The sequence below is a fragment of the Pogona vitticeps genome, chromosome 4, assembly GCF_051106095.1.
Source record: "Pogona vitticeps strain Pit_001003342236 chromosome 4, PviZW2.1, whole genome shotgun sequence".
Lineage (NCBI taxonomy): Eukaryota > Metazoa > Chordata > Lepidosauria > Squamata > Agamidae > Pogona > Pogona vitticeps.
In genome coordinates, this window is record NC_135786.1 from 103063338 (window position 1) to 103351695 (window position 288358).

Sequence of the window (288358 nt, forward strand, 5' to 3'; positions counted from 1 at the left end):
TGTGAAGGTAGCGCCTCTCTTGAAAGTCATTTCAAGGATAGTATGAACAACATCAACCTGTCAAATGCTGAAATCTGTTTGAGTTTTTTTTATTTCAGAATAACTGATTCCTACAAGCAAGTATAAAGCTAGAGAACAAAAAAAAAATCTATAGCATAAACTATGAGAAAGGCTTTTTAAATGTTAAAAAAAGATTGCTAATTTTAATTAATTAGATGGGCTCGGTAAGCAATACCGGAAGGCTTGTTTTCTTTTAGAGTTAGCACAAACTTGCTTCAACAACCAATGCTTATATCTCAGTTAAAGATAATATATATGTTTCCCAGTCTGTCTTTACTTCTGTATCTTTTGAGAAACAGGTAGCTCTGCAGGCAGGATCTTCCCACTGCTGTCACAGGGGGAGGGAAATGTGTTTACAATGCTTAGAGACAGACACCATTATAAATAATCATCATCACTGTCTACCATGAATGAACTATTTATTAGGTGCTGTAAGACTGCAAAGTTATTCTCTGCCTGTGATTTGATGGGGTGGTTCAAAATACTGGTGGCACCCTTCTGGCCACTGTTAGCAATATTATTGTTCCTCCAGAAAGCGTTTCCTTCTGTTTTAGTTAATATCCTCCTGTTTTCTGTGTCTGTTTCTGCTGTCTGTGTTTAATTCTTGCCCTTGCCTCTCTCTGTGTGTGCAGTTGTTTTTATCTGTACCTCTCTTCACACCTTACCCTTTGTGAAGTCTAGGCTTCTCTAAAAGAACCATGAAATTATGCAAAACCTCCCCCCCCCAAGTCCTCTGGTCTTTCCCTCTCTCAGACAAACCCTCACACTCCTAATGAGGGACAGCTAGTAAAACTCAGCAGCTGCCTTCACTCACCCCAGATAAGCCTTTAATGAGATGCTCTGACTCCTTGGAACATTAGTCTTCCATTGTGTATTTGTGTGTGAGAGAGGGGTGGGCAGAGAGAGCCTGCTAAGGGCAAATTCCCTCAAATTCCCTCACGGGTGCAGAAGATTACAGCAAATGTCTAAGGAGCGATGCTTCCCACCAGGAAATCTGTGAAAGAGAAAGAGAGGAGAACTCTTTTACAGAATTCAAGGACAAAGATACACAGCCAAAGGGTGTGTTTCATATCTCTTGTGCTACTCCAGATATTCTCCAGAGTGCAGTTCTGTGAAAAATATACAAGAATACATCCTGTCAAGAATCCTAGTAGGATTGTTCATGCAGGGCCCTCTTCCATATTGGCATAAATCATGCCTTCCTACACTGGCTCTGCTGGAACCTCAAATAAATTTAGGCGAGCTCTTTAGCTACCAAGCTGAGATATGTGGGTGCAAATAATAGTAGTTGTGTTTCAACTGAGGAGGAAAAGAACTGTTGAACAACAGTGCCATATCTGAATGTGGCCACTGTCTTTATGCTGTACTTCCTTGTGTGTCAAGCATACAAAGATGGAATAAGTATCATCTAAATGAGGCTATGCAAGAGAAAGGGGGTTATTTATTTGGCAATATGAGTCAGGATCACACGAAACAACATATTCATCAGGCATTTTGTAGATACTCTGGTCTGGTACCCAATGACATCCAGTGGCCCTAGCACTAATTTTCCTCCCCTATATATCTTGCATTGTGCATGCTCAGTTTTTGATTGGTCACTGGAAGGTAAACGTGGATGTAATGCACAGATCTAATTGCTCTGAGAAAATACCATGTACTGAGGAAATGGGTTAATTGTGGCAGAATATGCCACTATTCTCTTTTACAGTCATAGTTTATAATAATTATATATTATTCTTTCAATGTGTAGTTTACTCCACATCTACCTCAAGTAAGGCAAAGCCTGGTAACCAGAACTCAATTTCACCCAAAATCCAGGGCTTCATGAACACCAGCTCCCATGTTGCAACTTTGTCAATTTGAAATTTTGTAGATATAGAACAGTGATTGGGTCTGGAACAGTGGTTGGAAGCCTCAACACCAGCTGTGCTGGGCAAGTTTTCTGGGAGCTTCAGCCCAAGAACATATAGGAAGCCAGAATTCGGAACCACTTGTGTGGAAAGTTAAAATAATGAGTGTGTGTGTGGAAAAAGTAGCACTGAAAATGAAAGTGTTTTTTTAAATTGAGGCTTGAAAAACAGTTTTCTATAGACATTGCAAAACAATTAGCCAGCTCTCCAGCTGAGCAAGGTCACTGTATCATAGTGTTCCTGTCAGGTAAATGTGTTTATGTTGCAATTTGTAAACATGGAGGTGGCATTTGCAGGTCTCATAGCTTACACTCTAATTACAATATTCTGGTTTTCCAAGTCTCTGGTGCAACTTTGCAAAATTATAATCAAAACAAACATTATCATCATTGTGGCAGCTTGCCATATTTGGTGTTACAAGCCCTTAGGTGCAGCAACAATAGAATTTCCTCCCCCCACACTGGTGTTCCAGGTCCCTGGAGAAAGAATTGCTTCTAAATGGAAAGGAAAACATCTGAAAGAACTATAAATATAGGGAAATAACACACATACACACAGATTCAACATTCAGATCATCACATCATCACAACATAACACACTATGCCATACACACTAGATATGAACTATAATCATGGATTTCTCTACACAGATGCAAACTGGCACAAAGCTTCCTTGGCTGGGTGAGAACATTATTTAATAATTTTTTTCATGTGTATCCACTAGTAATATTCTTAAAGGCTAAAGATTATTTTAAGGTATAATGCTTTTTAATTCTAAATAATGTATGGTAGAAATGTGCCTTTTTTACACTACAAGCTCTTGCATTTTTAGAATGTGAATTTTTTCTGTATTTTTTATGCTCCTGTGTTTTGGATTAAATTCTGACTGTATTTGCCTGCACTTTAAGTTTAGATTTCATGTATTTTAAGTCGTTTGTTCATTTAGTCGTTTAGTCACGTCCGACTCTTCGTGACCCCATAGACCAGAGCACGCCAGGCCCTCCTATCTTCCACTGCCTCCCGGAGTTGGGTCAGATTCATGTTGGTTGCTTCGGTGACACTGTCCAACCATCTCATCCTCGGTCGTCCCCTTCTCCTCTTACCTTCACACTTTCCCAACATTAAGGTCTTTTCCAGGAAGTCCTCTCTTCTCATGAGATGGCCAAAGTATTGGAGCCTCAGCTTCAGGATCTGTCCTTCCAGTGAGCACTTAGGGTTGATTTCCTTTAGAATGGATAGGTTTGTTCTCCTTGCAGTCCAGGGGACTCTCAAGAGCCTCCTCCAGCACCACAATTCAAAGGCATCAATTCTTCAGCGGTCAGCTTTCTTTATGGTCCAGCTCTCACTTCCATACATCACTACAGGAAAAACCATAGCTTTGACCATTTGGACTTTTGTTGGCAAGGTGATATCTCTGCTTTTTAAGATGCTGTCAAGGTTTGTCATCGCTTTCCTCCCAAGAAGCAGGCGTCTTTTAAGTTCATGACTGCTGTCACGATCTGCAGTGATCATGGAGCCCAGGACAGGAAAATCTGTCACTGCCTCCATATCTTCCCCTTCTATTTGCCAGGACGTGATGGGGCCAGTGGCCACGATGTTAGTTTTTTTGATGTTGAGTTTCAGACCATTTTTTACACTCTCCTCTTTCACCTTCATTACAAGGTTCTTTAGTTCCTCCTCACTTTCTGCCATCAGAGTGGTATCATCTGCATATCGGAGGTTGTTGATATTTCTTCCGGCAATCTTAATTCTGGCTTGGGATTCCTCCAGTCCAGCCTTCCGCATGATGTATTCTGCATATAAATTAAATAAGCCGGGGGACAATATATAGCCTTGTCGTACTCCTTTCCCAATTTTGAACCAATCAGTTGTTCCATATCCAGTTCTAACTGTTGCTTCCTGTCCCACATATAGGTTTCTCAGGAGATGGATAAGGTGGTCAGGCACGCCCATTTCTTTAAGGACTTGCCATAGTTTGCTGTGGTCCACACAGTCAAAGGATTTTGCATAATCAATGAAGCAGAAGTAGATGTTTTTCTGGAACTCTCTGGCTTTCTCCATAATCCAGTGCATGTTAGCAATTTGGTCTCGAGTTCCTCTGCCCCTTCGGAATCCCGCTTGTACTTCTGGGAGTGCTTGGTCCACATATTGCTGAAGCCTACCTTGTAGGATTTTGAGCATAACCTTGCTAGCATGTGAAATGAGTGCAATTGTGCGGTAGTTGGAGCATTCTTTGGCACTTCCCTTCTTTGGGATTGGGATGTAAACTGATCTTTTCCAGTCCTCTGGCCATTGTTGAGTTTTCCAAACTTGCTGGCATATTGAATGTAGCACCATAACAGCACCATCTTTTAAGATTTTAAATAGTTCTGCTGGAATGTCATCACCTCCACTGGCCTTGTGGTTAGCGAGGCTTTCTAAGGCCCACTTGACTTTACTCTCCAGGATGTCTGGCTCTAGATCAGCAACTACACTGTCTGGGTTGTCCGGGATATCCAAATCTTTCTGATATAATTCCTCTGTGTATTCTTGCCACCTCTTCTTGATGTCTTCTGCTTCTGTGAGGTCCTTTCCATTTTTGTCCTTTATCATGTCCATCCTTGCACAAAAGGTTCCTCTGATATCTCCAATTTTCCTGAACAGATCTCTGGTTTTTCCTTTTCTGTTATTTTCCTCTATTTCTTTGCATTGTTCATTTAAGAAGGCTCTCTTGTCTCTCCTTGCTATTCTTTGGAAGTCTGCATTCAATTTTCTGTAACTTTCCCTATCTCCCCTGCATTTTGTTTCCCTTCTCCTCTCTGCTATTTGTAAGGCTTCCTTGGACAGCCACTTTGCTTTCTTGCATTTCCTTTTCTTTGGGATGGCTTTTGTTGCTTCCTCCTGTACAATGTTACGAGCCTCTATCCAAAATTCTTCAGGCACTCTGTCCACCAAATTGAGTTCCTTAAATCTGTTCTTCACTTAAACTGTGTATTCATAAGGGATTTGGTTTAGATTATACATGAGTAGCCCAGTGGTTTTTCCTACTCTCTTCAGTTTAAGCTTGAATTTTGCTATGAGAAGCTGATGATCAGAGCCACAATCAGCTCCAGGTCTTGTTTTTGCTGACTGTACAGAGCTTCTCCATCTTTGGCTGCAGAGAATATAATCAATCTGATTTCGATATTGCCCATCTGGTGATTCCCATGTGTAGAGTCGCCTCTTGTGTTGTTGGAAAAGAGTGTTTGTGATGACCAGCTTGTTCTCTTGGCAAAATTATATTAGCCTTTGCCCTGCTTCGTTTTGAATTCCAAGGCCAAACTTCCCTGTTGTTCCTTTTATCTCTTGACTCCCTACTTTGGCATTCCAGTCCCCTAGAACGAGAAGAACATCTTTCTTTGGTGTCAGTTCTAGAAGGTGTTGTAAATCTTCATAAAACTGTTCAATTTCAGTCTCCTCAGCACTGGTGGTTGGTGCATAAACTTGGATTATTGTGATGCTGAAAGGTCTGCCTTGGATTCGTATTGACATCATTCTATCATTTTTGAGATTGTATCCCATTACAGCTTTACCCACTCTTTTGTTGACTATGAGGGCTACTCCATTCTTTCTACAAGATTCTTGCCCACAATAGTAGACATGATAATCATCTGAGTTGAATTCACCCATTCCTGTCCATTTTAGTTCACTGATGCCCAGGATGTCAATGTTTATTCTTGCCATCTCCTGTTTGACCACCTCCAGCTTCCCAAGGTTCATAGAGCTTACATTCCAGGTTCCTATGCAATATTTTTCTTTGCAGTATCGGACTTTCCTTTCACTTCCAGGCGCGTCCACAGCTGAGTGTCCTTTCGGCTTTCGCCCAACCACTTCATTAGCTCTGGAGCTACTTGTACTTGTCCTCCGCTCTTCCTCAGTAGCATGTTGGACGCCTTCCGACCTGAGGGGCCCATCTTCCAGCGTCATATCTTTTAGCCTTTTGTTTCTCATCATGGGGTTTTCTTGGCAAAGATACTGGAGTGGAATTGACGGTTCCTACTCCACGTGGATTGCGTTTAGTCGGAACTCTCCACTATGACCTGTCCGTCTTGGGTGACCCTGCACGGCATAGCCCATAGCTTCTCTGAGTTGCTCAAGCCCCTTCGCCACGACAAGGCAGCAATCCATGAAGGGGCCACCTATATTTTCATGGATGTAAGACTTTTGGATGTTTTCAAACTTGGAAGTATTTTTATGTGTATGCAGCACAGAAGTAATGAACACAAATAAAACTTGTAAAATTATACAATCTGATGTTGCCTGGAATCATTGCAACAGTGAAAAGATATACCTTAATACAGTACCCAGATGAATGATGATATTATTGGAAAAGTCTGAATTCATTCTGGAATTAACGCTTAATTGGGATAAATGTCTGCTGTGACAAACACCAGCTTCTGATTTTTCCCTTGTTGTTGTAGTTTAGTCATTTAGTTGTATCCGACTCTTCGTGACCCCAGGGACCAGAGCATGCCAGGCCCTCTGTCTTCCACTGCCCCCCGGAGTTGGGTCAAATTCATGTTGGTAGGTTCAATGACACTGTCCAACCATCTCGTCCTCTGTCGTCCCCTTCTCCTCTTGCCGTCACACTTTCCCAACATCAAGGTCTTTTCCAGGGAGTCTTCTCTTTTCATGAGATGGCCAAAGTCTTGGACCCTCAGCTTCAGGATCTTTCCCTCCAGTAAGCACTCGGGGTTGATTTCCTTTAAAATGGATCGGTTTGTTCTCCTTGCAGTCCAGGGGACTCTCAAGAGCCTCCTCGAGCACCATAATTCAAAAGTATCAATTCTTCGGCGGTCAGCCTTCTTTATAGTCCAGCTCTCACTTCCATACATCACTACACGAAAAACCATAGCTTTGCCTATGCAGACCTTTGTCGGCAAGGTGATTCCTCTGCTTTTTAAGATGCTGTCAAGGTTTGTCATTCCTTTCTTTCCAAGAAGCAGGTGTCTTTTAATTTCGTGTCTGCTGTCCCCATCTGCAGTGATCATGGAGCCCAATAAAGTAAAATCTGTCACTGCCTCCATATCTTCCCCTCCTATTTGCCAGGAGGTGATGGGACCAGTGGCCAGGATCTTTCTTTTTTTTAATGTTGGGCTTCAGTCCATTTTTTGCACTCTCCTCTTTCACCCTCATTACGAGGGTCTTTAATTCCTCCTCACTTTCTGCCATCAGAGTGGTATCATCTGCATATTGGAGGTTGTTGATATTTCTTCCGGCAATCTTGATTCTGGGTTGGGATTCATACAGTCCAGCCTTGTCGTACTCTTTTCTCAATTTTGAACCAATCAGTTGTTCCATATCCAGTTCACGTTTAGTCAGAACTCTCCACTATGACCTGTGCACAGCACAGCCCATAGTTTCTCTGAATTACTCAAGCCCCTTCACCACAACAAGGCAGCAATACATGAAGGGGTAGCAATCTGTGAAGGGGATTTTTCCCTAGAGTTCTATAAAGTTCTGTAGGGCTCTTAGAGAGATGTTCAGACATCAGAATCCCTGATGACAGACTGTTCTGGGACTCTTTGAAGAGAACAGCTGATCAATGAAAATAACAAATAGGTAGGTCGGTAGGCAGGCAGGCGAACAGACAGGTACTCCTTGGGTTCTGTTTTTACATGTGGAAACAAGACATCAATATTTTGTTTCTTCTCACCTAGCTAGTTGCGAGAAATCAATGAGAGTTTTCACATTTCTTTTTTTTAAAATTTCAAAAACAAATACAAAAATGCGAAATACTCACTAAACCACCGTGCACCCCCCATGGGACCCCTTGGAACAATACTTTTAATACAAACTTCCTTTCCAAAATTGTATTGATTGTTGTTTAGATGCTTTCTCCTTTCCTTTCACTAATACAAATTCAACAAATCTACCCCAAATAGCATAAAAATATTTGAACTTATTTCCTCTCTTTTTATCCTAACTTCAGTAGTCAATTTATCCTTTAATGCAATATCCCATACTTCATTATACCAATCTTCTAATTTAATATCATTTTTATCATTCCAGAATCTAGGTATTAATATTCTAGCACATGTCATAAAATTGGAAATCAATTCCTTTTAACAATAATCAAGTTCTATCTTATCAAAAATTGGTGACAAAGCAATTTTAGAATTGAATTCAATATCTTTTCCAAATATATCACATATTTCCTTAAAAATCAGTTTCCAAAATTTCTGAATCAATTTACAATCCCACCACATATGATAATTCGTGCCAATTTCTTCATCACATTTTCAATAAGCCTTGGAGTAGTCTGAATTTATTATATTCAATTTCACAGGAATCATACACCACCTTAAACTAATTTTAAAATTTTCCCTATATTTTTACCAACATTAATCTCAAAACTCTCATCCTCCATATTTTTATCCAATCCTCTGTTTTAATTTCTGTCTTTAAATCATTTTCCCAAATTGATTTCAAACCTCCTGTTTCTGTTGTTTTTTCCTCTTGTTCCAAAATTAGGTTATAAATTCTACTTACTACTCCCTTCGTCAAAGCATCTTTCTGCATGTCTTCATGTGATGGTAGAAATTGTTAGTACTTAGTACATTCTCTATATGTGTATTAGTTTTCAACCATTTATTTGTCCAACTATCTAACTGGATATAATTATACCATAATAATTTATTAGTTTGAAGTTTAATTATAATCTGATCCTTTGATCTCATTTTAATCATCCAGTCCTTCAATCTGGCAACTTTTTTGTCCTTAAATATATCAGCTAAACCCTTCAAGTTTGCTGGGAAATTTTCTATTTTGATCACTAATTTTAGTGGTGAAGTAAAGGGACATAACTTCTTTTTATTTTTGTTCCAGATATTTAACATGTTTCTTTAAAAAGGTTGTTCACTTGATTTATTGCATTTCTTTTTACTACATTGAACAAATATTTTTCAATATTCCCATTTATTTCTGAGGATTCCATATCCCACCAAATTAACCTTACTTTATTGTATATTATAGTTTCAATTTAGAATACTCCTGCAATGTATCTTTAATATCGCTTTTTAGTTTATTAAAATTTTTCTCCTTTAATTTTTGTGTCACTTTAACCATATTTATACCTAAATATTTAATATAATTACACATTTTGAAACCATATTTATTTACAAATGTTTCTTGTTCATGTTTATTATAGTTAAACATCATTATTTGTGTTTTCCCCAAATTTTTCTAAATGATTTTTAATATTACCCATACTTTCTAATGGGATTTTAATGGTCAATAATGAGTCATCAGCAAATAAATTAATTTTAATTGTATCATTTTTTCCTAATCCTTTAATTAATTCATCATTTCTTACTGCATTAGCTGGTAGTTCTATAACCATACAAAACAATATTGGTGAAAGTGGACAACCTTCCTTGTACCTCGGCCTAGAAAAATCCACTCTGTTAAACCATCATTAACTATTACTTCTGAAGTATTATCTGAATATAATTGGTCTATAACCCCTATAAATCTTCTACCAAATCCCCATTCCACACAAAGGCCTAATATTAATTGGTATAGTTATTACTAAAACTAGAAAAAAGGGAACAGAAAAAAATTGATATGAATGAATGAGGAAAAGAGAGGAGAAAAATAAAATTAAGGAGAATTAAAAGATTTGGAAGGGGGAAAAACAACAGTTGGTCCATCTTCTAGCCCTTCAGGAATCTAGTCCTTTCTTCTTCAACCTTCTGTTTTTTTACTTGAAGTCGGTGTTAACTCCTGACTTTCCTCTTCTTCCTGCCAGAGTTTCCACACTTTCAACAGGTCTTTGCCTTCATCACAAGAGTAGATTTTAAACAGAACCTGGTTTTTTGAAATTTTCCAAAAAACCAGAATGACCCCATTGATATTTGAGATTTTTTAAATCAAAACTGCTGTAACAGATTTCATAGATTTTCTCCAATTCAAAGAGTCATTGCATAAATCTTGGAAAATCTGCAGCTTAGTGCCCCTATAGACCATTTGGTCTTGTTTTTTGTTTAATTTCTCTCATAAATTGTTCTTTCTTTGTATAATTAAAAAACTTCACCACCATTGGTCTTGTTCTTGGGCTTTTGGGATTACCAACAAAATGAGCTCTTTCTATGTCCTGTTCATCCAAGTATTGTGTACCCATTATGGAGTTATGGAGTGCTCACGACCTGGGGTTCAATCCCAGGTAACCGGCTCAAGGTTGACTCAGCCTTCTATCCTTCCGAGGTCGGTAAAATGAGTACCCAGCTTGCTGGGGGGGGGCAATGTGTAGCCTGCATAATTAACTTGTAAACCGCCCAGAGAGTGCTTGAAGCGCTATGGGGCAGTATATAAGCAGCACGCTTTGCTTTGCTTTTGCTTTTAACCCACATTATAATTTCTTTTTTGAGGTCTTGTCCATGCTGCAATTGAACTTTCATTATTTTAATATTGTACCTTCTGGATTTATCTTCCAGATAAATCAACTTTTTGTTTGTTTCACTGTTCCTCTCATACATCGTGTTTATCCTGCTTACATTTGTTTGTGCCCTGTCTCCCAGCTCTTTAACTCTCTGTTTAACATTTTTCAACTCCTGTGTCATTCCTGAAACTTGGTCTTGAAGCTTATTAATGCTCGTTTCAATAGACTTGGCTCATCTCTCTGCTTGCTCGAACTCCTGACTCATTTTACAAGACATGTTCTTCACAATCTGCATCATTTCATCCATTGTTTCCTGTTTATTTTGTTTATCTTCAGGTTGGGCTGGTGAAACTACCCTAGTCAAGCATTCCAAACTGCGATCTGATGGTTTGTCAAAAGTTTTAACTAAAGCTTTATCTCTTGTCCAAGCAGGAGTTTTAACAGCCTTTTCTTTCCTCTTTGGCATAGAGAACAATAATTAGGAGTGAATATTGTTGAGAGCTTTTCATTAGAAGCAGGGCTCTAAAAACTCTAACAGCTTATCAGACTCAAAAGCGAAAGCAGTATTCGACTTTAAATCAACACAGTCTTTAGAGAATTTAACTAGATGTAGACATTCCTTATTTTTCCCTCCAAAGGTCTGTGCAGAAAAAAAAATAGTCTTCAAAAGGAAGAAATGGATTTTAAAAGTTGTTTACCATGTCAGCGATGTGGAGGTTCAGTTCTTAGCTGCTCATCCCTCCCGAGCAGAAGTGACGTGAGTTCTCACATTTGTGAGGATGTCTTTTACTCAATTTTGCAAAATTGTGGAAGATGCTACCTTTTGTATGACCTTGCACAATTTAAGAGCATCGGATGGGTTGTTTGTGATTTTTGAAGAGACACCCTCTCCTTCTGTATTTATGCTGTCTATCTGTATGCTTTGATTCACTAAAGAAAGAAAAAATGCTCTTTCTATGTAGAAACACTCTGTGCAAATTGCAGAAACCTGGATAAGGGGGAAAAAGTCTCATTCCCACTTTGGAGGTGACAACATCTTAAAGGGATTAGCAGTTTCTCAACAGTCTGTATTCATATGACAAGACAGCCTCTCTCATTGAGAACAAGCACTTCTACGAGAATTCTTCATAACCCTATTACTCACAGGGCACTTGTAGTATGTAAACAAAAGCAAAGTTAACCTATGTCCTGTTTTCTTTTCCTTTATATGCAAGTATAGCAACAACAAATACAAATTATTTACTTTAGCAGTAGAATTTTGTTAGTTTTTCAGATTTCGTGCTGAGAAGCCAGAGCATCCCATTGCTCATGCACTGTGAGCCATAAGGGGAGCAATGAGCTGCATTGTGAAGGGCCAGTGTGAACTCCTACACACATTTTTCTCAGTGCCTTTCATTATAAACACAAGAGCTCATGCCTGCTTTCCTAAGACTGCTTCTCTCTCAAGTGGAAGGTGCCAAGCCAGCTTGTAATGTGCTCAGCTTCATGTGTGCATGTCTGAGAGAGACAAAGACAGACACCGCAGCTAGCTTCAAAAGCAGACAACAGTATGACTTGAAATATCACAATATACTTATCACAATGCCTTTCAGAAGGTAAGAGATATTTGAGAAATTTGCTCTGTCAAGATGTTTTTGTTTTGTTTCAAAGAGATCTACCCAATCCGTGTCACCTGGAACAAACACAGAGTTGGACTCAAGCTGGCATAAGAAAATCATGCCTTCTCAATTTCATCATCCATTCTACAAAAGGAAACACAGGTGCTCGAAATATGTGCATATCTGAAAAAATGTGGAAAAGTCACTCAGTACATTTCTAAAATGTACACAAACACACACTTAAGTTGGTGGGACATGTAACCTTTTGAAAAATGCACATATCTATTTTGTGGCAGAGGAGAGGGAAAGAGAGAAAGGATAGCTTCAGTTTGAAAATACTGTATGGAGAGAAATGGACAAGAATTTTTCACTGGAGATCCTCCTCATCCATTCTCCTTGTTGCCATAGTGGCCAACCAGATGTAAAATATAGAAGCCAGCATAGAGTCAGTAGTCCCCTCCTGCTGTTAATTCCTATACTGTGGGCCTGTCCACACTGGCATATAGATCAATATATCGATTGCTGTTGATATGGTTTGGTATGAACCAAATAGCAGCATCCATGTGTGTTTCTACTTAAATCAATCAATCCTGCCCCTTTAAGAGCTGTCACACACCTTTCTGGCACAGTGCTAGGGCATGTATTCTTTTTGGTACAGTTCAAAGTAACCCTAATTACCTCATACAGCTTGTGTGGACAGTTAGTTTGCACCCAGATGGAATTGTTGGTGTTATTAGAGGCATCAACCCTGTGATGTAATAGGTGGCTCGTGACATTAAAAGGGAGAATGGATAAATCTCCTCTATTTTCAACATGTTTAAAATATTTTTCCCTAACTGATGCAGCACAGTTCTAATACTATGCTAAGTAGGTGCATTTCTCTTTCAGTATGCTACTTAATTTATTTAATAATAACAAGAAAAGAAAGCCACTGCGGCTGGCTGAATGACAGCTGTGAGAAAAGGTAGGGAAGGGAGACTCCGTGGGCTCCATATTTCAACAAAAGCTTCAGATATTTTCTTTCTCTAAATATTGATGTGCAGTAAGTTGCAGAAAATACAAGGCAGAGGGCGTTCCAGTTATGAACAATACACATTATTTATTTATTTATGTAATATATATAACCCATCTTTTTCTCAATGCTATATCCCAAAGTGGTCTTGTGCAATATGATGAGCTTAAGTGCATTTCCACTTAAGTTATAGTACTAATATCTGATTGAATATATTAGTTTAAATTCTCATATGTTAATTTAATGCAACAACGTCCTTTCTTGTGGAGAATGATCTCCTTCTGGGTGTTTCTTGTCTTTCTTTTGGATGATGTCCAGCCTCCTTTTTGGTGATGGAGCACTGGGCACCCTACGTTTCTACTCAGCAAAGTCTCAAGAGATTTAAAGAGATCTGTGAATGGGCAACTTGTCAGCCCCCAATCAAATGACATTGACAGCACGAACTGGGGCAAGTTTCCTTCCTGTCCTTCGACCTTCAAGGTGCCACTGCTGGCTACTGCTGGGTGAGTACCAACATCCATTCAGGTTGTTCAGATGGATTCCTTTATACATTGAGGGAGGGTGATTGAGAAAGCCACTAGGTAGAATGAGGCTGATGCTTCAGGCTAGAGATTTTTGATGGCCAAAAGAAGTCACAACATAGTTACTTTATTTGGTATTTTACTGCCTAGGGTAAAGATAGCTGGGGGCGGGGGGGCTATATGACGTGTGCCCAACAATTGGGTGGCCTTTGGATCCTATGCATCTTGACTTCTGTGTGGAAGGGATACTAGTCAGGTAATGAAATGTTCTGCCTTAGCAAAATGTCCCCAGGTAGCACAATGGTCTTGGCTACATATCTCAAGCCACACGCCCATGATACACTCATCCTTGATTGCCAAATCCCCCAACCAACCCCACCATCATCATGTTTAGTATCAAGTTGAGGGATCAGGGCTATGTTGGTGTAAATTACACAGCCTAAGGAGTGAGGTGTTGCCAGAAGACATCTGTAACTGGCAATTCACAGAAATGTCTCCTTTAATATTTTTTAAAGCATTACATCTCAGCTGGCAGAATAAGGACTTTGTTGAGTAAAGATTTGTAGACATTGTCTTCATTTTACCAGCTGTTACCAAAGCAGTCAAGTCATGAAGATGCTTCTATGAATCAGCCTCAGATCTATAATTATCCTGCTCTCCTCAGAAAGATACCATCAGTGAGATCCTTTAGATTTTGTTCATCTGCAACAATCATCCACTCCTGGCTAGGGATGGTAGGAGCTGTAGGTTCTAGAAACTCCTGGAGGGCCACCCCAACACATCCCATCCTCATGATCGGAGTGCATAAATACAGAGTGTCAGCTGGCCCAAATAAGCAGAATTTATAGAGTGTCAGCTGGCCCAAACGAACGCTTGTGCATAAGTCCATTTCCACAACTCTCAACATTGTGCTTGCGATGGCAAAGGAACTCTTGCCTTACATAAGGTTTTGCTGAAATGAGGCTACACAAACATACAGTTGGCAGCAACATCTGTTGTTTAATCTGGCATGCCCACTTCCCCCAAAAGACGTCCAGCAGACTAGCAGCTGAACACCTGCATAGACAAAGATTCATTTTCCTCTGTTCTTTTTTTGGTCCGACTCAAACCATATCCTGTTCATATGCTTGTGTTTTATTTAACCCAGGTTCCTTAATGAAGGAGGAGGAGGAGGAGGAGGAAGAGAAAGCCCCCTGACCCTGTGTTTGATCTTCCTCCTGAATCTACTTGCAATTGGCCTCAGTCATCTGACACTTTGAATTCAGATTGTTTCAAAGGCTGAGGACCTGGTTACTCTTTTGTAATAGCTCTCAAAGTCAAGAAGGACCATGTTGCCATGCGTAGGTACCATAGCTTACACAGTTTTGCCAATAGTGACCAAAAAAGTTTCATCTTTCTATTTATTTAACCACTCATATTTGATTGATGACAACTACTATTTATTTTGGCTTCTTTTGCTTTTCAGTTTCTATTTGAATAAAATGTGTTCATTTTAAAAGCAAGATAATGTCTATTCCATTGCTGTTCAGCCAAGAATAGGGCTGAAAAGCCTTTGGAAACAGGGAAAGTGTTGCTTCACCAGCAGACAGAGAGGTCTACCAGATGGCCACACACATACTCGAAATGCTCAGTGTGTCACTGGAAACCTTCACTGGCTTCTTTGACTAGAGATGCGCCCTGTGAAAATGTTTTTATTTTTCATGTACCAGTCCTTTCGCTTTACACCGAAGAGAAAGCCTCAGTCAATGGCAAACCAATTCTGAGTTTCCAATTCTTGTTTCCCCATTTGTGTTCTGACACTCCAAAAGCCCCTCAACCCCCTTAAAAATTACTCCAAAAAAAGCAGTGGCAAGGCAACGGAGAAGTAATGTGTTCCAAAAGCAGACAACTTTGTATAAGAAAGAAAAATAATCATCCAACCTACATAGGCACTGTTTTATGTTATCATATCATCATTAACAACAGCAACAACACTGATCATAGCAAAGTCATGCAGGGGATGGATAAAGAGGATAGAGGAAAGCTCTTTTCCCTCTCACGCAATACCAGAACCAGGGGACATCCACTCCTATTGAGTGGCGGGACAGTGAGAACAGACAAAAGAAAATATTTATCCAGCGTGTTGTTAATCTGTAGAGTTCCTTGCCACAGGATGTGATGATGGCATCTGGCCTAGATGCCTTTAAAAGGGGATAGGACAGATTTCTGGAGGAAACTTCCATTGCAGGTTACAAGCCATGATGGGGATGTATAATCTCCAGGCTTAAAAGGAAGATACAGTAGTGCCTCACTTAACAATTACCTCGTTAAACGACAAAACCGCTTGATGATGAAGTTTTTGTGATCGCTTTTGCAATAGCAAAATGATGTTTTGATAGGGAAAAATTGCTTAACGATGATCAGTTCTCTGCTTCGGGAACTGATTTTTCGCTAGATGATGATTTTAAAAGCTGATTGGCAGCTCTAAAATGTCCGCCCGCTGTGCAAAATGGCTCCCCGCTGTGTTTTAGTACGGATTCCTCGCTTTACAGGGACCAAAAATGGCTGCCCTATGGAGGATCTTCGCTGGGCGCTGAGGTATTTAGCCCATTGGAACGCATTGAACTGGTTTTCAATGCATTTCAATGGGCTTTTTCATTTCGCTTGATGAGGATTTCGCTTAACAGCAATTTCAATTGAACGAATTATCCTCGTCAAGCGAGGCACCACTGTACCTCCAAACGCCAGATGCAGGGGAGGGGTATCAGGAGACAGTTATCTAGTTGTCTCATGTGCTCCCAAAGGCACCTGGTGGGACCACTGTGAGATACAGGAAGCTGGACTAGATGGGCCCTTGGCCTGATACAGCAGGGCTCTCCTTATGTTCTAAAATCATTCAAATAAGGAAAGTGCCCCTCACACATGAAAGCAATAGCAACATTTAAAACACAGAGTCTCTCCTCTCCCAAAAATCAAAAACAGCAAGCAAGTAATAAAATCAAAATACAATTTAATCCATCCATCCACAAACCAACACTTCTAGAAAACAAGCAAATTTCCACTGGTTGCTATTTCTTCTCTTTGGCGAGTCCAGTAGGTATCAGTAGGCAGGCCAGGCAGTAGCAAAAATAATCCAAGAAAGGAAAGGAACAAAAATGGTCAAGCAAGCTTGGGCGACATCCCCAAGTACATGGAGGAGGATGTTAAAAATAATAATAATCCCATTGAGGCATGCTGACACAGGCAGTCTGCCTGGCAGCAGCACAAATAAAGAAATGGAGGGGAACAGCCACACCATCAAGAAAAATGGAAAATAAGGTAAGGATTCAAGACACAGCAGGCAGGCAGGCAGGCAGGCAGACAGGCAACAACCTGGAGCTCAGGACATGGTCATCCCAGAAGGATTGACTAAAACAAAGAGCACCTCTCATTGTGCTGCAGTCCCTTTTAGAGATTCAAAATGGCTGTTCGCCCTGGAGATTCATATGGGTGCTGACAACCTCTGGGAAACTACATGCTATTGGATGAAAATTTCTTAGGTGATATGGCAAAGAGTGAAAGGGTACTGAAGGGTTACATGAAAAGGGAACAAGAAACATGCAATTTCTGTGTATCCTTCTTTTGTAATCACAAACTATTTTGTTTTTAAAGACTCTCTTTGAGTAGTTGCTGTGATCACATGAATTACAGGAAGTACTTATCCCATCCCAAGACTCCGATCGGTTGATGGTGTTGCTGCAGCACTGGAAGAGGCGGAAGCAGGATCCACATATATTGGCTGTGGAGGATCTCAAGTCCCTTTGTTCCCCCATCGTATCATTACCTTATTGATTTACATTCTATAATGCTTGCCTCCTCCCCATCTTAGTCTTACAAACAACATTCCCTCTAATTTTCTGACAGCGCTGGGTGGGGGCCACAACAAGAAACAAATGTGCAGCAACACTGACTGTGGCTGTGTATCACTGAAACAGTGCTGTGTGGCCACACACCCATGCAGCTTAGAGGGAACATTGCTTACAACACAAAAGGTTGTGCTGGTTGAACTACCTTGAATAGACCTCATATTCTCTGTTTTCAGAAGCTAAGCAGGTTCAAGCCTGGTTAGTACTTGGGTGGGAGACTCCAAAGCATAACCAGGGATCTTCAATAAGGCTTGCCAAAATGGATAGTACTGAGCTAGATAGACAAAGGATCTGACTTCGGCATAAGACACCCTCCAATCTTCCTTCCTAAGGTCACCTAAAGTTCCATGGCTAAATGGAGACTAAATCCTGGATCTTCTCAATCCAACATTCTAACTACTACATCACACTGGATCTACCACGCAGATCCATCAAAAATCTGGAATCCACTAGTCATGGAGTGTGTGCAGCAATTAGTGTGGGTTGCCTATTGAATATACACTAAGCACACAGGTAGCATGATTTAAAAGTATAAATTTATTAAATATAATCCAGTAAATTGCAGCTGGTTCAAGTTAGCTTTAGATTCCCGACAGATTACTCATCTAAGCACTGGACTCGAAGCAGATCCAAAAGGTTTTTAAACACAGATTGTGCAGATTTTTAAGAGTGCGGTGGACACTGTATTAATTTCACTGTCAGCTGCACCAATGACTATGGGTTACAATCCACGTTATTCTACTGTTGTATTCTGAAATATTACTCACATGTATATTGAAATATTACTGAAAATGCTTTAGCGCAGCCTGGTGGACAAAGGTAGGCAATTATTTAGAATCCAGAAAGAGATGCTCCTTAAAAAAAAAAAAAAACAATCTTTCCCTTGTTGCAACTTTCTTCCTTTACTGAGAGGACATAATTGTGGAACAGTCTGAGTGTTCCTGAATCCTGCAAATCTCTGAAGCCATGAAGTTTGTATTTACACATGTGAATGCTAGCAAAGTTTTCTCAGGAGAGAAAGGATCTCCGCCACACATCAGCCAAGAAGCTGCTGTCAGCCAGATGTCAAACTGGGTGACTTAAGATTCCACTGTGAATATACTGGTGAATAAATGGTCTAAGAAGGGGGAGACACTTGGATAAGAGTTACCAACCCAGATCCAAATCCATCTTCAACTTTCTGCCTATGCAAAACCACATGAATTACAGGAAGTAATAAGGAACTTTGAATGGGATAAAAACAAATTGTGATGCATTGTCTGCTTTGTTTTGTCCCTCATAATCTGAAGTTTTCTGTTAAATATACAAAGAGGTATGAACACGTTTATCAAAACATGAACGAAATGAACTTACCAATCACTCCTAAGTATTTCTGAGAGATGCGTGTACATAAAACTGAGACATAACGTATGTGGCACGACAGGTCACATTTACTTCTTTATGTACCATGCAATCATATTACCCAAGAATAGGGATTAACCACTGCGCCCTGCAACATGAAGGATCTAGTTTCACATCTACCAGATCCTTATGGGAAGCTCCCAAGCAGTAGGCACTCTCTCATTCATGTTTCTCAGCAACTAGCATCAGAAGCAGTAGGTTCTGCTTCTGGAAGTAATAGGCAGCCATTGTGACTAGCCAATACTAGTATTCGCCATGAATTTGAAGGCAACATATACATTCTCTATGAAATTATGGAATTTCCCTTTCAAGCCCTGGGGGGTCAAGGCATCAGATTTTGTGAACTCTGTTGACAATAGTAGTTATGTGAAGAAACACAATGTAGGGAGCACTAAACAGGTGTTTGTTGTTGCAACTTGTGTAGAGCTTTCTCTCTGTCCCTACTTGGTACATGGGCATTACAAGTGTCCATACTTATTTGCTAGATCCCATGTCTTCTTTCAGAGGGGATCATGGGCAAAACTGCCTGCGGTTGTGTTATCATCAACAGATCTTGATAATCAACTTCATGATCAGCTTATCAACACTACTTGATAAGGATTAGGCTTCATGGAACCTTGTAGGACAGATAACCTCCCCAAGAAACAGATGCGTTCAGATTGCTCTCTGATGGTTCTTATGCATTTTCCTATTTTTTTGTTACTGGGAAGTCTAGTAACCAACCGTTGCGATAAAAAAACAAGGGGGAGGCTTGAGGACAGTGGCAAGGGGGAGTCTCATCCCCAATAATTTTGGGTCATGATGGAGGGAGTTGTTTTGTTCTGAGTACATTTCTTGCTTGAATGATCCCAGTTTTCTTCTTGGTCTTACTCATCCCAGGATGCTGGAGCAATGGAAAAACAGGGCTGATTGCTCGTCCAATAGTAAGGGGGGGGGGATACCAAAGACATCCAACCAAACACAGGTTGCAGCCAGTAGCAGTGCCAATTCCAAGGCGGTGGTGCCCTTTTCTGTACCCACTGGTTCCATGCAGATTTGGCCAGATGAGCTTTTCTGAATGATAGGGGTCTTTGTATACCTTATTCTCCATTATGAATAGGTGAACCATCTGCAGCATTTCAGGCAAAAAGTCATTTGAGCTGCCTGCTATCTGACAAGACCACCCAAAGACACTGTGCTGCCTGAGGCAATAAAAAAGATTGCACTATCTGCTGATCTGTCTACAAAAGCCAGCTGGCCGAGGATAGTGCCTTCCTCTGTACCTGAAGGCAACGAGGCTGGCTGAAGGTCACATAACTCTCCCCTCCAACATTTTGCAGCCAGGTCTCAGCATCTACAGTGTGAGGCAATTCCTTCCCTCTGCCTAAGAGGAGGGTTCTGCCCATTCTGATCTTGATTCTGAAGTGACTACTAAACCTTAAACAGGTGTCATCTTTTACAGCAAACTCACCACTGGGAAAAGAGAAGTGTTCTAGCTGTGTCCCCTCCACTGTCACTTCTGTTCCATGCTACATATGGAGAGTATGAAGAGGGACAGCCTCTTCTATCCATGCGGCTCTCTCTACATGACTTTCCAAAGTCCCAGGATATATAGAGAGCTCTCAAAGAGAGCAAAACCTTCTCTTGCCAGACCCACCACCTTCCATGTGTAAGCAGGCAACAGAAGTGATAAGCGAATGGGTAGGACTGGACTACTACTTTCTTCCAGTGATGAGTAAAGCCTAGTAGGTAAAGCCTGAATAGGACTCTAGTTTCAGGGGAATCAGTGTTGGTCAGTCTTTAGTCTTCATTGTTTGAACTGAAGTGCTTTCTCCGAAAGCACATCTCTTGTGATTGTGTTGGACTGTGCAGCAGTTTGCAGTACTCCAGGACCACCTGACAGTTCCATAACATTGTTTCTTACATCTTCTCCAGAACAGTAATGAAATATTGTTTCCTTTTTTCAGTCCCAGGATAAGCTGTTTACCCAAACTGCACCCCCCTATAATGTCTAGTTCAGGCTTGAAAGAAGATAATTTTGCATTATAAAATTCACCAGTTTATGATCTGTAATTTATATGCATTCAACTCACCTAATGTGGGTCTTAGGATAATTGTTTTTTTTTCCAACATTTTTTTTCATCCAACATTTTTATTTCAAAATGGAAATGGTCAGAAATTTAATACAGAAAAACATGTTTTTTTCATAAAACATTTTGAAACCTGCACATCGAAAGAAAGAAAGAAAGAAAGAAAGAAAGAAAGAAAGAAAGAAAGAAAGAAAGAAAGAAAGAAAGAAAGAAAGAAAGAAAGAAAGAAAGAAAGAAAGAAAGAAAGAGAAATATATACAAAAACCTGAAGGAGAGGAGAGGAAAACAGTTCTAAGGAAAGTTCCATTCAAGCCAGGGAAAATAAGAATACTGGTGGAGGGGAACCCAGCTGTGCTAACATGAAGCAAAAATGTCAGCTGAAGAATGTTCCTCCCACATTTTGCAAAACATTCCATGTTTCTCAGATAATCAGATGTCTTGATGCTCAGTACAGTAGTTGATTTCTATGAACACAGTGACCCCCAGAGGCCACATTTTGATATGGCAAGCCTTAAACTTGGATTTTGCCCTTTGCGAATGCCCTTTGCTCAATTTCAGGGCTTTGGATGGCAACTCATCCACTTCATGCACTGGATGGATCATAACTCTCTTCGGTTAATTCATGACTGTTGGATCGTTATATTACCTGGTGCTCCACGGAGGCTTCAATCCCTTCACGAGTGAGATCTCAGGATGTCCGTTATCAAGGAACGCTCAGCACGTGCAAGGGCAATTGTTGAGCTCTGTGTTTACACGAGAACTACCACTGGTTTTCTAGAGCCAGTTCCCTACTGAAGGGGGTGCTTAAAATTAACTTATGATCACTACATTTGTGATCCAGAGACTAAGAGCTTGCACGGCCAGTGAAACTGTTGATCCTCTTCCACTCCTTCTAATAAGAAGACACTCATGCCCAAAGTGTAATCTGGCGGGCTATTATCTGAGAAATATACCCCTCTCCTCGGTCTTCAGATATCTGCTTGAATGTACATCTATGACTGCATATAGCTGATAATTATGCATCTAATCTTCACACTAGCTCTTTTCCTTCCTTTTAAAGAAACACAAAACTGGGACATTTTTCTATAGAAAAGCCTGTTTTTAAACAGAGCTCAGTGCTATGCAATCTAGCAATTATTACAGAATAAAATGAATACTGAACAATTTAAAATGGCACATGTATAGATAAGCTTGCAAATAAAATCCACAGTGCACTATAGCAACCCACAAGTTCTACCTACTACATTGTCGTACCTCTGGGAGGAGAACAGCCCCACTTTCAGGCTTTTCCAACACCTTTTCTTGAAAACATTCAAGCGGACGGGATGGTTCAGGAAATGCCCACTTCTCTTCCTGGTTTAAATGTACTGCTGAAACTACTCTATGGCATGGACAGAGAATTTGTACATACAAGTAGATGGCTCTAGACCATTAAAACTGGATTGGAGGGTCCATTAGAAGAGCTTTCTGCTTCCCTGGGGTCTTCCTGGGCCTTGAAATGTTGTTCACTCATTTCTACACCGGTTCCTTCAGCTGAAGGGCAGGGGGCAGCGTCCAGCGAGTTAGCCTCTTCTTCTTTCTTTACATCGTTCGGAATATCCACTTTGTGCTCTTGGCTTTGGGCCTTTTGCACTTGCCCGTTCTGGGCAGGGTATACACTGGCAATAGCATCATAAAGAAACTGATACTCTTCCTAAACAGGATTTTAAAAAGAAAGAAGGAATTAGGATACGCAGATCAAGATTGAAAGGCAGATCAAGGAACAGGGATGCAGCCAGTATTGAAAGGGATTACACTTCCACTGGGGAAAAAAACCCAGGTGTGCAGCTTGGGGGGGGGGGTGATCCTGGATTCATCCCTGAGTCTGGATGCCCAAGTTTTGGTGATGGCCAGGAGTGCATCAAACAATTAAAATTAGTGTGCCAGCTATGTTTATCTCTTGAGAGATCTGATCTGGCCACTGTGACACACACCCTAGTTACTTCCTGTCTGAATTACTGTAACACACTCTATGTGGGGCGGCCAATGGAAAGTGTTTGGAAAGTTCAGCAGGTCCAAAATGCAGCAGCCAGATTGCTGACTGGGGCTGGCCATAGGGATCACAAAATCTGCCTGTTACAGCAGCTCTACTGGCTGCCGATCAGTTTCCAGGCACAATTCAAAGTGCTGGTTTTAACCTATAAAGCCCTAAATTGCTTGAGCCTTAGCTATCTCAAAGACTGTGTCTCCCATTATGAGCCTGGCCCAGGTGTTAAGATCACCAGGAGAGGCCTTTTTCGTGGTCCCACCACCTTCAGAGGTACATCTGATGGGGACCCAGGAGAGGGCCTTCTCTGATGCTACCTCCAGACTGTGGAACTCCCTCCCACAGGACGCCAGACTAGTCCTATCTTTGCTGTCCTTCCACAAGCAGGCAAAGACCTTTCTCTTCAGGCAAGACTTCCCTCAGTGACTGGCCACCTGAGTATGATTTTTAGATAGATTCTTATGCATTACTGCTTTGACTGCGTTTCTAGTACTACTTGCGTTTTCCATTTTTGGGTTTTCCATTTCTCAGACTGACATTTGATTGTTTTTCTTTTTAATATTTGTATACTTATTGTTTGTAGCTTTAATATTGCCTTTTGATTATGCAAGATGCCTTTTTATACTCATTGTTCTTAGCTCTAAATATTGCCTTTTAATTATGTAAACTGCCGTTATATACTCATTGTTTTCAACTTGGATTTTCAAATGGTGGTACAGGGACCCAGAGTTCTTCAGAAGCTTATGGCAGCAATGTGTCCTACAATATACTGTACCTTCAAACCTTCTGGAAAATTTCCACAGAAGAAAGTTTGACAACCACCATTACAAAACTAGCTGACAGTCAGCAGCCCTCTAGGTTCAGAATTCCATGTTAATGAACAGGTTTCTTGAATTATATATATATATTTTTAAAAAAACACTATCCCCATTCACTCCAGCAATTGACCTTGTTCACATGCAATGTTAAACAATGATTTAACTTTACATCAATGAGTGTTGGTGAGCCTCAGGCACCTGTACTCCTTTCTTTTGGTACATCTCTGAAAGTCCAGAAGATTTGCTTCCATTTTCAACTAACTGCAGTTTACTATGAAGTCCAGGTCCTAGACTGTGGTTAGCTCTGCCTATTTTCATTGAAAGAAACCAGTTTCATGTACTATCACTGCAATTATAATATGGCAACAATTTTACAACAATTTTACAACAATAAACAGTCATTCAAGATGGAAGATAAAAAGATAAATTAAGTAGTGTCCGGCTTGCCTAAATAGCCAGCTTTTAAATTAGCTTTTAAAAATACCCAGCAAAGGGGCCAAACGGATCTCAGAGATGATTCCAAAGGTGGAGAGCCACTGCCGAGAAGGCCCTGTTTTTTCCTTCTGGGCCTCCCTCGGTATTAGGCTCCTCAGCTGCCCCTCCTGGCTAGAACGAGTGATATGAGTACAGTGGTGCCTCGCACAACGAGTGCCTCACACAACGATAAATTCACACAACGATGGCTTTTTCTGAAAAATTTGCCGCCTCACACAACGATGTTTCCTATGGGGAATTTTCGCACAACGATTTTGGGACCATGCTTCACAGAACGATTGCATTTTGGGTCCCCTGTTTCACTTAATGATGTTTTCAAAAAAGAGCTGGAAAAGTGGCTGTTTGGCAATGCTAATTTGTTCTTCTAACTGCCTGTACCCAGGATGCATTGTGCCTGTGCAGGGAAGGGATAAAAAACCTTCCCCATGCATCCTGGGTTTACTTTCCCACATGCAGTTCAAAGGTTGGCTTTGCCTCTTTGCTCTGTCTTGTGGGTGCTTTCTGTGCTGGAGAACTTTCAAAGGTAAGCTTGCATTTCTTCTCCTGGGTGGGTGGTGGGTTTAACAATGTATCTGTACTGTACTGTATTGCAAAACTCTGATGATTTTTGCAAGGGGGAATTTGGGTCTGTCTGGCTTTGGTTATGATTTTTTTTTTCCATTGGGGAAATTGCAGGGGGGTTTTTGGCTGGGGGTTTCTGTGGATTTGTGTGGGATTTGAATGTCCAAGTTCAAACTTGATTTTAATTTTTTTTTCCTGCATGCTGCTTCTTGGTTGGGGGGGGGGGGTTATGCTTTGTGTGTGTGGAATTCTGCAAGGAAATGGTTGCTGTTCTCTTGTGGCCATGCCTGCCTCTGGGATTTGGATGCCCAAGTTCAAATCTGATTTTAAAAAAATTTTAACTGCTGCCATGCTGCTTCTTGGTTGGGGGGGGGGTCTATGCATCTCAATGGGGCAGAATTTTTTTTACCAAAAATTAACGAAGACTCAGAAACTGTTTTAAATACTTGGACTCATTAGTGCAGCTTGTGAAACCTGTGCAAACTTAATCTGGCTTTGTTCTGAGCCTTCGTTAATTTTTGGTGAATTTTTTTCTCCCCCATTGAGATGCCTTGAGGCACCACTGTAGATCTAGGTGGGAGGAGGCGTTCCGCCAAGTATCGAGGTCCTAAACCGTTTAGGGCTTTATATGTAATTATTAAAACTTTGAAATCAATGCGGAAGCAAATGGGCAGCCAGTGAAAGGCGGCCAGAGTGGGAGAGATATGTTGATGTTTCTCATCCCACTGAGAAGTCTGGCCGCTGCATTCTGCACCATTTGAAGCTTCCACATCAATCTCAAAGGTAGCCCCACGTAGAGCGCATTACAGTGGTCTAATCTTGAGATTACAAGTGCATGGTCCAGAGTTGTGAGCTCCCAACATCAAGATAGGGACGCAGCTGGGTAATCCGCCAAAGATGGAAATAGGCGGAGCCGACTACTGACGCCACCTGAGTTTCCATGGTGAGTGCCGGGTCCAGATGAATCCCCAAGCTGCGAACCTCACTCTTCGCAATTGATCTAAGTTTGATGTATCTATAAAAGTATAGTGATACAGGCAGTATGAATACAGAATAAGCAAGCTGTAGAAAAAGAGGAGAGGGGAGAGATAAGGGAGGGAGAGGGAATCCAACTACCTAGTAGGATGATATACTTACAAATGAGGAAACTATTCCCGTCCTGGCTCTGCGAAGAGATTTCACAACTTGGAAAACGTCTATTACTCCTTCTGTCTCAGCACTTTCCAACAGGTTTAGCAAGGCACAGAATAATCCTGTTTGCTTGGACCCATCACTACAAAATAATATCCCAGAAAATTAAGAATGTTGGTCTACAGCAGGGGTCTCCGAAGTACGGCCTGAGGGCCACATCTGGCCCGCCTGGCCTTTTTATCCAGCCCGTCCATGTGTGCGTGCATGTGCATGGGTAGGTGTGTGTGAGTGTGGGCAGGCAGGTGGGTGGATGGGTCTGTGGGCATGCGGACATGCAGGTGGGTGGGTGGGAGTGCATGCGTATGCATGCATTCCTTCGACGCTCAAAAATATTGCAAATATATTATGTGGCCCTCTGCGTGAAAGGTTTGGAGATCTCTGGTGTACAGTAGTAATGTGGCAAAAAAAGCAGCAGTGCCTTAGTATGATTTTTTTTCACTCCTCTCCTTGGGAGAGTAAGCCCAGTTCCAAGGCTTGCTCCTCTACCATTCCTCTTGTCCTCACTACCCAAACAGCAGGACAACCAGAATGTTTCTAGAATGGTTTGATAATAGTACTCAACATGTTTGGAATCTAGAGAGGACCACAAAATGCATATTGAAGAGGACATATTAGAATAATTATAACAACTGTTTGCTGTCAAGTCAGTTCTAAATTATGGCAACCCTTTCCAAGGTTTTCTAGGCAGAGAGTCCTCAGAAGTAGTTCACCATTCCTTTATTTTGCATGTAGCTCTGGGATTGTGCAGTATGCTCAAAGCTGCACAAGCTGGCCCTTCTGGGATGCACAGTGGGGAACTGAACTCTCAACCTGTGGCTCTGCAGCCAGATATTTAATTCACTGAGTTATCCATTCGGCTAGAACACACTATATTAAGACATTATTGAATTGTATTATTTGTCTTGTCTTGTCTTTTTTACCTTTGATTGCACTGCTCTAACCTGAATTCTGACAACTGAAGTGAGTGATAATCTTGTATTTTATTTATCATCCTGAAAACATAGTTCATGACATCATCAATCTCAATGATACATTTTTAATAAACAAATGGCATGTTCAAATATTTAAGCTTGGTTTTTTTCCCCAGATGATAAATGAAAACCAAATTGCCACCTGTATCGGAATATTAGTGAGGCCAGAACATCTGGCAGAAAAATGTGGCACTGGATGCTACAGCTGGGCAAACAGAAATATGGCATACGTCCAAGTTCCTCTCTGAAGACTTCTGAGTAAAGTTAAGAGTAATATGATAGGTGGACTCCCTGTGAAGCAGGTAATCAAAGAAAAGGGGCAGAGGTAAATCACTCTTATTGCATGCCATTAAGTCAATTTTGATTCCTGGTTACCCTTTCAAGGATTCTCAAGGTATAGAGTAGGGCACTCAGAAGTGGCTTGCCATTCATTCTCTTCTTCTGGAGGTGGCCTGGGGCTATTCAGCTTCCCAAAGGCTGCACAGGCTGGCTCTTCTCCCAGAAGACATAGTGCAGAAACAAATTCCTAACCTCTGGCTCTGCAGCCAGACACCTAACTCACTAAGCCAGGGGTCCCCAACCCTCAGGCTGTGGACCAGTACCACTCCGTGGCCTTGGAAGGACCGGGCCGCTGATAGAGATTTTCAAGGGCCAAAGGAATGTGTGTATACATGTATGCATGTGCACAAGACCACTCGCAGGCACACACTCCCACACGCATGCACACACACACACACACACACATTGCATGCACTCACAGATGCATGCACGCCTCCTGCATGCACGCACACACACCCCTGACCGCCCCCATACGCATGCACAGATGCATGTACGGACGGATGCCCGCCTGCCTGCCACATGCATGCATGCCCCATGCCCCTGCTCCAACATACAGATGGAGGCATGCCCCATGCACACATGCATGGATGGGCACCTGCCACCACCACCACTCCTGGTCTTTGGGAGAATGGTCTTCAATGAAACTGGCCCTTGATGTCAAAAAGTTCGGGACCCACTGCACTAAGGGACATGGTGAACAGACAGCTGTCAGAACGGGGGGTGGGGGAAGAATCAAGGTTTCCTCACAGCAGCCTTTGAATAGGAGTAATGTATGTATTTTGTACTTTGATGTATGTATTCAACAGCAGTCTCAAAGATCCATAACCATCATTGCCACACCATGGACACAGATTTTCAAGGATGGAACTCCTAGAGTTGTAATCCTGTTCCTAGAGTCTAACACACCATATATTGTACTCGTGCCATGTGGTCAATCCCAAAGCAAAGACAACGTACGACAGAAAGAAATTCATATCAAAACTAGATTCAAAACATGTTAACACATGTCTGAAATATACACCCACCGGCAGTGAATAACAACTTGAGCATTCTTGCTGTGCATGTATGTTTCAGCTGTTGGCTGAAGTTTCTGCTTGAGATCTCGAATCATGGTGACCAAGTCACTGGGGTTTTCTGGGAGAGCATAACCTTTCCATTTATGGTACTGATACTGAAACACTTTTCGAGCTTCTTTCCTCTGCAAGAAAAAGGTACACTGAGAAGTTCTTCAAAACATGACAAAGCAGCTGAGAGGGAATAAGAGCCATATAGCTGAGAACCATTTATGGCATAAGTAAGGAACATCTGGTTCTTCCAGTGCTTTAATCAACAATTCCCATCAGCCTCACCTGGACCATCAGTGGTATATAAAAATGGGTGCCAGAGTCTAAATATCTGGAGGTCCTTACCTCTGACTTTGAGAATGGGACTAACAGTACAGCTAAACAGAATATACAGAACAATAGAATAATGAAGTTGGAAGGGACCTACGAGTCCAACCCCCTGCTCATGAAGTATATGTCTGCAGATCTGCTACAAAGACACTGGGCCAATTCCTTTTTCTCCCTCTAAGAAGTCAGACAAGCTGACACATCAGTTCATATTTTACCTTTCCATAAGTTATGTCAAACGTCCGAACAGTATAACTGGAACAACTGTTGACATCTTTCAGTTCAACTGTGATGCTATCGTATGACATTTTTCCATCTCCCCAGTACTGTGTGCAGAGTTCCTAGAATGAAAGAAAGGCTAAATCAGGGATCCCCATTCCAAAGCAGTAGTATTTGAGGGGGCTGGATGGTATGGGTAGGGAGAGAAGTGCAAAGAGCTGGCAAGTTTCTCTTGAGATGCTTATTCAAGAGGGTCACATTTAGTATCCCACTCCTGCCTGGAGAAGGAAAAGCCATTCATAGGACTGAAAAACATGGACCAATGGATGTGCAGTGATGAAGACTGCATGTGCACTATATGCATGGAAATGTCAGATATAATGGAACTTGAGAAAAGCCAGCTATCTCATTTGAGGTCTAACAGAAGCTGATAGTCCTTCTCTGTTAAATATGTGTGTTAGTACTGGATAGCTGTCCAGACTAGATAGCTCAGTGGGTTAGGAAAAGACAGAGGTTGGGAGTTTGATTCTCCACTGTGTCTCCTGTGCATAGGGCTAGCCTGTGCAGCCATGAGCAAGCAGCACAGTCCCATGACACCCCCAGAAGAAGAGGATGGTAAGCTACTTCTGAGTATTCTCTTCCTGGAAAACACTGAAAAGGGTCACCATGAGTTGGAATTGCCTTGACAGAACATGATTATCATTAGTAGTAGTACTTTATAGTGCATATCAAGGAAATCTAGGATAGTCATTGATATAGTGATAGTATCAGGCACAGTGACAATTGCAAGTTATTAAATTCAAAGCTTAGAATTCATGCTCAGAGGAAAACAACCACGGAGTGTCTATTCTGTATGTCAAATGTGGCAGTAGCAGGGTGTTTATATAAGCTCTGCAAAGCAATGGTGTGTCTATGGAGCATATGCCTTCTACAAGCAACATAAATTTTGCTTAACTGCTGCCATGCTTTGCACACTTCCATGGGAACAAGCCCCATTAAACCAGGTAGGATATACATTATCTCTCAGTAAACACGCATGGGGTCAAACTCCTCTTCTTTTGCAGCTGATACTTCCCCCCCCCCCCCAAGGCTTATGGAAGTTAAAATTTCATTTTAATTTTTAAAACCTGACTTTTACTATCTCTCTGAAGGAGACAGCAGGTCATATTACAGATTCAGGGAGACTAACTCACTTGGGTGTCATCTTTCAGCTCCGTCAACATTACAATCACTTTCACTTTTCTTTGATAAATCATGGTCCAGAAGTCATCAATGGTGTCTGGGAGCGGTCCTTGTGTTGCTATCATAGCATTCGGAAACCAGTAACCCTGAAGGGGGGGGGGGGGAGAAAAAGAAATCTAAAATCATTCCAAAGAAACTATTTGGAAGGAAGCAAGTCATAAGTTATTACAAAGGTACTACTGATTTTAAAGAGATATGGAATCCATATTTGAATTATGTTTTTGTAGAAGGGAAAGGTCAAAAGCCAGCAGAAGAATCAATGTGTATGAGCCTCATGGTGCAGTGGTTAAACTGCTGTACTGCAGCCAAAACTGTGTTCACGACCTGGGGTTCAATTCCCAGGTAGCCGGCTCAAGGCTGACTCAACCTTCCATCCTTCCGAGGTCGGTAAAATGAGTACCCAGCTTGTGGGTGTGGGTGTGAAATGTGTAGCCTCCATAAATAACTTGTAAACCGCCCAGAGAGTGCTTGAAGCACTATGGGGCAGTATATAAGCAGCACAGTTTGCTTTGCTTTTTATTTTTGGAATGGAATGGGATGAAAAGAGATTAAAATGAAATATTTTCTTATCTGGTTCTGAGGGTGATGGTGCCACAGGGGGGAACATTTTTGTGTTAGTGTGCAGCATGTATGCATACACACTTTATGTTAGTATTGTTCTTATTGTTTTTCTTTAATTATTATTAACAACAATAACAATGACAACGACAACAACAACAACAACAATAATAATGAACACAAAGGCACTAATTCTACAATCAACTAATTTGTGTATGGGTGGTAGAATTTTCCTCTCTTGAACTGAAGACCACATTTGGCACAATAGCTTGAGTCCTATTGTAATTCATCTGCCATTCAGCTGGTAAAAATCAGAGGAGAACAAAGCCAGCCCTTGCAGAAGATGTGTTATTGTCCAACATGGGCTCAACGATGATACTTTTGAGTGGTTTTAGTAGGAGGTTGTGGGTTATAACACATGGTGCTCTGTGGTCATCTGTTCTGGGTTTATTCTATGGTTGATTGCTCCTCAATACCCAGCTTGGGTAGATATTGGAGATATTGTTGCCTGAGAGATGACTTATCTGAAATCCTGGGTTGAGATATGTAGAAGTGATCCGAAGTCTATACAAGTTTGTGCCAAATAGAACCTATTAATTTTTAAGGTACTACAGAATTCTTCATAGATCAGCAATAGATTCAGAACAGACAAGAGAAAGTAGTACATAATGAAATTTATGAAACTTATTGCCACAAGATGCAATGATGACTCCTAGGTTACCCAGCATCAAAAGAAGTCTATCATTCCCAGTTCTAGTTAACTAAAACTTCCAGGTTGACAGAAAAGGCATTCGCTATCATGACCTGCTACAGGCTTCCCAGTAGCTCACAACTGGCTGTTGGATGTGGCGGAAACTCAAATGTGTTTCTTGGGTCTGAGAGGGAAATCTGAGGAAACATTGTGATCTTACTCACAGCCTCTATGAGCCTCTCATTGGTTCTAATTGTGGATCCAAGAGGCAAACTACAACTCCCATTATGCCAGCTGGCAAGAATGGCAAAGATCTAGTCCAACAACATCTGGGGTTTCAAGGGGAGGAAACATGAAACGGAGAGGAAAGTATGAATGGCCATAAATAAAGAACAGTGTGTATTCTACCATGATCACTGTTACAATTCCAGGCTTTTAATTTTTTTTGCCGCATGAATTATACTGGCGGATGGCTGTACCATGCGTTCATTTCCATACTGGGCATTTAGGAGCTTTGGTAACACTAAAGCCCTCCCTTTAATTTGGAAAAGAAAGAGAAAATTGTTTATTGTTTGATACAATCAACAAGAAACTGAAAATGATATCAAAAAACAACAACAGACCACTGAAAATATCAACTACACATACTTTAGAGAGGTAAGTAAATTATCCAAACACACTTACGTGGATGAAAGATGCATTGATGTATTTGTTGGGTTCCTCATCACAGTCACTGTCCTCATCAGAGGATTCATCTGCATCACATTCACTTTCTCTGCTCCCTTCCTCTTCATGCTTGAATAATACCCTGTTATAGTCATCTACATGGCAAGGAAGTTGGGAGGAAAACAAGGCTTTCAGTAAGGCATCTTCACAGGAGTTAATAGCAGTCCTTACTTTATCACAGAGGACAAGTCAACAAAAGATACAACTCTTTAACATTTCTCCTAGTAGGGTGGAGAGCCATCTCAGCTGACCAGAAGGACACTATTCAAATCAGGACATGACCAACATAATATTAAAAAATAATAATAATAATTTTCCAAAGGTCTGGGAACAGAGACACTGGTGTTTTTTCAATTGCAATGTGAACGTTTATTGCAATACTGTATGAACTTCAAGAATGAACTACTTTATATTAGTTTCTCTACCAGACTTTCTACCCCTGTTTCTCAGTCTAATGTCCCATTCATCTTCACATCTTCAGTACCATTTCCTGTGCTCTTTATGCCTGGGTCTTCAAACCAGAACACTTCCAGGGTGACATCCCTTGCTTTATACCTTCAACCCAGTGCTCCTCTTTCCTGCTCCACTTCTGAATCCTTGGTCCTCATCAAGCCACAAGGTGATGTATAATCTCCAGGCTTAAAAGGAAGGTACCTCCAAATGCCAGATGCAGGGGAGGGGTATCAAGAGACAGGTATCTAGTTGTCTCGTGTGCTCCCAAAGGCATCTGGTGGGGCCACTGTGAGATACAGGAAGCTGGACTAGATGGACCCTTGGCCTGATCCAGCAGGGCTCTTCTTATATTCTTAACTGCAAAAACACCCCAAAACTGAAGGGGCTTGTTCATTTTTGCCACCCAAGCTTCTCTCATGCTACCATTTTAAAATCTGTGAAATACCAGCTACGTGTAAGGCATGGGATGCATGTATACATAAAGAAAAAGGTACTGTATCACCTACCTTGCATCTCTCAATCAAGTCCATTGTTCTGTGTATTTTTGCAGCCACACATGACAGAGATGAGTGACTATTTCTACCGTCCTTAAATGTGCAGAAAGATCTCTCCCTCCTCACCAGACTATGACTGCAGAATGGGTGGGGTAATGGGCCCCCCCAGTTCCCTACCACACTTTATTCCCAAGGACAACCAATCCCCAAGACCACTATTAATCTTGACCTGAAACATTTATTTATTTATTTATTTATTTATTTATTTATTTATTTATTTATTTATTTATTTATTTATTTATTTATTTATTTATTTATTTACTTACTTACTTACTTACTTACTTACTTACTTACTTATTTATTTATTTATTTATTTAACTTGTATGCTGCCCACACTACCTAAAGGTCTCTGGTTGACTTACAACAATTTAAATACAGTAAAAAGATAAAAACAATTAAAATCCAATTAAAATACAGTGATCTAAAAATTGCATATGTGTACATGTATATTGTTCCAATCAACGGAAATATGAGGATCTAAGCAAATTTTCTTTGGCTACATGACCTGGAAGGACAGGGTTGAGCTCAACTCCTTGGCAATATCCTGATCCAGATATGAAGTGTAGGATGGGAGACTTTTATTTGTAAAAATATAGCTTGGCACTCACTTCTTAGTGGCAAGAAATGAGAGAGATAGCTGAAGTATTCTAAAGAGCAATTTTGTACATGACTCTGTGGAAATGATATGGATGGATAACAGGCTTTGATTCTGCTGCAGAAGAAAGAATGTTTCAGATGTAATTTCTCTGCAAAACATCTAAGTGTGATATGGAGTACCTGATTCTTTTTTAATTTATAATTTTCAAAAAATGGAAAGAAGGGAAGAGAAGAGAAGCGAAGCGAAGCCATGGAGTGTCTGTGTACTTTCCCTTTCTAGGACTCACATGGAATAACCGTTGAACTCCGGTTTTTACTTCTGTTTTCCTCTCTCTTGCCAGCTCTCTGTGTCTGCCAGGTCTGGTAGGAAGGTAGCCTCTAAAGACAAAGATACAAACAATAAAAATGAAGCATTTGAAATAAAATATATATATTTAAAAAGAGCTACATAATCTCTCAGCATGATGCCCTCTTAGTTTTGCCTAACCAATGTATCTCCCAGAAGAAGCATCAAAATGTAATGACATATGCCTGCTAATGAGCTGCCAAGAAGTAGAGAATGCTCCCATTCTAAACAGCAAAATTTTGTGATTTTGGTAACGATATTCTGCATTAACCTCCAAGAGTTTAGAAAACGGCTGGCCTGGGACATTTTGCTGCATCAGGCGAAGAGTAAGATGTTATCTGTCATTTTCCATGTGCAAAAGGCAACTGGACTGGCAGTTGGTAGTGGTGATGGGATAGCACACCGGTGATAAGTCATTTACCTGGAATTCCGCTTCCAGGAGAGAAGGATCACTGGGAGGATCTTTCTTCTTCAGGTGATTAAGACAATTGTGCAGTTCTGAGGTGTTGAGTTCTGTTTCACCATATTGAATGTATTCGACTAATGCTTGATGAATCAAGATGTATTGCGTCTGAGATTCCCCAAGATTCCAGATTGTATAGAGTGTGGAAAGAGGGGGAAATGGAATTTTAAAGTAATATATATATATATATCACATTCTATAATTATGACATTATATAGAATAAAGTTACTCAAACAGAGACCCTGTTTATGCATGTTAAGTGGGATGTACTTCTAAACAGATGTGAGTAAGGCTGCTTTTTCAAAAGTAGTTGGACTAATGAATTCAGTGGAGCTTATTGCTGAGTAAGCAAAGGTTATCAAATAAAACACAACTGAACCTCTGCCATGGTAACAAAAGTAAATGCATTCTCTAGATTACATAGAGGAGATGAGGGGGCCAATATGACACACTCATATGAAAAGACATGCTTGCCCAGAGACCACTGTTTAGATCTTTGAGGCAAACATTTTAAAACTCTTATAATAATTGCATGTTGTCAAGTCAATTCTGATTTATGGCAGTCTTTTTCAGGGTTTTCTTGGTGGAGACTGTAGCGGGCCACTCTCAAGCCTCTACCAATACAGGCCTCCAAGAGCGCTCACTACTATTCTTCACTTGCTGCCACCAACCTAACCTTAGTACTCACAAAGGACAAGTTTTTCTTTCAAACAAATAAAGTGTTTATTGATTTGTACAAAATAAAAAGGGTGAATCACAGGTAATAAATCAAGTTGTTAATCACGTTTCTCAATTTCTAAATCACACAGACTTTTCCCTCACTGACTATCTCTCTCAAATCTATCTCACTCAACTTCTCTCATCTTTTCAAACTCTCCAAAACTCCCCCTTTCACACATCACACAAACCTTATATAATCCAGCTCCTCCCCCTTCTGCATCACCCTCCATCCTCTCATTGGCTGAGGTTCCCCTGCCCAGCTGTGACGGACAGGTGAGAGCAGAGCTGTATGCCAGAGACTACTCAGAAGCGATTCGCCATTCCCTTTTTCTGGGGGTGCCCTGTGACTCTGCAGGTTGCCCAAGGCTACACAGGCTGGCTCTTCTGGGACGTACAGTGGGGAAATGATCCCAATCTCTAGCTCCGCAGCCAGATCCCTAAGATATGGAGCTTTCCAGCCAGTTTTAAACCTCTTAGGTATTATAAAATAACATAATGCAAACTGGTCAGATCTTTCACTAGGAATATGTTCTCTTGATTCAAGGGAAAAAATTAGGTAAATTGAGAGCATGATGCTTTTAGACCTCCCAAGAGGGAAGACAAAGAGAAACGAAGCGCCAACTAATATGTTACTTCTGAATGCATGTGCACTTTACAAGACATCATGTAAGAGGCCTATTCATGCAAAAATGTAACATATATGTAGTTCAATGCACTTTCCATGATAATGGAAAACTCATGCTGAAACTAAATACATAGGGTTCAGGGGAGACTTCCTTTCTTACTTGTAAATAAACATGTGAAACCAAGCTAATAGGGTCACCATGCACAGACACAGGAGGTGTGCATGTCAATGTCATGTCCCAGCCCCAGCCCTTTATTTTCCTACGTTCCACTCATCCATAATTATTTATTTATTTATTTAATTTCTATACTACCCATCTGGTAACTCAGGCCACTCTGGGTGGTTTACACAGTACAATAAAATAATACAATATGAAGCAAAACAATGCAATAAAATGGAACAATACAACACAGTAACCAACACAGTATAAACAAAATGAAAATAATTTCAATAAAAAGGAAAAACATTAACAGATATATGCTAAGGAGGCTCCACTCTTCTTTTTAAATTTTTTGTGTGTAGAAATGAAGTTAAGGTAGGTTTAAACCTCCCCTCTTCCTGCATGGTCTTGTTCTTTAATGAGGTCCACAGACTGAACTAACATGTACACAGTAAATAAAATGAGAAGGAAATGCTAACATGCTTACTAAATACCCTGTGTTTTCCCATCTTGGACTTTGCTTACTTCTCTTTTTTATTTGGATATTGTCTGTTTTAATCTTTGTTTTATATTGTTCGGACCGTAAGCCACCCAGAGTAGATTCGTTTGAATCTAGATGGGTGGGGTAAAAGTTGAATGAATGAATGAATGAATGAATGAATGAATGAATGAATGAATGAATGAATGAATGAATGCTTTCTGAATGAACTGATTAGCATTCCTTGCTGACTGTACAATGTTGTGGCCAAAGAGAGTGCTGGCATGGTTATAGCACAGAGGCAAGGATTATGTGGCTACCAACATGATGCTGAACTGCAACATGGGCACTGTAGTCCAACGACACGCCTTCCCCACCTTTGCTCTAGCACTCACATATGAAGAAAATACATTGGTTTCTCTTCAAGCCAAAGAATTTTTTATACAAAATTGTATCTTCTATCTTCCTTGCAGCTGGCTCAGTGGTTTAGGTACCCAGCTGTGGAGCCAGAGGTTGGCAGTTTGATTCTCCACTGTGTCTCCCAGTGGCAGAGCCAGCCTTTGTAGCCATGGGGAAACCCCAGAAGAAGGACATGCTAAACCACTTCTGTGTATTCTCTATCTAGAAAACCCTGGAAAGGATTGCCATAAATCAGAATTGACCTGATGACATACAATCATTCTTAATCTTCCTTGCATCTTCCCTTTGTGCATCTGAAGATGGCCACAACTGAACAACAGTTACACAATTATGTGTAAACAAGTAAAGTTCTGGAAACCTACTTCTACTTGAACCATAAGGCATCGCTGACGCCGTAGCTTTACAATGTAGCCATAGACATCCACTCTTCCTTCAGATTCCAATCCCTCCAGCATTGCATCAATTCCGATATAAGTTCCAGTGCGCCCAACACCAGCACTGAGGACAAAGGGGAAGGAGGACAAAAGGAAAACAGAACAGAACGATCCATCAGGCTGTTGGTAACTGAGACTTGCAATCAAGTGGAACACATTTGCTTGTCAGGCTATTCAAAGAAATCAAGCAAACCAACCCCAAGCCGGCACTCCTGCTCCTTAGATGCATAATATTCCTAATAATCTGTAATGACTATACAGTATGTTCCTAACATGTTGAGGGGATAAGCCATTTGTTTCAGAGAGCAAATTTCTGTAATTATTTAGCCTATTGTCCGAGTCAAATAAAATGAAATGTATTGTCCCAGAGTGTCAAAGAGCTGAGTGGTTCAAGAAGAATCGGAAGGCATTGATTTCCCCAAAAAGGTCGCATGGGATTACTATTAATTCTGAGATATGTGTCTGAGTATAAAGTTACAAACACTCCATATCTTCAATCTCACATATTTGTGAAACCTGCACTGCAGATATACATAAATATCACTAAATGCTAGCAAGTCTCTAGTATCCTCAGTTCCAGCTGATCTTGGGTAAGCACTGGAATCCATGAACTATCTCACCATTTGGAGAATTGGTTGCAAAGAATGGTATCTTTCTCACTGATGTGTTAATTCATTTTAAATGTGATACATGGGTGACGTTGTACTGGAGTACAGATGGAATAGTCAAGCATTTTAGTACTTCAGTCTACCGTCAACCACACTAGACGGTGTTCTAAGTCCTCTATTCAGAGCACGTTACCATAGTCTGTTGAGACTGAAGGATACCTAATCTAATCTACTGTGTAAACCATGCTAAGAGATGGGAGAAGTTACTGCAACTTCTAAATGTTTAGCTGAGGAGTTCTGGGATTTATAGTCGAACAAGCAACTTTTCTCGTATTTGATCTTACTACCTGTGCAAACCAAGTCTCTGTTAGGAGACATTATGAGCCAAGCCTGTTTTACACTTAAATCTTACCTGCAATGGACCACAACTGGACCACTGAAAAAGTTACTCAATGCATTAACGCGGCGGCGTAGCTTGAGAAGGAGATGGGGATCCTCAGGTACTCCGTGGTCTGGCCAACTTGTAAACTGAATGTGGGTCACGTCTCTTCCCGTTGTCTTTTCCCTCCTCTGGACAAAAGGGCATGTGTGTTAACATTAATAGAGCCAGTGGAACATCAAAGATTAAAAAGCAAACAAACAGTGAAACAACCCAGTTAGCAAGAGGAGATCTACATTCTGTGGCTTGATAGTGCTCATCCAGAATGAAAAGAAAATGCAGAACGATTTCTACAGTCTAACTACTTCATTGGAAGGCACGCTCTGTACCATTCAAGGATAGACAGACTTCAGACTTGCATATTCTATACACTGTTTTTCATTAGAATCCCAAGATCCATTGCCAGACCTTGATGCAGCAGACACAGAATTTGTTGATTGCTGAAGCTGAATGGACCTCAGAGTCCTTTATACTCAATTCTAGTCCTGGTTAATACAAGCAATATAATTTAAGAATGAAGGAGAGTCAGGTAAAACTGCAATAATGCCTTCATAAGGATGATATGATCAACTCTTCTCTAAGTGCCACTGAGTCAAGTGGGCCTACTCCAGTTGCGACTCAACTTTGGAATAGTAAATCACAACTAGAGTGGGCCAACTTGAATCAATGGAACCTATGGAGGAGTTGACTCCCTAACCCTCACTAATTTAATAGGCCTACTCAAGTGCACATTTCTACTACTATTACACCAAGCAATTGCATTTCAGCCAGCAAGTTGGTTCACATCTCATCTCAGATATAAATTCATTAGGTGATAATAGGCAAGCTGTTCTTTCCTCAATGCAAAGATAATACTATCACGTATCTTTCGAGATTGTAAGGAGTGCCATGCCATACATAGAACTCTTTGAGTGCTATTATTTTTACGTACGTTTGTGATATGCAACTTCTGAATGATGTAGTCAGGACACATTTTGCATTCATTTATCTTCACAACAATGTCCCCGTAAGACGCACTCCCCTCCTCCATGGTTGGCCAATACTTGGCACATTTGATCTGTAGAGGGGGAAAAACTTATGGTTCTCAATTAACAACAACTATAACAGGAGCCTAACTTTTGCTTTCTTCTTCTTTAGTTCATTTGAAGATATACAATAGGATAAATTTCAGAATATAGAAATTTTGTAGGCCTGAACCTGAATAAATGTATTATTAATGAGCTGCCACTGTGCACAGATGTGAGTATGCTGAGTCACTCTGAAGATGATGCAATGTCTCGAAATAGGAAGACACCAGGTGCAGAAGATGAAGTCATGTGTCTTCTGATTGGACTAGAGAAGCCATGTATATGTATATAAGTGAACAGTGTCTGTGTATCATTCTCTTCTTTCTTCACCATTTGCTGCTATCCGCTATGCCAGTTTGTGTAAAGAGTTCCTGACATGCTGATGTGATGCCTGCCTGTAAATACCTGTAAATACTGTAAATATAACCGTCTTGAAAAAGAAGAAACTTGTGTCTTCGATAACTCTGCGTTTTTCCTGTCGCCAAATCTGTGACAAATTACGTTTGTCCAAGCAAACAAGAAAGACTAGTATTTTTTTTTCTTATATTGCATGTTGCCTTCAGAATGATTTGCCACAGGAATTGTACGTATATATAACTCTATACATATATGCTTGTTTTATTTATTTAGATAATAATATACTCTGCTGTCTCTTTTACCCGATTTCCTTCCTCGCAGCGGGTCACCATGACAACAATTGTTGCTTTCTGCTCCCAAATCATCCTCCAAAAATCATCAGTTGTCTCATCTTTGGGACCTGGAAGAAAGATTATTTCCATTTCTTGAAACTTCAGCCAAAAACAACTTCCTTTAGCCACCATTGATTTTGATTCAATAAACAAGAAATTGGGATGTGAAGAATTATCACAAAATTTCTCATTTGACTAGGCTGTCTGAACATGTCAAGACAGGCTATTGAGGAATCTCCCCCGGAGACTTCTAATCTCTAATGCTCTCCCCTCCCCCATTGAGACTGCCACGTTTTGTACAAAACTCTCTCTGTAAAAGTACAGTATTATTCCTTTATCAACCTAAATGTATGTGCGCATGCACAATGCATAGACCCGTAAAAATACACAAACACAGAATGGCTGGTCGACTGATCAGAAAGACAACCTGTGTCATAATTCTGCTTCATGCAGAAAGGGAGCATCAAACTTTGCACATCTGCCTAGTATGTGCAAAACCATTCTTCCAAATATGGAAACATTCATGGAAACCAACAGTGAGCATCTTCCCTTCTTGTGGGTGAGACTAAAAATGTGGATGCATCTCATTCTCGTGTGCAAAAACGGGACAACAATTTTCATGCCTACATTAAAAAATTGTTTGACTCTCCCTGGAAAAATCAATGGAAGTTAGCTAGCTTTGGGTATATCAAATATCGATTATTTTACACAGCTCTAGTTTGGGACTGTGGAACAGGAAACCAAAAGACAATACAAGCAATATATATTTTTTTAAATAAAGAAGAAATATTGCCAGTTGTGGCATCTGTCTTCTTCTACCACACCAGTGTGACACCGTCACTGTTAATTTCTTTCCATATGCAGACAAATCAATTATATAATATTAATTATATTTTTTCTGGAAGATTTAAGGAGATGAAAGAAAAAAAATGAGAAAAGGCAGAAAATACCAAACCTTGCGCAGCAATGTATTTTCTTGGTTCTTTGAAACCCTGTAATAGAAAGTCATGGATTATTATTTTGCCACTAAATGCTCAAGCATATAGTTTCTGGTTCTTAACTATTGCCTAGGATTAATTCAGCCACCAATTATTGTCATTGTTTACAGAACAATGTCTCTGGGGTGGGGTGAGGGCTGAATATTAACAGGGGTCCTAAAGGCCATTGCCAGGTGTGAAATGCTGCACTATCATCAAATTGTGCCCTGAAAAAAACAATCATTTTGTTTCGGGATGCGTGTATGAATTTATAAATATTTGCCATGTAGCCCCATTCTTACACCTGAGGAAGTGGATTTGTCAATGAACGCTCACATTAAAATATCCCAATCAGTACATTATTTTAGCTGGCACAACATTTTCGTCTTCTTTATTTTTTCTTTTTCTTTTGTTTTTGCTTGACTCGTTTCTCTATATATTTAGTAATAATATTCAGAGTATTTAGTAATAATATTCGGATATTCATCACAGGCTGCTCAAGGAGGCCTGTGATGGCTGTACATCAATCCACTTTAATTTCACAACCACGTGGTGAGGTTGGTCAGGCAGAGAAAAAGAGATCCACCCAAAGTTAGCTACTGAATGCTATGACTCAGTGCAGATATGAGACACATCTCCCAAGTTGCAGTCCAGGACTCCGAGCCAGTGAAAGGCAAAGTCAATTAAGTCATATCTTAATGCTCAACATTTAACACCAAAAAATTACAGTTTCTCAAAACTGAAGTGGTCTTTCAATTTCCTTCTTCTTTAGTTCTGGAATGTTTTCAGGATCACGGGGCAGAAAATTGTTTCTTAGACCTCCTAAAGTTGCCCACTCCCACTCTAACGATTCCATCAAACTGGTCCGTGTTATGCATCGGCTTTTAGCAGGTGTAAGGATTACAAGATTGTGAGCAACATTTTCATTTGGACCTTAGGAATGTTGTTGACAAAATCTACTCACGTCAATGTGGCTTGCATTGATGTAGTCAGATCCTGGATCGTTGGCCATCCCAGAAAGCACCACACGGTTGTAGTCATCTTTTTATATAGATAGTTGGGAGGGAGAGAAATCAGGACCCATGAATGCTAAATCAAAACCTTCAGTTTGGATAGTTTTAAGAAAGTATGAAAACTAAGAAAAACATGACACAAAAACTCGGTTTACAACATATACTTACAAGGGAGGATATCGACGTAACGGTTTTTGTTCTGGTTGTAAGATTTGCGGGCATCTTTTATAGAGAATTTACTGAAAACTCTGGGAATGCTCTATAAAGGACAAAAGACTTCAATACAACACATTCTGTTAAATACATAAGGATGTCTAAGGGATGCTGCTCTGTAATAATGATTAATATTTACAACAATTTCCTGATTCCAGTTTTAAGACTGCAACTTGCAAGTCATTTCACACTTAGGACAACTACTGAGACTTTACTTCTAAATAAACAGGTATTAAAATTGGACTAAAAATCTCCCAGAATGATTGTGAACCAGTATCATATAAGAAAACGGTATCATCTGGATGTATGGTGCTGTACAAAGCATCAATTCTGCATATGGAATGGGTAAGAGTGCAAAATCCAACATGGGGGTGGGTGGGTGAGAGGTGAGAGAGAAAAATAGAGCCAGGTCTAAATTTGGAACCAGATTTCTGAAAAGCATCAGAAATTATTATGAAGGGAATGCCTTCACTATTTGTTGTTTAGTCATTAAGTCTTATGGTTAAGTCACGCCTCTTATGGTTTGGGCTCAGTCTTATCCCCTTAGCACTGTTTGATGGTGGCTCCTGTCACCCTCCTCAAACTGGATGTTGGCCCCAGACTAAAAATGGTTGCTGTTTTTGATCCCACATTAAATGAAACCACCAATTACCAATACTTATATTTCTGACATACACATTTTTCAACAGAGGACCAACCTGAAATTCATCCAGGAAAAGTCTTCCTTCATCTGCTATCTTCCTCTTATATGCTTCATACAAGAGTTCTGCAGGAATTGGTTCTATACTCATCAGTTGTTTTTCGTCATCTTTAAAATGTAGACAAACACACACATACAAATGGAGATATAATCTGTTTGTAATAAAGGTAATGTGTGTGGAACATGTTAAAACGCACACTAAAGCTAATCTGTTGCATAGTTACATAAAATGTTTGCGCTAATTTTACTGCTTGAATGAAATGGTATAAGCTTTGGCAAAGCACTATGAAATGTTTCCCTTGAAAAAATGTGATACATTATTCCAAAAAATATAATTTAACTCTTCATAGTGATCAGGATAAGCAACTAAAAAGCTCCTAAAATTTATAGAACACGTACAATTACTATTTCAAGCCATAGTTTTCTAGTTTCTCTTCTACAAACGACCCTCAACATAAACTCATGAGCAATGTAAATTCTGTGTGTCTGCTACACAAATCCCTGTGCACTGTGTAACATTCGAGGAGAAATTCAAGAGTGCACAGAACATTGGCCTCATCATTTTTCCTGCCAAAAAATGAGTATGAGGCACACACGATATGTTCTGCAATGTATAATGAGAGAAAATATCTTTTTGAGGAGACCGGTCATGTATATACTGCATGCAAAAGCAGCACCATTTACATTTCCCGAGGGTAGAGCCATTAACCTGTGGCAGCAGAAGCACCAAAAAGTCTTGTGGTAGCTTAAAAATAACAACTTTTATTTTGTCATAAACTTTCATGGACACTGCTACTTTATTTGTCAGATTTATAGATACATGCTTGAGTGGGACAGGGATTTTTAACAGTGCAAGACAAATGGAACTAAAATGCAGACGTTCAGATCCTGACATCCTGCTGACCTGTTGCATTCATTCCACAGTGCTGAATAAATGCAACATTCATTCAGCACTGTAGGCAATATAGTGGATGGCCCTCTAGCCTGACTAAGTGCAAGACAGTATCTGCTATTTCTGTGCATTCATAGAGGTTAATGTGCTGCATTTTAGCAATAACAAGAAGCAGCCACATCTGCTTCAAGGCAAGGTGGGACTGCATGGGTCTGAGATTCAGCTAGACAACACCATCCACTTGATTATAAGTGCCAAAAGAACAGCAAGATAATATTTACCTCTTTGAACAAGATGCACCACTTCATCCTCAGTTCTGCAAGAAGCATAAACTATTATGATTCCTAAGAATTACTCTGCAATATATAAGCCTCTCTATAAAGGAATTTTAGGTCACATTTTCAATTATTTCAATCATGATAATAAACACGAAGATATATCTGGCTGGGTAGCTGTTTCAAACATGCCTCCAGAACTGAAACCACGAACCTAAAATTTGGCATTGGATTATTACGTGACCCTGGAGGTGTGCATCTTAAGGTTATTTTGCGCTTTTCATAGATTAATTAATTTTAATCAATTAAAACATGTCTGTGGTCTGTTGTATCAACCTAAGTCTCCACATGCCAGATGTTCCATAATCATGAGAAACAACGCTGGTGGGAGACCTGGCGATTTAGTTCTCCCGAGGGGCTCAAGGAAGGTGTTCTTCCGCCTAGAGTGGTCCTGACCCGACCAGATAGGCGGGATATAAATAAAATAAATAAATAAAATAAAAAATTCCTCTGCAAGGCTTCTGAAAAAGAGACCCCCACCATAGGGGATGAGGAGAAGGGAATAAGCAGAGGGAAAAGCTGGACAAATGCTGAACTGGGTGGAGAGAATGGTCAGTGATGGGGGGAAGCAGTGAGGAGTGGTGAGGAGCAGAAAATACCAAAGCTAAAGAGAGGGTTTCTATCCTAGTCAAGGGTGGACTGGCAGCAAACTCACGCTACTCAAGACAGCTATATAGACTGGAAGAGGGCTACTTGAAAAAGAAGAAGGAAGTATCTGCGTGCTCCAGGGAACATGAAGAAATATGAGACAGTTGGTGAAGCAGAGGAGTAGGGGACACAACCGAGTATCTCCAGAAATAAGGGCTGACTGACTAGAACTTTGAGCAGAAGCGATCCACAGTGAAGCATTTTGTCGCTAGTTTCAGCTGTGCAAACTGCAGGCTGTTTTCTTTTTTTCCTTTCTTTTCCCTTTTTGTAAGAGCAATGGTTTCTTTTAATTTTTTTTAATTACACAAAAAACAACACTAAAGAAAAACCACATACACTTAATGTGCTTCCCTCCCCAACCTGGACCAATGAAGATATTCTATTTCCTTCCTTTTATGGAGCCCCAATCCCCTTCTAGAAGTACACTGACTCTTGCAAAGGTACACAACCCTTCCTCTTTGTTAGTACGAAATCAGTAAATTCTCCCCATATATCTCCAAGCATTTTCTCACTTGGCAGTCCTTTTCCTACTTTAATATTACATGCCAATTCATCGCACTTAATCTGGAAGTTGAGTCATGGCAACCAGACTTCTTTCTTGTTAGGTTGATATGTTTCACTACTCATCTAAATAGCTTCTTCAGTCCGAGGTGAGTTGGTAGGAAACCCCCGACATATCCTCCAGGTTGGTTTCACTTCCCCCTGATCTGAATAGGCTCATTAGATAGAGAAAGGACTGGGGGTGACGGATAATCCCACTTCTGCAGTCCTTCTCTACCCATTTGTCATGGGTTGTTAACAGTCATTAACAGTGGTCTTTCTGGTATGTGGTCCTGATCTTTATGGGGATGGATGAAAGGGCAGCATGATAAATAGGAGACATTGTATCTAAGGCTTCAACCCCTGTCGAGTGAGGGATTTTCTATATGCACATGTATGAGCTCCCTGACCCCTCTTTCAAATTACCTATCTTCTCAGTCCAAGATTAGTACATCTTGGGCATCAAATGGATGTCTTTTGTCCTTCAAATGAAGGAACAAAGCTGATTGTGGTCCTGAACCATTGCCCCTTCTGTGCCTGGCCATTTTCCTGTTTAGTGGCTGTAAGGGGTGGACTCCATTTGCCATGACTCAACTTCCAGATAACCTCACTTGGGTGACTGATAAATCTTCACAGATTTATCGCACTAAACTTTCCAATTCTTTGCTATTATTAATTTAGCCACTGTTACTAGATTTGTAATCAATTTTTCCATTATTAAATTCAATTGTTCCCTCTCAAATATAGATGAAAGTGTTATTTTGGGATATAGTCCTAAATTGAACACTAGGATTTCACTCATCTCTTTAAAAACTACTAAAACATCATTATATATTCTCATTCCCAGCACATATGAAAGTAGAGTCCTATTTCCTGATCACACCTCCAACATATCTTAAAATATTTTTAACCATGCATTTCAGTTTCTCTAGTGTTAAGTACCATCTCCAGATCTATTTGTAAAATTTTTCTTTTATTCTGACACACATACAGTATATTTGAAGATTTTTTATTCAATATATTCTTCCACTATTCCATATTTGTTTCCACTCCCAAATCAGTTTCCCATAACATCTTTAAAACCTCTTGTTGATCCTCTACTTCTATTAATATTTTATAAATTTTATTAAAAGTATCATCCCCTTCATTCTTTTGCTCCTGTTTTCTTTTTCCATTCTTCAAATTTTGTAAACTCTCTACATTTATCATTTCTTTCCACCCATGCTGTATTACAACATTCCAGCTGAATAACATTAAACCATGATAAATTTTCCATTCCAACACTTCTCTTATTTGTTCTTTATTAAGCATTAATCTTTTATTCTAATAACCTCTTTCTTCTTTAGCATCTTCTCTAAATCTCCTTTTAAATTCTCTGGAAAACTCACTAATTCTATTAGTGAATATAATGGATATACAGTATTAATGGGCAAATATTTTTCTGTATCTCTTCCATATTTGCACCATGTTCTTAAGAAAGGAATTTTCAGTCTTCCTGACAATACTAATATAATTTTGTTTAAAGAGAATATTTTCCAGGTCACTACCAACTTCCTGAAATTCTAACTTTGGCCATATTGATTCATTAGACTGAGTTAAAATAGCCACCATAAATCTGATTTGATCAGCTATATAATACAATTTTATATTAGGTAAGCCTGGATTTCCTCTAATGGCAGGGCTCGATACTGTCCCCCATGCTGTTTGAAATCTACATGAAACCGCTGGGAGAGGTCATCAGGAGGTTTGGGCTGAGGAGTCAGCAATATGCTGACGACACTCAGCTCTACCTCTCGTTTTCCACCAATCCAGGTGAGGCGGTTTCTGTGCTGAACTCGTGTCTGGACCTGATAATGGACTGGATGAGGGTTAATAAATTGAAACTCAATCCAGAGAAGATGGAAGTGCTGTTAGTGGGTGCTTCGCCGGACAGGCTGGAGGGCCATTTCCCTGCTCTGAATGGGGTTACACTCCCCCTAAGGGACAGGGTCCGCAGCCTGGGGGTGCTCCTGGACCCCAGTCTAACTCTGGAAGCCCAGGTGGACTCGGTGGTCAGGGGCGCCTTCCTTCAGCTGCGGAAATTGTACCAGTGACGGCTCTACCTGTGCGAGTGGAGTCTCATGATAGTTACACATGAACTGGTAACATCTCGTATAGATTATTGCAATGCGCTCTACATGGATCTGCCTTTGAAGACGGTCCGGCGACTGCAACTGGTCCAGAATCGAGCTGCGTGGCTGGTGAGTAGTGAGGCCGCTAGAGATCACATCAAGACGATTCTGTTTAAGTTACTTTGGTTACCAGTTGCTGCACGGGCCCAATTCAAAGTGCTTGTTTTGACATATAAAGCCCTAAACGGCTTGGGCCCTGGATATTTGAAGAACCGCCTCCTTCCATATGAACCTACCCGGCAGTTAAGATCTAGCCAGGGGGCCCTTTTGAAAGAGCCATCCCTCAAGGAGGTAAGAGGGATGGCTTGTAGACAAAGGGCCTTTTCGGCAGCTGCCCCGAGACTATGGAATGCCCTCCCGACTGAAATTCGTCTGGCGCCAACGTTGATGACATTTCAGCACCAGGTCAAAACCTTCCTGTTCCAGAAGGCTTTTAATTGAAATAACATCAACAGTAATCTTTTTATCTTTTATTGTATTTTAGTTGAATTTTAATTGTTGTAAGCTGCCCAGAGACCTTTGGGTAGAGTGGGCGGCATATAAGTTAAATAAATAAATAAATAAATAAATAAATAAATAAATAAATAAATAAATAAATCATTGCTTTTTTTTATCACCATTACAAAATGTATTAATTATATTTTGCCAGTCTTTCAAGTCTACCTCTGACAACTTTACTGATAATATCATAAATAAAAAATTAATTTTAGGTCATATCTTCATTTTACATGTTGCTCTTCTTTGCGATGGTTTCAGAGAGACTAAAGACTATGTCTGGAATCCTCTTGGCAAACCCAATCCTGATGGCAGTTTTTGGCTATGAAAACCTCTCCAACTCACTCCCACATCCCAAGGGTTCCCAGGGCAAAAGGGAGCCGTAGGGTGTGTAAGTGTGTGTGTGTGTGTGTGTGTGTGTCTGAAAGAAAGAGAGAGAGAGGATAAGATATCTTCAATTAATTTCAATTAAATATTCCTGCTATGTGAAAAATTTGCAGACTTCTCACTGTATTGCACACATCAGAAAGAAAAAAGAATGGATTTTACCTTGATTTCTCTCTGTTAATGGTGTAGATTTTGTACAGAACAAGGAGTAAGGCCAAAGAGGTCACAATAATGAGGAATATCAAAAATCCAATCAGAGCTTTAGCATTATCTGTTTAAAATTTTAAAAAAGAGAGTAAAACGCCTCTATTAGCACAAGTTTCAAAGGAATGTCTTTTTTTTTCCTGCTTTATGTCTTAATATGGGAATTGAAGCAATCAGGAAATGTAAAATAATGATTTAAATTTTAACTTACATCTGGTGCTTACTGTTGTACCTTCAGGGTCAGAATAATATTCTCCATTGAAAAAAATAACCTTATAAATAGGGAAAAAAACAATAAATTAAAGCTTTTTTAAAAAAAGTGTTATCAAAGATAACATACAAGAGATAACAAAACAAGGTTTAAAAGTCTTCAAAAATCTTTCAGAATATTGTCTTCTATTAAACCCAAAGACACCAATTATATCCTTTGATCTTGACGTCAGGAGGAGCAACTAATAATAGTAATTAATAATTATGTGCCACAAAGTCACTTCTGACTTATGGAGACACTTTCCAGGGTTTCCTAGTACTCAAAAGTGTATTGGTAGGAACTGAACTATGCACCTTGCCCAAGACTGCATAGGCTGGCTCATCCCCCACAAGGCACATCAGAGAAATGAATGATGGGTGCTCCCTCTTACTGAGCTAGTCAGCAAGGGGCAGCTTGTTGTTGTGTGCCACCGAACTGCATCCAAATTAAGTCAACCTTAATAGGGTTTTCAAGCTGTGTGAGATATTTGAGAAGTGGTTCTACCAGTCATACCACAGTGAGTTTCTGTGGCCAAGTGGGGATTTGAGATCTCCTGAATCCTCGTTCCTAGTGTGTCCCTCTATCCACTACACCACACTATGCAGTGGATAGTCCTAGTGTGTCACTCTACCCACTACACCACACTGACTCTCACAAGGAGCAACTATGGATCAACAACCCTCCACTTTTAAGCAATGTACAGCTCTATAACAAAGGCCAATGAGTAGAAACGAGCAGGAACTGTGGTTGGGTAGTGTGGCCCAGTTCAGTGCATTGCTCATATAGGTATTCCATAGGCACCATGCATTTATCTCTCCAATTTCCCTTGTGATCGCTCACTCACCGGTAGCAGCATGCTTCCCTCCTCTGCTTTCTCCACACAATGATCCACCCACCATCAGCGCTGTGGGCTTCCCTGTCTTTCCTCATCCTCTAAATGGAGGCCCGCATGGAGAAGAAAAAGGAAGAGTTGCTACCTGTGAGCAGGTGATCATGTGGAGAAGGCAGGAGAGAGAAGTGCATGACACCCATGGAACACCTCACCAAACAGGGCCAAACCATGGTTCATGCCCATTTCCACCCATGAGTGTTTCAACAAATCGGGGTTGCCTGAGGCCAGAGAAGGGGCAACAGCTCACAAAGGTGTGGCGGACTCAAATACCCCCTACTTGCAATATAGTACTTATCAATGCAAAGCTCAGGTACACAAAAGGCCATTGTCCTAAATGTCTAATGGGGAATTTCCATGACATGTGAAATGGGGCATCCAAAGGGGCCTTGAGTAAAGTGTATGCATGTTAAGTCAATAATAGTCCTCCTCTACCTTTTTTGTGGGAGATAAGCAGTCTGGCAAGGCAGAGAGAGAGAAATGCAGCCCCAATCCTAACAAAAGAGTATAGCTTTCTTAGAGAGAGTTCTAGAGGAAAATACCACCATCCCTATCTGTCATGAGAAAATATAAGGTCATATTTGAGTATGCAAGGGCCCTTCAGCCCTATACTTCTTGGGAGACAGTTCACTCAGGCAAAGGGTTGTAACCTCAATTGCTTCTGATAAAGATTCTAATAAACCATATTGGACTTTCTCTGATCATCTTCACACAATTAAACCTTTCCACACAGAACAATTTTGAAGACCCCCTCCTTCTTCGATCAAAACAGACATAAATCTCCTCTGCTTTAGTCGCTTCTCGTTTCAACCTTTATCCTGGTTTTGTCTAGCCTCTTCATTTGATTTTTTTTAATTTACTGAAGACATTGGCATTCTGCTTTTCCTTAAAAAGCAACAACTGCTAATTGGCAATTTTCCACCAGCTAGAAACCTTAATAAGCTTCCATCCTTTTGATTCCTGATAAAAAACAGGAAACCACTGGTGCCTTAGCAGGTTTGTGATCTACAGCAGTTAGTTGGTAAGGATGTGGCCTGATAGAATAAGCAAAGGGAAACACACAGTTGTTCTCACAGGCCACTGGGCCTCCCTGAGTCCTGCGGGGGGGGGGGGAGGAGTCCTCTGAGGCATGTCCCTGTTTATCTCTGCTGTGTAAAAGGGCTCTCAAGATGTGGGCATTCCAAAGGTGTCTTATCTGCATTGAATGAAAGTGGTAAGGAAGAATGGAAGGCAATAGTCACCCACTCTCCATTGAAGGGAAACTATTCTGTGCAAAGTGACATGAAGTATTTCACTGGTCACTATGTCATCACCTTTTGTAACATAAGCTACTCTGACAGCAATGGGTTTGCAGTTACAGAATGGATGTATACACTATTTTTATCCCCATTCTCTCACTAAGCTGGTGACATAACATCGATAAAACAGTGAATAAACATGTTTTGAACAGCTGATTTTCAATTCAGGATAAAAACAAAGGACCTCTAGTGGCAAAAGGAGAGCTAAGCCACTTACTTTGAAATTGTATGTTGTTAAGTAATGAAGATTTGTCACATTGAAGATACATGTGGTTTCATTCATTTTGCCACCATCCCACTCCAAGATAAACCTTTTGCTAGGACCATTTAACCGATCTGGTTCTCTGCAGGTAATTTTTACATCATTGTTCGCTTTCTCTGATAAGATTCCTTTGAGGTCTTTCACCGGTTTTGGCTCTGTGAAAAATCCAAATAGATTGCATCAGAAGAAAAGAATAAGGGCTAACATTATGTTGCCTGAAAACGTCTTGGGCAACTTTACGTCGTGTAATGAGGATGATGTTATCAGCTACAGCCAAACCCATACCACAGCCATTTTTTGGAAAATAAATAGTCCCTAGAGCCTCCTCTCCAGCTTTCAGGGATCCCTAAGTTCTCCCTTGATCCTGGGGCTGCCTTAGGGAGACGCATATGAGGAGGGGGGGGGGGAATGATGTAAAGCCAAAACATTGCTGCTGCCAGTCCCATTCCTTCCACCTGTAGGAACCTCTTCACTACCATTCACAAAGAGACACAAAACAACAATAACAAATCCTAGAACCTGACTCTTTTCTTTGAGAGCAAACCACTTCTCACCCAAACACAAAACAGCTATCACAATTATTTCTTGAGTGTGGGAATGGCGAGAAAGGAGCAACCAGTAACACTGCCTTGGATGATAGTGATAGTACCTCTTGTAGAGTTAGGGAATGGAGACATGGGGACTAACCTCTAGGGGTGACTCACCTTGGCTATACTACCCATGCTGAGGGAAACTCTGCTTAGACCACCTCCAAGGGGTTCTTCACCTGCTCAGTAAGAAAGGTTTCATACCTCACGAACAGTCTGACAGAAAGGAAATGCCGGTCTCCTTTCCCAACTTTAACATAGGGACTCCCATTTCATTATATTGTCCCTTTGTTTGTTTGTTCCCAATCGACACAAGCTGTTAATAAACTCTTGAGTTGTCGCCTGCAACTGAGTGCCTGCGTCATGGAGGGAGCAACTGGGGACATTTACCAGGGGTTGTTGTATTTGGCTAGAAGCAATAGCCTAGAGCAGTGATGGTGAATCTATGGCATGCGTGCCACAGCTGGCACACAGAGCCCTCTCTGCGGGCACGCGAGCCATAAGTAGCCATCCTCTAATCCCAGATTTTGACACGCCCCTCTGCTGGTGCAGTGGTCCAGTGGAGGGGTGCAATGGCGACCATTACGAATCTAGCCCAATGGGGGATTGGAAGACCAGTAAATATTTCTTTATTAATACCGCCCATTAAAAAAAACAAACAAAAAAAAAACAAGCATTTAACCCTTGCAGTGCAGAAGCAGTTGTTTCTATCTAAACTAAAACCTCAGTATTCGGGTTTTAATTGCAGTGTTGGCACTTTGAAATAAATAAGTTGATTTGGAGCTCTAGGCTGCAGAACCATATACATATATCTGGAAATAAGCCTCAGCAGGGCTTCCTTCTCAGGAGGCTAATGCAAGATTGCAGCGGAAGTGTTTTTGGCACTCATGTTTTGTCAACCTAAGAGCAGAAGGCTCTTGGAAATATGTGTCCCATACACAATTGGCATGCAGCATACTCAAAAGGAAGCTCAAGCAAGTTCAATGACACTTATTCCTGCAGTAAGACCAAAGTCCTAATATGATCTCTTGTCTAGAGGTAAACTGCTAAGGAGGCAAATCAAAGGGTTGTTTCCTTAGCCGCCTAGAGTGGTCCTGACCCAACCAGATAGGCGGGATATAAATAAAATAAAATAAATAAATATTTTAGGCTGTGTTAATAGAAATCTGGTCTCCAGATCACAAGAAGCACTCGTTCCCTTCTATTTGGCACTGATTAGACTTATCTTGAGTACCATGTCCAGTTCTGGACACTTTTTGATTCTCACATGCGTGATCCTTGTGTCCACACTGGAGATTGTGCTATGGACCCTCTTCTCCCATGGTACAGGTCCATACAGGTGCACTTGGTTTACTTGCAAGGACATTTGCCTGATTTACTTGTGAGTAAGGAGGCAGCAATAACAACCAAGGATAGCTGCAGTACAAAGGGAAAACACTGAGGCTCCGCTTGGACTGTGCTGCCTTCTGGGGATGATGCCCATAGAGTCGACATGGACCCCTTTCCCTGTCTTTTCTCACAGCTGGCATTCAGGGAGCTGGGGTCACATCATTTTTGTTGTTGTTAAATAAACTAAGTGGTATATCAAAATGGCAATGCATCAACATAGCTTGGTATTAGAATTTCACAGTACTGGTTAGAATTAAAAAGAAGGACAAAAATAGAGGAGGGGGTTTCCTTGCCCTCCCTTTTAATGTCACAACTCACCGACTACATCAAAGGGTTGTTTCCTCAGTTAACACCACCCCGGTATAGTTTTGGTGAAAGTCCCCATCTGCGAATGCTAAACAAAAAGCTATTTTGCATCTCAAAGAGTGATGCCAAAAAGATTGCATGCCCTCGCCCTGTGCTGGGGACAGCTCTTCAAGGGGAAGCATGGATCCTTATAAGTAGAATGTGTGGATGCTGTTAATTGGTTCAAACCAAACTGTACCAACAGTGATCCATATACTGATCTATATGCCAGTGTGAACAGCCAGCTGTTTAGGTCATTCAAAACCACGTTCCAATTGGGTGATCCTTTGCTGGGCAAAAGGAGAAAATCAGATTTTCCTCCCCCCCCCTCATCTTCCTCTTTCTTTCCCTCTCTCATTTCCTTTGCCAAGCCTTCTTCTCTCACGTTCCATCATCCTCTTCTCTGTGTGAAAGGGCAGTGACTCCTTTGTGACACACACCTGGCTTTGCCTTTCCTTCTCTCCACGGCTTTTTGCCCCGTCTGCCTTTATTTTCTCTCTTCTCTCTCTATTTGCATCCTTTCTTTCCCTCTTTTTGTGTCTCTCTCCATGGCTTTTCTCTCCCTCCCTCCCTTGTCTCTACTTAGTCTAGGGTGGGTCCTCTCATTCTCTCTCTCTCTCTTTACCCCTCCCTGTGAAGTTCTCTCTCTTTCTCTCTCTTGCGCCTCTCTCTCAATCTCTTGCTTCTCTGTGGCTTCTCTCTCTCATTTGTGGGCTCTCTGGCTACTCTGGCTCCCCCCCCCCAATATTTTTGCCTCCTTTCCTGCTCTTTTGTTCTGCCTACCCAGTGGCTACTCTCTGTATCTCTTTATTTGCTCAAAGACCTTTATTCCTGCAGCAAACCTGAAGTCCCAATCCATCATCTTCCCCAGAAGAAAGCCTCATTCGCCTCAATGGGAACTCATCCGTTTCCCGTTTCTGCAGCCATTGCATAAAGAAATTAGTGCAATGGCCGCAGAACTCTTCAGTAAGCATGTGTAGCCAGAACTGTATGAAAATCTCCATACGTAAAAGAACCATCTTCAAAGTACCAAATCTTCTAAATGTCAGGATGAATCAAATTCAATTTTTTTAAAAAAACTTTATAATGGGAACCATGTTTAAGGAGGCAGTGGTAGGCATTTGAAAAAATACTGCAGAACTCACACCAAGCTTAAAAATGATATATTAATGGGGGAGATAGGAATGCTTTTAAAATCAGAAATTAGATCTTGAAAACTACTTACCCAACCTTCTTGAAATCTGGTACAAAACAAGTCCACACTGTCTCTAAGCACTGCCAATTAAGATACTGATTTAAGAACCCATCTAAAAGTTACAACTTTGTTTTTTTTACCTCCCCTTCCTGTCATAAATGGCTTACGGAATGTTTTTTCGACGGACCACACCACACCAGAGTCAAATTCCTGTGCCCCTCATATACTGTACAGTGGCTGCAATTTTGTAAATGGCTTTACAACAGGAGCAGCAGCAAACCCCAATCTTTCCCACAAAACTGGTATCCTACACAGAGCTCCAGATATATAAGACCAACTCTTGCTGAAGCAGCTCCCGGTCCTAATATGTGCACCTGAAAGTAACAGAATCTCTAACAAAAAATGATAGTCCTAATATTGTTTGCCTAGGCTACTATTAGTGGCAACACCAAGACCTATAAAGCCACACATGAACTATAAGAATGAACACTCTCTATTATACACACATAATGTTGTGTGGAACAATTCATATGCAGAATAGACTTCATATAGTATACAAATATATACAGCACCTTATCAAATAGGGAAAGGATGATTAATTTTAAAGTGAGTACAATATTAGCATAATGTAACTTACGTGCTGCCTTAGTGCGAACATCCTTACTGTCTATTTCCCCCGAAAGATTTTTCTTACTCTGTGTGACTGTGTACGCTGATACGTTGACTGTATACATTGTGTAAGGCTCCAGATAAGGCACCACTAAGGAATAATTTCCACTGGAAACAGATTCTTTTCATACAGATTTTTTTTAAAAAAAGGGAAATAAAATGGACACAACTTAATATCATCAAATATCTGAGTGTTTCATAACTCTTAAGTGTCACATCAAAAATATCCAGGGCAGTGATAAATGAGATTAGGGGATGTGGCTGTTCCAGTAGAGGCTGACCCTCCATTACATATAATGGGTCAAAGAGAGAAGGCTTCAGTCTAAGAGACAGGTTAAGTCATGTGCTAAGGCCCTGTTGCAGTGCCATGGCACAGGTTATTCACAATAAACTTGAAACAAAACTAGAGTACTCTTTCAGATAAGCTAAACCATTTAGGGCTTGGAAGATAGCACTTTGGTTAGATCATATGGAGTTGGTTCAGGACTGCTTTTTACTTCCAGCTCAGGGAACACCTAGATGTGTATTTGTCTCACTGACTGTCTTGCATTTCCCACTGTTCCTTTCAATATCTATTCCAAGCACTACACAATGTCAGCATTAATCGTGAATAGATCTAGTCTTTTGGTGTGAACATGCAGTGCATTTAGTTTGGCCAGCATGGTTTGTGTAACTTTCCGAGTCAATTAGGGCAATTCTGGGCATGTCCAGATGACATCATTGACAACGCGCAGAGCAGGGCATAGAGGGGGCATGAACATTACTCCTTTCATCCGCCTTCTGCATTCATTGGTAAACACTACAAGTGCAATGCAATTTGTAAATTGTATTTTTAAAATGTTTTCCCTAGTTTAGCAGTAGAGTGCTAAACTGATAGAGCACTAATTCAAATACTTACTGTGACTTGTCAGTTCAGTACTATTTCATTTACTAAAAATGTTTCGGAAAAAAGAGGTTGGATATGAGGGTGGTGATCATGGCAGAAGAAGGTGAGGGATAGGGAGGTGTATGATGTGGGGATACATGGAACACCTTCCCAGGAAAAATTAAGCATTTAAGCACAAACGGTGATAGCAGTTTAAATGCAAAGTTGCACTTCCGAGAAGTCCATGTCAATCTAGCATAAAGTTCTGTGTGATCATGCCCTCAGTAAAGAATGGCTTGTTGCTGAACTATTTATTTATTTATTTATTTATTTATTTATTTATTTATTTATTTATTTATTTATTTGATTTTTACCCCGCCCCTCTAGACCATGTCTACTCGGGGCGGCTTACATAGATAAAACAGAACAATATAATATATAAAATATACAAATTTAGGCAGCTGTACAAAAGAGCAACCAGAAAAACAATGGAGATAGTTCTCTGTTGCTTTGCTAGTGGACATCCTTGAAGAGTTCAGGGATTTTAACTTCTTGAGGCAAAACATGCCTTGTGGTGATATAATTTTGACTCCACAACAGTTTTCCTTTGATGTAGGTAACTCAGCAGAGGTAAAAGCTAAAAGATTGTGGTCAAATACCAGGATGGGAAAACAGACAATATTCCAGCCTCAGATTAGCTAAATTCTTCCCAGCCATAACAAACAGGGTGCGTGTCTGGGTATATGCTTTCCAGCAAGTTCATGTACAAAGTACTTACTGACTATACAGTTCCCATTATTCTTAACACAGACTGTAACATTGTATCCATCAATAGGGCCATTATCATCCTTTTTTGGCTTCTTCCAAGACACTAATATGTCGGTTGCACTTTCAGTTCGTGAAACATTTTCAGGTTTGCCTGGTTCTGATAAAAGAAATCATAGAAAAGGATGCTTTGAAAAAAAAAAGGTAGTCTTACATATTAAAAACAGTAACAACAACACTGTGAGGAAGATCCTTTTAAAAACAATCTTCTGGATAGCTCTGTGGTACAGGTATTAGGCTGTGGAGCAAGAAGTTGGGAATTCAATTCTCTACTGTGCCTCTTGCACTTGATGATCCATAGGATCCTTTCAGTTCTGCCATTCTAAAACAATTATTATATCTTTCCTGTACCATCTAAAGATAAATGTTGTCCAGTCTAATGAAGGCCTGTACAGGCAAAAACCTAATGTCTGTGATTTTGTTTATGGTTGAATGCCTCTGGATTACATATAAGGATTACATACATTTTATTTTCCCCCCTTTTGTTGAATTATGGAGGATATCCTGAACAGCTACCAGAACACCATCTACAATCAAGCATGGGCACTGGGCGCTGCCTAAACAGGACTATAAATGGAAGAAAATCTCTTCTCCAAATACCAGATAATACTATGATTTTGGCTATCACTGGCTCACCTAGCAGGTCAACTACATTTGAGCCCAATGCCTCTGAGAAGAGATTCACCACATTTCTGTGTCACCCCAATCCCCAGCCAAGAAAGGAACCTTTCGATTCAATGTAAAGCAATGGGGATGGGAGACACAGAATGCTGTGCAGCTGGCAATCTGGCACGTTTCAGTCAACATTGCCAGAGATGGAACTGAAAACCAACATTCCTGGCTTGACCTCGTGGTCCTCATTTTGAAGCTGGGCATAGACACCTAGCCGTATGTTTTGGGAGCTTTTCTATTCCTTTTTCCTCTACAGATAAATAATGCCCAACCTGAGGAAGACTAGCATTGGCTGAAATCTAGCATTTATTTCTCATTTTTTAAATGGTCAATTAAAGATTCATCTACTCTTGCCATTGGATTATGTATAAAGACATAACAGCTCCCCCCCTTTTAAACGGTACTATATCCAGTGGCAAATAGTTCTGTAAACCATGCTGCACATTACGAAAAACAGATAGGCCAAATCCCACAGAGTCTTTACATCAGCATAACACAATGATCATAGATCTCACTGATGAAGAGATAGCATAGGTGTTTGCCATTTTGTACCAAGTCACTTGATGTGGTATGCAACAGCAGATACCTATGCTGACATCCTTATTTACAGCAGCTCGCCAACGAACTTGACATGGATTGCATTATGCTGACAGTTGTGATTAACAGGAGTTTTAATAGTTTTTAAAACCTTCACAAGTGATTTACATAGGCAAACCTCATGCAGTAGAGGTACTGGCCACCCTATATTCTATATGCTACCCAATGGTCCCCAACCTTTTCCCAACCATGGACCGTTTCTGGGGGGGCATGTTGCGCTCTAAGGGGCCGTGTTGCGCTCGCAGGGGGTATGTCAGGCTCGTGCACATGTGCGGGGGACATGTCATGCTCGCAGGGGGGGTGTTGTGCTCACGGGAGTGCCATGCTTGCAGGGATGGGTCGCGCTTGTGCACATGCGTGAGTCACGCTTGCAGGGGAGTGCTTGCAGGGGGGCAGGAGATCTATGTCCGTGGTCCGGTCCTGCCTAGGCTGCGGACCACTGCTAGGTCATGGACCAGGGGTTGGGGACCCCTGTGCTACACTACTTAAGACAATGAGACTAGAGTTGGTACAGAGTTTACTGAATTTATTTACTGGACTCCTCAGTCCAATGAAACTGAGGAAGCTCCATCTAATTTAGTTATATTGTAACAGATTGTATACATATATTATTATTGCTAACTTATGCTACTTTTCATTGTATTTTTGTGTTATTTTAGTTACATTGGATATATCTGCTGATCAGTGACCGTAATAAAGCTTATTCATTCATTCATTCATTCATTCATTCATGTAGTAGAGGCAAATGACTCATGAGACAGTCTTACAGGATGCGGAAGTTAAAGGAAATGAACAGATGTCTCACTGGGGCCTCAAGCAGTGAGCAACAAGCAGGAACAACAAGTGCAAGATAAGATGTGCACCACCACGAGGGACTTCCCACCAAAGAGGGACTTTCTTCCAGTGAAAATAGCATTTCCAGTGATCAATTCTATTCAGAAATTGGACAGCAATGAAGAACGGGGTTAAACACCCTGCCTGCCTTGTGAGATTGATAATTTCTAGCATCTGTCATCCAGAAGGCAATACAATCTGGGTTTCTTTTCAGTATTTGTACAATGTTTTCAACATCTGTGCAATAAATTCCAATGGGATTTATTTCTGAGTAGATGTGCACTGGACTCTTCTCCGGTCTAGTTCAGCCCAAAGTCTAAAAGTAATTTTTTATTTGCATAAGTGCAGGAGAATATCCATAGAAGGGTTTTGTAGGGCAGAGTGCCTGGTTCTAATGGCAAAAAGATTTTTCTTCCCATATTTGTTTGCTCTGAAGCAGCAGTCCTTACTCCTTCTGCCTTTTAGATGTTTTGGATTTGACTTACCATGTTTTTCTGTGTATATGATGCCCCCATGTATAAGACGCCCCCACTTTTCTAATCCAAAATTAAGAAATCTAAGTGGGGCTTACCAAGTGTAGGGAGAAAGGGATAAAAGCGCTGCAGAATCACTTTGATCCCTTCTGTCCTCTCCACTTGTTTTTGTTCTCTCCTCAGCTTACTTCCATGTATAAGACGACCCTCAATTTTTAGTCTAAAGATTTTAGACAAAAGTATAGTCTTATACATGGAAAAATACGGTAATTACTTACCATCAGGTCAGTTCTGACTTATGATGGCTTGTCCCACAGTTTTCTCAATATAAAGCACTCAGAAATGGTTTACCATTCTCTTCTTCTGGGAGTGCTTCGGAACTGTGTGCCATGCCCCAAATTACACAGGCTGACTCTTTCTGCCAGGACCCAGTGGGGAATCAAACTCCTGTTGACTTTGTAACCTGATACTGTACTTAACTCCTAATCCTTTACAACTGGTCATGCTGACTTGGTCTTCTAGGGGAAGAAGTCTGAGGTATCTAAAGGACGAATGTGCTCCGCCTTGTATTATTAGCAGTGTTCTGTTCCTTATGCAATATGAAGCATTTCTACTTTGTAATTATTCCCCTGGCTCCACTGATACAGTTCTCTTGAGAATAAAAAAAAATCAGAAATGCAACACTTGATTTATTTCTTAATATAAAACTTAGAGCCCAGAAAGGCCCATATCAAGCACCTGCTAAGGTTCACCACTAAGCAGGTGCCCGTTATCAGTTTCTAGAGTCGGAAGGCCCTGCTACCTTTCTTCACTGATGTCTCTAGTAGTGCAGTTGCTCTCTGAGGGTTAAACTGCACATTACCTTTACTGTTGGCCTGATGTACCTATTCCACCTTGAGGGGAAAAATGGCATGTGAGAGGAGAGGAACTGAATTGTGCAGGGGGGGGGGAGGGAGAAAAAGATAAGCTACCACATTCCTGACTCAAATTCCCACCACCACTCTGACCCATGCCCACTATGTGTGTGTGGGGAAATGGATTTTAGACTATAGCTCCCACAGTTCATTAGTCAACATGGTCACTAGGTCAGAACATGCCTGCTATGTCTAATAGGAGCACACTCCTCAAGACAGCCGTGGGTGCTTCCCTTTGATTGTACGCAGTCGATTGAGCAAAGGGTGTTTGTGATAATGGATTCTGGTTGGGTCAACCATGGCAGGGTCAAATGCTGAAAACTCTCTCTTTGTTATGCTGTGAGCCCGGTCTGGCTTTGTACCCTTCTCCCGTCAATGTGAACCATTCGCAAAGAAAAGCCAACAGCTTGTGACTTTTTAGCCCAGCTCCAAATGCATAAACACTGACCAAAGTGAGGAGACTGAGCAACAGATTTTGTGTCCCTGACCCTCTGGGACACCAAGGGAAGCCACTGAGGACACCACCAAAATGTGGAACCAGCACTGGATCCAAGATTATAATCTGTCACTGAGATAGGGAACTATAAAGGGACACCTTTCCGACTGAGAGGAGTGAGAGAGCAAGACTTGGGCAAGGGGGTGGAGCTTGGCCAGCAGCCTCTATAGGCCAAAACAGGGAATTTCCGTGGCCTACATTCCGCACATAGCTCGGATGCTACTCTCCCCTGCAATAATACAAACAATCCAAAAAGTGCCCTTTTAGTTATAGATGTGTTCACACATGTCCTTCCTCATGGTGAAGATTTGGGTCTGGAGATGAAAGAGAATGTAAGGTAAAGGTAAAGGTTCCCCTTGACAATTTTTGTCCAGTTGTGTTCGACTCTAGGGGGCGGTGCTCATACCCGTTTCCAAGCCATAGAGCCAGCGTTTCTCTGAAGACAATCTTCTGTGGTCCTATGGCCAGTGCGACTTAGACACGGAACGCTGTTACCTTCCCACCGAGGTGGTCCCTATTTATCTACTCACATTTACATGCTTTCGAACTGCTAGGTTGGCGGGAACTGGGACAAGCGACGGGAGCTCACTCTGTCACGTGGATTTGATCTTACAGCTGAAGAGCTACAGACCTTACAGCACAGAGGCTTCTGCAGTTTAATCCGCAGCGCCACCACGAAAGAGAATGTAGTAACCGGTAAAACAGGAAAACTGCATTATACTCACCTCCGAAATCTGTTTTTATCTTGATGGTTTTGTTATGCACTTCTTCATTTTTAAAAAATATTTTTGATGTACAATTATATTTTTTATTAGGAGACAAATTTTCCACCGTTTGCCTGTTCTCCTGCACTCTGCTGCTACAATTGTTAGTCATCTCTGCAAAAAATTGAAATATGTCATTACCATGTACTTTATGCATTCAGGAGGTTAATATCCTCTACACCAGAGAAGGAAAGTCTGTAGCTATGCTAATGTTTAAATAAATATTTAAAAAGAAGTGTGTATTCTGGCTTGCAATGGACAACTGCAATTCATATATTTCTATATTTATTATATTTTTCTCAAAAACTTTTCTCTCCCACCTCATCTCTGTCTATATTCACATATAGGATTAAATAGAACCCAAAGCTCCCAAATGCATTTAATTTTCCATCAAATTAAGAAAGAAATCTAAATAGTTTGTAAGAAATCTTACTGTGCGGATAACAGCAATAGGAATACTTGAAAGAAAAACATGGCGGATTTCTCAGTTCCCAGGATAAAGTCACACTGGTGTTACTTTTGTTATATTCAGTCAAATCGCTTCCAACTGAAAAATGAAAGAATCATTTCAGGGTTAGTTATTCACTTTTCTGAAAAATGGTGGGCAAATTTATGTATTTCTATATCCCATAGAGAGTTCCCAATTTTAAAACACTGGCCTACTCAGTCACCCAGGACATTTATTAGTGTCCACCTACGGCCATGTGAAACAAATTATAAAAAACCAAAAGCTACATCTCAGACTCTACAGGCCTCAGTTAGCATGTGAAATATTGAAGTTCATGGCAGTACAATTAGAAAAAGACTGAGCAAGTATGGTTTGTTTGGAAGGGTTGCCAGGAGAATAAATCTTCTCTCTAAAAAGATGACATCATGACTTAGGTTTACAAAGTTTCATCTGGACAAACCACAAGATTTCTGGAACGTTGTCCTTTGGACAGACAAGACCAAAGTGGACATGTTTGGCCACAATGTATATGTCATATCTGGTGAAAACCAAACACAGCATATCAGCACAAACAATTCATGCCAACTGTTAAGCATGGTGGTGGACAGGGTGATGATCTGGGCTTGTTTTGCAGCCACAGGACCTGGGCACCCTGCAGTCGTTGAATCAGTCATGAACTTCTCTGTATACCAAAGTATTCTACAGTCAAATGTAAGACCATGTGTCTAACAGCTAAAGCTTGGCTGAAATTGGGTCATGCAAGAGGACAATGATCCCAAGCATACCAGTAATGGCTGAAAAAAAGAGAAAAGAATCAAGGTGTTGCAATTGCCCAGTCGAAGTCCAGTCCTCAACCCAATTGAAATGCTGTGGCAGAAACTTACAAGAGCTGTTCATAAACAAATGCCCACAAACACTCAATAAACTGAAGCAGCGTTGCAAAGAAGAGTGGGCCAAAATTCCTCCAAAGCAATGTGAGAGACTGATAATGTTATACAGAAAATTATTACTTCAAGTTATTGCTGCTGAAGGTGGTTCTACAAGCTATTGAATCGTAAGGTGTACTTAATTTTTCACACATGGTTTCTCCATTTTGGCTTTATTTTTGTCAAATACAGTAAATCATGGAATGGTGTCACGCGTTGTTCATCAGAGGTTTATTAACCAAATTTTCAGACCTGCTAAGGACCAGATGATTTTTATGATGACCTGATACATAAAACCTTAGAATTCAAAGAGGGTATACTTTCATTTTCACGTGATTGTATATATTTTACATGATTAACAGATCCTAGTGGAAAGAGAGAGAAAAACTGTTTCGACTCAAAAACTGGTATTACAAGAAATCTAGTGAATTCACTTAATCTAGATTTGCACAGAGGGAACGGGACACAACTTTGCTTATGACAATTTTTCTATATGAACATTATTTCTGTGTAAAAATGATGTGCCCTAACATGCTCTGGGGGGGAACCTCCTTCACACATAAATCCCATGAAGTGAGAGCCATACATAAGAACAGGCAACAGGGCTGAGCAGCTCCATTTGATGAATCTATTCTAGAGATGAGGACTCTACGTGCTTAACTCTTATATGTCTGGATTGGAGTTTCTGCTATTTAATGACAGATAGTGATTGGATTAGTGTAGCCACCTCATTTCTTTTGAGGGTCCACCCCCCGTTTCAACAGCCTCATAGTAGGTAAGTACCAGATTCTCCACATTCTCCTCTCATCTGGGGATAGTTGTTCTTAAAGCCTGGACAGTTACATATTTTCTAAAAGGAACAAATTGTGTCATTCATTATTTTGTAGCAGCCATACTGTTGTCCTCATTATTATTGTTCCATTCTTGAAAAGAATGCATGTTGCATGATATTAATGAGCTGTTTTGTGCATCACCAGAATGCCAGGAAAATACAGGTAAATACTCATCATGCTTCAGGGGCAAAACGCTAATAAACACAGGAAATCAGTGTAAATTACTTAAGATGCACAAAAAGGCTGAAATCTTGTTGCTTAGCATAGTAAGTCACACTAGAGTAGGTCCATTGAATCAGTGGGGATTTGGTGAGTCAACTCTTGTAAAAGTTCAATTGATTCAAATGGACTTACTCTATTTGTGACTTATTTTAGTGTTGTAAGTCACGACTAAAGTAGGCTCATTTGAATAAATAGAACTTTCAGAGGAAGTGACTAATCAAATCTCCATTGATTCAGTGGGTCTACTCTAGGGTGGCTTAACTATGCTAAGCAACAGGATTTCAGACAAAATGGTCCCCAACATAATTACTGTATTTAGTAGATTCCCCCAGTATTTCAGTGCTATGGTTCAGATACTTTGCAGAACCACCATAATCCAGATTTTGCTCTGATAAATATAAATCTGTGCTTACCAGGAGGGACTGTGATGTTTACTTGTTTTTTGCAGCCATTAAACTGTGCTTCTACTTTGTACGTTTCACATTCTTGAAGGTTATCTAGATTGTTTGAGCCACTTTCCCAAACACAATCAAGATGCTGTGATGATTTGCAGTAAACGTTTTGCAGATCTTTAGCTCCCATCACATGAAGTTTTGCACTAACATTGCCATCAGCATACTTAAAATGATCTATTGAGATATTAATAATGCCTAAGATAGGAAAAAGAAAGAAATGTTGAAGCACTTCTTACTCTGAAACATAATTATTCACAGGTTGATTCCACAGTTATTTTTAAAGACCTAACTCCAATTGACAGTCCTAACTAAAATGAACTGTTGGCCAAAATCGCAGTTATGCAGGCATAAGATGGTGTTAATGCACAGTGGCACTACACATCAATGGCACATGACCAATAATCCAGGCAGGGTCTCATTAATTAATGTACAATTTGCCCCCTGCAGGTCACATCATTTCCTTTCTGTTTGTACAAGTGCACAAGACGATTTGGTCAATAATTCAATTCTTGAGTTCACATTTCTATAAATCACATTGAATTAATGAGTCTGGTCTAGACAGTACTACCAGTTGGCTTCAAGATAACATGCTCCTGCTTTTGTCTGTGGAACTGGCTTTGTTCCCCTCCATTGTTATTCTTGCAGATGTTTGGTTGTTCAACCAAAGGGAGAGGGTGATAAAGGTACTTTTAAAGTGAAAGAGCATTTGGGCCAATGAAACAAACTTTCATATACGAATAAGCTGACTGAAACAAGAAGGCTCGTGTATAACAGCTATTGTATGGTTATAGCCAATATTTGGCTAGTGAAAAATTTACCAGATTTGGTGTTGCTCTGCTAGCAATTGCTCAACAGTTGCATGTAGCATGATGACTAGCACAATTAGCACAAACAAAACCTACTGCATTTGAGGAAAACAGGAGGAGTCTTATCTTTGTGGTAGCAGAATGACACCACCGGACACAACATATAGTCTTAATGAGCTCAGTGGCAGCATGAAAACATAATGTTTCCATTCTGCAATACACAATGCTTTTTTTTGGTAGCTTCAGAAATTCAGAAGCTATTTTTCAGTTGTTGTGTAAGTGCAGACTGTGATGAAAGACGAGTACAGTACTCATGTTGAGATGTGACGTCAGGAGTACAAATATAGCAAGGTGGAATGCCTTTTTCTTGGGGTCATTTGTTGTTTATCAAAATCAACTATGTTCTGATGCCAGATGACAGTAGAAAAAGGTTATTGGAAGTCAATGGTAAAGATGAAACACACTGTCCTGGATAGGAAGTGGGAAGTGAGCAAACTCCCCATCCCCTTTAAATGAAAACAAATCCATGATTTAATTTGATTTCATTTAAATTCTAGCCCATTTTGTTATCTGTCATTCAATTACGTTTAGGGCTCTTTCCTGTCACTAATTTTGGTGGTCATCTCCAGGTGACCAGGACTTGAACCTCTCCATCTCGGATTTGGCATTGTTCCAATGCATTCAGCAAGGGAAGGTTGGAATGGAAAGAGGAACCAGTCACCACAAACATAAAATTGGGAATTCTCTGTTTTACCACAGAATATGCCAGAACAGTGCAACATCCCTGTCATTCTGAGGGGAAATGGTGGTCACAAAGAACAAGTGACAAAAGCAGCTGTCACAGACACTGCTGGGAAAAGTAAGGTCCAAAAGTAAGGCCCACAGTCTCAAGGAGGTATTAATGAGAGTAACAACAGTTGAAACAATTCATACTGCTCATTTATTACTCATTAAATTACTTGAAGAACATCCAGATGGGGTCCATTCATTTAATTTGTTTGGTTTTTCAGAACTGCCTGCACAGAAATGCAGGTACTATGAATAAATAAATGTTTAGAAATACTAAAAATAAATAAATAGATTCTGTCATATTACTGAGGATATAATGCAAATGTATGGTATCTTATGCTAAAATGGAACCATGTCAAAGTAATCCACTGTCTGTCTCCTAATCCTACCACAGGAAAATGAGATTTTGAAACAGTTCTTTGGCTCAGGAAAAGACATGAGAATCATAATTATCAAGTAACGATTGTACACTTTTGAAATTGCATTTTGTATATTTTAGCCATATAATATGCTTTATGAGCTGATCACCTGACCGTAACAAATAAATTCATTCATTAACAAATAATAGTCAGTCCATAGAAATAAATGAGACTTTGATGGGACTTTTGCACTCTAAATTTTTTGCTGATATGTATGCAAACACAGGGATGTGTCTTGTGTGAATAATTCACACATGCATATAATCCCTGTACCTGCTTCTGGTTTGCAGAAATGTCCTTCCTTATTTATTTTCAGTCATGCCATTTTTATTCACCCTGACTAAATCGTATGACATGTTTATTTCCTTATGCATTTAGATGGTTACTGAGACTTAATGGAACAATCAACCAAAGAATTAATAAAGCCTTTAATAAAATTAGTAGATGTCTTTTCCTACTGGAAAAAAACAACATTCAGTCTTTGGAGGCAGAATGCATACTTACTGCAGTTTCTGCGAGGAATGTCTGCTGTTTAAAAAGATAAACAAAGAGATTATTTGTTGTACATATCCTGAACAGAAGAATTAAGCAATGCTCAATATTAGCCTTAGTTTTTATATATACAGTATATTGACATACAGACAGACAAAACATCAGAACTCTGACGACTATACTCTGGGTGACCTGTTGTTTCTTCTTGGCATTTAAATGTAAACAGGTTAACTGGTCAACAAACATTTTGTAAATTAGGTGAACTATTAGAATTATGTGAACTAATAAAGGCAGGACAGATACTGAGCGAAAGAATAAATAAATGCATTATAAAAACTGATAACAATGATGATGACGATTTAGAACTTGGTAGGAGTGATATGATTTGGATCCTAGCCCAGTAAATGGGATCAGACGCTAACAAACATGTGACAGATTTAAAGTGCAGAATTCAGTTTGCCCCCATGTGTGGCTTTTGCTGAGGTTTTGTTACCATTTGTCACTCAGCAGGCACAAGCGTCCTTGTCAATGGTTTGCACCACTGGCCTAGGACAAGTTGAAGCTTTTCCAGTTAGATGCATGGTTTTCTGTCAAGATATCATAGCCAATGGGGACCATGTGCCAAGCTGGACCCTATGGATGCTTGGGATTATATCTTAGAGTACAGCCTCTGTTCTGGCCAGGCATCATCTCAGTGCAGTGGCATCTTTCGAACATACTTATATTTGCAGTCATTCAAAATTACAAATTATTCTCAAAATGTACCACTTTTATGCCTGTTCCATAAGAAAGACTTCCTGTGGAAGTATTACTGAAATAAAATTAGACCTCAATGAAAAGCATTGAATTCTATAACTAAGGCTTAAGTTGCCAAATATGATGGTTGGGACTTTATCTTTTATGGGAGCTAATCTGGAGTACTCAACTAGATAGGGGTTGAAGTTGATGGCAAATGGCCTTTTTTGGTGGTGGTTCCCAACTTTAGGACACTATCTCTGAGTGCCGCCTTTGTTTATGATAATTCTTTAATAGAAGAAACCAGTGAAGATGCGTCAGTATCCCATTTCTTCATATATCAGGTGTGAGTCCTGGCTGTTAGACCAGATTCTGGGACTGGAGTTGGACTTAAGAATCTTAAGGTCTTGCATGAGTCTCATTTGTTTCTGTAACACTCGCACAGGAAAATGATCAAACAAATGTGGGCAGCATTCAAAGCTATATGCATGCATGCATTGCTAAGATTGCTCTTAAATGTGTGTAGGTTTGTCACCTATTGGACTAGAGGTGGTGTCTGCAGGAACTTGAGAGATTTTTGCCGGAATGTCAGTAGGTGCTGAAGTGCTGGCATGCATGGAAGAATTAATCGGATAATCTGCCAGGGAATAAAGAAAATGTTAGCATTACATCCAAAAATAACTGTTACAATGTCCTCATAAGCAGCAACAATATTGAAATACAGCTGTGAGGAAAGATGATGTATTATTTCCCCTTTCAAGAACAAAACTAAAATCCCAGGCTACAGTTTTCTCAGTACTTACTTGGGAGTAAGCCCTATTGAATACAGTGGGATGTATGTCTGAGAAAGCAGGTCTAGGTTTGTGCTGTTAATATGGATTTAATGTGCAATCCTATTCCACTTACTTTGGAACAAGCCATAGTGAACACAGGGCTGTCTACAGATATCATGATAAACTGTGGCTCATTATTATGGGAACTAACCTAGGCATGCCTCAAGCTTGGGTAATCTCTTTCCCCTGCTTCATATCTTCACCTGAAATAGTCACAAGGAGGAGTTTGCTTCCATTTGGATTCTAAATTCAACACACCCTGGTTAATGTTAATTATGATTTGCTAGAAACAAGCCAACTTCAAAATGCAATTATTGAAAATAGTGTCTACCCATGGCTAGCTTGAACATAGTTAAGTTTTGGATGATACACTGTATTTTGGTTGACTGGACACGGATTACTTCATTGTCATACCAGAGCAGAAGGAACTCATGCAGGACAGACTAATTCCCACTATGGTAAACCGTAGTTCATAACAACTAATGGGTCCTATGTCTGAGGAACCACTAGTTAAAATATTTATTAGAAAAAGTAAAACAAAAGTAAGCCATCGGTTGTGCACAAAAACATTTCATAAAAATACTTTTTCTTTTTCGTATTTTCTGTCTATTCTTCTTTCCTGCTTTTTTAATTCTAGGCACAACACTTTCAGGTTTTATAAAGCGTATAAGGGTTTAGTGGAAATATTTGTGAATTTTGGAACAGAAAGATTTGGAGATTTCAGTTCTATTTATAGAGAGCCTGTTGATTTGTTTAAAGGTATGGCTGTTCTATAAAATCAGCTGGAAATAGATAATTAATATGGCCTTCAGGCTGACTGAGTGAAGCTACTGTATTTTTTGCTCCATAAGATGCACTTTTCCCCCCAAAAAAGTGTGTGGGGGAAGTCTGTGCATCTTATAGAGTGAAGGCCGTGATTTCGCCCCCACTGGCCCCATGGGGGGAGCGTCGCAAGGGTCCGAGTGAGCCTTCCAGGAGCCTTGCGACGCTCCCCCAACCCCCACGTGGCCAGCGCAGCCGAAATCGCCAGCTTCCAGATGGGCGAAGCGTCACAAGGGTCCTGGAAGGCTCACTCGGACCATTGCGATGCTCCCCCACCCCCACGGGGCCAGCGCGGGTGAAATCGCCAGCTTCCAGGACCTTTTCTGAGCCTTTCAAGCCTCAGAAAAGGTCCTAGAAGCTGGTGATTTCGCCCCTGCTGGCCCCATGGGGGGAGCCTCGCACGGGTCCAAGTGAGCCTTCCAGGACCCTTGCAACGCTCCCTCCAGCCCCCACGGGGCCAGCTTCCCAAGCCTCAAAAGACTCCCAGAAGGTGGTGATTTCACCATCACTGGCCCAGGACCCTTGCGAGGCTCTCCTCACCCCCCCCACAGGGCCAGCGGGGCGAAATCGCCACCTTCTAGGACCTTTTCTGAGCCTTTCAAACCTCAGAAAAGGTCCTAGAAGCTGGTGATTTTGCCCCGCTGGCCCTGTGGGGGGGTGAGGAGAGCCTCGCAAGGGTCCTGGGCCAGTGATGGTGAAATCACCACCTTCTGGGAGTCTTTTGAGGCTTGGGAAGCTTCAGAAGACTCCCAGAAGGTGGCGATTATGCCCCCTCTGACCCCCGGGGGGGCAGGGTGAGTCTCTAAAGGGTCCTAGAACACACCCTTTGGAGGCTCATCCTGCCCCCCTGTAGGGCCAGAGGGGGCGAAACCGCCACCTTCTGGGACTCTTTTGAGGCTTGGGAAGCTTCAGAAAAGTCCCAGAAGGTGGCCTCCGTGGGGGGGGGGGTGAGCCTCCAAAGGGTCCTAGGGTGTGTTCCATAAGACGGACCTCTCCATAAGGCTCAACAGTTTTTAGGAGAAGAAAACATTATTTTTTTCCTGTTTTCTTCTCCTAAAAATTTGGTGTGTCTTATGGAGAGGTGTGTCTTATCGAGCGAAAAATACAGTATTTCAATTCAACTATATCTTTCCCATTTATAGAGAATTCACATTAATTCACTTTTTATATTAAACAGAAATGGCCCAAATGGTCATAGCTCCTAATCTCAGTTTAAGAAATCCTTACTTATTAGCTAACTATTGAGTATTAAAGCTTGAATTCTTCAACACTGTATTTTAGTAATACAGTATGTATATTATGATGTTACAAAACCTTTACTTGGTTCACACTGGCCATGGGAACTGGATATTTATGTCAGCATTGCCCGACCAAAGGTCCTACACAAGCAGCTCTGGAGCTGATTTCATAAGGTCACAATTTGACACACCTCTTAATTAGGAGTAAATCCTACTGAAGTCAATGCTGCTTATCTTCATGTACATAAGTGTTTAGAGACAGCTACTATATTGTAGAGTATTTTAACTGCTTGGCCTATATCCTGTTGCTTGTCCCAACTACAGTAGAATTATGGAATAAGTGGCATTTACATAGATATTCACTTGCCATTCAACAGGTGATTCCATGCACATACTCTGGATGGGACTAGCAATTAAATTTTGGTTCTTATATTATACTTTATGCAAAGCAAAATCCTCAAGATTTTGTAAAAGAGATCATTATTGTTGATTATGCTCTAGCTTGTTAAAAAGCAAATAAAGTTCGACATTTTGAGGACTTAAATATTTAAAATGCATGCAGACTTATTTCTGCAAAACATTTATGAGTTGATAATATTGGGGTTCAGGTTTTTTTTAACCATTTCTTTGCATGTGTCTTTAAAACATTGTTGTGACACAGTAGAATCAGCAGTAGAACAATGTGCAAGTCACAAGACTGGGGCGATCAAAAACCAAGCAACTTGTTTCCCATAACTGCACACCAGTAGGTTGTCACAACTAGACTTTATACCATGCCATTCTGGAGTCAGGCTTTCAGATATTGGGTTTATTTGAAAAGCAAATTACTGGTTGGACCTGATTCTAAAATGTCAGGAAAAAATATGCCAGATCAGAATTATCTCATGCTTGGAAAACATGACTGTCCAGGGTGGCCCTGCCTCTTTAGGATCCATGCTAAAGGGCATGTCTTGAAACTTTAAGGTGGGCACTAACTTGCCATTTCAAAACTCAAAAACAGAAGCACATTCTACAATAGACTAGCTTAGATAATATGTTCATAAAGGATACATAAACACATACAAAGTGTGCATTGGCCCCAACCTGGCCATTCTACATGTGTTATCATTGTCCTTTTCAGACACTGCCACTCAACATGGCAAAGCTGAGAATAGGGATAGCATCACTGGGGAAAGGACCAAGACATACATGCCCATACACACAATTTTACTTCTCACAGCCAGGCCAAAACCTATACAATATTAAACTGCACTCGAAGCTTGTGCCTCTGCTCTCTGATAATACTCAACCATTGCATAGAAAGAGTACTGTGTACCAAGTAATTACGAATTCTTGGATGCTCTGGGATATATATGGAAAAGAACATGCCAAACCTGCTGGTGCATGCGTGATGGTGGAGGGCAAGAGCGTAGGAAAGGCAGCAGTGCTGCTGAATGTCTGCATGATGGAAGAGTTTGAGTCCACATGAGTGGTGAGGGAGGAATTGCTTGGTGGAAAAGTCTCTGTAGTGATAAAAGTGAAGTCATTTTATTATCACTGTTGGTATGCAACAGGAAGCATTAAAAGATCAGTCAGGAAACTTAAGTGGAAAGGAGAGAGACTGGCATTCCTGAGGTGTCACCAAACTTTCTGACATTCATTCAGTGGCAAGACTTCAAAACGCTAATACTAGCAGAAACCCTAGAACAGTGTTGGTGAACCTATGGCACATGTGCCACAGCTGGCACACAGAGCCGTCTCTGTGGGCACACAAGCCATAAGTCGCCATAGAGAAATACTTTACCCATCCTCCAATCCTGGATTTCGGCACTCCCCTCTGCTGGTGCAGTGATCCAGCGAAGGGGTGCAATGGCGGCCATTACTGATCTAGCCGAATGGTGGATTGGAGGACCAGTAAGTATTTATTTTTTAATACTGCCCATAGGAAACAAACAAACAAACATTTAACCCTTGCAGTGAAGGAGCAGTTGTTTTTTTCTAAACTAAAACCTCAGCATTCGGGTTTTAATTGCAGTATTGGCACTCTGAAATAAATAAGTTGATTTTGTTTTGCAGTTTGGGCACTTGGGCTCAAAAAGGTTGACCATCACTGCCCTAGAACATGAAGGCCCAGCAAAGAATTTCATGGTTGCATTCACTCACTTTGTATCAACCCGCTTTTAAGATCAGACTTTCAGATTTGAGGGTTCATCCTCTTCATTATCATATATGGTCTTATAGACCCTGTGCCAGAAAGTTATAGAACCTCAGAGTGAGATAAACAACTCCCAGTATTTATGTTTTATTGGGGGTTGCAGCCTTAGTTTGGAGCCACGCCTGTTACAGGAGATTCAGTCTTATTGTACAGCCACATTTGCAATCTGCTCATGCTTTCCTTCAGGGCTACTACCACACCAACTACCACAACATCTAGAACTGTCAGCAGAGCCAATTTGAACCTTGTCCTTTTGACAGCACTATGCCCTGCAAAAAAACCTGTACAGTATTGTCATGGCTCAATGATAATCATTATTGTTTTGTTTACAGCAACAGATCCAGCTGCAATTAAGTGCAGGAGCCAAAATGAGGAATACCACAGGACCATGTCATGTGTTATATTCAAATGAGATGGGTTTCTGCCAGGCCTTCATGTGATGATGGCTGAATCTAACCACAGGAGGAGGAAACTCTATCACACATTACATGTAACACACATCCAAACACCACAAAGTGCTTCTCTAGTGTAAACCGCCCAGAGAGTGCTTGAAGTGCTATGGAGTGGTATATAAGCAGCATGCTTTGCTTTTAGTGCCATTATAATTGGTTCAGCATTCATGAGTGTCCTTTCATACACACTGCTAGCCAAGCAAAGAAATAGCATTATGGTTCAAGATTTCCAGCACTGCAAGGATGAATGAAATGGGCCCACACAGCCACCTTCAGTCATTGATCTGTGTACAAAGTTTCATTGCCTTTTATATTTAAATAAACAGAGACTTCCTATCCACTTACCCACAGTTACCTCCTTATCAATGGATTACACAGTTGGTTGTCCCGATTATTTACCGCATTGCATTGCCATATTATAAAATCCAAGTCACAAGAGTAATGCTTCCAGCCACCCAATATTTCAACTTGGAAATATTTAATACTTCTCCACCCCCACCCTTGAGGGAATGCAGGACACCTGAATCAGTACAACCTGTATTGTGGAAACTCTCCAAAGCAAACCTGTGACGGTGATGGAAGCAGTAGAAGTAGCATTGGTTTTGCTAACAGACTTTTCAGTAGAATTAGAGGTCTGATAAGGAGGAACCACTGCTTCTTTCGTTGAAGAGCTGGGATGTGTTTCCAGGGTGCTTGCAGGTGAGGGCGGAGTGGAGAGTGGAGGTATGAATGAAGGGCCAGGAGCTGAAAAGAGAGTTGTTTTTCCTATGGCAAGCAGATGGGGTGGGGACAACAACATTTCAGTCATGTTACACAGCAGAGCCTTAAACAGAATGGGACAAAATGACAAAACCCCAGGAGTCTGTTTATGCAAGCAAAATTACAGAGAACACTATGAGGAGAAAGGTGAAGTAAAAATGTTTTAAATGAATAAAATAAATAAATAAATGTGGCCCTCGGATACATGTCACATCACGTATACCAGTAAGGGTCAATCTATGTGATATGATATTGGATTTCCTGACTGGATTCCTGATGTCTACTATACAAAAAGCAATTGCATGTTTAGATGGGCAGGTATCTGAATCACAGCTGCAGTGCATGGATGTACATCACAAACAAAAATACTGGTAGTTCCACTAGTGAAATTCTCTATGTTCTGTGTAGCTGATTGATTAACCTAAAGGACTATGGACAGGGATGGTGTGAGCTGTCCTGCTGTATGACGTCAGAGGACATACAATTCTTCCCCTGTGGGGAAGAACACACCAGATGACACACCTTCCCTAAGTCTTCTTCCTTGACCTTCCCCTTGGCTGCAAATACCTCATTTTGAGAGGTCAATCCACAGAGCAAGACACTGTGGGCAAGTTGGCCATGGAGACTGTTTGTGGCATGGGTATTCAGAAGCCTGAGGCATTTTTGAGACTGAAAATAATATTCTAAAGACTGTATGCAATATAGATGATGTGACAAGAATCCTCCCAACGGCATTGTAGACGCAAACCACAGAACAAATGTGGACCCTTTTAATCCTTAGTAGTTAATTTGGAGTAATTTTCACCTTTTGGTTCATAAATTGTGATTAGGATAAACATGGATTAGAACAATAGGACATTAATTCTCATGTTCTATGCAGAGCAAGTTTATATGTGTGCGTCTTAAAACATTTCAAATACTTTGCAGCAGCTTTTATTTCAAAGTTTCCTGGGAGCTGAACTATCTGCTTGAAATACAATAGAGTGGCTTCACCAAGAAATAATAATAAAAAAAATCCTACTACAATCATTTTTGTGAATACAAAAGACAAATAAGGCACAACTAATGCAGGCAAATATTTAAATAGAAAATCCAAGATGAATTAGTAAATCAAAAATAGAGGACCAACACTGTGAAGCCAAACCAGAACAGCATCTCACAAAATTTTACAAAGATGGAAATGGGAAATGATTAAATGTGGACAAACAGGGTTGCAATGAAGAGAGGCCATGGTCAACGAGTAAAAACAAATGTACGTAAGTCGTTTTCTTTGTAACAAGGCCAAGTCCTTCCTGAAACCATTTTCAGCAGCTTCACTATAGTAGCATGTCCTTCGGTAGCATGTCCTTGTTTGTTCCTTCTAAGTTCACCCATATGAATTTAGTTTAATGTATCATTTTAGGCTACTTAAATTATAAATGAGCCAAATCCTCATGCAGTGCATATTTTAGACATTAATCAGAGGCTGATCTAGTTCTTCCTGTTTTCCTCCCCACTCCTACCATTCCACTGTTCTACATTAGGAGACAGCAAAATGTGAGTGCATGTGTACCTTTTCCCGATGCTATGTTGCCAACCTAGACTGATCACAAAAAGAATCTGCTGATGAATCTGCTGTAGAACTGGATCATGCCCAACATATAGCTAACATTTCACAGAAACATAACTTAATGAAGGATCTTCTCTTACCATTTGGAGAATCAGAGGAAGGTGGTCCAATTTTTGGTTGGTCTAGAAGGAAAGAAGGAAGACAAGTTTATAACCTGAAATGCAGTTTGCAAATCTCCTCCTCAAATAGGTTGCGGTAACCTTAAGTAGGACTTGTTTAAAAACGAGGAATGACGTGATAATAATATTTTAGTTATTTTTAAATGTATGGTCTGCCAGTGCAGCTGCATGGACCCCTCAAAATGGTTCCTTACATCACACTATAAACAACATCAAAAGGAACTATAATGAAGGGCAGTATTCAAAGCATTACAATGGAACCCAGTTTGGAGCTGACCAAGGTATGCACCAGAACCACCATTGGGCAATCATTATTTGTGGGGAGTTCAGTTCCATCCAGAACACGGCAAATTCCACTATCCGTGAATAGTACTGTATAATGTACTGTAACACGTACTGTATAATGAGCCATCTATCAGCTGCACCCACACCTTGTGGGGAATGAGCTTCAGTTTATTATGCATACACTGCTTGAGTCCATACACCAATTCTACTGCCTGACAAATAAAAATAAAAGGGTCCCTGTGTGTAGAATGGGTATTATCTGCACTACTGATAACAGCAAACTGCAAATGGATGGCTTAACTCAGTGATTTCATCACAAGCTGCTTCATAATCACTAATTTCTTCATAGTGTCAAAAGTTCTTCTTAGGGCCAAACTATACATTATGGATAGCTTGTTATTGAACCTAAAATCACATTCCTGTTCAGGAGAAGTGATTCAAGCTACCCTTCATATCTGAGAAAATGGACTGATGGCATAATTTTAATTAGCCAAGACAGCTCTATATATGCCACCTCTCTCCTCATAAGGGACCCAAGTTGGCCCATGACAATTAACACTGTATAACAATCACAAATTTTGAAAATGCTGTAAAAATGTGTTTTTATCAATAGCCACAAATTAGAAACACATTTTAAAACAATAAAAAAATTTAAAAATCTCTAAGTTTAAAAATCTCTTGAGACCTCACACTTACTGCTTAAAAGTCTGCCTAAAAAGGAAGATCTTTGCCTGATGACAGAAGGACAAGAGGGAGGGTGGCAACCTAGCTTCGTGGGGCAGTGCACTCCAAATCCTGGGAGCCCCCACCGAGAAGGCCCTCAGAAGTACCTGAAACCCAACCTAACCTTTCTGCTCACATTATGGGTGGGATTCACAGCTTTTCTGGCAACTGGATTCCTCCTCACAAGCGGAACCAGAAAGAGCAGAATCCATAAAGTGTGGACAGATGGTAATCACTGCTGGTATCATTCCAGAACAGGTTACATTAAACAAGCAATAAAAAAGGGATATGTGAAATATTTAATAAACCCATCAAAATCCATGTGGAACACAGCACGAAGACAAAATAAGACCCTTAAAACTGTACTGACCTGTACCACAGGGACACTTACTTTGTGGCACACAGAAGTAATATTAAGGACTAATAAATACATAAGAGTTCAAAAAACAATTAAGTACAGTGGTGCCCCGCATAGCGAGGTTAATCCGTTCCGAATTAACCTTCGCTATGCGAAAACATCGCTGTACAGGGCAGGAAAAGCCTATTGGAACGCATTAAACTTAGTTTAATGCGTTCCAATAGGCGCCAAAACTTACCCCTCCAGCGGTTTTCGCTGGTCCGGCAGCCATTTTGGAGCCGCCGAACAGCTGTTCGGCGGCTCCAAAATGGCCACCAGATGACCCGAAATGGTCCCCTGTCAGTGTTTTCGCGCCCTCCCCTTGCTTACCGAGGTCGCGAAAACGCTGCGGGGGGGCATTTCGGGTCGTCCGCAGCCATTTTGGAGCCGCCAAACAGCTGTTCGGCGGCTCCAAAATGGCCGCCGGACACCCCAATTGTCGCAAAGCGAGTGCGGCGATTGGGGCAGCTCCGTATAGCGATCCCCAAAAAGGGATCGCTATACGGATTCTTCGTTATACGGTGCACTTGTTAAGCGAGGCACCACTGTATAAGATTCAAGTAGCCAGTGACCCAGATTATTTGGGTCACTAGGAAGTTCTGATGGTTGAACACTATGTGATGCAGAAAGCCCAGCAATAACCAAGAACTGATTTCTAAAACAGAAAGGATAAATCCCAAAGCTCTTTTCCAGCAATCTTCCCACATGTATTAATAATACACACCTCACACAGTTTAACATACCACGTCTCATTTATACGCTTAGTATAATTCTTTCATCCCCTTCCTTAGTGATCTGTCACATGGTATATAACACCTAGCACAGAATAACGTGCCGTACGTATTTTGAAAAATTAAGACAGAGCTTCTAGTTTAACGGGCTCATTTCCTTCAACAGCCAAAGAGACCGCTGGGCCTCCAGTATAGCTGAAGCGTTTGATAGTCATGATCTAAACTATGCTCAAAAGAAAGTGGCATGAGATCCCAGCCCTTTTGAAGTTCAAAAGGTTTGGGTTTAGGAATGAATTTGTTCATCTCTCCAGTATAAAGGCTGAACTGAGACAGCTGTAAAGAGGAGAAAATTCTATAGGACAACAATGACAGGCAAGAGCTGAATCCTGCCAATCAGTGGAAACCACTGAAAAAGTGACAGTTACTTTATGCAGTTTTTCTTTCTTGTAAAAAGCATAAAATAAAGTGGTAGTTTATTGTATGGTAGCCAATACATACAAGATTCCTTCCCAGACACACACCCTAGCAAATAGCTCACAAAGAGTTACTTGAGACATTAACCTATGTTCCACAGAATTTATAACACATTGGAAACAAAGACATTTGTCACGTTTATGTTCATTCTCATGTTTTCTGTCTTTGAAGATATTATTGATCTACAATTCTTGTGGTCCCTTATCCTATGTTATACTGGCTACTAGGCCTGACGGATGTTGCAGGCAAAGAAGACCTAAAGAACCACACAGTGTCATTCAGGAGAAGGGGGCCATAAACAAACCAAATGATTTCTCCAATCCTCCTTGCACTGAAGAAGAAATTCCCAGCTCACAAATCACATAGAATAATCAAGTTGTTAGGGGCCTATAAGGCCATTGAGTCCAACCCCTTGCTGCATGGAATCCAGATTAAAGTATAGCTGACCCATTGAATGCCTCCAGTGTTGGAGAGCTCACCACCTACTGAAATAATTGATTCCATTGTCATGCCACTCTAACAGTTAGGAAGTTTTTCTTGATATTCGGCCAAAATTGGGTTTCTTGTAACTTGAACCTATTATTATGTGTCCTTCACTTTGGGATGATTGAGAACAGATCTGGCCGCTACTCTATATGATGATATTTCAAGAATATGAGGACTGCTATCATATCTCCCTTCAGTCTTTTTTTTTTCAAAGCTAAACATGCCCAATTCGTTCAATCTTTCCTCACTGGGCTTGATTTCCAGTCCCCTGATCACCCTTGCTGCTCCCCTCTGAACTTGTTCCACTTTGTTGACTTCCTTCTTAAAGTGCAGCATCCAGAACTGGACACAGTACTCAAGCTGAGGCCTAACCAGTGCTGAATAGAAGGGAGCTGGTACCTCACAGGATTTGGAGACCATTAATTCTGTTAATACACCCTAAAATAGCATTTGCCTTTGGTGCCAAATCTGCAGTGACTCATACCCTCAAATGAGAGCACCAAACTAAATATCCGAACTCTCATCCAGTCACCTTTTACTTCAGTGTATTTTCTTCTTATGTCCTGTACCTTTAGTCAAAGTTGATGCATTCAGCACAGACAGGTGCTCAAGAAAACAAAGAAACAAACAGAATGATGATGTATTAATTCCGTGTCTTCTGTGCTAGTATTTTGTTGCCATCTCCCAGGTTTCAGGATTTCCCCATCTCTATCTTACTTCAGCTTCCTATCATGAGGCCTTGCCAACTACATTGTCATTCTCCTGCTTTTAAATGAATTGCTGCAAAGTGCAGCTCTTACATTTTAACACCTCAAATGATACAGAAAACTGTTGTGAATGCTTTCAAATTGCTGCCATACCTGGCAGGAGATAACATTTATACAAACCATGCATATATTTGAGAGGGAAAGCAGATACTAAAATATATACAGATCTTTTTGGGGGGGGGGATTTCACACCTCAGTGCAGAAATGAAAAGTAATGAGAATGTCAGCAGGAAATAGAAAATCAATAAGAACAAGAATGGTAGATTTTTGTACCCTGACCAACTTGCACCATATTATGGGACTAGTTATTTTTTAACTAGTTGCCAGTTTTTCTTTCAGAAGATTCAGCCCTGGCTCAGAATTGATTTCTCTCTCCAATTTTTCTTTAAGAAAATTTCCTTCTGGCTCAAAACTCATCATACCTGTAGCTCCTGCAGACACCATACATGGATACAATCTGTCAATGTGTGGTTCCAATATAAGATGTTGTGATATTTAAATGTTGAATAAATGATGAAAGGGGCAGGCCTAGTACTCCCTGCTCATCATCACATGTGATGTCCACATGTCTTCTCAGCACCTGAATAGGACAAGAGATATTTCAGGTTGTCTTCGCTTCTAACTAGGTCAGTGGTCTCCAACCTTGGGCCTCCAGATGTTCTTGGACTGCAACTCCCAGAAGCCTTCACCACCACCTCTGCTGGCCAGGTTTTCTGGGAGTTGAAGTCCAGGAACATCTGGAGGCCCAGGGTTGGGGACCACTGGACTAGGTTACATTTGGCTCTCTAGACCTGGACCCAAATCTACTACAATATGACCAACATAAATCCAAATAAAATGTCTGTTTTGCCGGTTTGATTCATGTCATTGTAAGTTTTGAACCAAACAATAAGTTCTGTGTTATCCATAACTCACAGAGGCAGTTTTAAATAAAGTCTATAAGCCTAATCCTTTGGATGCTGCCCAAGAAGCATTTTATTAATTACAGAAATTGACCACTCTAGTGAATTTAGTGATAAACTACTACCTACCCATACCTGTTCAGAATAACTCATACTCTACACTAGTGGTTCCCGGTCTTGGGTCACCAAGCATTCTTTGACTACAGATCCCAGAAAGCCCGGCCGGCACAATTAGTGGTGAGAGTTGTAGTCCATGAACATCTGGGGACCCAAGGTTGGGAACGACTGCTGTACACCACATTGCCCCATTGATAATTTCATGTTTAAGTGTCAAGAAGGGAAATTATCAGCAAGGCAAAAGATTTCGTCCAATCAGAATGATTTCGGTGAGACAGAATTAAAATTTCAGATGTGGTTTTTCTATCAGTGCCTTGAAACCATCTGGTGGTTTCAACGTTTAGGGATACATAGTTACTAAAAACAACCCTGCTTACTTTGTACTGTCTTTCCTATTGCTGTACTTTTTTCAAGGCAATATTGCAGTACCTGCTTTATCTATGTCTCTGAAGCCTTCTTTTAATTCTCAATAAAACACAGAAAGATTACTAAGGAAACAGTAGATGGCACCATAGCTCCAAAATATGTGTGCAGTAGCTAGACCATGCCAGCAAGCATGGAGTCATGAGACCAAGTGACAAGGAAGTTCCCCCAACCCCAATGTTATGTATCAATAATCAAGGAGCCTATCACATAGTCATTTCTTATATGCTGCAGTTGCAGACCTGCATCCAGGCTGGTAAGATGAAAAGCAAATTCTGTCATTAAAACCAGAAATAGAAAGAAGGTAGGACATTTCTACAGGGTTGTACTCAAAAAACAGGGCATTGCATTGATCTGAGACATGGAAGTATTAAAAAAAGGGGGCAATTTCAGGACTGATTATTTTTGTTTTGAAGGAGCTTATAGAATGCAAGTTTAGATTCAGCTCTGACAGTTTGTTTATTTTACATTTCTCTCCAGCCCTTTGAATATTGAGCAGAACCTTCCTGGTGTTCATGTAAAGTTCACATAACTTTCTGCAACAAATTGTCAAGATGCTGGGGCATACCTTGCCTGCATGCCTAGTCACATAACTGACTGCACACCTGAGATGTGCTCAGAACTGCATAAATCAGCCAAGGAAAATGTACAAATCTTATATAGACTTTAGGATTCTGGCCACTATTTGTTTCCTTACGGATGTTGTTGGGTTCAGATTTGCTAGCTAATTTCTTCACTCGTTCAGCATCTTTTGTATTCACTTTGCTCTGTCATGTCAGGCAGAAAGCCTAGTATATATTATGCTCTAGAAGTAGTGTAAGGTCTGTTGCAAAATTTTGAACTTTTGTTCAATTTCTCTATCTGTGCAGCAGAAGTGAAGGAATTCACAGAGCCAAATAGCTTTGAGTTCCCCAGAGTAGGCCACCCCCTTTTTCATTAACTGACACTTACAGTCTCAATAACTCACTCTGACATTAATAATAGAAACAAACCATTTTGTTTACTTAATTGAACAGGTCAAACAGGAAACTGATAAACCTGACTGCTTCTCAGCAAACAAACTTCAACATACAAGGCAAAGATCTCTCATCAGAGAGGTTGGGCTCTCTGAAATCAGAGGCGGGGGAATGATTGGTTACTGCTGGATAGACTGACAGTCACCCCATCCCAGAAAAAGTCCCTCCCAGCCAAACCTACTAAGGGCGGTGAGTGAGATTGCAAAAACACCAACAAGATGTTTGCGAGTTTTATGAAAATGTTGATATATATTTTAGGCTATAGTGCTCAAAAGGCCCGGCCTGTTTCGAGGCTATGGAGCTCATAATCTCTCAGTTCTCAGTGTATCTTGTCTATAGTCAGTTTTATGTAGAGAGACCAGGATGATGGGAAGATGGGAATGAGTATGGCCAGTTACTAGGGAAATAAGAGAGCAGGGGTAGGGGTGACAGGAAAAAATTACTGCTGAAGAAGAAGAAAAAATCATCAGTATAAAGGGAAATATTACATTTGAATGTTTTAAGCAACATATGTTATGGTTGTCATACTGTGTCTAGGTATTTCTTATTCATCCTAAGCATGTTGATCTAGGTTATTTGTGGAACACAGGCTATTCCCTTCTTGACCAATATGAGCTGTTTTCAAGAAAAAAAGTTTTATTTAAATAGTTCAAACATTCCCTTTAGCTACCTTAGAAATATACAAGTTACATAACGGATTTATTCTACAATGAGGACATCCTAGTTCAGTGTTTTTATTGTTACAAATTAAGGAAAAAATATGGTTGGGGCAAAAAAATGGGGGAAAACATCTAGGTTCAGTCATTATCTATGATGGAGGTCGCTTTGAGTGGTGGAGCATCTAACTGTGGCAGTTTGCCTGATTCTGCTCAGGATTTCTTTCTTACAGCATCCATTGATGCATGTGCAATATATATTCTGAGGTAATTTTCCTGTGCTTTAATCACACCTTATTCGAAAGCTGAGAGAGTTTTGTAGCACGGTCATCGAAAGCCTATGGCAGCTGAACTATCATCACCGTGGCCTCTTCTTAACTTGAACAGACCTGAATCACAGAACTCTCTGCTATGTGGAAATCGGTGGGTCAAAAAACCTAGTGGTTCCAAAAAAGGAATAAGACAACCAATATAAAGATGTATCAGTGGTGGCCTGCTGATGATGCCAAAGTCTACCTCCACTTTGTGGAGCTCCCTCAAAGGGGTGCCTTGGAGTATAAAGTCTGAGATCTTTTCATTTAGAGTAAGAGACAGGAACATTCCTGACACCCAGGAACTACTCACAGCAATGCTTAGGCTTGGGGGGGGGGGTGCATCTGTGCTCCCCCCAACCTCCCAAATAACTTTTTCTTTATTAGAAAAACCTACAAACTCTCTAGTGGCCTTCACTATTTTTTTTCCGGGGGGGGGGGAAGCCTGTAGGTTATGAAGCCTCCCAGCCTAAAACATGCCCTCCAAACACCACAAAATTGCCTCCTGTGTCCACTAGAGGGAGGAAGGGGACTTTTAGAAGGGAAAGAATTTTAAAAATCAAGCGTGAGTTCCTGAGCAGTAGAGGTGTTAAAAGAGGACATTGCTCGGCCCTTGGGCACTCTGTGTGTGACCCAATAAACACACTTTGTCCCCCTCTGGTTCAGAGTGTGGGGCTAAGAATGCCACATCATAGCTTCACTGTGTTTACAGCCCCCCCAAAGTTTTTGTTTGTTTGTTTGCATGCTTTTCTTCTTTCTTCTCCCCTGCCTACTGTGATCACCCTCACTCCCCTTGAATCTTCTGTTAGGAATCACCCTTCCTGATCATTTAGCAGAGTGTTGATCCACTGCACGCAGCCCAAGAGTCTTATGAGATTTCTAGCTCTTTTCCATTACATTTATTTTCTATAAAAATAAAGGGAGCTCCACTCTTCTGTACAAAGGAAGTCCCCTCCTGAACACACACACAAAGACACAATACACAGGATACACCTCCTCTCCTTTCACCCTGCAAACACCCCCTACTCCTCTGTCTTGGGTGTAGGCAACCAAAGTTACCGTTCATTTGAAGCTACTGCTCCATGTTACAAGTGCTGAAGATCAATGCCATCCAGAAAGAGTGAACCTGAAGCCCATCTAGTCCAATCATCTCCCCAGCAGTTTTTCACATCTTTCCTTTCAGTCAGTTCAATGACAAAATGGCCAAGATGGAGATGAACCTTCTGCCCGTGACAGTGCAATGCTGCACATGAAGGCAGCACTCTGTTGTAGACTGCAAATGCACAGCACCCTTGTGGCAATCATTTTCACTGCCAGGGCACAGCTGTGTGAAATGCAAATCCTGAGGTAAGTGTGGGAATGCCTTCTGCATCTGCAGAGGGGTATTTCTTCCTGAATGAGTCACTGAAACATTTTCTGGAGCAGTTTTCTAGATCACAGCATACCCTCCTTACAAGGTTGTAAACCCAAGAGTTAAAAAAGCAAACAAATGAATAAATACACTATTTAAGAACTGAAAACTGCTTCTGGTTCACATGTCACAGTCTTACCCACGGCTAAACTCTGTAGCCCCTTGCTTTTTCTTTTCTTCTCTTTCCCCAGAGAATTCTGCTGGACACCAGTATTTCATTGAAAGTTCGCTTTATGCTAGGTGTCCATCCAGTGAGTTCAGCCTTATACCAACCCTATAAGTTACTGACCTCCAAAAGGTTCTTTCATTAACATCCCTCCTTGGTCTTGCAAACTAAAGGATGTGGCATGTCTTATTGAGTCAGCCATGGCAAATATTGGCCAAATTTGTGTTGCACAGTTATGCAAAAGGTGTTAACTTTTCGTGGCAAATTGCTATACATTAAGAAATCTCCATAGGCATTATCTGAGCTGCACAACTCAGTACTAATATTGCTTACAGAGATTCTTAACTATGGCAATTTGCTGAGACAAGTTACACCTTTTGCGTAACTGCACAACAGGATTTCAACCACTCATTTCCATAACTGCTTAAGTGACAGATGTATTAGGATATACTCTTTACCCGCTGCAGTTTCATAATATTTTGGAGCTTCATTGAAGGGCTCCAGATGAAAATTTTGACAGCCTTTAACAGAAAATATTAAAACAAAAAATCATTTTTAATGTGAAGTTTAAATGCATATATTCCATGGAAACTTAAGGAATGCTTACATTATATATTTTTACATTTACTTAACCGCTATTGGAAAGGAAAACTGCCATCCTCATAAGCTTCTCATACTGTTGATTTATATCTTCATCTGACTTTTATCTTAGTTTTTTAATAGTAAGGTTGGGGGTGGGATTTTTTGGATTTGGAAGTTCCTCACAAGCACCTGTCATGACTAGGGAACGATGGGTGGAGTTGATATACACGCTAATTAAAAGTCACCTGAGCAACTGCAATTGTTTGCACACAAACACTCCAGAGATCCATGACAGAATAAGCTTGCAACTCAGATAAGCAGCAACTGGTTTGTGTTTGTTTCCCCTTTCTCTGTAATGCACAATTTGTTTATTTTTTAAATTATGCTAAAAAATCATTTTTTTGAAAAATGTGAAAAATCTTAGAACTACACACATACATAAAACAGCTGGAACTACCCATACATAAAACAGTTGCAGCATCCTCAATAAGTGAATGACAGGAGGTGAGCGCATGGCTTTCCAACACTGTAATAAAAGCCTTTTAGCACTAGATATGGGCACAAAGAAGCCATTTTGACTGACTAGTGGTTAACCACCAGGAAACAGGCAAATAATTTAAAAGCACATGGCTGTTGGGAATAGTTAGAGAATGATCCAGTGCAAAATGAATACTGGCTGGACATGACCAGAGCAAATTTTTAAAAAAGGCATTATATGGGTTTCAGCACAAACCATTAGATTCATTACTCAAACATATACTTAAAGGGCATTGTGGTCTTCAGTACATTCTATACTTGATTTTTTCCCCCGGAATAACTTGTGGCTTAATATCCATGCATACTGCAGGTATGGAAACTAAACCACCTTCTGTTGCTTAGGCAAGATGGGGCGATCCAATTCTTTGTTCCATTTATTCCTGAAAGCCTATATGCTGTATTTATTATCTGTGAATAAACATTTGCACACAGATATTATGAGGTTCCTGCACTGAACATTTCCAAGACTGAGGAAGAATTTGAGGCATTTTTGTGCTGAAGGACCATCTTTAGATGCCAGCAAATACTGGAAGTGCAAACACTGCCATTTTGCTAAGGGTGGCAAATCACATCTAGCCCTCTGTCTATGAAAAGAACTGTAACATTCATAAGAACATAAGAAGAGCCCTGCCGGATTGGGCCAAGGGCCTATCTAGTCCAGCTTCGTGTATCTCACAGTGGCCCCATCAGATGCCTCTGGGAGGACATGAGACAACTAGATAGCTGTCTCCTGACACTTCTCCCCTGCATCTGGCATTTTGAGGTACCTTCCTTTTAAGCCTGGAGATGGACTTTTCCTCCAGGAATCTGTCCAATCCCCTTTTAAAGGCATCAAGGCCAAATGCCATCACCACATCCTGTGGCAAGGAGTTCCACAGTCTAACAACACGTTGGGTAAAGAAATATTTTCTTTTGTCTATTCTCACTCTCCCAACACTCAGTTTGAGTGGCTGTGCTAACAAAACTCTGGCCACTGAAAATGTAAGCAAATTGCTGTTTCTGCCAGAAGCTTATTTTCTCCTCAGCTATATTATGGGATTCCCTATCTTTGTGACATGTAGGTTGGTGAATCTTCCACTTCCCACATATTCTGTGCAAGCAGTAAGATATTGTGTGTGTGTAAACCAGTGCATTTACTACAGCATACACTTGTCAACTTTGAATTGCACTGTGGCACTGATTGCCTGGTGCATTTGGTGTCTTTTCTACAGAAGAGACCCCCCCAAAGGTCCCCCCCCTCCCGGTCAGTTTAGTTGCTGGTGGAGTTCCTGATTTCTTTCTTTGAAAGCTTAAGTTTTCAGTTTGAGTGCCTGTCCACTTCCTTTACTTTAGGATATTTCAATTGTATGTTTCACCCCGAGGTGAACTCGCCATGCAGTTTGGCAAAGCCATTTTGTCATCTTTGGAAGCCAGAGTGGATGCTAATTCTGAGTGATGTGTTCACCAGAAATATGTTTGGTTTGTCGTTGCAGATTTGGTAGTATTGCGTGAGAAAGAAAAGAGCTTCCCACTTTGTCCATCCCCTGCATAGTTTTATACCTCTCAGTCATGTCCCCCCTCAGACGCCTTTTCTATAGACTAAAGAGCCCCACACATTGTAGCCTTTCCTCATAAGGGAGGTGCCCCTGTTCTCTCAGACTTCTCTGAGTTAGACTTGAGAGAAGTGATGGGATTGGAAGCAGAAGAAGCATCCTCATTTGAATGCAACATAACCTGTCCATTGCTTCTCTCTTTCATTTCCTCCTTTGATAACTCTCTCTAGACAGTATATGTTGCAGCTCAGACAAGCAGGTGTTCTGTTAATAAGCTCAGCCTTTCTTAGTACATGATGCATTTCAGGAGTGCTTTCACCAATCCTATCAGTGAGTTTCCCGAGACTGAGCAAGGGTTTGAACTCAGGTCTCCTGAGTTCTCATCTGCCACTCTGTTTAGTGCCCCACCAAGAAATGCCTGGGAGGACATGCAAATAATTACAGATAATGATTTTGTTCCGGCACAGAAAAAAAATTAACAGGTTTTATTCAGCATAAACTCTCATAGATTTATGCAGCCCACCATCAGGTGCATCTCGTGAAGTAGGATATAAATGATTTTTCCAAATGCAACTTGTTAGCCATTAAGGTGCCACAAAACATTTTATTGGTTTTTTTTCAGACCTCATGAACACTGCTGCCCTCTTCCCAAAATCATATTTTTAAAAATATGCTATCATCTTTGTACAACAAAAATAACTTATTTCTAAGTAAGTGTCTTTAGCGCTATGGGAGCAAAAACGAATGCCCTTGTATTGCAGTCATAACGGTGCTACAGTGAGATTAAAATGCAAAATTGTACAAATCCATATATTTTATTTTGAAAAGAAATTGGAACAGAATTTTATCTGTGCATGTGTATCAGTCTGTCCGTTTGCTCTAATATACTGTATCTGGAATGCAGAACTAGATGTAAAGCAAGGAACAGCAGCAGAAATCAAAGAAGACAAATGTGCATTTTACATCACATATGCTTGTCTCCCTGCCCTCCAACCCGAAAAATATGTGGGTTCAAGATATACAGTGAGCTAGCTCCACCACCATTTGGATGGAAGATACACTGGCTGAAATTCAGCAGTAAGCCACAACTACAGTAGATGCACTGAATCAGTGAGGATTTGGTGAGTCACCTCTCAGCAGACAGGCTGATCCTTCTACCATTGGTTCAACGGGTGTACTCTAGTTGGGACATTATGAGATTTTAGCCACTAAATAGCTGACTTGCTCCCAAGTAAGCCCCTATATCCAGTAGCAATGTGGGGAAGTGAAAGCTGGACCATAAAGAAGGCTGATCGCCGAAGAATTGATGCTTTTGAACTGTGGTGATGGAGGAGACTCTTGAGAGTCCCCTGGACTGCAAAGAGAACAAACCTATCCATTTTGAAGGAAATCAACTCTGAGTGCTCACTGGAAGGACAGTTCCTGAAGCTGAGGCTCCAATACTTTGGCCATCTCATGAGAAGAGAAGACTCCCTGGAAAAGACCCTGATGTTGGGAAAGTGTGACGGCAAGAGGAGAAGGGGACGACAGAGGACGAGATGGCTGAACAGTGTCATCGAAGCTACCAACATGAATTTGACCAAACTCTGGGAGGCAGTGGAAGACAGGAGGGCCTGGCGTGCTCTGGTCCATGGGGTCACGAAGAGTCAGACACGATTTAACGACTAAACAACAACAACAAAGCCCCTATATGATTTTCGCATGAAGCCTTCTGTACAGTGTTTTCTTTCATGTTATTTTTATTTTTCAAAAGATGCTCGCGATGTTGGTGCTGCACAAGCTGTTGCAGATTTGATGGATATTGCGGTTATGAGGAGAGAAAAAGTCTCAGCAATGAGCAGTGCTGCAAGAAATGGGAGGAAATGGAGTTGTAGTTCTAAAGGTCACAGATATATAAGGATGCCCTCAGACCTTTTAAGAAGAGGGGGAATGGAAACAAATGGATGCATAAGCTGTTCTGCAAATACTTCTTTGTGGGACACTTTGGTTATACCAGCTTTGCGTCTTGGGGTCAAACTAGACAAATACTCAGCCTATATTTAGAAGACACGCACCACAAAAAGATACCACATGGTTTACCTTATCTATGCATCTTGCATTACAATGTGTTTTGTTCTGTGATCAGGATTAATTTGCAAGGCTAATTGCAAAGGAACATATTTCTGAGGAAATCTTATTGTGGGATGAAAAGGGGGCTAAACTGCAGGAAATATAAATTTCCCTTAGCATCTTGTTTGCCCATGGCTACTTCCTTAAATATGCACAAGTAGGTCAATATACCAGTCACTGACTGCTACCAATGAAGATCCTTCTTTTTATAAAGTCCCCTGCAGAGTGGAAAGGGATTTTGAAATTAAAACCAGCTGGGAAACCGTGTTAGTTCTGACACAAATCAGACGTATCCACATGTACTCCAGGTTAAAATAGAGAAAAGGATCTTAAATGTAACGCTACATATTTTAACACTGTGTGTAGTTTAGCCATATCACAGACTGCTGGAAGAAGCCAGAGAAAACCAGTATACCAAATCAAGCAAAAATAAATCGTCATCATCTGTAATAATCTTAGAACTGCAGAGAAGGGACCATATAAATCATCAAGTCCAGCCCCTGCCAAGGAGGCACAGTGGAGAATCAAACTCCCAGTCTCTGGTTCCACAGCCACATCCCTAAACCACTGAGATTCCGATGAGATTTGACCTAACCTGAAGTTTTCCGATGTTACTAGTGTAGGTGTTTCTTGTCTTTAGCATAATGTTTAGTCATTTCCTGTCAAGGAGTTGGACTGTGTAAGAGCCATATTCCAGCAAGTCAGGCTGGTATATCTATACCATATACAACAGAGCCAATGCATAGTCTAAGAACTTTTGGAACATTACACCAGGCCTTTAGAAGTATTTACTGTAACCCTCAAGATGGATAAGTCATTCTTGAGGGTTATAGTAAATAACCTGGAAGTCTTTAAAAATTAAAAAACGAGAATACATTAATAGTTCAAGATGTTAGCATTTGATACACAAGCAATAATGATTACCTGTTTCCCCCAAAAATAAGACCTAACCTGAAAATAAGCTGTAGTAGGATTTTTCAGGATGCTAGTAATATAAGCCCTTCCCCCAAAATAAGCCCTAGTTAAGTGAAACCCCACCCTCCACCATTGTGCAGCATTGTGTAGCAACCAGAATATGACATGACTGTATTTGAATAAATGTAGATGGTTGTACATGAAAAAAATAGAACATCCCCTGAAAATAAGCCCTAATGTGTTTTGGGGGCAAAAATTAATATAAGACCCTGTCTTATTTTGGGGGAAACAGGGTATATATATTGAAAATTGTATATATAAGAGACTTAAACTTTGGGTTTCCTTCTGTGAGTCTCAGATACTGATCCCCAAATCTCAGGGAATAGGATGTTGCTGACTTGGTAACTCTGGCACCTGCACGATGCTAATGTGTCAATGAAAAAAAAGACAGACGGCCATCAAGGCCTGGATAGCTTTTAACACACAAAGCCAAATACAGTTCAGCGGCCGGTCAGGTGCTGGACAACCCTGAAGAGGCAGCACAGCTAGTTTTGGCCTACTGTACATGTATTGCAGCCTGTATGTGGCTTTGAGGGTCACACCGTAAGTATTTATTTGTTGAGCGACACAGGTCAGGGAAGTGAAAATATACATGCCAGTTGCAACACCTTGCCCCATTGTGAGTTTCCTCACAATCTGAGGTTGACAAACTTGGACAGGTAAACCAAGTCATTAGCAGCTCATAGTCGCACCACTACACGTCTATGGTTTCACTTTGCGTACGTCAGTGGCTTTTTTCTTTTTCTGAACCCATCAGGGTTTTTTTTTTAAAGGAAGAGGGTGTGTGCAGCATATTGCGGTTTAGAATGTAAGTTCTTCTAAGTGGTGAAACTTGGTTGCCATAGCATCAGCATGCTCGAGGTCTCGGCCCCCTCTCGGAGCACTAAACCACAACTTCTCCAATGCAGATGTCAAGCTTCCTGATACAAACTTTTTTCTTAAAATGTGCATTCACAATTATGCTGGATTGCCGCTTACTTGTACAAAAGGCAACAGTAAAGTACCACGCTGATCCCAGATAAATGTGGCCCACGTGAGCATGTTGAATCTGCCTTAGTTTAAACCTCTTAAGAGTTCAACAAGGGAGTCCTTAACCATTCAACATATGAAGCTGGTACTACTCATGCAAGAATATGCTCAGTATTGGGGGGGGGGGGGACATGTCTACATCCTGTATGCTATGTTTATGATGGGAATATTATTTTTGTATATTGTTATTCTTTACTAGTTCCTAGTTACAATCAGCTCAATCCTGAATGCCTAGTTCTTCCTCTTCCCTGCTGATCAACACAACAAGCTGGTGAGGTAAGTCAGACTTGAGAGAGGCCCAAAGGCTAGTCCAGCACTCTAGCCACTACAGAACACAGTTGTTATTTTAGTAGGAAGTATTCACATGATGATGATGATGATGATGATGATGATGATGATGATGATGATAATGATAATAATAATAATAATAATAATAATAATAATAATAATAATAATAATAATAATAATAATAATAATAATAATAATAATAATAATAATAATAATAATGCATATAACAAACCTAAATACATTAGAATAGGGAAAGGTACTGCTAGTAAGCTCGAAGTGTCTTGATTAAAATGTCTAACAAGGTGCACCATGCGTGCTCCATCGCAAAGTGGTATCTGGCTATGCAGCAATTACAGGATGATGTTTCACAGAGCAATGGATAGAAACCTTGTTCCTTGGGAAGTAACTCTGTCATGCAACTTCTGGATGATACTGGTGTACTGTAGAGAAGCAGCAAACAAATGTAACAAAATTAACACAGCGACCAGGATTCAAGGAAAACCTGTTCTATTTTTTTCTGCCCAGAAACCAAGAAGATAAAAGAACTGTAAAAACTCAGCAACTCAGCTATTTGCAACATCTATAGAGACAAATGCACAAGTACAGCAAATAAGGTATGCCAAACATGGAGTATATGCCTATGTCCAATGGGAAGTGTTGGCCAACCCTAGCTTCCTTATGAGTGCCACTGACCAAAACAAAACACAGTTGTCATGAATGATCAACAGCAAGCGAGCCGGCCATGAAGATTTTTATTGTTATCATGAGAACCTGATGCCTGGAATTGCCCTTTATGGCCTGTTTAACTTTTCCATTCCCACTGTTTCTAAGGAAAATGAAAGAAATTGACTTCTTCATGAAAGGCTCGTGGCTGATTCATGAACAATACTGATGATGGGGAAAAAAGAAGAGTTTTTCTATGCTTTACTTAATGCCAGACACAAATGAATTAAAAGTTAGTGGCTGCTGACTTCAAAGAGGTCTGCTTCAAAATAAATTTTCACAGCTGATGGAAGTTAAAACTGCAGGATATAAACCACAGGAAATATAGTGAAGTGGAAGTCTAGTTTTGATCCATATGAGATCAAAATAATTTCAGAGATTACATTTGAATATGAACCCAACTTTATTATGAACTAGCAAATGGCCTGCCCTTACAATGGACAGGCCGGAGTGTGCATGGAGACTTCAACATTTGAGAAGCAACATTTGAATGGATCTCCATACAGTACTGAAATCATGTGATGCAAAACATAACAGGCTCATTTATAAATCATACGAGATAAGAAAAAAAATTCTACTGAGAATCCAAAGGCTTTCAGCAGTTAAAGAATTATCTCACCTTAATGGCAGATCATTTATAATCTCTGTCCTATGCATAGATATAGGTAGATTTCATTCTAATGGCATCACTTCCCCCATTATATCATTTTTCTTTTTCTCACAGCCATGATTCAGGAGAGAAAAAAAAGCATTCATAGATAAACCTATCCTCACCAGGTAACCAAGACATTCTGAACCAATTCTCCTCCAATATTTGTGACTTGTCAACATTCTTGATTTATCTATTGTGTTGTACAGGCAGTATGATTTATCTATTGCGTTCTACAAGCTGAAAAAAAAAAGAAATTATCTAAAGTGATGCAAAGTCAGGGCTTAACATGAAATGTTAGGGTGCCACTTTTGGGTGAAGGACAATGGAGTCTGGAGGACACATTTAATCGGTTTGCTCATGCTCTGAACTCTATGATATTTAGATGTATAAGATACATGACAGTACTTAAAAGATGAAGATACTTAATTTCCAAGAATTGATATGTGAAAATATAATTAAAATGTCTGTGCAATCAAATTATCTTACCTGACCACTTGTAATGACCTTCAACAAGCTATATTGCAATGAATGGAAGCTTCACAAAAGTTCTTGCCTGGGTCACATTCGTTATAGTAAGGTTTGCACAAAGAACTTTCCTACAGATGGTAGTCTTTTTACATCAGCTACTTTTAGCTTGGCTATTGGCTAAAAGTCTCCATGTATCATTTTCTAAGTGTACAAACACATAAGCAAAACTGGAAATTGTGGGAGGGGGCAGGACACCAAATTGGTGACTGCAGGAATACTTGCAAGTCTACTCTAACAGGCATCTACTAACAGCTTATTAAAATTACACACTTTCATTTCTAATTAATGCATGTACAGTGGTGCCTCGTTTAACAATTGCCCCGCATTACGACAAAATCACTGTACAATGATCTTTTTGTGATCGCAATTGCGATAGCAAAACGATGGTCTAAATAGGGTTTTTCGCTTTGCAATGATTGGTTCCCTGCTTCGGGAACCGATTCTTCGCAAAATGATGTTTTTTTAACAGCCAATTGGCGGTTTCAAAATGGCCACCGGGTGCTTAAAATGGCTCCCTGCTGTGTTTAGGAATGGATTCCTCATTCTACAGACAGCGAAAATGGCCGCCGTATGGAGGATCTTTGCTGGATGGTGAGTTTTTACCCCACTGGAACGCATTGAACGGGTTTCAATATCTTTCAATGGGGTTTTTAATTTCGCTTTACGATGTTTTCGCTTAACAGTGATTTTCCTGGAATGGATTATCGTCGTTAAGCGAGGCACCACTGTACAGTTAAGAAATGTTTATTTCAGGAATGAGGAACCTTTAGACCTTTGGGTGTTTAGGTGGGCAACTCCAACCAGGCCTATCCATCTTCGCCAGTGGTGGAGGACTGTGGGAATTTTAAGCCAAATCTTGTGGGACAGTCAAAGGTTCCATACCTCTGATTTATTGTTATGTCCTTTGCCCTTCTCTTGCTCCTCAATGGTGATTCCTAAGAATGTACAGTATGTAGAATTCACCATGTCAAAATAAAGCCAGCTCTAGCTAAAGTTCACACTGGGCTCTCTGATGAAGAACAGAAACATCAGACTGATCTATGGCATTGTTAGGATTCTGTAGGCTCGAAGCATACTCCTGACCCCTTTTATACAGAATTGGTCTTGTGGTATAATAAAGGCAGTACACTTATAATGTTTGCTTGTTTATTAGGCTGTACCTACAACTTGGCATAGTCGTTTCATATAAAAACTAAAGAAGAATGTTGAAAGTAAGTGTTAAAAGGCTAGGCTGATAGGTGATTCAGGGTCAGAGTATAGGAGCACAGAATGCCACAACCAAGACCTAGAGTCAACACTAACCAGACTGCGCTGAGGAGAAATTCATTTAAACCTCTGCTCAGCCACAAAGCTCAATGGCTATTTTAGAACCAGTCACTATTACTTAATCTAGTCCCTGAATAAGCTGAGGAAGAAAACAACAGACATTGCCTTGAATTCCAAGAAAAACTGAGCAAAAATGATATAGATAATAATTATATTTTGAATTAGTATTAAAGTAACTCTCTCTTTCCCTCTCTCTCTCTCACACACACACTCATGTACACACTAATATACAGTGGTGCCTTGCAAGACGATTTTAATTCATTCCACGAAAATCGTTGTCTTGTGAAAAAATCGTCTTGCGAGGTTCCCTATGCATCGGTCTTTAAAAAAAGTCTAGTGAAGCATCGGTGTAAAACAATAAAGTCTTGAGAAGCATCAGTCTAAAAAGAAAGTCTTGCAAAGCACGGTCATAGAAAAAAAGTCTGGTGAGGCACTATAGTGATCACAAAAACCAATCGTCTTGCGGGTTTTTCATTCCATGAGCCAATCGTCTAGCGAGGCACCACTGTACACACACTGATTCACACTCACAGAAACCACCTTTAAAAAAGTTTACTTTCCTGTGTTTGTGAAGTGTGATCAAGATACTTTTCACATACCTTAAAACCTGCTGTGGCCACTTGGATCAAGTGAAATGCTTTGTGTGCTAGGGATGGTCCATGGGCTGCTGAAGGATCATCCTTGACTCGGTGAGGGTCACTGTAACTTTGGGCAGTGCAAAGATTTTTAAAGGGGAAGATAAGGAAAACATGGGACAACTCTTTCTGAATGGAAAAAAAATCAGATCATTGCTCTGTGAGAGCAGTGTATAGCACTGGAGTTTACAATGGGACTCCACTACCTGTTGCAGTTTTGGGAGGGCGCTGCTATGTTCTCAACTATCAACTATCATGGACGTCTTTAAATCTCAGTGAAGATATCATTACACAAAAACCTTGTTTTCCAAATAACTGTCACTTGAGATTGTGTCATTTCTTGTGCTAGGTCAATGGAACTTTCAGCAGTACTTGTCATCTCTTTTTCTTGAGTCTCAGCCATCGTGTCACCAAGAAATGGCACTTGCTAAACCACACTGCTATTCTTATTCATCTGTCACGACCCAGATTTCTGAAGAAAGTACCGAACCATTGTTGCTGATAGAAATCTAGCACCTGCTCATTCAAAGAAATAAAGATGTAAGATATAAAGATACTAAATAGAAAAGTCTGAGAGAAAGGGAAAACATTTCATTCTCACAACCTACACAGCAAACTGGTCCTGGTTGTGAAATCTTTTCTTTGGGAAGTAATCTGTTATTTGGGTGCAATCAAATTAACTCATGGAATGGCTTCTCTCAGTAAGACAGGAAAGTAGGGTATTCCACTCAGAGTCCAGAACCCCTCCCCATGTAACCTCAAAATCTTTCTGATTGGCTGGAGGATTAGGGATTGTAAAATTGTCAATCTTACTTTCTACTCAGCTTTCTAAAACCCCAAATACTGTCACTCCTGAACATGAAGAAACTTGTGAATGTTGGTTAATTCATATTGTTAGCTATTCTTCCTGTTGTTCATGTACAAAAAGGAGTGTCATAGTGCTTTCTGGGAATTGTAGTCTTCCTTTAGGCTTTATAGAGGGTACCTCCCAAAGAACTACAACATTCAGAGAGCACCATGGCAGCTTTCATTTTTGCACATCAACAACAGTAAGGAGGCCTGGTCCCTGCTCCAGTTGAGCGAAATGCAGGTATATGAAAGTATCTGTAGTTGGGCAGGAATTCTGCCAGGGAAATTATTGAAGTTGGTATTGACAAAATCCAAATGGCACATCCTGAGAAACAGATATCAACAGAGGTTCACAGGACAATTTCTCTGGTGTGGACATCCACATCAAATTGCAGAGCATCACAGTCTACAACCAGGAACACACCTCTCCTCTCCAGAAATCATGCAGAACACTGTTCTTATAAATAATGCTTAAACAGGGAATTTGGTCACAGAAGAATACAATGAAACTGTGTATGTTTATATCGCTTATGACCTGACAAATAACAGTTTTTTTTCCTTTCTTCAAATTTCTGATTGTGGCTTTTGCCCTTATAATACTGAATAGGTTATGCATTATTCATTTTCTATGCTGATGTGGTTGAGAGGTGGGGCCACCAGAGATGTTAAAAAGGCAGAGCCTGAGAGGAGAAGTAGAGTTCAGTCAGAGTTAGAGAGAGAGAGAGAGAGAGAGAGAGAGAGAGAGAGAGAGAGAGAGAGAGAGAGAGTCGGGAGATCTGCGGTGTGATCAGTCTGAGGAGTGAATAGTAACCTGTGAGATTTAAATAGAAGATGATGCTTGATGAACTTCAAATACAGTGGGGTCTTGACTTGAGAACTTAATCCGTATTGGAAGGCGGTTCTCAAGTCAAAAAGTCTGTAAGTCAAGTCTCCATTGACCTACAGTGCATTGAAAACCAATTAATCCCATAACAGGCCATTTTTGTTCCATTTTGGTTTTTTTCTGGTCTGTAAGTCAAATCTCAGTCTGCAAGTGAAACCTAAATTTTGCGGCCAGAGAAGTCTCTAACTCAAAAAGTCTGTAAGTCAAGCCGTCTGTAAGTCAAGGGTTCACTGTAAATACTTATGAATTATTAAAGAAGCATCTGTAATTAACAAACCAGTTTTAAGAAAACGTGAAAACTGAATGGACCTTCATCTTTCCTAAGTAAAGTATAGTATGTTGATTTAGTGATCAACTTGTGGCAGCATGTGAAAAAGTGGTTGGTTTGCTTTCGTGTGCTCTGTGTTTGGAAGACAAACAGGGGCCACGAGGGGCAAACGTCACATTGATATACTTCAGATATTTTGTTAGTGTTATTATGTAAATAGTAGACATCAAACAATTTATTTTGATTTAAGGAGGTCTATATTACTGTATATCTAAGAACTTTCCAGCTATGGCTGTATTTATTATAAATAGGCAGAGCTTGAAAAATCCCATATTTACAAGTTTCCCAGACAATTCAGGTTGCTGTCTGGGGCTGCAATCCTAAACATTATTACCTAAGAACAAACCCCATATAATCCAATGAGAATTCCTTCTGTGTAGACAAGCAAAGTGCTTTAACAATGTTTTATCTGATTTTGTAGAGTTTTTTTTTAAAAGTGACTTTCTTTTCTAGAATCATTTCACAAATACTGTACATGGGAACTGGATTTTTTTCTAATTTTGGTTAGTTTGATAAATAAGATAAAAACTTCTCACTATCTCTAGATCTTTTATACCTTGATTTGGTTCTAATATGCTGTTGTTTACTGCAGTATATCAGAATTATAGTAGGTCCATTAAATCAATGGCACTTATGGAGGAGCTGGCTTACAAAATCCCAAATTATCTATATGGACCTCCTCTAGTTGCAGCTTATAATTTTAACATCGGAACCATGGAGTATGAGAAAAGATGCCCAGTATACTGTGTGCTTTAAACAGTAGGACACAGTACATTTGTGATATATAATTATCATGAGACCACGTATTTATAACTAAAACTATATTGTGAAGCATGCTGCATAACATTTTGCTGCCATCTTGCTATGAATATATTGATATCATAAAATGGGTCCAATCCAGATATTGTAAAGCATTTGTACTTTCTGCTGATTTCAGTGGAAAATGTGAGCACTTGTGTACTACTTTCTAGCTTCTTAAAAATGAAAGCATGGATTATGGGACATGCACACAGAGAAGGGAGAGAGATGCACTCAAATGTCTACAGGCATAACATGTTCTATAAATAAACACATTATATCTTTGTTCCATCATTTACACCCAACACATATCAATGCAACAATTAAAAAAAAACCAGAACATTACATCTTTTTTAATATATATAAATATGTCACATTTTATTCATTTTTCTAACTGGGCTTGAATAGCAAAGGAAAAAAAGAGAGAGTTGAAGAGAAAATCTTAGATGCAGAACCTGTGAAAGGAGTCGAGGCTTGAAAGTCTCCTATGGGCTTCTGAATGCCTCTACTTCAGGCCACAGAGAAAGCCTTCGGGCAATAGCTTCAAGAACATGTGATTACATGCTCCAGTTACCCTCCAACTCTTTTTACTGTTCTCAAAGACAGCAGTGAGGTTCATGAGCCAGGGAATTCAACAGACCTGTAAACATCTTTCCCTGACCTTGACAACAAGGTATTTCTGAGGTGTACAGTGGCATTTCAGTTATTACCAGAGAGAGGGAGAGAGGGAGAGCAAACTGTTACAAGAGGACATCAGTGTTATTTTGTTTTATCAACAAAACAAACTTGGTTTGCAGCCACAAAGATAAACGCTTGGCAGAAAAGTGTGTGTAAATACCACCAGCAAACTTGGCAGGAACAAATCTCAAGACAATTCTGCCATGAAACAGCAGAGGAACATCTGTGCCGAGTTAAAGCTGCAGCATTACAGCAGTTGCCAATGTCTGGAAACCTGAAACAGGTAAACTTAAACAGCAAAAAAGGAGATATTAGCCCCTTTGCAATTTGTCATCTTAATCAGCCTGCCTATTTTTGTCACAGTTTGGTGCAACAGCTCAACTTCAATAGAGGAACTTCCTAAGGGAATTTAGGGGAATACGGAAGGAATAAATATGTTCATTCTCTAAATTTAAAGTCACACATGTAGAGGATGGGTGGCCTGCAGGAGCTTTCTTAGGAAACAATTGGATAGAGTGGCCCTGGCTGCCAGATGGGCAGTAAACAAACAAACAAACAAATAAATAGTTGCTTTTCCTGTGTGCCTTTGACTGCATTAATATGGGAGCAGGGAAGGCTATCAATCACCGAGCTGGCCAGAATAATATCTGGGGGGTGCTTGGTTTTGTGGGCTTATAGAATGTAAAGAAGCTGCCACAAATAAGTGTATTTGTGAGGTGGGCACTTTTGGTGTCAAAGGAAAGGTCTCTATCAAAGAATGTCTGTCATAATAGGCATCTGATGAATACAAGATTGCTGTTCCCACTGCACACTTTATCAATCTGATACGCCTATAACGGTCATGGTCCCATCCTATGGACTCTGGGATGTTTAGTCTCTCTGCTGTAATTCAGAGGATCGCACAGGATTTTAAGTGAATTCTGTACAGTGGGTCACAGCCAAAGCAGTTAAAATGATATCAAGCTGTTACAAAGGCCTTTGGATCTGTGTTCTGATGCATTAATCTGTTTCCCCGCTTTCTCTCTTTTTCTCATGGATGAAAATACTGGTGTTTATAGAGCTATGGGTCTACAGATTCAAATCATTCAGATTTTCAAACTTCCTGTTGTTTCTTGAGATTCATGAACAAGGCATCTCCCCTGCTATTTCAGCATTTTAGGGTTTCCAAACATTTTCCCCCTTTGACTCTCATTACCTCAGAATTCCAAAGAGCTTCTTGTACCTGGGGACCAAAAAGCCACCCAAATCATTAGAGGGTGGTTTCCCTGGAATATGAATGCATCTTTCCATGCCATGGATGAATTCTTACATTACTTTGGCATTGGGATGTTGCGCTGGTGCTATTCTTCTCCCACACTTCCAGATGATGAGAGAGCCAGGAAGAAGTTGCAAAACATATTCTTCCAATATTATCCCTATAGTAAAGTTGGTAAAATAAATGTCTAGATGTGCATGTGTGCGTGTGTATGATTATGCTTTTCACTGTTATTGTGATGTAGGTGCCACTGTCTCTATACAAGATCCTATTAAAAGTATTTTTCACCAAGAATCAGGGAGGGGGGAATCTCATGGCTTGATAAGCAAACTCTCCTAGAAGTCATACTGAAAGGAGTATGAGGAGAGACCTAGAGATTCTGTACAAGTATCCATATTTGTTGGCATTACATTGTCTCAATGGGATTCTAACACCTGTGTCTATCAACCAAATGCAAGACATCAAAATGCAAGCCCTGGCCTACCACTGTAATACACAACAATTTGTGTAACCAGTTGTCCTCAGATGTGGAAATAAGAATGCTGCATATGCCAAAGTTATGCATCAAACCAATGTTATTTGATATACTCTACTTCTTGTGTGCACATGAAAACAAAGTAGAACAAAACAGAAAGCACTGCAGTAAGACTTACCGTATTTTTCGCACCATAAGACACACTTTTCCCTCACAAAACAGGGGGGGTGGAAAGTCTGTGCGTCTTATGGAGCGAAGAAAACAGATTATATTTTCCTGTTTTCTTCTCCTAAAAAATTGGTGCATTTTATGGAAAGGTGCGTCTTATGGAGCGAAAAATACGGTACATAGGTTTGCACCCTCTTCTCTATGCAGGGGTACTGGAAGAAGTAGCATTACCAGAATAACATGTGACATACACTCCGGCTTGTCCCTGCATTTGCCATTATTAACTCTAAAAAACATTCTTTCTGCAGAAACAGGAATACAGTGGTGCCTCGCTAGACAGTTACCCCGCATGACAGTTTTTTCACTAGACATTGACTTTTTGCGATCGCTATAGCGATTCACAAAACAGTGATTCCTACAGGGGAATTTCGCTGGACAATGTTTGGTCCCTGCTTCACAAACCAATTTTCGCTAGACGACGATTTTGACAGCTCCCTCCACACTCGCAAACCGGGTGTTTTCGGGACCTAAGCTTCGCAAGACAGCTATTTAAACAGCTGATCGGCAGTTCGCAAAGCAGCTTTCCTATGGCCAATCTTCGCTAGACGACGATTCTTCCCCATTGGAACACATTAAACAGGTTTCAATGCATTCCAATGGGGAAATGCTTTTTGCTAGATGATGATTTCGCTAAACAGTGATTTCAGTGGAACGGATTATCATCATCTAGCGAGGCACCACTATATACTGTTACATTCCCCACAAACTTATTCCTACCCACATGAAAATATTCATCTGACTTGAGGAATTTCAAATTGAATCCATTATGAAGGCAAATAAAATAAAGGAATAGGAGTAGAACTGAGCATGTGTTATATATTTAAGATATCAACTAATATATCCAAAGAGTTAAACAGTGGTCACCTTATTCTTTTTATCTCCACCAGTAAAAGATAAACACAGCACAGCCTGGTTCTTTACTAATTTCCCTTTATTTCTATGGGAGAGTTAAGCAAGTGGTTTGCTTGCTTGCTTAAAAGCAATAGGCCTTCCAAGTATTTGTTAGATCATGCCATAATTGTGTTTCTTTTTAATGTGTAAAATCCTATATTATTCTCAACTGAACTACTTAGCCCATTAAAATAAATGGAACTGGCTACTCACTAGTAATATAAATCCCATCAGTTTCAGCTGATAACCTCGAAATCCAGTGGGATTTGGCCGAATGAAAGTGAAACACTGAGAAAAGGGAAAAAAATACTGACAAAGGAGTCCGATCACTGCCATTTCTGGGTGCTGATGAGACAGGTCAGAGGTAGGAAACATTTGGCTCCCCCCACCGCCGCTGATATCTTGGTCTACAGCTCTTGAATTCCCTTACCATTTGAACAATGCACCTGCTTGAATCTACCTGATTTCATCTGATGTCAGAAACTAAGCAAGGTTGGCACTGAACTGGTTAGTAGTTGGAAGAGGCACTATCAGAGACAACCTGTGCTGGATTGGTGGACCTCATACTCTGCATGCAGTAGGTCTCATCTTCAGTCTTCAGACCCTCCTGGCATTGGCAGGAAAGAATCCTTTCTGAAACCCTGGGAAACTGCAGTCAGTCAGAGTTGACAATACAGGGCTAAACTGTCAACCTCGATTAAGGCCGTTTCTATGTCCTTGTGTTCCTGCTAGGCCTACTGGCTGAGGTTTCTGGAATACAGTGTCCAAACCATCTAGACAGGCAAAGGTTCCCTTCCCCTTTGGTAGATTAGGTTTATGAGGAAACCCAACAAGCATCACTCCGAGCTCCAGTTCGGTTAAAGAAATGTTAAAGTGTCTGCTCTTCAACTCCCCAGCCTCACTTTCCACAAGCACTGCTGTTCATCTATAATTTATCAGCTGCCCTCTTCTGAAAAATCCTTAAGCACCAGCTCACAAAATGCAGTGCAATTCTTCAGGGGTAACAGCATTTGCAAATACTGTATCTTCCTGGGAAGCTTCATAGTTCAGATGTATTTAAAGGTGAGGTTTAAAAAATGCATTTTAAATAAAAATAATATTTAACCTACAGATGCTTTTTGTAATCATTTAGGCTGGAGACCACACACACAGCTTATTGTATCTATAAACAAATACTCGTGTTAAGAAAAGATAATGTTTTATTGGAAAAACAAAAAGGGATATATTTTTGGAAAAGAAAGTGGTAAGACGCGAGAAATAATTTATTTCAGCCAAGAACAGGGCTGAAGAAATGAGTGGTGGTGTGCATTTAACAACCACACTAGCAGTATATACGCATATGCAGCTCTTAGCACTTACATTTGGTTTTATTTCCTGATACAAAAGTGATGGCTTGAACAAATGAGTGCTACCGGATGTGGCTAAGTCAACTTTATCTCCTGTTCACAGAGCCTACCCTGTTGAAATGTAGCCAGCAGCTGCATGTCAAGTTACGCTTCTGGGCAAACCAACTTACCTATTCCCATGAGAAGATCCCCTTAAAAAACTCACAAATCATAAATTGATTCTACATTAAGATAGGTGAATTGAAATACTGCACCAATTTTGTAGGCATCCTTCAGTCTCAAGAGACTATAGTAACATGCTCTGAATGGAGGTCTTGGAACAGCATCTAGTGTGGCTGAGAAGGCCAATTCAAGAGTGACAGTCTCTTCCACGTTGAAGACAAATACAATCTGTCCCCTGTCCATCTCCCTGATTTTGCTGGTTTCGGGACTGCCTCTTTGCCTCGGCCTGCTGGATAAGGGTCTCTTCAAACTGGGAGAGACCATTCTCACCGCCTGCCTCCAGGCTGAACGCTCAGATGTCAAGGTCATCTGTTGAGGTCCATTCCTAAGCCCTTCAGATCCCGCTTGCAGATATCCTTGTTTTGCAGCTGTGATCTCCCTCTGGGGCGCTTTCCCTGCACTAATTCTCCATACAGGAGATCTTTTGGAATCCAATCGTCAGCCATTCTCACGACATGCCCAAGCCAACGTAGACAACGCTGCACCAATACTTCAGACTGTAATAAGGAATGTTGCTTCCACATACAGTACTGCATTTCCCAAATGGGGAGTATGTACTGTTGTGAAATAGTGGCTGAAATCTGGTTGCATAATTATGCAAATAGCATCACTTTCAAAGGCAAATTGTTGTAAGTTAAGAAATCTCCACAGGCATTGTCTGTTGTATGCCAAATTGCACGACTCTGTCTAGAGAGATTTTTTTAACTTCTGCCAATTCACTTCAATGGAGTGTATAGGATTTGATGGGCAGTGTGCAGTGTACAAACTGAGAACAAGTATCTATAATGAGATACATAGAGGTGTTTTTTTTTTTAAACTAACATAAGTACCAATATTTTGACAGAAATCTTCAGGTAAAAAAAAGTGGGGAGGAAGTTAAAGCAAAAAAACAAGGGGTGGCTTTGGTTATTCTCAAATCTACAGAAAACTCAAGCGATGGCAAAGAACTGTTTTAGGCTATTAAAAACAGAGTTTAAGAAAACTATATTTCTGATCCCCACTGGTCTTGCAGTCTGAGAGCTTCTGGTGTTTGTAATTTTAAAAGGAAATTTTCCAACTCTTTTGAAGAATTCAGGAAAATGACAGCCATGCTGGATTAGACTAAACACTGTCTGGTGGCCAACAGGATGTCAGTGGGAAAACCTCAAAAGGGAAGGAATACAGTAACACCATTCCTTCAACCAACTGAAATTTGGAGGTACAGTATACTGTCTGTTATATCCTAGGTCAGTGGTCCCCAACCTTGGGCCTCCAGATGTTCTTGGACTTCAACTCCCAGAAATCTTGGCCAGCAGAGGTGGTGGTGAAGGCTTCTGGGAGTTGTAGTTCAAGAACATCTGGAGGCCCAGGGTTGGGGACCATTGTTCTAGGTAATATGTAGCCATGATGGCTAGTGGCCACTCACAGCTTCATCCTCTATCTGTCTGCCATCCAAATGTATTGCTATTATTGCATAAGCATGTGTCATTCAGATCTTTTGGATTTCAGCTCTCAGTATTCTCCAGTCTGGGAGTGCCACCTGACAGAGCCATACCTATAGACACCTGAAATGTGGCTTACTTGGAGAAAGGCCTCATGGTCTAACTTCATGAGCTAGCTTCCTTTTTTTTTTTTTTTTTTTTTTTTTTAAGGTGAGCCACATTTAGGTATTTATAGGTAGCCGCCTAGAGTGGTCTTAACCAACCAGATAGGCGGGATATTAAATAAATAAATAAATAAATAAATATGGTTATGTCACGTGGAGCTCCCAAAATGGAGAAGTCTTAGAGTTGAAGTCCCTAAAAAAATAAAAATAACAATTTGAATTGCACACCTCGATCTGGCTGCGGCAAATCTGTACACTCTGGGTAAAAGTGTTCCTCCTTTTATGTCTCTTGAACCTCTCATGGTTTCAGTGGTATAGTGGTAAATTTGAAAGAGCAGATACTCATCATGACAGTCCCATCACCAGCCCCCTTCCCACAAGATTTTAAACAAAGCAGGGTAATGAAGTTCTATTAATTTTTTTGTTTCCACCAGGAGCAAATCTTACATAAAGCTAATGGGTCTTAATTTGCCATTCAGAACCAAACCATTCCCAAACATTTACAACAGGGATAGTTTTGCAACAATATACTGAGGGAATCCATGGACTGAGAATTGGTTGAGAACCAAGAGTAGGTGTCAATGGGCAGTTTTCACAATGGAGAGAAGTGAAGAGCGGTGTGCCCCAGGGATATGTCCTGAGACCGGTGCTTTTCAACCTGTTCATCAGTGACCTGGAGTCAGGGATAAGCAGCGAGGTGGCCAAGTTTGCAGATGACACAAAACTTTTCCAGGTGGTGAAGACCAGAAGGGATTGTGAAGCGCTCCGGAAGGATCTCTCCAAACTGGGAAAATGGGCGGCAAAATAGCAAACGTGTTTCAATATAAGAAAATGTAAAGTAATGCACATAGCTACTATGTGGATTTAAGCTAAACTCAGAGAGGGAAGGGAAGATAAACAGGGATGGCAGGTGATACCACAGTGCCTGCTACTCAGAAGTCCCACGGGGTTGACCCCGAGATCTGCCTCTGGTATACCATAGCACCATTTAAGCAGAAACCACATGACACTGAGGAGCTTGTGGCTGCTGTTGCCCCTCTTACATATCCTTGCTAAAGCTGAATTGCCATGTGAAAAGTATTACAGTAGGTTACACCTTCACTGCATGTAGTGCATTCACATCTATCAACCATGCAGTTGCACTCAGCCTTAGCCATACAATCAAAAAGGGGAAGAAGCGGTTTCCAGGATTTGGCATAGAATCACTAGTTTCTTTTGAATGATCACATTGAAGGTAAAGTACATAAATGAAACATTGCCCTTAAAGTCCAAAACAGTAACAGAAAGGTGAAGACCTTTCTATTCAAGCAAGCTTTTCCTTAGTGACTGACTGTCTAGGAGACAATAAATGGGATGGATTATATTTTGTTGCTTTTAAGTCTGCTTCTAGTAATGCTTTTACCAAACATTTTGAATATAATGCTATTAATTTTTTTTAAAATATTTGAATAATGTACTGTTTTACCTTCTAATAATGTGTTTTTAATTATGTAAGCCACCTTGGCTCTTTTTTAAGGGAAAGGATGGGTAAAGTTATTTTAAATAAATTAGATAAATATATAAAATCACAAGGAAAAGGAAAGGAAATGTTAATAACCAGGAGGATTTTATGCTAGCTGTCCCACATGGACAGCTCCTAGGTCTACTGAGCTGAAATTCATAAAATTTCAGCCAAGATGGAAGTTGTAATACATCTAACTAGATTGCAGCACACTAGTTTATACCATAAAACAAATCTAGTTCAGAAAGATTAGGCCCAGACAGCTTTGGGACATCACACAGACCTAGTTCTCACAAACAGACTTCTGCCTCAACCATTCTGCTTCAGGGTAGAGGTGAGGCTCACATGACTGAATACTACCACTCCCATAAAAACAGAGGAGCCTAAGGACCGCACACTGGTAGAAGAAGAATTTCTTCACTATCATTCTCCCCAGGGATAAAAAGAAATGTATATAAATTAAATGTGTATGATTTGTCCTTTCCCACATATTCCATGGGAGGCCATTCCATCACAAACATATGAATTAGACACGGATTTACAAGATATGAGCCAAAATTATAACTGCATAGTTACACAAATGGCATAATATTTGGGGGCAGATTGCCCCATGTTAAGCAACCACAGTAGACATTATCAGTTGCACAACGAATCATACAACTCACTATACAACTGAGAATGTTTACAGGAATTTCTTCACTTGGGTACGTATATGTGCCTCGAAAAGTGATGCCATTTTGTGCTAGGCCAGCACAATTAAGTAAAGGGATTTGGCCCATGGTGTTGATGGCGAAAGTAAGACACCATCGAGGAAGTCCTCAGTTAGAAGTTTGTTTATATCACTAGGTAGCCTTGGGTGAGCTTTTTTTCTCTCTCTTTCTCTTAGTCTCAGCCATAGACTTCCAGGCTGGTGCCGTTTTTGCTAGCCTTCTATAGGCAGGCAAAACCTTTATCTTCAGGCAAGCATTTTTCTCAGTAATTGGCTGCCTAATAAGGGGGCTACTGTGTTCCCCCCTTCTTCCTTTTTTTTATATTGTTCATTTTAATGCCATAAACTGGCTTGGGTCCTCTGAAGGAAAAAGAAAAGTATAAATATTGTAAAGAAACAAATGAACAATAACACTGATTTCGCCCAATAAGGTTGTTGTAAGAATTACAATAAGATGCAGTGTGTGAAGTGCTCGAACTTTATAAAGCACTGCACACATTCCGTGTGCAGAATTACTGTCACTCGTAATAACAGGCCTATGCAGCGCTATCTTGAAACTCTTGGCTCTTTTGCATGGGTTTGATGATTTATGTAAAGGACAGAAGACCTGCCACCCTGCTGATGGTGGTGGAATGCAGTTCCCATTATTTCTCACCACTAGCTATGCTGGTAAAGGATTAGGGTGGATGTAGTCCAACACCACATCATTTACAATCCGGACATTTGTCCACTTCTAGAATAAGGAGCAGTACTGCCAGTTTGTTTTGGAAAAATAAAAGCAGTTACTACTACTCAGAAACTCCAGAAAGTCTTCAGATCTGCAACCTACTGTCTTCTTATATGACTGTATCAGAGACATAAAGTGGCCCTACCTACAAACACATCATAGGTCTATTTGTCTGACATTAGCATAATATCCATGAACTAACTAGCACTTTCTCTCCCTCTGTCTCTCCCCACCTCTCTCTCTCTCTCTCTCTCTCTCTCTCTCTCTCTCTCTCACACACACACACACACACACACACACACACACACACACATATACCTTGTAGACACCAGAGACAGCATCTCTCAATTACTAGTGTTTTAATTGTCAGATATAACAATACATTTCAGGGGGGCGGCGGGGTGAACTGATTAAAGAAGCTGAGTTTGGAGATCAAATAAATTCAGGGGGGCCTAGACAAGATATTAGTTTGACACCAAGCATTTTGAAACTATGTATTCAAAGCACTTTTCGAAGAAACAAGCTTTAGAAATGCAGATGCCGCGAAACACCTGAAGAGTGACTTTATAGATCTCCCAACCATGTCAAATAAGTGAGTTTTTCATTTGCACGGCACTGTCACAAAGCACTACTTAAAGAGAGAGGAGACAGTAATTTTGGATTAAAATTGCAGCACAGAGCTTCGAAACATCTGGAGACGGTTACTTTTCCCCCCAGCTATATCTCCCTGCCAGTATGTCCAGTGAATTGTAGCCCCCAAAAAATTAACTTTTCCAAGAGCTAGTATAGTTGTATACCAATGAAAAACAGCCACCAGTGCTTCAGTACAGTGTTAATGCTATTCAGTTAACTGGCCATTACTTGATTATATTTGAACTGTGTGTGTGCTATTTACAGCAAAACCCTTAACAATGCGTAACAGATGCATATCTGAATCCACCCTGGGGTCAAACTATATATTACATTTAATTAATTAATCCATTTAATTAATTAATTAACTTACACTTTTTAAGGCAACCCAATAACTTCAGTTCTTTGACAGTGTAACATGACACATATTTGTTCCTAAGATTGCAATAGACCCTTCCTTAGGAATCTTTCTGATCTGCACATAACATAAGCATGTGGAGCAGCTTCCCATGGACTTTTATTTATTATTAATTTATTTATTTATTACACTTTCATACTTGTTGGACACTACTCTGGCTGGTTTACATCCAAAGCAACATAAACATAAAATGAATTGTTCTTTATTTTTAAAATCTGTTCCACATATAGGAAAAGGAATTACTGTCTGACCTTCTGGCTGGATGAGAGAAGTGTGAATATTGGGTGTGAAATTTTCTACATGGAAGACCATTTAATCATGAGAATCATTTTTCCCACCTACAGATCAAACTCCAAGAAAGCTGTACACCACGATTCTCTTCCATCTTGAATTTCCCTTCGTATAATAGGTTTTCCAGTCTCAAATCTGCATGCTTGATTAAATAATTAATTTTTGCCATTTCATGTTTAAGTAGAAACAGGCCACTGTTGAACCACCTGGCAATGATAACTAACCATTCAGATCGTTTCACCATTTTTCTTGCCAACACCATGAGATAAAAGTTATATCCTTGTAAATCAAAGTCACTTGATGCTTACAGTTAGATATGATCACCCTATGATTTTATTAACAGATATGGCTACTAGTGCCCTCACAGGCAAGCATTTTAAAGCTCTTTTTCATTGCTGGACTTTTCCTTTCATCACCATTAGCTGTTAGTTACCATTCCACCATCTTGAATAAGAACACATCAAGCTGGAAGCCAATGAGTCATCCCATTAAACAGGTGCCATTATACTTTCTTGCTCCTGGAAGATTTCCGAAATGCTGATTGCAAAACAGTCTTGAGGTGTGTTTTTTTTAAAGGAATATATATGGGTGAAGCCTGGAGTAAGTGACAAATCTATCACTCTATCAAACTTCCTCATCAGCTCTTCTAAGTCCACTGAAACAGTTTAAAATAAAATTGATATATATTAGATCCAAAATAGACTGAGCTGTATATAATGTCATAGTTAAGGAATTTCAGGCTCTGGGCTTGATAGCCCTAAAACACACACATACAAGCCCCTGTTCAGATAGAAAATGTGCATTACTTCACTTACTTCAAAATAGGATAATCCAGAACTACACAATAAAAAAAGCAATGAAACATTCATAACCATTTAATAATAAATATGTTTTAATTGTTTTGCTTTTTAAATCTACTATTATTCTTTAACTGATAATTTAATTAATTGCCATTACCATTTAATAATGAATATGTTTCATTGTTTTTAATTGTGTCATTCATAATATTTGCACACTTTAGTGATATTTTAAAACTTTTGTGAGCCATATTGAGTGAAAGGCAGAGTAAAAATTAATAAATAAGTAAGTACATTGAAAGCAGTGAAACTGTGAGTTAAGGCAGTGGTCCCCAACCTTGGGCCTCCAGATGTTCTTGAACTACAGCTCCCAGAAGCCTTCATCACCACCTCTGCTGGCCAGGATTTCTGGGAGTTGAAGTCCAAGAACATCTGGAGGCCCAAGGTTGGGGACCACTGAGTTAAGGAACAGCTTTTCACTTTCAGATTATTTTAATACTGGTATGTGACCAAAAGAACTTGGAAAAGTAATATAGAATTGGAAAAACAGCAAAGGTGGTCCTTTGTCCTAACAAGCAGTAAGCAGCCTGTAATATATCTTATATTTCTTTTGATACTACTAAAAGTAACATTTTCATACTTTATACATTTAATTCATTGAAAAATTAGTAGTTTAAAGGTCAGATGATTAATCAACTAATCATTACAGTGGTGCCCTGCATAGCGACGATAATCCAAAAAAATCGCTATACGGATTTGTCGCTATGCGGGGCAAAAAAGCCCATAGGAACGCATTGAAACCCCTTCAGTGCATTCCTATGGGCAGAAAACTCACCACTCTGCGGAAATCCTCCATGCGGCTGCCATTTTCGCTGCCCGGTAAGCGAAGAAAGGGCGTGAAAACACTGCGGGTGGCCATTTTTTTTCAGTGGCCATTTTGGAACCACCGATCAGCTGTTTTTAAACCATCGTTATGCGATAATCAGTAGGCGAAGCCATTGAAAACATCGTTATGCGATCACTTTTGTAATCGCAAAAACCTCATCGCTATGCGGATTCGTCGTTAAACGAATCGCTCGTTATGCAGGGCACCACCAGTATGCCAGAATTTCAAAAGCTAAGATTTGAAACAGGACACTCATTAAGTTGGTAGTGATTTGATAGACGGCTTCTTCAAAAAGTCAAAGTGAAAACAAATACCCATAACCCATCCTTTTGCAGTTTTTTCATGTTTAAATTTTCTGGGAGGTAGTAATGATAGTCTAGAAGGCCCCAGTACTCTGTTCTCAGATCATGTGTGTGGCAATACCTATAATATTTCATTACCTGAAATAAAGTTGGTCCAAACAAAATAAAATGCAAATGCAAAAATACCTTTATAGGGCACTAAAAATCATCATACAATACACAAGCTTTTGTGGATTAAAACACAACTTCATCAGGTTTGTATCAGTGTGAAGAACTTAAAAGTCCAAAATTTAAAGTCCAAAAGTTCATGACACGAGGGATTTCACCAGGCATTTCTCTCTTAGATGTAACCATTAAACAGCAACTGGACTCCTGACTTACAGTGAAGTTGTGTGTCTAGAGTCAGATGTAAAACTGGCCTTTTCCATGACTATGATTGCCCACGTGATGGAGCTCCAACTCAGGAATGGCCAACTTGTGGCATTCCAGATGTTTTAGGACAGCAACTTCCATCAATTTTAGCCGGCACTGCCACCAGGAGAGGTGAGTTGCAGTCTAACAAATGTTGGGGGAATCCACTCCACTCAAGCTGAAAATCGGGTAGAAATGTGCCTCCCTGGTAGACACTTTATGAATACTCAAGGTACTTTTAACAATGGTTGTCATTCACTTGTGAAGATAATATGCTCAGGAAAATTGCAGTGGGAGTTTATCTGTGGTGTTTAAGCGCACACTATTCACTTTTCCATGAAATCTTTGTAAGTAATGGTCAGGAGGGATCCCATTAGGTTTGGGCCAACTGGCCTTAGAATATGTGCGTAAACGTGCGTTCCTAGCACACTTAATCTACTCTGCCACTAAAAGAGGTTTACCATAAAATATATACACCTTTATTAGATCTATAGGGATGTAGATAACAAAGTTACTCCCAAGCACAACTGTGTCTTGCCTCACTAGCAGAAGGGATAGATACTGAATCACTACCAAAATATCATGAAGTTGACCATTAATCATGGAAAGAAGACAAATGGAGCTTCAGCATTTGTACTTCTTTTCTTTGTTGTTTAAGAATAAAGATCTCCTGACTCTTGTAGCTCCACTGGCTGCATGGATGTAAATGAATTTCCTGAATTCTAATGTGAAGTTTCAATGGATTTGATATTTCCTGTGCTGCACTCAAAATGGATGGCTGACCCATTTTTCATTACTCCATAAAACTGCCATCTTTCCTGCCTTGAAAACTATACATGGAACCGATTTCATGAAAATTCATGAAGCCAGGACTACTTATTAGAATGTGCGGCTGGTTTACCTGAATATCCAAAACAGTTTCACAAACCATTTCATCGTTTCTTTTATTAGAACAGCGTATTTTCATTAGCCCCCTCTATCTTTGTGCCCCCTCTTACACCTCAAGCTCACATGCTGTGCTACTTTCCTGAAATGAAAATCCTTAATGAGTGAGGGTTGCCATTTCAGTTAACCTGAATACAGTTTTCATTATGTGAAATATACAGTTTTGTAAAAAAAAAATTGTTTGTTTTCATTTGTTTTATATCAGATAAAGTGGCACTAATTCTTGGGCAAATCCTCCTTTTAACTTGCCAGCCACAGCCTATCATGAAGTCAGGCACATGTATGGCCATTTCTTAGGTGTTCTGTTTCATTTGATTTATTTTCTAACCCACTCTCCCATTTCAACTGCAGGATACTTCTTATACTGAAATTACAGATATAGGGCTTATCCAACAATCATCTCTTGCTGATAGAACGGCATGCATTTGCAGATCAGATTTCATCTCTCCTTGGCTGGCAGGAATCCCCAATTAAAAATATCTTCAAATGACAACAGTAATGCAACATTCATGCAGCAGAAATTATATCTCACAAGCCATCCCATCAAAACTCAATTAAAATAATTCAGCCCTGCAGATCAAAAGCCTCCCAAAACAAGCATCTCTTCAATAAATCTCTAAAGATCAAAAGAAAGGGGACCAAATGACCATCCTGAGATAATCTGTATGGGGTAGCCAAAGAAAAGAGCCATCTTCCCACATCCTAACCAAGCATGCTTTTGCCCTCACAGGAAGTAGGAGAACAGCCCCCATCACATAGGTGATTGGTGAGCTCTTGAGCAATTCATGCTATGTGGAGTGGAGCAGGAAGTAGAGCATCATCACTGGGACTCCTGACCTTCTTGTTTCATAAGCACCTACATACATTACTTTGCAAGAGTTATATCAGGGACCATCACAAGCACCACACCCGGGTCTCAGGTTAATACATCTCATGAAATGGGAAACACACAGCCCTAGGTCATTGAAGATAGTTAGCTAATGCTTCTGTTTTGGTTTTGGACAAATCTGAGCACAGTACAGGAATACAGAACTAAGGAAACAAGGCTTCTGATATGTCCATGGACTCTTGAGAAGAGCAAGAGTTATAAGCTAAATATGGACCAAATGCCTGAATATAAGGCTGCAATTGACTATTGATCCAAAGTTCATGCCACAAGCTATAAGACAAGGCTCATAAGCTAAATTTAGACCAAGATGGTTTGAAATACTTGAGATATCTCTAATTTCAGGCTACCACCTGCCACCTTATTATTTCTCATTTAATTCTAAGCCAGCAGGAAGCAAAATACTGTACAGTATATTAATATGCTCAATCTCCCCTATTTGTGCAAGTCCATAAAATTCTGCACTTCCAGGGTCTGGCCACCTTCTATATATATAAATATGCTGTTTTGGGAACCTGTGGCACTCCTGGACCTTCATATAGCCAGGAGAAGTAAAGAAAAGTTCTTAAATGTGTCCTTTAGAAGAGACAAGAGGATTTTTCAGCTTTAGAAGGAAAGAAATTGGAGCAGGATATATGGGGGCAGGTGCAGGCATAAGTGTGTGTGGCCCCTCCAGACATCCAGTGTATGCCCACTTCTGGTGTATTGGGTAAAAGGCCCCAGGCCTTTTCAGGAATGGGAGAATGAGAGCAATACTACCTTGTTCGTCTGGTGTATTAATGCTAAAGGATTTCCTGTCCATTTTTTTTTTAAATTTGGGGTGCCTGTTTAAAAGAAAGTTGCTTTGTAAGCCACTTTGACTGGGAGATCATTTCTGTTTGAACACTGACATATTTATTTTAATGTGGAGTAAGCAGATCTATTTACTGTGCAGCCCAGATTGCCCTGTTTATGTGCATGATGGACAAGCTCTCTGGTATGCTTAGGTTCTGACATACCTCACTGTGCGATGACTTTGGGGCAGCAGATACTTCTCATTTCATGGTGCTCAGTCAGCTCAAACAAACTGAGAACTCTGGAAGGATTCTGTAGCTGGGATATCCACAAAGAATGACCACACCTATGTTGAAGCAGATGTCCGTCAAGGTTAAAAACGTACAGGGTACAGGACTTCACACAGGGTGAGTGGGGGAGCTTAAGAGTTTAAAAATGTTATGGTGCTTTAGAAACCAACTAAGCTGTCTGCAATCTTGTATGTGTTGATTTAGATGTAAACTCCATTGTTTCCTATGGGGGTTACTCCAGGCTATGTATCTTATTTATTAATTTAAAATATTTTTACCCCACCTTCCTCTTTAAAAGGACTCAAGCTGATTTACATAATTAAAAGATAGTATTAAAGCTAACAACAGTGAGCATACAAATACTAATAAGGATCGAACAAATACCATACCCCTAAAAAAAGAAACGCAACACATTAGCAGCACCAAAACACATTCAAATCAGCAAGGCACAACAACCCATTAAACCCCCACTCACAGCAAGTCACCCAGGGAAAGTCTGTCTAAAGAGAAAGGTCTTCACCTGCTTGCATTTCTGCAGCATTTATCTGGTAAAGTCCAAGAATTTCTGGTTCACTGCATAAAGTATGCAGAACAACAGGCAGAGAGCAAAGAAAGAAAATTACCGTATTTTTCACCCTATAAGATGCACTTTTTACCCCCAAAAGTGGGGGGAGTCTGTGCGTCTTATGGAGCGAAGACTGTAAAAGTGCTCCACCGGGGCTCAGCAGGGGGATGGTGAGGGGAGTGGAGAGTGCCTTCCAGGACCCTTTGGAGCTCCCCCCACTCCCCGCAGGGCCAGCGGGGGCGAAATCGCCAGCTTCCAGGACCCTTCTGAGGCTTTCAAGCAGTGTTACAAATCTAACAGGAAAAGCAGTGACATGGTGAAGTTTGGAGAAGAGGAACCCTAAACCCTTAGATCATGGTCGAAAGGGCTAATGTGAGTTCTGTATCTGATGTTGCTCCTAGGTCAATGTAGGATGGGCAAAGGAGATTTATAGTAGTGTCTTCTATGGTGTAAAAGGAATAAAGTGTGTGCATGTGTGTGTGTGTGAGAAAGAGAGAGGGGGAGGTTTGAGAATGGAGCTTATGGCCTAGGCATTGGCAACTGATGACTGGAAAAGTAAACCCCTGCTTCACCCCCTAGAACTGGTCTCACTATTAGGATTTTGAAATATTCTTTAAGAATATTTTTTGAAGGCTTGCCTGTCGCATCTGACCTTCAGTGCTTGGTGGAAGATTTCCAACCAGTCCCAAGACCTCTGTGTGTCCCTGCAAGTGAATGTAGCATTCAAGCAGATCAACAATCAGCATTTTATTGATCTGCAACTCATGAAGAGGAGAGAAAGTGAGAGAACAAGCAAATGGAAAAATATTAAATGGAATGCTATTGTTCATCTGATGTAGATTTGTTTTTTATTGTTGAAAAACAGTACTGTAGTGTGTTTAATTTTGTTCACTATTTGAACATTGCTGTGGTATGAATTACAGCATGTGTAAGAGTTGTGTGCGTGTGAGCTGCGCCATAACAACACATTGTGATTGCCTTTTCTAACCTGATGCTCTCCATTTGGATATGAGGAGAGTTGTTAATACAATACATCCAGTAATATAATACATTACAGAAACAAGTCAGCAATGCATACAGAATTATTACAATCCTGTGCAAAATGGCATCTTCCTTGCATGGGAATCCCTGGAATGAGCTGTCCAGAATTTGGCAACTCAAGTCCTGTACAAGAAACAGGCCAATACACACACACACACACACACACACACACACACACACACACACACAAAAACAAACAAACACACACACAAGCACACGCATGCATACATACATTTATAAAATTAATGAAAAAAATAAAATAAAATTTTATCTAAGCCTCAGGCTCCCCCCGAGGCTCCCCCCACCTCCACGCCCACGGGCCCAGCGGGCGAAATTGCCAGAATATTTTTCCTGTTTTCTTCCACTAAAATTGAAGTGCGTCTTATGGAGAGGTGCGTCTTATGGAGCGAAAAATACTGTAATAAAGCTAAGAGAAATTGAAGATACATTACAAATCTTTTGGTGTCGTACTAAACATGAAGAACAAACACACACATGTGGAAGGTATAAAGCAGGATATGGAAAGTTTGTTGGCCCAACAACCACATTCCCCTGTGAGTAACCTTTTTTTGGGGCGTGAGGTCAGAAACCAATGTAGGCAGAGCCAAAGTAAAGATACAGATTGAACCACACACATTCTCATATAGACACACACCCATGCTCATGGGTTTATGGACATAAATTTGGGGATGGGAAGAAAACATGGAGTATCACAGTAAAAAAAATGTATGGAAACAATGAAGATGAGATTTGGAGAAATTCACCAAAACTGAAACACATATATATTCACATCCCTAAAATTATCTACCTATATCCCATTGTCTGTAATTCAAGGTACCTACATTTACATAACCATCTATTTTCACATATAGGAACTGCCCATCCATCCATCCATCCATCCATCCATCCATCCATCCATCCATCCATCCATCCATCCATCCATCCATCCATGCATGCATGAATGTATACAATCAAACACATCTGTCCACATCAATCCAGTTCCACGAGAGGTCCTGAGTACTCCATTTTCCATTTTTAACCCTCCTATGTTCTCTCACTGCTGCTTCTGTGCCCAGTGGTATTTGGATCTATCAGAATTGAATTACCCACAGCTACCTAAGCAAGAAACTAAGAACAGAGGAGCATTTTCACACCTCTCAGGACTTGTTGAGGGGGTAGGGGAGAGATCTTGTCTTACAAATTCACACATGTGGGTGGGTTACAGGTCATTTGTGAGAAATAAAGGCTGCCGAAAATAATGTGTGAATTTTAACCTGAAGGGTTAAAATATGCATAAGTGGAAAAATGCTCAAACATACATTCTGTAAATTAGCTAAAATGCACATATAAATACTGTACATACAATGGGGAAAATGTTAAAAATGCACATAAATTTGAGGAAGGGAAGAAAACATGGAGTCTCAGTACAAAAAATGTATGGGAAACAATGCAGATCAGATCTGGAGAAATTCAACAAAATTGAAACAGAGAGATTTTCACATCCTTAAAAAATTATCTACCTATACTGTATTCCACTGTCTACAACCCAGAGTACACATTATCCATTATTCTCTGCTGAAAGTATGTAGGTTTGTGGCATATGCTGCCAAGAAAGACATATTTTCTTCCCACTATGCTCTTTATATTGTACGGGTTCAAATATCGGGCCCTCCGCTTACAGTGTTATCCCTGGAGACCATAAAAATCTTTCATTGCTTCCTGCCTGAGACAGGAGACCTGCAAACAAAGCCATGCCACCTCCCACATGACCAACCACAGTACAAAATCAGGCTTCTTTGTCCAATATAGAATGGGACAAAATTTGTGTGAGGTGTCTTTTCCTTTTAAACATTCATTCTACATACCACACTGGCATCCAGTCTAGTGATGTTCTAAATTTGGCAGCATCCAAACAAAGAGTGTCATGACATGTTCTCTGCTGAATTTCTTTGACCATAGCTATTCATTCACCTTCTCCTAAATTAAACATGCCCACATAAAGTCAATCCTAGCCGTGATTCTAGCCTAAAGCAGCTTTATTAATATCTCTGTTCATAAAAGCCTTCATTGGTACTGGAAAGTTGTGTTTCCAACATACATCTTCTTAATAGCATGTGCTGTATGGTATTGCTAGTTCATTTAATGAATGTTAGTTGCCACAGATAACACAGAATGTGCCTTGGATGGCTTCTCTGCTACCACTTACTCTGTGGATAGTCTGAATTTGACCCCCTGTCATTTGTCGAGTCAAGAATATTTCAAAGGCGATTTTATATAAAACTGCTCTACAGTGTCTTCCTTTTTATGAAACAAACGGATTCTTACCTACTATGCATTATGAAAGACATGGCGAACGCTAATAACTTTTTGTATTGAATTGTGGGGTTGTGAAAGAGAAGCGAACAGATGAGAAGTCTTTAAATCTACAAAATGGAAACCGAGCCAGCCTACCAACTGAGGACATGTTGACATAGAGGGAATAATGGCCACCCTAGAGCAGTGAAAGGGGAAGTATAAAAAGAAAAGCTAGAAAATAGCTCCTTTTTCTGTGTCACATTATGTACATTGTGGACTGCACTGAAACACTCACAGCTAGTTTTAAAATTCCTGATATCCATGGTCACAAATGGCTTCTATTTCAAAGGGTAGAAAAAATGCCTGAAAATAGATAAATGGTTTAGCAGTTCTTGAAAGACCAGCAAGCGTGACCTGTTTGCAAGGGTCCTGTTTTATTGATATATGCAGTTGGAACTCAGCAGACGGCACTTCACACTAGAAATTTGTTCTCCAGCTGTGCTTTACCAGTTGAATCTTATGACAGACTTTTCTCTCTAGTTTTTGTGGGGGAGGCTTTAAAGTTAATAAACAAAATGATTTTAAAGGACATGGAAATATACATGATATTCAGGAAAACTAAATAGGACTGAATACTGCCCTCCCGTAAAGCTTTTTTTAAAACAACAACAACAACAACAACCCTAGATGCAGCGCAAGTACCCTTCATAATTGTACCAAGTTTAAGTATTTTTAGAAGACTGTGCTATTTCAGAGTTCTGCACCACTGCATGTACAGAGAAACATGTGACCCTGGCATTGCTAACCATGAAAGAGAGAGAGAGAGAGAAGTTGTGTTTTTGAGATAGTTTCTTTACTTAAAAGAAACAGTGACTGAAAGACCACTGAGCTACACATCAGGGACAGCAAATGCAGGAAGGAGCTATGGGTCAGAATTTCAAGTTCAGTTTACGTATAGGAAATTACCAAATTTGCACATTTCTTCATTTTCAGGATGGGCAAAGTCATGTAAAAGGAAATACTGAAAAGAAGAGAGTCGTCCCTCCAGGCTTGGGACTTTGATCACTTAACCCAGTGGTTCCCGACTTTGAGTCCCCAGAAGTTCTTGGACTACAGTTCCCAGAAACCCTGGCCAGCACAGCAGGTGGTGAAGGCTTCTGGGAGTTTTAGTCCAAGAACATCTGGGGACCCAACGTTGAGAACCACTGATTTGATCCTTAAAAGTCTGGCTTTGAATTAGGGTTGCTGACCCTCCCCGAAGAAGCTCTTTTATTTAAAATATTTTTATCCCACCTTTCTCCTTAAAAAGAACCCGGCATTCATATACAGTGGTGCCTCGCTTAACGAGCGCACCGTATAACGACGAAATCGCATAGCGATCCGTTTTTTTGGATCGCTAATGCGATCGCTCAACGAGCTTTAGATAGGGAGAAATTCGCTTTGTGAAGATCGGTAAGCGTTTCGCTTACCGATCTTCGCAAAACGAAGCTCCGACGATCAGCTGTTTGGCGGACAAAATGGCCGCCGGAAGCCCCAAAATGGCCGCACGCAGCGTTTTCGCGCCCTCCCCTCGCTTAACAGGGGCGCGAAAATGGCTGCCGGCCATAGGAAACCTCGCTGAAAGTGAGTAAAGGAGCCTTTTGGAACGCATTAAACGATGTTTAATGCGTTCCAATAGCTTTCTCTGTCCCATTCAGCGATGTTTCGCTATATAATCCGGAACGGATTAACCTCGCTATGCGAGGCACCACTGTACAATGTACAAGAGCCTCGTGGCGCAGTGGTTAAAACGCTGTACTGCAGCTAAAACTGTGCTCACGACGTGGGGTTCAAATCCCAGGTAGCCGGCTCAAGGTTGACTCAGCCTTCCATCCTTCCGAGGTCGGTAAAATGAGTACCCAGCTTGCTGGGGGGGCAATGTGTAGCCTTTATAATTAAAATTGTAAACCGCCCGGAGAGTGCTTGTAGCGCTATGGGGCGGTATATAAGTCCAATAAATAAATAAATAAATAAATAAATAATTCTTCACATGCCAGGAGCAGACTGAATTTGGCTGGTGCGAATCCAGGTTAATTTTGTTTCAAAATTTGCTAAAACTGATGATTTCTTTGCATTCAGAATGGAATGAGTACAAAGGGCTGACTCCCAGAACATAAAAAAAGGAAGAATCAATACAAATGCTCCAACTAGAAAGTGATTCTTCATGCAACATAGGGAATTTCCTTTAGGTTATTAAATGCTATTTTCAAAAAATATTTTAGCACACACCTCTTTTTCTTTGTAACAGCACAAATGTCAGGGCACAAGTCTGCAGCGCATGTCTTTGATGAATGCAGCTCAGCCCATTCATCAAACAACAAAGCTACAGAAATTAGTAAATATACTTTTTTAATTTTACTTATTTATTTAACTTATATGCTGCCCACACTACCCAAAGGTCTCTGGGCGTCTTACAACAATTTAAATACAGTAAAAAGATAAAATAATTAAAATACAATTAAAAATACAGTGCTCTAAAAAAAAAAAACTATACTATAACTCCCAGAATATTCCACCCAATGTGGCCATTCAGAAAACAGCCAGACCCCAGGGACAAAGCAGGTCATGGGCAGGAGATCCGTGCTGACTCTGCAGACAGATACTGAAGCTTGGCCTTTTTGCTTTCTGCTCCTCAGAGGTGAAATGAGGGAGTCCCTTTTGTGCCTCCTGTTCATTGAGTGGCCTTTGAAAGAGAGGAATGAGGATAAGTTTTATATATGAGTAATAATGCTGCTGGATAGAAAAGGCAGAAGAAAATAGCTGGTGCTATTCTAAAAGAACTGCCTTCTTCAAAGTATAGTCTGCTGTGCTGTAAATTTTAAAAATGGTACTCTTGCAATGGAATCTACTGGAAATAATTGCCAAATTTTAATTCCTATTGCTACTAGTGACAGTATTTGTGGCTATTTGATTGTGGGGCACAGTGTGATACAAGTTTTTGCTCATTGACCGGAGCAGCGAAGTGATTGTCCCAATGGCCTTGGCTTATTCTGACATGCTGTTTTGCTCTGTACACAAAAAGCATCACACAAAAGTTGGGTATCTATACCTGCCTCAATAACTCTCAGGCAGGCAACTCATGTAACACAGGAGAGGGAAAGGAAAGTCTGTTCAAGTTCCCTTTTCTGTGCTTTGTAACTGAATTACTTCTCTTAATGCGACCCTCCCCCCAGTCTGGCTTGGAGTGTTCTTCGATCTTGACTTCAAGCATAAAGAAACAAATGGGCCTCCGCTTGACCTCTTCCAAAAGAAAATTCTTTCTTGGTACAGCAGATATTTGCAAACAAAAAAACTACATCAGTGGCTATCTCTACCATTTCTACCTGTGAGCAGAGGAATATTTTTCCTGTTTTCCCAGACCTTTATTGAGACATCACATTAACATGTATTCTGCAGCAGTAATGCAACTCTGCTGCATTTTGTGAGTCCCCACAACAGGAAATACAATTTAATTTTAAAACATACCTGCACTCCAAAGTAAGTTCATTTTTGAATATTTAATTTGATTCAGTATAATTCCCAAAAGAAAGGGTGCATTCTCAACACCTCTAGAAGAACACGGCCTGTGTTTGTGTCTATGTTTGCCTGTGAACAGGCTCAAGAAAATGTCCAATTCAGCTTGACTTCAAGCTAGCCAAATTCTCGCCCACCCAGCGGGTGAGAAGCAAATTCAGACCAGTACGTTTTGTTGCCTGAGGAAATGAAAAAGATGGACCCTCCCCTCTATCCTAATCCCATGTATAAAAGATTTTTACTTCGGCTTTTGTGTTGGGACAGAAGCCCTGTTCAAACAAAGGGTTGATTTGGAAGCATAGGCAGCGCGGTGGTGTCTCCACAAATGCAGAATTTATATTCTCTTTTATACTTGTGTTTTTGCTCTTTTATAAGAAATTTGGGAGATTTCAGATTGATTTGATACATGTTTATATCATCTCACTTAGTGAAAATCCACTACTCTGAGTGGCCATACACATAAAAACACGAGCAAACAATGGAAAGGGGGGGAAACACCCACAGAAACCACCTCCCCACCCAAGCAAAGAGGGGAACAAACAAATAATGAACGTGTGTGTGTGTGTGTGTGTGTGTGTGTGTGTGTGTGTGTGAGAGAGAGAGAGAGAGAGAGAGAGAGAGAGAGAGAGAGAGAGATCTGACAGGAGATTTATGTATTGGAACCCACTTTGTGGCAAAACACAGCTTATGTATGTATGTATGTATGTATGTATGTATGTATGTATGTATGTATGTATGTATGTATGTATGTATGTATGTATGTAAATAAATGAAACTAATAGACAAAATGCTACTTTACAACATTACCCACCAATATTGCCTTACTACAGTATATTGTTTTTAACCCTCAACCATCCCAGGAAGAGAGCACTTTGAGTCCCATTGTAGGCATGGGAAAGAGCGAGATGAGATGTCTCTGAGCAATAGAAGTCCCACTTAAAACAATGGTACGCCTGTGAATAAATATCCATAGGGGCTGGAGTCCACCAACAGTTTTAAATGCAAGCTTCTTTTACATCCAACTGCCTGCCTTTCTGGCGAAAGATGTGATTAATCATATTTTTCACAGAACTAAACAGAAAAAGGAATTAACCTGCTTGGCAATAAAGACAAAGTAAAATAATCTTTAAAAGAACCTGTTCTGAAATAATGCAGAGTTGTTCCAGCATTAGAACGCCTACAAAACCTCAGTAGTCTTTCAGATTTCTCTAGCAACAATTAGTCAAGAAAGCACATGCCCCGGACATCTACTTCATGCAGACAAATAGATGAAAACCTGCCTTTTAAAGAAATCTATTGTCATATAGCCTCCCTTCCAACCCCTTTCCTTGCCTTCTCTGTTAGACACTGCATAATGCAACAATAGAGGTGAGCTGCAGAGACAGAAACTGGTCTACTCTTTCTAAAGAAAAGAGAACAACAGTCAGCTGAAGAAAGTCAGTTACAAAAAGGAAATGCGTAAGGCAGAATTCTGTTTTAAGGCTTTGTAGTATCTGCTTATTTTCATATCCTATGCAACAGTTACCTGCCATCTGGTTTTGATGGCTATTCTGATTGTAGTACTATACCCAGACACACACACAATACTTAACAGGTGAGAAATAAATAAATACGTTTTCAGAAGCTGGCCTTTGTCTGCCACTTGGAATTTTAAAAGAAATGTTTAGATTTTGTGTTTAATGGGTGCTGATCCAAAGATGGTTGGCAATGTTAACATTTCAAAACCAAGAAATCCAAAGGAACGGCAAGAGAAACACCACCACGCTTCTTGTAAATTTTAGAATACTTTAGAATGTGCCACGGACCTTTCTAAAGCTCACAGGTGACTTATTCCTCCCCTTTCTACACTTTTGATTTTTAGCAGGCTTAAAATGTCACAAAGAGATCTGAACTCAATTTATGTTACCAATGACTGCAAACCATGGGTAGAATTAGATGTTTAAAAGGAAACATGCAATTCAATGTTCCCCTCATAACGGTAACCTGGGAAAATGATTTGAAGGAAAAACTGGTAAGCAGGAATTTGATTTTTACTCTTTCTGCTAACCATATATTTCCCCTCGGCCAAGCAGACCTCTCTTCGTTGATTTTATTTTCATCTCTCCCCGCCCGCCTTGAAAAGCATGCCTTGAAACACATGGGACAACCAACCTCAAGGGAGAATTTGTAGTAGAAGATTAGCAGCTGTAAAATAATCTGAATGCTCTTCCCTCCATTCCTCTCATAGCCCCTCTCCCTTTAAGAGTGCTTCCTGTTAGAACAGAGTGCCAACAGAGGTAGCAAGTGATCTGCTCCAGTAAGGAAGCAAGAGGCATAGCCCAGCTAATTTTCTCTCCTGCAGTACCACTCCTGCCACTAGTCTCAAGATGGCATGAGGGTAAAGAGAGCAATTCTGACTGCTTGTGGAACAGTCCAGTGCAATCTATTTGTCAGCAGTCAACGACATATGGGGAAATGTACTCCAGTCCAACCTTGATTTATGCACAACCTGGACCTTTTTGGTCCAACTGTAGGGCTACTATTAGTGGGGGGGGGGAGGCTGGGCTAGAATGATTTCCTGGCAGATAGAAGAGTTGATTTATGATAGACCATACCCATTAAAGCAAACCTTTTCAGTGCAATTAGGCATGAAGCTTTGCAGCCATCTGATTGGACCCTCGGTGAAGTGATCTTGCTGAAGATGGCAGAGCATAGGGCTACCAAAATAGCTTCCACCTTACTGGGCGCCTACCGCTTGGATGCTCCCTGAGTTTTACTGGAGGAGTAAAAACTAGGAATAAGAAGGACTAACTAGGGAAGTTGCTGGTGCCGCATCACAGGCAGCTTTCCTAGCCATTCTACCCACATGGCCTGGCTCTAATGACCCTCAAAACCAGGCATGGAGGAAGTAGCACCTCCTCTCTTTTTTGCACTACCTTCCCTCCTGCATTATCCCTAGATCTTGTATGATACAACAAATAATACGTTTTCATGCCTGCCTGTCTTCCCCTCCACGTCTTGTTATTTTCTTATCCATTATTTACAAACTCAGCACTAAACCACCACACTCTGCCACTAAAATCTCCACAAAATCTGCAACACTTTGGCGACTCTCAAATTCCCGTTCAGTCTGTCAATGCTGAGTTAATATGTCTCTCCACCAACAGGTGCAGTAATCTCAGGTGTGTAACTCGATTAGAAATGTAAAAATTTTTTTTGCTGAATTCTTCAATCTTGCTGATTTAGCATGTCTCAGAATGAAAAGTCATTTCAAGGAGGAACTTCCAAACCCTGCAAGATTTCTTAACTCCAAAGCAAGAGAAGGAACACTTTTTGTCTGGTCACAGTTTCTGCAATTCAAGTAAAATATCACACTCCACACAAAACTAATGTAACTGCCCTTGAAGAAGCAAACTATAGAAGGGAACTATAGCTACATGACACAAAAGTACTAACTATTTCTAGTTTTTATTTGTCCATGCAACAAGGTAGCAGCTCAGTTCTGTTCATATTTCATACTTCACACCGTGTAAGCAAAAACTTGTCGAGGCAACAAAACCATACAATATTTTGCCTGCTCACATGAGAGAAATACAATATTTGAAAGAGTACAGCTTGACACCTGAAGGACTCCATACAGGCTCTGAGATCAGGGTGTGGCTCAAGGATTAATAGAGACGTCATTTATAAAGGACAGAAAAAAACACTGCGATATTATTGCATAAACAGCCCTAAGAAAATCTGTCTACTTGTAAAGCATTAAACTACAATTTTATTGCTTGGTATGAAGTGTTCAAAAATAATGACACAAAAACTGCAATCCTAAACAGTTTAAATGTTTGCACATAAACAGGGAAAAACTTAAGAATATTTCAGAATTTCTTCCAAAGATCCTTTCAAAATGTGTTCAAAAGTAGTGTTGTCTTGACCAGTGGTTCTTAACCTTTTTGAAAGAAACGCCCCCTTGAGCCATTGAAGAAGTTATGATCGCCCCCTTCCCCACGGTGATGATATCTTATTTATTTATTTATTTATTTATTTATTTATTTATTTATTTATTTATCTATCTATCTATCTATCTATCTATTTATTTATTTATTTATTTATTTATTTAAGACACTTAAATCCAATGACCGCTGAAAACAAAATTCAATTCCAAGAAAATGAAATGCTCCCAAAAAGTAACATTTAATGATTTAGTTGTAAACTAATTTTAAGATGCAAAAAGAAATATAAAAAGGGCATAAAAACAAACCGCAATGCAGGAACTAAAAATTTCAAGACAAAAACTCTGAAACTAAATTAAGATTGGAGGAAAATATATATTCATGCACACTGTAAAAAGGCTGCAGCCATCTTCAAAGGTTTAGCTTTCTCCAGCGCCCCCCTACTGCCCCCCTTCTGCTCCAGCACCCCCACACCACCCCTTTTCATTCTACTGCCCCCCTGAAAAATGAAACTGCCCCCTGGGGGGGCATTATCGCCCACGTTAAGAACCACTGGTCTTGACTACTCCCTGAGTAGTAGTAGTAGTAGTAGTAGTATCATCATCATCATCATCATCATCATCATCATCATCATCATCATCATCTAATGTGCTGTCAGGTCAATTCTGTCTTATGACAACCCGTTTCAGAGTTTTCTAGGTACACAACAAGACTCAGAAGCGGTTTACCATTTCCTTCTTATGGGGGCATCCTGGGACTCTGCAGTTTGCTCAAGGCCACACAAGCTGGCTCTACATGCAGAAGGCACTGTGGGGAACCAAATTCCCAACCTCTGGCTCTGCAAAGAAATCCCTAACTCAGTGAGCCATCCAACCAGCTAGCTTCACAACACAAGTACTACGTAGTTCAGAACACCACAGAAACTAATGCAAGGTAGACTAAACCATATGGCTGAAGACCGCAAATTCAGTTTGAAACAGAACTGACATGACAGGAAAGAATCCACTTTGGTTAAAATTTCAGATTATTAAGTTATTCTCACACAAGAGAGCTTCATCGTATGAATTACACTGGTTATATCCATGAGCTTTATCTCATAACAGTAGCTTTTAAATGGCTAACCTCAGAAAACCATCTGCACCTTAATTTGTTCTTTCAGGAACACTTCCAATAGTCCGAAAACTTTCCCCAGTTCTAAGTTAACATATGGTCCAGAAACTGTTTCCGTTGTTAACAGCGAAGACCATGTCCTTCAGAGAACCATGATGGCTGCCAATGTTCTTTATTTAGTTATATTTGCTAAGTTTCTGATTACCCAAGCTCCCTAAGAACACATGACAATGAGAAAGAGGCTGACATTTGTAGATAAAATGATTAGATATTTCAAAAATTTGTCATGCTTTTGTGTTGTGCCGCTTTCAAGAACCTGTGGCTCCAAAAGAAACAAAAGAGTAACGCATTGTACCTACCTTCCCCAAAAACATCCACGTCCACAAGGGCCAAGCCAAACGCCAAGAGTTTAAGCCACAAAAACATGGTTATATCCGGGGTCTCATGTATCCCTGCAAAACAGCATGTGTGTCTCACTCTCTCTGGAAGGCAAAAAAAAATGTTTATCGCTCTGTGTAAATGCCTTGCCACAGTCCGCATCAAATACAGAATATGCTAGGCATGTACATTCAAATGTCTCCTTATCTCCCAGGGAGCAGCTTCCTCTGTCACCCAAAAGCTAACCACCCACAGTCGCACTCTATAGCAAAATGATGTCACAGACAATTTGACTCACTTCTTTAAAAAAAAAACACACACACAACTTTACTTCTTCTTCAGTTTCCAGGAAGTCACAGAGGTTTTCTGAAGTTGTTGCATGGTTGGTCTAGCTTCCTAGTTCAGAAGCAGATGCCGCCACAGTTTCTGGGGAAGTGAAGAAGAGCTTCTCTTTCAAATGTTGAAATAGTTAAAACTGTTCCCGGTGCTTTACAGAAAACAAATCCATTCCTACACTGGAAGAGCAAAAGAGTGACTTTCCCACCACATGGAGAAAACAGGGTGTAGGAATATTTAACGAGCAAGACCACACTAGATTATCTAATGCCTCTTTAGAAGGCTCTTAGGAAGGCTAGGGAAAAAATCTCAAGGCGCCAAAACAATTATCTTTTCACTTAGCTTGCATCCCCAGATGTTGTTGGACTATAATGGCCATTATACCTACCCATTGTTCATACTGTTTGGGGATTTATTTATTTATTTATTTATTTATTTATTTATTTATTTATTTATTTATTTATTTATTTATTTATTTATTTAACTTTTATGCTGCCCACTCTGCCCAAAGTTCTCTGGGCAGCTTACAACAATTAAAATACAATAAAAAGATAAAACAATTAAAATAAAATTAAAATATATACTCCAAAAATTGCCATCAGGACCCACAGTTGATATTATTTCAATTAAAAGCCTTCTGGAACAGGAAGGATTTGACCTGGCGCCGAAATGTCATCAGTGTCGGCACCAGACGAATCTCAGTCGGGAGGGCATTCCATAGTCTGGGGGCAGCTGCCAAAAAGGCCCTTTCTCTACAAGCCTCTTATCTCCTTGAGGGATGGCTCTTTCAAATTATTATTTATTTATTTATTATTTTTTATGTATTTTTTTTATTATTATTATAAATTATTTCAAATTACAATTTCAGTTGTTGAATTGTAATCCAACAGCATCAGGAGACTCAAGGATGGAAACCACTGATGTAGGGTATGAGCTATCTGAGTACAGGGGTGGAGAGGAAACATCACAGCACAGTGATCACCTTTCAGCAGAGTCCCCTTTCCCCACACTTCACTTGCCTTCCAGCATACACACAGGATAAAACTTGGTTATGAAGGTTTGGAGGTCTCTGTGTGCTTCCCAGCCTCCTTTCTCTTTGTGTACAAACCATTACAATCCGGTCCACTTCCATGTTGAAGTTAGCCACATTGGTCAAAATGTCATTGCTAGTCTCAACTAAAGTAGACTTATTGGATCAATTGCTAAATGGTGAATCAAGCAAATCCCATTGATTCAACAGCAGTAGCATTCTGGCCACTATATTCAATGGGGTTTACTCCCATGTAAATGTGCCGAGAATTGTAGCCTTGGAGCTTGAGTAATGTCTTAGTAGGCTAACCTGGATGGAGAGACAGCAGGTCAACACTGACCTCCCCTTGCTGATAATGGCCCAATTTGTTAAAGGTAATGTGCTAGGAGGAACCTGGAAAGCACTATACGGATGCTTCTCCATATGCATACAATACCTGCAACAGGACAGAGCATGTCACTTTTTTGACTACAACTCCCAGAATTCCACAACCAGAAGGAATTTTTCAAAACTCTAGAATCTGTTTGAAATAGCGATGTGACAAGTGCTAGCAAAATGCTTCATTCTTGGCAATTTAAGTTTTGTCCTGCTGAAACTCCCCACCCAAACTTCTCCAGATATCCACAAGATTTTCCAGTTTCCTGAATAATCTTGTTCTCCTTTGTTTTTTTATTTTCTTTAATTTTGCCCATTGTTCCGCTCAGGAGACTGCCAGATTCTATGCAATCTGATGCCCTTTCTGGCAAATCCTATAAAAAAGATGGCATTATGTGCAGGAATTGCAGGCACCTCTGGACATCTTGGTGTGTCTTCTGCCATTTTAAGGTGAATCCTGAACAGGAAAGGTGCCATCCTGCACAGGAATTGCAATAATCCTGTGCAACTTCATCCCCCACCCACCCAGTAAAATCACTGTGGAATTTCTTACACAAATTCCAATGAGATTTCTGAGGAAAACTATCACACAAATCTTACTGTGAAGGAACATATATAATACTGTATAGGTTCTTTTCTGAGAGTGAGGAGCTGTGAGATTCAAATTCTTAGTTCACAATAATTTTTATCTTCCTGCTCCATAACTCTGCACTAACCCTGATCAGCAGTGACTCTTAAGACTGTGGTGCTTATTTTAAAAAAGAATGCGCTGAAACATCATGCTGCATCAACATTTGATGAGGCCATCGGAAATATTTTTCTAATCCGAAGATGGAGAGAAGCAAATGTAGACATAGAGTGTGGTTAAGTGAGCTATCAAAACAAAACCCGTGGGTGAGTTTGTGACAGGAAGGCAAACAAACTGTTATTTGATTTAGAACATTCTATAAAACAAGCATTTCTATGCCATCTTCCTCAGTGGTAGATGTCACCAAATCGAATATCATTTCCCTTGTTTCTCCTCTTACACATTTGCCCATATCACAAGACTTTTTAACTCAGCTATATAATCTTCTAACACACAATTGCTAATAAAGCTATATATTCTTTGTACACAGGATTGCTAATAAAGCTGAGTAGCTGAAGAGAAAGTGCTAATCACATAACGCAGATTCAGAAAGAGCAAAATATTGTTTGTAAAACATCATTTTTTGGGGGGGCAGTACATGGCAAATGGCTAAAGCCCAGGGAAACAGTGTTCACAACTCTTCAAAGAGTAATGCCACCAGGAAATAGCCTCCTTTATAAACCTGGACTCCTACAAGGCCATCCAAAGATGAGGCACCAGAACAAGATGAATCCAACGTCTTCAAGAGTAATGGCCATCTATCTCAGCAGAAGAGAATGGATAGCTTCAATGGTGATGGGGGAAGAGAAACCTCTGGACAACAGCTTGTGGGCAGCAGCAGTAGCTGAAGATGATGCTAGCAGAGAATGTTTCACACACACTGGCAATGACACTCAAGTTAACTTTTGTTGGTACTACACAGAAGGAGGCAGTGCTAAACCACTGGTGAACCTTTCTTACCATAAAAACCCAATGATGAGAAAGTCCAAAATGAGACAAGAGATATTGCTGGAAGATGAGACACCCATGCTGAAAAGCACTCAGTCAGCTATTGAGGAAGAGCAAAGGACAAGTATGGATAGCACTGTTGCTAATGATGCAACCAGATTAAAGCCAAAAGGATGTGGGGCTGTCTTTGAAGATGATTCAGAAACTTCAGCTGGTGCAAAACTCTGTAGCCAGACTGCTGACTGGGGTGAGCTACAGGGAACATATACTGCACCTGTTATAAGAACTGCACTGGCTACCAGTCCGTTTCTGGGCTCAATTCAAAGTGCTGGTCATTACCTATAAAGCCTTATACAGCTTGAGTCCAGGCTACCTGAAGGATTGTATCTCCCTATATGCACCTTCTCGGTGATTAAGATCAGCAGAGGAGGCCCTCCTCTCGGTCCCATTGCCAGCACAAGCACAGCTGATGGGGACACGGGAGAGGGCCTTCTCTGTGGCAGCTCCCAGGCTATGGAACGCTCTCCCTCAGGAGATTAGAACGGCCCTTTCCCTTTTATCCTTCCGTAAAAAGCTAAAGACAGGCAGGCTTTTAACAATTATAACTGAATCCCTGAACCAATTTTTAGCAGAAATTTTAATATTTTTGATGTTTTCATGTTTTAATCTTTTAATTTAATTTTAAATCATATATTGTTTAATTTGTCTTTTAATATTTAACTTATTGTGTTTTTAATTGTGTGAATTTTAATGTTGTGAGCTGCTTGGGTCCCTTGTTGGGAGAAATATGGTGTATAAATAAAACTACAGTACTACTAATAATAATAATGTCTAGGGACGGATGTGTACTGAGGTGAAAGGAAAATCCAATGGTGTACAACACATACAGTTGGAACATTCAATGTGAGAAGCATGAATCAAGCAAGGTAAACTGGAAACTGTAAAGGGAAAAAAGGACATTTAAATATTGCATGCTTGGTGTCAGTAAACCAAACTGGATGGGAATGGGACATTTTCAGTCAAACAACTAGAAAGTGTTTTCATCTGCAAATGACAAACTCAGAATAAACAGAGTGGTTCAAATATCAATTAATTGTTCAGCTATTAATTAATTAACTAGAATTAATTGCTAGAAAACAAAATGAAAATCAAACACCCTTTTTATCAAAAGCAAACCCCGAAAGGTAAAAGGCATCCTGTGTCAGGGTGTTTTTTAGTGTTGGAAAGGGAGGGAGAAGTCAGAGAGTAACACTGCAAACCTGTCCAATTTTACACAGGAGTAAGAACCCTACTAACTTCCCCTCCCGATTAGCATGTTAAGGAAACTGCAAGGTAATTCAGAAAAGCAGAGTTTGGGTAAGCCCATTGCATGGAACCATTTCAGAACAACAGAAGGTGTTTAGTAATTTTTGGAATATGGCCTATTGCCTGTGAAAGAGCCTTATTCACTTAAGTGACAATAGAGATCCACCACAGCCCTTTGTGTATTTATGTGGAAGGACATCAGAGTATGCTGAATGGGAAGTGTGTTCAGGAGAAGGGTCTGTCTCTCAATAGTCTTAAATTCAATCCGTGACATCTCCAGGTAGAGCTGGGGAAAAAATCTCCACTGGAACCTTGCACACCTGCTGCCACAGTCGACCAGGAAAGGGGAATGATATATGACCCTCCAGATGTTGATGAATTCTTCCTCCCATTATTCCTCATAAATGGGAACTGCTGTTAGCATGTGATGGGAATTGCAGCCCAACAATACTTGGAAGACCATCAGTTCTCCAGCCCGAACTGCATGACCCAATAGTTTGACATACTGTACTTTAAACAGTTTCAGTCTCCTTCTAACTGAAAGACAGTGGAGGTGGGGGAGGGAGAGATCTATGCATCATTTTATGGACGACAGGAAAAGATGCAGAAAGAAAAGGCAGATAGAGAAGAAGCAGAAAAAATACATGAGCCAAGAAGGAGATCTCATCAGCCGGTGTATTGCTTGACACACATGATGTTTTAGCTGCCAGCACTCATCCCTCTTTGTCAGCATCTCTCAAATATTCTTTTTACAAGCCACATACTCGATGTTCAGACACTTGTTTAAGGGCATAGTTGACAAGCAAGGGTGGAAAACATACACAATACCACAAATGCCACTTCCTTGCTGCAGAAATCCTTTCTGTAAAAGTATTTCAGCACTTTCATTGGATTTTCCCTTGGATTTGACATGAGGGATGGAATATTTATATACTACATACCATATATATGTATGAATGATGCTGAAAGGAAAGAAAACGCAGGTAGAGAAGACTGAGTTGCTAGAAAACAAAGTGAAAAGCAAGTATCTTTTATTTGACAGGGACAATATGCAGTATAAAGGTAACCTTTTTGCAAAGGTAAGCTGTTTGAGACTCATCTGTATTTGTATGCAGTATCCTTAATTATGCTTTCCTCACAAAACTTTACAAAATGTTACCAATGAAAACAAAGTGCTTTGTAGATAATAGTTGAGATGGCGAAGAAACTTGGTGGCTTGAACAGTAGGGGGATAAAGAGAAGGCAAAGAATGGGAAGAATAGGTTAAAAATATGGGTAAAAGGAGGCAGGAAATCTAATATTCAGGGAGGTTGATATAGAGAAGCTGAGATCTCAATATAGGTAATGTAAATTGTACAGAGTGGTGCAATCAGGTCATTTGACTTCAATCACTTTTTAAATTGTAATTGGTATAATCTAATTCATTTCCAAATATTTCCCAACAGGTTTGGAGAGTGTTAAGATTATTTGAGGAGGGTTTTAGGATTATTTCGTATCTGACTGGCAAAGTATAGTGACTTAACACTGAGTGATCCTGAACTACTGAAAAACTATTCTGGAGACTTGGAGGAAGGCAAAAATGAAAGTGGCTGTTTAGTAATAGAGAAAGGAGTTTAAGGACAGTGCAAAAAGGCTGGGTCTCAAAACTGAGTTACAGAATCCCTTCAGATTGGCTTCAGTGTGTGCCAGGACTGCTGGCTGCTGTTATTTTAATCAGGAGAGGAAGAACCAGCGACCTCAGAGGGAGAAGGAAGGAAGGAGTGAAGTAAGTAGCCCTTATAGCATGTTTTGCCTTATAGTGCATTCATTGTTTTGACCAGCTTTTTGCTGAGAAACAAGTCTTTCTGTGTGATAAACCAGAGTGTAGCTAATGGACATTTGACAGAATTTCATAGAGATTGTTTAACAAACTGCAGGTAAATGTTGCAACTGTGGGAAGACCTATTAGGCCCTATGTTTGCAAACAGTTGAAATCTGTTGGCAACGCTGTCTCCAAGCAGTGCATAGACAGCAAAGAAGCCATGGCAATGACTGCTATCTGTTTATGGGACCTTTTGTCTAACTTTTCCAATCTCTGATACATTTCAACTGCATTTTCTGCTTTGGCACAGGTTTGCCTTCCAGCCCTACAATTATATGAATCTATGATTCTATGGCCTTCCAGAAAAATCAAGTTCCATTTTACCTTCCATAATCTTTTTGGGAATTTAGTGAAGCGTTGCACTGAGGAAAGTAAACACTGACTGGGAGAGTAAGAGGGGAAGTATAAATTATTAGAAACTTCTTGCTATTGTTGTCATTGAGCTCATGATTGCTGTGAATTCTGGAAAGAGGTTTTGAACAGTGATAAGAAAATTCAAGGTAGCACCAGCCGTGTGCATAAAGTAAAGCACAGTCCAGAAAGAAGAGGACACATCAAGGATAAAAGAGGATGTGGCTTTAGTGAAACTATTTACTAATTTATTCAGTATAAATACACATACAGTATGTGTCCTCTTTTGCTTTCTTTTTTAGATAATGCATTTCCTCTTATTTTCTGGCAAAGTTTCTGTTTATAGCACACCTTAATTTTTTGCTATATGGTTATAAAAGACTAGGCTAATACTTTCACATGAAAGAATTATTACTAGCCACATGATACCTTCCTAGATCAATACATAAAATCTAGAACCATGTACTACACCATAACACAAGAGGCTGGAAACCATGCTCTTTTGCACTGCAGTCTTCAGAGTCCTTCAGCCAGTATGGCCACTGCAAAATCCCACACTGACCATAACCCCCCAGCCGAAAACCATGCTGCAAAAATACCCAGAACAGTTTTTAAAAAGTATAAAGCAGCACCTTACCTTAGTAGGCAGCCTCCTCGGATTGCATACTCTCTAACTGCCGGGGTGAAAGAGCTACAAAGAAGCAGCCTCGTCACCACCTACATTTAGCTATTTGAATTTCCCGCCCTTTTCCTCTGCCCTTTTTGTGTTTGTAAGTCAAAGCTCCGTTTGCAAGTCAAAGCAAAATTATGTGAACAGAGCTGTTCGTAACTCAATGTTCATAGGTTAAGGCATTCGTAAGTCAAGGTACCACTGCATTTTAAAAAAACTACTGGGAAGTGGCATAGCTCTGCATTGACTTACAGTGGACCCTCTACTTAAGGAATTAATCCGTATTGGAATGGTGGCTGCAAGTCGAAAAGTCTGTAAGTCGAATCTCCATTGACCTACAATGCATTGAAAACCGATTAATCCCATAACCAGTGGTTTTTATTCTATTTTTATTCCATTTTGGTTTTTTTCTGGTCTGTAAGTCGATTCTCTGGCTGCAAGTCGAATCTAAATTTTGCAGCCAGAGAAGTCTGTAACTCGAAAAGTCTGTAAGTCGAGCCGTCTGTAAGTCGAGGGTCCACTGTACATCCTCCTTCCCCATCTTCTCCTGTTTCCCTCTCCACAGGGCAGTGGGGGCTGGGGAAGCATGTTTTTTTAAAAAATATATTGGGAAGTGTATACTTTTGCTTTGGCCTGCCGCCAAGTGACCTGAAACATCCACTAGTATCACTTTAGTTTGACACCAGTAAGCACACTTTTGGGGTCATGTTTGCTAGCAATAACTAATTAGTACTGCCAAATATATATTATTTTTAAAATATGCAGTATTTGCATAACTTTGATTTAAGACTAGGTTTAGACAAATTATTTTCTTCTATCCTGCTTGCAAAGTGAAACAATCTCACTCTACCCCTGCTTTATGTCTTTAACCATAAATAGGAATCTAGGAATTTCACCTTAAAGGTAGCAAACAAGGGTTTAAAATCATCTTGCACATTGTTCTAGGACCGCATCTACTCACCATATTATTGTGCAACATATCCAAAATTTATAGAACAATGGCATTTAATAGGCTGATTGCTATACATGTACTAAAGTGAGGTCACTGATTCACATCCCTGCAGTTCATCAGTGCAAAGGAAATAACAGGACACTAGATTTGTGCATAAAATCACCTCTTTTAAATTGTTATAGAGTATTTGATCAAATGCTATTAAATCTTTCCAAGAATAGGCAGAAACCTTTTGGCTTTGTCCCTGTAGCAATTTTGAGACATTAACTAAATTATGGATTGTGTTTATTCAGACATCCTCTGTATAACCTTACTGCATATTTTCCTTCTTTTTTTCTTTTCCTTACACAATAGCCCCTTTTATGGTAGTATTCTACATCCTTCTTGTTTGTTTGTTTGTTTGTTGCTGTGAATTTTGGATAACAAAACAACCAATGGAAAAAGGTAACCTAAAACAGAGTTAGGATGTGTCTGTGTAGGCATCCTTCAGTCTCGAGAAACTATGGTAATGTGCTCTGAATTGAGGTCTTGGAACAACGTCTAGTGTGGCTGAGAAGGCCAATTCGAGAGTAACAATCCCTTACACACTAAAGACAAATACAATCTGTCCCCTGTCCAGCTTCCTGATTTTGCTGGTTTCGAGACTGCCTCTTTGCCTCGGCCTGCTGGACAAGTGTCTCTTCAAAATGGGAGAGGCCATGCTCACCGCCTGCCTCCAGGCTGAACGCTCAGATGTCAAAGTTTCCCATCTGTTGAGGTCCATTCCTAAGCCCTTCAGATCCCACTTGCAGATATCCTTGTTTCGCAGCTGTGGTCTCCCTCTGGGGCGCTTTCCCTCCACTAATTCTCCATACAGGAGATCTTTTGGAATCCAACCGTCAGCCATTCTCACGACATGCCCAAGCCAACGTAGACAACACTGCAGCAATACTCCAGACTGTAATAAGGAGTGTTGCTTCCACATATTGCATTTCCCAAATGGGGAGTATGTACTGTTGTGAAATAGTGGCTGAAATCTGGTTGCATAGTTATGCAAATAGCATCACTTTCAAAGGCAAATTGTTGTAAGTTAAGAAATCTCCACAGGCATTGTCTGTTGTATGCCCTGGCCCATGACTTGTGTTTTGTTCAGGCTGATTATTAATCTAAAGTCTTGGCAGGCCTTACTAAAGCGATTCATGAATTGTGGGAGCTCTTCAGCAGAATGGGCAACAACAGCTGCGAAGAGGAAGTTCTGCATGCATTTCAGTTGGATTTAGGTCTTTGCTCTCCATCTAGAGAGATTAAAGAGCTTTCCATCTGATCTAGTCTGGAGATAGACACCTTCTGTTGCAGTTCCAAAGGTGTGCTTCAGCATGACAGCAAAAAAGATTCCAGACAGGGTCAGCACAAGGACACAGCCCTATTTCACTCCGCTTCGGATGTCAAAGGGGTCTAATGTTGAGCCATCAAAAACTACAGTACCCTTTATTTCCTCATGAAAGGACCTGGTGATGTTAAGGAGTCGAGGTGGACATCCAATCTTGGAAGTATTTTCAAAAGGCCAACACATCCATTGGGATGTGATTTGATTTTTCAAAAAATGGCTTCTGCACCTTAGGAGATGTATAGAACAGGGAATTTATGCAGTTGTAGGTTTTACTACAAACTACATCTCCTGAAAGTCCTTTTCCATACAGCTGTTAAACGTGAAGACCTATCTTCTTTTATTTCTGGCCACCCTACTTCTGGATGGGGACGTAAAGGAAGATCATACCCTTAAAAGCAATGCTCATCAAAATGGCCAGCTGTCAGGGATTGTGGGAATCAGGACATCTAAGGGCCGAACTTACATTACAGATGGCCCATTATTAGAAAAGGAATTTTTTAAACTGCTGAAGGCATCTGATTGTCACAGCAGGAATATTTCCTGCCTACCAGAATTTGAAAATTACTTGACTTAGTTTTGTGGTTGCTCTTCTAGACACAAGGTTCATTTGCAAGTTTGATTTCTCCAACAGAATGGTCTACTTTAAGCATGCTTCTGGAACACTAATGTAATTATGAACCTGAATCTTCAAAATTATACATCTACATCAAGATGAAGACAGCAACAAATATTATCAATTATTCTCCCATCCTCCTCCTTAATGAGTCATCACCTTAAATTTGGAGCATTGGTTGCATTCAGATTCAAAAACAAGGGCGGCAGGAAACACATTTCAGCAAAGCAAAGGAAGGTTCTTGATACAGATCAGAAGAGAAAAGACATCCATTCTCTAAATTTGCAAAATCCAAGATCTGAAATGTGAAGTCAAAGCTGCCTCTCTCCGTACACATCTGCAACCAGTTCAAGGGTCAGTTCACTCATGAGTGTGACTGATCACCTGGATGTATAAGCCCTTGTCAGTTGTCCCACTCCAATTCAGAGCTTTCATCACAGCACTCCATATTTTCCAAGCAATAGAACTTGTTGATAAGCACCCTGACATTTGCTTTGTGTTTGGGTGAGAAGTGGTTAACTGATGAAAAGTCAGGTTCTGGGATATTCCCGTTTGGTGTCTCTTTGTGAATGATACTGAGCACAAAGGGATATCCTGTGGACCATCTGGACTGCTGCCATGGTGTTACGTAAATCATATTTACGTAGATGATCTGCTTCTTGTGATGCTCTTTGTTTGGTCTCTGAGCTTCTGTGTGCTGTTGACAAGTTGACAACAATCCTTTTGGTAACATGATGTCAGGAACGATGGGCATGTGGAAGGAATTGCTTTGTACTCTGTACTCTGTCAAAGATTGTGTCATTAGAAGATGACAACAAAGCACAGGTATTGCCTGTAAGCATAAAAATTTAGAATTTGAATCTGGAGAAGCTGAATGACTCTAGAAAATCCATGCCCAGACACTGCTCTTTATTATCTGATACCTATCACAACCATTGAAGATTTGCATATGACAATGAATTATCATCAGCCATCCAAGATCACAGACAGAAGCTTCATGGAATGCCAGTGTCTTTGCTGCATGTACTGTAGACTGATCTGCACAATCTATTTCTGTTCCTCTGTGCATTCAGTTTGAAGGAGGGAAAACATGTGAACCAGACCTATATGTGTGTCTGACTCTAAAAAGAAACAATTCTGGCATCTCACATTATAGTATATGAACCTCATTATGGTATGTTTATAAACTAAATTATTACATTAGAAAAAGAAATGGTATTAGAAGAGGGAATATTCCATGTGTAAGGTCAAGCTAGAAATCACATGCAGCTCAGGCTTTCATAGGTTTTCATGTTTCAGCATGTTGCTTTCATAGGGTGGGTTTGAAAGGATGCATCCTTCAGGGTAAGCTTACCAATCAATTGTTCTGGTTTCTCACAGTTTTCTGCTAACAGAACCACCTGAGATTGCTATCAGAGGGAACAAGTTCTTCTGCTCTATCCAGATTGCCCTCTGGTTTCTCACTGTCCAGGTTTCATGCCTGTGTCTTCAGTATGAGAGGATCCAGGAAGGAGAAGATAGAGAAACTTCACTTCTGTATTTGCCTCAGTATCTCCATCCACCAATAGCAGCTTTATATTGTGCTACCAGTTGCCTGAGATAGTCTTCTTTTGGAAATTTCCCATAAGAATATACTTCTTTCAAATACTGTAAGCCGTATTAATCAGGCTTTCTGATTAAAGTTTTGTAAAAGAATAAATTAACATATCACAACAGTTAAATAATTCAAAATGATTTTAAAAATCACACAAAAAAAGAAAAAATCATGCAAATCCAAAGGATACTGAACTTTTAAAAAAACTTACAATAAAGCACAAATGCACGGCTGAACAAAATTAACAATTCAACTGCATAAGAGAAGTATAGTACAAGAAATATAAATCAAGCAATGAAATGTAAACTTGGAGTCCAGTATAACTATACCCTCTATAGTGCATCTTCAATGAATAAGTACATGTGGTGTATCATTATAAGCATATTATATGGCTTCTGGTAGTTTTACACATATTTTTCTTCCCCAACCCTGGAACAACAGCAGAGCCCCTTTTTATAAGGGAATAGATAGGCACATTCTTATGGCGGACAGGGTTTTAGATATTCAGATTAATAGCCAACAAGCTTTCACAACAGAGAACCAGTGAATTCTACCAGCCACTGAGAAATACATTCTTCCAAGACTTGGAGGTAAATGCTAGAAAATGTGGTCCTGGTACAACCTTGTGATATTCAGCTTCATATCTACAGATGAAAATATAATTATTAAGAGGATGTGTAACATGTGGTTGTTTGTTACCCTGCAGTGGTAAAGTCTATGTTTTGTTTGCTGGAGGTCGCAAGTTCAATGCCCGGCATCTCTAGGCAAAGCAAAGGGAGGGACCTATGTGAAACCCTGGAAAGCAGCTGCTAGTTTGTGTTTAAAATGCTGGACTAGATGGAGCAACACATTTATTTAGTATGAGGCCTCTTTGTACATCCCTGGGTTAGAGGATGTAGGTTGCTGTGAGATGAGAGACAGAGAGCGAAGGGAGCAGAGAGGTTAGCTTTTTTAGTTTTGCAAAGTGAAACACGCTCTTGAAAACCACTTCCTTAAATAAAAAGTATTTTAAGACTGCCATGGCAGTACCCTCAGAGCATTGCTTGGAAGTTATGAAGGCTGGCTTGTCCAGTATTCAGTGTTTGGGTCAATATATATACAGTATCTCATCCCATTTCCATCCTCTTGTAAGGCCTCCGAGCTTTGCATTACCACCACCCACTCTTGTGTTGGTAGGCCATCTTGAATGAACTCAGTTTCATTGCATGAGAACTTCAGAAAACAAAGCAGAAATGGAAAAGGGGGGGAAAAAGAAGAAAAGGAAAGAAGAAGAAAAAACACCCAGTCTATGACGCATGGAACACCAGTAGAAGAGCTGCCTACTTCCTATGCACCAAAGAGGCTGTTTTTCAGCTAAAGCTTTGAGGTTCATGTTATATGCAGTCAAAATGAAAACAACATAGTGTTAGGCCCAGCCTGAGCTGGGACTCCTGCAGATTGCTGGAGGAGACAGAGGCCAACCAACAAGCTCTGTTTGTTATCCTGTTTAATCCCATCTCTGCCTGCTCAGAAGTGAGCCTTGCTGAACTCAACCAGATTTATTCCAGGTGCCGGCACTTTTGCACATGACAAATGCCAATGCAGGTGCTGTCTAGGGAATTCTGGAGCTTGTAGCTCCCCATAGTAACTCTCCCGAGCATTATTTCTTGAACACTTTCTCCTCTGTTGCTCTTTCCTGTTCTAGAATCTCAGTTCTAGGTTGGCATCTTTTGCTGTAATTCGAACTTCCCTAGTAATTTTCATTTTTTCTTAAGCAGCTTAAAGGAATGGTTTTTATGAGGACCAGTGTCAACAGACATTCCAGGCTTCTTAAGAGCCCTTTCTCGAGGCCTGCATTTTTTTTCCTAGTAGTTAAAAAATAATTCTCTAAAGCAGTGGTCCCCAACCTTTTCTGAACTGCAGACCAGTTTGGGGGGGTCCGTGCAGATGGGTGGAGTGTGCTCACAGATAGGTGGGGTGCACATGCATGCATGCATGGAGGGGTGTGTGCTTGTTCGGGGGCACACTCATGTGTATGTGCAGACGAGGGGCACGCTCATAGGGGAGGTGCATGCTCACACGCATGCGCGGAGGGATTGGGCATGCTCATGGAGGGGAGGGGCACCTATGCGTGCAGGTGGTTGGCCGTGTGTGCAGGTGGGGTACATTGGGGGAGTGCGTGTGGGAGACAGGAGATCTGTCTCCACAGCCTGGTCATGTCATGGCCATGGACTGGCACCGGGCCAGAGACTGGGGGTTGGGGATCCCTGCTCTAAAGTGTATGGATTCAGGAAACTGTTTACAGTGGCACAGGCTTCAGGGGGAAACTGCCTTTGCCTTTATACAACACATTTTGCTATCCACACTAAGAATGGAACAAACTTTGAGTCTTATTTATTTGCTTGACTTTTCTTAAATAACTAAGATTCAACCTACAGCTTGTGACTCTGCCGGATGAGCTAGTAGTGCAGCTCAGCAGAAACTTGGGGAGATTTACTCCGTGATGCAGTGGCACATTTTAAAGTGCAGGTGCTCATCATGAGAATTCCTATAGCCATATCCACCCCCCCCCCCGAGGAGAAACAAAAATAAGGCAGCTGGATTGATCCATGTCAACAATTGAAGAAGTCTTTTGTAAAGTTCATAGTTCTAGCCCATTCAAGACCAAACTACCTTCAGATACTTTGCATCTCAACAATGTAATCAGAAAACCCATTTGTCTGCTGTGAATGCTATAGCTAAGCATAGAAGCAATAGGAAAATCTGTTGTTGAGTGGGTTATGTGTTATCCTTGCTATACAGAAAGTGGTGGGATTTTGACCCTGCAGGCCCTGGTTCCTCTAAACCACTGGATACATTGGCTTCTTTTCTAGATGCTAGCCAACAAAATGAGAATAAATTGTCATTATTAAGATTTATGGCTTATAAAAGTAGTGTTTAGTCCATGTCAGGATTTACACCATACAAGGGTCTGTTTGGGTGAAAGACGTATTTACCTGTAGAGTTGCTGGATTGAACTGAAACCTTTGAAGGGTATAGCATCATAGCAGTGTATGTACAACATCTGGCTGGATATTTACGTACTGTGGAAGCACAGACTTAAGGTACTAAGTTCAGGCCACCTGGTGTCAGAAAATACAATGTGAACACTTCTCAACTCTATGAGATTAAGGAGGTGCTATAAGCAAGGAACGCATCATATCAAATGCAGCTGTGTCCTAAATAGAAGGAAAGAAAATAGAAGGAACAATATCATCTTGCAAAAATATTATCCTTAGTCTTGAACAAATTGGAAAATCAGGGTGCACCAAAATTCAGTGTTCATTACATTTGTATGAAGCTTTGTTAGAAAGTTATTGTTAGATAGTGGGATTTGAGGACAAATAGTTATCATATTTTGAACAGTTATCATACTTTGGGTGCAGATAGGAAATGGCACCCCAGATGAAAAAGAACATTTCCACTGTGAGTGTTCTGTTTGATGCAAATGAATTCAGTTCAAATCAATCTATCCCTTCAGAAAGTGGGCCCACCATTTTTGCCTGATTCTTATGATCACACCCCTCCACAAGACCAGAATTCACAAAATGGAGCCTTGTGGTGCAGTGGTTAAACTGCTGTACTGCAGCTAAAACTGCTCACTACCTGGGGTTCAATCCCAGGTAGCCGGCTCAAGGTTGACTCAGCCTTTTATCCTTCTGAGGTTGGTAAAATGAGTACCCAGCTCGCTGAGGGGGCAATGTGTAGCCTGCATAAATAAGTAACTTGTAAACCACACAGAGAGTGCTTGAAGCACTATGGGGCAGTATATAAACAGCATGGTTTGCTTTTGCTCTTTTTTTGCTTCTGTGAAGAGCCGGCTCTATGCTTATGGGAGTCTCGCTCCTGATTCCCTTTGTTTCCCTTGCAACAGTGTGTGGTCTAGGAAAAAACTGAAAGAGGGGGAAGCATTTAATGTACCATATTTTTTGCTCCATGAGATGCACCTTTCCATAAGACGCACCAAATTTTTAGGAGAAGAAAACAGGAAAAAAAAAATCGACTTTCTTCTACTAAAATTTGGTGAGCCTTATGGAGAGGTCCATCTTATGGAACACACCCTAGGGTTCTAGGGTCCTAGGGTGTGTTCCAGGACCCTTTGGAGACTCACCCTGCCCCCCCCGGGGGCCAGCGGGGGTGAAATCGCCACCTTCTGGGACTCTTCTGAAGCTTCCCAAGCCTCAGAAGAGCCCTCAAAGGTGGCGATTTCACCCCCTCTAGCCCCCAGGGGAGGCAGGGTCAGTCTCCAAAGGGTCCTAGGGTGTGTTCCAGGACCCTTTGGAGACTCACCCTGCCTCCCCCAGGGGGCCAGAGGGGGCAAAATCGCCACCTTTTGGGGCTCTTTTGAGGCTTGGGAAGCTTCAGAAGAGCCCCAAAAGGTGGCGATTTCGCCCCCACTGGCCCTATGGGGGGTGGGGGGAGCGTCGGAAGGGTCCTGGAAGGCTCACTCGGACCCTTCCGACGCTCCCCCCACGGGGCCGGCGCGGGCGAAATCAGCAGCTTCCAGGACCTTTTCTGAGCCTTTCCAGGCTCAGAAAAGGTCCTGGAAGCTCCCGATTTCGCCCGCGCCATCCCCGTGGGGGGTGGGGGAAGCGTCGGAAGGGTCCTGGAAGGCTCACTCGGACCCTTGGGAGGCTCCCCCCACGGGGCTGGGGGGGCAAATCACCACCTTTGCTCCATAAGACGCACAGGCTTTCTACCCCACTTTTTGGGGGAGAAAAGTGCGTCTTATAGAGCGAAAAATATATGTATGTTTGTTGGAAAAGGCAGAATGGTGCCCTGTGTCTGGAGTGGAGCCAGCAGGTCACTCACCACCCCCAGTACCTGCCATGTGAGGCAACTGTCTCAGTGAGGCTAATGATAGAGCTGACTCTGGGTAAATAACTTCCATCCACAGGAGAAAATGTGGCTTTTATCTGTGTTGTAGCTTCTATGTATGTTCCGCTCGCCTCCCTTCCAACTCTTGCCTGTCTCATCTTTGTAACACTACAAGGAGCCACCCTGTCATATCACAAGGGCCAGTCTTCTGTTTTCAGGTTTAGTAAATGAGATGCTACTAATTTGGTACAGAGACCAGTGAAACATCTATCTGAAATATACAGAATTTGAAACCTAGCAACAACTGGCGTTCAGGGAGAAAAATGTTCTTGCTCTCACTTCTTTGGCAATTGGCTGAAGGCACAAACAGGAGAAAGGCCACACAGTTCCCCTTTCTCATGTATTCTGATATACTGATGACTATTTATTGCAAATAAAGTATCAATAGACTTGCTGAATGTGTATGTAGAGATCTAGTACCATTATGTGGTATATAGGGGTTATGGTTTGTTGTATAAACCTAGAGTATTAAATAAGGAAGAGTATGTTAAGATTACTTCTGCATATTCTGGGACTGCTGTAGCAGAAGGGTGAGGAAGAGCATGTGACGTGACTGAAGATTATCATAAAAAAGAACACTTCCGTTTAAATAGAAACCTGTGACCACATTATTTTGATCTGTTCTCTTGTCAGAGTTGAGCCTTAAGATAGATGGGTTTATCTGCCTGCCTGCCTGCCTGCCTGCCTGCCTGCCTGCCTGCCTGCCTGCCTGCCTGCCTGCCTGTCTGTCTGTCTGTCTGTCTATCTATCTATCTATCTATCTATCTATCTATCTATCTATCTATCTATCTATCTATCTATCTATCTATCTATCTATCTATCTATCTATCTATCTATCTATCTATCTATCTATCTATCAAGGAGGGATAGAAAAAAGAGAGAAGGAACAGAGTGAGCCGTTCTCACGAATAGAAACGTTGGAGATAGGAGAGAGGGAAATAATAGAATGGGAAGAATTGTAGAAGAAAGAGAAGGAAAGGAATCAAAAGAAAGACAAGAGAAAGTTGGAATCTGTCTGGTAGAGGAGGGAGAAGGAGAAAAGGAGGAGTTAATTATACCAGTATGGGAGGAGGATATAAAAGTATACCAGGGAAAGAGACAACAAGAGAGGGAGAGGGAGAAGAGAAAAGGTGAATGCACATATGAGAAAACACGCAGGTTGTTGAAAGACTCCCCTAACCTCAAAGTGGGAGGATTACTACCAGATCCAGAATTAAGAAAGGAAAAAAAGAATTGATAACAGAAACATTCGGATGGACAGTTGTAGTCTTTCCACTAGGACAAGGTCACTGGAGGAAGGTAGTCAGACCGGATCAATCATTCAACCAACTATCAAAGGAGGGAGATTGGGCCAGACACCTGTGTTGTGGAACAATATGCATGGTGCAGTGCTCCATTGAGGAAACCTACAGACTGGGAGTGGTTTGGTCCAGTCCCCCAATGAGCTTTCCTCATCTACAAATGGAGTTTTTGTTGTCACGTTATGGACAGTTACCAAATCTGAGTTGTTTTGATCCTATAGAAGTTGTTGTGATATTGCCAAAAGTTAAAGTAAATAAATCTTTTGATGTTTCAAAAGAGGCTCAGTTGTCATTTCCCACCAAAAAAGGAGGAACTGCTTCAAATTTGTAACGAACCCAGTCACACTATCTATCTATCTATCTATCTATCTATCTATCTATCTATCTATCTATCTATCTATCTATCTATCTATCTATCTATCTATCTATCTATCTATCTATCTATCTATCTATCTATCTATCTATCTATCTATCTATCTATCTATCTATCTATCTATCTATCTATCTATCTATCTATCTATCTATCTAAATAGATACAGATACAGATATATGTGTATGCCATTCAGTCTGTTCGTATGTACGGTAGAGACATACAGTATATGAATGGAATAAGCAGATAGCATTGGCGTGCCACTAGAGAAAAACACAGAAAAGAAGGCAGAGGGACATTATGGATGACCAAAGACTGGGGGCAAGGGCATGGAGGAGAGTGGAAAAGGAAGCAGAGACATGTGGAAGCAAAGGTGAGAGGCACAAAGCAGAAGGAGGAATACTGAAAAAGGATGGAGAAGGGAATGGACCTCTCTGGCATTCTTCAGACACAGTCAATAAAATAAAATAAACCTTCAAAAAGCTGGTTGGGCACCAAATTCAGGCAAGGGCCTTGGCAAGAAGAGAGGAGGTTGATTATTACCTCACCTCTCTGTGGGAAAGCCTGGCCGGGGCTGCAACTCTATGGCACTACTCAGACCTCTCACTGACTCCAAGGGATTAGCCCACAGAGACATCTTGCCCTCAGCTGAACTGAGGAAGCAAGTGAGAGTCAGACCTTGACAGTTGCCAACAGCTACCTATTCATCTCAAAGGATATTATCAAGGGTTATGTTTATCTGACCCCAAGTGGAGTAGACGGAAGCCACAGAGCAGTAGGGTTGAGTCATAACTTCTGCAATCAGAAATATGAGAAGAAAGATGTTAAGAAAAGGAGCCAGTCAAGCCCGAGAGAGGAACCCATGAGGTAAAGGAAGCAACTGAGCTATTAATTCTCAGGCAAGGGTAATGTGGAGCTTGCTCCCATAGAAACAAACAAGAAAAAAATGGATATCCAGTGAAATAGCTACAATTGACAAAATAAAAGTACAGCTATCTCCACTTTTACTGAGTCTTCTGTCCATAGAAGGCATGGTGGAAGAAGGGGTTAACAACCTCCGGTCAAGAAAGTTACAGAACAGTGAACCAATCCTCATATATAGTGTGGCAAATAGTAAGAAATATTTATTTATTTATTTATTTATTTATTTATTTATTTATTTATTTATTTGATTTTTACCCCACCCCTCTAGACCATGTCTACTCGGGGCGGCTTACAAAATAAAACAAAACAGTATAAAATATATAAAATCATAAAAATTACAGCTACAATTTCAGTTTAAAATAATTAATTTAAAGAGAGGATTACCAAGATGGAATAGCAAAGAGAAAGACTTAATTGACTGGAGGGAAGGCCTGCTTGAATAACCAAGTTTTTAACTGGCTTTTAAAAAATTGGTGACCATGAATGTATGAAGCAGTTCTAAAGAAAAAAAAATCAAGTTTAAATTGGTATTCAGGTTAAGTGAGCATTCTGCATATCTAGTTTATTATGATACATTCACATATGCAGGGCCTTCCATGATAGTATAGTCAAAAGAATAAGCAAATGCTCGTGAGAAACAGTTATGAGCATCTCAGTTTTAAGAGAAATGGTTCCTTGAAATGCCAGCGCATGTAGCACATTCCCCTACTTCCTTTCGCTGATTTTTCATAAATTCATTTGGAAGACTGTCCATGTGAATCGCCCTGAGCGCACCCCTCCATGAAGATACAGAGAGTGTTTGCAGGAGCAGGCTCTTTTACTAGAGCAACATCAATGTAACAGAGCCAATGTGGCTCAACACAAAACTTACACATTTCTGTGGGAGCCAGGCAGTTAACTGCACTGACAAACAGTTCAGGTCAACAGGACCAGCCCACAACAGTCTCTTGCTGGGAGGAGCACATCTCTGCCTCCCCTACTGGCTCAAGGACATCTCTCAGCTGCGCCAAGTATGGAGTGCTGCAGCAAAGGTGTTGGATGCAGGCACTCAATTGTCCCTGGAGCCGTGTGGCCTGGGCACCTTTCTCTGCTACTCCCCTGTAGCCACCACCATATGCGCAATACTTTTCCTTGGAGGCATAGCCAAAGTCCATGTGGACATGGCTGAGCTCGCCCGTATCATGAGATGTTGGAGGAGATTGGATAGGAGGAGGACATGCTGGTCGTCATTGGGAATACTTGCTCCTGTTGCTTCCTTTGCTGGTAGTGTGCCCTGTGCTGGTTCTCCAGCCACTTCACCTCTCTTCCATCTCAGGAAGTGCACTCAGGCTGCTTCCTCCAGTGGCACGAAGAACTTCTCTCAATGCTGGTGTCAGTGTCCTGGCAACAGATCGTCTCCCAATAAGCCATCAAACTCTCTGGCAGCACTGGTACCTCCTGGGTCTCGAATGCCTCTCAGTCAGTGGCATCGGCCCAGCAGTCCTCCTCTTTCTTCTCCTCTTCCTCCATGTTCACATATGTAGCCCCTCTAAGGCATTGCCAACATCACTGCCCTTGTCCATAAGTGAACTCATAGGCATCCTTCAGTCTCGAAAGACTATGATACCGTGCTCTGTATGGAGGACTTGGAACAGCATCTAGTGTGGCTGAGAAGGCTAATTCGAGAGTGACAATCCCTTCCACACTGAAGACAAATCCAATCTGTCCCCTGTCCAGCTCCCTGATTTTGCTGCTTTCGTAACTGCCTCTTTGCCTCGGCCTGCTGGACAAGAGTCTCTTCAAATTGGGAGAGGCCATGATGCACCGCCTGCCTCCAGGCTACAGGTCAGGAAATTCATCCTTACTCTTGGGGTGGTGGAAAGCTCATTCTTACCAGCAGGGGAAGCAGGACCAGTCCCACAATCCAAGAAAGAGATTTTTTTCTATATAAGGAACCAAAAGGTAGAGCTCTTCTGGTTCCTTGGTAGAAATTAAAGTACAGTGGTGCCCCGCATAGTGACGTTAATCCGTTCCAAGATTAACGTCGCTATCCGGATTCGTCGCTATGCGGGGGGGGGAAACCCATAGGAACGCATTAAACTCCATTTAATGTGTTCCTATCGGGGGAAAACTTACCGGTAAGCGAAGATTCCCCCATCCGACTGCCATTTTCACTGCCCGGTAAGCGAGGGCAGGGCGCGAAAATGCTACGGGCAGCCATTTTCTGCACCCGGTGGCCATTTTGGAACTGCCGATCAGCTGTTTTCGAAACGCTTAGTGATCATCACAATGCGATGTTTAGCCTATCTAAACATCGCAATGGGATCGCATTAGAGGTCGCAAAAACCACGTTGCTATGCGGATTCGTCATTAAATGGTGCGCTTGTTAAGCGAGGCACCACTGTACCAAAAAAAAAGTGCAATGATATATGCGACTTTTGACTTACAAGGGATTTGTCTGTGGTCTGAATTCTTTCACTCTTTGGGGTATAGTTTCAACTAGAAAGTTTTTAAAACCCTTTTGGGGGAAATGAATGTTAATAGGTGAGTGAAATGAAATGGTGAGTGGAGTGAGAGTAAAGGAAAAATCAGTCGGGAAAGGTGGTAAGAAAAGTTGGTTATTAAATGGAACTAAAGGCAAGAGAAAAAATGGAGAGAAAGAAAGAATATGAATAATTAGGTAAAATTACTAATTATCTTGGAACAACTGTTGAAGCAAAGTTGGGGGTTTTTTTTAAGGCTAGGCGGGTCATACTGGCAGGGAAGTTTTAAAAGCTCCCAAACGTATGATCCAAAATTTTAACTTCCCAAGCTATGAATCAAAGTCATTTTAAATAGAATTATTTGTCAGATTATTGCTTGTTCTTGGCATTGAATTATATAAATGAACATGTATGTTTATTTGCTGATTAGCTGCCCACTGAGATCTGCTTTAGATGGATTCCAGAATAACAAATGTTAATTTTGTGTGCTATCTTTAAAATACAAAGTTAAGCATATAAAGGAAGAGTACTTCTGCTTCTTTCTTTCATTTAATAATACCCAGGGAAGAACTTTGCAATATTAGTTCCCAATTTTATTTGTTGACATTAACATTGACTTTAATTTAGAAATGAATTGGCTAGTACTTGCCATTCTCTCTCTCTCTCTCTCTCTCTCTCTCTCTCTCTCTCATTTTTTTTCTTTTTTGCCATTGGAGTATCTCTTTATCCTAGCCAATGTAACAAGTTGAGACAAAAAATGCTGTGAGTTGTCCAGGATGCTAAGAACCATGAGTGATATGGTATCGTTATACGTAGATTACCTCATTCCAGAGAGTGGGGAAATGAATTTGCCGTGGTTTCAGAAAGAACAAGATGTATGCATTAAACCCTAACCACAATCCTAACCCTAATGTTAATCCTCAATGTACTAGATTTCTCACAAAGTACCTCAGAACCCACTCAATGCAAGGAGATTTTTTTTTAATTATGCTACATGAGAGTTAATGAATTACTTTCAAGCTCTGACTGAGTCAGTACTGAAGGCAAGGACCTTGCAAGACACCCCTGATGCTTGAAATAGTACAATGACCATGACGATGACCATGATTTTATCTGCAGTGGTTGTGGTGGTGTGATCGTATTTCAGCACATGACAGCTTCATCATTCTCATGGGAGGTTTCTGAGAACAAGGCTTCCATCAATAACTTCTGCTTGAAAATGATCATTCCGCTGTAGAGAATGATACAGCAGGGCAGTCTCTATGAAAAGAGGCTGGAATAAGGGAAAGAACATCTCCATCATCTCGAAAATTTGGCTCCCTGATGTCTGGAAATGAATGCTGGCATTTCAGTATAACTTTTGTTCACCCAACAGAGGTGGCACAGAAAACTGTTTAATACTAACTAACTTGCAGGCCTGATTACAGCAAATTAATTAAGATGTAGCTCTGGTTCCTTGGACTGGTAAGGCTCCATCAACAGGTTTATTTGTTTGCTTACAAAACCCTACTGTTTAATGGCTTGTTTGTGATTGAACCCAGTATGTCTCAAGCCTATGGCAGTGCCTTCCTCTGCAGAAATTACCAGTTAAGTTTTTATTTGTCTTGGCCATAGGTCACAACAACAGATAGACAAATTAAAAACAGCTCAGAAATTTGAAAACAAACAACCCCCTTCTTACAGGCCACAATGAATGTGAAGTATGATCACATGACATTTATAAATTTCACATTTGGTAACCTTGCTTTAAGATCTAGCAGTATGACAGCAGGAGAGTGAGGTTAAAGCTTCACCCTCATCCCAGCAGTCCTGGAACTGGACAAGCAGGGAAGAGGGGAAATATATGTGTTATAGAATGGGAGAACAATACATATCAGTGTGTATGTGCATACTTACAGACATGGGTAGAGGTGTGCAGATTTGTGTTTTTGGAACTATAGCTCCCAAAATTCCCCAGACAACTCTGAGTGTGTGTCTTGAGCTGGCTGTCAAGCTAACACCACATCTGGTCCTCAGAGCCAGGAAGGCTGCCTATCACCAATCAATCAAACAGTCAGCCAGTCAGTCAATCAATCAATCAATCAGTCAGTCAATCAGTGGAACATGGCTATAGGAAAAAGAATAAGATACTTAGAATGATCTAGTGGCATATGAAAGGGAAATTGGTAAACCACCCTATCAACTATTGGCAGTTCTACTATGTTGAACTGTTGGCAGTGCCACTATGGCAGCTGTGATTTCCATTGTTGGCCTTTATAGAGGATGAATTAGGAGAAACTGCTTACCCTGAATATATTTGAAACAACCCTTTTTAACCTCTGTAATTGTGTTTCTCTTGGGGATCTATAACCTTTCAGGTGATAGTGAAGAACTACACAATTCTTCTTCTTTTTCTTCCTCCCCACAAGGATGAGATATTTTGTTGCCCTGTTGACAACAGAGGAGAACCAGAAAGATGTTTTGGTATTACATTGCACAAAATAAGGCTTTAATGCAAATATAACTATTAATGCAGCTTTCACATTACACTGATGGTGGGTGCTTTATATATAGACTTGTATAGGTTCGAAGCATCAGAGAGGGCGGGTCTCTTAACAACCAGCATTCTATGCTTGCTTTCTGTGTTTGTATGTGTGAGAGGGACAAAGAGTTTGTTTGTTTGTTTGTTTATTAGATTTTTACCCCGCCCCTCTAGACCATGTCTACTCGGGGCAGCTTACAAAGATAAAAACAAAGCAGTATAAAATATATAAAATAATAAATTTATGATTTGAACAATTAATTTAAACAAGTGTGTGTGTGCATGCATCATTTCTCAAAGGGAAAAGAAACAAAAGCAAAGTGTGCTGCTTCTATACCACCCCATAGTACTTCAAGCACTCTCTGGCCAGTTTACAGTTTAATTATGTAGGCTACACATTGCCCCATCACCACAGCGTGAGCTAGGTACTCAGTTTATTGCCCTTGGAAAGATGGAAGTCTTAGTCAATCTTGAGCTGGCTATCTGAGCCAGTAGGGATCGAACTCAATACATGAGCAGAGTCTTGACTGCAGTACTGGAGTTTTAACCACTGTGCCATACATTTTGCACTGACACTTTGTGAAAGTTACAGAGAGCTTGATGAGAAGAAAAATCAGCACTTCTTTTCTTGGACTTGTCTGAAAGTGAGAAATCCTGTGGGGGCTGAATATTTCTCACTGATATGACTTGTTATGTTAATATTTCATGAATTAAAGAGAATGAAATAATTAGTAAACACTCTTTACTCCCTAGGTTCTCTTTTCCTGTTTAACTTGAGAAACCCTCTTGAAGTGATTCAGGTTTCACTTTTAGAGATCTGTGTTATTTCACTCAGTTACAATGAAGTGGGCTAATTTTGCCAGGGCTCTGGATGAACTGCTACAAAAAAAGAAAAGAAAGAGAAGACATAAAACTGAAAGCATTTTTAAAAACCTGCCTCCTCTTTGCAAGTGTTTCATTTCCCAATCTCTGGTCTGCATGTGTCCCCTTGTACCTTTTTAAGTTGCAATTTACTCTCCTGGCTCTTCGCTAGTACGTCGGACCAACATCTACGTGGCAGTGGTTGCGCTCATTTCCATAATCTTCGCTGTTTTTCTCTCAAATCCTAATAGCGGAGAGAGGATTCATTGATATGGGCAAGTTTTATGGTCAGCTCAAAAGGACAAAGGTGACTTCAAAGCTATTTCATTTCCACTGAAACAGTGAGCAAGTCTTAAAATTGGACATTTTGCGCATTTAGATATGTGCATGGTTGTTTCAAGTGGGCAAATCTTCCATGAAATGGCAAAATAATCTAATAATGCTTCGGTGTTTTGCAAAAGTCCAAAGATACTTTATTCAAAATCAAAGGTTTAAAGAACTCCGGACTGTATTTTAGGATTCCCCCCCCCCAAAAAAAAAAAAAATGAAAAATGTTCTACTGTATGTTTGTACATTCTTGATTTTATTGGAATGCACTCTGGTGTAGAGTACAATAAAAATAAGTTTTATTATTACTGTTATTGCTAGTGGAAAGACAGGAGAAATCAGAAGTTAATAGTGGAGTCATATGCATGTTTTTCTTGACTGGAAGTAAGCTATACTGTGCTCAGAAGGCTTTACACCCATCAGCAAGCAGCCGAACCAGAGTACTGACATAACTGTGGACAGGACCATACTGCAAATGTTTGGTTTGTAGATGTCAATACTATGAATGCCTGTGTTACATTTCAACCCTTCTACACTACTAATGTTGCATTTCATAGGGTAGCCAATGGGATTATGCTTGGCATGGAACTCGAGGTACAAGAAGGGTACATTTATATTCCTTTGCTTTGTGTGAGGAAAGGGATATATGATTTGTAGTCTGAATGTCCTTTTTGGAATTATAGCTTTAACTAGAGACGGACATGAACCAGAAAACCGGTGGCTCGTAATGGATCGTGGTTCATGTCTACTCCTTGAAGCCAGGCCTGTTCCTGCTGTTTAGGCTCTCGCCTGTCCACTGGGCAGTGGGCACATACACATAGGCAGCACAGCACATAGGCAGCGCAGAAGCTGGCCCTGTTGCTTGTGCATATGCACCTGCCACTCAGCTAACAGGTGGGTGTGTCTGAGCAGAGGCAGCAGGTCCAGCTTCTTGCAAGGAAGTCAGGCCGGCTGCCCATGTGTATGCGCCCGCGCAACACATTAAACTTGTGGTGTGAAGCAAACCAGTTCTTCCCAACCAGTTCTAGATGGACCTTGAAGACAGCCATACTTAGAGGCTGATTACACAGGTGCATCGCTTGCTGTTTGAGCCATCTAGAACAGCAACATATTTGCTGGAGCAAACCAGCCCACATCCAGAGCAGAACTACCTATACTTTTCTGACCCCATCACATGGATTCTACTTTTTTGGCACTTACACAATTACCGTTTTTATCTAAGTGCAATTAGGCAGGTGTCGCCTTGTAAGCTACCTAAATCAAGAGAACTCCCAGGTCCATGCATACAGTGCTCTAAGCTCCACAAAAATAAAGTGAGTCATACATGTTATCAATAAAAGGCACTTCTGCCATCATCCCAACTGCATCAGAAACCAAGGACTGTGGCTGACATATTCTTGTACTTGTTTGAGCTGCTGTGAACATCCATAACATTCTTTCTGTAATAATCACAAAGGGGGTTGGGAGACCATTTTGAGCATGCCAATTCAAACAAATAACAAAGGCTGTCCCTTTTGATTTTAATCATAGCAATGCTATATCCTTTGGCGTGATCATCAGATGCCAGCTGTCTGTGGTTCCTGGGTATAATGTGTTTTGTTATGTGCTTTTTGAACCCATTTGAAGCAGTACTCCAGAAGGAGTGAAGCGGGGGAGCAGGGAGACAGAAAGAGAGAGAGAGATCAAGGAAGCTGGCGAACGGGTAGTTCTGTCTGGGCAATTCACAAAGATCACGGTGCAGATGAAAATTCTGTTCCTGTTGAAATCAATGCCTGTTTGCCCCCTGACTTTCAAAAGATCCACAATTTTGCTTGGATGCTTTTTTTGTTTAGGTTTTTGTTTTAAAGAGACAGACGCTGTATTTAGACCACAATACTTTGGGGGGTGACGGCACTCACTATTTTATGTTTCTCATTTTATGTGGGAATAGCCTGAGGACATTTTAGAAAAAGAAGGGAGGTGGAGTAGAAGAGAGACTTTGAAGCCATTGTTCCGGCATTCAGCAGGGAGCAGGGAAGACTATCCGCAGCCCCAACCATCAGCAACAGACACACACCACCAGGCAGTATAACGGACAAATATGCTTTCTGCCAGGGTCTCTTCCCTGATGAGAAACTGCCACTAAGGACTGAATAAAGAATGTTTCACTGGGAAGGGGGGGACGACACTGAGTGAGAACAAATGCCTCTGAGTTTTATATTTTAACCATGGTATCTGAAAATGTCCTCCAGTGTGCAGCTTGCAAGTGCTGGAAATGCAATTGTAGGGCTTACTGGGAGCCGCCAGCCAAAGAATGGGCTGCTTCGTTCAAGTCCGTATATGGATGCCATTATCTCATCCCAATGCCACATGGTTCTCCCTGGCCCCATAGGACTGCCAGTTCACAACAATGAAGCAAGGGCAGCAAAACCAACAGCTGGCCGTCTTCTCCCTACCATACAGGTCTCAACCCTCCTGCACCATTGATTTTTGACCGTATTCATCTGCTGCTAGAGGTCCAGCTGACCATTGTGCAATTCTAGCTGGAAATAACGAATATGGTTTGATTTCAAAACTGCTCCAATTTAACAGTGACAAAATACTTGTTGATACCACATCCCCAAAGGTGGCTAAACACAAAAGCCATCTGGGTTCATCAGATTCTGAAATACTAACTTGAACAGATTAACAGAGATCTGTATTAGATTTTGGTGAAAAACCATTAACCAATGTGAACAAAAATGCAATATTCTAACTAGTGCCCACTTATGCAATGCCAAAAAAAGAGACATGCATCATTTTTTAAAAGGACAAAAGCAGATGTGGATATACATACACAAATAAATATTTACAATGCCAAGTTAGACACATTTATTACTATTTAACTTGAAATACAGTGCATCTTAGCATACTTAGGAAGAATGTGAAGAGGAGATCTGTATGCTGTCTCCATCTGTTTTTGCTATTCCATGTGTTAACAGTTGATTGGCAATTTCAAGGCCCCTGGTTTTCCTTCTTTATTTATAACCAAATTCATAGTGCACTCCTAACTAGCCAAGATGACTGAGGAATGGCTGAGCTTATAATACCGAACCAGCCAGCTGAGATTGCACTCAATCCAAATGCCACCCAACCTGGTGTAGTGGAAATCACTTTGCACTGACCAAATTTGTGGTAGCATAATGCCTTTGAGTCTGGTCTGAGAAGGGTTTGAATTGAACATGATTCAGTTCTTTACCTATTCCTCCCCTTCTCTGGCCCTTTTTAAAGCTCTTCTTCCAGGCTGATCCACAGCTGTTATCCTGACAGATCCAGATGTGCTGGCAGATTTGAGGTTTAAAAGGGAGGGCTGTACTGATAGAATAGCAGTTATGATGGCACATGGGGCCTCCACCCATTCCAAGCTCACTACAAGTTGGTGTATCTTTGAGTCTGGCTTGCATCACCAGACTAGACAAACAGAGGAAACTAAATGCAGGCATGGCCTCTTACATCTGTTCAAACCAGAATATTGTCCCTCTGAAAAGCAGTATGCATGGCTACATTTTTTAAAAAGAGGCATGTGCCTCTAATGCTTTGCAGTGTTGAAAGACTGAAGGCCAAGATTTTAAAAACAGGGCTGTGCAGTATTATGCTGGCATCTCTCTGCCGACCCCAGATAAAACATACCCTCACAATCCCATATGGATGCTGTAACCAGAGACAAAGAAAGTTGTGCCCAGTGCTATGCATGGTATGCCTTGTGTGTTCTGCTTCCAGCAACTCTCACATCTTTCCATCACAGCAGTCAGCAGATACACATAACAAAGGGGTAGCCGGGCAGAAGAGTTTCCCCATTGTCTTCCCTTTGCAGACCAGGAAATAACACCACATGTCATGTGCTTTCTCCCAGGGAAGATAATAACTGTGCACCACTGCCCTGATGTGAAATAGCTAGATCTCTGCTTTGAAAAGGATCCAGCAGAGTTATCTGGATGTCACGGAGCAAGCTGTATCACTCTCCCATCAGTTACATTCAAAGAGCAGCAAGAGTAACTACAGCAAACACGGAAGTTAATATTTGAGAAACCAGTTAAATAAGTTGTTTCGTTTCTAATAAGCTCCTGCTGAGGATGCAAGCTCACTTCCTCAGTAAGAAAGCTATGCGACCTACCTGATGACTGATACTTTTGTCAGAAGGAAATCGGAAGATTGTAATACAGCAGAGTATCCGTGCAATTTGGATTTCCTGTCTGAAAAGGGGGCAATGTTTAGAGAAACTAGGATCTCCCAGCTTTGCTTTCTGTGCTTCTGTTTACACAAGACCATCCCTTTGGAACACGGACTTTTTGGCCACTTTCTTTTTCTACACTGAGCAGCTGCTGTTAAAAATGATAGTCGGTATCCTATCGAGAATTACTGCAACAGCAGTCACGGAAGCAGATTCGGCTAATTGGCGAGGTGCCTGTTGGTTGCTGGTCATGCAACAGACACCTCAGCAATTAATTTAATTCATTTCTGTGATTGCTCTTGCGTGCACAGTGATTCCAGCATGATACGGGCTAATGCAGTGGTCTTCATCAATGGAGTCGTGGACACCTATGACGCAACTGTTTCATTGCTGGTTTTTGAAGTCCAAAGCGTAACTATAATGTGCCAGTGCTCAAGTACTGATGAATTAATTGGAGTCTCCCCCCCCCTCTTCTGCTGTCCCTTGCAGCCCTCCTTCCACAGCACCTGTAAACCTTATCTGGGAGGCACACGTGGGCCTGCCAGGGGAGGGAAGCCTGTTCACATCTCTTTTTCTGACAGAAGGAGGTTCATCAGTGAAACATTACTGGAACCAGGAAGTAATCATTGCTGATTCCTTCTTAAAAGGGCAACACAGGGAGCCTGCACTTCTGCACTTCCCATCTGTTCTATCTCTCCTCTCCTGTTTTTCCTTTTCCTGGTACTGAAATGTGTGGTGCTGTGGCCACACTTCTTTGATGATTTAGAATGACTTTGTTGCAGGAAAGGCAGGGGCGTTTCAGTTCTAAGGGAAAGGGCGCGCTCTCCTTCAACTTTTTGAGTTTTTCTTTCTCTTTCTGAACTCACGATGCCTGAACTCTGGATTTAACACAAGGGGTTGGTAGATGTGCATCTCCCTCCCACGGCTGCCCCTGAAGTTCACAAATACTTCTGATTCAGTTTGTGTTTATGCATCAGTCCAACTACAGAGCAAATACATATTAGAACACTGCTTTGTAAAAACAGCATTGCAAGGAAGACTTTCCAATATTTAAATAAATAAACTGTTTGTTTAGAGCAATGAGCCATTGAACAACAGCAAACAGAAAAACAGCCTCAGTCTCCAGTCCTCATTGGAGTGCAAATGCTTGGGGTTGTCAATCCTAGTGACAGTGAGAAAACCAAGAAAAGAATCAAGTTGATTATTGGGGAAAAATATAAATCGACCCCTTTTGCCTTGTACTGTATATTAAGATTTTCCCAGACAAGCACATTGCAACTAATTTTATTTTATTTATTTATTTGATTTATACCCCGCCCATCTGGTCTACAATTTTCATAGCCTACAGATTTTTTAAAACACTGCCCTAGACTGTATAAACTGACAGACGTTTCAGCAAATAAGCACGAGCAGCTGCAAACATTGTACCCTTGACAAGAATAGTTAAGCCTCTTGGCTCCTTTCTCTACATTGTGTGAACTGGAAGAAAATGTTGACTCTGTGGGAAACATATCCATTAGGTTCTGGGTTCCTGGATTCTCCAACTAATCCCAAGACCTGGACTTGTGTGTTTCTTTAGAACCGGAAAAGCTGCATACTGAGTCATACAACATAGAACAGAGAAGGTTTACAGTGATTTCTTAACTTATGGCTATTTGATTCTAAAGGCATTTATTTAACTGCAACAGGATTTCAGCCACAGTCTCAAATATAACTTTTCTATTTCCAAAATAAAAAAGTCACAAGTCTAGCTTTTTGGGATTTCTTAGAGAATCCAGGAACCCAGACCCTGATAGATTTGTTCTTCACTGAGTCCTAAAATATTCTTCAAGACGAGTTGACAATTACCTGTATCAGGTGTATAGACTCATGAGAAGGAAGAATAATCTCCACCTGATTCAGGGGCTTGGTTCCCCTTTGGGCAAATACACATGTCTGAAAGTTGTTCCATTTTGAAGGCTTGTGGTGAAGAAGTGCCAGTGGGGCTTAATTTAATTTTGCAAATATTTCAAATGCCAGCATTGCGCAGGCTGCTTTTTAAAATCAGGTATTACTTTATCATCTGCACACAGCTCCCTTTAAATATAGGGCCAATCTTTTGAGCTTTTCAAAGCAGCCCATTTCCCTTTGTGAGCCTTCCATTATCACCTGCCATGCCCTGTGAGAAAAAGGTTTTCATTCTGTACAAGCTCCTGTGATTTTTGCCTGCCAAGGGAGAGCAACGCAAATACTTTGTTTCAAAATGGCCATGTAGAACAGAGAAAAGCTTTCCTGGCTGAGGGATAACACTGGAGATGGATATCTCCCGTCTTGGACCTGTTGTCAGATCAATGCGCCATTTCTTTGACTCATCTGACGTGAAGTTAGGGAAGGGTAAAGAATATGGAACGAGGATGACGTTTCTGGCCTTTGTTTCGGAACCAGTGACGAACAGATCTTTCTGCTTCTCCTGGAAAAGGATAATGCCTGTCTTTCAGGAATAACTGCAGGTTGTCTATTAAAAGTGTGCCTTCTTGTAGCACTCTGTCGATTGGTCTTAGACCAGAGCTCCAACCATCTGTGTTTGCCGAGGTAGTATTTGTCTTGTTGTGTGGAAAGAATATTCAGATATATTTTTGCTATCCCTGCCCCCCCACACACACACACTCCAAGCTTTAAGTCTGAAAGAGCAGGGGGCTCAAAAGGTATAAGTGACATAGGGATGCAAGAGATCGCAAGGTTTCTATGGCTGGCAGTCTACGCCAGTGGTTCTTAACCTTGGGTTACTCGGGTGTTTTTGAACTGCAACTCCCAGAAATCCCAGCCATCACAGCTGGTGGTGAAGGCTTCTGGGAGTTGCAGTCCAAAAACACCTGAGTAACCCAAGGTTAAGAACCACTGGTCTACGCAGCCCTGCATGCCAGGAACACAAAAGTCTGCATGATTTCCATACAGAGGTGGTGGTGGTGAATGTAGAGGTGGGGCTTAGCTACAGACCCCATTGTCCTACCATCTACCTCACCAATGACAGGACCAGAACTATGTTTATTGTAGAATGTTTTCCCGACTCCTGCAGGAAACTTGCCTTTCTGCCAATCCCTCGATCATATGACTGTCTTGAATTACCCCAGCTTTCTTTATCTGGTGGTGATAGCCCTTAGCGGAGCTTGGATTGGAGGTCCTGGGAGCTAAAAAGGACATAATTAAAAACATTTGAAAAACACAGGGTCTTATAAAGTTACTTCTGGTGTAATGGGTAATAGTTACTTCCAGAAGTTACTTTTTCAAGGGTATTCTAATACATTTGCAGAAGCATTTTGGACAGGAATTTTTCCAGTTTTATGTCATTATCCATCCTAAGTGGCAAGTGTTCCATTTCATCTTTTCTGTTTTCAAGGTATAATATCAGAATTGGAAATCAAAACAATAGGAGTATTTCTCTGTATTTTTCTGGCACACTGGAAACCGCAGTGCAACAAATGCACATTGCCACACTTTTCTGGGAGAAACAATAACAATTGTGGACCACCATGTAGTAATGAATAACTAGTCAAGGATAGGAGAAGGTGGGCTGAATAGACTAAGCCAGCAGAGCCGACCCCAAACCCCTTCCTTCCTACAGATGGTGGAAATTACTTAAGACCACCCTGACAGTGGCCTAACTACGTGGTCACAGAGCAGCTGTGAATCCAGACTGAGAGGGTGATGGATCTGGCAGACCTCAGCTCCACCCCTGCTATACCTCTTTTTCGGCAGTTCTGCTGGCAGATCTGGACCAGCAGAGATATTGTGATGGCAGATCTATTTGTGCAGGCAGATCTGAGGTCAGCCGACATAAGGGGGACTTGCTAGCTAGCACAAGAGGCTTCTGTCCATTCCACATTGCTGGTATACCTTTGAGTTTAGATTACACTGTGACACAAGTTCCTTTTGGGAAAACAAACAGACCAGCATGCGACATTCTGAATCTCATTTCCCACTCAGGCTGAAACATTTCAAACAGTCATGCTGGTTCCAGATATATATTTAAGGTCCCGGGCTGCCAGAAAAACCATGAAGTCAGTCCTAGTTCAAATCAAGTCTGGAGGGAAAATGTTGAAGTGGAGGTTGTCCTATTCTGGGCACATTCCAGGATTCTCTGGAAAAGACAATAATGGTGGGAAAGGTGGAAGGCAGCAGGAAAAGAGGAAGAACAAATACAAGATGAACCAACTCCCTAAAGGAAGGCTTGAGCTTACAAGAGCTGAGCTGGGCAGTTGGGGATAGGACATTTTGGAGATTGCCCATTCATAGGGTCACCATGAGTTGGAGGTGACTTGGTGGCACATAGCCACAACAGATTCCTCCTTTCTATGTGATGCCCTGAATTGTCAGCATTCTTATTTATAAAAGCACATACCCACCTTGCATCATGTAGGTACACATCATTGTTAAGCAGTTATGTGTATACTATTATTTGCAGTTCATTCTGAAACCTTCTCTGTATATATTACACAAATTATTATTATTATGTGGCAAATGTCTTATAATACAAAATAAACAATAGAAATAACTATGCAATAAATATCCAAACTGTGAAACATGTAATAATGATTTTAATGATGCTCGCTAGTCACCCTGAGCACTATTATTAGTGGAACAACAAGATGACTATTTAAAGAGGGAGGGAGTCTTCCTCAGACTGCAGAAGCTACTTGGATGAGTAGCAAAATTTCAACCTAATAAGAAATCCAGTTGCTATGACTCCACTTCCAGATAACCTCACCTGAATGACTGAGAATCTTCACAGATATAACTCTAATGATACATTACAGTTCCCTGATCCCAGAAGGTTCTGATCCTTGAGGAGACCTTTTCTTTCAAATGGTGCTAAGGATGCTCTCTGTTCTAGTCAGTTACTGTTCTGCTGTTAGGAGAGATCTTATGGCAGATGAAAAGCTGAGTTTCAAATGGATAACTGAGTCCCTAGAGTGGACCAAGTCCGAAGTTATGGTATCCAGTCTTCATCATAGCAGTTCCAGACTCTTCGCTAGAAGTTGCCAATGTCTCCTGGTTTCAGCAAGTACATTGGTCTACAGAGCACACTCCTCTTTTGTGGAGCTTCCATATGAATCAGGTTCTAGGAGTTTTCAGGCCCTAAGTACGTAAGAAGAGCAGGTATTGGAACATGGAATGTGCACTGTCTAGGGAGAAAAGTTGCAAAATGGACTGAATCTGTGGTACTTTCACCCTTTTTTGGCCAATAATGGGGTATAGCAAGACACCTCCAATCATTCCCAAGGCAGGCTGGCCAGCCCAACAGATCATAGAAATATGTTCCGGCACTTTTCTTAAAGGAACTTATTACTCATTAGTAATGAGATGAGTGGTACTCAAATTTCCAGAGGCTCTATTTGCAAGAGTTGTTCCTTGCATTGCACCTTATTAACATGTTATGTTGCCGTTAACAGCAGGGCAGAAAAACCCAGGGAAATGCTCCCTAGTTCCCTCTTGAGATCAATTCTGAGATTGCATTTCAAAAGTTCCAAAGATGAAACTATCCCTCCCTTTCCATTTACGAGTGGTAATGGCATAAAACATCAGGTGCCTCTAAAAACACCCTTTTTTGAAGTAATTAGTGAAATGAAGTAGCCAATGTTGTTATTCCCTAAATGTAACTATGCAACTACTCACTACATTATTCCTGAAATATAACTTACTTGTATCTTAAGTTTCTTGCAACTAGCTGCTTCTGAGCTCTATTTATTTATTTATTATTTGAATTTATATCCCTCACCATCTAGCAACCAGGCCACTCTGGGCGGCTAACAGCTATATAAGGATTAATATTAAAAACACGATAAAAATAAACTAATACATTACGAACAGGGAAACTAAAACAGATGGCAATAAAGGTGGTAAAAAGGGTGATGGAGAGGATGGCAAAAAGAATGGTAAAAAGGGAGGGCGAGATCCTAGTGGTCCGGGAAAGCCTGGTAGAAGAGCTTTTCTCCGACAAAAAGCTATGCTGGGCTGCACCGAAAGCCTAACTAGTCCAGCATTCTATTCACCAGCCGTTCAGCCAACCCTCCTCTTCACATGGAAGTCTACAAGGAAGACATAAATGCAGCAGCACTTTTCCCAAGGGTATTATTAACCATTGATTAGCATTTAGAAGCATGTTGTTGTTGCTTAGTCGCTTAGTCGTGTCCATCTCTTCGTGACCCCATGGACCAGAGCACGCCAGGCCCTCCTGTCTTCATTTAGAAGCATACTGCCTCTAATACCCGAAAGAGCCTCAATCCCCACCCTAACCCTTTGTTGTCTCAGTGGCATCCCAGCTGAATGGCACACTTGAAACCTTCTCTCTCAGAAGCGAGAGTGCTCAGTATTCTTGTCCTGCCCCCCACAAACCTGATGCCGTCTTCCTGTCATATTAGGAAGCAATTAGGGTAATGATTCTTCATCGTTTATTCTATATTCTTTGAGGAATGTAAATCCTTATTTCATCTGTGCAAGCCAGCCTGAGAAACCACAAAAGGGTTCTCCTTGGCCCACGAGAAGGAAAGGTACTCGGTGGCATCCTTGACACAAGAAAAAAGAAGAAAAGAAAAAGAAGGGTTCTTAGCCCAACTTACCTCAGTCCCAGAAATAATGCTTTTACACAGATAATGCTTCGGCCTCATCTCGAGTGCTGTGTGCAGTTCTGGAAACCACACACAATACAGACAAATTGGAAAAAGTTTGGAGGAGGGCAACAAGGATGATCAGGGGATTGGAAACCAAACCCTATGAGGAAAGGTTGGGAAAAAAGGCATGTTTAACCTTGAGAAAAGAAGACTGATGGGAGATATTGCATTGCATTGGCTGCCCATTCGGTTCCACATTGACTTCAAAGTCTTAATGCTTACGTATAAAGCCCTAAACAGTTTAGGGCCTCGATACTTGGTGGAACGCCTACTCTCCCCCAAGATCTACCCGTATCACTCGTGCGAGTCAGGAGGTGTGGCTGAGGAACCTGACGCCGAGGGAGGCCCGGAAGGAAAAAACAAGAAACCGGGCCTTCTCGGCGGTGGCTCCTCGCCTTTGGAACAGTCTCTCTCTGGAGATTCGTGCAGCCCCTTCGCTGGGTATTTTTAAAAACCAATTAAAAACATGGATATTCAGGCAGGCCTTCCCCTCCAGTTAAAAGTTGATTCTTTTCTCTTATTCTTTTCTCCCTTCCTTTCCATCTAGAACAGTGGTGTCGAACTGTGGCCCTCCAGATGTTCTTGGACTTCAACTCCCAGAAGCCTTCACCACCACCTCTGCTGGCCAGGATTTCTGGGAGTTGAAGGCCAAGAACATCTGGAGGGCCACAGTTCGACACCACTGATCTAGAAGAACTGGCTACTTGACATAATTTTTTTGTTATAATTATCTGTTACTTGATGTGTCTGTAAGCTGCCTAGAGTGCTTGCCAAACCAGATAGGCGGGATATATGAATGAATGAATGAATGAATGAATGAATGAATGAATGAATGAATGAATGAATGAATGAATGAATGAATGAATGAATGAATGAATGAATATGACAGCACTCTTCAAATATTTAAAAGACTGTCCTGCAGAATAAGGGTAGGATTTGTTCTCAGTCATCTCCAAGTGCAGGACACACAACAATGGACTCAAGTTACAGGAAGCCAGATTTTGGTTGACTGTCCAAAAAAACTTCCTAACAGTTGGAGCAATACAACAGTGGAATCAATTACCTCAGGAGATGATCAGAGCACCAATGCTGGTGGCATTCAAGAGGAAATTAGACACCATCTGTCAGCTATACCTTGATGTAGATTCATACATTGAGCAAGGGGTTGGACTCAGTGACTTTATAGGCCCCTTCGGACTCCATTATTTTATAATTCTATGAGGTGTCTCATCTTAGGTCTGAGGAAGTGTTAGTCTTTAAGGTGTCACAAGGTGTTTGTCTTCTTCATTTTTTATTTTTATTTTGTTTTTGCCTGATATGCTATCTCATCCAGCTGACAGACTAAAGCAACTGAATAAATAGTTTAGTAAGTCCTCTTTACGTTCCTAAATGAAAAACCACACAATGGCCAACAGGAAACAAATAGTCATTTTTAATGCTGCATGTCTCCTGTTGCTCTCATCAGAGCTGTTTACAGTGTGCATTCCATTTGGCCTCCAGCCCTCTTCCAACTTGTCCAAAGGATGCTCTCTGTCTGCTACTGAAAGAAACTGCAGCAACAACCATTTTGGCCACCTGGTCAGTATTTTGCATCATCCACAATACCGCAGATGTCCCATCATTCTGGGACATTTTTGCAAAGGGGAAGGAGGAGAATAAAAGGTCCTACCATGGTTTTTAAAATGGTGGAGAAAATTCTGCAAAGTGTTTTCTTTTTTCCAATAGGAAAGTCAGGGGAAGCTCCATTTTTTTTGTCTTGGAAAAATACTTTCTGGAGTGTTACAGTTTGGCTTTACTCTCCATGATGCATGTAATTTTGTTCCAGTAGCCTTTGTCAGTGAAGTAAAACTAGGGTAAAGAGAGGGCTGAACTTAGATTCAGTCCCAGAAACCACCAGCTAGTGTGGCTGTCTGGGGGATTCTAGAAACTGTGGTCCATAAAAAGCAAATGTAATGTTTTCAAGCTCTGATAATCCTGGATTCAGTGGAGTCCTTCTGTGAATTGAAGAGTATTGTTTGATCCAGTGTTCAACTTGCTACTATGAATGGCAGTAATAGGTAATGCTATTAATTTTCTTCTGTCCTGCTTCTCGGGGGAAACTCTTGGTGTAGCTGTAACTGCATTATAAAACAGACAAAGCAATAAAGAGCTGAATGTTTGAAACAGAGTTTAGAAAAGAATTAGAGCCATAAATTCAAGCTAACTCTGTCAGCAACAGCAATAAAATCCACTTCTGCTGGATGCTATAGTCACAGAAGGGCTTTTTTTCTGCAAGCCAGCCAGAGGGCTTGGAAAAATTATCCATCCATTTCTCCTTCCCAACCTTCATCTTGCAATTACAGAAGTGAATGGAGGGAAGCCACTCCGTTGACTTCTATGGAGCAGAGGCAGGAAGTGTATAAGGCAATTTTTCTCCACCCTGGACTGAAATATCAGGCAGAGGGAGGGTGGGCAAGCAAAGTTCACATATCCTATGATTCTTCCTCCGAACTTCAAAGTTCTTTTCTAAAAGCACACTTGGGGGAGATTCACCAGAATGCATGAAAGGTGAAAGCTCATGGCTTCATTTTGAAAATAAGTCCAGTAAGTAACTATTCACCCATTCCTTTCTGGGACATGTATAGAAAGAAGCCCATCTTTACTTCTTACAATGGTGGGACCACCCTAGGCACCTACTTTTCTTCCTGTGGTGCACTATGATGTTCCTTGGAGCAGATATGGGTAACATGTGGACCTCCAGATGTTGTAGCTCATGGTAGTTGCTATTCCACAGCAGCCCTAGTAGGCTTGTCACATCTCAGGATCTCAGCTAAAGTCTAGGCAGAAAAACGTAGAGGAAGAAAAGGTTAGATTTCTGTATGTGAAGTTTCTGTAAAACTTCTCCAGAATTTTGCAGATGGCAATAGAGTTTACGTGTGTTGAGCTTGCTTCCCTCCCAATCCTTGCCTGCCTTGCCTTTGTGACAACAGAAAGATCCTCCCCTGAATCTCAAAGAAGACCTTCCCTTATGACAGACCAACAGTCTGGTCTTAAGTTTTGGTTCTGAAATCACATGAAGTAGGGATGGTATTGACCCAGCAACTTTTTGGCCAGCATTGCCAAAGTTAGGGTGTGTGTGATGGGATTTGTAGTCAACAACACTTGGAAGGCCACATTTCACCCACCCACTGCTACTTCAAAACAACCTCAAAGAGTAAAGGTGAGGCAGTTCATTCCTCCCTTGGCAGTTTTAATGTTTCCCCTCACCACCCAGATACTAAGAACGATGAAGGCCTTGGTGGAGTTCAGCCTCATGCTAAGCAATACAAAAGAAGCCTGTTCCCAGAATCAAACAGGATGTGGTGGAAGTTAAAGTGAGAGAAACTGGCAGAATAGGTGGAGAAACAGCACACAGCAGGAGCTGTGCGTTGCAGCTTAATAGAAATGAAACTTCAAGACTGGTACATTTCTGAGGTTCTTTCATAATATGACATATCTTGATCAGTTTGAACACGTTTATCTTGGTTTAAACAATAGCAATGGTTGGTATCGTTTTGATATCACACAACACACACGCGCAATAGTTTGAATAGCCGTTCTTTGCTTTGGTAATTTTCTCACAAAACAAAACAAAAAGAGGTGTACGCAAACACACCCTCCAGCTGTGGTCTTTGGCAGCCTGCTGCCTTGGCTCTTTCATCATTACATCCAGTCTGAAGCTTTGCATCTGCATGCTGAACGAACCAGCTCAGGACAAATATGCTAAAACGTAATGAAGGGGTTAGGGATAACAGCAACTAGAGATCACTGGGATCATTGGGTTCCATTCTGGACTGATTCTGAAGCAGGGATGGTTAATTCATGGCTATGATCCAGATCCAGTCCCAAACCAGTCTTCACCTCTTTTAATCCTCTTCTGGCAAGTAGGTCGGCCTTACAAATACAGGCATACAGAAGGAAACTCAACCTGCTCTGTGACATTTGGGGACACCCCAACTTGATTCTTGTCCAATTCCAGGCCAATGCCTGTGTGCACCCTCAGTGATCCACAAAACCCCTGTTCTCATCAATGAATAAAATGCAACCAGCAAAGCCAGGTCATAGACTGAATGGTACAGGCAGGAGACAAGGACTTGTGGCCACGCAGTGGTTATTTGACGCTCAGTCTAGACCTTTGAGGTTTTGTTTTTCCTGGTCCCCCACCTGCCAGGCAGGAGCTTTCAGCTTCCTAAGGCAGCCACTGGGAAGGGACTGAGCAAGGGACCCGAAAGTGACAATAGGCATGGTCCTCTTTAGACTCCTCTTTAGAGGGCAATGCAGGGAGCCTGCAGTTCTCTACCCTTCCCTGTCTGTCTTTCTCCCTCCACCTTTCCTCTTCCCTAGATCTGAACTTAGTAGTACAGGGGCCATAGGATAGCCTTTGAGGAAAAGCAAGGAAAGTTCATTTTTCTAAAGAGGATGGTGGCCATTGTCCTCCTGAATTTGTTATTTTGCTTTTCTCACTTCTGATCACAACTATCCGTGGAGGTGCGCCGGGCCCCACCCTCCTAGCATTTAGAAAGCAAATAAAAACTTTGTGCTTCCATCAGTCTTTTGAGAAACGTCTCCCCATTCAATTATTTAATTATTTGACTGCTGTAAGACTGCTTAACTGAGATTATTGTCACTGCCATCTTTAGGTTCATGTGTTTTTAGATGTACAGTGGTTTCAGGGGTGCGGTTTTTCTCTTGCTGCTTGATGTCCTTAACTTACGTTTATATTTTGTTCTAAGCTGCCCAGAGTCATGTCTTGCCAGTATATGGGCAGGGTAGAAATTTAATAAACAAACAAACAAAAACACAAACACATGAATGGCTCTGTGCCCTTCACTCTTCTGGGTTCCTTGTTCCAGTAATGCTGAAATACCTCTGATGTAGTTTGGATTTCTGCATTTGTTTGAAGGCCAGTGTTGATTTCTGGGTTTCAACTTCCAAAAGTACAAATGTGACTGATGTGAAGCCTTACTAATTAATAATACCAAATGTACAACAGAATGGGAATATCTGTAAAGATACATTTTACTACACCCACAGCTGTATGATCAGTGTCTAGAGAGCAGGGTGACTACAAAGCAGAATGCATTTGATCATCATTGTTTTGAAGGAGGTGGGTATTTAGATGTGGGTTTTACTATTTTGCCAGCTCTATCCTGATTTTACCTTATGCAGTTCTACATATGCTGAATTCTTCACAGAATGTGTACCTTTTGCATAAAAGCTGACACATTCTAGAGCAGTGTTTATCGACCTTTTTTTAAAGTCACAACCCCGCAAGTAACATGTGATTCCCTCCTACATTTATATAAAAAGGCATTTTTAATGGGGTAACCTATCATGTGAAGAAAAACTTCCCTGGAAAAGACAATAATGCTAGGAAAAGAAGAAGACAGAACTTCAGATGGATTGACTCAATAAGGAGACCATAGCCTTTATTTTACAAGACTGCAGCAGGATTTTTATCCATACAAGTGAATTGGGGGGGGGGGGCTGGAGGAGCATTAATTCCTAGGACCCCCCCCCCCGAAAGCAGCAGTAATTTGACTGCACATAACACCACCGCCAAATACTGTATCTACTGCCTGGTGAGGAGGAGTCCTTTCGCCTCTGCTTGGGTGGGCTTGCACTATGGATTCCACCTGCTCCCACTCTACGTCCCCATTTTTTCCTAGCCTCCCCTCCAGCCCAGCTGGGATGGACTCACCAACATCACCCCCAGGCACCACCTGAGAAGGAAATCCCCAGATCCCAAAAGGGAGAGGTAGTCCTTGGAAGGGGAGAAACCCCACTTTTCTCCAGAAGAAGAGAGACAGGAAGGGACTTTTTTGATTACACACTCCATCCGGCTTCCCTGCCCCCCATTCCCTTCCTCTTGAGGAACCCAACTCTGTGCCTTTAACCCTTACAGAGAAAATGAAGCAACTAGTAACCTGGTATCTTTATCAAAAGAATACAGATAAAACCCTCTGGTTTGTTTAAGCCTGTTTAAGTACGTACTTATTTAAGTACTTTTGTGTTACTAAGCTCCCGACCACTGCCTATGGAGACAGATACCTAAAACATAGAAAACACCAGTGGGGGCATAACTCAAAGGTTGGGAACCCTGTTCTGGAGGCTTTGGAATATTAAAAACACTATATTAAACAATACCAACAGAAATGATATCTTTATTTTTAAAAAATATCAATGGAAATAACTATAATTGGATAGGGTTAGCCTTCATCACAACCACCAGACATGACTTGTAGGATTATGCACACTCGCTCACTCGTGCACATGCAAAAATGACGGTGAGGTGCTCACATGGGGGTGCGCAGCATGTGCAAATCAGCTGTGCGAGGGTGAGTGCATGCACGGTGTGAGCCTTGGAGACATCCAGTTTTCCAAAAGTTCATAGCAAGTGTAATGTAACTATCATTGGGGCATAGTGAATTCTGCTGGTAAAGAATCTGGAAAGCAGGAGTGCTGACTGCCTTGTCATAGTTTCTAGAACCAGGCAGGTTTAAAAAAACAAAAAAGGAATGGCACCATTGTGTAGCTGCAATATCTATTGATTTTATTCTGTAGATTAGTCATTGCTTCCAGATGCACTCCCTGGCTGATTCCCTTCAACACTTACTGGCTGGTCTCAGTTAAGCCCTCAACTGAACCACCACAACAATACATAGCATGGTCTCTGGCTCCCTATAGTGGCCAGTTCAAGTAAATACATTGTGAAAATATTTATTTCTAGTGGGCTTTTTCTCCTTTCTATCATTTTCAAACTTTCAGACCACAGATAAGTGAAAACATGGATATTCATCCAGCAGATTCTGGGATCCGACTGTATGCCCAGCCTGAGAGAAATGGATGCCTACCCAACTGTCTTCAGTATTTTTGCAGTAATGTGTTCAGTGCTGAAAGGGAGACAGAAAGGAAGTACTTTCTATTTAAAGACATTTTAATTGAAATCCTATTGGCACTTAGGACTTTTTTAAATTGGGTCCTTATGCTATCTTTTTCATGGCAAGGACAAGAAAAAATGTCCAAAAAGAGGCAGAGAGAGAGAGAGAGACCCCACCCCCAAAAGGGTCAAAGGCTGCATTGTGTTACTATGCCTGTTCGTATTCAAGTATTACTTTCATTTTTTTCCCTAGCTCAGAGCTTAGGAAAGTTCCTTTTTTGTGCAGATGCTGGAAGATAGCTTTTTGGAGCGCCAGCCTAGAATCCTGTCAGAAGGTCAACATGGGGAGATTTAACAATCAGAGAGAATGGTGATAGGTGATACATTTATAGGACATTAATAAAAATATATATTTAAAAATCATATAAAATTCAATTTCTGTGGGCAAAACACATGATAGGAGGGATTGTTGACATCATCTTCAGGACAGCCAATCCCAAGGGTGCTGCTGCCTTGGCAACCCAACACCATTCTCTGTCACCTCACAGGGGCCCCACCTCTCTGCTGGCAGATAAAAGGGGCTTGCTGGGCAGGGCAGGAGGCCAGAGGGGAGGCCAGTGGCCAGAGGGCAGCCTGGCAGAGAGAGTGGTGGTAGCAGCTGCAGGGGACCCAGGCCTTCTGCCCAAGGCAAGTGGTCTTGTGATTTAACAGCTCAAGGCTGGTGGAGATCTGTGGCTTGAAGCTGGCTGACGTCGGCGATGGACTGGGGGGAAGTTGGTGCACATTGGCAGAAAGATGCTGGTGGCATCTGCTTGTCCACTGGTGGCAGTGGGCAATATCGTCCCTTAGCTGTTGTTTTTCTCTCTCTTTCTCTTGTAGGGCCAGAAGCTTCCTCTTTCCCAGGGTGAGGCGAGGGACCAGAAGGCAGGCATCCTACTGGAGCTGAGCCGGGCTGTCTCCACTGAGGACCGGAATACTCGTTTAGCCTCTTTTCAAAAACCATTCTGGAATGGTGTAAAGGAGAGGAGGAAAGTGCTCCGTCCTCTATGACAGAAAACATCATAGAAGGCAGTAGTTGCATGGAGGGCATCTTGATTGAATTAGAACCACCAGAAGGAGGGGCTGGCAGGTCCACCGAAGTATGCCTGGCAGATGAAGAAGGGGTGGAGCTAGATCTGATCATGTGGGAAGATATAAAAGAGAGTGAAAGCGCGCACATTTTTAGATTGTCAACTGACGGAGAGCTAGCCAGGTTTAAGGAAAGAGGGGTTCAGACAGATCCCATGCTCTTTTCGGGAGAAACATGGGGTCTCGCCAACGAATTCCCTAATCTGCAATTGAGAGGAGGATTATTGCTGGATCCCTTGATGACTAGGGAGAAGGGACGAGGATACGACCCCCTAGAATGGACAGTAGTAGTGTACCCGCGGAATCACCTTGATGGACGGAGAGTGATTCGCCCTGGCCCTTCCTACCAGCAGAAGCCTCCCGAGGGAGATTGGGCCAGACATCCCTGTTGCGGGACTGTATGCGCGGTTCAATGTACCCCCTTACGGCCTTTGATGGACCGGGAGCGTTTCGGGCCAGCTCCCTTCTAGGAGAACCCGAAAAGGGAAATGTGGTGAGACCCAAGAAATACAAGTTGTTAACTGATGACTGTTTATTAGATCCGTTTGACGCTGTTGAGTTGAGTTATGTTACAAATAAAAATGTTGTTATAGAAGATCAAGACCAGCCTCCGCGTCTTTTTCCCGCCTTTACCACCAGTGCACCCCCGGCCAAAGAAGGACCTTGTCACAAATGGTTTTGAAGTGTTGTCTTGTTTGTCAGGGGTTTTCATGGGAGCATCTTCCCCATATTTGGCCCCAATGGTGTGGGATGCATCTCTGTGAGACAATGGTGTGGGGCCTTGTGTTGTCACAAGAGGCTCAGGCCTCTTCAACAGTGGGAAAGTAATGTATCCTCAGGCGTGAAGGAGTGGGAGAGGCACCACTGGTCCCCTATATGACTTCCAAAATATATTATGTTTCCAACACATGCAGGAAGCCAGTGAGCCCTGGGGCCATTCACAGAGGGTTGGAGTTGTGTACCCAAACACTATGAGCACCATGTATCAATAAATGAGACTCTTTCCTTCCCTTCTACCACTGCTCCTGACATTTGTCTGCCTGGCCTGGAGATTCAGGGAAGCGCAGCCACTTCCTGGCACTGCAGCTCATTCTCTGAGACCTGGCAAGCCTCATCTTCATCATCAACATCATGAGCACTCCATGGACAGTTCCCTGCAGAGTACAAGTGGGGAGAAAACATGCCACTTTGAAGACGTTTACAGTCCAAACTCTCACACCAGCATCACAACTGAGAAAACGGAGATGGGCAATAATTTGAAGATGACCGTACATTAAAAATGATGTGGATCCATGCCTTGGATAGACGGCAAAAATACACTGGTACTGCAAAATCTGCTGCCTGAGGGAAGTGGCTGCTTCTGAGCACCTTGTGGTTCAGGTGTCTATGAATGTAGCAAATGTAAGGTAACTATCATTGTGGCATAGTGAATTCTGCTGGTAAAGAATCTGCAAAGCAGGAGGGTTAAACATTGGCGGTGCACCCATGGAGCCATCCAGTGACCCAGTCTTCCTCTTCGCTCAGCTGTCATGATTCTTTTTTTTCCTCTTCTAGAATGCCAAACAATTCCCCATTCTAGTCTTCTTTTCTCTCCCACCCCATTTATTCCTTTGTAGGTCTATTCTTGGGCTAATTCAGACTTTCACTCTTCTCCCACAATGCTAGGCGTTTTCACTCTTTCAACATTTTGAAGAGTTCTGTTGTAGTCATGTCAAGGATGATGGTTCCTACTCCCCTGAGGATGATCAGGGGACTGGAAATGAAGTCCTGTGACAAAATACTGAAGAAGCTGATCATCCCAGAGTGCAGGACATGTAATTATAGGCTCAAACTACAGGAAGCCAAATTATTCTGAATATAGAGAAAAACCTCTTAATTGTTAGAGTAGTACAACAATGGAACCAATTACCTTGACATGTGGTTACTGCTCCAATATTGGAGGCATTCAAGAGAAAATTGGACAACTGTGTGTCAGATCCGCTTTGATTTGGATTACATCATTGAGCAGGGGGTTGGAACCCATGGCCTTATACACTCCTTCCAACTCAATTATTTTATGATTCTATGAATTCCACAATCACATGCATCATCTTTTGAGGTGACAGGGAGTACAACATCATTAATGTTTTACTCCAGAGGTGTTAACTCTGAATATGCCTATGTTATTATTATATTGGGAGGCTTTGAGAATTTCAGCTCCTCATAGTGTATTCTCCTACTTGTGTGAGTAGGTGTATGAGTTCAGCTGGCTGTGACTTGATATCAGCATTTTGGTAAGGAAGCAGTTTGTATGGGTATGTGTAACACACTATAGAAGTAAATTTTCTGATTCAGAAAGCACAGTAGGACCCCTGTATCTGCACGGGAATGGTTACAAGCCTCCCTCGCAGATGCTGAAAACTCTGGATAACCGTGAACACTGCACCTAGCAGGGTCAAAAAATAAAATAAAATGTAATAATATGTATTTTCACCTGCATCACCAGAACCGGTCAACCAAGGGACCCAGAGACCATGCTATGTACTCTTCAACCACAATGGTTGTGAATGATTTCCCTCACGGTCCGGTCCAATGGTCAAGAGACCTCCAGAAAGTTTCACAAAGCAGTCCCCAAACAATAGCACGCAAAAGCAACAGTTTCATCCTGCACTGATTTTGCACAGGAGCCAAACCTATTTGGATCATAAAACCAATCCCCTATGGTAGGGTCCTCAACATTTTTCACAACGTGTAGTGCGGCGATTATACACTTGCTCAATCATGTGCATGCACAAATGATGGTGTGGCGCTCACACAGGCGTGTGCAGCATGTGCAAATCAGCTGTGTGGGGGTGAATGCATGCATAGAAGGGGGGCAGGAAATCTGTCCCCATGGCCCAGTTAGGCTCAATCCACGGACCGGGGGTTTGGGACCTCTTCTCTAGTACACTTAATACAGTTATTTCTTTTGTAAAATGGAACAGGTGGCCACTCTACCTGACAGCTGTAGCTACTTGTGACCTCACAGAAAAAGGCTTTTCTCATAGCAAGGAGCTTTTGAAACTCTTAATTTGGTTCCTACCCCATGAAGCTGATGTGGGGGCGCTCACTACCTTGGTACATGCGCTCGTAATCTCAAGATTAGACCACTGTAATGCGCTCTACGTGGGGCTGCCTTTGAGGTTGCTGCGGAAACTACAGGTGGTGCAGAACGCGGCGGCCAGATTACTCAGTGGAGTGAAAAAATTCCAACATATTTTGCCCACTCTGGCCGCACTGCATTGGCTGCCCATCCGAATCTGCATCGACTTCAAAGTGTTGATGCTTACGTACAAAGCCCTAAATGGTTTAGGGCCTCGATATTTGGCGGAACGCCTACTCCCACCAAGATCTACCCGTGTCACTCATGCGAGCCAGGAGGTGAGGCTGAGGAGCCTAACGCCGAGGGAGGCCCGGAAGGAGAAGACAAGAAATCGGGCCTTCTCGGCGGTGGCTCCTCGCCTCTGGAACAATCTCCCTCCTGGGATTCGCGGTGCTCCCTCGCTGGGTATTTTCAAGAATCAATTGAAGGCATGGATGTTCTGGCAGGCCTTCCCGCCAGACAATTCTTGACGTCCCTTTCCTTCCCCTTTCCACTGGTTTTCTATCTTTGCAAAGTTTTTATTATTTATGCCATCTTGTATATGTTTACTTTTATTATCCTTTGTTTGTTAGCCACCTAGATTGGTCCAGAGCTGACTAGATAGGCGGGATATAAATAAAATAAATAAATAAAAAAACAATAAGCTGCATAAAGCATGAAGTCTTTCAGGTATTTGAACATGATTATCATATCTCCTTCATGGATTGCTGCCTTGTCGTGGCGAAGGGGCTTGAGTAACTTAGAGAAGCTATGGGCTATGCCGTGCAGGGACACCCAAGACGGACAGGACACAGTGGAGAGTTCTGACTAAATGCAACCCACCTGGAGTAGGAAATGGCAATGCCACTCCAATATCTTTGCCAAGAACGCCCCATGATCAGAAACAAAAGGCTAAAAGATATGACGCTGGAAGATGGGCCCCTCAGGTCGGAAGGCGTCCAACATGCTACTGAGGAAGAGCGGAGGACAAGGACAAGTAGCTCCAGAGCTAATGAAGTGGTTGGGCCAAAGCCGAAAGGACACTCATCTGTGGATGTGCCTGGAAGTGAAAGGAAAGTCCAATGCTGCAAAGAAAAATACTGCATAGGAACCTGGAATGTAAGATCTATGAACCTTGGGAAGCTGGAGGTGGTCAAACAGGAGATGGCAAGAATAAACATCGACATCCTGGGCATCAGTGAACTAAAATGGACAGGAATGGGTGAATTCAGCTCAGATGATTATCATATCTACTATTGTGGGCAAGAATCCCGTAGAAGAAATGGAGTAGCCTTCATAGTCAACAAAAGAGCGGGAAAAGCTGTAATGGGATACAATCTCAAAAATGATAGAATGATGTCAATACGAATCCAAGGCAGACCTTTCAACATCGCAATAATCCAAGTTTATGCACCAACCACCATTGCTGAGGAGACTGAAATTGAACAATTTTATGAAGATTTACAACACCTTCTAGAACTGACACCGAAGAAAGATGTTCTTCTCATTCTAGGGGACTGGAATGCGAAAGTAGGGAGCCAAGAGATAAAAGGAACAACAGGGAACTTTGGCCTTGGAGTTCAGAACGAAGCAGGGCAAAGGCTAAAAGGGTTTTGTCAAGAGAACAAGCTGGGCATCACAAACACTCTTTTCCAACAACACAAGAGGCAACTCTATACATGGAAATCACCAGATGGGCAATATCGAAATCAGATTGATTATATTCTCTGGAGCCAAAGATGGAGAAGCTCTATACAGTCAGCAAAAACAAGACCTGGAGCTGACTGTGGCTCTGATCATCAGCTTCTCATAGCAAAATTCAAGCTTAGACTGAAGAGAGTAGGAAAAACCACTGGGCCACTCAGGTATAATCTAAACCAAATCCCTTATGAATACACAGTGGAAGTAAAGAACAGATTTAAGGAACTCGATTTGGTGGACAGAGTGCCTGAAGAACTTTGGATAGAGGCTCGTAACATTGTACAGGAGGCAGCAACAAAAACCATCCCAAAGAAAAGGAAATGCAAGAAAACAAAGTGGCTGTCCAACGAGGCCTTAGAAATAGCAGAGAGGAGAAGGGAAACAAAAGACAAGGGAGATAGGGAAAGCTACAGAAAATTGAATGCAGACTTCTAAAGAATAGCAAGGGGAGACAAGAGGGCCTTCTTAAATGAACAATGCAAAGAAATAGAGGAAAATAACAGAAAAGGAAAAACCAGAGATCTGTTCAGGAAAATTTGAGATATTAGAGGAACATTTTATGCAAAGATGAACATGATAAAGGGCAAAAATGGGAGGGACCTTACAGAAGCAGAAGACATCAAGAAGAGGTGGCAAGAATACACAGAGGAATTATATCAGAAAGATTTGGATATCCTGGACAACCCAGACAATGTCGTTGCTGACCTTGAGCCAAACATCCTGGAGAGTGAAGTCAAGTGGGCCTTAGAAAGCCTGGCTAACAACAAAGCCAGTGGAGGTGATGACATTCCAGTGGAACTATTTAAAATCTTAAAAGATGATGCTGTTAAGGTGCTACATTCAATATGCCAGCAAGTTTGGAAAACTGAACAGTGGCCAGAGGATTCGAAAAGATCAGACTACATCCCAATCCCAAAAAAAGGCAGTGCCAAAGAATGCTCCAACTACCGTACAATTGCACTCATTTCACACACTAGCAAGGTTATGCTCAAAATCCTACAAGGTAGGCTTCAGCCGTATGTGGACCGAGAACTCCCAGAAGTACAAGCTGGATTCCAAAGGAGCAGAGGAACTAGAGACCAAATTGCTAACATGCACTGGATTATGGAGAAAGCCAGAGAGTACCAGAAAAACAACCTCTACCTGTTGGTATTAAGACTCATTCTACCAGAGCTCTGGCTACCTCTGCGGCTTTTCTTCATGGAGTACCACTCCCAGACATTTGTAAGGTTGCTACATGGGCAACGCCATCTACGTTTGTCACCCATTATCATCAGGATCTGAGAGCCAAAAAGGATACAGCATTTGGGAGGGCTGTACTTTCTTCTGTTCTTCCGTGACGTCCCTCCCCCGGTAGCTTAGCTTGTTAATCACCCATTAGTGTGCATTCACAGAGACCATGAAGAAGAAAGAAAGGCTACTTACCTATAACTCTGGTTCTTTGAGTGGTCATCTGTGAATTCATACTTTCCGCCCATCCTCCCCTCTGTCCATCACTCCTGTATCACCTTGATGCAGCGGCAGGCTCTTCTTAGGAACTGAGGTAATTGCCAGGACAGGCAGACCACATGTACTGGGGTGCGGTCCTTGACGAATGTATCCTACAGCTCTAGAATATTCCTGGGACCTCTGCGCAAGCACAGATTAAACCCATTAGTGTGAATTCACAGATGACCGCTCAAAGTTACAGGTAAGCAACCTCTCTTTTGGTTTTTTAAAAACTGATATTTCCCGGCTCTAAAAATTAAACCTCACCGATATTGGAATGCAACAGCCTCTATATTTTCAAAATATGTGAATAGTCGTGTATTAACTATAGGAAAACAGAAAGTCTTCTTCAGACTAGTCTGCACACCTTCCTGCTTCCATTTTTTAATTCTTCCTCCCAGAGCATTAATCTAGCTTCAGCAGGACTGGGCAGGAACAGAGTGGATGCTCTTGTTGTCACAACAAAACCATGCAAGCCATAAAGAAACTTGGTAGCAGCAGCAGCAGCAGCATAAATTCCTCTTCCTGGTTCCCTCAGAGACAGGGAACATCCAGAAGGCAAAATGACTAGCCAGTCTCAGGGCATCCAACAGCTTCTGCAGGCAGAAAAACGTGCCAAGGACAAACTTGAGGAAGCCAAAAAAAGTAAGTTGCAACCTGGGCATTTTTTTTTTAACAAAAGCACATGAATTATTTTGCAGTTATCTGGCTTTAAATAGATTATTCACATAGAGATGAAGCAAATAAAGATGCTAATGTAACTTAAAACAAATTATATAATTTGCTTAATGAGTAGCAATAATATAATTTTATTGTCCTTCTCACCACATTATTTCCTTGGATAACCTCCAATAAATTAGCTCTTTCCCAATCATTTGATAATTTGTTTTCTGGTTCCAATACTGAGTTAACCTATCTCAACAATCCATCAGGTTTGGGTTAGTTTGGTATACATCTTTTCCGTAATATTTTGTATTCCATGCCATAGTTTACCTGGTTCTCTAATATTCTTCCATTTTGAGCTAAGATGACTAACAGTTTCTAGCTGTGGAGCCAGAGGCTGGGAGTTCAATTCCCCACTGTGTCTTCGTGACAAGGACTGGAGTCAATGAACCACAAGTTCCCTTCCAGCTCTGCAATTCTAAGATTAAATATATTTCTCACCATATTAAAAATGATTTTCCTGGATCACTCCTTCCAATTCATTCAACAACAGCAGCAATGGTAACTTTCTCTTTAGACAAGCATTCCCTTAGAGCTTGGCTGACTGAGAGGGGCTTTTAAACAAGTGTTGTGCCTTGTTGCTTTAAATGTGTTTTTGGTGTAGATTTTGTTTACCAATTTTAGTGTGATATTTGTTTGAATATTTTTAAATATTTGTACACTTGTAGTGTTTAGCTTTTAAATATTGTCTTTTAAAGATGTAAGCTGTCTTTGGGTCCTTTTTAAGGAGAAAAACAGGGTAAAATATTTTATATAGATAAATATAATCTCCTTTGTTCCACTGATACCATTGATCCATACTTTGTAATCTATATTACTTCCCAATGTGATTTTTGAAAAGTATATTCCCCTGGCTTCATCAGGAAGCATTAAGTAGATGCTACATTTTTATAACTTATATGCTCTATAACATCATAAATATAAAATCTTATTTTTAAAAAATCTTTTTGTAGCACCATCTATAGAAGAAACATAGGGAGTCTACTGTTGTTTCATCTTTGCATTAGATTTCATCTCCTGCCGCCGTTCCTCTCTTCATCTCTCCCTTTGTATTACCTCAGGGCTTATCCACAGCTGTGCATTTATCACTGGACATTATTAACATTTTTGCTCATGAAAATGGTTTCAATTCCATGAAACAGAATTTTGTCTCCCCTGTTTCAAGTCTCGTGTGGTGCTTTTAAAAAAATCTTATGCAGTGCTGCAGGCCTGTCATTGTCCATTCATTTCTATTACCTAGTGTGGAGTTGCTAGAGGAATTTAATTTTTTGTGAATTCCTATGAGAGATGGAACAAAAATGCCCATTTTACTCTAAATTATGTTCAGAAGTATGCTTTATGCTTTAAGAGAGAAAAAGATTATTAATGGCCAAAATTCTGTTGCTTGGCATAGTAAATTGCATTACAGTAGGTCCACTGAATCAAAGGATATTTGGTGTGTCAGTTCCTCTATAAGTTCCATTGATTCAAATGGGCCTACTTGAGACGCAATTTACTATGCTAAAGTAAGTCATAGAGTAGGCTCATATGACTCAATGTAACTTCTGGGGAAGGTGACTCATCAAATCCTCATTTCAGGGGCCCTACTCTAGTGTGACTTCATACGCTAAACAACAGGCTTTGGGCCAATGTGTGTTTTGTAATAAAATATGTTTAGAAATGCATATTTTAATACATAATAAAATATGCACTCCCATGCATTTCTAAACATTGTAAATATATATGTGGAAATGTGAGAGAATGACTTTTGAATGTTTATGTGAAACTGGCATGAACGAGAAATAGAATTATCCAACTTCTTCTAGCGATCTCTATAGCAGACAAGACATGGTGTGGTTATCTCCTTTGGTTTAAGAAGGTCAGCTGAAGGCCACTCGCCTGAATAAGAACATTGTGTGAAATGGTTACAGCATGCCAGAAATGTAAATTGTATCATGGTCTGTAGTAGTGCTCGGCCACACTTTCCTCTTCCCACTTACATTCAGCAGAACAAAAACTAAATTTTTTTCAGAGGGAAAAATAAAACAAAGAAGATTCAGTGAACTGTTTCCAGAGGTGTGATGCAGGGTTATGGTGCTTATCTTAATTACAAGACGCCCACGTGAGGGTTGTTTTGTTTGTTCAGTCGTTTAGTTGTGTCCGACTCTTCGTAACCCCATGGACCGGAGCACGCCAGGCCCTCTTATCTTCCACTGCCTCCAGGAGTTGTGTCAAATTCATGTTGGTTGCTTCAGTGACACTGTCCAACCATCTCATCCTCGGTCGTCCCCTTCTCCTCTTGCCGTCACACTTTCCTAACATCAAGGTCTTTTCCAGTGAGTCTTCTCTTCTCATGAGATGGCCAAAGTACTGGAGCCTCAGCTTCAGGATCTGTCCTTCCAATGAGCACTCAGGGTTGATTTCCTTTAGAATTGATAGGTTTGTTCTCTTTGCAGTCCAGGGAACTCTCAAGAGTCTCCTCCAGCACCACAATTCAAAGGCATCAATTCTTCGGCAGTCAGCTTTCTTTATGGTCCAGCTCTCACTTCCATACATCACTACAGGAAAAACCATAGCTTTGACTATTCGGACTTTTGTTGGCAAGGTGATGTCTCTGCTTTTTAAGATGCTGTCAGGGTTTGTCATTGCTTTCCTCCCAAGAAGCAGGCGTCTTTTAATTTCGGGGCTGCTGTCTCCATCTGCAGTGATCATGGAGCCCAGGAAGATAAAATTTGACACTGCCTCCATATCTTCCCCTTCTATTTCCCAGGAGGTGATGGGACCAGTGGCCATGATCTTAGTTTTTTTGATGTTCAGTTTCAGACCGTTTTTTGCACTCTCATCTTTCACCCTCATTACAAGGTTCTTTAGTTCCTCCTCACTTTCCGCCATCAGAGTGGTATCATCTGCATATCGGAGGTTGTTGATATTTCTTCCTGCAATCTTAATTCCAGCTTGGGATTCCTCCAGTCCAGCCTTCCGCATGATGTATTCTGCATATACGTTAAATAAGCAGGGTGACAATATACAGCCTTGTCGTACTCCTTTCCCAATTTTGAACCAATCCGTTGTTCCATATCCATTTCTAACTGTTGCTTCCTGTCCCACATATAGGTTTCTCAGGAGATGGATAAGGTGGTCAGGCACGCCCATTTCTTTTAGGACTTGCCATAGTTTGCTGTGGTCCACACAGTCAAAGGCTTTTGCATAGTCAATGAAGCAGAAGTAGATGTTTTTCTGGAACTCTCTGGCTTTCTCCATAATCCAGCGCATGTTGGCAATTTGGTCTTGAGTTCCTCTGCCCCTTCGGAATCCCGCTTGTACTTCTGGGAGTTCTCGGTCCACATACTGCTGAAGCCTACCTTGTATGATTTTGAGCATAACCTTGCTGGCGTGTGAGATGAGTGCAATTGTCCGGTAGTTGGAGCATTCTTTGGCACTGCCCTTCTTTGGTATTGGGATGTAGACTGATCTTTTCCAGTCCTCTGGCCACTGCTGAGTTTTCCAAACTTGTTGGCATATTGAATGTAGCACCTTAACAGCATCATCCTTTAAGATTTTAAATAGTTCGACTGGAATGCCATCACCTCCACTGGCCTTGTTGTTAGCCAGGCTTTCTAAGGCCCACTTGACCTCACTCTCCAGGATGTCTGGCTCTAGGTCAGCAACTATATTGTCTGGGTTGTCCCTGATATCCAAAACTTTATGATATAATTCCTCTGTGTATTCTTGCCACCTCTTCTTGATGTCTTCTGCTTCTGTGAGGTCCCTTCCATTTTTGTCTTTTATCATGTCCATCTTTGCACAAAATGTTCCTCTAATATCTCCAATTTTCCTGAACAGATCTCTGGTTTTTCCTTTTCTGTTATTTTCCTCTATTTCTTTGCATTGTTCATTTAAGAAGGCCCTCTTGTCTCTCCTTGCTATTCTTTGGAAGTCTGCATTCAATTTTCTGTAACTTTCCCTATCTCCCCTGCGTTTTGTTTCCCTTCTCTTTTCTGCTATTTCTAAGGCCTCGTTGGACAGCCACTTTGCTTTCTTGCATTTCCTTTTCTTTGGGATGGTTTTTGTTGCTGCCTCCTGTACAATGTTACGAGCCTCTATCCAAAGTTCTTCAGGCACTCTGTCCACCAAATCGAGTTCCTTAAATCTGTTCTTCACTTCTACTGTGTATTCGTAAGGGATTTGGTTTAGATTATACCTGAGTGGCCCAGTGGTTTTTCCTACTCTCTTCAGTTTAAACTTGAATTTTGCTATGAGAAGCTGATGATCAGAGCCACAATCAGCTCCAGGTCTTGTTTTTGCTGACTGTATAGAGCTTCTCCATCTTTGGCTGCAGAGAATATAGTCAATCTGATTTCGATGTTGCCCATCTGGTGATTTCCATGTGTAGAGTCGCCTCTTGTGTTGTTGGAAAAGGGTGTTTGTGATGACCAGCTTGTTCTCTTGACAAAACTCTATTAACCTTTGCCCTGCTTCGTTTTGAACTCCAAGGCCAAACTTCCCTGTTGTTCCTTTTATCTCTTGGCTCCCTACTTTCGCATTCCAGTCCCCTAGAATGAGAAGAACAGCCTTCTTCGGTGTCAGTTCTAGAAGGTGTTGTAAATCTTCATAAAATTGTTCAATTTCAGTCTCCTCAGCAATGGAGGTTGGTGCAAAGCCGTAATGGGATATAATCTCAAAATTGATAGAATGATGTCAATACGTATCCAAGGCAGACCTTTCAACATCACAATAATCCAAGTTTATGCACGTGAGGGTTGCTTGGCATTTAATCCTCCAGAGCCCATGATTCTGTTCCCCAACTTGGTACTATGGAGCAGGAGTAATTATAGTTTGTTCAGCAGCAGCTCAAAGTGTCTTAAGAAGAAGGCACTAAACACCTCTTCTGTGGAAGAAGAACCCTTTCAGAAATCTGAAGGGTCAATTTTTGTCGCAGCATTAAGTGGTGTTTGTGCAATACGTGCTATAAACGATGGCATGCACAATCATGAAGATTATAGTTATTTCTTCCGCAGTTGCTTCAAGAAACACCAGTTCCAAGGCAAGCTATACCAGTCATCAGCAGTTCACCCTGGCCAGGGTTCAGCTGTCAACAGCATTTAGTTTTAAAGCAAAACAGTGAGTTTGTCCTTTCTGAACAGATGAGGTCCTGGCATGTTAAACCAAAAACATAACCTTAATCTTCAAGGGATGAGATTGTTATTTAACCTCAGCCTTTAAAAAAAGTTTCCCTGTTTGCTGCTTACATGTTCTGGGAGAGGAGGTGGCTAGGAGAAAAAAAGATATCTAAATCCATATTGTTGGTTTTATAATTAAGATGAGAAACCTATATGTGGGACAGGAAGCAACAGTTAGAACTGGTCATGGAACAACTGAGTGGTTCAAAATTGGGAAAGGAGTACGGCAAGGCTGTATATTGTCCCCCAGCTTATTTAACTTATATGCAGAATACATCATGCGGAAGGCTGGACTGGAAGAAACCCAAGCCGGAATTAAGATTGCCGGAAGAAATATCAACAACCTCCGATATGCAGATGATACCACTCTGATGGCAGAAAGTGAGGAGGAATTAAAGAACCTTGTAATGAGAGTGAAAGAGGAGAGTGCAAAAAACGGTCTGAAACTCAACATCAAAAAAACTAAGATCATGGCCACTGGTCCCATCACCTCCTGGGAAATAGAAGGGGAAGATATGGAGGCAGTGTCAAATTTTATCTTCCTGGGCTCCATGATTACTTCAGATGGAGACAGCAGCCCTGAAATTAAAAGGCGCCTTCTTCTTGGGAGGAAAGCGATGACAAATCTTGACAGCATCTTGAAAAGCAGAGACATCACCTTGCCAACAAAAGTCCGAATAGTCAAAGCTATGGTTTTTCCTGTCGTGATGTATGGAAGTGAGAGCTGGACCATAAAGAAAGCAGACCGCCGAAGAATTGATGCCTTTGAATTGTGGTGCTGGAGGAGGCTCTTGAGAATCCCCTGGACTGCAAGGAGAACAAACCTATCAGTTCTAAAGGAAATCAACCCTGAATGCTCACTTGAAGGACAGATCCTGAAGCTGAGGCTCCAGTACTTTGGCCATCTCATGAGAAGAAAAGAGTCCTTGGAAAAAACCTTGATGTTAGGAAGGTGTGATGGCAAGAGGAGAAGGGGACGACCAAGGATGAGATGGCTGGACAGTGTCTGCGAAGCAACCAACATGAACCTGACACAACTCCTGGAGGCAGTAGAAGACAGGAGGGCCTGGCGTGCTCTGGTCCATGGGGTCACGAAGAGTCGGACACGACTAAACGACTAAACACACAGATGGATATGGATATAGATATACAGTACACATATATTTTCATTCTTGTTTTTACACAAACGCACACAGAGAGAGAGAGAGAGAGAAAGAAAGAGAGAGAGAGAAGGTGGGTGGGTGGATGGGAGTGTGTAGAATTTTAAACTTTAAACCCAAGAATGTAATTCAAAAGGGAAAAATGATGATTTATATAAATGAGGAAAAGCATAATAGTTTACAGTAACAGTTACAGAAAAGTTAAATTCCTATGCCTGTGACTTATTTAGTCGTGTCCAACTCTTCATGACCCCATGGATCAGAGCACACCAGCCCCTCCTGTCTTCCACTGCCTCCCGGAGTTTGGTCAAATTCATGTTGGTTGCTTCGATGACACTGTCCAACCATCTCATCCTCTGTCCTCCCCTTCTCCTCTTGCCTTCACACTTCCCTAACATCAGGGTCTTTTCCAAGGAGTCTTCTCTTCTCATGAGATGGTCAAAGTATTGGAGCCTCAGCTTCAGGATCTGTCCTTCCAGTGAGCACTCAGGGTTGATTTCCTTCAAAATGGATTCTCCTTGCAGTCCAGGGGACTCTGAAGAGTCTCCTCCAGCAGCACAAATCAGTCATCAATTCTTCGGCGGTCAGCTTTATGGTCCAGCTCTCACTTCCATACATCACTACAGAAAAAACCATAGCTTTGACTATGCGTACTTTGGTTGGCAAGGTGATGTCTCTGCTTTTTAAGATGCTGTCTAGGTTTGTCATTGCTTTCTTCCCAAGAAGCAGGTGTCTGTTAATTTTGTGGCTGCTGTCATCATCTGCAGTGATCATGGAACTCAAGAAGGTAAAATCTGTCACTGCCTCCATATCTTCCCCTTCTATTTCCCAGGAGGTGATGTGACCAGTGGCCATGATCTTGGTTTTTTTGATGTTGAGCTTCAGACCGTTTTTTTGCACTCTCCTCTTTCACCCTCATTAAGAGGTTCTTTAATTCCTCCTCACTTTCTGCCATCAGAGTGATATCATCTGCATATTGGAGGTTGTTGATATTTCTTCTGGCAATTTTAATTTCGATTTGGGATTCCTCCAGTCCAGCCTTTCACATGATATATTCTGCATAATGGCTTTCTTTGCAGGGGGGAGGGCTGTTTCTCTTTTTTTTCTGTTTTCAAGATCGGAAGGAAGGGAGGGAGGGAGGGAGGGAGGGCAGACAAACAGAGAAAAGAAAGGATTTATAAAGTAGTCTTTGCCCCTGAAGTACATACTCTGAGATCTCTTTCGCTCTTCAGATCTGGAGAATACCATTATTTGAAGATCCTATTTTATTTCATCCATTTAAAAAAAAAACATTATCTTAGGTTGCCTATGAGGATGAATATTTTGAAGGGAAGTGGTGGTACTCTGGGCTAAACTGCAGAAGCCTGTGCTGCAGAGTCAGAAGACCAGCAGTTGTAAGATTGAATCCACGCGATGGAGTGAGCTCCTGTCGCTTTGTCCCAGCTCCTCGTCAACCTAGCAGTTCGAAAGCATGCAAATACAAGTAGATAAATAGGACAAGCGCTGGCTCTACGTCTTGAAAATTGGATGAGCATCACCCCCTAGAGTCAGACATGACTGAACTAAAATGTCAAGGGGGAACCTAATACAAAACACAGTACAAAGCATGCAGAAAAACAACTAAATAACTGGACGATCAGTAGAAATTCAAAGAAAATTGATATTAGTTATCCAAATTGTTAAAGGCTAAATCTTTTCTCCTTTAGAGGATTATGAAGAAATCAGCAAATCAGCAAAAACAGTTGAATTTGCTGAACCTTTCCAATGGCCTGGGAAGAGATTATAAATGTAGGTATGGATACAGATATAGATGTTTAATATGTTTCATAATTCTTTTTCCTAACAATGTGGGAAAGCAGGACACCTTTGGATGCTTACATGGTGTGATTCCATATTCAGGAGTAGCCCTGCCATTAGGCAGAGTGCAGCAACCTCCTGAGGGGGCAGAAAATGGGTGCCAGTAGGCAGAAGACCTCCTCCAAGTCCCTTCGCCATTTCCCTCTCTTGCAGAACAGAGCTGGGTCCACATACCACACTGGATGTCTTCATCCTCTGATGCTGTGGGGCTGTCCTACTACCACTGTTGAAGTCAAATTCAACTGCCAGTCAGTCTGGCTGCTGTCATGGAACAGAGAAAGCAGCCATTCTCTCCTTTCCCTCAGGGAGAAAACTCTTCTATCAGGTGCATGACTTTGTACTTCACCTCAGACAAGTAACAGCACATGGACTGTCCACAGAAACTCACCCTCAGATTTAAGGGATGCCACCTGCCAGCTCAAGCTATACACCATTCAGCGGCCATGTGTCTGGGACACAACAGCATTCAATAAACTACAAAGAGGGGAGGCTACAACTGGCTAGGAAAGAGGCACGATTTGTCCTATATATGTGGTTGGTTAATCAACCTACAATATCCCCAACTAATAAAAGATTAAAGAATGGAACAGGTTGCTGTAGATCCATGTGGTTGGAGGCTTAAAATTGGATTAGATTGGATCTTATTGATAGCATGTCATTAGAAGCTGAAATCCTTTAGTGTTTTGGAGATGTGATCCCAACAGACCTTTGTAATTAAGCAATCACATTTGCAAATGAGCCTGTGCTTGACTGCTCATCATAAGACAGAGCAAACTAATTTTCAAAATATGGATATGTGGAAAGCTTCTGGTTGGAGAGACATTCATTTTTCTGCCCTTGCCCAATTCTTTGTTCTACTGATATGCTATCCATAATACACAGTTTGGCCCTTATCTGGATTTAAATCCATGGCTGGATTTATACCCTAACGTTGGTGTTTGATCTTCAAAACAAGGGAGGATCTGGGGGAGGACTTGAGATGATCTATGTGAATTAATTCTTTAGGAGAAAGGTTTTTGCCTTCAACAATTTTTGTTACTGAAGAAATATTGATATGTGATTATTGTTTTAAATGCCTTCCATGTTTAGAGCAAGTCTCACCTGGTGCTTGGCATACTCACCATCACCTGCTACCATATTACAACTCTGAAGGCACTGAACCTGAAATTCATATCCTGATGCTACCTCTTGTGTGTGGAGATCCACACATCTGGTATGCATCAAGGCCTGCTATAGCCCAACCTTTGCTGTCAACTGTGTCCTTGAATGACCGAACAACGGGCCCTTGTTTGTGCCACGGATTTCATAAGAGAAATGGGTGAACATGATTCAAACCATTTATTAGTTGGGGATTTGGTTTGAGTGAAACAGCAGGTTTAGATCTAGATGCTGTCAGAAGATGCAATCAAGTGTAACCCAGCTCCAGTTTTCTCTCCCTCTCCCTCTGCTTCTCTCTCCCTGCCCTTTATATATATATATATAATGGACAGTGGTGGAAACCATTTGCCCATTTATTCACAGAGTCCAAATTCAGTGAAATGGAAAACAGCAAGTCATTGGTGTGACTGGACCAGTGGCTTGCGGGAAACCTCAGAGGTTGTCATGCCAAAATGACATCCAGAATGTCTTATGCATCAAGCACACCTCACTTGATTTCACAGGTTGAAAAAGCAGCAGTAATTTCAAGAGACCAGAGTAGGCTGACAGAGACTGTGCACTGCTAAGGTTTTTTAATGGATCAGGTTAGAATTTATTAATCTTCATATTTTTGAGCGCTCTAAAAAAAAAGTCACACACTGAGGCCCCAATCAAATTGTCAGAGGCTGAGGCCCAACGTATTGCACATAAAGTGGTCACCCCAAAGGTCAGCGTTAGCTCACCTTTCAGAATGAAACGACTGAGTACAATGAAGATATTGCAGTACAAATGAAACCGAAGTGTGATTTGAAAGCTGCCAAACTTTGTAATGTTGGGTTTTTAAAAAAGATTCTGTTAGCAACAAGCAAGGGTTAAAGTGGATCTTTAAGTGGATTTGCTAGCTCTTTTCAGACAACAGCTACCTTGGCACCTCTAATTTTTTTTACTGAATGAATAGTGGGCATCTTGCAGGGCAGTTGCCTTAAGAACAACAGTCATAATATCTTGACTGTTTTTTTATTTTTATTTTTTACTATTTACTTCTTTCCCTAACCCACATTTTATTGCATCTAAAGGTAAAGGAAAAGAATTCTCATCACATTTGTACAGGAAGATGGGCGTAAGTTGAAATGGTCATAAGTCGAAGCACCATTTCCCATTGGAATGCACTGAAATGCAATTAATCCATTCTGGCCAAAGAAAAAAATCACCAAAAATACATAAATAAATAACTGCAAGACCGGTTAGAAACATGATTAATCCCTTCCAGCCAAATTTGGGGGGGGGGGGGGAAGCAATCAATCATGCAAGACCCGTTGCAAATGCAAACAAAAGAAGGCAAAAAGCAATCAAACGTGGGAGACCTAATGCAAAAAAGCAAACAAACCAAAAACCAATCAACTGTGCAAGTCCCATTGCAAATGCAAACAAGACAAAACAAAAATCAATCGAGCAGATCGTGCAAGACAGGAAAATGGGGGGGGGAGAGACACTAAAAAGCAAACAAATCCCCAAAGACCCATCGGAAATGGGGGGGAACTAAAAAAAATAAACAAACCCCCCAAGACCCATCAGAGCACAGAAACATAACCCCTCAGGTCAAAACCATGCTGCAAAAACACCCCAAACAGCTTTTAAAAAGCAGAAAACAGCACCTTACCTTACAAGGCAGCCTGAAGCCTCCCTGCAAACAACACACATGCTCTCAGAAGCAGAAAGAGGCAGTCCCAAGCCTCCGAAGATCTCTAACTGCTGGGGTGAAAGAGCTACAAAGAAGCAGCCTCGTCACCACCTACAGTTAGAAATTTGAATTTCACATCTTTCCCCCCTGCCTATTTATTTATTTATTTATTTATTTATTTATTTATTTATTTATTTATTTATTTATTTATTTATTTATTTATTTATTTATTTATTTATTTATTTATTTATTTATTTATTCAATTTTCCCCCCGCCCCTCTAGACAACGTCTACTCGATGTACTCTACTTACGAACTTTTTCTGTTCGTAAGTGGAAGCTCTGGTCACAAGTAGAAGCAAATTTTTGCAGCCATTGCTGGTTGTAACTCGAAATGGTTGTAAGTAGGGTTGTGTATAAGTTGAGGCATCACTGTACCAAACTCAGAAATTTAGCTCCACTAATGGATTATCGAGTCGTATTCTTTATTCAGTAGATAAAGAGCCTCCTTATCTTGTGGGAAAAGTCAATAAATCTGGATAAACCTCCTATTTGGCTTCAGTTTTTGAGATGAATCTGGAAACCACGACTTTTTAAGGAACAAAAAAAAGGTAAATAACATTTGCATTTCTGGGAAACAGCTTTCCACCTTACATTTTACATTTCACAGATTTTACTCAGTCTCTCTGCCTTGTGATGATTCAGTGCCTCAAATCCTACCAATGCTACCAGCCCTGATTTAAGGAATGTTGCTATGAATGGATGCAAGTTACAGGCTGTGTCCAAATACTCCTAATACTGTCATATGACACTGAAGTTTTTAAAGGTGAATCTAAATATTGGATTATTATAGACCATCTAAAAGAATTTTCAGTGAGTCATCCAGCCTCCATGGCTGTGTCTGTCTATCAGAGCTGCCATTAGCCATCTGGACCCCAGGGGCAAAATGGATAATTACATCTCCCACCCATTTTGCGATAAGGCATGAATACAAGAAAAAAGAAGAATGTGGTGCCTCACCCTGAAAGAAAAGGTGGATTCTGTCACAAAAAGGAAAGTGAATTGGTCCAGCAGCATTTCTTTTTGTTCTCCTAACACTCATCAGTAGATTCAGCTCGGGATTTCGGCACGCTGTGACAAAGGTCCAGTTGCTCTACCCTAGGTACAGCCCTAGCCTCTGCTAGTGACTTCCAATAAGTTGCTGACAGCAGGGCAGCTCAGTCACATTCAATAAACCTTAACCCCAGTAAAGCATGGTCTTCAATCACTTTGCAGGGGGAATCTCACCCCCCCCACACACACACACTTTAAAAGTAGTTTGCGCCCATGTATAATTCTAGCTATCATAGCAGCATATAGACTCCGGCAAGTTCAGTTAAATAGCACAAGCTGGGGAAGGGAATACACATCCCAGAAGATGAAATCGTAGTCAATAAACCTATGTGCTTCCTCTGCCCGACTGTTTCTTGCCCAGTGTGGCTTTGTATAATCACACTTGATTTCTCTTTGAATCCTGCAATAAGCAAAGTCAGCAAGACAAGTCCCCTATAAACCGACGGGAGGCCACAACAGAGGTTTCTGTGCCGTTGGTGTTTCAACTGCTCCTGAAATCTGCTCTTTCTGATACAGGTACTGATTCAGGTCTGAGCAGCCCGTGGAGCAGATAATTTACTGCTGAATCAGTCAGTTCAGTCCAGAGTTGTCTTGAGTCACAGATTTACTGAAAAGACTTGTCTCCGTTAGCTTTGTGTTTGTTGCTGTGCTATGCCCAGGGGAGTTCCATCGCTATGCGTCACATCTAATCTCCTTTCACATGTGTGGCGCAACCACATTCAAGCTAACATGGCATGGCAAGCAGAGAGAAATGAGAAATATAATTAAAAAAGTACATTTGCCTCAAGTCTGAAACATAAGCATTTACCAAATGTGGCTTCCCTGGGGTCTGAGTCTGAGCTGCCTGATGTGGTTTCCCCCCACCGAGTTTAACCAAAGGATGCTAGAGTTACACCAGTGGAGCAGAGACAGAAATCAGGGTCTATCATGTTCTGTGAGATGCTTGTAGATGAGAAATAGCAAAAGACCACTGTGTGCAAGATAATTTCAATATGCTCGGCTCAGTAGCATGATCACATTCCTCCAGGGGCATTCTGGATTTCCAGACTTAGAGCCAGAATGCTGTAGGGGAAGGTGAGAAAGGAAATTATCTGACACAACACTAGGATATTTCTATTCACTGGAAGGCTGAGTTGGTTGAGGTGCCCTGGCAACCATTGCCAAGGAGCATGTGTCGGACTACAAGATCTATCATTCCCAGCAAATCCATGGCCATGCATTTGTAACCCAAAATATCTGGAAAGTAGCTTTACATTGGAAGAGGCTGAAATAATGCAGTGTATTCATAATGCTGAACAATGTCGTAATTGTTAAGTTTTACCTTTATTTACAAACATATTTGCTTAAGTTTTGCATTTATTCCTCAGTCTTCTTTGTCTTAAAAAAATCAGTGCCATTCTAAAATAAAAGTATCTTTATTCTGTCTCCAGTTCCATTTCTGTTCTCATCGTTTCACTTAATGTTGCTGGTCCAGTTATCTGTTAAATTCTGACCATCTATTTCTTACATGGGGGCATTTTAGGGTTTTAAATGCATTTATATAGCTACCAAGTGTGAAGTAGTGGATAGATTGATGGGTTAGGACTCAGAAGCCCTGGGCTGAAATCCCTGTTCAGGCATGGAAACTCACTTGAATGGGTGTAGCTGGCAAAACCACTCTTTAAAACATCTCACTTATTTTGAAAGCCCTATTAGGGTCATTGTAAGTAGGTTTCAATTTGACAGCATATAACAGCAATATATTTATATGAATATACAATAAAGCCACCTAGAGTGGTCGTATAGACCAGATGAGCGGGATATAAATCAGACAATAATAAAAAATATCCTCAAGTGGCCCCATGTAAAAATATCTTTGTTATAATTAATTTTACAGCAGTAAATACATTTAAATTCTGTGACATACGCATCTTTAGTATTAGTGGATGAAAGCATTCATGTGACATACGCTTGAAGTCTAAAGGTATTTCATAAACGGGTGTTGTCTTCATATCTGTTTCAGTTTGAATCCAAAATGCTTGTCTAATAGAAGACTACCAAATGTGCAGACAGACTGCTGTAGACAAATTACATCCCCAGCAGATGTACTGGGTTTTGTTTTTTGTTCTTTTAAAAAATCTTGTTCATTTTGCTTGTGTGAATTGCCAACAATATAATAGTTATCCTTGTATAATACAAATACATACATTGTGTTGCTTCATCTGAGAAGCCACTATTCAACTCAATTGTTACCCCAAATTTCTGTTCCCAACAGATTTTAAAATCATTATCTTCACTTCTTTCAATAAGCTATAATTACAGTATTTTTGAATAGCAGCTTTTTAATGTTTGTGTGACAGGTAAAATAAAATTGGTAAAATAAAATCCTCAAATCATCAGTCCTGTATCTGACAGCACGGTTTGTATCAGGGGTGGCTGTGGGCCACATGTGTTCACCCCAAAGCCCTCCAATGTTAATAATCTCCCCAATTCATTTGCCCAAAATAGCCTAATTCTGACTTCTTGGTGCCTCCAGAAATGTCAGATTTCTGTTTGAGGGACTGTGTGGGGTGGAGGGGGAAGTGTCACATAACTTCCCCAAACAAAACCACCTAGAAACAGAAACCAAAAGTGTCCATCATGATCTTTTCTCACACACAGTCTCTTCTCCCCCTCCCCCTTTTTTTTGAGGGGGGAGAGAAACAGTTTCTAGCCGTTCTGCAGTAATGAGGGAAGGTGAATTCTTAGTCACCATTACGAAAATTTGCCACCTTTGCTTTGGGGATTATATGAGATCTTAATGCAACAAATTTGTAATGATCACTTTCATCATTTCATTTCCCTCCCTCTATGGTTTATCCATTTATTTACTTGCTACATTTGTACCCTGATTTTCCTCTAGAAAACAACACTCAAGGTGGTTTAAAAGCTTCATTAAGGAATAAAACCAAGCAAAACCAAACTGAACTATAAAGTCAAGTAAAAGCAACCCCACTGTAAAAACCATTCATATCAAGTCAGTGCATTAAAAACATTAAAATCAACAAAGGTTCTGCTGTTTTCCCAGCAGGAATATAATATTCCAGATATCTTTTCATTAAAAATGTCAATCATGTCGCAGGCAATGTCCTAGCAATATGTCAAACATGGGACTTTTTGCAGTCTGTTTTGTATGAACTGAAGCAAATCTATTCTCTCTAACATTTGTGCTTATGAGATTTTGGAACAAGTTCTGTTGCTGATATGGCTTGTCTTTTGTTGATAGACATGTTTATACAGGAGGAGGCTTTACTATTAATTTTTCATTTTCACCCTGCCTCCCCCATGATACATGTGAGCAGAATGGCCACAGATTATCATAGTAGCTGCAGGATTTTTCATTCATCAGAATACCCGTTGCTGCCAATCATGAACAGAAGAGTCCTATTGCACTCGTGTTCTGCTTCTATGATTCTTGTAGGCATCTAATCAGCCAGGCTGTGGCCTGGGTTTGGACAGATCACCAATGCTGGATGAATCAGTCCAATTCAGACTAAATTATATGAGATTTGTCTCAAAACAGAATGGCCAGATTCAGTCCTGGAGCGAAGCAAAATTGCAAATCTTTTACTGGGTATAGCATAATTCAAATTGTTCACTTTCCTTATTGTTGTGGTTTCCTAGTACACAGTTACAGTGGGATTTGATTGGTATGCTCCAAATATTTGAAGCAGCATTTTTGCAGTGGACAATTGAAGGCTTTCTGGTAATCAGCATATACTATGAAAAGATTGTTTTTCTCACATATGTGGACTTGAAGATCATAGGATCCATGATAAGTCAATCTGTACAAAACCCAAAAAAAACAATAGAGCTGTAGTCTCATTAGGGAGTGTCGCTCTCCATTGTGTTTCTGGCATATCCTTTCTGTTCCACATTATACTAGCTGCTTTTTAAACATCATTTGCAGAAAGGACCACAGCTGAGTTTTCCATACGTGGGCTCCGTTTCAGTCTTCCATACATTGATCCTACGGCTGAAACAAAGCCTACATATGCATAGGTTGTACATACATACACTTCCTGTGTGCAGCAGAGGGAGACTGGGAAGAGGACTGCTCCATCAGAACTGCTCAGAGACCACCCTCATTCTGTTCATTCTTCTTGCAGTTCTTTCCATTCAAGTTGCTCATTGGAATAATTTCGGAATTGGTCTAAGAGATGAGGTGTTTTCCTCTTTGCTCATCTCTTTCTTCCTTTTATGTCACATACAGTACTGTACGTTCTAAGCAGTTGGTAAGGACTTTTTCACTGTTAATTTTACATGAGCTGCTTTTAGAAATCTTTTCACTCAAATATGGATTGAAAATTGTTTCTGCTAGTGCCATATTCTGTCCTAATGGTAGCATTCTTGCCCACAATACAGGATAAACGTTGGGGCATTCAAGTGCAGAGGCAGGCCCATTTCTTTTGGAACAACCCATAGCGTTCATGATCCACACTGTCGATCATTAAAGCTCCTTGCCTTGTGCCAAAGAGTACAGTGGACTTAACACTGGCATGAAAAAGGACAGGTAGAGGAGGAGCGACCAGAGAAAGAGCTGATGCGGGTGCATGCACTTGACCCCATTGTGCCACTTGGAGCAACACACACCCGGACATCTTCAAGTTGAGCCTGTCAGCCTTGGCAATGGGTAAAGATGAGTGTGCATCATTTTGAGTTCCAAGCCTCCTCATACACTACAAACAATTTCCCCTTCCAGTGCTGTGCGTCTTGAGATGTGTCTCCTCACGTGATGATCTAAAAAAGTAAGGCAATTCCTTGAGGCTTCGACTGCCCTCCTGAAACTTGGTAACCCTCTATGTTGCAATAAATGGTGGTAAACTGAAAGCTAAAGGAGCACTCATTGTTTTAGTGGGGACTAGCTATGAGGATGAGTGTTCTGAAGGCAGTGGATGGTTCCATGGCTCATACACGTAACACGAAAGCACAGCCTGGCGTTCTGTGCAAACAACTACACTGAGAATTTTAAATACTTTGTGGACTCTATAGAATGTGGAATTAGCAATGATATCAACATTTACATGTATTTTTGAAGTGTCAACCCTTCTACAGTAACAGATTTTGCCTCTTCCAGGAGCTTTCCGCCTCTTTTGAAAGCTGTACTATGCAGACTTCACTTCTGCCATATCAGTTTCCACATCACCAAGCCTTTTGATCTTAGCTGCTGTGATAGGAAGCCAGGCAACACTTTCAGTATGAGTCAGAGATGTATACCAGATCTCCTTTAGGTGTTTCTTTTCATTCCTCCTCCTCCTGATGCTGCTTCCACTCCTACCACTGCTTTAATTTGTAAGCTGATTTTGATTCCTTCTGCAGCTTTCTCTACAACTGCTGTTGACTAGCACAGTTGTTACACTACTAAATGTATGAGGTATTGGATATTGTTAAACCAAAAAGGACAGCTCTTCTTCCACCAAAGAGCTTCTGGTCTAAACTCTGATAGCACAGGAGTGTTGGATAGCTCGGTGGTTTAAGTATCAGGCTGTGGAGCCAGAGGTTGGGAGTTCGATTCCCCACAGTGCCTCCCTGACAGGGGCTGGACTTGATGATCCATAGGGTCCCTTTCAGCTCCGCCGTTCTCAGAGGAGAGGAGGAGGAGACAAATGGAAAGTAGAGGCCAGAAAAGGATGGAGGGACAGCTAAAGATTCATACACGGATAATTTGGATTCTAGTCTCCAGTAAGCCAGAAGACTCATGGAGTGATTGTGGACAAGTCTCTCATTCTCAGCCTGGCTTACCTGACAGGGGTGTTTTGAAGATAAGTGGTCGCAAGACCAGATAGGCGGGATAAATAAATAAATAAATAAATAAATAAAGAAAGAAAGAAAGAAAGAAAGAGAGAGAGAGAGAGAGAAAGAAAGAAAGAAAGAAAGAAAGAAAGAAAGAAAGAAAGAAAGAAAGAAAGAAAGAAAGAAAGAAAGAAAGAAAGAAAGAAAGTAGAATGGAGGACCTCCAAATATACTGCCTTGGATTATTAGAGGATGTATATGACATTTATGATGATGATGATGATGATGATGATGATGATCTATTTTATTTTATTTTATTTTATTTTTATTTTTATTTTTATTTTTATTTTTATTGATGACGATGACAATGATTGATGATGATCCCAGTATATTTCCAAAGGTTTGAAATGGTCCACGATGGTAGGCCGTGGCTGATTCTACAAAGTGGCTTTTTAAAGGCTCTGGTGGCTGAGATAGAGAATTGACCTGGAAACTTTCTGGTCACACTTGAAGCCATCAACACCACACTCTGTTTTCCTAATAACAGCTTTGTCCTGCCCACTCTCCAGGCTGCCCATGACAATGCAAGGCTACATTTGCACAACCTGCCAATGTCAACCACAGGGTTTCCATGTGAAGGGAGTGGGCTGTGCAACCTGGGCTTGCTCAGCTCTAGATATGAGACGGAAGCATCTTGTTGAAACTCTGTACTAAGCTGTGCACCTGTTCTGAGGAGAAGCGTGAAAGAGGTTAGTAAGAACTATAGAACACTTGTGAGGAAACTCTTCAATTCTCTGAGCAGTCTGGCTTGGTGTCAGAAGTCCCATAATACAATTAATAAATAGATCAGATAGTTTTTCCACAATAATAAGCAACATCAAGAGCATTTGGGGCAGCTAACATCAAGTCTTCCCTAGTACATGGTTACTCCGAGCCATAGGAGGTGCTGAGGTGCAATGCTTAATTGTGCCTGGTCAACTTAATGAGTTTCCTTTGTAATGAGGTTTCTGGAGGTTTGCTACCATTTTGTAATACTGGGTCTTATATGTAGATGTACAGGTTGTACCTAGGTGAGTGTTCATATTTTTAAAAAACTCCAGCAAATATCCCACAATTCACTCCTCTACCAGTTTCTAGAGTGGTACTCCCTTCAGACTTCTGCAAATCCTCAGTCATCAATTTTCCTTAGTCTGAATTTTTGTCCTTTGTCCTTTTTACACAAGGATCTAGATTGCCACCATCTATGGGACAGTGTGGACACTTGATATCCTCAGAGGATCCAGGGGCCCATTTTCAACCCCAGAACTCGCCATGGGCTGCACCAGGCCTAGAAATGCAAATAAAATAAAATAAAATAAATCACAACAAATCAAAACCAACGTCAGAAGTGCCACTCCTTTTTTTAGTGGGACAGAATTGGGTTTTTTGTTGTTGTTTTTTTAAGGTGGGTATTCGGGGAGTTTAGGAGGTGAGGGTTGCAAATGTGATCTTGGGGGGCCACATAGAGCAAGTGGGCCACACTTTGCTTATCTCAGTTGAAAATGAAGTTTACCTAGCAGGTCAGAGGGTGTAGCCAGACATGACCTCAGGCATGTTTCCGGATGCAGTTAAGTTGATAGTTTATAAACAAGGCCTTGGCCAAGCTGGAAGATGATGGAACAGCATGGACAAACTGCAAACCTAGCTACTTCAGCTGTTCTGTGTACACAGGGTATCCTGATAAAGAAGCTGTGAGCACGTCATTTGCCTCAAGACAAAGGCGTGCTTTACTTTCTGGAAAGCAGAGAAACGGTGCAATGTACTTTTTCTGCTGACTTGCTCTCCACCAATACAGAACTGGATTTTAATGATGGAGTGGAGGCGGAGGCCAATCAGAATGCAAGAACATTAGGGAAGTCAGTGGAATGAAAAGCAGTTGCTCCTTGGCAGAGTGGCTCATTCACACTCTTATTTTCCACCTCACTTTTCTTACGTAGTAGTTACCTTTTGTGGATATTGACTGTTCTAGGGCCTTTGGTCCTTAGTTTATCCTTTGCCTTCACTTTGAAAGAAGTTTCAGTTTTTGCAATGGATTAGGTTACTTCTTTTGGGAGATTCTAGAGTCCCCTGATCAGAATTCTCCCTTGTGATTTTTACACCAAGCTAGTTTTTTAGTCTGTGGGCTGTTCTGAGTCAACGTTGATTTCCCAAAGTTCCATTACAGTACTTTCTTCTTTTATTTTTATTTGCCAATAAGAGATGGAGGGAAGGAGGTCAGGCTCAGATTTTATTACTTTATTTTACATTTTCTCTTATAAATGTCCATTCTAAATTTGCTTGGACCCATTTCTCTCCATTTTCTCTAAATCGTCAGGAATCTGTTCGCTGGAATAGGCAGGCGTATGTTTTTCCTTCTCAGCCTTTAGTCCAAACACTGCTTAATGGCTCGGAATATAGTAACCCTTAACAGTGAGGAAATTCAAGGAAGGCACAGAGGTGAAGGAACTTATTGAGCCGTTTCACTCCACTTCTCGGCATGCAACTTGCAGTTGTGCCTTTTAAGAAGTGAAGCTCATCCATTCTTTTCGCACACAGTAGCACTGCTTCCATTCCCCACCCACCCATGCACCCACACTTCCTTACTTCAAACTCTGGTAGTTTTGCAGGGTGGTTTGGACACTGGAAAGAGTACCTCGATTCCTTCTGCATTCAAAAATCTATCCAAATGCCTTTGTACAAAATGCTGGTAAGGCTGCACCTGGAGTATTGTGTACAGTTCTGGTTGCCTCACCTCAAAAAAGGCATAGTGGAACTGGAAAATTTGCAGAAGAGAGTGACTAAAATCATGATTGGGCTGGGGCACCTCCCTTAGGAGGAAAGGCTACAGCGTTTGGGGCTCTTTAGTCTAGAGAAAAGGTGCCTGAGGGGGGACATGATTGAGATGTATAAAACGATGCAGGGGATGGATAAAGTGGATAGAGGGAAGCTCTTTTCTTTCTCATGCAATACTAGAACCAGGGGACATCCACTCCAATTGAGTGTTGGGAGAGTGAAAACAGACAAAAGAAAATATTTCTTTACCCAGTGTGTTGTTAGTCTGTGGAACTCCTTGCCACAGGATGTGGTGATGGCATCTGTCCTAAATGCTTTTAAAAGGGGATTGGAGAGATTCCTGGAGGAAAATTCCATCGCAGGTTACAAGCCAGGATGGGGATGTATAATCTCCAGGCTTAAAAGGAAGCTACCTCAAAATGCCAGATGCAGGGGAGGGGGATCAGGAGACAGGTAAATAGTTGTCTCGTGTGCTCCCAAAGGCATCTGCTGGGGCCACTATGAAATACAGGAAGCTGGAAAAGATGGTCCCTTGGCCTGATCCAGCAGGGCTCTTCTTATGTTCTTACATTCTTATGTATTTAGATAAAAAGAGGGAGAAAGGAAAAATCAGGAAAAAAAGAGGATATCAGGCAAAACATAACAAAAATGAAAAATAAAGAAGATATAAATGTTGTAGCACCTTAAAACCCAACTGCTGTATTTTAATGTGAGCTTTCGTGGACAAGCCCACTTCCTCAGATAACTGGATAAATTCTAGAAAAAGAGTAAATACAAAACCTACAGGTTACTTAATTGAAAAGCTTGCAAAATACTTGGATCTTCCCAAAGAAGGTACCACTTAGGAACATAATAAAGTATATCTAACCTAGCCCTTTACTTATTCTTGTCCATGCTGTCTCCTGAATGAGGTCTACTTTCATGTAAGCAGGCCATTTCCTAGAAAGTGAAAATGGAGTTATCCCTAATGGTCAGGATGATCCAATTCTCTCCATGTCTTCCTGTTGCAATCATCTTTATAGAGAACAAAAGCCTTAAATTACAGACCCTCAAGTACCGAGTCACTCAGGCCAAATGGATTACCTTTTTAATGGGGCTTAATCCTTTGGAAACTGATAAAAAACCTAGACAGCATCATAAAAGCAGAGACGTCACCTTGCGGACAAAGGTCTGCATAGTCAAAACTATGGTTTTTCCAGTAGTGATGTACCATAAAGAAGGCTGACTGCCGAAGAATTGATGCTTTTGAATTGTGGTGCTGGAGGAGACTCTTGAGAGTCCCCTGGACTGCAAGGAGAACAAACCTACCCATTCCGAAGGAAATCAACCCTGAGTGCTCACTGGAAGGACAGATCCTGAAACTGAGGCTCCAATACTTTGGCCATCTCATGAGAAGAGAAGACTCCCTGGAAAAGCCCCTGATGTTATGAAAGTGTGAAGGCAAGAGGAGAAGGGGACGACAGAGGATGAGGTGGTTGGACAGTGTCTGCAAAGCAACCAACATGAATGTGACTCAGCTCCAGGAGGCAGTGGAAGACAGGAGGGCCCGGTGTGCTCTGGTCCATGGGGTCACAAAGAGCTGGACACATTTAACTGACTAAACAACAACAAATCCTTTGGTAACAATTGCTGTTGCCTCTGGGCGGGAAGGAATTCACAGAGAACCAGATATCCACCATGTACTGTATATTAAAGTCTTCTTTGAACCGTCTCTAAAGAAACAACCAGGCAAACTAGGAAACAGTTGCCCTTTTGGCCACTGAAGTGACTGAGGCAATTCAGATGTTTATCTGTGTTTGGTCTTCCGACTAGCACATTTATTTCCTGTAGCCCATTTTCAGTTCTTTTATCTCATTTATCTCTTCACAGTTCTTAACAAAGACAGAATATGTTGCGTCTTTGTCAGGATCACCAAGATAATCTGTAGCAGTCCGATTATCTGGATCAGTTTGGCAGACAATCAGTACTATCTTATACAATCAAGAAGCACATAGCTAGAGGGGGGACCCCGAGTGTCTGAGAAATCCACACTCAAGTTGATTGATTTTGCCCCAAAAGTGACTCCATATTATAGAATATTCTAATTTCCCTTCCTGACTGTGAGCCCTTGCTGGCTATGTGTCTCTCTCTCTTTTTTCTTTTTAACATGGCACTGCCCTGGTTCAGTACACATATTCTTAAAGGAGTTATCATGCTGCTGAACCTAAAGCAAGGCATAAAAGGCTATAAACCAATGAAAACATTTTTGTAACTTCAGACTGTTATAGAAAACTGCCATATATTGAATTGGCTCATTAGTCCCCCCAGTCTTTACTGTCAAGTCTTTTTTTTAATATTTTTTTTAAGAAAGGGTAACAGGAAGGAAAAAGGGATTGAGGTTAAAGGGAAGAGGAGAAACAATGACATACTAATATCCATTCTATACATATTGCCATATCAACATTCCAAATTGCTCTTTTTGCTATTTTCTGCCTTCCAGATTTAAGTTCTCATTCTAATGCATGTTCTTCAAGCGATGTCTAATGACTCAAACTATTTGTACTAGTCTTTGCTATCAAGTCTGATTGATAGCAGCTGTTTGGGTTTCAGACAAGTGTATTTTCCAATGTGGGATATCAGAGGATTAACCTGGGATATTCTGCATGCAAACAATATTCTTTTCCAATGAGATGACAGAAGTCTCAGGGTAAAGCTTTATGGTATAGTGATCTGATGTCATATAGAAGGGCTGTCCTTGGTGCTGAGTTACCCTTGTCAATGGCTAACTCTTGGGAGTGGAACAATAAATACAGCATTGTAGGAAGTAAGCACATGCATCATGTGACTGGAGCAGTCAGCACACATCATTTGGGGATAAGATGCTTCACTTCTTCTATGAATCATTCTCCTGCTTCTTTTCTGACCCCTAGACCAAATTTTCTGACAACATTTGGTCCTGCTTTGTTTCCTACTTTAGCATTCTAGTCACCTATGATTACAAGTGTGTGATCAATTGCCTCCTGGATGCCTTCATAAAAACTTTCAATTTCATCTTCTTTAGCAACTGTAGTCAGAGCATAGACGTGAATTATGTTTATGTTGATGGGTTTTCTCAGAAGTCAGACTAATATTATTCGGTCAGACTTTGCATTATAGCCCCTAACTGTCTATGCCATATCTTGCCTTTCTTCTGAGTTTGTCATTTCCAGAGTAAAACACATTATAGTTATCTGACTGAAAATGTCCCATTCCAGTTCATTTTAGTTCGCTGATGCCAGCATTCAATTTGCTTTGCCGTTTGTAGCTTGTCTTAATTCATACTTCTTGTAATAATTATTTGAATTATATGTATTGTGTATCATCAAACTTTCTGTTCACCTCTATGCATATCAATCACTACACATCCTAGTTGCTTAATCTAGTTGTGTCATGAGTGACTGTCTGTCTCATCACAGGTTTTTCTAAGGATGAAAAGTTCAGCAGTGATTTACTAATGCCACTTTCTGTGCACTACTAACACAAATTATCTTGAATATCACCACCAATCTCTCTGAAAAATTTTCTGCCAGCGTCATCTTCAGCTAGTGCTGGTGTCCAGTAGCTGCCACTCCATTACAATTTTAACTATCCATTCTTTTCCACTGATATTGCCATTACCCTTGAAGAGGATGGATGCATCTTAGTCTAGTGTCTCAGCTGTGAACCTGCTGCTTTGGGCGGCCCTCCTAGGAGTCCATTGCTCTCAGCTTCTCTGACACGCTTGGATGTTAAAGTGTTGGTCCAAGAAGTGGGAAGCAGAATAAAAGTTTAATAAATGCAGAAGTTTTGTTTTAAGGCTTCAGTCTCAAGTAGGTTTACAAATCCAAATAAATGAATATATGGCAGGTGGAAATCTTGGCACATAGGTGGAAATTTGGACCCAGCTGGGGCCAGGACTTTGTTTTTAGAACTCTCTAATGATTAGCTGAAGATCGTTGCTTTTCTGTCTTTTACCAGATCTTGATTTTTTTTTTTTTACCTTAACTTTCATGTCCACAATGTATTACTGTTGGAAATTTGCTTTGAAGTTTACACCCACCTTTGCATTTTAGCAAAGGTTGGGAAGAAAGAAGGCGGATGGAACCCCATAAAATGGAAATCTTGCAACTCAGTTAGTGGCTGAGCTGCATCTTTGTAGTCCCTTGGAAATCTGCCAGCATTAAATAGAATCCAGTTGGTGTGGACTGAAGGGTTCCTGGCAGCAAATCAATATGGCAAATCTTGCAGAATAATGTCTTTTCTCATCAACGACAACTGAAATCTGTTCTCTGGCTGTTGCTGTTGCACAGGGGGAGGGATTGGGGGGAGGAGATGTATTTGATTTAAAGGTGAAAGTGGAACAGAGGGTCTTTCACGGTTGCACGGAGGAATGCATTGCAACAATGCCCAGTGCCGTTCAGCAAGGGAGCCTGGAAACATTTGGTCACTGATGTGAGAACTAGTAAATAAGATGGTCAGAGTATAATCCAATCGCCTTGTAAAATCAATAGGAGTTTTCTTCCTATAACCAGCAGAGAGGAAGTGGTGGAAAGGGACAGGTTGTGTGGCAAAGGTAGCAGTTGTACTTGTTATGTTTAAGGATATTGTAAAAAAAAATAAGTGAACTTCTTAAATACACAGAGAGAGGCGTGGATGCACACACATTTAAAACTTCAACCCAGCTACCCCCTTGTCCTGAAATAAAGATGAGGAAGAGGGTTTTTTGTTTGACCTGATATAACAAAGACCTGGGAATGTTTTTTTAAAAAAACCAACTACCTAAACTCTTCATTGTTGTAGATCTAGACTGTCCTAGGTAAGTGGAAACACCATGAGAAGGAATTTTTAAGTGCTGTGAGGATCTGCATCCTCAGACAAGAGCAAGATTGGAGTGGCTTTGGTGGTGGGTGGGGGCAAGGCCTCCTCCTTTGCACAAACGGAGCCTGTGAAAAATTAGGTCATTCCTGATACAGGAGTAAAGCACAAACCACAACAAGCACAAAGCCACAACTGTCATCATTTTGTACAATTGGCATTATGTGACTTAAAGCACTATGTGCACAATTTTGCTTAATTCACACATACAAAATTGTTCTTCTTCTGTTCTTATGCTGAGAGCATTGCAAAATATCTTACGTTGTCACCAGGGTGAGAAGAACAATGTTGCAGTTGCTCGTCCTCATGGGACAGAGGAGACAAGTGAGAGTTTACATCCCTGCACATGCTTAAATGTTCTGAAAATGAATGTGTAATAATAGCTTGGGCATAGCATATAACATCTTCATAGATCAAGACACAGCACATCTATAAAGTATGGGATCTGTGAGCAAAGACTAACATGATATTTGCAGTTGACCTCAGACATGACACACTAAACCCTGCCAATTTCTGGACATGGTCTACTAGGCCTCATCCTAGTTAGCCAGAGATCCGTCCTGCTCCTGTTCATCATGATCCATTAGAGTTTGCTCTTGTCGTGTTTCTGGATGACCCAGATTTTGCCACAGCTCTGCATGGGAGGCTAGACTTTTTTTCAGAATTAAAATTCGGCAAGCTCGGGTGTCTGCAGATGTTCCCAATCACACAAGGCATTTTACACAAGCTAGTGGTGAGTCAAAAGATCTTACTACTTAGCTCTGTTTCCCCAATACACCATGCAGATTCTAAACACCCAATACACAAAATGCCCTAAGAACCTGAAAGGAAATAGTTTATTTCTTATTGCTGTACAAGCAGTGGAGATAACTGGTAGGTAAGGTTGCCATGCCTGCAGTCTCAAGGAACTGTTATGCTGCCACAAGTCTGCAGATGGGGAGAGAAATCTCAAGGTGAGGTGTGATGGAAGAAGAGAAAGCCTGATTTGTGTTTGTGAGGAGGTTTTACAGCCTGAGAGTCCATCTCTGTTCCTTTTTTTTTTTTTTGTAGAGTTTGGATTTCCAGTAACATTTATTTTGCTACATAGTAAAAGTACAGAGGGGCGTGGTGGCGCTGCGGGCTAAACCACAGAAGCCTGTGCTGCAGGGTCAGAAGACCAAGCAGTCGTAAGATCGAATCCACATGACAGAGTGAGCGCCCGTTGCTTGTCCCAGCTCCTGCCAACCTAGCGGTTCGAAAGCATGCAAATGCAAGTAGATCAATAGGGACCACCTCGGTGGGAAGGTAACAGCGTTCCGTGTCTAAGTCGCACTGGCCATGTGACCACGGAAGATTGTCTTCGGACAAAAACGCTGGCTCTATGGCTTGGAAACGGGGATGAGTACCGCCCCCTAGAGTCGAACACGACTGGACAAAAATTGTCAAAGGGAACCTTTAACCTTTACCTTTACCTAAAAGTACAGAGACTCACAGAAGAGAAAAAGTACAAGTTCTCCAGATAGTCCACTCCTTTCTCATTAACAGACATTTCAAGTCTCAATAACTCACTCTGAGACACTTGTAGAAGCAAGAATAAAAGCATTTTATTATTTACCCTTGTGAACAGCAACAGCAAACAAGCAACACTCGCATCAGAACACAGAAAAAGAAAACAGAGCAGAGAGGTGGAGCTCTCCTTGAAATCAGACGTGAGGGAAAAAATGATTGGTTAGTGCTGGATAGATTGACAGTCACCCCAGCCTAGAAAGGTTCCCCGCACTCAAATCACAGGCAGCATGCGAGGTTGTAAAAACTCCAATATTTCTAGCTGGCACCAAGCTCCTAAAAATAGACTCCCCCTTCCCAGCTCTTAGTTGCTATATCACCTGTCTAGTAGGATTTTACGTGGGTTCCCCTTCAGCCCACTGCTACAGTCAAGTGACTCAGAAGGCATTCTGCCACAGCTCCCCAACTTTTGATGCTCCACCTTCCAAAATATCCAAAGGGCCTGTCTCCAGCCTCAGGTTTGGGCCCTAAATTGTCATAGAATGGGATGCTACTGGCTTGGCAACTCTACTTGTAAGGGAGACCTGTGGTGTTCATTCCACCAATCGGTTGGATACAGAGACCACAGAATGGGTAGTAGCTTAAAGGGAGCTGTCTTGGAAGAGAGTCTCGACACAGGCCTGCAGCAGAGCCCTAGGGAAGAGAAAAGGGAAGTCTGGAGGCTGTGCTGTGTGTGTGTGTGTGTGTGTGTGTGAGAGAGAGAGAGAGAGGGGATCATTCATTCACTGTGACTGAATACAATACAAGTGACAGTCTCTGCCACCGGTGAGTGCACTCTGAGTATATATACTCGTGAAATAAATTCTATATGTCACTAATATTAACTTGCATCCTATTGCCAATTTAAATGGTGCGTCTGTTTTTGTTTTTGTTTTTCCAGGAAAGGGGAAAAGACTGAAACAAGCCAAGGAAGAAGCCATGGCGGAGATAGACCATTACAGGCTCCAGCGGGAAAAAGATTTCAGAAACAAGCAGTCCCATGTAAGTACAAATAGAGAAGACTGGATAAACTGACATTGCCCAGTCATGTACTCTCTAGATGTTGTTTTGACTAGAACTTCCCTCATCACTGAACATAAGTCACTCTTTCAGTGACATCTAAAATCTTTGGAAGGAACCATGTTTTGAGAAGGATGGGAAGTGCTTGAAGTGAGAATGAGTTATGTGTAGAGATTGCGGTATTTGTATCATATACAACTATGAATACCCCCCCAGAGGTGGACATAACAAGGGGCTGGACTGTCCATTCACCCTCCGCTGCTGCCATGGGCTCCGTGCTCCCTTCCAATCACTCCAGAGCTCATGGTGAACTAGCCATTCGTCAGCCTGGCAGGGAGGCTCATCCTCCCTCCTTCTGCCGGGAGTGGCTAGTTGACCACAAGCTCCCGAGAGACTGGAAGGGAGCATGGAGCCCACAGCAGTGGATGGGTGAGTGAATGGTCCGGCCCTTCATTATATCCACCTGTGTGTTTCTATTTGTATACCAATGTGAATACCCCCATCTCTAGTTATGTGTGTCTCCATACTTTACAGACAATATGGTTCCGAACCTTGGGTCCCCAGATGTTCTTGAACTAAAATTCCCAGACACTTTCACCCTAGCTGTGATGGTCAGGATTTCTGGAAGTTCTAGTCCAAGAACACCTAGGGACCCAAGGCTGGGAACCACTGCTTTAAGAGGAGGTATCCTATATGCACTGCAAACTGTTGGCAAATAAGTGACATGTGCAGTGCCACAAGCACTAAGTATTTGGTTGCATTTGCAAGGACCAAAGCAGTTTGACTGATGTCCAAAGCCTAATTTGATCTGACCAAATGAGGAGAAGAGAGCAGAGGAGTGGCGAGTAGATTCATGAACAGAACACTGGACCGTATGGGTCCACACAGAAGGTCAGTGTTTTATGCGCACTGATGATATCAACATAGATAATACCTGGGAAGCAAAGCTGATCCTAAATCTGCTTTCATGCCTGATAGTCACAGCTGGATCATGGAAATGTTTCTCTGCAAAACGAAGACACAAAAGAGGAATGGAAATGATTCGGAGTGCTGCTGCACACACATATTTAGCAGCAATCAGTTGCTATCTCTAGCATTTTATTTAGATTTCCCCATAGTGAAAACAGAATTTACATTTCAGTGGAGCTGTGCCTAAAGGAAGCAGTGAACTGAAGGAAAGGAGTCACTGCTTTGGAATGCATGCATCTGTTTATAACATCGCCTCACTAGAATGTTCAGCTCACCTAGAAGATATGTGATTAAATGGTAGATTTAAGTTCTTTCCATCACAATCTGTCAAGTACTTAGGCAGATTAAAACAGATAATCACGAGACATCCCCCCCCCAACATCTTCTTTATGCTTGTTGCTCAGGCAAATAAGGTTTAGTATAGGGTGTGATTGGGAGATAATGTCATCACAGACACACATACACCCTGTCCCATATTGTATGACAGCAACACCACAAACCACCATAATATAAATAATGTAAGGTGTCATTCTGAGTGCCTAGTCTACTTATCCTCATCCGGAGAGGTCATCTGGGCATGTGTAAAGTCCCTCAACCAGCCTCTCATCCAAGCATTTGCCCAACCCACACATGCTTCTCTCCCAGACATTTGTTGCATCTTGTGCCTTTGGAGAAAGCCTGGGGCTCAACAGTCATAATGCCCAGAGCTTCAATATTTCAAATCAGAGCAGAGGCTTCATCTTCTCAGTGCGAGTTTCAAACAAAGTCTCCAAGCCATTTCAGAGGTTTTGAAGAGGAAACGTGATCAACTCGCGCTTCCTCTTCTCCATGCTTCTATGTCTGATCTGAAGATTAGGACATATGTGTGTGCTGTTCACACGCCAGGGAAGTACGCATATCCCCACATTGGATGAGACTGACAGGTAACTTTCAGAATCTGTTTCTCTCTTGGCAGGAAAGAAGCAAACTATTGTGCTGTACACAATTAGCATTTCTTTCTACACCCACTTTGGTATATCATGACTAAATTGACTGTGTTGCAAATATACGAGTCCTCTAACAACATTGCTCTTTTGGTTTCTTTTGTGCACATCCAACACATTATGGGTAGTTGCAAACATAAAGGTCTACATATTGGTATACTGGCTAGCCATTATCCACGGCCGGTACCAATTCCTGTCCTGTTACAAGTCAGCTTGTGAATATGGAGAATTTGGTCTCTCACCTCATGCCAGATTTTTCAGGAGAAAAGCTATCAGTCGGTTGGCACCTGGTGTTGTAGAAGGGAAAAACAATGGGAGATATCCATTTTGTTTTTTTCCTTCTTTAGCATGTCATGTGACATTACAAGCCTCAGATGAGGTACCTTTTCCTCCCTCTTGCAAGCTTATTCCATGTACATACACTTCAGGGGAAGGGAATCTCTCACTTTATGTGGAGAAAACGGACATTACCTGTTTGCTGTTTTGATTTTAAACAGTGTAGACCAATCTCTCCCTTCAACCATCTAGCAATCCAGAGAAGAGGACATGTATGTTGCATCTGATGCACAGAGAAAGGGTCCCTCCCCTCAGAATTCTCTGACATTTGAGGAGAATTCAGACAAAGAGGGGCTACCTGTAGTTGGGACAGTCTGCCTCATGGGCTTGTATGAGCTCACCTTGGACATGTCCATTTTTTGGACTACGCCTTCCAGAATTCTCCAATAAGTAGTCATGTTCCTTGGGAGAGTATGAGAGTTGTCCAAAACATTGACTTTTGCAAATACTGATTATGAGAACAACACATACACCTGCTTGACCTCTTTAGAGGAAAGAGTGGGACAATAAAAGTATTATGTAAACATTATTATAAACAATTAAGTGGACTATCTGCTAGATATGTAGGCTGAAGGTATGTAGTTTGCTATATAAACAAATCCTTGTGTTTGTATAAACATGGTGTCTGTCATGTATCAATATTGTTATGGTAAGCAATGGAAATGTCAGTACAAATACTCTGAATAACAGGATTTTTTCCAGGTGGCTTTAGTTGTACTTTCATCTTCACTATACAATATAGGGATTTGCTGAACTTTACATGTTGTAACCTGAAGGAGTGCCCCCCTGCAAAGGGACTCTTGAGAATCTTTTTCAGTTTGCATTTTTAAAAGATAACTTCCTTGATTTGCACTTCCTAGACTGATAATATAGACTGCAATCCTTTCATATTTTTTTTTGAAATTTTCTGAATTTTGCAATACAGTGCAAAAAAGTAAGCACTACAATATGGACTTTAGATTAAAACATACACAAAAATATATTTGTATATTCAAAAGTGTACTAAAATGCAGATATTTGAAAAAATGGGATAGAATAATTTAAACCACTGGTTCTTAACCTTGGGTTACTCAGGAGTTTTGGACTGCAACTCCCAGAAGCCTTCACCACCAGCTGTCCTGACTAGGGTTTCTGGGAGTTGCAGATCAAAAGCATCCGAGTAACAAAGGTTAAGAACCACTGATTTAAATCATCAGTGTCTACTCTGGTGTAACAGCTCAGTTTGCTGGGTCAGCAGCATCCAATTCTGTGTTGTTTCAGTGTAAAAGAATGAAACCAGAGGGCAGATCCTTGAGATGCTGGGGGGGGGGGGATGGGGAGTTCTTCACATAAATGGTGTGTGTGTGTGTGTTTGTGAAAGTAGACACTCCATGTTGAGTTTAAAGACCAATGTGTGAATTCTGCCAACTGCAGACCTAGTGCCTGTAATAAAAAAGACAAGAGTGCTTCAATGCCTATCTAAATCTCATGACCTGAAGCCAGAAGAACGAGCCACAAAATCTAGGATAGTCAAGGTGGCAGTATCCCAGTCCCTGAAATTTCAGATCTATAGCCCAGGACCTGAGGAATGGACTCTGAATCCCGTCCCAGAGCCAGATCCTGAGGCCTGGGAACTCTAATAGCATCCCTGACATCGGAGAAGGTATTAAACACTGACAGAGGTGCTGTAAGCATTTGTGTATGTTTTTGTTTAGCTTACTGTATGGCTTGTTTTGCTTTTGCAGATAATGGGCTCCCAAGGTAACCTATCAACAAAAGTCGATGAGGAAACCACAGAAAAAATCCGGACCCTCACCAGTAACTTCCACAAGAACATGGAGACTGTCCTGGGACATCTCTTGGACAAAGTGTACGACCTCAATCCTGAAATCCACCAAAATTATGTGTATAGCATTTAAATCCATGCACAGCAATGGTTCAGAAGGAGCCATGCGAGCCCTCCTTATTAGGCAAAGTGAGGGAGCCTGGTTCAGATGAAGTACAGGGACACGGTTTTAGAGCAGCATATTGTCAATTATTATATTTTTACTACCAGCAAGGATTGGGCAGGAGCCATTTGGCTCTTCTGCCTCTGACACTGTCATGAGCTGTCTTTGAGCAGAAGGCATTATTTTCCTGAATTTCTTGTTTTCTCTGTTCTGCTACATATGTGATATAATCCCCTAGCCAAAAGCACGTTGGTGCACATAAGATTTGTGATGTGACCAGTTCCTATAAGGTTCTGTACAACCATTTGGCAACATGGATCCCCACCACCGCCCTATTTCTTTCTTCTGTGGCAGATAATGTGTCGCTGAAACATGGGCAACAGCAGGATATGGAATTATTTGACACCAGCAGCTTTTTAGTGGGTGTCTTTTACTTCTTTGCTTATGTTCCTTCCTCCTAAAAAAGTGTTCTGTTCATGTGACTTGGCCTATTGTAGGAAATCTGCTTGTCACAATATGCGGAGTGTTTAAAATAACCAAGTATATAATAAATATTATAGCTATATTATTAGACTTAGAATTAACAACTTTGTCTTTAGCATGGTACATATGGAGAGGTAACAATCATTCAAACCAGAGAGCTTTAGTTGTGAGTAGTTTGACAATACTGAAAAGGAAGTCTCTTAGGACCCAACAATGGTAGTCTTTGAACACTGGTCTTAGGTTCCCAGTTAAAGGCAAGAAAGGCCTATGTTTAGGATATGTTTGGAAACTAATCTAGAGGAAACCTATTTACATTTAATGGAAACTAATTGACACTGACTCTCCCTCACAGTTTATGTCAGATTGGGCACAGATGAATTTGAATCAAAACCTGGTGACTACACAGTGTAAATCTCGATGTGAGGAAGTCCATTGTGGAACTGCCTTTTTTTTGTTCAGCCAGCCGGTAGCGGTGGTTTGTTACAATTAGTTTGATACTGCTTTTCCCCATTTTTGTAAGTGCCTGATCCAATGTGAAGAGGCCCTCACAAAGATATCAATTCTCCTCAGCCGAACACCTCTAGTCTCCAAACAGTTTCCTTAGGAAGAAGTTTCAGCTCAGTGCTAGTACACACTATCACTGGTTCACTTAAGAATAATTAACATCTGTGTGCCATCAAGTGAATTCTGATTAATGGCAACTATTTCCAAAAAATTTTAGGTAAAGAATGCATAGAAATGGTTTATCATTCCCTTCTTCTGTGCAGTTAGCCCACAGCTGCATAGGCTGACTCTTCTCCCTGGAGACACAATGGGGAATCAAACTCTGAACCTCTAGCTCTGATGCCCAAACCACTGAACTATCCAGCCAGCCTAGTTCACTTAGGAGTACTAAATAAAAGAGAGATGGAAGTTGCCATTTAGCACCTTGTTAACCCCTTAAAGCAGCTTCTAGTGTTGGAGCTCCATACAAACTTAATTCTCTGCCTCTGCTATATGACTCCTGCAGATTGTCTACCAAATGGCTACAGCAGTTCATCTGGGGAAACGCCACCTGATAAACTGCAAATACGCAGTGAATCAAACCATATTTTCATCACTGTGTAGTGGTACCCTTTGACTTCTTTTAGATACAGCTTAAACTACTATGGCCTAAATCCATTTGCTAGTTCCAACTAGACTTGTTGTTGCCGTTGTTTAGTCGTTAAGTCATGTCCGATTCTTCGTGACCCCATGGACCAGAGCATGCCAGGCCCTCCTGTCTTCTATTGCCTCCTGGAGTTGGGCCAAATTCATGTTGGTTGCTTCGATGACACTGTCCAACCATCTCATCCTCTGTCGTCCCCTTCTCCTCTTGCCTTCACACTTCCCCAACATCAGGGTCTTTTCCAGGGAGTCTTCTCTTCTCATCAGATGGCCAAAGTATTGAAACCTACTTTTTATTTATTCAATGGGATTTACATAAGTTTTGATTAACAATTCTATTTGGAGTATCAGTTGGAGTTAAGTCTATGAAAATGCCTGAAAATTAATTAAACCAGAAATGAGAACATTATCTATATGAAGCAGGGGAGAAGAACTTGAGCTGGTTTCCATTTTGTTAAGAAAGTACCAAATCTATATTGTGTCAATTATGTATCCTGTTACAATTTGTTACATGTTTTGGAATATCATAGTACAATTTTCCTGAATAAACAAAAACATGCATTTGGGGGAGAAGGAACATAAAAATGTAATACATCATTTGTGTACATCCTTGTTTGGGGTGGGGGAGACCTTCTAGAATTGCATTAAATGGAAAAAAGTTTGCAAAATAAGCATGATTTGAATTTGTCCAACCAAAAACTGTTATAGAAATAGGACATAACAGACTCAAGATAGAAGAACATGAAAAAGAGTAACTGAATTTGACCCCCCCAAAAAAGAGTTACATCACTCTTATTGTGTTAATATGGTCTAATTAAGATCATAATTGTAATTAGCCAAAATGATTGAAGACATCCTGAAACTGCTAAATCCAAATGTTTACCAGCTTAGGGATGCTGGAAATTACTTAGGACTAGCTTTATCCTGATCTAACTTTATGCCAGCATTGTGGCAGTGTCCCTGGGCTGGAGGAGGTTTGACTGGACATGACTCCTCCCTTAATCCACCCCTCCTCCACTCCTTTTACTTTTCTTCTGAAAGATTTTAGACAGTAAATATTGTCTAAGATGGAGCCTTCCAGTCCAGCCTTTCTCTGAGTACAGTTCCCACCAGATCTAGCTACTGTGGCAACCATCCACATCACTCATGCCTTTCATATTCATGAGCTAATTAACCTATGAGAGGTCTGGAGAGGTGGAGTCAGCAGCAATATGAGGCTTGGCGGAAGAAGGAGGAGTCAGATAGGGCTGGTTAGTCAGAGAGAGGGGGCTGATTAGTCAGAGAGATAGAGATTGGGATGAGATACTGAGAGAGATAGAGCTGGTTAGAAAAATAGGCAAAGAAGGTGGTAATGATATTGCAAGAGAAAAGAAGTATGTACTGAGAGAACTATCAATGAATTGCTTATGCATAATGTGTATCTGAGAAACTTCTGTTGTTATTCAATCTGCTTCACTTCAATAAATAAGTTCTGGTTCTGTTCACAAGACAAGTATTCTGACAAACGTAATTTATATCATGGATTGAGGTAATCCACTGGTGGCAGTGAGAAGAAAATGTGACATGAGCCTTTGTGAGGAAAAGACAAGCAGGGACCATGAGGGTAAACATCACAGCTACCATGATTATTGGTGGGATGATGAGATTACTGTGGATTAGAGATGGGGATGAATCTAAAAACGGATCAGCTTTTTTGATGAAAATATCCGATTTGTGAAACATTCGTTGATCCGTATTCATCAAATTTTAAGTCCCGATGAATACGGATCGACAAATATTTTTATTCGTCCTTCATAATAAAATGCAAGCAAACTAACAAAAATACACCATTCTGCCTCCCGGCCGCTGATCATGTGATCAGCAGGCTGATAGGCAGCCACCCACACCCACAGCCTGTCCCCACCCCCTTCCTCTCCGCACCTTACCATAATTTTTTAATAAATCCCCCACAAATTGTTATTCATCACTTCATGGGGGCAACTTCGTGCTTTGTGAGCCATCAACTTTTGACAACTCACGAAGCGGGACAACTCGCTAAAATGGTGAGTTGCCCCCATCTCTACTGTGGATTCCAACAACATTTGGAGAGAACAGTTTCTTCACCCCTCTATCTCAGTCTACATCTTGAGATGCAAAAAGCAGATTCTGTCTTTTTACTATTTGTATTGTATTCACCACAATCTTATTGCAATTGCATTGCACACTAGTTACACCAGAAGTTGTGTAATTTGTGTGCATGGTAGTTCCAGCTCTCTTTCACTAGGTATGTCCCATTTTGTTACTGTTGAAGTTGAGAGTTTTTGAACTCCAAATCCCAGAATTCTTTGTTCTGGAAGTTCCACCTGCCAGACCCACACCTAAATTGTGCTCACCTGGAGGAAAGCTGGGCTGGAAGGCTTCATGGCTTAGGATATCCTAGTTACCCTAGGTCTGCTCTACTTTCCTGTTCAGACTTCCTGTTGCTGGGAGTCTCTATCTTAGACAATAACTATTTAGTTCCTTTTGTTAAAATAAAAGCAAACAATTACTAACTAAATTTGTCTGTAATGATTACTAATTCCTTTACTGGAGCTTGGAACTATAACTGTAAATAACTATTTGTTTTTTTAAAAATACCCAAGCTTTGCTGTTTAGCTGGACATTCTGTTTAGTTATCATTTTATGTAGACATTATAATTATTTCTTACCTTTCTTCTGGTGAACTCAAAATAACACACGTAACTCCTTTCTTCACTGTGTCTTCACAATTCTGGGACGATTATCAGGAAGAGAGTGAGTGACTGGTCTGCATTCGCCCAGTGAGTTTCATGGCTCAGTGGGGACATCGCCCTGAATCTTCCCTCTCCCAGTTTAGCGCTATAAACACAACCACCACCAAGAGGGCAGAATACAAGGAAGCAAGTAGTGAGGATGTTTTCCTTCAGTGTGGGTAGGATGTGCTCTCTCTTTCAAAGAAGACCTCCTATCAGTCTTAATTAAAACTAGAGTCAGACTTTAAAAATGCATTTATCATGTTTTTAGAAGAGTACTCTCAAGTGGTGAAATACATCTTTTTTTAATGGTACATGGTTTTCCTTACTTCTGTACATTGCATTTAACATGCTTTGCTATGTGATTGGCCATTGGAAGGAAAACATGGAGTTAATTGCAAGTTTGACTGGTGAGACACATAATTCTGAGGAAAAGCTGAAATAAAATAGCTTATTCCATGGATGTCTATGGCAGGATGTTTGTCCCTTCCCCATGGAATCCAGTATTTATTATTTAATGCATAGAGACAAATGCACATTGTTGTAGTAGTCACGCTACATGTGTCAAGTATGCTAACATACTCCTATCCCCCCACCTTGTTTTTGCAAATTAATATCAATGGCAGGAAATCAGTGTTCCACTGAACAACTAGTTTGACGCTTCATTCTAGCCAGTTGTTTAATCTGTGGAGGACTGTAGTGATCTTGTAATCAGTGGAGAGATGAAAACTGCTCAAACCTGTTAGGCTGCTTTACAGTAATCAGAAAAATCAAGGAGTAAGCAAGCATGCTTCTGCGTATCACAAAGAGTTGTATAGGCTTTGTTTCATTAAACAAAAGAGATAAAGTACACTCTTGTTTGTAAATAGATGGCCATGAAAACAAATGTAGGTGGATACTATCCGAACAGATCCATCTGTTCTGTTCTCAAGGAGTCTCACAATTCCGCTTGACATTCTTGTTCCATCCCACTTCTGCACTGGGCCGTGGGGGTTCTTCGGCCCATAAGATTTTATGCATATTTTCTACACATTTTTACAAGTGTGTGCTTGCGTTTTTTAGACATTTTCACATTGATTAAAGTGTATTGGTGGACATTTTTGAACTACACACATTTTATATCACACCTTTCCCCCCCAAAAAATGTATACATTGTTTCATGTGCACTTTCCAACTCCAAAGTATTTGATGAACTTCACAGGTACAGAGATTTCTGAGGCAAGGTGTGATGCATTCCGCTGCAGGTCAGGTATTTTCAGAAGTGAAAATCCAGTTAATTTATCTTCCATACCATTCTGATACTCCATACTATCATGTGGTATTTTCCTATCTTCTGAAATTGTTTATATTGCATTGCTCCTCACCGTAAGAAAATAAACAGCACTTCAAATTATCGTGTTGTGAGAGACATTATCATTTCATTGTGAATATGCGATTGCCAGTGAGCCTAATGAATGTCTCCTGGAGCGAGGGACAAATTAAAAGACAAAAATCAAAAGACTACAAACAAACAAACACAGAGAGAGAGAGAGAGAGAGAGAGAGAGAGAGAGATTGGAATAAAACTGACCAACATCACTGGTCACAGCAGCCAATGGCTCCTGGTGCTAGCATGGAAGACATGATCTGGGGACCATGCACCTCAACTGGTGAGTGGTCACAACCCTGGTAACAGACCTGTAGCCTGTCCCAGCCAAGAACAGAAAGTGTGCAACAGCTCCTGAACAGAGCATGCATGTGACCATCCCACCTATGGCCCCATGCAAGGGCATCTCCTGGAGGGGGTCCACCTACCTGCACACACACAATATCTCCTAGATTCACCCTCACGGTTCAATTTGCATCTAACCAAAGTGGAAAGTTGTATTTACCAAAATAAACTCATAACTCCAATTATATCAAATTGAACCTATTAACCTGTAACATAACATTCCCAGGGAGGGGGGGGGGATGAGAGAATCTTAAACACAGACTAGCCTTTCTTTCAGAACATTTAAGCTTTTCAGGCAGTCAATCATAGTCAATCATCTTCAAGCCTTAGTCTGTGGTTTTTGGGTCAAACATTTTGGCCAGTGCTGTACTATGTACAGACCCACAGAATCAGTTGGAAATGTAAATGCCTTAGAGTTTTCAGTCTGCTCTTGTTGGGACATGCAATAGGATACAGGCCATATAATTTTGTGAAAGCTCTACTCTGTAGTTTGGGCCAAATATACCTATTTAATTGAGCCTTGCTTTCCTCACTGTTTGGGCAAAGTTTGTTTACAAAATGGGGGCAAAGTCTCTTTTAAAGCATTCTTTGGTAGCTTTCACCACATTTACTATTTTATGTTTTGCAAACCCATTTGGTCAAATTTTACATCTAATGCAGTAGTACTTCAGGGTACATGCCAAGTATATATATAAATGTATATATGTAAAATATGAGAGAGAATAATTATTTATATCAATAGTTTTTGTTTCTAGTTTTGCTTACTAATTTCACCTTTTTTAAAAAAGTGTTTCTTTCTCATTTGTGTCCAAATGTTTCTCTCAATCTTCTCTCATGGGCAAGAAATAGACAGAATCAAATACTGCATTTTAGCACTAGGTGGCGCTGTGGACTTAGCAAATTGCATGAAAACTCATTAACCAAAAGAAGGAGCAGGAAAATTTTCGAAAATTATACACTGATCTGCCATATTTTGACACATATCAATTATGAATCTAGACAGTGCCAGCTTTCAGCTCCCCCCCCCAAAAAAAACCTGATGGAAAATGGTCAGTATGTAATTGTTTCAGCAGTAAAAACAAGCAGTGATATACCCAAAATGTACCTAACAAACCCTGTTGTGGGTGGCCTGAATTGTTTTGTAACCTTTCAGCACATTTTCTAAGTTCTTCTCCCCTTTTCTGTCCACCTTACCACGGGTGCTGTGCATGCACATGTTATCTTCTCAGAAGAACATTCCCCAAACTAGAGTTTGTGACCTCCATGGGAAATCTGGGACTTGTCATATTTTAAAAGTTGCAGTTTTACAAATAAAATAAAAATTAAAAATATCCCATTACATGTATTTCTACTACATTTATATAGAAGACTCATAATCTCATTTTAGAGGTAACACCAGTCACCATAGATAAAATTTACCCTATCTTTATAGCGGAGGCAGCCACATTTTCCCTCAGGTTCCAAAACTCCTTGGACTATCTCCACCATGGGCTGTTTCCTTTGTGGCTTCTGGTCATGGCCTCTTTCAAAGTCTGAGTAGCCTGGTCAGCAGCATCTCTCTCATTCTGGATCTGACAAGCAACGGTCAGGAGGGACCGTGGGCACTGCTTCTGGTCCAAATGGTTGTAGATACAAGGGTGTGGGAAATCGGGTGGAACAAACCCAGGTGAGGTCCAACTACTATGAGTTAGCTGGGTGGCAGGACATCCAGAGATATGGGGGCAGACTTTTTGCTACGATTTCCAGCAGGGCGTGCCTCCTCAATGACAGCATGCAGGACACGTAAAGAGTTTTCCCATGCTCAGAGCCACTGCTGCTCAGCCGAGCACACACAGACACACCTTTGCGATGAACCAGGGAGCCAAAGCTTCAGTTGGGAATGGGTAGAAACAGCTGTCTTGTCTCTAAAGTTGTTTCACATATAGACGTTACACTTTCTCTTCCAGTGTGGCTTGCCTTGAGATTTTACGCACTTCCTGGAGATCCAGGACAATTCCATGAAACTTCAGCAGGCACCCCCAAGATTTGTCGGCCCTGAAAGACAAAAATAACATTCATGGCTATAACTCTCCTGGTTCGGCAGCATTCATGGAATCACAAGAGAACTGAACCTGAAATACGAAGGCTCAGATCTCACTGAGATGGTTTAAAAACATTCTACTGAGGCTGCTCTGCTTCCACCGACAGATCATGCAAGTTTTCATGAGAGAAAGCTCATTTATATGGCTCTAAATTTAGTTGCCCATCTCCTCCTCATTCTCAGTTTCCTCTACAGCTCAGTGGCTCAGCACAAAGATGTTCTCGTATATGTCTGCGTGCACATATCTGTTTACAGGTACTGCAAAAGGGAAACAATGACATTTCTGTCTCTCTTACACCCACATGCACACACACGCAAACTATGTTGGAATCTTTACACGAGCTCACTCATTATGATGCCACCAGGCTTTGCCCTATCCCCTAGTTCAATGTTTTGGCCCTAAAACTATGGAGACAGGAATTTTCACAAGTTTTTCATCCATGGAGGGGAATGATTGCTTAAACCATTCCCACTGAAGAAAAAAAGTTACTGAGGGGAGTGTGACTTGAGCTAAAGATCCTCAAAAGGAGAAAGGTGTTAGAAACAGTCCCCACTCAGTGGCCCATCTTTCCTGACACCTAGTTTTGGGTCGTGTGGTTTGTTTAAAGCAGTGGAAGAGGGGGGGGAAGCTTGAGAATTCCTTGTCACATGCAATCTGAGCCTCAAACCTGCTTGTCACTTTTCCTGTTTCCTAGGTTCCATCCACTCAAGGAGAAGGCCTTAGAGAAGGCTTTCACCAATCCAATATCCCAGCTAAGTTGGAATGCAATGCCCATAATCTCCAGCCAGGATGGCAAGTGACTGAGAGTCATGGTTATTTCAACAAATCTTTGGATTTCCAGACTGGAGAGGGTTCAGAGCCAAACAGTACAACCTTATGTATGCAGCAGTAGTTTCCACAGAACTGAATGGGGCTCACACCCAGGTGAGGGAGGGAGGGAAGAAGGGAGAGAGGGAGGGAAGGCAGGCAGACAGGCAGGCAAGCCGGCCAGCTGGCTGGATCAATCAATTCGATCAGTGTGGTATAGTTGTACTAAGTAGCCTAGAAATCATAAAAATGTATGTAGGTAAAGGTAAAGGTTTCCCTTGACAATTTTTGTCCAGTCGTGTTTGACTCTAGGGGGCGGTGCTCATCTCCGTTTCCAAGCCATAGAGCCAGCGTTTGTCCGAAGACAATCTTCCATGGTCACATGGCCAGTGCAACTTAGACACGGAACGCCATTAGCTTCCCACCGAGGTGGTCCCTATTGATCTACTTGCATTTGCATGCTTTCGAACCGCTAGGTTGGCGGGAGCTGGGACAAAGCGACGGGCACTCACTCCGTCGTGTGGATTCGATCTTATGACTGATGGTCTTCTGACCCTGCAGCACAGGTTTAGCCCGCAGTGCCACCACGACCCTAGAAAAATGTATGTACCATTTAAAAAAAAAAAAACTTGAAAGTTGTGAAACCTTTTTGTCAGCAAAAACTCTCTGGGGAACTGTGGTCCTCCAGTTAAAGAGATTTACTGAACCAATGTCTGAATACCATTTATCCATTGTGAGAAACCCTGTCTTCCTTCTGTTTTCCCAGAGGGCCCATTCAATTCAATGGATAGCTTACTCATCCCAAGGGCCAGGCTAAATTGTGTTGTTGGCAAAATGGTTCCTGCCTCCTTACTCCCCCGCCTACCTAACTGCTATGTGTGTGTACACACACACACACACACACACACACACACAGAGCCCCCACCAATTGATGCCAAGCACAAAAAAGAAGGCACGTTTCCTGCCTTTGTGCCAAACAATATGCAAGATGAGTTCGCCCACCATCAGACTGTTGTGCTGTCTTAAAAGATGTACGCTTCACACTTTTCTATGCACACTGTAGGTGTGTGACTCCCTTCTGTCCATCTGTTAATTCAAGGCTTTCTTCCCCGTCTTCTCTGCGCCTAGACGTTTTCCTCAAGTCTTCATCAGAGGCTCATATCACAACACTGACATTTGTAGGTTAACTGGATCCTTTTCCATCCCTGGATTTTTGTGACATCACATAATTGTAATAACTAGCATTGTTATGTTACATCATTATAGCTTTAACCCTTTAGACAACTAGGAGCATTTCATTTCCTCTTTAGTTTTTTTTAATGCAGCCATACAATATGCAGAACATTAATTTCTTGGAATTATACCAGAGGCTTCTTTGAATATTAACTCTTTACCTCAAGGAAACCAATGCATTGTAAGGTTGATGCCTATGATTGTGGAGTACAGAAAATGTAATGCAATGAAGGCAGGGAATAAACACATACCCTTTAGAAATTTCCTCACAGGGGACTGTCCCCACCTTAACGTGGCCATGTATGGTACTGCCTCTTCTTCCCTAGCTTTCCTGTCTGCTGAGAAACAATCATTTTAAAGGTCAAACAGTGGTCTCTGAGAAACCTCACAACAACCCAATCTAGGTCACCACTGATAGGCCAGAACCTCAATCTGATTGGAAGATGTGAACTTCCCTCAATATTTTGTCTGTCTTTTTTTTTTTTTTAATCAGCCATGCTCAGGCCTAAAGGAATAAGGAATTTGAAGTTTGTGAAAAGGAACACACTTTTTGAGATGTAGTGGTTAGTAATATAAAGGTTGGTTGAGACTTTGGTCAGCTAGAGTTATTTTGCCACTAGTATTTGGTCTTCAGGTTGGAAAGAGATGAAGTGTGCCAACCAAAATCTCAGTGGTTCCCAGTTTTTGGCCCTCAGACATGACTAGACTATAATACCCACAAACCATGACCACCGGTTATGCTGTCTAAGACTACAGGAGCCTAAAATCCAAAAACAACCTGACAATTCAATCGCAATCCAACCTCTAGGGACCCAAGGATGAGATCCACTGTTGTATTCACTCAGTTCATGGGGAGTCTATTTGAAGGCAGAGGGATTTAATCCTGAGCAGATATTCATAGGATTGCAATTAGGAAAAAAATGGAACTGTTCTATCATGTAATCCACCATTTCCATTTCTAAAAGAGACTGGAAATTCATTTCCCTCTCATGGCAGAGGTAGATCCAGAATGGTTTTGATAGCGATTACAAGCAAAAATGCTTTAATAGCAGTAGAATGAGTCCGAGCAAGCTCTCCAAGCCTGTTTTGGTATATATTAAGACTATATCAAAAGAATAAAATGTTTTAAGGTACATTTTGATATACCTCCTTTTTTATATACTTGATAATTATATCATTTTATCAACAAAGACCAGAGAGCTGACTTTCTTCATTTCTGCAACAAAGGAAGATGGTATGTCTCATTTAATTTCATTCATTTATTAAACATATACTGTATCTTATCCTATGGCTAAACAAGCCCTCAGGGCAGCTCACAGCAACAGAAATTGTACAAAATCTGAAAACAGCTCAAAACATGATTTCAATTAAAACAAATTTTTAGCTACAGCAGCACAGAGAAAATATTTAGAGAAACAAATGTACCTATTTACAGAGAGCAAGTTACCACTTTAGAGAAGCTTGGTCCCAAAGTAAAGTCTTTGCCAGCATGACAAGTGTTGGATGGTAATGTATATGGGGACCCTTCTTAGGAAGGAGATTCCAACACTTTATTTTATCTTGTAAAGCAACATGATGAGGTTCTACCTCAAAAAGCGATCCTAAAAAAATTTACATGAATAAATAGAAAGAAGGAATATATCCTGCTTTTTTGTCACTTCTCTTTCCCTTAAAAGAAAAACTTCAAATGCAAACCAAGCTACAAAAGCCGTTGAATTCAGAGCAAAACCTGTTCTGGTTCTCCTTGGTGGCTCACAGGAGAGATGGTTGTGCTTCAGGTGCACAGACTGCAAATCTGTTTTAATTATGGAATCATTCGGGGTGCAGAATCATTAGTGAAAAAACAATGTAATTTTTTAAATGTGAGCTAGGAGGACAAAGATTCTGCCTATTCTGAAGTCCTTTTCAGACTTTATCACTGAGTCAGATAAGGGATAGGAATGATGTGGCCCTCCAGATGTAGTTTAACTGCAATTCCCATAATTCCTCGCCATTACATATGAGAGTTGCAACCCAATAACATCTAGAAGATTTCCTTACCTGCTAGGATCTGTCAAGCATTGTCGTGCTGGCTAAGCAAGGATTCCGTCTGCTGCAATAATCACAGAATCATAGAATCAAAAAGTTGGAAAGGGCCTATAAGGCCACCAAGTTCAACCCCCTGCTCAATGCAGGAATACAAAGCAAAGGATATCTGCCAAGTGGTCCTTTAAATTTCTCTTGACTGTCTCCAGTGTTGGAGTGCTCGCCACTTCTCAAGATCATTGGTTACACTAGACAGATGCTGGCACAGTATGAGCAATGAATCCATGCATCAGGTGACCTGGCTGCCAACTGATCTTTCCTTTTCCAGTCTGCCTGCCAGGAAGCACTGGAGTGGAAGCTGAACACAGGGGGCCTTGGGTACAAGACCACTAGAAGGATCTTTTACCATCTGTATGTGAAACTGGGGTGGCCCTTCCAAACTAGACCAGGCATTTTTAATTTTCATTCATTGCAGAATCCCAAAATAATTCCCTGACTTGGCTTAGGGGCATGAGTGCTCCCACACCACCAATGCAAGCAGCCATAAAATAGCCCTGAGAAAAACATTCCAGTACCTGTTCTGGGAAGAATATCAATATTGCGGAAAACATTCTACAACGGTCACTTCTGAGTAGGACAGCCCAATGAAATTCAGCTATCTCATCCAACTAGAGGGGATTGATGGAGCCAGCTCCAAAACACCTCCAGGAACAACAATACAGTAAATCAATATTACTAAACAACAATAACAACAAACAAACAAACCAGTCCAGAACAGCCACTTCCTAGTAGGAGAGTCCAACAAAATGTACTCATCTCATCTGACAAGAAAGGTCTGTTGGAACCAGTCACAAAAGTCCCTGGAAACAATATTCCAGTACCCATTCAGAGCAGAAAAGTGATATAAGGATGGGGAGCCTGGAATGGCAATTTCAGAGTAGGACAACTCAACAAAAATCACCCATCACAGGAAAAAAACAAAACAAAGTACTAAACAGTTTGAAAGCACAGAACAAATCTTGCCAGACTAATCTTATCTTACTTTTTGATTCGGTAACTTCCCTGGTGAACAGTGAGAATGCTGTAGAAGTTATATATCTTGAATTCAGAAAAGCTTTTGACAAAGTGCCCTGTGATATTCTGATGAGCAAGCTAACTAGTTGTGGACTGGATAGAGAAACTCTCAAGGGAATATACAGTTGGTTACAGAATGGTAAGTCAACCCTTGACTTACAAACGTCCCTAGATATGAACTTTTCGATTTATGAACGGCTCCGTTGGCAAAAATTGGCATCGACTTGCGAATGGAGCTCGACCTATGAATGAGGTTGAGGTTCTGTTCGCAAGTCAATGCCATTTTTTTGTGAATGGAGCCATTCCCTGCCTTTTTGCAGGGAGAAAGGGCAGGAAATTCGAATTTCCAGCCTTTTCTCCCTGCCTTTTTGCCTTCGGAGGTCTCAAATGGTTTCCTCCGATGTCAGGGGGAAAGCCCTTTGAGACCTCCGAAGGTGCCGATCACTGCAGCAGAGACCCCCAGGGAGGGCTCCCAGGGCTTGCCTGCCACCATGGGAGACCTCCCTGGGGGTCTCTGCTGCCACGATCAGCACCTTCAGAGCTCTCAAAGGGCTTCCTCCAATGTCGGGCGGAAAGCCAAAAAGACAGGGAGAAAGGGCTGGAAATTCGAATTTCCAGCCCTCCCCCCCCCCTGCCTTTTTGCATTTTGAAAAGCTGGAACGGATTAATTCCGTTCCCATGCATTTCAATGGGAAATGGTACTTCAACTTATGAAAATTTCAAAGTATGAATGTCAGTCCAAAATGGATTAAGTTCGTAAACTGAGGTACCACTGTACTCAGAGAATACTTATCAACAGTTCTTTCTCAAACTGAGAGGAGCTAACAGGTGTGGTGCCATAAGATTCAGTTCTGGGCCCAATGCTCTTCAACATTTTTATTAATGTCTCGAATGAGGGGATACAGGGAATGCTTATAAAATTTGTAGATGCCACAAAATTAGGTGGAATAGCTAATATTCTTAAAGACAGAAACATAATTCAAGAAGATCTTGATAGATTCAAGCACTGAGCTGAAAACAGCAGAATGAAATTTAAACTTAAGGGATAAGTGCAAGATTCTACATTTAAGGGGGAAAATACCACACAAATACAAGATGTGGGTACTTGGCCAAGCTGAATCACAAGCTGAATATGAGCCAACACTGCAATGGGACTGCAAAAAAAGGAAATGCTATTTTAGAATATATTAACAAAACACGATCTCCAAATCTAGTTTTCCTCTATTCAGCACTGGATAGGCCTCATCTTTAGTACTGTGTCCAGATCTGAAATCTGCACCTTAAGGATGCCAAAACACTAGAACAAGACCAGAGGAGGACAACAATTATCAGAACATTGGAAACTAAGCCCTACAACGAAAGACTGAAATAACTGCGCATGATTAGCCTTGAGAAAGAAGGTTGAGTAGAGATATGATAGCGCTCTTCAAATATTTGAAAGATTGTCATACAGAGGGGCAAGATCTGTTCACAGTCATCCCAGAATGCAGGACAGGTAATAATGGGCTCAAGTTACAGGAAACTGGATGTCAGCTGAATATCAGGAAAAACTGCCTATCAATTACAGCAGTACAAAGAAACCAGGGACTTCATGAAGTGGTGAGCACTAGATATAGGGATGAATCAGGAAAAAATGGTGCTTTGTTGCAATTCAAATTGACAAAGCACCAAATTTTAGCAACAAATCAATGAATATTTGTTGATTTGTCATTAAAACACAATGTCCTGTGGAACAGCTGATCACTGGAACACTGACAAGCAGGCTGGCTGCAGAAAAGAAACCAGGGTCTACCTTCCCACAGCCAGCCTGCTTATCAATGTATCAATATGCCAGCAAGTTTGGGAAACTCAACAGTGGCCAGAGGACTGGAAAAGATCAGTTTACATCCCAATCCCAAAGAAGGACAGTGCCAAAGAATGCTCCAACTACCGTACAATTGCACTCATTTCACACACTAGTAAGGTTATGCTCAAAATCCTACAAGGTAGGCTTCAGCAGTATGTGGACCGAGAACTCTCAGAAGTACAAGCTGGATTCCAAAGGGGCAGAGGAACTAGAGACCAAATTGCTAACATGTGCAGGATTATGGAGAAAGCCAGAGAATTCCAGAAAAAACATCTACTTCTGCTTCATTGACTGTGCAAAAGCCTTTGACTGTGTGGACCACAGCAAACTATGGCAAGTCCTTAGAGAAATGGGAGTGCCTGATCACCTTATCTATCTACTGAGAAACCTATACGTGGGACAGGAAGCAACAGTTAGAACTGGATATGGAACAACTGATTTGTTCAAAATTGGGAAAGGAGTACGACAAGGCTGCATATTGTCCCCGGCTTATTTAACTTATATGAAGAATACATCATGCGAAAAGCTGGACTGGAGGAATCCCAAGCCGGAATTAAGATTGCTGGAAGAAATATCAACAACCTTCGATATGCAGATCATACTACTCTGATGGCAGAAAGTGAGGAGGAATTAAAGAACCTTGTAATGAGGGTGAAAGAGGAGAGCGCAAAAAACGGTCTGAAGCTCAATATTAAAAAAACTAAGATCATGGCCACTGGTCCCATCACCTCCTTGCAAATAGAAGGGGAAGATATGGAGGCAGTGACAGATTTTACTTTCTTGGGCTCCATGATCACTGCAGATGGTGACAGCAGCCCCGAAATTAAAAAACTCCTGCTTCTTGGGAGGAAAGCGATTACAAACCTAGCATTTTAAAAAGCAGAGACATCACCTTGCCAACAAAATTCAGAATAGTCAAAGCTATGTTTTTTTCTGTAGCGATGTATGGAAGTGAGAGCTGGACCCTAAAGAAGGCTGACCACCAAAGAATTGATGCTTTTGAATTGTGGTACTGAAGGAGGCTCATGAGAGTCCCCTGGACTGCAAGGAGAAGAAACCTATCCATTCTAAAGGAAATCAGTGAGCTGAGTGCTCACTGGAAGGATAGAACCTGAAGCTGAGGCTCCAATACTTTGGCCATCTGATGAGAAGACTCTACTCCCTGGAAAAACCCCTGACGTTAGGAAAGTGTGAAGGCAAGAGGAGAAGGGGACGACAGAGGACGAGATGGTTGGACAGTGTCATCGAAGCTACCAACATGAATTTGATCCAACTCCAGGAGGCAGTGGAAGACAGGAGGGCCTGGCGTGCTTTGGCCCATAGGGTCACAAAGAGTCAGACATGAATAAACGACTAAACAACAAAATGAGTGTATGATTCTATGATCTAGTTACGTACTTGTCATGAATTTGATTGGGTTATCCTACTCAGAGGTTGCCAGTTCAGACTATTATATCCTGTTCCAGTGGGTTTGGGGGCAATAAAGGGTTAATGAAAGAGTAATATTCATTGGGTTTGTGGTCTAAAGTATTTTTCTGATATTTGTTCATCATGTCCCACCATTTTTGGCATCTTTTTTTATTAAGAATTCTCATTCCAGCCCATTCCATTCCAGCTTTTAACTTGTCTCCAAATTTTGCATATTATATAAATTATGCTACCTAATTGGCATAATAAGCTAAATTGAACTCCCACCATACAGAACTCAGGCCCCAAACCTCCACAAACATTTACATATGGAATTTTAAAAGACACATCGAACAGAAGTTATGTCCTTGGCTTAAGGTTCTGTGGCAGGTTGTGTGGCAACTCTGAACTCCTTTGGTATCCGACTATTAGGGTCAACAATCCATGTCTCCATGGCCTGCTTTATAGAATGGCAGTAGAAAGCTAAAAACATCTGCCACACTGCTCGCCCCAGCTACCAATGGTCATATCCTCATGGATGTTAAACTTCCAAGGTCTGAGAAGGCAGATGTTACAAAATACTAGTTCCTTCTCAGTGATGCCCTAACCAAAAATCCATTCAGCGTTTCTATCCCACTTTAGCCTCTGCAACCTACTTTTATAATTCTATTTATTCCATAGGAGGGCACAGAATGATATGTTTGGGTCACCTGCTACTGACACAGTCAAACCGGTTTTCCTTGAGATACTTCAAATACATAGATACGACTTAAGCCAGCATTATGTCTATATTGGATTTATTTAGCAAAAGCTGGTGTGATTTGGCAGGTAGAAACATTGCCTTTAGTCAGGAAAGACATGGGTTCAAAATCCTCACTCAGCTTTACGGCTCTGGGTCAAACGAACTCGTGAAAGTCAGTGTGGTGTAGTGGTTAGAGTGTTTAATTAGGACCCAAGAGACCAAAGGTATTGTTCTTCCTCAGTCATAAAATTGACTGAATTACCTTGAACCAGACAGATGTTCTCAAACATAAATAACTTCGGGCACATCTGGGTTGGGCAATGTTCCTCTTTTAGAAGCTATTGGTCCAGGCTATTACTTCTCTTTCCCTCTTCTAATTCCATTTGTTGAAACAATAGTAAGAAGAGACAATCATTGGAATTAATATGTAGAAGATCAAATACATCAAAAGAATACCCACACTTGGGGAAAAAAGGGACAGCCTCTGTAAGAAGAAGGAAATAGACTAGAGGAGAAATTAAAATCTGTTTGAGACATTGCCTTAAAGAGACTTATGGAAGAATTAAGAGTATTTAAACTTTTAGATTTTCTAGAACTATTGAGCTTGATTTGTTATTGAATTGTAAGTGATTTGTTATTACTTGTGAACTATACTAGGTGAAGACGGAAAGCTACAAGAGGTTCAAGAAAATGAGTACCACAACAGCTAAAGGTTCCAAAAATACGGGATCTGCCCCTGTGTTATCTACAACTGCAAGCCATGCCCAACAGAAAAATTTAGGAGATATTACTCAAAAAGAGCAACAGAGCAAAGAAATGCAAGCTATCTTGGAAATATTTTCTGATATAAAACTAAACCAACAACATATACAAGAAATGACTGGTACAAATCAGGCTAAATTAGAAAATAAAATGGAGGAGATCAATCAGCAGATTGTTACATTAGGTAACCAAATCGCGGAAACAAACCAGAAAGTTCAAGAAAATAAACAACAAATTGAGAAGGTAGATGAAAGATTAATAGAAAACCAAAAAGAACTGGCAAAATTGAAAGAGAAGAGGAAAAAAGCCCAAGAAGCTTTGAAAACCTATAGAGATGCAAGATTGATATTGGAAATGGACAGGGCTTCTGAAAAATGTTTGCAACCGAACACAAAGAAACAAAAATTCCAAAATCTTGGTCAGAGGCAAATATTACACTAATACCTAAAGAAGAAGCCGATTTGACTCAAATAGGGAACTACAGTGGTGCCTCGACTTACGAACGTAATTGGTTCCAGAACTCAGGTCGTAACTCAAAATGGTCTAAGTCGAAGCACCATTTCCCATAGGAATGCATTGGAATGCAATTAATTGGTTCTGGCTGAAGAAAAAAAATTCACCCCCCCCCAAAAAAATCATTGCAATACCATTCGGAAGCACAATTAATCCATTCCAGCCCGGGGGGGGGAGAAAAGCAAGCAAAGCATGGAAGACCCATTGGAAATGCAAAAAAAAGTAAAGCAGAAAGAAAGCAAAGCATGCAAGACCGATTGGAAATGCAAAAAAAAGCAAAGCAAAAAAACAAGCGAAGCATGCAAGACCAATTGGAAATGCAAAAAAAAAACAAAGCAGAAAGCAAGCTAAGCATGCAAGACCAATCAGAAATGCAAAAAAGTAAAGTGAAAAGCAAGTGAAGCATGCAAGGCCCATCAGAAGTGCAAAAAAGGTGAAGCAAAAAGCAACCAAACCCAACAAGACTCATCAGAAATGGGGGGGGGACCAAAAAGCAAACAACCCTCCTAAGACCCATCAGAAATGGAAAAAAAAAAAACGTAAAAAGCAAACAAACCCCCCAAGTCCCATTGGAAATGGGAAAAAACTCCAAAAAGCAACCAAACCCCCTAAGTCCCATTGGAAATGGGGAAAAACAAAAACAAAAAGCAAACAACCTCACCAAGACCCATCGGAAATGGGGAAAAAACTCCAAAAAACAATCAAACCCCCCAAGACCCATCGGAAATGGGGGGAAAAACAAAAAGCAAACAAACCCCCTGTGGTATTTACCCCGTGGCCCCTGCTTGTTTCACCAAACACAGAGCTCACATGAGTATCCCAACACACCCTTTAACACACTGCCACCAGTTGATCTCTTTATCAACCTATATTTCCTATGAAAGGCTGAGGTTCCTTCAGTACTGAACTTTTAAACAGAAATAGGTTTATTAATTACAAGTTGTTTTGGGAGTAGTTCTTAAGCACATTATTAAAGTTAATACAAAGCTTCAGTATTATACTTTAACCTCTTCTATCTTAATTAATACAGGTCACACTCTGACTAATCACTCCTTAAACACTCTCTCAGCCTCAAATTCCAAACTATTTCTTCTCCAGCTCTCTCTGACTGAACTCCTCAGACTCTGGCTCACCCCTCCCTTTTAGCTTCTCTGGCTCTGCCTCTTAACAGCTCTCATTGGTACATGCAAATAATCTTCTACCTGAGCTAAAGCAAGGTGATCAATACAAACCCCCAAGATCCATCGGAAATGGGGGAAAAAACCCAAAAAAACAAACCTGCAAGACCCATCACAGCACAGAAACATAATCCCACCACCCAGCCCAAAACCATGCTGCAAAACCTTTTGCCTGTTTTGTTGATTTGCTTATCTGAGTAGTAATTTCTCCATTGTGTGTGAATCTGTTTATTGTGTGTCATGCTTGTGCACAACCACATCCCTATCCCTGTAATTTCCTATCTGAGCTTGGCAAGAATCTTATGAGCACTCTCTGGTCATAGGTCTTAAAAGAGTTTCGTTGGCTTTAGTGGTAATTTCCTGTGGGAACTCCCTCCCACAGGAAGACAGACTGGCCCCATTTTTGCTGTCTTTCTGCAAAAAGACTTTTATATTAGTTGCTTGTGCTTTAGTGGCACTTCTTTTATCCCATTATTGCCCATCACATACTTTGGCTCTCATTTGTTATTATCATACCTACAGAGGAAGAGACAGAGACACATGTATTTCTTTGGAATTTGGCAGGACTGGTGTTCTCTGGGAGGGCTACTACTTCCTCATATTTCATGTATATGTTTGGAAAAATCGACATTGTCTTAATTTCATATCATAAAATCATAGAAAAGTGAAGTTGGAAGGGGCCTACAAGGCCTTCAAGTCCAACCCCCTACTCAATTCAGGAATACAATCAAAGCATATCTGCTAGGTGATTATCTAAGTTTTTCTTGAATGCCTCCAGTGTTGAGGCACTCACCGACTCCTGAGGTAAGTGGTTCCACTGTCATACTGCTCTAACAGTCAGGACGTTTTTCCTGATATTCAACCAAAATCCATTGTTGCGTGTCCTGCACTCTGGTATGATTGAGAACAGATCTTGCCCTTCCTCCATATGACAGCCTTTCAGATATTTGAAAGGTGTTATCATATCACCCTTCAGTCTTCTTTTCTCAAGGCTAAACATGCCCAATTCTTCCAGCCTTTCCTCATAAGGCTAGGTTTCCAGCCCCTTGATCATCCTTGTCGCCCTCCTGTGAACTTGTTCCAATTTGTTAGCATCCTTCTTGAAGTGTGGTATCCAGAACTGGACACAATATTCAAGGTGAGGCCTAACCAGTGCTGTATAGAGGGGGACTAGCGCCTCGTGGGATTTGGAAACTATAGTTCTATTAATGCAGCCTAAAATAGCATTTGCTTTTTTTGTAGCCACATCACACTGCTGGCTTATAGCTTGTGATCTACGACAATTCCAAGATCCTTCTCACTTGTAGTTTTCCTGAGCCAGGTATCCCCCATCTTGTAACTGTGTAATTGGTTTCTTTTTCTGAGGTGCATTACTTTGCACTTATCATTCTGTTGCTTTTGGCCCAGTGCTTCATCCTATCGAGGTCATTATTAATTCTGTCTCTGTATTCTAGGGTATTAGTTATTCCCCCCAATTTGGTATCATCTGCAAATCTGACAAACATTCCCTGCACTCCCTCATCCAAGTCATTAATAAAAATATTGAAGAGCACCGGGAGCAGGACTTAATTTGAAATTGCAAATCAACAGGAGGTGTGAAAAATGTTGAGTTCCAAAATTTGATTTGGATACAGATCTGAGTTGGGTATGGTCAAGTCCAAATCAGGCTGCCTCATTTATAAATTTAAGAATGGACATTGTGGAAAAGACCAGAGAGAGATGATATTGAGGTACTGTTGTTATGTGCCATCAAGTCAGAACCGATTTATAATGATCCTAATAAAGTTTCAAGGTAAGTGAGGTATTTAAGGAGTGCTTCAACCAAATCCACACACACACCAGTGACTTTCCATGGCACACCTGGGAAACTCAAACAGTCCATTACTCTATCCACTACACCATACTTGGTACCTCAGTTTCCCACATGGTGCAGTAGAAAAAGTGAAGACAGGTCCATACTGAGTTATAGGAATATTGAGGTACAGGGCCATAAATATGGTGGAGCAATTGAGGCTTTGCCCTAGGACATCAAAGCTTAGAGGGAACTAGATCATATAGGTGAATCTACTGGTGAGTGTTAGGAAGATATAGGGCAACATCACCCATCCCTGTTTATTTTCCTTTTTTGTGAACATAGCCTGCCTTTTCTGTTGCGGGGCAAATCACCTTCTCCTTATTTATCATGGAAGATTTAGTTTATGCCTCAGGATAATTTGGGTAGAGATTATGCTATTTGTCCCAGGGGCCTAAATGCCTAGTTAAGGCTCTGTGGAGGTCTTGACTATCTTGCCACTTTCAGTTTTTGAAACTGAATGTCTGTGGAATGGTGAGCAAAACAGCATCACACCTTGGTTAACATTAGCTCAAACTAACACTAGGCAGATACATTTGGTTCGCTAACCTGGTCTAACCCGCTAGCTACCAGCGGCTGCTTGCTGAGCTTCATTCTTCCCTTGAAGGCAACACCTGAGCATTACATTTTTCCCAAGGAAGCCTTCAGGTGCATCAGGCTCCACCGAGCCCAGCTGCTGCGTAATCATATGATGTGCTGCTAGAGGGGGAGAAAGAAACCATCAGCCACTTTGGGGCTTTCAGCAGGTGTGTTAAAAGAAGGCGATGTGTGTAACATATCATCAGATGCTTACAGCGAGATGATGTTCAACAAGTGTAGGTCCATTTGCTGTTCTGTTCTGAGAGAGGGCACAGGCCAGGCATCCTTATTAGAAGTCCATTTTCACTTTTGGTGCCATTCATATGACAAGTTGAGCTCCCTCTATTACGAGGCCCTCCTTTATTCCAAGAAAGGAAAGCCTTCTAGGGAAACTGCCCTTGCTCTGCTTCACCCAGCAGTGTGCAAGTGAAAGAAGCAATTCTCACAAAGAGTGAGCTGTGAAATGCATTTTAAAGAAGTGTTTTATTGCCATTCCTGTTTGGGAACCCTTGTGTTGGTAGTGGACACCCTTCTGCAACACAACGTCCACTGTGTCACCAGCAATGTGAAAACTCAAGAGAGGGAAACTGCAAATTGGTTTTCGAGATTTTCCTAACAGTGAGTTGCATATCAGGCGTTACTTCCCTATATTTTTAAAAAATATTGTGGTTAAACAATATAACATCAGGGAACTTGTCTTTTGGTATCAGCAATAATAGGGTAATTTTAAGCCTTGTGGCAACTTTTTTTGGCAGTGTGCAACACTGGCAAAAAGCTTGCAGTCTTTATTGTGCATAATCCTGGACACTATATCATTCTTCAGGTATTTCCACATTTCATTCAGTTATATGAAGTAGACTTACCCTGAGACGTTTGGTTGATGCATGTATCTGGATTAGAGATGGCCATGCATATATCTGCATGTATCTGAGTTCATGCATGTATCTGGATTAGAGATGGCCACAAACCACTGGTTCAATAGTTTGTGACATGTTGTTTATCGGCCAAACTGTTGTTTGGTGCTTCAAAGCCCCACCTCCTCCAGTGGGGGCCTCTCAGAGGCAGCAGCCTGGCCTCCCAGCCCTGCCTTCTCTGGGGGGGGGTGTGTGTGCTGTGTCTGAGTGGGCACCCACCAGAGGAGACAGGTCTTTGAAGTGCTGAACACCTGTTCGGGCAATAAACGCCCACCTTTAATCTGGATAGCACATGTGGTCCCAACAACACACATGCACATGTGCATGCACACACTGTAATTCCTAGGCAGTCCTGCTTTGTTCCTGACAGATTGTCTCCTTTTCAGCAAAGTTTACCTTTTTAATTGAGAACTCTGAAATGCACTTCAGGGATAGAAAGGAAACATTCTTCCTTCTTTCTTTGAAATTGACTGAACAACTGTGAGAAAGAGAAAGTTTCTCTGCGGGTGGACAATTTTTATCTTTATATGCTGCAGAAATAGGCCATGAGGGTAACAGTAATGCCTAGGCTTGGCAAGTTAGCAATACTGTATCCTGTTCCTTGAGATTTCAGGGCCACCTCCTTAGATGTATGGGAAGGCCCTTATGATGGGTTGAGGAGGACCCTTGTGATGTCACTGGGGGAAGACCCTGAGCAACAGCCGCCTAGAGTGGTCCTGACATGACCAGATAGGCGGGATATAAATAAAATAAATAAATAAAGTGATGTATGTGCATGGGACACACAAGCAATGTACAGACTTTATGATAAAAATGATGATTTTAAAGACTAACATGAACATAAATCTCTAGACTATGAAAAATAATGTGAGATATTGAAGGAGTGGTTTTACAGGTTTCTCTCCTCCAGTGAATCTCCATGGGCAAGTGGGGATTCAAATTCTGTTTTCCAGAGTCCTAGTCCATCACTCTATCCATTACACCACACTGGGAATCCCTGCCACTGTCTTAATATGAGAGCCATATTAAGACAGATGAGACTCTGGCTTAATATGTGTTCATTTAACTACATCAGCTTCCCCAATGAGCAATGCCTTTTTTCCAAACAATACATAGCCAGGAGGTAGTGAGGGAGGGAAGTACTTCCCCCCCCCCCGTTATTTCTGCATGTGTCATAAAGATAACTGCGATCCCTTTGGCCATCCACTGAGCCAGCCATGCTGCCCTACCATTAGACAAAGCAAAAGATTTAACCAACAACTTCCATCAGTCTAACTCAGCTTGGTTGCTTGGTGGTAAGGGCTCTTGGGAATTGTAGTCCAACACATCTGGAGGGCCAAAAGTTTCCTATCCTTGAGGTAGAGTGAGGGAGCATATGCTAACAGGCAGGAAGCAGCAGTAAAGTCTTGGAGTTCTGTGGGCCCACATACTGTCCCATGAGCTCATTGTCCTGAAGTGCAGTGGAGAACAGCATCTCAACATCCTGCCCAGTCAACTTCTACAGATGGACTTGCAGGTGGGCAGAAGGTGGGCAGCAAAATGTTAACTCATTTCAGCTCAACACCGTTGTTTGCTGTTAGATATCTCATGCCTGACCTCACTACTGTGTAGTACAGATGGCGCTTAGCAGACTGATTAGCTGACACACCGGAGCTGGTTGTTAAGATTTATTTCAGGGTCCACAACAATCTACTGTCACTACATACAGCTACACAAGACAGCAGAAGGTGCCTATTGTTTGAAAGGAGAGGCAAAAGGAATGCCCAACCATCACCATGGTAACAGAAGTGCATGCCAGGGAAAAGGGCCATGTGGAAGAAAGAAACACATTATGCCAAAAATATGTCTCCATAACAACAGTGGAACACCAAAGGAGAATTTTTTAAAAAATCTGCCCGTGAGTGCAATGGCCCATTCAGGAAAGCTGGGCACCTGGGTGGGAAGGAACTTGTCAGTTTGGGTTTTGTGAACTAAATATGATGCATAATTGGTTACACATCATAGACTATTTTCTGCTGTTTATATGGCACACAAGGCATTTTGCAGACAAAGAAGCTGTGAATGGGCAGAGAGCCCAGATATGTTAAGACAAGACTACAAAGGTTAGTAAATAAAGAAAACATCACCTTAAGATCTATATATAATGAAGTCATGTAGTATGTAAAAATTATCCCACATATTAAGGTATGAATGAAGCCCTATCCACATGTCATTAAAAATGGCAACCTCACAATGTGAGAAATGACAGGATCATGACCTGTGGGCATGCCCTGACATTATTACCTCATAGCTTTATTGTCAAATTTACCCACAGTTACAGAACAAAAAGCCTACCATCTACATGAAACCATTGAGAGAGATTGTCTGGGGTTTTGGTGTTCAGTGTCACCAGTATGCTGATGACACCCAACTCTGCCTCTCCTTGCCACCTGAATCAAAGCAAGATGCTTTAGCAGTAGGTCAGCTTTTGTTGTCAGTAATGGACTGGATCAGGTTAGACAAATTGAAACTTAATCCAGACAAGCCAGAGGTGCTTCTGGTCAGTTGAAAGGCAGATCAAGGAATAGAGATGTATCGTGTACTGGATGGGGTTATACTCCCCCTGAAGACACAGGCACACAGCTTGAGGGTGCTCCTGGATTCATCTCTGAGCCTGGATGCCCAGGTTTTGGTGGTGGGCAAGAGTGCATTTGCACAATTAAAACTAATGTGCCAGCTACATCTGCTTCTTGAGAGATCTGGTCTGGTCACTGTGAGGCATGTTCTAGTTACTTCCTGACTGGATTACTGTAACACGTTCTGTGTAGGGCTGCCAATGGAAGGTATCAGGAAACTTCAACAGATCCAGAATACGGCAGCCAAATTGCTGACTATGGCTGGTTATAGGGATCACATAAGCCCCCTCTTACAGCAGCTCCATTGGCTGCTGATCAGTTTCCAGGCACAATTCAAAGTGCTGATTTTAACCTATAAAGCCCTAAGTGGCCTGAGTCCAAGCTATCTCAAAGACCGTATCTCCCATTATGAGCCGGCTCGGGTGTTAAGATCATCAGGAGATGCCTTTCTTTCAATCTTGCCACCTTCACAGGTGCATCTGATGGGGACACAAGAGTGGGCCTTCTCTGTTGCTTCTCCTGGACTTTGGAACTCCTTCCCACTGGAGACCAGGCTGACCCCATCTTTGTTGTCCTTCCACAAGCAGGCACAGACCTTTCTCTTCAGGCAAGCCTTCTCTCAGTAACTGGCTACCTGAGTGTGATTTTTAGATGGATTGTTCTGCATTACTGCTTTGACTGGGTTTTTAGTACTACTTGTGTTTTCCATTTCTCGGAGTAACATCTGATTTTTCCTTTTTAATACTTGTATACTTATTTATTTTAACTTTAACACTGTCTTTTAATGATGTCAGTTGCCGTTTATACATCTGTTTTTAAATATTGTCTTCTGATAAAGCCACCTTTGTATAATCATTGTTTTCAGCTTTAAATATTGTCTTTCAATTATGCAAGCCACTTTGGATTGTTTTCAAGGAGGAAGGTGGGTTAAAAATATTTTAAATAACTAAATAAGTACAGTGAACCTTTTGTGTGAACCACATGATTCAAAACCCTGCTTGGAAGCTACTCTATACTATGTCAGTCCCATCTAACCCCATATTATCAGAGCTGACTGGCAGGGGATCCCCAGGGTTTCTGACAGAATTCTTCCTTAGTTCTATCTGCAAAGTTTTTGCATTCCCAGCTCACCTCCCATCAACGTACTAAGTATATCTGACCCTGCTTATCTCCCAAAGTCAGACAAGATCAGGGTGGAATGATGAAAGCTCACAAAATACAGCATCCAGAAGAACAACTGTGGGAACATGTAGCATGTAATTGGGACCACATGATTGTCTCTGGGCATTATTCTCTACATCCAAATTTGCACTCACATTTTGCAGTTATAAGTGAACTGATTTATCTCCAGAGTAGATCCATATGTCCTCTATTGTGAATATCTGGAGAGTATTCTGACACCTGTATGTGTGAATTGCTTCTGTTTTTAATCTGTGTCTCCCACTTTCCCCAGGTTAGTAATGAATACAGACATACAGGCTTATTATGTACATGCCAGCATAAAAGGGAATTTACACTACCTCAATGATTTTGTTCAGAGCTTGGAAAGTTACTTTAAAAAAGAAAGTATTGTTAGTTGTAGGTGCTGCAAACTAACAGCTGGTGGTTTCTTTTCCCGAGGCAATCTGTATCATATTAGGTCTTCCTTCCTTTGTACTGCCCTCCCCCCTCCACTTTCCGCAACAATATTGTCTTTCTTGGTCATTTCTGTATTTCCCTTATAGGTGCATAATAAAATAGCCTCAGTTGACTCATTTTGCTCTATTGAGAGTTAGGCTTGACTTGATCTGAGCACCCACTTTTCTGCCTTTCTCTTGGTCTGTAGTATCTTTAAGGGTCTCCTCCGACACCACATTTCAAATGAGTTGATTCTTCCACCTACACTCCATCTTTCATCACTGTCTTTCCTTTAAATAGTATGAATATTTTTGCCCTTGGTTTCTAATGACAGCTGTGGCTAACTCCAAGCACTGCCCTTTTATTTCAAAGGCAAGCTGGCATCTTTTGGAAAACATGCACACAACATGTTTGCAGAGCTTTTTGGTCCAATATAGCTTTTCTTCCTCAGATTGCCTATTACAAGGAGAAAGCTTGGAAATTAGAAGACAGCTTTCAAGTCTGCATTCTGCAGAATGGGCACGGCAACATCAGTTTACCTGAGAGGTTAAAGAGTGTGTGTGTTTCTCTATATGTGTTGCATCTCATATGTTACTCATGCCTTCACATCACCATTTCATTAAATTCAAAACAGCCCTTCAAAGTATTTTGACATAGAAGGACTATAGTCACATCTCAGCAGTTACTTCAGTCCTCTCCCACCAACCATAGTACAGATCATGTTCCCATCTTCTGAGATTCTCTGTCACTTCGTAATTCTACACACCTACTCACACAAGAAGGAGAATACACTATAAGGAGTTGAAATTCCCAAAGCCTCCCAATATAATAACATAGCATATTCAGAGTTAACACCTCTGGAATAAAACATTAAAGATGTTGTACTCCCTGTCACCTCAAAAGATGATGCACGTGATTGTGGAATTCATAGAATCATAAAATAATTGAGTTGGAAGGAGTGTAGAAGTCCATGGGGTCCAACCCCCTGCCCAATGATGTAATCCAAATCAAAGCAGATCTGACACACAGTTGTCCAATTTTCTCTTTAATGCCTCCAATATGGGAGCAGTCAACACCTGTCAAAGTAATTCGTTCTATTGTTGTACTACTCTAACAGTTAAGAGGTTTTTCTTTATATTCAGCCTAAATCCGGTTTCCTGTAGTTTGAGCCTATGATTACATGTCCTGCACTCTGGGATGATCAAGAACAAATCATGCCTCTCCTCCGCATGACTGATTTTCAAGTATTTGAAAAGTTCTTTCACATCTCCCCTCTCTCCCGCTTTCTCAAGGCTAAACATGTTCAGCTTCTTCAGTATTTCCTCATAGGGCTTCATTTCCAGTCCCCTGATCATCCTCAGGGGAGTAGAAACCATCATTCTGGACATGATTACAACAGAACTCTTCAAAATGTTGAAAGAGAGAAAATGCCTAGCATTGTGGGAGCAGAGTGAGCAGAGTGAAAGTCTGAATTAGCCCCAGAATAGACCTACAAGGGAAAAAACGGGGTAGGAGAGAAAAGAAACAGAAGAGAATGGGGAATTCTTGGGCATTCTAGAACAGGAAAAGAAGAATCATGACAGCTGAGCGGAGAGGAAGACTGGGCCACTGGATGGGTCTGATAGGGGCCAAGAATGAGGTTCTGATATAACATATATGAAGTACCGGCTTTACAATTTAAGGCAACACATGCTATTTGATTCACATGTACTTAACATTCGTAATCATACCTTGTACCTGAAATTGAAATGAGTTCTTACTATTTCCTTACCATAATGATATTCTATATGCATTTTGTATCTGTACTTTATATGCATTTTCTATAGTCTATGTATTTTGTATCCTTATTTCATCTCAAAGTATTGGATCTCTCTTGGTGCTCCTGACCCCTCCCGCTTGGAGAAAACCTACATTATCACACGGCTGTTCCCCATTCAAGGCCAACCCACAACAATGTATAATTCATTCAGGACTGTAAATTCTACCCTAACCCATGGCTCATCTGGGAATAAGCCATCATTAACATATTTAAAGATAAGCTGCACAATGTTTCACACAAATTCACAAACCTGGCAGCCACTAACCCACAGGTCCAAAGGGAGGGGCCTGGGATACAATTTAGATATTTTCTTACATCCAGTAGAATGACCCAACACCCAACAGGCACCCATTAGCCAATGAACTTTAAGATTAGGGTTCAGGAGACCAATAGGGGGATGCTGTGCTTTATTGTCCTTTGTGTAAGAAACTTATAAAATGCTTTACTAATGATTAATGGGGGTGGTGGTCCTGGTCCGCCTTTTAAGAATGGAGCCCAGCTATATGTTTAATAAATTGACTTACATATAGACTGATCAATGCACCGTCTTATCTGTTATCCCTGCCGGAGAATGGGGACCGGAATTGGGTGGTAACACCTGGTGCCGTGACTTGGATTCTCCTGTGACTTAGCGTCCACAACAGGGGGAAAATGGATTATTGATCACCCAGGTTTCTGTTGGGGCCCGCCAGCCGTTTTCCATGGTGAGTGCTAGAAAGGGCGATTTCTGGATGCTCCTCGTTAAACTTCCGGAAGCTCCATTGAAGTTTTCCGAAGAGGAGCCTACAGACTCCTAGGGAGTTTCATGGAATGCATTTCACGGAACTCCTAAGGACCAGGGAAAGTGTGATTGTGACAGCTACCCTCCTCCATGAAGATGCCCCATCCCTGAACTGAGGCTTCAGCCGCTGACATTCTTGGGTGATAGCCAGTGCATGAAGGACGGAGCTTGACTGGATGCGCACGCGAATGAGCAGAGTGTTTGAAAAGAGGGAGTGGAAGAAGGGAAGCGAGACTGCTCCCAGGTTCTCAGGAAAGGAATAGGACAAATAGGCTTGGCCAAGCAAAGGGTTAAAACCGACTGAGCTGCCGGGATGGGCCCCGCCTGCAGTGGGGCATGATGAGAGTGGGACGCCACTGAGTTGTGTGAAAGATAATTGGAAAAGCCTGGTGGACAGGAGATCTGGGCTCAAAAAGAGGTGCATCATTAAATTATGCATGGAAGTATGGCCGTTAGTCATTCCTGCATGGCCAAAGGTGGTTCTATGGATTATGTACCCCCCCCACTGACCTGCAAGTATAACTGCCTTCTGGTCCCTCGTCTCACCCTGGGGAAGAGGAAGCTTCTGGCCCTACAAGAGAAAGAGAGAGAAAAACAACAGCTAAGGGACAAGCTCACCCACTGCTACCAGGGGACGAGCAGATGCCACCAGCTTCTGTCTGCCAACATCCACCAACTTCCCCCCAGTCCATCACTGACGTTAGCCAGCTTCAAGCCACAGATCTCCACCAGCCTCGAGCTGTTAACTTGCAAGCCCACTTAGCAAGTTCAGAACTTGCCTTGGGCAGAAGGGCTGGGTCCCCTGCACCTGCTACCGCCACTCTCTCTGCTGGGCTGCCCTCTGGCCACTGGCCTCCCCTCTGGTCTCCTGCCCTGCCCAGCCAGCCCCTTTTATCTGCCAGCAGAGAGGTGGGGCCCCTGTGAGGTGACAGAGAATGGGGTTGGGTTCCCAAGGCAGCAGCACCCTCGGGATTGGCTGTCCTGAAGATGATGTCAACAATCCCTCTTATCATGTGTTTTGCCCACAGAAACTTGAATTTTATATGATTTTTAAATATATATTTTTATTAATGGACTATAAATGTATCACCTGTCACCATTCTCTCTGATTGTTAAATCTCCCCATGTTGACCTTCTGACAGGATTCTAGGCTGGTGCTCCAAAAAGCTATCTTCCAGCATCTGCACAAAAAAGGAACTTTCCTAAGTCTGAGCTAGGGAAAAAATGAAAGTAATAATTGAATAAGAACAGGCACAGTAACACAATGCAGCCTTTGACCCTTTTGGGGTCTCTCTCTCTCTTTCTCTCTCTCTGCCTCTTTTTGGACATTTTTTCTTGTCCTTGCCATGAAAAAGATAGCATAAGGAGCCAATTTTAAAAAGACCTAAGTGCCAATAGGTTTTCAATTAAAATGTCTTTAAACAGAAAGTACTTCCTTTCTGTCTTCCTTTCAGCACTGAACACATTATTGCAAAAGTACTGCAGACAGTTGGGTAGGCATCCGTCACCACCATCACCACCAGCATTGCCACCACAGCCGTCCTCAGAAGCAGCAGGCCCAGCTTCCCTACAAGGAGCCAGGCCCGCTCCCTCTGAGGATGGCAGCAGGGGCAGTGGTGGCAGGAGCAAGCAAAGAGGCAATGGTGACAGTAGGAAGGGGGTGGGCGGGCATTCCCTTTTGCCAAAGCAAAGCAAAGCAAAGTACATGGGAAAAAAGTTCAGTTCATCAGATTTTCTGGTTTGTGGTTCAGTTCGTTCCCATCTCTATAAAGAGGTTATCTGCATTAGCCAGACAATCTGTACTGACTCATGGTTTTTCTAGTATTAAATCTTTGCTTCCAGATTGTTAAATGTAGACACAGCGTTAGCATTTGGGATGACCACACCTGCCTCCACCTACAGCAGACACTGCAGACTGCTGGGCCACCTTTCCCTCAAATTCAAGCATGTGTTATTACAATAATACACATATATTATATATATTTGAATCTTACTAACATGTAGTAAGATCAAGATACTTATCAGAGCTGCCACCATAGGACACTAGTTAAAGTTCTTACCAAATGGAATCACAACACCGTATTTTTTCATGTACAGTGGTACCTCAACTTACAAATGTCTCCACTTGCGAACTTTTTGAGTTACGAATGGCTCCGTTCACAAAATGTTGCTTTGACTTGCGAACGGAGCCTCGACTTACGAATGAAAAGAAAAAGAAAAAACCTTTCCTGCCCTTTTTTTACCTAAGTTCATTTTAGGTTAAAAGAAGAAAAAAATTCAAAAAATTCTCCCCCTAGTGGTAGAGTACGGATTAACCGGCTTTGCATTAGTTCCTATGGGAACTAATGCCTCTACTTACAAACAGCACCTCGACATATGAACGAAAAAAAGCAGGTACGGATTAAATGGTTTTCAATGCATTCCTATGGAATAGTTTGCCTCGACTTACGAACTTTTTGACGTACGAACACTGTTTCAATACAGATTAAGTTTGTAAATCGAGGTACCACTGTATAAGACTGCCCCATGTATAGGATGCCCCCCACTTTTCTAACCCAAAATTTCTTTCATTGCAAGAAAGGGGAAGGGGAAGGCAGGGATCAAAGTGCTTTGATTCCTGATTCCCCCCTCCACTTTCTTGAGAGGAAAGTGTTTTTCCCCTCCACTTTCTTTGCAAAATGTGGAGGGGAAAATCAGGGATCAAAGCACTTTGATCCCTCCCCCCTTTCTTCCATGTATACACTGAGAACTATAGAGCTGGATTCTATCCTGAGGCAAAACCTTATTTGAAAAGACTGCATTTTAGATATTTGTAATGAACATAGGCAAGACAGAAGAAGCTGTCTCCCTAATGTTAGGACAAAACAGAATTTAGGTTTTAGGCAATGCTAAGAGGACATAGCATAGGCATCCTTCAGTCTCGAGAGACTATGGTAACATGCTCTGAATGGAGGAGTGTCCTCTCCAGAGAATGAAGCCCGGGTAAGGTAATATGGAGGATAGGCTGTTACCCAAGCAGACTATGTAAATTCAACAGGCAGTAGATCAGCAGGATGTTGTGAAATATCTTTCTGCAGCGGTTCATGTAGGTGGGGACAGGTGTGGCCGTTCCAAATGGTAATGATTTGTGTATATTTATCAATCTAGAGGTGGTGATTTCATACTAGAAACCATAAGTCAGTACAGACTGCCAGGCTGATGCATCTTTAACTCCTTTATCCCAGCCTATCTTGAACTCAGATAGTGAGTTCTTTGTGTAATGTGTAATCTTTGTGTAAGCCAAGGTAAGAGAGCCTTAATTATTAAACCACATGTTCCCTTCGTTTATGCCACTGATTAGGGTTGTGTGTGAATGTATGACATTGGGCACATTTACACTGGTTCTTTTGGAGCAGACTGGTGCACACTAAACTGGCTCACTTAGGGTTGGGTGGAGGTGCAATATGCCATTTGGTGCAATGTTTACATCTAAATGGCACAGTGGAGTTCAAGCAATCTTATTTGGTCTGGCTCCTTCCAATATCATGGCTTAATCAGCTAGCCATTTCAAGATATCAGCAAATTGAATACTTTTGCTCCTGAGTGGAGGGGCAGGGTTAGTGAATTTTTTTAAAGACTCTGTAGACCATCACTGAGGCACTGCAGCAGTTTTTTTAAAAAAAGAAAATATATTTTTTGTTTTGTATGTCTGAAAATAAATTGCTCACAGATGAATCCTTAAGAAAAAAATCTAAGAAAATATTATTATTTTTTCTTTTAAGTGATGTACTACATCAGTGATAGTATATTAGAGTCTTTAAAAAAATAACTTCCTCTCCCCTTCCACTGAGGAGCAGAGGAAGTGTTCCATTTTCCTTATTAAGTCACTTCATGATATTTGAAATTCAAAGTAAAGAGATTATTTATTTATTTATTTATTTATTTATTTATTTATTTATTTATTTATTTATTTATTTATTTATTTATTTATTTATTTATTTATTTATTTATTTATTTATTTATTTAATATCCCACCTATCTGGTCAACTAAGGACCACTCTAGGTGGCAACCAGTCTTGACAACCAGGAGGGCTTGCTTTTGGTCTGTTTCCAGTGATCGCACACACACTGGCAACAGACCAATGGACCAAACCAAAGTAGTCATACCCACACCAGAAAAAGTAGAAGCCCCTAAGAGAAGCTTCCCCTGCTCTGGGAAGTTTGGTTTGTTCCAGATGTTGTGTGATTGCTGGCGGGAGGGGAAGCAACCCAAACTGTCACTGCAGCAGACCAGAGGAACAAACGCCTGTCAGATCAAGCCCATATGAAAAAGAGCACAACCAATTGCCCACGAAAAGGAGTTTCTCTTTTAAAAACATCTGACATATTAACATCTAAAATGCATTTGAAAGGGTCACAATTATTAGGCGAATCAAGAAGACACTTAAAGTGTGCAAAAGTGTAAACAACTGTACAGGTTTTCACAAGAATACTCTGTTTATGAGTTAGATCTTTCAAGTAAATGGGACAGAGCGGCAAGAGAAGGGAGTGGATATGGAAGGGTGGATCTTAAGCCTTTCTTGTCTGCATGTTGTTACAGGAATAATGCAAGAGGGTTGCTGCAGAGAAACAGCTGGGTCTCTTCGAGCAATAATGTTGGATGTCACCTGGTAAAGCCCCCAGACTTCATTAGAGTTGTAAAGTTAAGACTTTTTTACCTTCCATCTTAGACAATGTACGTTCCCACTATGAACTCAAAAGCTATCTCCATGTTATCTGGGTATACAGGCTAACTGACTGGTACATTATTTTCCCCGCAGGATCCCAAGGCAGTCTCTGTGTTGTCCATGCTTACGTAAGTTTTAGAAGATGGATTAGGTGAAGGAAGTCAACGTAGCCAAATTGTTTCATTGTAACTATTTGTCCTGAGGAAGTCCAGTCTCTGGTTAGTATCGGCTCCATTGCTGAACAGCTAGATGGTGTAATATTTAATTTTGACTTTATTCTGTGACAATAGCAATATCCCTGCCTTTGCCTGTAATGAAATATTAAAGGATCCCCTTCCATCATGCAGTGTGCACAGACTCAACCAGGTATAGAAGTACACGTTTTCTCCTGAATGTGTCATTCATCAGTTGCATCAAGGATGAAGGAGGAACGTTCCATGACTTTGTTGTCAAGTAAGCACAAAAGGGAAAGGTAAAAATCAAGATGGCCCTTGAAGTTTTGGAGGTGATGGTTGCCCACCATACCATGATTCATGAGTTCTTAGTGGACAGCCAGTTTGTACCCAAATATTTGTTATAGAAAGTGGTACTCACCCAGCCTCCTCAACTAATTTGGAGGTTATTTGTTCTTGGATTTTTACAAATATTTGTATGTATTTTTACATTTCTGGATCAGGAGGGAGAGAAAACCCTGAAAAATGTGGAAAATAAAGGGCTATGATTTGGAGAAGTTATTATGCAGTACTATTAACTTTGGAAATGTGGTGGACCTTCAGCTTGTAGTCAAGGTTGCCACCAGTGTCATTTCTTCCTTCTACTCCTAGGAGTCATCTCAGGGAAAACATGTTGAGAATGTGGAATAATGTCCCCAAACAGTAGCAGAGTTTACCGAAGTGTACCCACTCACTGCATAGCCCAAATAAGGATACTACAAGAATTATCTGTGGCAGAATTAATTGCCCATGTCCAGCCCAGAAAACATAAAGAAAAAAGAGAGAAGCAGGAGAAACCTGTTCTGAGCTTTGGCAGTGACACCACAACACCAGCAGAAGAAAGATAAGCCCAAAGTGGTATGGGAAAGACAGGTCTTCAAGTCCTGATTGTTTGTTTATTTAAATTGACACCCCCCCTCCCATCTAGTGAGCATGCCACTACATTGGGAAGCTTACAAAACATTATAAAACCTAGTTAGTGATCTCTCACTAGAGAGCTCTCATTCAGAGATCCTACCCAGAGTACTGATGACTGAAGTGTGCAAGAGATGTCTTGGCTTTGTTTGGTGTTGAAGCTTCCGCAATTGGCGTGATGTTGATGATGATGGACATGCATGCTGCACAGCAACCGGTGAGTGGATCAGCCAGTTTTGGGGGAAGGGAATGGACCTCCATGGCACCTGTGGTGCTGTGCTTTCTATTCATATCCCAGGGGATACAAGTATGAAGTACCCATGTCTAATTGCAATCAATTCACTCTGAGCCAATTTTAGTCTATTTGATTCAATTTGCATTTAAATTCAATATCCATTTGTCCAAGTAGTGAAAAATACAGTATTCCTCCCTGGCACACCATTTCCCACGTGGAACCATGCTATTTATGTTCCAACTTCCATTAATCCATCTTGCAATAGCTGGGCATCTCTGGATTGTCTAAAATAGAAGCTAGTGCTCTGATTAACTTCCATTCAGTGCTTTGGAAAGCCCAAATTTGGTTTGAGAACCACTTTGAGGTTCCTCATTTGCTTCGAGTCGATTTGGAAATGGACAAATATTTCCAATTCATTTTGTTTTCTGAAACACATCTCTAATCTAGGGTATAATTCTGCTGGGGACAGTTCCAGAAAAAAGTTTCAGAATCCTCTAAAGCAGTGGGTCCTGTTACATAACAGCACTGATGTTACCTGTCTGTCATGGGTTTGGAGGGAAAGTTCCATCCTATGGGGAGTGGAAGGCGGGACATCAGGAGGAGGGGCTGTACTGTATAAATATGTGATGCCTGTGTGGTGAAGGGAGATGCTGAGACAGACTGTGAGACACTGGGAGGGACGAAGCAGCAGCTGGGGAAGAAGAAGCTGTTGTGGGAGTCTGTGTGTCTGACAGGGTACTACTGTGTGTCAGAGTACCAACCTGAAAGGTTCAGGGGTCTGTTGGTTAGCCAGAACTGATGGGTTCAGGGTCTGTGCTTTAAGTTAAAGGTTCTAGGTGAACCAAACTGTATGCTGGTGTGTGTGAAAATAAGCCACGTTACTTTATTTTATTCACCTGATTGCTTATTTTTCCCTGTGTGTATTTAAAATAAACTTTATTCTTTTTGTTGTTTAAAAATCCATCCCTGGTCTGTGTGACTTATTATAGGGAATGGTTGGTGGCAGCTTAGTAACTGTGTGATAGATCCCAGTAGGTCTGGGTTTGTCACATTGATTGGTGTCCAGCGTGTGGGATACGACTGGTCCAGTTGTCCAGCGGTCCAGCAAAGCCTTGGCAAGTGTGCCCAGAGCAAGGGGGGTCTAGTCAGGGACAGTCTGAGGCGCGTAGGTAATCTTCTAGGTGTACCTCACGGGGAGGTGCGCTAGTAGAAGAACGTGCCAACTGGGGAGACTTAGATTAAGGTGCTCTGAGGCAGCCTAGTTTTGGCGGGAAAACGCTGAGGCAAAACTGCGTAGCAACAGCGAGCTAGCTTGCCAGCTGAGAGGCCCAGCAGAGGGGGGTAGGCTCTGACTCGATACTGTTGCAAGTAGTGCTGAAGAACAGCAGCAATCTCTAGGGAAAGCTGGTTCTGAGGCAAGAGGAAAAAAAAGTGGTCGTTTTATTTTGAGGCTTGACTTTTTAAAGCAGCCTGTTCTGAGGGGGGATTATGCCCTTGACTCGAAGCAAAGTAGCAGACATGAGTGAAGTGAAAGACCCCCAGATTGACCAAGGTTCTGAGGATGAATTTGGCTCAGTGCAAGGTGACAGCACCGGAGAGCAAGACCCAGAACTCAGAAAATTACTCCTAGCCCAACAGCATGAACTGAGGGTGAGGGAAATGGAAATCAGAAGAAAAGAAAGAGCTGAAATCTGTCAGGCAGAGGCAGATGCCAAGAAAAGGGGAATGGCCATGAGGATAAAAGAGATGGAACTGAAACACCAAATTAGACTGGTACAATTGGAATTGAAGTTCCTAAATAAGTTTATTAACAATTTATCAGGGGAAGAAATGTCAAAGAAGGAAAAGTATGAGGCTCAGGTCAGACAAAGTGAGCAAGATCTTGAAAAATATACTCAGCAAAAAGACATTAAATTAAAAGAAATCAGAGATAAGACTGAAGAAAAAGTAAAAGAGATAAAAGCTAGGGCTGAGGAAGAAATTTTACAGATCAGGGCTGAGTTTGAGGCCAAGCAAAAGGAGCTGGATTTGAGAATAAAAGGGAAAAGCCAGCAAGGGGGAGGGGCCCATGGTGAAGGGAAGCCCTCAGACATGAAACTAAGACCTCAGATTTTGGAGGGAAAACCAAAACAAGATGAGAGAGAATCAAAATACACCAGAAAATGTTATTTCTGTCAGGGAAAGGGTCATCTAATCTCAGAGTGTGAGAAATTAAAGCAGCTAAAAGGAATGGTGCCTCAGAATGCTAGTGGGACCAAGCCAAAAGCTGTGTTCTGTGTCCAGAAAGAGCAAGGCTCAGTGTCACTGAGGGAGCCTGTTGCCATGGCTACTCAGTCTGGAACAGCTACCTCTGCTGATCAGGCTGAGGAAAATGGTCCTCTTGTGGAGGTAAAGCGCTGCTTGCTGATAAAAACAGATTCTCAGTTGTTTGAGACAGCAGGGGTGGACGTAGGAATACTTGACCGTCAGTATAGGGGGCTGCGGGACACTTGTTCCCAGGTAACCCTGTGCCATCCAGATATTATTCCTAGGGAGTTTATAATCCCAAATGAGAGCATAAAGGTGGCAGGGATTGAGGGGCAGGTAATCTCTCTGCCAGTAGCAGAGGTACCTGTCAACTTTCAAGGCTGGAGGGGGGTTTGGCGGCTAGCGATTTCATCGACTCTGCCAGCAGCCGTGCTCGTGGGAAATGACCTGGCTGAACATGTGAAACGGGTGCTAGTGATTACACGCTCACAAGCCACCACAGGGACAGTTCAGGGGGGTAATGATGAGCCAGAGACGGAAGCAGAGGGGAGTTCAGAAGCTGTGGTGGAAACCTTAACCACAGACAGCAGATTTGGACAGGAGCAAAAGGCAGACGCCACTCTCCAAAAGTGTTTTGAACAGGTGACTGACGCCCAGCTAACACCTGAAACCCCAGTGAGATTTCTGGAGAAAAAGGGGATTTTATATAGAGAAACCCTGAGGAATATCTCAAAAGGGGGAGATGGGATCAGAAGTCAGCTGGTGGTACCTGAAAAGTATCGCCCCATGATCTTACAAAGGGGGCACTCTGACATGTTTGCTGCACACTTAGGGGTGAACAAAACACAGCAGAGAATCACACAGAATTTCTACTGGCCTGACATAGGGAAGCAGATCAGGGAGTTCTGTAAGCAATGTGATGTGTGTCAAAGGCAGGGGAATAACCGCGACAGGACCAAAGCAAAGTTGTGCCCTTTGCCTGTGATTGACACTCCGTTCAAATGCATAGGGGTGGATATTGTGGGACCTTTGCCCAAGGCCACAAAGAGGGGGAACAGGTTCATTCTAACAATTGTGGACCATGCCACAAGGTATCCTGAAGCCATACCCTTGTCTAACATTGAAACTAACACAGTGGCCGATGCTTTGGTGGGGTATATGTCCAGGATGGGATTTGCCTCAGAGATAATCACAGATTTGGGAGCATCGTTCACATCAAAGCTCATGAAACGCTTATGGCAAATCTGTGGAATTAAGCACAAGGAAACCACTGCCTATCATCCGGAAAGTAATGGGTTAACTGAGAAGTTCAATGGGACTCTAATGCGCATGATTAGGGCTTACTTGGCAGAGAATCCAAACAATTGGGACCAGAAGCTGCAATCCCTTTTGTTTGCTTATCGATCAGTGCCACAAGCCAGTACCGGGTTCAGTCCATTTGAACTTTTATTTGGGAGAAGGGTGAAGGGGCCCCTTGATTTGATCAAACAAAATTGGGAGCAGATCACCCAGGATGACCCACAAGACGTTGTGACTTACATAGACACCTTGATGAATGACCTAAGGAGAAATTTAGAGCTGGCAGCAGAAAACCTGCAAGCTCAGAAGGTCAGACAGAAAACATGGTATGACCACAAAGCTAGAGAGAGGCACTTTGACCCAGGGGAGGAAGTGCTTTGGCTTAGGCCCTGCAGAGAGAATAAACTGCAGCTCAAATGGGCAGGACCATATAGGGTCATTTCCAAGATGTCAGACCTGAACTACCTGATAGAGCAGGAGGAGAACCAAGCAAGGAGGGTGGTTCATGTGAATGCCCTAAAACCCTACTACAGAGGGGAACAGAGGGTTTTATTCGCGATAAAAGCAGCTGAGAGTGAGGAAGCTGAATTACCCTTCTGGGAGGGTAGAGGGGAAGTAAAATACAACCCAGAGGAGGTAAAGATCAGTCCTGCACTCACCCAAGACCAGCAGCAAGAACTAAAAATGCTGCTTAGTAAATATCAACAGGTATTTTCCAACAAGCCGGGGATAGTGAAGGGAGTGATGCATCGGATCCACACAGGGGATGCACCCCCGCAGGCAGTATCCCCATACCGAGTAACGGGACCCTATAGGGACAAGGTGCGGAAGGAGCTGGACGAGATGCTGAGGGAGAACATAATCGTCCCCTCGGCTAGTCCTTGGTCCTCTCCGATAGTCCTTGTGGACAAGCCTGATGGGAGCATTAGGTTTTGTGTTGATTACAGGAAATTAAACCGTGTAACCACTCCTGATGCCTACCCAATGCCCAGGCTAGACAACCTGATTGAAACCATAGGGGGTTGTCGGTTCATCTCATCATTGGACCTGGTAAAGGGATATTGGCAATTAAGAATTGATCCCAGGGATCAAGAAAAAACTGCCTTTTGCAGCCCTTTTGGTCTCTATGAATTTCGAGTCCTGAGCTTTGGTCTCAGAAATGCACCAGCCACATTCCAAAGGCTGATGGACCAGACCTTGGCAGGGCTCAGTGACTTTACAGTGGCCTACATTGATGACATAGGGATCTTCAGTAATACCTGGGAAGATCACCTGATACACCTGGAGTTAGTGCTGCAGAGGTTAAGTGCAGCAGGGCTAACAGTAAAGGCCAGCAAGTGTCAGCTGGGTAGCCCAGAAATAAAATACTTAGGTCACATGGTAGGGGGAGGAATGATAAAACCCCTAGAGGCCAAAATAGAAGCAATTCGTGATTGGCCTAGACCCAACACCAAGAAAAAAGTCAAATCATTTCTTGGGTTGGTGGGCTACTACAGAAAGTTTATCCCGAGGTTTAGCGAGATTGCGGCTCCGCTGACCGATCTGACGAGGAAGAAGGCTGATGACCGCATCCCGTGGACCAGCGACTGTGAGGCGGCGTTCCAGAGGTTGAAGGAGGCGTTAATCAACTATCCTGTCCTGCGTGCTCCAGACTTCGACCGGGAGTTCATCATCTACACCGATGCGTCTAACAGCGGGGTGGGAGCAGTTCTGTGCCAGGAGGATGAGAATGGTGACCAACATCCAGTGTCCTACCTGAGTAGGAAACTTCAAAAAGGTGAGAGACATTTGGCAACCGTGGAGAAGGAGTGTTTGGCCATAGTCTACGCGATCCAGAAGGCCAAGCCTTACATCTGGGGAAGACATTTTATTCTGTGCACTGACCATTCACCATTGCAATGGTTAAAGACGATGAAAACCCACAATAGCAAACTTATGAGGTGGGCTTTGAACTTACAGGACTATGACTTTGAAGTGAAGGTGGTCAGAGGGTCAGTGAACTGTGTTGCTGACGCCTTATCAAGAAGACCTGAAGACTGAAGACGTCGAAAGAACATGGACTATGTGTATATAAGGATGACAAAAGTAAAATGTACCTGGTTTTGAATTGGTTTGTATGAATAAAGGTAAATTGATGTATTGTTAATGGTAAATGTTTAAAGGCATAATTGCTATGGTTTAACTTAGAGTGTAAGTATGAGTAAGTGTAATATGGTATGTATAACTGTTTTTGTGTATTTTATACAGGTTGTTTTTTGGTGAAAAGCACCTTAGCTTTCCCCCTACAAAACAACTTATAAAGAGGGGAGGTGTTACATAACAGCACTGATGTTACCTGTCTGTCATGGGTTTGGAGGGAAAGTTCCATCCTATGGGGAGTGGAAGGCGGGACATCAGGAGGAGGGGCTGTACTGTATAAATATGTGATGCCTGTGTGGTGAAGGGAGATGCTGAGACAGACTGTGAGACACTGGGAGGGACGAAGCAGCAGCTGGGGAAGAAGAAGCTGTTGTGGGAGTCTGTGTGTCTGACAGGGTACTACTGTGTGTCAGAGTACCAACCTGAAAGGTTCAGGGGTCTGTTGGTTAGCCAGAACTGATGGGTTCAGGGTCTGTGCTTTAAGTTAAAGGTTCTAGGTGAACCAAACTGTATGCTGGTGTGTGTGAAAATAAGCCACGTTACTTTATTTTATTCACCTGATTGCTTATTTTTCCCTGTGTGTATTTAAAATAAACTTTATTCTTTTTGTTGTTTAAAAATCCATCCCTGGTCTGTGTGACTTATTATAGGGAATGGTTGGTGGCAGCTTAGTAACTGTGTGATAGATCCCAGTAGGTCTGGGTTTGTCACAGGTCCCAATCTTGTTGCCCCAGATGTTCTTGGGCTACAACTCCCAGCACGGAATTGGGAGTTTTAGTTCAAGAACACATGGGGGACCCAAGGTTGGGAACCTCTGCTCTAAAGTTACTGGAGAAGTTACCGACCCAGATTATAAATTTGAATGCTTGTTCCATGATACCAAAAACCTATGTGTTGATGTTATTTTAAACAAAATTAATCACAATACAGTAATTCATTTTATACCAAGTGGGTGGATTTTGCTGAAGGGGAATTTTTTATATATATATGTCCAAGGAAAGTGTCTGAAAAGTGAAGAAATTTATATCTATTCAGGCATTTTTAAAAAAATTGTCTGGGTTTATCAGCATTTCCTTGTGAATGTTGTCATTTACCAAAATTTGGAAAACAATTGCAAAATGTATTATTGGTTTTTTTTTTATTTGCTTTCTACTGTACTGATTTTTAGTTCATCATTAAATTCTAATCGAAAACAACAAGCCAATGAAGAAGAAATTGAACAAAATATGAAGAAGAAATTCAACAAAAATCTCAGTGAACCTTCGATGCCGAGGAGTAGCCTGATTTTTAATCATTTTTAACAATATTCCCTCCTCCTCACAGGAACCTACGAACGAATCTGCCGCTATCTTGCTCGAGAAAGTGACTCAGTAGTTTGTGTTTGTGGAGTAAGTGATTTTTATTGATTTTCTCCTGCCTATTTATATGACTTTAGATAATGTGTATGCTAAAATTTGCTACTCCTAGTTACCATTTGAGCATTGATGGGAGTTTGAATACAAACATAACAAATCAATAATTACATATAAATAAGGCTATAATCTTATGGTACTGTTAGGGCAGCTTATTGGCCATAGGGAGTTTTGGTTCTCCCACCCAGGGATAGAAGGATCCAGGCTGAGAGCTTCTCTTCCAGTTCCCACAGAAACCGATATGGGCCTTGGCTTTCTGGCACTGGAAGTGCATGATGGGAGTATGCCACAGCAAGTCAAAGGAAAGATTGGAGCATAGAATCTCATTCTCTCAACACACTCTTGGAACAGGGGAAAATATTAACTGGATCTGGATCTGGATCTGGTTTTCATAGTTCCCGTTCCTTTGCAGTGAAAGGAAGATGAAGGATAAAAGTAGACGGAGGGACAAAAATTTGAAGAAGAAATTAACCACGACTACTTCCGTTCCATCCTGGTTGTGGAAGCACATCAAGGCTTTGGATAGGACTGTTCCTCTGCTTTCAAATCTTGTCCCTCGCCCACCCACCCCCATCATCAACAGCATTGCCCTGAAACTAATTAATTAGTTGCACTTCTATGCCACCTGACTCCTGGCAGTGAGATTCAGGGTGGCTCACAAATCATTGAAAGAGATACAAATTAAAACTTACATTTTAAAAAATTAAAAATTACTGACCAAGGAAATACTAAAATCACTGTATCAAAAACAAATTAAGGAATATATATAGACATTTGAAAGACATAAAAAGGATATATTGGCAGAAGGTTTATGGAAAGTAGAGGTGTAAAAATTAAATATTGAATGGAATAAAATTGTTTTCAATTGCCACTGAAAAGAGAGGAGAAAGGGGGCCAGCCTAGCCTCATGAGAGCGATCACTTTGAAGTTTTGTGATTGTACTTTCAATTCATTTTTCGAACTTTGTTTTTCAGTCAAATACTGGAGGCAACAAAAAAATAACGTAGAGTAGAGCATTCAAGTATGTTATTGATCGACAGAGATTAAGAGTGTGTGAGGACCATCCATTTAGACATTGTGCAAATTATAATTATTTGTTATACAAATCACATCAGATTCACTTCTAACCAATGTGTATTGTCTCCAGTTTCATTTGCATACAAATATTTCAGGGTATATGTTGTTGTTCTTGTGTTGTTCTGTGCTGTGCCATCAAGTCAGAACCCACGTATAGTGACCCTAATAGGGCTTTCAAGGTAATCGAGATGTTTAAGGAGTGGTTTTACCAGTTCCACACCCTCAGTGAGTTTCCATGGCTGAGTGGGGATTTGAACCCAGGCCTCCTGAGTCCTAATCCATCACTCTGTCCACTACACCACACTCGTTGCCCCATCTATGTGTCGGTATTTGTCCAAACAGTGAAAAAACAAGCAAACATCAAAATGGAGAAAACAAAGGGTTCTGATATGGAAAGTGAAAATCAGTGCCATCAGCTACCACTTGACATCCAGTGCACAGACAGACCTCCCATAAGATCCCTAGTATTCCTCCTTTCTTCCTTCTCCACCCCCATGAGGAGCCATGCAATTTACTCAATGTGCACTCAGTCTGTCCCCTGAAAACTGAAGTGATGCAGATAAGAATCTCTCTCTAACATGCTTGATTCACTGATGACAGGGATGGAGTATTCCTTCTCCCAGTCTCAGTGCTTGGGATTTCCAGGAAAGCTTGGGATTTTCACTGGTATGCAAACTGTCTATCTCCTTCTGCTTTGCACTTCCTAATTCTTTTGTTACAGCATTACTTTCATTTTTCCAGTGAGTGATTTAAAAAAAAAAAAACCATACACACATCAGCCCTGAGTGTTAATACAATATTCAGAAGTTTGTAGAACATCTCTTTGGACTTCCTTACTTTGCTTCAGATCAGTCCAGGAACTGAGAAATTGCTCCACTTTGCTTTGGATTCTGAATAATTTTCAGACCTGAAGCACATCCCTAATATAAATATTATTGAACCCACTGTAGCAGTTTTCAAGGAAGTAGCTGTTTTAGAATTAAACCATATAACAAATGTAGAATAAAAACAAAAATGAAAGCATTGTGATGTCTCAAGACTGCCAGTTTTAATGCAATATAACTTCTTGTGGATGACACTGTACTTCATCAAACACAAGAGTCTGCCATTATACCTCTGGTTTTAGTGTTTCTATTGTTCTCTTACATAATGCTAGACCTAAGATTCAATGAGACCCAAAGTACCCTTATATGCATTCCTTAGTGCCATATCTCAATCAGATATGTGCAAGATAATAAGTCTACTGGAATTTTGTGACAGCACAGAGGCTAACAATGGGCATTGAATTCCTCCTCTTGAAAAAGACAGTCTTTAATTTTCATTTTTCTTTTGTAATGCAAGTGTCTTTGTCATATACTCTTGTCGGTATGAGTAGGTGCTGAGATGAAAGGCCACTGGGCTGCAGGGCCTGCCCAGCATAGGTTCCTGCTTCTCTGTGTGAGCAACAGAAACAACATTAATTACACAAATTAACTTTTTAAAACACAGAAAACAAAATACTTCAATAAGTGAAAAATAAGTATTTTTCCTGCATGGATATGGTCCACATCTGTTCTTGGTGCACAATTCATCTGAGAACAAAATATATGATTGACAGATATGCATGACAAAGTCTAAACTCAGTTTCCAGCATTAGCAAAGTATTCAGACTTTCTGAATGGGTTGTTTTTCAGACTTTATGAATGGGTTGTTAGTGAACATCTGGCTCATCTCCTTTGCAAAGGGATTCTATAAATGCAGGGCATGGCAGCCTTATGCATTTACTCATTTATTTAGCTCCCAGTTTTCTGTCAGCCTGGCAGTGACAGTTTCCCCATCATGTTTTCTAAGGATCAATGCCCTCTGGTGGCAGACTGATAATGCTGCCTATTAGAAAACAAGGAAATGCTACCACTTAGCCAATAAAGGGAAACTCATGGTCAAAGTAGCCATTAAAGGGAGCGCATGTTTCTTCAGATTATTTCATCCACCCCACAACAATGGAATTTCCAAAGGGATACATCCTTCAGCAAATAGACTTCCTAATTAAGCCCCCTTTTTATCTTTCAGTGACTAAATCTTGTTACTTAGCATAAGAAAATAGTTCAGCCGTCAGTTCATAGCTAGCAAAAAGAGTTGCTGCCACAATGCTCACGGGTGCACACTCACACTGACTTGGTGCATGCATGTTCACACACACACACACACACACACACACACACACACACACACACAGAGAGAGAGAGAGAGAGAGAGAGAGAGAGAGTTGCAGGGACTTATATTTGCTGGTTAGGCATGGATTGACATTTAGTCCAGTTCTGTCCGACTCTAGGGGGCGGTGCTCATCCCCGTTTCCAAGCCATAGAGCCAGCGTTTGTCCAAAGACAGTTTTCATGGTCACATGGCCAGCGCGACTAGACACAGAGTGCCATTACCTTCCCACCCCTTCCTCCAGATTCTAAATCTGTCATTGCCATCGAATCAACAAAACTGCTTTGGTCCCGGCTTGACCATGAAGAGGATGTTGAAACTTGTCTTTATGTATCTGAATTCAGAACCTAGCAACTTAGATGATTTGTCAAGTAATATCCATGTTCCTGAGAATAGGGCAACGGCATGTAAGCAATGGTTTAGCGCTGAGTGCATCCCAGCAATATTTAAAGCCAGAGGTTATGAACCCCCACTGCCTCTTCCATTTTCAAAGAAACTGTATGAAAAACAGACTGGGTGACGAGACATTGCAGTCGCCAATTGAAGATGAGGATGCTATTGTTCAGCAGCTCCCCAAGACATACATCTTGACCTGTGAATATGATATTTTCAGAGATGATGGTCTGTTGTATAAGAAACGACTAGAGGACAATGGTGTGCCTGTGAACTGGAACCGTATACAGGATGGATTCCATGGATGTATAATATTTATTGACAGCTGGTTAACTGAATTTTCATGTTCAAAACTAGCATGTGAAGATATAGTTAACTTTATAAAAGGATGGTAGAAAAGGTCTCATGGTCTGAAGGTTTTGAATTCATGTTTAAGTAAGTATCTTTAAATATATTTATGCAATCTTTGGTATATGAGACAACATTGTTCAGAGGAACTCTCATTTCCAATGATTTTGTCACTCTTTTTCAAAGGGTTTATCATGCAGGTTGGATCTGAACAATGGTAAGGATGTTTTTGCATATGTCCCAAGATGTGGTTCGTGGAACTTCCCTTTGTATGTCCCTTTTACACCCACACAAGAAATAGACAATGTTCCTCCAGTACAGCATCCAATAACAGCAGTGATGGTTGTAGGTGGAAATTGTTTTTGTTGCTGACATAGTGTCCATTCTGAAAAGAAGCAGACTGGAAACAGCTTATGAAAACAATTATTTTTCAAAATTGAAACAAAGCAAAACAGACTTATACGCAATTAAAATGTCTGGAACTGGAACTAGAAAACAGAAGCATCTAACTAATGCAAACCTGACAGTCCATCTCAATTCTATATATATTTACTTCGACGTTACATCCCAGTATGTTTGCTGGGTCTTGCTTTCTGATAAGGATGTCCCAGATTGCAGCTTGAAAGCATCCTTGTGTTGTTGAGTTTTTGAAGTGCATCTGAAGGCAGGAGGAGTTGGAGCCCAATAAATCTCACTGGAGGAAAGTATTCAAGAGAATCAGTGCCATCACTGAGAAGGACTTGTGCCTTTTGCCTACTCCATTTGACTTAGTGATGATGATAGAAGTGAGAACAGGATCTCTGAGGCCAGTCATAAGAGGTCAGCATCAGATGCAGCAGTTTAAGTCTTAAAATCTGGTTTCCCATAGTTTGCAGATTAGCTTGATTTATTTAGTGCCATGTCATCAGGAGTGAAACTCCACCATAGTTTATATTTTGACTGCTCAGACAATAGGAGAGTACAGTGCCGCCTTGACTTATGAACTTAATCCGTTCCAGAAGAATGGTCGTAAGCCGAAGCACCATTTCCCATTGAAATGCACTGAAACCCCATTAATCCATTCTGGCTGAAAAAATAAAATAAAATAAAATAAAATAAAATAAAAAACAAACAAACAAACAAACAAACAAACAAACAAACAAACAAACAAACAAACAAACAAACAAACAAACCCACCACACAGCAAGCCCCATCAGAACACGATGGGGCTGAAAAATAATAAATAAAAACACACACCCCACACACAGCCAGCCCCATCGGAATGCGATGGGGCTGGAAAAAAATTTAAAAACACCCCCACCCACACAGCCAGCCCCTTCGGAACACAATGGAGCTGGGAGGAAAAAACACACCAAACACACCAAAAAACATCACAGCACAGAAACATAACCCCCCAACCCAAACCCACCCTGCAAAACAAAGTATACTTACTCAGGAGCAGAAAGCAGCACCAGGCTGTCCAAAGCCTCCCCCGAAGCACCCACTCTAACCATTGGGGCAAAGGAGCTACAAAGAAGCTCTTAGCTGACCAAAGTTTAGTTTTGTAATTTGAATTCCCTGCCTTTTTTCCCTGCCTGTTTTGTTTGCAACTTGAAGCTCCGGCTACAAGTCGAAGCAAAATTTTGCAGCCATAGCTGGTCACACCTCAAAATGTCGGGACAGTCATTGAGTCGAGGCACCACTCTATTTCCATAGCTGAAACATGAACACATTTTCTTCTTTTAATGATGTGCTAACTGTAGCATCTGATTTGACCCTTAGGCAACTTCATACAGAAAAGCAAAAAGTGGCAAAGTCCCCTCTATGTGCAGAAACAGTTTGGACATATGCCCAAGGCTGTTTGGATGCTGATAATCAGTCTGTACTTCTTTTGGAAGGGTATTTTAATGGCTGGCAAGGATAGCCCCAGATTTATGCTCATTTGAATATAGAAATGAAAATGGTACATATGAATGCCTCATTTTTACTGCAGATTGGAGCAGCAGATAGCCTCTAGTGGGGGGGCTACTCAACCAACACCATGGGAGACAGCACAGTTGAATGAGCGAGCATAATCTTGGTGTGACAGTTGGAAGAATAAGAGGGACAGAAGCAGGGCAACAGACTGAAGCAGGGCATATCTAGTGCTGTGAGCTCTGCGTGCCATTCTCTTATTTAATGGGGGCTCTGGGGAACCCAGCAATAGTAGGGTCTTTAGAAAAATAATCTTTTCTACACATCCAAGTTCCAGGACTTGGGCAATGAGGACTGACAATGTCCCCTTCCTGAGAGAACACTCTCTCACTGGGCACACAAGGTAGTGGGCAAGCCATCTGTCCCACTGCCTCTTTGGCCAGACTTCTTCAAACAGACTCCTTGGCCCAGTAAGACAAGGGGTTGGTCTCTTTGGACTTGCAGGGTCCCTGCATGCACACATATCTCTCCGCCTCTGCCATTTCCTTCCTCTGGGGCGGTGTCTCTGGAGGATGGGCCCCTGCCATGCTTGTCAATACAGCATCCCAGAAAGCCTACCCTGTTGTTGTAGAGGTGAGAAACTTGGACTCTTGAATACCACAGCTGTTTGGGGCGCTATGAACTTTGCTAGTTTCTTCCTGCTCTGTGTCACCCTTTGGTGCTAGCCAAACCTTTCCCGACTACCTGTAGCTGCATGTGATGAAAACTCTTCCTTCTTCTAAGGAGCCAAACCTGTAGTGAAGCCGATACTTTAGTTTCCTGGCCGGGGCCACAACTTCAGGCCAGAAAAAGTATCGTTCCACTGCCTTCAATGGAATCCTTGTCCGTCTAAACTGTCCCCTCATTATTATGTCCATCATGCCAACTAAGCCCTGGAATGTTGGGATCACTCGACTAAGGATGGCTGTCTCCTCACTAGGCACATATATTGTACTTTTAAAGCATCAGAGGACATAGACCACTTGACTCGTAATGTTCCACTCTTCTCTGCCCAGAGGAGCAGCCACAACAATAGATATCTCCAGTGTCAAATTGTGGAGTGCCTTTTGCTGATTCAGAAAATTTTCAAGCTGGAAGCAAATGGAGTTCAAGTTGCCACATCCTGCATTAAGTGGGGCAGCCAGAATCTCCATTTGTCTTGCTGTGGCTGCAACAGTTCACTGCCCTGGACACTGTGATGAATATGCCCTGCCACTTTTATGGCCCACTGAATTATATTAGGTATGCACATGTTTTTGATACCCTACAAACCACTTCAAATGCTGTCCTCTGAAGATGCTGGCCACAGAGACTGGCGAAACGTTAGGAAGAACAACCTTCAGAACAAGGCCAAAGAGCCCGAAAAACCCACAACCACTTCAAATGACTGGGATGAGAGGGTAGGCCATGCACCATACCCCTTTCATTTTCACAACCTGCAGTCCCCCCAGCATGTTTGCCCATTTGTCTGTGATAAACAGACCTTGTCTTTCTGTAGCTAGACTCCACTGCTTCAGCATGTCTCTTAGAGCCTCTTGAATATTGTGGGCTGTGTGGCTGCCCTCCATCACAGCCACATTCAACAGGGCCCACTCATACCCTGCCACTGTGTGCTGCCCTATACCTGATGCATCTACCTCCCACCAGTGTCCTGTCAGGGAGAAAGAGTCATGTTTTGCATCCTGGCTGCTCCAGATATCACTTGTAAAATGTACTACTTGCACCCTGGCCAACTGCTGTAATACCAGTTGCTTGACATCCCAATATAAATTTGGCAGCATTCTGTGGCTAAGGGTAATTCAGGATTGCAATTGGTAATGGGGTGCCAGTTCTGCAACAGACCTAGGAAACCCATGTTCTTCAACAGAGAGAATGGCCGGTCATCCAGGGCTTTCACCTCCTCCAGGCACTGAGTAATCCTGGTATTTCTACATTTGCAGAAAGCCTTTTCTGCACCCCTCCAAATTCCTGTAGGGTTGCCTGGAACTAATTATTGACATGTGGATCGGGCATTTTTTCTTACCTCCCATCTCTTGTTATTTGCCCATCTATCTCTTGGACTGTTGGCTCAACCTCTTCCCCCAGATGGCTCTAATTCTTCAAAATAAGAAAGCCATTTGCCCCCACAGTACCTACTTCATTTGCCAACAGCAGGTACTGTACTAAATCTTGAGGAGGCAGAGCATGCTACTTTTGGAGAAGTGGCCCAAGTTCTGCCCATGCTTGAACACCTTCTTGCAGTGCATGCACTCGGTCATGTGAGCATCTGTTGCACACTGTTGAAAGTGCTTCCAGATTACTGACTTCCTGGGAAGCTCAACGTTTCGACTACATGTTCATAACATGGATTGAGAATGTCATCACTTTTACTTCTGGTAACTGGTGAGGCAGGTGCCATTGAAAGAGCAAGAGCGATTTCATTCTTGCTCCTCCAGGAGTGAGTCCACTCAATCTTCTCCTCTCCCCACCCATCAGATATGTATATACGTACTTAAAGGAGGGTTCCCACCAACCACAACACTGTACAGGAGAGATTTGCTGGGAATGAAGGCTGGGGGTCTTTCCTTGGAGATGATGGGGCTGCATAATATGGCTGTGGACAACAATGTCTGGTGTTTTTCCTAAATCCTCTTCCCAACCTCAAAAGCAGCAGCGTAACTTCTGCTGCCCAAGGAGACAGTGTCAATCTGAGTGCTGATGGCATCCTTATCCTTCTCTGTCACATCAGCTTTTTGGAGAAAGTGTCTTCTTCATCATCCTTTTTGGCCTCTTGCCCTGACTAAATTGCACAAATATGTCACTTAAACGTGTCTGAGATTCACTCATATATGTTGGAATCATAGTAACTTGCATATTATGCCTTTTTAAGTATGGATGGTTAGATGGGAGGGACTTTGGGTGAATGTCAATCACATAGCAGCAGCCAATTATTCCCTCTCTACCTGAGATTCCTTTTCCTTTTCCTTTTCCCAGTCAGGATTCAGTGTCAGTGAGCAATGTTAGCCTTCTGTTAGTTCTGTTAGAATTTGACAGTTATGGAGTCAGAATCTGAGTTAATTGCTTACATAACCGGCTAGATAGTCAAAATAATGAAGTTAATTTGTTATGATCTTAAACTATACAACTAGTAAAAAAAGTTTTATTTATAGTGTGACATATATGAAAGTTTCTGAGTAAAAAGAGAGATATTTTATTATTATTTCTCAACACCAGAGTCCCTGACTGAATCTATTGAGCCTAGAGATGTAAAATCCCCCCCCAAAAAAAGTCTGCAACCCTAGAACGTGAGCAATCAAAATTCCTGAGGGCAATGTCAGGAGTCCCCAGAGATGTCGCCAACGTAAAACTAAGATTGGAAACTGGTCAAATTAAAATCGAAGCCAGGATATGGATTGCAATTCTCGTGTACTGGCTCAGGCTGTCTTATCTCCCTATTGGTCTTGCACCATTGATCCTGCAAGACACCTTAAAGTCAAAATGGGTTCAGTTAATTGAGGAAAAAAATAGCCTCTTTGGGTCTCTCTAGGTTGACTCTGTTAACCATGGGAACGGAACAGGCAAAGAAAATAATCAAGCATCGTATTGAGGACGTTGAGAGACAAAATGATTTAAGCAGTGCCCCAGAATTCTACCTTAGGGAGGACAATCTATACAAGGTCACAGCAGCACCTTATTTTGCCCAGTTGGAGCAGCCCAGGCATAGAAGGGTGTTTACGCTGGCCCAGCTTAACGCACTACCTTCAGCAGTGCAGGAGGGACGGTATAAAAAGATCCCCTGGGCAGAGTGCCTTTGCCCATGTGGAATGGAGCAGACAGAAACAATTGAACACGTCCTGTTGCGGTGCACATTTTACAAGGATATACGTGAAGAACTTGTCTCCCCTCTGATTGGCCAATTTCCTGGTTGCACAGAGCAACAATGTATGCAGGTGCTGCTGTCTGACTCCAATCCCATTTTTACACATAGGGTTGCCAAATTTCTTACTGCTGCAATGGGCATTAGAAAAAGGACCCTAAAAGCTGATGAACCTCTGTAGTTAGAGCATGGTTTGCTAGAAATTCTGTAATTGCTTTAGGGGAGATGTTTTGATGCTGTTGTTGTTCACCTCAGAACCAAGTATTTGCATTTAATCCCATTATTTTTGTATACCTCTGTATATTTATATATTTTGATGCTTTATTTGTGGCTGGTCTTTGACCCTAATAAAGTTTTATCTGTCTATCTATCTATCAAAAAAAGTCATTTTTCCCCATAAAGAAATTGAAATTATTGGAAATTTTACATCTCTAATTGAGACGATTGCCAGTTGAAGTAAATCTAACTAAAATTAAGTATACAATAAAGGGTGGTATATTTGTTGGAGACTTGTAATTATAATAATATGTTCTGTAGGTTTTTTCTGGATCCCCCCCTGCTGTGTAGCTGGAAGTTTTAAGGCAGAAGCTTCCATACTCTTCCAATAATATCTATCCTACCTTTTCTATCACCTCCTTGGCAAAGACACACACATGCTGTACTGCTGCCTGCTGCTCTTTATAATTATTTGAGGGGCTCCTAATAGCAGCTGGAGGCTGTCTTTTCCCTCTCCCTCTCCCACTGCTCTCAAAAGAAGCTGCTGCGGTGGACAGAGGCAGCATTCCTGCAGCCTTCCCCAAGGGCCTACTTCTTTTACCACACCCATGTTTCACACTACCTGTAGACTCTACCCAAATAAGACCAGGATCTGATTCTGCTACAACAGAACACAAACTCTTCTAATGAAAATCACACATCCACAGAAACAAAAAAAGCCCTATTAATTTAATACATCTGACTAAATAGAACAAAATCTTCCCTTGCTTGATATGTCCCGAAGAGTCCTCAACCTAATAAAATATTTCCCTGCTGACTTAGAGTATATTAATCTATGAATCTACTCATCATAAATCTTGTTAACTAAACAATATATATAATGGCAGGAACTCTCTTCTTAAAGGTAAAGGTTCCCCTTGACAATTTTTGTCCAGTCGTGTTCGACTCTAGGGGGCGGTGCTCATCCCCATTTCCAAGCCATAGAGCCAGCGTTTTGTCTGAAGACAATCTTCCGTGGTCACATGGCCAGTGCGACTTAGACATGGAACGCTGTTACCTTCCCACCGAGGTGGTCCCTATTTATCTACTTGCATTTGCATGCTTTCGAACCGCTAGGTTGGCGGGAGTTGGGACAAGCAACGGGTGCTCACTCCGTTGCGTGGATTCGATCTTACGACTGCTGATCTTCTGACCCTGCAGCACAGGCTTCTGTCGCTTAGCCCACAGAGAATGTCAAAATAAGTTTAGGGTTCAAAAAAGGACACAGAGAAAACTGATGTAGTGCAGGCTTGTACCAGAGCATATTCTAACAGCAAATGCTCAAAGGATTTATAAGTGGCTATGACCACCTTTCAATTGGAAAGAACCAACGAGGGGGGGGGATACCTTCTCATATCTATGCCTGCTTCTAGATTTCACTGGTGCAAACAGACATCATTTACAGGTTTTGCTCTCACCCCAGCCCCCCTCCCTGGGGAAACCCAGGACAATCCCAATCAGGAGACACTGAGTTCTCTGCCCCCACTACCCTTGGTGCCAAAGTATCTTTAAGTTTCATTTCTTAAGAAATCCTTCCAGGATGCCTGAGAAACAGGTTTCACTATCACTTCTAGCAAACCTAGCCTTTTGCTTTCTAATCCATAGGACTAAATGTGACTCTAAATATTAGGAATTATTAAAATTATTAAAATTACAGATATTCAGAACTAACAAATTCAGATTCACATATAATCTGAACTCTCTGAATATAGCATTATTTAGTGAATTCTGAATATTTCCAAATCTGCATGCACATCCCTAACCCCAGCAAGTTCCTCATCTCATGTGTGAGATGGACTCTTTGGGATTTTAAGTTCTTCACACTAGTACAATCCTGATGAAATGGTATTTAATCTACAAAAGCTCAGTTTATTGTGTGATGGTATTTTTAGTGGGCTATAAAGGTATTGCCTGTTTTTATCCCAGGTTTTCTGCAATATGAACAAAATGATTCCATAACTCTGCACTAAACGAGTGTCCATTCCCTTTGAAATGAAAAGTGCACATATACAGGTAAGCACAGGGCTAATTTTATTTAAAGATGAAAAAATGATTTGAAAATATATTAATTTTTAAATATCCATGCAATAAAACAGCAGTTACTGTAGTTTTGCACAAGTTCCACAAATACTGTAGGTTATACAATTTTCAGGAAAAAATATTCTCATCTGCACAAGAACCCTCCATGGTAATAGCACCAGAAATATGCCTCCTCCTTCCAGGCGTGAAGAAATAAAATGTGATTCCTTGTACTTCTGTGTAAAAAGAAGACAAGCAAAGATTTACATTCCTAGCCTAGGAACAAGATTTCTGTTGTCTGCTCTGGAAGGTTTGTGGCCTAGCCAGGATAATATTCACTGTCATAAAGAAAAGTATTGAGACGTTTGTTGAGGAGCTAAGACCAAGAATCTCTAAGTATGAGGTTGGACTTAGTTTGCTGGCCTAGCGTGGAGTGTGTGGGTTCAAGCTTCAGAATTTCTTCAGGTAAATAAAAGGAGAATGCAATGTTGAGCCCTGGAAGCTTCTGGGTTGGCTTAAGGCTTCTAGAATTCCCTGTGGTCACCAGACCTGACAATGATTATTTCACATATTCTAGAATCCCTTGGTGTTGGAAATAAATTCCTATACAGTGCTTCTTACTCAAAGTGACTTTCTTATGCAAAAATCACAATGCATGATTAGTTGTCAAAAGGACAGCATTTGGTAAATCACTAGTCAATAACCTGTAGCGTAACTCCACCTGAACAACAAGCATGGTGTCATTGGCAGCTGCATATTGCCACTAATTAAAGAGATTCTTTTTTAATTTTAGAATGTGTACAACTTTGTATTGTTGTATTCAAGTCACACACACTTTGAAATTGAAAAAAGGATTCTGCAATCCATGGCAATCTATTGCTGCCAGAGATGTCACTGCTGTTGTACAGCTGGAGTTCCACATGGACCAGTCTCAATGAAGAAATGCATTTTGTGCCGGTTTTCTCTCCCTTTTTGCCCAGTCCTTTTTGAGAGCATGCTGAAAAGGCCAGAGAACATTGTAACCACAGTTCCCTCTCTTGCCTGTCTCCATAGTTCAATTACTACTGCTTTAACAAGGCCAGTTAGCATGCCTTAAAGCTAGAGTTCTTTGAATGACAGGTAACCATGGAGAGTCACCATCAAGCAAATGACTGAAATTCTCTGTTTTCTTTTTAATCGCAGGATCAGGAAATAGCGCAAATATTGCTCCATCATGGCAACCCTGGTATAATGGCAAACATGCTCGCATTTACAGACATCTGCTATTATACCAAGGTTGCTATGCTGGAGCAGTATTTGCATTATATGAAAAAAAGTGTAAATCATTATTGAATTGAGAAAAGATAAAAACAGGATGATGTATGATAAAGAAGATTATTGTCAATATAGAGCACACATTCTATTTCTCTTTCCACCCTCTTCCCTTTGGACAATTTTATACAAAAAGCTGAATAAATAGCTCTTTCTTGGTGGTGAGGGGAGAGATAGGCACATAGACAAAATATAGGGTTTTATTCTTCTCATAGGATGGGCCTTACCTATTTTATTCCACTTTCTAACAGAACTTTTTGTTAATACCAGGAAGGATGGGGTCAAAACAGGAATTACTGTACCTAGAAAATCAATATGTTCACTAAGCATTTTCCCCTTTCAGCTTGAATGAAGAATCAGCTGGCATTCTTCTTATGCTGCTGTGTGACAAAAAGAGCAGAAAGAAAAACACACCAGGTTATTGTCAGCAAGTAAATGCTCACTTAATTGTGGCATGCATGAATAATGAGGATAAAAGTTTTTCCTGAACATTCGTTCATCCATCCATCCATCCATCCATCCATCCATCCATCCATCCATCCATCCATCCATTCTTTATACATACGTACGTACGTACGTACGCACGTACGCACGCACACACGCACGCACGCACACACGCACGCACGCATGCACGCACGCACGCACGCACGCATACATACATACATACATACATACATACATACATACATACATACATACATACATACATACATACATACATACATACATACATACCACCCCATCAGTGCAAACACTCTCTGGGAGATTCACAACTGATCAAAACATAATAGCAGTCATACAAACAAACAGGAAAATGCAATAAATGCAATAAAATCCTGTCCCTATCTGAATCAATAAAACCTGCATTTAAACAAATTAAACAAATCCAAAACAAATTTGAACATTGCCGCGTCGGGTCCTTCTAAGGAGAAAGGCAGAGTAAAAATATTTTAAATAAATCAACATCCCAGGTCAATTAGTAAAATACTAATAAAAGGCAGCTCGATACAGATTGGTTTTAATTAACCTCCTGAAAACTGAGAGGGAAGGCACTCAACAACAAACTGTAAGGAACTATTTTAGAGTGAAGGTGCCATGATTAAGAAAGCACTATTCTTGGTATTGGCTCATTTCGCCTTCTTATGTGTCACAATTTTTAGTGTCAAGGAATCCCAGGAGTGGATGGGATGGGTAACTATTTTGTGGGAGAGAGGCCTGACAAGTACAGTGGGGTCTTGACTTGAGAACTTAATCCGTATTGGAAGGCGGTTCTCAAGTCAAAAATTTCTCAGGTCAAATCTGCATTTCCCATAGGAATGCATTGAAAACCATTTGATCCGTATCTGCTCTTTTCCGTCCATAGAAACTAATGGGAAGCTGCTATTCTGCCTTCAACCACTAGAGGGGGATATTTTGTTTCTTTTTTTCTTAGGTCAAGACAGGTTCAGGGAAGGCAGGGAAAATACAGTCCAGGCAGTACAGTACCAGGCAGCCCGAAGACTGTCTCCCAATCCACTCTCTAAACGCTGGGAGGAGTGAGGAAGCAGACAGGCACCCTTTTCACTGGCCAACAGTTAACTGAAAGTTCAAAATTTGCACTTTCCCTGCCTCCCACGTGGTTTTTTTTCAGTTCTTAACTCAAATCTAAGTACTTAAGTCAAGTCAATATTTTCCTATGAGAGTGGTTCTTAAGTCAAAATGTTCTTAACTCAAGCCGTTCTTAAGTCAAGACCCCACTGTATCAAGTTCCTAAATCATTAAGGACTGGAAGGCAGGTTTCTAGATTAGTGAATAGAAAGTTTAAAACTGTTCTTGCTTTTTTCCCTCCTTAGAAGAGATCATGCTTATTTTGTATCAACTATATGTCTGATGTTATGTTTTAAACATTTCTTCTTATATACAGCGCATGTATGTGTAGCCTTTGACTACACGAAGCCTTTGACTGTGTGGACCACAGCAAACTATGACAAAGAAATGACCACCTTATCTACCTCAAGAGAAACCTATACATGGGACAGGAAGCAACAGTTAGAACTGGATATGGAAACACTGATTGGTTCAAAATTGGGAAAGGAGTACGACAAGTCTGTATATTGTCCCCCAGCTTATTTAACGTATATGCAAAATACATCATGCGAAAGGCTGGACTGGAGGAATCCCAAACTGGAATCAAGATTGCCGGAAGAAATATCAACAACCTCCGATATGCAGATGATACCACTCTGATGGCAGAAAGTGAGGAGAAATTAAATAAGCTCTTAATGAGGGTGAAAGAGGAGAGTGCAAAAAACAGTCTGAAGCTCAACATTAAAAAAACTAAGATCATGGCCACTGGTCCCATCACCTCCTGGCAAACAGAAGGGGAACTTATGGAGGCAGTGACAAATTTTACCTTCTTGGGCTCCATAATCACTGCAGATGGTGACAGCATCCATGAAATTAAAAAACACCTGCTTCTTGGGAGGAAAGTGATGACAAACCTAGACAGCATCTTAAAAAGCAGAGACATCACCTTGCCAACCAAAGTACGCATAGTCAAAGCTATGGTTTTTTCTGTAGTGATGTATGGAAGTGAGAGCTGAACCATAAAGAAAGCTGACCGCGAAGAATTGGTGCTTTTGAATTGTGGTGCTGGAGGAGACTCTTGAGAGTCCCCTGGACTGCAAAGAGAACAAACCTATCAATTCTAAAGGAAATCAACCCTGAGTGCTCACTGGAAGGACAGATCCTGAAACTGAGGCTCCAATACTTTGGCCATCTCATGAGAAGAGAAGACTCCCTGGAAAAGACCCTGATATTGGGAAAGTGTGAAGGCAAGAGGAGAAGGAGACAACAGAGGATGAGATGGTTGGACAGTGTCACCGAAGCAACCAACATGAATCTGACACAACTCCGGGAGGCAGTGGAAGACAGGAGGGCCTGCCGTGATCTGGTCCATGGGGTCACAAAGAGTCGGACACGACTAAATGACTAAACAACAAGAACCTCCTCTTCTATCTTTCTCTCTTCCTACTGCCTTCCACTTTGCCTACAATCATTGTCTCAATTATAACAGCTTCAGTTTAGTCGTCATTCAAGACTCACACAAGGGAGTTCCCACACTTCAGGCTTCAGCACTTTGTCCCAAGTCTCTTTGGAGCAGATGTGAGTCTCAAAGTTTGTCCTCTGAGCAGGGGATGATTTTTGTCTCTCCTGTGTAGAACTATAAGGAATGCAGCTGCACGTTAAGGTGCCATGCAACAAACCGCCCTTGATGAGGATGAGCCCAGATCCTTCTGAGTAGAATTTTTCCTCTTTTCTCCTCCTCTCTCTCCTCTTTTTCCCTTTGTTTCCTTCTTCCTCCCTTCTTGTCCTCCGGTTCCCTGTTCTCACTGGTGTCTTGGGTGGTGTTATGTCCACATCCAAGACATTGAGAAGGAAGTCAGGCGTCAAGCATAGTTGCTGTTGCCACCCCTTGCCATGGCTGCTCATAAACACCTCTCTTGAGAGGAGCAATCTGTGCTCCTCACCCAACCATGGTAAGCCTAGTCTCTGAGATGGTTATTCAATGTCTGTTTCCTTTGGTGAGATGTCTGGTGGAAGATTCCCCACCCCCCACCCCAATTCCTCTACGCACAAGTGGGGCAGAGGATTTCAAGAGGCCCTTTGCATGCAGTACAAAATCAGGCAGAAACTCCTTGCTGGAGGGATGTGAGTACTGCCTACAAACACATCCCTGTTTTCATCTTCAAAAGGATGAAGGGCGAGAGAACTCTGGGCCTTCCCCTTATTGGAAGTAATCTGATTGGTACATTAAAAAGCTTTTTTTTTCATCTTACAAGGAAGAGTAAGATTTTACATTTTTTAAATACCATTGTTTTAGCCTGCATGTTCTAGAGTAGGATTCTTTAAAACTCAAGAAGCTAAATTAAGAGACATGCAGACACCTTTGTTACCATGTGGCTAGCATCCTCCACAAGCCTTCAGAGATATATAGAGGAATTTGTTGGTTCTAAGCAATCTGTTATGTTTTGGTGAAGATAAAGTTCCCATACAGACTCCTTTACATGTTGCTCTTTAGATGGAATGTGCCAGACCTCTGAGGCAAACCAGGTTACATTTCAGTTTTTTGTTTACATGTTGTTCTTGTTGTTGCTGCTGCTGCTGCTGTTGTTGCTGTTGTTTCAACTTATATACCGCCCTACAGCACTGAAGCACTCTCTGAGAAATGTTCAACATAATTGTGCAAGCAACACTTTGCCCCCTCAGCAAAATAGATACTAATTTTACTGACCTCAGAAAGATAGAAGGCTGTCAACCTTGAGCTGTCTACCTGAAGCCTTTGAGATCAAACTCAGGTTGTGAGCAGAGGCTTGACTGTAGTACTGCAGTTTAACCACTACATACAATCTGAAATGCCAGAAGTTCTCCCAGCTATAGGCAGCGGCATTTTGCTTGGATGTGAGGGAATATATATTTTTTTGCCATTTTTGTTATCAGGAAGAGCAAGGTGCTGATTAGATTTACATTTTCTTTTTAAGTCAATTGAAAGACTTGCACTAAATGTGATTTCAGTTGTATTAATATCAATATCAATATCAATATCAATATCAATATCTATCTATCTATCTATCTATCTATCTATCTATCTATCTATCTATCTATCTATCTATCTATCTATCTGTGGGTGTGTGGGTGTGTGGGTGTGTGGGTGTGTGGGTGTGTGGGTGGGTATGCCACTTTGTCCAGTATTTCTACATTGCATTATGAATTTTGCATTATGAATTTTTTCTCTATACATTTTGGTTTTTGCTACTTGTCTCCCCAGCACCGAACCTGTAACTAGAATTTTCTGAGGTGCTGATAAAGGATAAACAGGGGTGCACATGTGTGTATGTGTGCTTCTCTGTAATTTGTGAGTTTTCAGTAAGAAAGGCGTTTTAAAAATCCACTCATGCTTGGAATGAATGAGAGAGAAAGAGAGAGAGAGGCCCTCCCTTCCTCCTAAGACACGAGAATTAAATTTTTAGTTTTTATCTCACTGTCACAAATCTAGCAGGAAGGAAAGCGGCTTTTAGGTACAGATGTTATATGTTCAGATTTATGCAGACTTATTAGCAGAATAAAACAAACCAGTGCAACAAAGATTTCTGCCAACAGAAAACCCTAATGCAATGATGAATGGCTTTGAACGGCTTGCTTATTAAGCTCAGAAGGAAGTGGTACATATATTATTAATTCATAGTGTGATAGTGCTTCTGGGATGCTAAGCAGGAGAAGATCTAAAGCTTTGACAAAATATTTGAGATTCACACATTGCATGCAAAATTACAGAATAGTAGAAAGCTGTTTTAATTCACCTTTTAGAAAATAATACTCACCTACCTTGGAGGGCTGTCGTAACGGTTACTGAAAGAAGCACATGGCTCAGACAAGCACTCTAAAGCGTCCTTCATCATCTTGGGTTCCCCTAGATGGCTTGGCTTACAAGTCTAATCATCCACAGTCAGAATAGCAGTGGTGTGTGATAATATAATAGGAACTGTAGGTCAAAACACCAGAGGGAGCTAGGCCACAGGGTGCTATTTTAAAGGGTGATATAAAGCATCTGAGACCAAGTTTTGGTTACATAAAACTCATGAACATATGAAGCTACTTTTTACCGCACACAAATCCCATCAAGGCCGGTCAGGATGATGTAGTCCAAAATAGTGGAGGGAGCCATGCTGGGAAAGGTCACTCTTAAATTGGCTACACAGTCGAGGGAGAATTTAGATGTATGCCAGTAGCCACCAGTGGAATCTCTGAAGTTTGGGGATTTTTGTACTGGCTGCCCAGAACTGTTCCCATATGAAAGTCAAGATTCACCCAAGCTGAAGTATGTTTTATTTTCCAGTGTGATGTGTGTATTTATGCTCACCGACTTCTGGAAAAAGTTTCGCCAAGTTTTCATTTTAGAAAAACCCATCTTTCTTGCAGCTTAAGACTAGGCTCTCTTTCGTATTCATTCAAGCACAACCCCACTTTTTAGAGGATCTCATCAGGATCACACAGCCATTCATGTTCTGTGAAATACACAAAACCGTGCTTTGATTCTGTCCTGTCTTGTCCCTGTCTGGGTAAGTTTTCAGAAGCTGACAGAGCCTTTACAATTTAATTGGTGTTGACACCTTTTGAAGCAATGCCTCGAGGCACTAGGAGTCATTGTCTACTTGTTCCTGTTTGTCTCGGGCTACCTTCAGTTGGCTACTTGGCAGCCTGTGATGCTGTGTTGGCCCCTGCACTTTTCATTCATGTACGTACTTGTACCAGGTCCTCTTACAAGAACCCTTGTTAAATGCCCAGCAGGCAGCATTGAATAGAGATTTTCATTATCTGGGATTTTTTTTTTCTACCAAGCCCTCTAGCAACAACAGAGAATGTACTGCAAAATACAAAAACATCCTAGCTGCAGCCTGCGTGGAGGCAGCTAAGAATTTATGGTAGAGTGCACCACATTAGCTACTGCAGATGTACGTGCAACCTGATATCTTTGTACCAGGCACAATCTAATCTAATTAGGTTTCAAAGAACTCCCTTCTTTACCATCCCAACTCTGTAATAAACAGCACATTGGATTTCCATTTCTGCCATCTCTTTTTCTCCTTCTCTTTGTTGAACATCCAGTCTTGTTCACTATCTCTTAATGAATTTTTTTTTTCACCGAAGAAGGTGATGTATGTACATATTTTGGAAAAGTTACTTTTTTGAGCCTCAGCTCCCAGAATACCCCAACAAGCATGGGGTATTCTGGTTGTATGAGGTGTCCCCCAAGAAAATAACTACAAGCTGTGAACTCCACCAAGAGACAGAGGCAATAGGACAGAAGCAAGCCAGTTGACTTACTGTGCTTTCTAGCAAGCAAAAAGAGACGTGGTGGCACTGCGGGTTAAACTGGTGCAAGGTCAGAAGACCAGCCATCGTAAGATCAAATCCACATGATGGAGTGAGCTCCCATCACTTGTCCCAGCTCCTGCCAATCTAGCAGTTTGAAAGCATGCAAATGTGAGTAGACAAATAGGTATCACCATGATGGGAAGGTGACAGCATTCTGTGTCTAGTTGCGCTGGCCACGTGGCCAAGGAAACTGTCTTTGGACAAACGCTAGCTCTGTGGCTTGGAAACAGGGATGAGCACCGCCTCCTAGAGTTGGACATAAATGTACTAAATGTCAAGGGGAACCTTTACCTAATGGGCAAAATTTCCACTATAACCAGCCCCAGCTACAGTTGGGCATGAAACAAACCATGAATAATAATAATTAAAAAAAACAAACAAACCCCACAACCCATGAACTGGACTAGTTTGTAATTCATTTTGTGAACAGTTTGTGGGAATAGTATTTTTACAAAGCGAAACAAAATGCTGATTTTTTTTCCATCACTGTCATTTCATTTTGGTTCATTTCTCCCCACCCACAAAGACCCCCTTCCTGGGCTCAGCACCTACATTATTCACTCTTGACCTCCTTGTAGCATTCCCCTTTATTAGGTCAATGGTTCATGTTTTGTTATGTAATTGTTCATGCATATTCATGTTTCTGAGAGGCGGAGCTGAGGGAGATGCTATAAGAGGTGGAGTCAGAGAGGTCAGAGAGAAAGAGTGAGAGTAGAGTGAGAGGAAGGGAGAAGGAGACAGAGTGTGGAGTTTGGGAAATTCTGAGGTGTGATTAAAGTTAGGAGTGTATTATCAAATAGAAGGTTGTTGTTAATAATAAATTTACTTAAAGAAGATATTCATGAATCAATATCAATTTCTGCAACCAATAAACAAAAGTCCCATTTAAAAGATTTTGAGTGTGGACCTCAATCTTTACCTTCCAGAAGTAATGGTGATTTAGTGATCACCTGGTGGCAGCAGTGTAAAAGAGGGGATTGTTTACCTTCGTGTGCTCTGAGTCTTGACAGTCAAGCAAGGGGGCATGAAAGTGAACGCCACACTCCTCTCCACTGCCATGCTGCCCAGCTCAGTGGGCTGTCTGGAGCCTGGGAGGCTTAGGGTATTATGGGAAGTGTAGTTTTGCTGCCCATTGTGCTATATAAATGGAACCCTCAAAAAACTACACTTTCCACAATATTCTAAACCTCCCGTGAAACACTCGGGCAGGAAGTAGGCCCCAGACAACCTTCTGTTCTACTCAGCTGGGTAGTGCAGCAGTGGAGGAGAAGGAGGCCAAGGACTAGAGCAAGTAAGGTAGGTACTGGGGCCCATGAAGGGGTGTGTGGGTTGGGGAACCCATAATTCAGCTACACAGAAAGCCCCCCTTCATTTAGAGATGGGCCCAAACCAAGTGAACCACAAACCTGTTCATTTTTTAAAACATCCTGCATTGTTTGTGGTTTGTGGACACTGATGAACCATGAACCATCACAAATCACCATTGTGCTGATTAATGCCCATCTCCAGTCACGACTTGTCACAAAAAACACCAGGAATTACTAGGGTTTGCATCCAAACTACATGTTAAAAAGTCACAACTTTGACAAAAATTTGTTGGAAAATCTTTGAAGTTTTGTGGGGAGGAATCTATATAAATCCACTTCTCTACTGGATCTTCTATTCTGGAGCTTGTTTCTCCTGCAAGACTTATGTGTAAATTAAAAGCTTCTGATTAGGAATCTCCAGTCCCACCCCATGAACAAGCCATGAAACAAAATAAATCGTGCCTTCAGAAGGGAAAGAAGCACAAAGAAATCTAGAAAAAGGCACTGGATATAAAGGACAAGCCTTACATTACTTGGATAGTGTAAAAAGTCATTACTGCCAAACCTGGTACATTTACAGCAGACCTGGGCAAAATGTGGCCCGAGGGCCACATAAGGCCCGTGAGCCACTCCTGTCTGGCCCACGGACAGTTTTGAACATCAAAACCATTTATAGCTTTTTGTCTAAAGTTGATCAGTTGCTTATCCTTAACATGCCGCAAAAAAACTCTTTAGTATTTGTGAAGATTAACAAGTTTAAAATAAAAACAATCATAACATCACTGTTTCATTTTATTTTTAAGTAAAGTTGGTTCAGCCTCTGAACACAGTTCAGATTTTTCATGTGCCCCCCCTATAGAAATTAATTGCCCACCCCTGATTTACAGGAACAAATTTACATCTCAACAAGTCTTTTTTCTCCTATTTTCTCCTCTTGTGTTCCTACCAATCAAACATATTTCCATAAAGTTCAAAGAATTCACTATTTATTTGATCAGCTGACAATCTGAAGCAGATGACTTGGATGGAAAGTAGTCTCAGGTTCTGAACCTTTGCTCAAGGGATCGTTGGCATCATGAGATTTCAACTCATCTAGAAAGGAGGCTGGCTTTGAGCCTAGCTTTGTTGAGTTTTTAATGGCTAAATACAAGGAGCAAATAGGACAAGAAATAGGACAATAAAGGAGATTGATAGGTACAAAAAAAAGGATATGAATACCTGCAATCTACCAGACCAGTCACTGTACATTCAGCTTTTGGGATTATCCATATGTTTAGTTCTAGCACTGGGTGGTTGTCTTTTAGCCTTCTAGCTGTAATAAAATTGCAACTCCCATTTCCCCTCATGAGTAGCTATACTAGCAAGGGCCGAAAGGTTGCATCATGACAACATCTAGAGAGTCATAAATTGACCACCCCTGCTCCAGGCCAAATAACACTCCAGGTAAGGAACATATTTGGTACCACCACAACCATCCATCCATTTACTTTTGGCTTTCTTATTTCTATAGTATTCGAAGCTCATTTCTTAACTTTGATGAATCACTTACTTGCACAATCTACCCCTCTTACATAAGACAAGTAAGTCCTTCCCATGCATGGATATGACAATAAGCATTCATCCAAACTCCTGACCATCAGTGGCTTGCATTACCATCGGCTTCAGGGAAACAGATCAGTGGCAAGATGTTGGGGGACTTCAAAGTTAGCTTGCTAGCTTGTCACCACACAAGAAGATAATTTCAGTTACGATATCAGTTGCCTTCAGCTGTGAAATGTAGTGGCTGAGACTCCATATTGCCCTTTGTCTCAAGTAGCAGAATGTCCTCAGGTGGTGATGTTGTCAGGTCAGCAGCACCCTGTTCCTGAGTCGACAGAGCTGAAACCTGGGACCTTGAGGAGGGTCCCAGTGATGCCACTGCAGATGGAGCAGGACGAGTTAGGAGGTGGGGTGGATCTGCTTCTGGTCTGGGCCACCTATTTGCGGAAAAGGGCATAAAGGAATCCAGGTGAAAGGGTTCTGGATCTGGCTAACTGAGCCATGGGAAAAGGCCTATTATTCATGATTGAATAGCATGTACTGAGCAACTGTAACACTTGTCATCATTCCTGCTTGGGCTTGCATCCCACGCAGCTTTGCCTACAGCATATACTATATGACATATACTGGGACCACCAGCACATAGGTAGGATTTTCCTATATCCCAGGACCTGTGGCAGAGCATGCACTTTCTGGTTCTCTCCACAAGACGTTTGATCCAGACTGTTTGGTTAACAGCATGACAAAACCACAGCACCTGGGAATGGGTTGGGTTGGGTGCTCAGGCTTCAAAATATCACAAAGGCTGGCTTTTGAATCCTATAGGACTCTTCACCAGGCTGGGCAATACAGATCTATAGAGGGGATGATACAGACAAGATAGTCCAGCCTCAACATCTGGCCATGAAGATTTTTGTTTCTTCTGTTTCAGCCCCAGTGCTATACTGCCCACCTGATGAAAGTCCTGCAGGACTTGAAAACACACCTGTGGGATCATTTTGATACATGATGCAGAGAATCTCACAAACTCCTTTCTGTTTCCCTGACAGAAGGAATATAGTCATATCAAATCAATCACTGGGCTGGCCCTACAACAGGTTGTGTCGAGGCAGCAATTTCCTTTCCTAATGACTTTACTTTTAGGTAGTCCAGAGCCCAGAGACAATTTACCCTCCACTTTTTTTAAGAAGCAGGGTGATTGGTATAATGGATAAATTGTCATTTGGGTTCTGGCATTTGAGGGGTTGATTTGTTTTTACCCAAATCCAGCTTCCTCTTTAACAGCTGCTCTGCATCACTAGGCTGCTGCTTATATGTTGGCAAAGTGCAGAAGCCTTTCTTGGAAGAACTTCAAAGTCCAAATGAATCAGAATAGTTGGCATTAAGTTGAAACTCCTGGAGGAAAAATTAAAACAAAGTATAAGCATGTTTCTGGAGATAGCTGTACCTGACAACAGGGCTCATAGAACTTAGGTGATCTCACCTCGTTATTGCCAGATACTGGTGTTTTTAGTGCAGAAGAACATTGGGACAACCCTTCCTGGCATTGTTGGATACATATTATAGTGATTTCAAAAATGTACTATCTAAAGATCTACCTGAGAGTCAGTGTGACATAATGAATAGAGTGTCAGACTAAAAGAGTAACTATGCACGCATTTTGCCTGCTGGGGGGATAGGCTGGTTCACTCCAATGAGATGACGCCTTTGTGAAATGACTGTTTTGGTGCAGGCAGGTTTGATCTTTTTTTAGTTCAGTTCTTTTTGTTGTTTAGTCATTAAGTCGTGTCCGACTCTTTGTGACCCCCATGGACCAGAGCACGCCAGGCCCTCCTGTCTTCCACTGCCTAGTGCGTGCAATTACTGGAAATGAAGCAAATGTGCTGCTTATATATTGTCTCATAGTGCTTAAAGCTCTTTCTGGGCTACAATTTACAGTTTAATGATGCAGTCTACACATTCCCCCACCCCCACCTCTACCCCATGAGCTGGGCACACGATTTACTGACCTTGGAAGGACGGAAGGCTGAGTCAACCTTGAGCTGCTTACTTGAGCCCTGGAATGAACTCAGGTCGTAAGCAGAGTCTTCACCACAGTACTGCAGTGCCACACCATGAGGTTCCTTACACCAGAGGTCCCCAACCCCCGGTCCGCAGCCCAGTGTTGGTCTGTGGCCTGAGCCGGACTGGGCCGCAGAGACAGAGCTCCCACCCCACCCCTGCACATACTCACCCCCACATAGCTGATTTGTGCATGTGTGCGCTCTCCAACGTGCCCGTGCGGGCGTCGTGCTGCCATTTGTGCATGCGCACGAGCAGAAACATGCCCGGACAAGTGCTGTGCTGCGTTTGCGCATGCGCACGTGCTCATTTTGTGCGAGAGTGTGTGCACTTGTTTGCGCATGTGCACGAGCGTGGGGGATGCCCCGCCTTCCCCAGCCGGTCCGCAGGGTGAAAAAGGTTGGGGACCCCTGCCTTACACCATGAACCACAGGATCCTGAAATCGAAGCTGGAAGCTTCAGTTTGTTGGCTGCTTTTCAGCTTCCCCATTTTATTAATGGTTTATACAGACAGTTTAACTACTTAATGGTATGAGGTAATTGGAAAGTTAAAACTGTCCTTTCTCTGCTTGTGGAGCAGAGAGAAGAAGCAATTTTGAAAACCAATTAAGGCAGCACCAGTGCACTGTACTTTTTACAATAAAATAAAATAAAATAAGGCTTTCTCCCAAAAGTGGGAGGAGACAGAAGGCAAAGTAGGGATTTTGTCTTTATAACCGTTCTGTCCCAGGCTGTGAAGAAAAACAAAACAAAACAAAAAAATACCTTCACTTGTCTCCTACCACTTCCAGGAGGAAACTCCAATTTTTAAATTGTCTTTAAAAGGTACAGCAAATCAAATAGGGTTATTATGCCATGTGAATGCAAATATTGCTTACAGGATGTCCACTCAACCTTAAATGACCCTGTTTAACCCACAGCAGCCCCCTCAAGACGAGCCATGTAGCCGAGCCCTAAGACTCAGGGGATCTGGGTCCATCTCCCCATCTGGCCATGAACACTCACAGCAATGGTCAACCATATGTTAACATCTTACATATATACCTCTAAAACCCTTCCGGGGTTGCCATAGTTTGGAGGCTACCTGATAGCACATAATGGCCACAAGATCTAATTACTTTTCCTCTTAACTGCATCAAGGCTGGAAATTGTTTAAAAATAGAAAGAACTGATCATATCTCAACAGTTGATTTGTACAGAAAAGGTTTGGGATGTGGTAATTGCAGGAAAAGCACTTTGTCAACTCAGGATAACAAAAGGTCAATCTAATACAAATGTATTTGCTCTGGTTAGGTGCAATGTCATTTCACATGCCAGAAGTAACATTGACCAAGACAAGTGCCCTCCACAGTTGCATTAAAATATGTGAATAAATCAGTTCTGAACAGTGTGCTCTTATCATAAACAGAATCTCACTGTGCTGTTCATTTGCTTCTGCATAGGTTTTTTTTAAAATCCTATGTTTGCCTGCTGTCACTCAACCAGCTTTAATAAATATAATTTGAACAGAATAACTTAAAAAAATAAACTAGTTTGGATAAAACTGGAGCTTATATGCTCATTAATAGATAGATAGAGAGGGGGCGGATACGTGGGCTAGGGAGTGAGCTTTTCCTAGCCAAATAGCCTATATATATATATAGGCTATTTGGCTAGGAAAAGCTCACTCCCTATCCCATGTATCCCCCCCTCTCTATCTATCTATCTATTAATGAGCATATAAGCTCCAGTTTTATCCAAACTAGCCTATATATATAAAGGCTTACAAACCCAGACCTACTGGGATCTGCCACACGTTAACTAAGCTGCCACCAACCATTCCCTATAAGAAGTCACACAGACCAGGGATGGATTTTCAAACAAATAAAAGAATAAGGTTTATTTAAAACAACACACAGGGAAAATAAAACGATCAGGTGAATAAGATATAGTAACGTGGCTTAGTCTCATTCATACATGCATACAGTTTGGTTCACACAGAACACTTAACTTGAAGCACAGACCCTGAACCTATCAGTTCTGGCTAACCATTCAGACACCTGAACCTATCAGGTTGGTACTGACACACAGACTCCCACACCAGCTTCTTCTTCCCAGCTGCTGCTTCGTCACATCCCAGCGTCTCCTGAACTTCACCACACAGGCTTCACATATATATACAGTACAGCCCCTCCTCCTGATGTCCCGCCTTCCACTCCCCATAGGATGGAACTTTCCCTCCAAACCCATGACAGACAGGTAACATCAGTGCTGTATGTAACACCTCCCCTCTTTATAAGTTGTTTTGTAGGGGGAAAGCTAAGGTGCTTTTTCCCAAAAAACAACCTGGATAAAACACACAACAACAGTTATACATACCATATCATACTTACTTATACTTACATTCTAAGTTAACCATAGCAATTAGGCATTTAAACATTTACCATATACATTACATCAATTTACCTTTATTCATACAAACCAAGTTCAAAAAACAGGTACATTTAACTTTTTGTCATCAATATATATACATAGTCCATGTTTCTTTCGCCGTCTTCATTCTTCAGGTCTTCTTGACAAGGCGTCAGCAACACAGTTCACTGACCCTCTGACCACCTTCACTTCAAAGTCATAGTCCTGTAGGTTTAAAGCCCACCTCATAAGTTTGCTATTGTGGGTTTTCATTGTCTTTAACCATTGCAGTGGTGAATGGTCAGTGCACAGAACAAAATGTCTTCCCCAGATGTAAGGCTTGGCCTTCTGGATCGCGTAGACTATGGCCAAACACTCCTTCTCCACGGTTGCCAAATGTCTCTCACCTTTTTGAAGTTTCCTACTCAGGTAGGACACTGGATGCTGGTCACCATTCTCATCCTCCTGGCACAGAACTGCTCCTACCCCGCTGTTAGACGCATCGGTGTAGATGATGAACTCCCGGTCGAAGTCTGGAGCACGCAGCACTGGATAGTTGATTAGCGCCTCCTTCAACCTCTGGAACGCCGCCTCACAGTCGCTGGTCCACGGGATGTGGTCATCAGTCTTCTTCCTCGTCAGATCGGTCAGCGGAGCCGCAATCTCGCTAAACCTCGGGATGAACTTTCTGTAGTAGCCCACCAACCCAAGAAATGATTTGACTTTTTTCTTGGTGTTGGGTCTAGGCCAATCACGAACTGCTTCTATTTTGGCCTCTAGGGGTTTTATCACTCCTCCCCCTACCATGTGACCCAAGTATTTTATTTCTGGGCTACCCAGCTGCAGTTTGTTCTCTTTGCAGGGCCTAGGCCAAAGCACTTCCTCCCCTGGGTCAAAGTGCCTCTCCCTGCCTTCCTGGTCATCCCAAGTTTTCTTTCTGACCTTTTGAGCTTGCAGGGTCTCTGCTGCTAGCTCTAGGTTTCTCTTTAGGTCATTCCTTAAAGAGTCTATATATGTCACAACGTCTTGTGGGTCATCCTGGGTGATCTGCTCCCAATTTTGTTTGATCAAATCAAGGGGCCCTTTCACCCTTCTCCCAAACAAAAGTTCAAACGGACTGAACCCGGTACTGGCTTGTGGCACTGATCGATAAGCAAACAAAAGGGATTGCAGCTTCTGGTCCCAATTGTTTGGATTCTCTGCCAAGTAAGCCCTAATCATGCGCATTAGAGTCCCAATGACCTTCTCGGTTAACCCATTACTTTCAGGGTGATAGGCAGTGGTTTCCTTGTGCTTAATTCCACAGATTTGCCATAACCGTTTCATGAGCTTCGATGTGAATGATGCGCCCAAATCTGTGATTATTTCTGAGGCAAATCCCATCCTGGACATATACCCCACCAAGGCATCTGCCACTGTGTTAGTTTCAATGTTAGTCAAGGGAATGGCTTCAGGGTACCTCGTGGCATGGTCCACAATGGTGAGAATGAACCTGTTCCCCCTCTTTGTGGCCTTGGGCAAAGGTCCCACAATATCCACCCCTATGCATTTGAACGGAGTGTCAATCACAGGCAAAGGGCACAACTTTGCTTTGGTCCTGTCGCGATTATTCCCCTGCCGCTGACACACATCACATTGCTTACAGAACTCCCTGATCTGCTTCCCTATGTTAGGCCAGTAGAAATTCTGTGTGATTCTCTGCTGTGTTTTGTTCACCCCTAAGTGTGCAGCAAACATGTCAGAGTGCCCCCTTTGTAAGATCATGGGGCGATACTTTTCAGGTACCACCAGCTGACTTCTGATCCCATCTCCCCCTTTTGAGATATTCCTCAGGGTCTCTCTATATAAAATCCCCTTTTTCTCCAGAAATCTCACTGGGGTTTCAGGTGTTAGCTGGGCGTCAGTCACCTGTTCAAAACACTTTTGGAGAGTGGCGTCTGCCTTTTGCTCTTGTCCAAATCTGCTGTCTGTGGTTAAGGTTTCCACCACAGCTTCTGAACTCCCCTCTGCTTCCGTCTCTGGCTCATCATTACCCCCCTGAACTGTCCCCGTGGTGGCTTGTGAGCGTGTAATCACTAGCACCCGTTTCACATGTTCAGCCAGGTCATTTCCCACGAGCACGGCTGCTGGCAGAGTCGATGAAATCGCTAGCCGCCAAACTCCCCTCCAGCCTTGAAAGTTCACAGGCACCTCCGCTACTGGCAGAGAGATCACCTGCCCCTCAATCCCTGCCACCTTCATGCTCTCATTTGGGATCACATATTCCCTAGGAATAATATCTGGATGGCACAGGGTCACCTGAGAACAAGTGTCCCGCAGCCCCCGATACTGACGGTCAAGTATTCCTACGTCCACCCCTGCTGTCTCAAACAACTGAGAATCTGTTCTCACCAGCAGGCAGCGCCTGACCTCTACAAGAGGACCATTTTCCTCAGCCTGATCAGCAGAGGTAGCTGTTCCAGATTGAGTAGCCATGGCAACAGGCTCCCTCGGTGACAAGGAGCTTTGCTCTTTCTGGACACAGAACACAGCTTTTGGCTTGGTTCCACTCGAATCATGAGGCACATTTCCCTTTATCTGCTTCCATTTCTCACACCCTGAGATTAGATGGCCCTTTCCCTGACAGAAATAACATTTTCTGCTATATTTTGAGTCTTTCTCATCCTGTTTTGGTTTTCCCTCCAAAATCTGAGGTCTTGGTTTCACGTCTGAGGGCTTCCCTTCACCATGGGCCCCTCCCCCTTGCTGGCTTTTCCCTGGTCCCTGAGAGTACTTGCTGTAGGTTTCTTTGGGTTTACCTACAGATTTCCCCTCACCCAAGGGCTTTCTTATTTGGGAAATAAAATCTGCGATCTCGGCTGCTTCTGCCACAGATTTCGGTTTCTTTTCTAGCTCCTTTTGCTTAGCCTCAAACTCAGCCCTGATCTGTAAACTTTCTTCCTCAGCCCTAGCTTTTATCTCTTTTACTTTTTCTTCAGTCTTATCTCTGATTTCTTTTAACTTAATGTCTTTTTGCTGATTATATTTTTCAAAATCTTGCTCACTTTGTCTGACCTGAGCCTCATACTTTTCTCTTTCCGAAATTTCTTCAACTGATAAATTGTTATTTTTCTTATTTAGGAATGTTAATTTTAATTGTGCCATTCTCATTCTGTGTTCCAGTTCCATCTCTTTCATCCTCATGGCCATTCCCCTTTTCTTGGCATCTGCCTCTGCCTGACTGATTTCAGATCTTTCTCTTAAGTCTACTTCCCTCATCCTCAGTTCATGCTGTTGGGCTAGGAGCATTTTTCTGAGTTCTGAGTTCTGCTCTCCTGTGCTGTCACCCTGCACTGAGCCAAATTCATCCTCAGAACCTTGGTCAACCTGGGGGTCTTTCACTTCACCCATTTCTGCCATTTGGCTTCGAGTCAAGGGCATAATCCCCCCCCCAGAACAGGCTGCTTTAAAAAGTCAAGCCTCAAAATAAAGCGACCACTTTTTTTTTTCTCTTTTGCCTCAGAACCAGCTTTCCCTATAGATTGCTGCTGTCCTTCAGCACTACTTGCAACTGTAGCGAGTTAGAGTCTACCCCCCTCTGCTGGGCCTCTCAGCAGGCAGGCTAGATCACTGCTGTTTCACAGTTTTGCCTCAGCTTTTTTCCCGCCAAAAACAGGCTGCCTCAGAGCACCCTAATCTAGTCTCCCCAGTTGGCACGTTCTTCTACTAGCGCACCTCCCCGTGAGGTACACCTAGAAGATTACCTACGCGCCTCAGATTGTCCCTGACTAGACCCCCCTTGCTCTGGGCACACTTGCCAAGGCTTTGCTGGACCGCTGGACAACTGGACCAGTCGTATCCCACACGCTGGACACCAATCAATGTGACAAACCCAGACCTACTGGGATCTGCCACACGTTAACTAAGCTGCCACCAACCATTCCCTATAAGAAGTCACACAGACCAGGGATGGATTTTCAAACAAATAAAAGAATAAGGTTTATTTAAAACAACACACAGGGAAAATAAAACGATCAGGTGAATAAGATATAGTAACGTGGCTTAGTCTCATTCATACATGCATACAGTTTGGTTCACACAGAACACTTAACTTGAAGCACAGACCCTGAACCTATCAGTTCTGGCTAACCATTCAGACACCTGAACCTATCAGGTTGGTACTGACACACAGTAGTACCCTGTCTGACACACAGACTCCCACACCAGCTTCTTCTTCCCAGCTGCTGCTTCGTCACATCCCAGCGTCTCCTGAACTTCACCACACAGGCTTCACATATATATACAGTACAGCCCCTCCTCCTGATGTCCCGCCTTCCACTCCCCATAGGATGGAACTTTCCCTCCAAACCCATGACAGACAGGTAACATCAGTGCTGTATGTAACATCCCCCCCTCTCTATCTATCTATCTATTAATGAGCATATAAGCTCCAGTTTTATCCAAACTAGCCTATATATATAAAGGCTTAATTTCTTCAATTAATTGGCTAGGAAAAGCTCACTCCCCATCCCACCTACCCCCAGTCTCTCTCTCTCTCTCTCTCTCTCTCTCTCTCTCTCTCACACACACACACACACACACACACACACACACACACACACACACACACACACACACGTTACATAGGTGTGTGGGCCCATGGCAATGCTTTGTGAAATTACTTATTTTCTTGGCTCAGCTACAAGCAACATCAACATGCCATTGCTCTGAAGTCCTTCTCCTTTGATGCAATGGCACCTTAGCAGTGCTGGAGAGAGCAAATTCTACCAAGAGTAGGACAATGTTCAGCCCGTTGCACGTATCACTTGCAAGCTGTTTGATAAATCGGTAGACCCAAGAGAGAGAGGGAGATGAGAGATGAGAGTGTGAAATGTGTGTGTGTGTGATTTTTTTCATCTTTCTCTTTTATCGCATTCTTTCTCCCATTTATATTTGTCATTTTAGAGACTCAGTTTTATTGCAGACTGTTAGCCCAAGGCAGAAGACTGGCGAACTGAGACTTCACAGTGTGACTGAAGCCAGCAAAAGTGCGAACAAGCGAAACAACACGTGTTGTTGTGGTTGGTTGTGGAAGGCACTGCAGTTTGGATTTCAGTTCAAGATGACAGTCCTCTTGATGTTGCTATGAGGGAAAACGCCCACCAAATGTGTCTGGAGAGAACTCACAAAACAGAAAAAAAGGAGGGGGAAGGTGGATTACCACCACAACCCTTTCCAAATACTCTTTCTTTTTAATCTTCCAGAGGTTATTTAAATGTGTCCCTTGTCAATTTTACTCAAATAGCATTATTTGTCCCACTCTGCTCAGGAAAGTGGAAGCTGCTCAATCCAATAACTTCTGGGTAGGATGGAATCCTTCAGAAATTTTGGACTACAACCCACATCCTTTTTAGCCAATTGGCTTGTTCACTGGAGAACATGGTGGCTGTACAGTATTCCAACGAATATGGAGAGCACCAGATTTCATAGCCTGGCTCTAAGGAGAAGGAGCTGCTCACATCTTTCAAAGCATCTTAGGTATGTTGGGATCTTACACTGTTTCTGGAAACCAGTCTGATGTAGGAGAATGCAATCCTGAAAACACACAGCCCGAAACTTTATTATGAGAAAAGACTAATGAGAAATGAGACATATGAATGTCTTTAATGGTGAAGATTCATAAATCGAGATATGGAGCTTATCTCATAAAAACCAGCAGTGCATACTGAGGGTTGTGGGAGTTCTGTGGCTGCTTCACACATATAATCAGCCTTTGGGGAAAACTCTGGGAGCATGAACCTCTTTGTGAAAAACGCAAACATAATTTGATAGTGGCGATATCTCCACTTATCCCTTTTAGTCATGTGGGGTGAAGCAATATTT

General features: G+C 41.4%; 2 protein-coding genes, 1 long non-coding RNA gene and 1 pseudogene across 17 annotated transcripts; 3 read left to right on the forward strand and 1 right to left on the reverse strand.

Moving 5' to 3' along the window:
• The first annotated feature begins 12841 nt into the window (after window positions 1-12841).
• On the forward strand, window positions 12842-15005 carry LOC144588833 (uncharacterized). The gene is made up of 2 exons (XR_013544556.1): window positions 12842-13480; window positions 14646-15005. It is a non-coding gene; the product is annotated as an uncharacterized LOC144588833 (long non-coding RNA).
• A 5889-nt stretch (window positions 15006-20894) lies between these two features.
• On the reverse strand, window positions 20895-129131 carry PTPRC (protein tyrosine phosphatase receptor type C). Of its 15 annotated transcripts, none has more exons than XM_078392288.1 (32): window positions 128126-128208; window positions 127918-128040; window positions 76145-76186; window positions 74261-74440; window positions 72424-72552; window positions 68693-68794; window positions 67435-67458; window positions 64875-65111; window positions 62466-62579; window positions 61994-62146; window positions 57236-57382; window positions 55561-55713; window positions 51363-51562; window positions 48920-48980; window positions 48667-48775; window positions 44210-44244; window positions 43035-43144; window positions 42292-42382; window positions 42075-42151; window positions 41089-41125; window positions 40104-40201; window positions 39309-39434; window positions 38351-38508; window positions 37259-37394; window positions 34452-34601; window positions 33972-34062; window positions 32039-32175; window positions 30057-30191; window positions 28863-28985; window positions 28279-28451; window positions 25890-26025; window positions 20895-22545 (listed from the first exon to the last, which is right to left on the reverse strand). In XM_078392288.1, the coding sequence occupies exons 2-32, from the start codon at window positions 127982-127984 to the stop codon at window positions 22276-22278; spliced, it is 3801 nt and encodes a 1266-aa protein (XP_078248414.1). In that variant the 5' UTR covers window positions 127985-128040; window positions 128126-128208; the 3' UTR covers window positions 20895-22275. The 15 variants fall into 15 exon arrangements, with proteins under 15 accessions (XP_078248414.1, XP_078248413.1, XP_020640305.3 ...); XM_078392287.1 differs by having other exon boundaries at window positions 67435-67455; window positions 74261-74461; XM_020784646.3 differs by having other exon boundaries at window positions 74261-74461.
• A 50141-nt stretch (window positions 129132-179272) lies between these two features.
• ATP6V1G3 (ATPase H+ transporting V1 subunit G3) lies at window positions 179273-214919 on the forward strand. Its single transcript, XM_020784622.3, has 3 exons — window positions 179273-179426; window positions 207469-207569; window positions 211600-214919. The coding sequence occupies exons 1-3, from the start codon at window positions 179345-179347 to the stop codon at window positions 211771-211773; spliced, it is 357 nt and encodes a 118-aa protein (XP_020640281.2). The 5' UTR covers window positions 179273-179344; the 3' UTR covers window positions 211774-214919.
• Window positions 214920-258359: 43440 nt separating this feature from the next.
• Window positions 258360-258957, forward strand: LOC110074477 (arylacetamide deacetylase-like 4; annotated as a pseudogene).
• The last annotated feature ends 29401 nt before the right edge of the window (window positions 258958-288358 follow it).

Excerpts from the sequence above, each read along its gene's own strand:
- PTPRC (XM_020784645.3), bottom strand. The coding sequence starts at position 128,098 with ATGCGGACTGTGGCAAGGCATTTACACAGAGCGATAAACATTTTTTTT. Across the intron at positions 65,112-67,434 it reads CATTCCTCGCAGAAACTGCA|GCATTATTAATATCTCAATA; the intron begins GTAAGTATGCAT and ends TTCCTATCTTAG. Across the intron at positions 39,435-40,103 it reads GCTGCGAGGAAGGAAATCGG|ATCAAATGTGCCAAGTATTG; the intron begins GTAAAAGAGACA and ends CCCCCTCTACAG.
- ATP6V1G3 (XM_020784622.3), top strand. The coding sequence starts at position 179,345 with ATGACTAGCCAGTCTCAGGGCATCCAACAGCTTCTGCAGGCAGAAAAA. Across the intron at positions 179,427-207,468 it reads ACTTGAGGAAGCCAAAAAAA|GAAAGGGGAAAAGACTGAAA; the intron begins GTAAGTTGCAAC and ends TTGTTTTTCCAG. Across the intron at positions 207,570-211,599 it reads TCAGAAACAAGCAGTCCCAT|ATAATGGGCTCCCAAGGTAA; the intron begins GTAAGTACAAAT and ends TTGCTTTTGCAG.